Here is a 288,358-nt window from a genome sequence, read left to right on the forward strand (position 1 = left end):
AAATTGCCCACACTCCTTTATTTTCAAATCTTCACTATGTTCTGGAGTTTTCATAATGGTTTCATAATTAGCATGCCCTAGATTCCTGTGCCATGTGTGCACGCAACTCTCATGTGTTTGCCTGTTTGCTTTTAGTGTTGCACACCCTGCATGTTTGGTTTGAATCACATATTGAGCGTCTTTAAGGCACCCCTCCATTCAGACCTCATTGTTCTTAATCACTTTACATTTCCCTTTGTCAAACAACACAGAATAACCCATTTCATTCAGTTTCTTGACAGATAATATATTACAATCCAATTGCGGAACAAACAATACATCTGTGATTATCGTCTTCAGCTTACTTAATTTCAATGTTTCTCTAGCCAACACGTCTCTTCTTGATCCATCAGCCAAAACCACAGTCTCTGACACGGATCTTGATGTATGATACAGTTCTGGATCATTTATCAAACAATGAGAAGCTCCCGAATCACAAATCCACTCACACGGTTCTGATTTATGAGCTTTTTCACTCACCAGTTTAACGCTGGATTGCTGCCAGCCTCGTCTGCCATGCTTGGCTGCACAGTCTCTCTGTAAGTGCGTTGTAGCTCCACAGGAATAACATGCTTTCTGCCCATTCACTGTGTCTTTAAAGTTCTGCTTCTTGCTTCTTTCTCGCTCCGTCTTTGCTGATTCTTCTCTTCTCTGCCATTCCTGAAGAAGTTTAGACGTAATATATTCCTCATTAAGACTGGCTTCAGGCATTGCCTCAATCGACGTCACAAGGGAATCCCAGGATTTATCAAGAGACGACAAGATTATAAACACCCTTTGAAGCCTAGAATGTGCCACGTTTCTCTCCTCTAATTCCGCGAACAGCCGTCTGAATTCCATCAGATGCTCTGACATGGAACAGCCTTCTTCCAGTCTCATCTGATATAATTTCTGAGCCAGAAATATCTTAGATCCCGCTGTCTGTCTCACATGGATCCCATTTAACACTGTCCACATCCTTTTAGCAGTGGGCTCATTCTGCACATATAGCAATTGAGAGTCTGATAACGACAGTATAATAAACGCTCTTGCCTTATCATCTTTGCGTAGCCATTCATTCTGCGGAGCTGCTGGTGGGACTGTATCTATAACCTCCCAGAGGTCCTCTTTAGTCAAGAATGCTTTCATCCGTAGTTTCCAGCTACTGTAATTCTTCTCTGTAAGCCGCTCCAGAGGTAACCCTGCTGACATTGCCACAGCCATACTCATCAGCACGCTTCTGCTCACCTCTCTTACACTCGGCCACAGTCTTTACATGTCTTCTCGAACCTGCAACCTCTGCGTTACGCTGGGTAGCCTGGGCCCATAACCCCTGTTGTTCTGTGTGATGCAGTGAACCCCAGTTGGCACAAGAGATTGCTAAGAGTATCCCGGTTAAAGGAGTTCAGGTCCGGTAGAGATTCAGACGCGTTGAAAGGTTTAAGAGTCTTTATTCCACAAGACATTAAGTTACAAGAATCACAAGCTCCACTACAACCCCCACACCTGCTTTCGGTTTGCCCAGCGCTTATATCTCATTTCGTGCCCTTGCTCAGCAACATCTGCAGTTTGGCCTTGGCACGAACACATCGCTGGCTTAACCCCATAATTGCCTGCTTCACTGTCCTTGTGGAAATACATAGCTTCTGAGCACACAACATTCCCTGTGTTTTTTCAAGGTTTCAGAGCTAAAATCTTGAAGGACCAGTATTGACTTTCCCAGTTCTGTCAGCTTATTTTTGAGAATTTTATCTTCATGTTTCAGGAATAGTATGTCCTCTGAGTTTGTCAAGCCCATGTCCACAGCTTCTGAGGCTGCGGCAGCAATTTCCCCCAGCCGAGAGTTCAGTGTTTCTAATTTATCATCTATGGGTCTTATTGCTGCCATCCAGCTTCCTTCTAGTTTTTTTTCTCCAATATTCCTAATTGTGAGGCCAGTTGTTCCTTGAGATTATAAGTGTTTTGTCCCATATCACATGAGACATTCGTGTTGATTTAGGGTGTCTGGGTGCCATGCTGTCTGTTAGAAGCTTTTTGTTTGAGGTAGAACAATCCAGTTCAGTCGGAGGAAAATAGCCTTCTAGTGCTCCTTCTTTGGTCTTAATATTGGGAGATATCATACCCTAATAGCCAAGCGGATCAATATTTGCAAGTTTCAGTGGCTAAATGCTGCGAATAGGGTTTTTTTCCTCCAGGGGGAAGAGGTGCCAAGAGATTAAGCGGCCATCTTGTGGCTTACCTAGCCACGCCCCTAATGCTAATAATATCTGATTATATTCATTTGAAGGTATTAAAAAGAGCTGTCACAGCCCTTCCTCCTGCCGTACGTGAAGCAGCAACCAACAGTTGCTTCAGATGGCTTATAAAGACATGTTTTTTTTGGCCCAGGCTTTCTCTGATCCATAAAATTGGACCTTGTTTTGAGCCAGATGAATACCTGTTTTTATATTATATTTTTGTTTTAATTATTATTTTTTGCTCTTTTTATGTTGTACACCACTTATAAGTGGTTTATAAATGTTTTAAATAAATGAATAACCATGTGGCCACCATGAAAAAAGGCTTGTCCTTCTATCCGCCTTCATGGCCTCCCTTCTTGGTGGGCACATGAGCAGGGCCTCTCTCTAGCTGACCTCAAATTCCTGGCAGGTTCATATGAGCACAGGTGGTCCTTTAAAAAAGAGTCCCAAACTATTAAGGGTTTCAAAGGCCATTGCCAGCACTCTGAATTGAGCTCAAAGCTTACAGGAAGCCAGTGTAGCTGACCTAGAATAGATGTAACATGGTCTGACTGTTCAGCCCATCTACACCCAGGCCACTACATTCTGCTCCAGCTGAAGCTTCCAAACAGTCTTGAAAAGCAGCTCCATATGCAGCTCATTGCAATAGTCTAGTGTAGATGTAACCAGGGCATAGATTACTGTAGCAAGATCCGCTGTGTTGATCAGGTTCCACCTGGCAAATCAGCTTAAACTGATAATAGGCACTCCTAGTTACTGCCATCACCTGCGCTTCTAAAGATAACATCTAGGCCAAAAATACTCCCAGACTGCAAATTTGGTCTTTAAAAGGGAGTGCAACCCCGCACAGAATAGGGTTGCCAGGTCAGAAGCATCCCAAACCCTGAGAATTCAGGGGCGGGCCCTAGTGATGTCACAGGGGTGGGCAGTAGTGATGTCATTAAGCATGATACATTAAGCATCAACCACAGTTGCTTGGAGCATACAATTCAAACAAAAACATTTCTCTGATTGGAATTTAGGAAATCTTAGCTAAAAGATGGAGCCTGGGTAGGGAACATTTAATGTAGCCAACTACCTGCTTCTGGCAAGAAGGGTTTAGATGCCCTCAGGGCAGCCCAGTCACCAGAACGCCACTGTAGGAAGAAAGGAGCATAGTGTTATGGAGGTGTTAGATGGGAGCACTCAAGAGTAAAGATGGATGCCCCTGAAGGCTTCAATTCTAAACTACTATTTTAGAATTTAGAATCTAATTTACTAAGCCCCACAGAACTCAGTAGGACTTACTTCTCAGTAAATATGGTTTGGATTGTGCTGTTGGTAAAGCTTGACTAGGGATCCTCTGCACATCAAAACAGGGTTGGCAACTCCCTGCCTGGAATGCCCTGCCCCTACCTTTTAACATGGCTGCTCCAAACACCTTTGCAGATTTGACCATTCACATCAGAGGTTTGAGAAATGAGTAAGAGCAAGAAGATTCTGTACCCTTTTCTGTCTACCCTGTGGGCTGCTATAAACTCATGTTGACAGCCAACCCAATTCCAGTGAGTAATAAATGACCCAGAGAAAACACACATGGTTTCGTGTACCTTCCCAGACCGCAGTTTGGGAACAACAGCAATTGCAGCCACACTTCCCAGTATGTGAATTCTCTTTTACTACTATTGGGCAAGAAACAAACAGTCATTCAACCAACAAGGTGCATCATCAGTGGGTTTAAGGGGGTTGAGATGAATGCATGGAACCACTGTTGTTGCTTCTAGGGATGTAAGGGAGTGAGGTTAAAGGTAAATGAAATGCAACCAGAAAAACAAAAACAAAAGACAGTGATGATTTCCTAAATGCAATACCATACCAACCACAACAATAGTCTTTTCCAGAGATTGAATTTTGGACCTTTGCATGCAAAGCATATGGCCTACCACAGAGCTACACCCTTCCTCTGTTTAAAAAAGTATATTTTAAAAATTGTTATTTTCAATTCACTAATGAATGCACAGCATACCTAGAGCAGATCCACACCATTCATTTAAAGCACATTAAACACATGTGAAGCACATGAATCCTGCCACAGAATCATGGAAACTGTAGTTTGTTAAGGGTAGTGGGAACTATAACTGTGAGGGGGAAACTACACTTCCCAGGATTCTTTGGGGAAAGTCATGCACTTTAAATGCAAGGTGGATGTGCTTTATATGTACTGTTTGGATCTTCCCTAATAAATTTTGTCTGCATGTAAATCATTTTAATGATTTTTTGTAAAATGGAAATGAGCTATAAAGGTTACTGGGTGACCATGGGCTACTCACTATCTCTCAGCCTAATCTGCCCCTCAGGATGAAAACAACAGAGGGGAACCATGAACACCCCAAGGAAGAAGGGCACACTTAAAATGTAGAGGAAATAATACTTTACAACCATAGTGTAAAATTAGATTCTTATCAGAACATAGTATGAAGAAATATTAATATAGGCATGACTGTCAAAGATGTTTATTATTTACACAATCTGTAAAGATATTTATAGTGCAGTCCTATGATTGGTTACTCAGAAGCAAGTCCCAATGTATTCAATGGGCTTACTCAAACAGGGAAGGATGCACAGAACGGCAGCCTCAAGTGATAAGGAACTTCACTCACTGAACACAAAATTCAGAATCATGCCACTTTAAGCTGTTTTGCAACTGTTTATACTTGTTTTTATGATTATAGGATTTTAAAGGAATTTATTTCTTCTTGTGAGCTACCTTGGTCTAATCACCAACCGTACCTCACAGGGTTGTTGGGAAGGCTCCAGATACATGCACACACTGGAGAAGTAAAAATACATAGACCCCATATAATTTATTTATTTTATTATACTTGTGTACCGCCCCATAGCCGAAGCTCTCTGGGCAGTTTACAGTAACTAAAAACATTAAAACAAACACAATTTAAAACAGATCTTATAAAAACAATTTAAAATACAATAAAAAAATTAAACAGTATAAAACACATGCTAAAATGCCTGGGAGACGAGGAAAGTCTTGACCTGGTGCCGAAAAGATAACAGTGTTGGCGCCAGGCACACCTCATCAGTAAGATCATTCCATAATTTGGGGGCCACCACAGAGAAGGCCCTCTCCCTTGTTGCCACCCTCCGAGCTTCCCTTGGAGGAGGCACCCGGAGGAGGGCCTTTGATCTTGAACGTAGTGTACAGGTGGGTTTGTATCGGGAGAGGCGTTCCATCATATAATAGTTTATTGTCAAAACCAATTGGTCATTGCAGAACATTTTAAAAAAATAAAATCAGTATTGTTATGTGCCTTCAAATCGATTAAAACTTCCCTCCCTGATGAGATACGTCTGGCGCCTTCTTTGCTATCTTTTCGGCGCCGGGTAAAGACCTACCTCTTCGCCCAGGCATTTAAAAAATTTTTAAATTTGAATTTAAAATTGAAAATTTTTAATAATGTTTTATTGTGTTTTTGTATTTTAACCTGCTTTATTATGCTGTACACCGCCCTGGGAGCTTATTGCTATAGGGCGGTCTAAAAATGTAATAAAATAAATAAATAAATAAATGGCGGCCCTATGAATCAGTCACCTCCAAGAGCATCTGTCATGAACCACGCTGTTCAGATCATGTGCATTCAGGTCTGTGGCTTCCTTGATGGAATCAATCCATCTCTTGTTTGGCCTTCCTCTTTTTCTACTCCCTTCTGTTTTTCCCAGCATTATTGTCTTTTCTCATGAATCAGGATTTCTCATGATGTGTCCAAAGTATGATAATCTTAGTTTCATCATTTTAGCTTCTAGAGATAGTTCTGGTTTAATTTGTTCTAACACTGAATTATTTGTCTTTTTTGCAGTCCATGGTATGCACAAAGCTCTCCTCTGACACCACATTTCAAATGAGTTGATTTTTCTCTTACCCACTTTTTTCACCATCCAACTTTCACATCCATACACAGAGATCGGGAATACCATGGTCTGAATGATCCTGACTTTGGTGTTCAGTGATACATCTTTGCATTTGAGGACCTTTTGTAGTTCTCTCATAGCTGCCCTCCCCAATCCTAGCCTTCTTCTGATTTCTTGACTATTGTCTCCATTTTGGTTAATCACTGCGCCGAGGTATTTATAATCCTTGAAAAGTTCAATCTCTCAATTGTCAGCTTTAAAGTTACATAAATCTTCTGTTGTCATTACTTTAGTCTTTTTGATGTTCAACTGTAGTCCTGCTTTTGTACTTTCCTCTTTAACTTTCATCAGCATTTGTTTCAAATCATTACTGGTTTCTGCTAGTAGTATGGTATTGTCTGCATATCTTAAATTATTGATATTTCTCCCTCCAATTTTCACACCTCCTCCATCTTGGTCCAATCCCGCTTTCCATATGATATGTTCTGTGTATAGATTAAATAAATAGGGTGATAAAATACACTCCTGTCTCACACCCTTTCCGATGGGGAGCCAATCGGTTTCTCCATATTCTGTCCTTACAGTAGCCTCTTGTCCAGAGTATAGGTTTTGCATCAGAACAATCAGATGCTGTGGCACCCCCATTTCTTTTAAAGCATTACATAGTTTTTCATGATCTACACAGTCAAAGGCTTTGTTGTAATCTATAAAGCACAGGGTGATTTTCTTCTGAAATTCCTTGGTCTGTTCCATTATCCAATATATGTTTGAGATAGGATCTCTGGTGCCCCTTCCCTTTCTAAATCCACCTTGGACATCTGTCATTTCTTGCTCCACATATGGTAAGAGCCTTTGTGGTAGGATCTTGAGCATTACTTTACTTGCATGAAAATCAGTATTAGTTTCCTAAATAATAAAAGCAGTGATACTTATGTAAGCTCTGCTAAATTGCTTTAAAAATAGGGTTGGAGCAGGAGAGAAAGATTTACAACACAAACACAAATCTTTGCTATGTTCACTCAAAAGCCCCATTAATTTACATCACAATCCTAACCATGTGTACTCAAAAGTAAGTCCTATTGAATGCAATGGGGTTTACTCAGGGAATGTGGGATTAGCATTGCATCTTTACTCCCAGAAAAGCAAGTATTGGACTAAAGCTTCATATTGGGAAGGTTTTCAAAACACTTCCCTCTTCACAATTTAAACTTGTTTGATTCCTGCACACAAGAAAAACAACAACTTTTGGTACTGCTGAAGGGTATATACTTACACATTTTATGAGATTTTCAGATAAACAGGGAAAAAACAAAAGTTTTCTACATTTGCAATGCAGTCTAGGTACTGCCTGGAGGCCCAGAAATCCCTTGTCAAGTACAACCCTGACTTCAATTATTGGCTACAAACCTGAAAGGGTGGGGTTACAGCAGCCAGCTAAGAGATCATTTCACAGAAGTTGAGGGGGAGGGGTGGCGGCTGACTTTCTGGTGTATATCCCGTGAACCAGACCACCTAGAAACTTATTTTTTTAAAATGAAAGCTGAGAGTCCAGAGATTAAGGTGACTCACCCGGAGACCCAGAGAGGATTTGGGAGATTAGTAAATTAAGTTGCTAGCAGCAGGAAAATGTTATTTGCAAAACACTGGAACTGTAATGAAAAATGTATGGTAAAAAGAATGCTTACTAAAGTGTGTTATGTGATGTTAATGTGCAAAGTATACAGCCAGCATGGATTTTTTTGAATTCCGCAATTAAATGTTAAATTGAAAATACCCACCGTGCCATTCTGATGCTTCCAATAAACTCATTTCAAACCAAAAACTTACAAAACTTATAGTCCTGCATTCAGAAATGCTTGCTTAACAACCCTCTAAATTTTCATGGCGATACACAAAACAGTAAGAGAGAATAGAGAGTTCAAAGTGTAAAAAGGGAGAGAAAGAAACCAGACCCTTTTGGACTTTTTTCTGTCAGAATTTTGAAATTAATTATAATAATTAATGTATAATAATTGTTATACATGTTACCAAATTTTTCCAAGCTAGACAGGAAGTGGATTAGACTGTGAAAGACCAACCCAAATTGTGTTTGCATTTTTACAAATTTGTAGGGCAGTACAATATCTCAGAGAGGAGGTCAGGTCTCCTGCTCCCCTGATGCATTCACTATAGCTTCCCAATATCCCTGGCTATAGGTACGTTCTTAAACTGCAAGGGTTTTTTTTGCCTATTAGTGAATTATCATAGTTTTGACTGGAGAATAACTGCTATACAATGTTTTCTGATGGACTGAGGAAGATTTGCACTAGGCCAGATTGCCCAATTTGGATATAACAGGTTGCACAAACCAGGAAGTGAGGGAGGGAGTAAGATCCATACATTGGGAGAATAAATGGGGAAATACATTGTTATGAATGGACCTTGGACTTCTTCATGAGCATAGCTCACTAGAAATGCAAGTTCCCGTATTGCAAATGCAGCAGGACCTTTCGCTGGAGTTACCGGCACATCATCCCTAAAGTGTATAAATCTACCTTTAGCTTAATGACACATACACAGAAAGTAAAACAGAGTGGTTTAATTAAGAGAAGAAACAAGAAACAATATTGCATATTTTTTCGTTTGCTGTTTATTTATTGTGATATTCTGTATTTTAATCTTTTTGTACAACGCCCAGAGAGCTACTCGCTATGGGCGGTTTAAAAATGAAACAAACAAACAAACAAATAAATAAATAAATAAAATATACAATTACAATTAACAATGAGTAGCGTTCTAACTATTATACATTCATTCATTCAGCAACACTAGATAGACTAAAGCAAAGAGACAAACCCTATGAACACTTTCAGAGTTCAGCTCACCCACACAGAAAGAAAAAGAAAGAAAGAAACCCAGAAGTTGTGTATACCTTTCCTGGAGAGTCGCTGAAAGTCTAAGGCTGACAGAGAGAGAGACTTTTGTATCTAGCCCAATGAGCCAAGGCTCCGCCTTTGTGTAACCAGCGCCAGATTTGAAAGATTTCACCCGAATCCTTAGCTCTGAAGTTCTGCAAATTGTCCCAAAGATGCTGGGGAGTGTTGGTAAGAAAGGCAGCTGTTGGAGCCCTCCAGAAGGCAAGCTGCTGACCCCTCCAAACCCCTCATGTTTTATACCTTTTCTAACTGAACTAACCCCAATGTAATCATGACCAGGAAGCTGCGGATTTGATAAATAAGAACAATGAAAGAATTTAGGATCATCAGTCAAAGAATCTTTTTTTTCCAGAAACCATTCCTTGATGAATTCCCAGATAACGACTGAAATCTCCTACCTGTGAATTCCTGATGTTTCAGATAATCACTATCCTGTCTTCTCCTAAAAGTTAAGATTATCATAAACATTGTGTAGACTATTTCTTTGTTTAGGAGCTATCCTGTCCCATCCTAAAGGCTTAGATTATCATAAACATTATGCAGACTATTTCTTTGTTTGAAAGGAGAATCTGTTTCTTACTGGGTGACATCCCCCCAAATCTTCATAAGAGTCAGGAAGTCTGTATACTGAGGCTTTCAAGATATGTAGTTACTCAGAGGTCACAGAGAGGCTGTTTTTCCAGGAATCTTTGCAGGTTTTTCCAAACTGTGGTTCACTGAGGTGAATCAAAGATTAAAAATCCCCAATATTTTATTCCTCATTACAACATCAGCCTAAAATATGAGCATGACTGGCCATATTATGGTTTCCCATTAGTGTGGATTGAGCCAGTGTCTGAAAAACTATACCCTGTACACAGCCTTCAAGTATCAGTTCAATACTTAACTGTAATTTCTCTGCATGAGACACATATTTTTAAAACTCTGTATCTTGTATGGAGCTTCATTTTAGAGAAATAATTCCTGGACTGTTTGGAACAGGGTGACAAATTCTACTTCAACAGGTTGGTTTTCCAGCAGGCTGGGGTGCCGGTGCCTCTATATAATAAACCTGCATTTTTATTTTTGTATCGTATTTCCCTCTTAACAAAGCCTTCTAAATGATGTGGGACACAGAGATCATAAGATTAACAGTATGTTTACTTGGAAATTAGTCTCACTGTATTCAACTGGACTTACTCCCAGGAAAGTGTGTTTAGGATTTCACCCTCCCCAAAATATTATTTATTTATAACATCACCAATGTTCAAGGTGTTCAGATGCAGACATGCAAACACATATAACCTAATCTCTGTAGTTTTTAGAAAGGAGGTAATTATGACTGGACTGGCACCAGTAGTGTTTACCTTCTCCCCACCTGCCAATTTTCTGCTCAAAATCCTCCCCAGCTGCTTTCTCCCTAGAGGCATACGTTTTGCTTCACTGGCAAAGAGGGAGGCTGCTTATGGAATGGACCTTACTCTGGCAAAAAGCCCCCTACATACATCTATGCAAAGCTATGTGCATTGTGCATATATGTCCTATCAAAGGTGTTCCACCACAGCAGCGGTATCACTAGGAGGGTGCGGGGGGTGCGGACCGCACTGGGTGACACCATCAGAGGGGGTGACACCCAGAGCTGCCCCTATCTTCAGCCCTGCAGTGGCCATCTCGCCAGCCACTTCCCTCTTGGGGGATCTCCCGCTCTTCGGCTGCAGAGCGGGTTCCCCCCCCCATCTTGCCTGGTCTGTCCAGTCATCAGCTGTGAATTTTAGGCGGGAGGTTTGAATCCCCTGCCTGCTCTTGGGCTGCGTGCCTGAGTGGCTTCCCAGGCAGGATGGGGAAAAAACCGCTCTGTAGCCAAAGAGCGGCTGCAGGAGATTCAAACCTCCAGCCCAGGCAAGCGCTGCCTCTGTAAACCCACTGGCAGCACCAGTGGCGTACCAAGGGGGGTCAGGGTGCAGTCAATCAGGGGGTGCAAGATGGAGTGGGGTTACCAGGTGTCCAATTTTCAGCTGGAGTTTCTGGTTTTGGGAAGTCCCCTCTGGGTCTCCAGCTAACTTACCTCAATCTCCGGACTCTCAGCTTCAATTAAAAAAAAACCCCTAAGTTTCTAGGTCGTCTGGTTCCCGAGATATACACCAAGACGTCAGCCCCCCCCGCAACTGTTTAATCTGTTTTTTAACCGATCTGTATAGCAGCTTTTAGCCAGAGCTTGGAAAAGTTACTTTTTTAAACTACAGCTCCCATCAGCCCCAGCCAGCATGGCCACTGGATTGGGTTGATGGGAGTTATAGTTCCAAAAAATAACTTTTCCAAGCTCTGGCCTCTAATCCCACCCTTTCAGGATTGTAGCCAATAAGGGGAGCCAGGCTTGTGATTTGTTGACCCAGGCAGTGCTTAGGCTTCATTACAACGTCAAAATGGTGGTTTTGAGATCTTCAGTTTGAGTAAGTAAGAATATGGGTTAAAGTTTTTTTTCTCTTGTGTGTAGCACGCTGTCAGACCCTGGGCTGTTGGAGAGGGCAGTGCTTTGAAAACCTTTCCAATATGAAAGCTTTAATCCAATACTTGCTTTTCTGGGAGTAAAGGAATGCTGATCCCATGTACCTGGAGTAAACCCCATTGAATTCATTAGGACTTACTTTTGAGTAGACATGGTTAGGATTGTGCTGTAAATTAATGGGACTTCTGAGTAAACATAAAGAATTATGTTTGTGTTCTGATTTAGTTGAGATGTTCACTAAGTGCTGAAATGCTTGTGTATTTGTTCCTGTTTATTTTTTTGGTATTATTTAATTTATGAGTATATTTCCATATGCATTTGTCTACAACTTCTACATTATTTGGGCCATTATTGATTATGCAAACCTACTCCATTAATGTATGTCATGTAACGGTAAAGTTTAATGTTAAAATGAACATAATTTTGATGTAGTTCTTAAACGTTTTTACTTCGAATTCTATTGTTTTCTTATCTAATTTTCACTTTAATGTAGACTTGCATGTTTTTAATTATATGTATTTTTTATCTGGAAGCCGCCATGAGTTCCAGTTTTGGAAAAATGGTGGAATATAAATAAAGATAATAATAATAATAATTTAACCACATGAAACTATGTATAAATGTAAATACATTTAGGCTGTGCATATGATATTGTAATTTAAAGGTGTAATTTTAATTTTGCTAGTTGTTTATGTCACTACTATTGCCATTACATTCAGTGATATATGGGAATTACGATTTACGAGTAACATTAGTACAAAAAACATTACTAAGGATTCTGTATGGTCTGGTACAGGTCCATGGGGGTGACACCATGAGTTACCGCACTGGGTGACACCAACCCTAGTGATGCCACTGGACTACAGTGAGGGCCAAAATGAAGAAGTAGTAGTAGCTCCTAGTAGATTCTCACCAACCACCATCTGTATAGTACTGCTCTGTAAAAAAGAAGAAGGCTAAGATCTTATGGTTATACTAATAACCGAATGCTGTGTAAAGACATTTCTGCAGACACGTATGGGCACTGTTTCTTTTACTTGTCCATTTAAAATAATATATTCCGTATAGAATTATTAGGAAAACTAGTACATTTCAAAGTAAGAATATATTTAGTATATTTTATATGTTTTCATAAGTTGTATTCTGTCTTGAGATTTTATAGGCCACCCTAGACATTTTTTAAAAGGGCAGGGTATAAATTCCTAAAATAAATAAGTAAACATTAATAAAAAACTGTTCCTTTAACTTAGCTACATAAAATTTCTCATGCTGCTGAAAATATTATTAATTTAATGAGACAAAGTGTCATTTGTGTAGAGAATGTCAATTGTAGCAGCAGGAATACTGAAGGATCTGTATTTATGAATAATAGATATCCTTGCTGATGAACTGTGGCATTAGTTTCATCCTGTATGTGTATTTGTTAATAATTATTTCAAAATACGTAAATGACCTGTGCAGTGGAATTTTGTATCATTCTTCAGGATTACCAGCTACTTCCCTTTGGATTAATAGTGTCGAGTTCAACAGAACCTCACATTTTGCATGCATTTTGACAATAATTGGTTAAAAATGTAGTATATGTATGATTCACTACATACCTCCCCCTCCATACATTGCACCTTTTCTTTTATGGCCTGATCTGCTTTGTCTAAATGCTTTTATTCTTTATGCATTAAAAGCAGTTCTTTTATAACGATATCCTTCAGTACTGCATTTCACAAATAATAGTGGTGTTTTGAACACAGAAACAGAGGTAACTCAAATGTGCAACTGGACTGACCCCTAGTGGCTAGATTTAAAAATACGTTTCTTTAAAGGTAAACTCTTCCACATAATAAAAACATTGATGGGCACAGATAACTACACAGCACCTAATGCACAATCATCTTGTTTCCTTGACTTGCTGCCATTCCGTATTTCAGTTTCCACACAAGGTGGACAAAGAATCTTGTTTCCTGATGCGTAATATACTACAGTTATTGCAGGAGTGCCACACAAGGCCTGCAATAGGAGTGTTTCTTTGAGGGGGGGGAACCCTCTGGATCCATCCTATCCTACAAATAAGCAACAACTGTTTTGTTGTGCAATAAACTGTTCATCCAGGAAAGTATTTTTGTTTTGAAACATCGTGGTCTGGGCAACCACTTGAGGTACAAAGGAATATCACTGTGTCATTTTCACGGGAACAAAATACATTTATTTGGGGAAACTCAGTGGTGTCACTAGGGGGGTGCGGGGGGTGCGGACTGCAACAGGTGACACCATCAGAGGGGGGTGATTCTCACCTTTAATTTTAAAAAAATTTAAGTTTCTAGGTGGTCCGGTTCTCGAGATATACATAAAAATGTCAGCTGCCCCATTAAATCTTTTTTTAAACTACTGGATAGCACTTCGTAGCTTTAACCCCGCCCATTCAGGATTCCGGCCAATCAGTGGAGTGTTTGTTTGACCTGTGGCAGTGTCTAGTAAACCTCATTGCAAGGCCAGAAAATGGTGGTTCCCCCCCCGTTTATCTGAAAATCTCATAAATTGGGTAAGTATATACATTTCAGTTTTTCCCCCTCTTGTGTGTAGGAGTCAGATCCTGGGCAGTGTTTTCAAAACCTTCCCAATACCTGCTTTTGTGGGGGTAAAAGCATTGCTAATCCCATATGTCCAGAGTAAATCCCACTGAATTCAATAGGATTTACTTTTGAGTAGACATGGTTATGAATGTGCTGAAAATCAATGGGACTTTGGAGTGAACGTAAAAAAGAATTGTGTTTGTGTTCTCTTTCTGTTCCCCCCCCCTCCAGTCCTAAAGCAAGTGGGCAGGGCTTACTTAGGTATTTCAGTTTTTATTCTGTAGGAAATGAATACTGATTTTTTAAAAACTAATACTGATTTTTCTGCAATGATCAACTGGTTTGACAATAAACTATTATATGGGCTGTATGTATTTATACATCTGCAGTGTGTGTGTGTAGTCTTTCCAACAACCCTGTGAGGTAGGGTTGGAAACCAAGGCAGCTCACAACAAGAAATAAAGCCATTTAAAATCCAATAACCATAAAGCAAGAATAAACAGTTGGAAAACAGCCTAAAGAGGCATGATTCTGAATTTTGGGTAGGGTGAATGAAGTTTATTTATTTATTATTTGATTTATATCCCGCCCTTCCTCCCAGTAGGAGCCCAGGGCGGCAAACAAAAGCACTAAAAGCACTTTAAAACATCATAAAAACAGACTTTAAAATATATTAAAACATCTTTGAAAATATTTTTTAAAGCTTTTTAAAAAAAGAAAAGGCTTAAAAACATATTAAAAAGCAATTCCAACACAGACTCAGACTGGGATAAGGTCTCAACTTAAAAGAACAAGTTGAAAGAACAAGTTCCTTATCACTTGAGGCTGTAGTTCTCTGCACACTTCCCAGTTTGAGTAAGCCCCATTGAATACATTGGGACTTGCTTCTGAGTAAACAAACATTGGATTGCACTATAAATATATTTACAGATTGTGTAATTCACAAACATATTTGAGAGTCATGTTTATATAAATATTTCTTCATACTGTGTCCCAAATAAGTATTTGATTTCACACTATGGTTGTAGATGATTTTTTCCTGTACATTTTAAATGTGCCCTTCTTCCTGGGGGTGGTCATGGTTCTCCATTGTTTTCATCCTGAGGGGAGGATAGGCTGAGAGATGGTGAATAGCAGATTTAAGGTCTCTTCCCTTTTTAATTTGTATTTATTTTATATTTCTCCAATATCTTCCCCTGGCTGTTTTTATGTATTTTAAATATTTTTAGATTAAATCAATAGGAAATCATAATTGTGAACCTCCCTAAAAGCAATTTACCTATCCTTATGTTTTGGCAAAGTGATGGTGTGAAGGCATGCTGGTAGAACAAGAGACCACGTTTGAGGCATGTTATAAGGTGTTTGAGGACTTTGTCACACATTACTTTTTGAGACCTGTAGATTCATGTTGGAAAGAACACGTGCACGTATTGAATGGTGGCTTGGGTGCTGTTTTTTCAGTCTACGCTGCATGCGTAGGGAAGGTGATACATCATCTGGCAGCTAGCTTCATAACGTGAGAATGAAAAACATTTGGATCACCATTCACTTGTTTACTTTTCTCACTATTGAGACCACTTCATATATTACTTTTTCATACACAGAAATTTAATCTTTGTATAGGAGTATTTTGTAAAATGTGAAGGACAGTGGCTGCCCAGTCAGTATAACCACTGTACAAGATCTACTCAGCCACTGTAATTACCTTTTTGTTTTGAGTGCCCTTTTGTCTGGGTCTTGATTCAGGTGTGTATCCAACTTTGATGTGCTTATGGAAGGGGTGTGCAAGTAGTGCCCCCCCAAGTGTGGAGGCTTGGACAAACATTGTGTGATGGAAAACCAAAGTCTGTGTGAAAGTACATATTTGGGAATCCCATCAGTGTAATCCTAAACACACTTAATAAATAATATCGAACTTGCACGTCACAAAATATATTACGGTCATGTCCATAAGCACCAGGAGGGTAGTCGCCCAGGGGATCTTAGTCCCTCCGCTTTTTTAGGAGCAGGGTCCCTATGTCTCCAAGCATCCTACAGTCAGCATGAAAAGGGAGTGTGTTAGTCACTGAGAAGAGTCTTCTAATAGGCTTCCTTGCCTTTTCTGCAGATTGGAGCCAATCAGAGTGAAAGGAGGTGAGTCAGCCACTGAGAAGACTCTTCTCAGTTGCTAACGCTCTCCACTTTCGTGCTGATTGGCTCCTAGAGATGTTTGTTGTTGTGAGAGAATGCATTAACAAAGATCTCATTCTTAATCCAGGAGCAAAAAAGGGTGTACGTGGCTGTAACTATCATGAAGGGACCCTGCGGCTCTGAATTTTCTACTAAACAACTGATAAATACCTATGTAACTTTGTGTCTGGAGACGTATTATTAAGAATCACTTTCCATAACTGTAAGGAGGCATGTCCACACGCATGCATCCCAGGCACCTAAATGAGGGGTGAGAGCAGCATAGGGACATAAGCAGATGTCTTATTCCAGGGGTTCCCAAACCTTTCTTCTACATAGACCACTTGAAAATTGCTGAGGGTCTGAAAGTATCTGAAAATTTACTATGGGCATATGCAAGATAATTAACTCCCATTAGTGATAAGAGCAAGAATTTGGGCTGTGCGTATGATATTGTAATTTAAAGGTGTAATTTTAATTTTGCTAGTTGTTTATGTCACTACTATTGCCATTACATTCAGTGATATACGGGAATTACGATTTACGAGTAACATTAGTACAAAAAACATTACTAAGGGTTCTGTATGGTCTGACACGGGAGGAGGTCCATGTGGGTGACACCATGAGTTACCGCACCGGGTGACACCAACCCTAGTGACGCCACTGGGGAAACTGATTTTAAATCCACAAAACATTTGGAATTTCAGTGTAGCAAAATATGAAAAACGAATGAATAAACATAGAGCTGAAAAAAAACCCCAAGAAAAACAGCTTGCCTAAATGAAGGCAAATGAAACATTGGGGCCATTCTTATAAACTATATCACATGTCTAAGGGGACCAGGGGGGTATTGTTTGACTCCAGTAGTGTAGTGGCAAATTCAGAAGTGCAGGGTCCCTTCATGATAGTCGCACCCTCCCCCCCCCTTTTCGCCTTTTGCTTCTAGGTTGAGAATGAGATCTTTGTTAATGCCTTCTTCCACAACAACAGACCTCCCTAGGAGCCCATCAGCACGAAAGGGGAGTGTATTAGCTACTGAGAAGAGTCTGCTCAGTGATTTATCTCTTTTCACTCTGATTGGCTGCAATCAGTAGGAAAGGACAAGGAAGCATGTTGGAAGACTCTTCTCAGTGGCTAACACACTCCTCTTTCATGTTGATTGGCTTATAGGATGCTGGAGACATAGGGACCCTGCTGGGACCCTGTTCCCAAAACAGTAAGGTGCCTAACTCCTCCCCACCTGAGACCTTGGATGGCTACACCCTTGTATAACTCAAAATGTAATGTTATACTGTACTTGTATTTGTTTTTTCAGCACCATCATTTAGTACTTGCTACTTTCTGTTAGTGAGCACAATCCAATCCATCTCTACTTAGAAGTCAATCCCTCTGAGTTCAACGGGAATTACTCTCAGGTAATTGCATCCTTCCTTGCTTTTTTATGACTCCTCTTTTTATATGAACACCCACTTGACAAGTCTGCGTGTTCTACCTACCCTCCCCACTTTCCCTTCTATTTCCAGGGGCCCATCTTTCTCCCTACGTAATACGAACATTTCTCAACACACACACACTTCTGCTCTGCCATAGTACAGAGAACTATGAACTACCACCACCAGCCACACCTCCAGTCACTAACACGGACAGCATCATTATTGCAGCCCGCTGAGGAACACACCAATACATGCAAAGCAACAGAGAGATATTCCTATGACAAAGCCATACCCAAGCAAACATATATAAGGAACAATAGAGATGCCATAGCAATTCCCACAGCACGGTCAGCAGTTTGATTCCCCCCTGCTGCCCAACAGAAGGAGAAGCAATCAGAAGAGCCATCAAGCCTCATCGTAAACATTGCACAAGACACACCGAGGGAATGTACAGGCCTCCCTGAGGCAGGAGATGGGGAGGAGCTGTAGTTCACATGCTTTGCATGCAGAAGGTCCCAGGTTCGATCTCTGGCATATCCTGGCAAGGCTGGGAAAAGATTCCTGCCTGAATCCACGGACAGCCACTGCCGGTCAGTGCCAACAATACTGAGCTAGATGGACCGATGGTCTGACTTGGTATAAGGCTTCCTATGATCCTATATAGGTGGGGTTCTATGGCTGGTTCCCAGGTGGGATATTTGTTTGTTTATTATATTTGTTAGTTGCTTTTCCCATCAAAGTAATCCAAAGCAACTTACATTAAAACTAGAGAAAAACAAGTACAATCAATAAACCTAAAAACACATCTATATATTAAAAACCAGTGAAAAACAAACCCAATCCATTAATAAAAACCTAAAAAGCACATCAAATACAAATAGAAATCTGGACAGGTTTATTGGTCACACCAGTTACAGAGGCCAGGAACAGCCAAGACACCACTCATTAAGGGCCAAAAGCCTGGATAAAGAGGAAGGTCTTTGCCTGACACCTAAAAATAGATGATGGTGCCAGGTGTGCCTCCCAGGTGAGAGCATTTCACAACTGGGGGGGGCACCACTGAAAAGGCCTGTGCCTGTGTTGCCACCCTCCGAACCTCCTGTAGAGTGGACCCATGAAGAAGTGCCTTTGATGACGATTGCAGGTTGGTTCCATGACTGGTCCCTAGAAAAAAACATTTTGCAAGTTAGCAGAAAATAGGAAACGGAGGACAGAAAAGGGAGAACTGTGTTAGCCAACATGCACAAACAGGTATGCTGGTAAGTGAGAAAGTTAAGCTGCAGCAGGGGCTCAGCAAGGCATGGCCACCCTCCAGGAGGTTTCCAGAGGCTGGAGGCATGAGGAGGAATTGGCCATCCATGCTAAGGCCTATGCCCTCTTCCAGGCTCTAGAGATGGTGATCCATCACCACCTACTCTAGCTACCTGCTGACTTGCATGTTAGTTAGACCTTATTCCTATTGCTGCCTTGGAATGGTGACACCCAACCCCTTCTTGTCACAGTGCCTACACATCCTGGATGGCAGTCCAAAATCATTCTCCAGTTTGTTGATATAAAAACTGCCTAGTTATAAAGCCCTCGGGGCTATATACTATAACCAGCGTGGATTTTTCACATTCCGCAATGTAAAATTGAAAATACCCCCATGCCATTCTGATGCTTCCCATAAGCTCATTTCAAAATAAAACCTTACAAAACTTATAGCCCTGAACTCAGAAATGCTTGTGTAACAATCCTCTAAATTTCCATGGCAATACACAAAACAGTCAGAGAGAATGGAGAGTTCAAAGTCTAAAAAGAGAGATAAAAAAACCCAGAGCCCTTTTGGACTTTTTTCTGTCAGAGTTCTCATAATCTGTTGAAATCCATTAAAAATCAGCCATGTTCATAGAGAACCTGTAATCCTATTACTGACCTTGCACCATACTCTGACCTTCATCTTCTGCAATTTAAAAGTTAAAAAAATGCCTGGCTGATTTTTAATTAATTTAAGAAATCTTGTATTGAACTGAATGATAGTGTCAGGCATGCTCAGTAAGAACCAACTGTCAGTGTTCTAAAACCCAGACTCACAGCTGCTGGGCTTGGCTAATCAGGGGCCACACCCACACCAGACCTTTATTTCACATTAGACAGTCATGGCTCCCAAAGAATCCTGGGATGTTTGTGAAGGGTGCTGAGAGGAGACTCTTATTCCCCTGACAGAGCTCCAGTGGCCAGACTGGTTTAACAGTCAGCCACTCTGATTGAAGCTATGTGAGTGGAACAGGGCACCTCCTAGCAAATCTCAGAACCCTCAACTAACTACACTTCCCAGGATTCTTTGGGAGAAGCCATGACTGTCCAAAGTGAAATAAAGGCCTGGTGTGGATGTGGCCATGGACAGCTTTGGTTTAAATTTGGGTGGGAGGCTACATCTGCCTGCTGTAGAATAAAAAGCTGGGAAAACACTGAAAAAGCAATGATACTGTTCACAATGTTTTCCTTTTGGAAAGGAAAGGGGCTTTCCCTCTGCCCAGTGCCCACCCACCCAATTTCCTCCCCTCCCCCTCCTCCTAACGTCCCTGCCCCTCCCCCAGGCCAGTGTTGGGCTACTGAGAGACCAGGGTTCGAATCCCCACACAGCCATGAAGCTTACTGGGTGACCATTTATTTCTGTGCAATCATGTTTGAAAATAGAAATGGACTGCCTTCAAGTCGATCCACCTCTGAATACCATTTACCATGAAAACCCTATTCATAGGGTTGCCATAAGTCAGGATCAACTTGAAGGCAGTCCATTTCCATTTACAAACATGATTGCACAGAAATAAATTCCACTGAACTCAAAAAGTATGCAAATGATCAAACCCATCCTCCCTTCTCCTCCCTCCTATCCCCTCCCTCTTGTCCCTTCCCTCCCTCTTCCTTTGCCCCTCCCTCCCCCTTCCCCTCCCCTTCCAATCCCCTACTTCCTCTTCCCCCCTTCTCCTCCCCATGGTCAGTTTTACCTATCTTAAGCATGATTGCACGGGAGTCAATACCATTGACCTCTATAAGCATGCAAATGATCACTCCCTTCCCCTCCACCTTCCTTTGCCCCCTCCAATCTGCTCCTTCCCCTCCCCCCTCCTCCTCCCCCATGGTCTGTTTTACCTATCCTAACCATGATTGCATAGGAGTAAATCTCATTGAACTCAATAAGCATGCAAATGATCAGACATGCCTTTTCCCTCCCAGATTAAAAAGCAGAGAAATTCACTAATAGGCAAAAAACTTTGCAGTTTAAGAACGTACCTATAGCCCACAGATATTTCTATCAAACTTTAAAAAGCAGGGAAATTGGGCAGCTATAGTGAATGCACCAGGGGAGCAGGAGACCTGGCCTCCTCTCTGAGATATTTGTCAAAAAGCAAACACAATTTGGGTTAGTGTTGTCATGGCCCCGTCAGAGGACTCATCAGACGAGGATGACTCGGGAGTAACAGCAGCAGACCCAGAAGCAGCAGACCCAGAAGGAGAAATGGAGGAAACTCCTGAGAACCCAGCTCCTTCTCCCCCTCAGCTGCAGAGCACCCCAGACACAGTTGAAGCCCTTCAGCCAGACGCAGACAGTGAACAGGATACAGGAATTGGTTAAGAAGCAGAAAGCAGAGAGTAGGAATAAATGGACAGTTCTCCCAAAGGAGGGCTGTAGAAAGTGGAGTCCCTCAAGGATCGGTATTGGGACCTGTACTTTTCAACTTGTTCATTAATGACCTAGAATTAGGAGTGAGCAGTGAAGTGGCCAAGTTTGCTGACGACACTAAATTGTTCAGGGTTGTTAAAACAAAAAGGGATTGCGAAGAGCTCCAAAAAGACCTCTCCAAACTGAGTGAATGGGTGGAAAAATGGCAAATGCAATTCAATATAAACAAGTGTAAAATGATGCATATTGGAGCAAAAAATCTGAATTTCACATATACGCTCATGGGGTCTGAACTGGCGGTGACCGACCAGGAGAGAGACCTCGGGGTTGTAGTGGACAGCATGATGAAAATGTCGACCCAGTGTGCGGCAGCTGTGAAAAAGGCAAATTCCATGCTAGCAATAATTAGGAAAGGTATTGAAAATAAAACAGCCGATATCATAATGCTGTTGTATAAATCTATGGTGCGGCCGCATTTGGAATACTGTGTACAGTTCTGGTCACCTCATCTCAAAAAGGATATTCTACAGTTGGAAAAGGTTCAGAAGAGGGCAACCAGAATGATCAAGGGGATGGAGCGACTCCCTTACGAGGAAAGGTTGCAGCATTTGGGGCTTTTTAGTTTAGAGAAAAGGCGGGTCAGAGGAGACATGATAGAAGTGTATAAAATTATGCATGGCATTGAGAAAGTGGATAGAGAAAAGTTCTTCTCCCTCTCTCATAATACTAGAACTCGTGGGCATTCAAAGAAGCTGAATGTTGGAAGATTCAGGACAGACAAAAGGAAGTACTTCTTTACTCAGCGCATAGTTAAACTATGGAATTTGCTCCCACAAGATGCAGTAATGGCCACCAGCTTGGATGGCTTTAAAAGAAGATGAGACAAATTCATGGAGGACAGGGCTATCAATGGCTACTAGCCGTGATGGCTGTGCTGTGCCACCCTAGTCAGAGGCAGCATTCTTCTGAAAACCAGTTGCCGGAAGCCTCAGGAGGGGAGAGTGTTCTTGCACTCGGGTCCTGCTTGCGGGCTTCCCCCAGGCACCTGGTTGGCCACTGTGAGAACAGGATGCTGGACTAGATGGGCCACTGGCCTGATCCAGCAGGCTCTTCTTATGTTCTTATGTTCTTATGTTCTCCCCCCTCACCTGCAGAACGTAGACAACAAAAGGTCAGGCAGAAGAGGGGCAGGCCTGTCCACTTAAGGCCAAAACGCTGAGGGCTCACACCTGCTGACAAACCTGCTCCTTAAAAGTCAAACCTTGGCTTCAGCTAGTGGCTGACTACAACGTCAGGCGTGGCTTCGTGTGTTTCTAGTTTCCCTGAATCTTATCTTGGACTGACCCCTTGGCAATTGAACCCGGACCTCTACTGACCTCTCTTCTGGACTTCTGGCTTGGCACGTAAGCTTGGAAAGGGCCTTGTCCTTATCATGCTTCATCGTCGTTAGCCTGGCAGATTTACGACCAGGCTGCCAGCTAAGGACTTTCCCGCCCTGATAACTACCCAGGAATTTCCAGCCCTGCCTGCACTGCTGTCTCAGTGCAGAGCTGACAGGTGTTTCACAGTCCAATCCACTTCCTGTGTAGCTTCCAAGAATTTGGTAACATATGCATCTGAGCATGCTCAGTGGGTGACCTTGGGTCAGTCACCAGCTCTCAGTAAACCCTACCTCACAGGGTTGTTTTGAGGATAATGTGGAAAAGAGAGCCATGTATGACACCATGAGCTCCTTGGAGGAAATGTAAGATCTAACTGCAGTAATAAATGAATAAACAAAACCATAGGATCATAGAGTTGGAAGGGGCCTATAAGGCCATCAAGTCCAACATTTTTATTAACGACTTGGATGAGGAGGTACAGAGCATGTTTATCAAATTTGCAGATGATACAAAATTGAGGGGCACAGCTAATACCATGGAAGACAGAAACAAAATTCAAAGGGACCTTGATAGGCTGGAGCATTGGGCTGAAAACAACAGAATGAAATTCAATAGGAATAAATGCAAAGTTCTACACCTAGGCGAAAAAAACACCAAATGCACAGTTATAAGATGGGGGATCCCTCGCTGGATCGTCATCTTGTAGTGGTGAGTGGGCTTGCATGTTCCAATGAACCCTATGAGCGATGCCATCGGGAGTCATGTACTCCCAGCAGGGTCACCTATGGCAGTAAGGTCAAGGGAGAGGAACCAGAAAAAGAACGATCCAAGAAAGTCCTCAACGGCAGAACAGGTGGAGGATAACAATGTGTATGTTACAACGGCTGTGAAGGCGGATGAAGGCTGCAGCAGATAAAGGACTTCCAATCGTTGTGGTACCCATGCCATTCCTGTCTTCCATTGTGTTAGCTATCCCTCTCAGTTTCGTATCATCCGCAAACTTCATAAGGCTTCCCTCCACCCCATCATCTAAGTCATTGATAAAAATGTTGAAGAGTATCGGCCCCAGGACAGAACCCTGTGGCACTCCACTCGAGATCTCCTTCCAGTCTGAAGCAGAGCCACCGACGACCACTCTTTGAGTACGGTTTTCCAACCAGTTGTGAATCCACCTGACAGTATTTCCATGTAGTCCGCATTTGACTAGTTTGCTAATCAAAAGGTCGTGGGGGACTTTGTCAAACGCTTTGCTGAAATCTAGATAGATGACATCTACAGCACTTCCACCATCTACTAAGCTAGTGACCCGATCAAAAAAAGAGATGAGATTAGTTTGACAGGATTTTTTCTTGACAAACCCATGCTGGCTCCTACTAATCACAGCATTGTCATCTAGATAGTTGCCAATGGACTCTTTTATTATCTGTTCTAATATCTTTCCCGGTATTGAAGTCAGACTGACCGGCCTGTAATTCCCCGGATCTTCTTTTTTACCCTTTTTAAAGAGCGGGACGACGTTTGCCCGTCTCCAATCCTCCAGCACCTCTCCCGTTCTCCAGGATTTCTCAAAGATGATGGCAAGAGGTTCCGAGAGTACATCCGCAAGTTCCTTCAATACTCTGGGATCAGGCTCTGGAGATTTGAACTCATTTAGGTTAACTAGGTATTTCCTTATCAATCTCAAACTGCAATCCCAACCCATTCCTGAGATTGCTACCGATGGAAGGTTGCACACTGTTCCCTTTTTGGGAGAAAACGGAGGCAAAATAGGCGTTGAGCAGTTCTGCCTTTTCCTTGTTATCTGTCAACATTTTGCCATCCTCATTGAGCAGCAGTCCCACTCTTCAAGTACATGAAAGGTTGTCACATAGAGGAGGGCTGGGATCTCTTCTTGGTCGTCCCAGAGTGCAGGACACGGAATAATGGGCTCAAGTTGCAGGAAGCCAGATTTCGACTGAACATCAGGAAAAACGTCCTAACTGTTAGAGCCATACAACAATGGAATCAATTACCTAAAGAGGTAGTGGGCTCTCCGACACTGGAGGCATTCAAGAGGCAGCTGGACAGCCATCTGTTGGGAATGCTTTGATTTGGATTCCTGCATTGCACAGGGGTTTGGACTTCATGGCCTTATAGGCCCCTTCCAACTCTACTATTCTATGATTCTGTTCCTCACATTCCCAACTGACTACCATCCACTGATGGTTAACTCCCAAATGACTGGAACCTCCAGCCAATCAGAGACTGATGTCCTCTAGACCAATCAGAATGAATGTACTTGATCCAGGCCTCATCTAATAAAATCTCAAAGTGATTGTCTCTCCACTGAGAACCTGGCACCAAGCAGCCACTCCTAAGCAGGCTTGTAACAATGTAACAACACAAAGCCTCATGACAGTTACAGAATATACTTTCCCCCTTAAAACACAAACACCATTTATACAGCATTTTTCCACAGTGGACTACATATTCTCCTTTGATTCTAGAATAAAATGTTACGTGTACACAGCCTCAGAGTAACTTTCTCTGAAATAAACATGCATGGGATACACTAAGCTGCACACCTAAACACTCCTGCACTCATGTCCTTTGCTTATTTATTATGAAGTAAATGACTGCATCTCCCATCATCCTCCGAGTCATTGTCTCTGCTGGTGGGATGACTCATTCCTCCTTTACTCCCTTGTCAGGGTGGGTAGGATTTGCCATATAAGTCAGTGGAAGTTGCTTGTGACGAAGGTTCTGAGTAAGTTCCACTGAACTCAATGGGGTTACTTCTGGTTTGATATGCATAGGATAGATCCATAAGTATGCCTAGGATTTGTACTGTCTGTTAAACTAATTTGCACAGTACTTAAATGTTACTTAACTGGTAGCTGCAAAAAACCCCTAACAACAATCCACCAGGAAACTCTCCTACAAAAGTTCGTTTCACATGAACAGGAGAGGCACAAAAACACGCCCTTTGTCAATAAAGCTATCACATGTAATGCATTGAGCTAGGTATTTCAAACATGGGTAGGTGGTGGTTGTCATGATTACAGCCTGATTACTTGGAAGTAAGTCCTAAGCATTCCCTGGGTCTTGTCTGCAGATAAATAATGAGGAAAAGTGAGATAAAGACTACAACTCCCATCAGCCCCAGCCATCATGGCCACTGGATTGGGCTGATGGGAGTTGTAGTTCAAAAAAAGTAACTTTTCCAAGCTCTGCAAAGATTCAAGGCCCAGTTCTTAGGACTCCAAACGGGTGGGAAAGCCTCCAGTCTCAAGCCCTTGACAGGTGCTGCCAGTCAGGGAGAGCAGCATTAAACACTTTTAATTAGGAGTACACATTATTTTATCAACTGTGTGTGTTTTTGTCCTGCACTCCTACAATTTTATAGCAGCGTTTCCTAACAAACAATCCGAAAAGACAACGAAGAGCACGTTAAAGACTAACAATGGTATAGTCGTTCGTGGACTTTTTCCATCATAAATTTGTGAGAAAACTACGCAGTATTCTTGCTTTTTGCTATAACCGACTAACACGACTGAGCCTCTGGGCATCTGAAAAGCACCGCTAACACCGCGAGGAAACTTTTTCAGAGAAGCGCCCCACGGAAACCGATGAGGATGACGCGCCTTGAAAACACTCGTTCCCAGGCTACGCCAACTCCGCCTCCCTTTCCCTGCCTGCCCGGAATTCATAGCATTAACCACGCCCCTTAGCCGTTCTTCGCTAGTGAGTCCTTCTCCCGCCAGAATCTCGCGAGATTTGTAACCGAAAAAGCGAACCCTTCGAGGACATCTGCAATTTGAAGGCAACGGCGGGAAGAGGAAGGCGCGGAGTGCAGCGCTGTGGTTTCCGCGTAAAACGGGCGCGTTTGGCTTCTTGTGACTTTCTAGCATTCAGGTGAGGTGAGGAGTCTTTTGGGTGCTTGCGGGCGCGAGGGGGCGGGCCTTCGTAGTCCCCCTCCTCGCACCGTTCAAGCTTCAAGGGGGTGGTGGATTTTTTGGTGACAGCCGATCTAGTTCTCTTCCTGCTGCTGAAAATGGTTTAGTTGACTATGCATTTGGCAGGGGTACCTTGGGGTGTGTCTACCAAAGCTCAGTGATAAGAGTACATGCTGTGCGAGCCAAAGATTCAGAGCTTGGAAAAGTTACTTTTTTTGAACTACAACTCCCATCAGCCCCAGCCACCATGGCCACTGGATTGGGCTGATGGGAGTTGTAGTTCAAAAAAAGTAACTTTTCCAAGCTCTGCAAAGATTCAAGGCCCAGTTCTTAGGACTCCAAACGGGTGGGAAAGCCTCCAGTCTTAAGCCCTTGACAGGTGCTGCCAGTCAGGGAGGCAATATTTTAGAAGGACAAATAGTCTGACCAGTGATAATGCAGTTTCTTCTTGTATATTTGTTCTTTGGTATTAATATGTGTAGTATTAGTGGCTCTTTGAAAATTACCATCTTCTGAAGCAAGGGGACAAGATCTTTTTTCTGTCAAGGAATGCATTCCCTGTGGGTGGGAAGAAAACCAGTGTTTGGTATGGTGATCCTTTTCTCGTTAGGCCTCCCCCATTGACTGCTGAGGGAGGGACCAATAATTCTTACCCTAGATCTGGACTGATCATTTGCAGAAGGCTTTTGAAATCTGGCTGTGGAAAGGCCACCTGTGCCCTAAAGAAACAAGAAAGCTTGCCCTAAAAGACAGTTTTTAAATAATGTAAATATTTATTTATTTATTTATTTATTGAAGTAATTTATAAGCCACGCTTTTCACGGAAGTATATCAAGGCAGCTTTCAACATACAAAGACACAATAAAATTTAAAAACCAATAAAAATAACTAAAAACTATACTAAAAGTATCATTAAATACTGCATTGATTGGGAAAAAATCAAGTTAAAAGGCCTGTCTAAACAGTTTAGTTTTCAAGAGATGCCTGAAAGAAAGGAGGAATGGTTCCTGCTGAATCTCTATAGGTAGGGAGTTCCACAGGGCAGGGCCTGCCACACTAAAGGCTCAGTCCCTCATGGGGGCCAGCGGAACCTCAGGCATGAAGAACCACCAAAAGTGCCCCATCAGAAGATTTCAGTGATCGAGATGGAACATAGGGAATTGGGTGGTTGTTAAGGTATTTTGGGCCCCAGTTGTTTAAGGCTTTGTGAATTAACAGAAGTACCTTGAATCAGACCCCACAGCAAATTGGCAACCAGTGCAACTTTTACAGCAGCAGGGAAACATGTTGCCAGTAATCTGGTCCTGTAAGTAGCCTAGCTGCTGCATTCTGCACTAGTTGCAGCTTCTGGACCAGATACAAGGGCAGCCCCACATAAAGCGCATTACAGTAATAGAGTCTTGCGGCTACCCATGAATAGACCACTGTTGTCAGGATATCATGGTCCAAGAATGGTTGCATTTGGTGTACCAGCCAAAGCTGGCAGAAAGCACTCCTAAATAAAGAGCCATGTGGGTTTTTAATATATTCCATCTGAGACTGCTGAAGGTGGTTCTTTTGGGGTTTATCACTCTGATGTTGTTTGTTAGCTGCTATGGAGATCTTGATGGAAAGGCAGAGTATAAACCTAAAAATGAAATAATTCAGAACTAGCTCTCATATAAGATGAATAATAAAAGGTTTGTATTAGGTAATGCAGGTACAAACTTGTGAAGACAAGTACTAATTGAAAAACTTTGAAAAACACTGGTATCTAGGCATAACAGTAAAAGCATGGTGATGCCAACAACTAGTGAATGTTTTTGTTCCATGGATGTTACAAGATTCAGTTATGTTTTTTAAATTACCTATCTCTTTGCAGCTATGAAAGGGGTAAAGATGCTCCATATTAAAGAGGCTTTTGAACAAGCTCAAAAACCTCATCAGAATCAGGCAAAGCTAGTGACAGCATTGAAGCACACATACAATGAGGTAAGTCTCATTTATGTATTTCATTCTTTGTGACTTGAGTCCTCAGAGTGGCTCACATTCATAAAATACTCATTTGTAAAACACATTCATAAAATTAATAACATTTATTTATTTATTATTTGATTTATATCCTCCCAGCAGGAGCCCAGGGCTGCAAACAAAAGCACTAAACACACTTTAAAACATCATAAAAGCAGACTTTAAAATACATTAAAACAAAACATCTTAAAAACATTTTTTTAAAAAGCTTTCAAAACATATTTTTTTAAAAAAAGGTTAAACATTTTTTTTAAAGGGTTAAAACATTACAAAGCAGTTTCAACACAGACACAGACTGGGACAAGGTCTCAACTTAAAAGGCTTGTTGAAAGAGGAAGGTCTTCAATAGGTGTCAAAAAGATGACAGAGATGGCGCCTGTCTAATATTTAAGTGAAGGGAATTCCACAGGGTAAGTGCTGCCACACTAAAGGTCCATTTCCTATGTTGTGCAGAATGGACCTCCTGATAAGATGGTATCTGTAGGAGGCCCTCACCTGCAGAGCACAGTGATCAATTGGGTATATAAGGGATAAGACGGTCTTTCATGTATCCTGGTCCCAAGCTGTATAGGGCTTTGTACACCAAAACCAGAACCTTGAACTTGTCCTGGTAGCAAATAGGCAGCCAGTGCAATTCTTTTAGCAACGGGGTGACATGTTGGCGATACCCTGCTCCAGTGAGCAGTCTTGCTGTTGCATTTTGCACCAGCTACAGCTTCCGGACCAACCTCAAGGGCAGCCCCACATAGAGCGCATTACAGTAATCCAGCCTGGAGATTATCAGTGCATGGACAACAGTGGCCAAGCTATCCCGCTCCAGAAGTGGCCACAGCTGTCTTACCAGCCAAAGCTGGTAAAAGGCACTCCTAGCCACGGAGGTCACCTGGGCCTCTAGTGACAAAGATGGATCCAGGAACACCCCCAGACTATGGACCTGCTCTTTTAGAGGAAGTACGACCCCATCCAAAGCAGGCAACTAACCAATTATCTGAACTTGGGAACCACCAACCCACAGCGCTTCCATCTTGCTAGGATTCAGACTCAGTTTATTGGCCCTCACCCAACCCACCACTGAGTCCAGGCAGCAGTCCGAGGCGTGCACGGCCTCTCCCGATTCAGATGTTACAGAGAAATACAGCTGGGTATCGTCAGCGTACTGCTGACACCTTGCCCCAAATCTCCTGATGACTGCTCCCATGGGCTTCATATAGATGTTAAACAGCATGGGGGACAAGATGGTACCCTGAGGCACCCCACCCCACAACTGCCAGGGGGCTGAAAGACAATCGCCCAATGCTATTCTCTGAAAATGACCTTGGAGATGGGACTGGAACCACTGTAAAATAGTGCCTCCAATACCCAGAAGGATACTATGGTCAATGGTATCAAAAGCCACTGAGAGATCAAGTAAGAGTAACAGGGTCGCACTCCCCCTATCCTCCTACCTATAAAGGTCATCCATCAAGGCGACCAAGGCCGATTCAGTCCCATAACCAGGCCTGAACCCAGACTGGAATGGATCAAGATAATCTGTTTCATCCAAGAGTATTTGCAATTGCTGCACCACAACCCTCTCAGTCACCTTCCCTAAGAAGGGGGTACAGTAGGGCCCCACTCATACGGCAGGTTATGTTCCAGGACCTAGGTGAACAGCGAAAACCACCAGAAAGTGGGGCCCTACTGTATTCCAGCCGCTGTGCTCCAGTTGACAGCGATCAGCTGTAGCGTGCAAGCTTCCTGAGCTACAGCTGATTGCTGTCAGCTGGAGTGCAGCAGCTGGAGCTCCCCGTGCTACAGCGGGGTGCCAAAAAGCAGGGCCCTACTGTATTTGTGAATGGTTGGTAATTGCCGCAAATCAATGGGTCCAGGGTGGGCTTTTTCAGGAGCAATCGTATCACCGCCTCTTTCAGGTGGGGACTACTCTCTCCTGCAATGATACATTGACCACAACCTGGATCTGCTCAGTCAAACCCCCTCAGCAAGCTTTTATAAGCCAAGAAGGGCAAGCATCTAGAGGACACGTTGCTGGCAGCATCATTGCAAGGACCTTGTCTAAGTGATCAGGCTGCATCAACTGAAACTGTTCTCAAGAAGTTGCAACAGACATTGCACTGGACACCTCATTGGGGACTACAGTAGATGCGGATGGGGCATCAAGACTGCTACGGGGCATCAAGACTGCTACGGAGGGGACTTCCGGGAAGTGGTGCTGGCTGGTGGTTGTCTCTGAGGGAGCTCTGCCTCAGAGGAAGCTTTTTCCAGGTTAAAAGCCAGCCAAGAGGAATCTTGGACTGGCTCAAATGTTCTCCAAGGTATAGGAGAACCGATCAGATCTCCCACAAGACTTCGTTGAGCTGTCGGCGGCTGGAATTGATCAGGAAATTCCTGAGATAAGAAGGCAAGCCGATCGGCTGAAGACGGAGTCTGGACTTCCACGCAAGCTGCACTGGGATAAAGCGAAGCGTTTTTTCTTTTTAAAACGTTCTTAACCAGCGAGCCCACTTCTACCTAAATCTTATCATTCGGCTTACATTACTGCAATAAAAGGGATTTGTTTATGAATCAGCAACTGAGAAACCTGGGTGAGTCATACCTTTTCTCTTTTAAATATAATTAAGGAAGAAAGAAAATATAAACAACTTATATACTTTTTTTACGACAAAAAGCTGGCTTGAATATGGAGTTATAAAGTTTAAAAACGGATGAGAGGCAATTATTATATTTTGGACTAATTTTCTCTTTGGACTATTTCTTTTTGGATAAATCCGCTGCTCGTATATGCTAATAACTGTTTAGTCTTGGCAACAGAATTGTTTTGCATTCTTGGATGCAGATAAGAACTGCTGGCTGGATTTCAATAATAGGCCTGGAATATTAACTCTTTTTTCGGTGGAGAGAAAAAAGAAAAGAAATAGATTGCCTCTAGGTTCTGAAATAGTGATTAATATTAGAAATTAAAGGCTTCTTTTTGAAAATGGCAACTAAAAAAACAACCAAGGGGCGAAGAGGTTCTATTGATACACAGGAAGAGGATATACCCCCAGAAATGTTTAAAAAAATAATGGAAGGGATCAATGCTATGAAACAGGAAATGAATGAAATGAAAACTGAATTGACAGATATAAGAGACTATATTAAAACACAAGTGGATGAGATTAAAGGGACAATTGGGCAAATAAAGGAGGATGCAAAAAATACTAAAGAAAAGGTACAAACCTTGGAGAATAGAACAGATATACTAAATCTGGAATTAGAAAAAAAATTTGGACTATTTAGCTATGACTGAAATGAGAAATAAAGAGCATTGTTTGAGATTCCGTGCAATCCCAGAGGAAACAGGTGAAGACATTAGAGACAAAATTGTTAATGCTTTAGTAAAATTTCTGGACTTGAATGAAGATAGGATGGAATTTGAAATAGACAAAGTTTATAGAATTAACTCCAGATATGCAACAATGAAAAAAATTCCAAGAGATGTGCTTGTTCACTTCGTAAAGAAAACGACCAGAGATATGGTTTTACAGCAACACTTTAAATATACCTTTAAAATTGATGGTAAGGAAATACTGGTGATGAAGGAAATTCCTATTAGACTTTTACGTAAGAGAAAAGAATATGCTTTCCTTACAGAAAAACTTAAGCAATGCAAAATTCAATTTAGGTGGGACGTTCCAGAAGGAGTGATTTTTACATTCAGACAACAGAAATATAGATTGAATACGGTTCAAAAAGCAAGGGACTTCTTGAGAAAAGCTTCAAAAGATATGGAAGAAGATAAACTCAAAGATATGGATACAGTTCCTGGGAAACAAAGTCAACAAGGATACGCAGAGGAGGGGAAGGAAGATGATGGATCAAAAGGAGCATCAGGCAAATTTTAAAATACACGCTTAACGATGGATTACAAATACCTAACTTGGAATATAAATGGAGCCAACACGGCGCAGAAGAGAAAGAAAGTGTTTCATTATTTGAAAAAATTAAAATTGGATATAATTTGTCTACAAGAAACTCATATTCAGAAGAAAGATTCTAAATATTTGATTTGTAAAAATTTGGGTGAAGAATTTATTTCAGCTGGACCAAAAAAAAAAAAATGGAGTTGTTCTCTATATTAACCCACAATTGCTTCCTAAATTGGTATTATTGGACGATAGTGGTAGATTTGTGGGGGTTGAAATTACTTTACAAGGTACAAACATTTTGATAGTGGGTATTTATGCCCCCAATGAAGATAAAACAAGGTTTTATACAGGACTTATGGAAAAATTGTCAGAGTTTTCATATGAGCATTGGTGTGTCATGGGTGACTGGAATGGGGTAATCTCACCAAAAATTGATAGGCTTTCTGAAAAAAATATCAAAGAGACACAAGGTAAATTACCGAAGATTTGTTTTGAACTCATGGAACATCTAGAATTGGTGGATACCTGGAGATATATAAATGATAATGCAAAGGAATTTACTTATTTTTCAGAAAGACATAAAACATTTTCGAGGATTGATATGATTTGGATGTCAAAAATTTTAGCGAAGGATATTTTTAAAATGGATATATTACCAAAAACTTTTTCGGACCATAATCCTGTGATATTAACTTTAAAAAAAAAAAATCTTGGATTTAGATGGAGACTAAATGAATCTTTATTACAGAATGATAAAGTAGTACAAGAATGTAAGAAGAAATTAAAGGAGTTCTTTGAATATAATTTACATAAAGGAACAAGTGAAAATATTGTTTGGGATACAAGTAAGGCATTTATGAGGGGATACTTTATTAAATGTAATTCTGAATTAAAAAAAAAGAAACAACAGAAAATGCAATTAATTTTGGAAGAAATAAAACAAAAAGAGGAAGAATTGAAGAAGAATCCAGCTAAAGTTTCTATTGTAAATCAAATTAAAATGTTACAGAAGCAAGTATCAATGTTGACAGTTAGAGAAATTGAAAGGAAATTAAATTTTGCTAAACAAAGGACTTTTGAATTTGCAAATAAACCTGGGAAATGGTTAGCATATAAATTAAGAAAAGAACGTCAAAAAAATATTATTTTAAAGATACAAGAAGGAGATGAGACGCTGACAGACAATGTAAAAATCAAAAAGATTTTTCATCAATATTACTCAACATTGTATAAGTGTCAAGAAATTCCATCTGAAAAAATAGAAGAGTATTTATTTAAACAGAATTTGCCTAAAATTACAGATTTTCAGAGACAAGTTATTAATGGCCCTATTACGTCAAGAGAGATATCTGAAGCTATAAATAAAATTAAATTAGGAAAGGCACCAGGACCAGATGGGCTATCTGCAATGTATTATAAATGTTTGGAGGAAGAACTCCTGCTACCTTTACAGTCTACAATGAATTTTATTTTGCAAGAGGGAAAGATACCGGATAGTTGGAAAAATGCTAATATAACATTAATACCTAAAGAGGACCAAGATTTAACTAAAACAAAAAATTATCGGCCAATATCTCTACTGAACAATGACTATAAAATTTTTACAATGATTTTGGCTGAAAGATTGAAAATAATATTGCAACAATTTATTCAGGAAGATCAATCAGGGTTTTTACCTAAAAGACAATTACGTGACAACGTCAGGAATGTTTTGAATGTGTTGGAATATTTAGAACAACGAAATGATAAACAAGCAGCTCTGATTTTTTTAGATGCTGAAAAAGCATTTGATAATTTGAATTGGAAATTTATGTTCCAGGTTTTGGAGCAAATGGATTTTGGAGACAACTTTATAAAATGGATCAGATCGATTTATACATCACAGAAGGCCCAGATAATTGTTAATGGAGACTTAACGGATTCATGTGAAATACAAAAGGGTACAAGACAGGGATGTCCATTATCTCCCCTTTTATTTATTCTGGTTTTAGAAGTGCTGCTTAGAGATATAAGGCAAGATAAAAGGATTTCGGGATTAAAAATAAAAAAAGAAGAATATAAATTGAGAGCATTTGCTGATGATTTGATAATTGTACTAGAAAACCCTTTGGAAGGAATTCATATACTGATGGACAAATTAAAAGAATTTGGACCTTTAGCAGGATTTAAGATCAACAATCAAAAAACAAAGATGTTGGTGAAAAATTTAACTTTAAGGGAACAGAAAGAGTTAATGGACAAGACAGATTTTACAATAGAAAAAAAGTTGAAATATCTAGGCATCATCATGACAAATAAAAACTCAAAGTTGTTTCACAATAATTACGAAAAATTATGGACAGAGATTAAGAAAGATTTGCTAAGATGGGATAAACTACAACTGTCATTAATGGGTAGAATATCTGTGATAAAAATGAATGTATTACCGAGAATGATGTTTTTGTTTCAAACAATACCTGTAATATCCTCTGATTTACCTTTTAAACAATGGCAAAAAGATATTTCTAAATTTGTATGGCAAGGAAAAAAACCAAGAGTTAAATTTAAATTACTTCAAGACGCTAAAGAAAGAGGAGGACTGGGATTACCAAATTTGAGACTTTATTTTGCTGCCTGCTGTTTAGTCTGGATAAAGGAATGGATCTTATTGAGGAATAAAAGACTATTGGATTTGGAGGGCCACAATTTGAAGTGGGGATGGCATGGATATCTATGGTATGACAAAGTAAAAGTAAATGTAGACTTTAATAATCATTTTATAAGACGTCCTCTGTTGAAAATATGGAATAGATACAAACCAAGGTTTTATTCGAAAATACCATTATGTGTCTCAAGTCAAGAAGCGTTTTATAGAAGAGAAATGTCTGGAAAAGAGAAATGGTTAACTTATCAAGAACTATTAGAAAATGTACATGGAGAACACATAATGAAAGAGAGAGAACAATTGATAAAGGAAGGATATAGTTTTCATTGGTTTGCCTATTTACAATTGCTAGAAAGATATAAAATGGACAAGAAAATGTATGGGTTTGAAATAAATAAATCTGATTTTGAAATAGGTTTGTGTACAAATGATGAAAACATAATTGCAAAAATGTATAAACTTTTATTGAAAATGGATATGGAGGAAGAACAAGTAAAAGAGTGCATGGTAAAGTGGGCAAAAAATTTTGGTCATAACATACAAATGGATCAATGGGAAAATATGTGGAAAAAAGGTTTGAAATTTACATTATGTTATAATCTTAAAGAAAACTTTTATAAAATGATGTACCGTTGGTACATGACTCCAGAAAAGCTGTCAAAAATGTATAGTAATGTCTCTAATGTTTGTTGGAAATGTAAACAACAAGAAGGATCTTTTTATCATATGTGGTGGTCATGTAAAAAGGCAAAATTATTCTGGGCACAGATAGGCAGGAAGATGCAAAAAATTTTAAAAATAAATATTCAGTCAAAACCAGAATTTTTTTTATTGGGCTTTATGGATAAACAAATAGAAAAGAAATATGGAAGAATAATATTATATATGATTACGGCAGCAAGATTATTATATGCACAAAAGTGGAAAATGGATTCAATACCAACAATGGAAGAATGGCTATTGAAATTAATGGACTTAGTAGAAATGGATAAATTGACGTGTTTACTTAGAGAAAAATCGACAGATACATTCCTTAAGGATTGGAAGCCTCTCTTAGACTTTTTGTCGAAAGATCAAAATAAAATGATGATACTGGGATTTGATGATTAATTAAGACAGCTTATGGAGAAAAGGGATTTTGTATGTATATATATTAAGGGACAGGTTTGATGTATATTATATACTTATAGCTGATCTGTGACAAATCGGAAGTCAACCATTTTATTTTCATTTTTTGTTGTAATATTGTTATGTTTTTTCTTACTTTGTTTTGTTTGTTTTTGGAAAAATTTGAATAAAAATTATATAAAAAAAAAAAAAAAAGACTGCTACGGAGGTGAGCAACTTTACCCTCAAAGTGCCTTGCAAACAATTCATAGTGGGGCTCTGAAGTGTCTAAAACTCCATTTTCTGGAGTTGATGTCAACAGACCCCTGACAATACAGAAAAGCTCCACTGTATGGCTACTTGAGGATGCAATGGAGGCAGAGAAGTGGGCCTTCTTCGCCACTCTCACTGCCACACAGTAGGCATTGTTATGTTTTACTCGTGCCTGATCAGCCTCACAGGACTTCTTTCACCACTTGCGCTCTAGCCATCGTCTAGCCTGTTTCATTGCCCTTAGCTCACTGGTGTACCAAGGGACATACCAGGCTCCACCAATGCAGAGAGGCTCTTGGGGCAATCATGTCAAGAGCCTGCCGCGTCTTGCTGTTCCACAGTGTGACAAGGGCTTCAACAACACTTGCTCTATCTACTGGGAACTCCCCAGGGCATTCAGGAATCCAGTGGATTCCATTAGTCTCTGTGGGTGGACCATCTTAATCTGTCCACTACCCCTGCAGGGAAGGATCGGAGCCATAAGTCTAAACTTCACCAGGAAGTGGTCTGACCATGACAATTGGGTGACATCCACCCCCTCTATCTCCAGACCATCCCTTCCTCCATCTGGAGCAAAAACCAAGTCAAGGGTGTGCCCTGTCCTATGTGTCTGGACGGTGACAACTTGAGACAGCCCCATAGTCATCATGGAGGCCATGAAGTGTATTGTGTACCGATCTGGCGTTAAACAGCAATACACACAGGCCAGTGGACACAGCAGATGAGCAACGAGGAACGCATCCATGAGAGGAGTGGGAGAAAGGAACAAGGTATAGATAGCCTTGCCCTTCTCCTCTATGGTAATTCACCACCTCCCCGTGGCTATATTTCCCTCTACCCATGATCACTGAAATTGGTGGTGTCACCCATATTTCTCCTTACTAAGACTCCTACTAAACACCTGATATGGACTCAACGAGAGCCCACCAACAAAATCTATGTGAGCGAATTATCCCCGTAGGCCATTGTGAGAATTGGGAACAGTCAATATTTTTTAGACAGGGCACATCCACTCCCCCCTTTTTCACACCCAGGAAGGGCCAGCCTTCAGCCAGTTACAGACCCTCACTCTGAAGGCATCTGGCGACTTTCTCCTATCATTCAGTTCACTGCACAGGCTCTCACCCTGGGGGGCAGGAACTACACATGAGCCATACACCCTCCGCACTACCAATCTCTTCTAGATTGGTTAGAAAAAAGAAAGAAAGAAAGAAAGAAAGAAAGAAATAGAAGAGGGTAGTGCCCTTGCCCTCGGGACTTCCTAAGGGGCTCCCCAAGGGACAGACCTGCCACCCAAGAGCAGCTGGGCTTGTATGCTTCCTGACCCAGCCAGGAGCTGATGCAAGAGGCTGCAAGATTTTCTATTGAAAACCTTACACTTTAAATATTAAAACTATACAAGAAATACTTCAGGAAAGATATTGGTGGAAGTAAATGTGGGCATATTCAATAGCAGGCATGTGATGGTACCTTTGCCTGCCTGCCTCTATCCAGGAAATAAATAAAGCTAATTATTTCCGTAGGTAGTTGCAAGTATTGAGGTATGTAGATTGGTCAATGTTGTGTTCTCCAGATGTTATTGGACTACAACTCCTGTTATCTCTGACCATTGGCCATGCTGCCTGGGCCTGATGGGAGTGGAAGTCCAGCAACATCTGGAGGGCACCATGTTGCCTACCTGGTTTAATGATGTGTTTTGCCACAATAAACACAGTTCAAATGCTTCTTGTTATCTCACTCAGCACACCTTACAGAACCATGGTGGGGTAGACTCTTTGCCACTGCATTAGACGAGGAGAGGGGGAGGCTGAAAGAGACCTCCCCAAGGACACTGTCATGCCTTTATCTGTTCACCCCCTCACCTCCTCTTTTTCTGTAGCAGCAAATGAGGGGGGCACTTTATTTATTTCTCCCCAAATACACTTTTGTATAACAATGCTGCTTTATTTCCTTAGCCCTTGCCAGGTTTACAGGCAAGCCTCACTCCCCTGTGCCTCTTTGTACAGGAATACCCTGCTATACAGACCTTCACTTTACAGACACTCGCGAGTACGGACATATTTAAAGTAGCACCATCCCCCTGTTTAAGTATGCTCGCTTCTCAAGAACGGACACCTAACGGCATGACGCCACCGCCCGATTAGTTTCCAACTACAAACTTTTCCTTAAAATAAGGCCTACTGTGTTTATTTTAGTTATAAATGCGTTATTTACATCAGTCATGCCCGTATATGATGATTGCAGTGCAGTATATGCATCGATAAGTGAAAAAAGGTAGTGCTTCACTTTAAGTACATTTTTGGTTTACGTGCTTGCTCTGGACTCATTGCGTACGTTAATGTGGGGTATTCCTGTATCTTTTCTTAAGATCACAGCTATGGGCTTGCTTCCTTAACTTGCTATCGTATTCTGAGGTAATTTCGCTGCCACCGTGTGATACTGTATCACAACCCTTGTTTATATTTATATCAATCCTCATATGCATTATAGTAGCTGGCCAAATAACCAGGCATGTTTTGAACCGGTGATTTATTAAATAACAGATTTGAATATAAATATTTGTGCTTAGGTCCTTAAGCGTGTGGTTACAAATAAACATTCTTTACTTCTGGATGAAGTAATTCATTCAATTGCTCTATTAACACCAATAATATTATCCTGCCTAACTACCCACACTACAACCCTCTTCTTTCCAAGTCAAATCCGCATCTGATATTCAGCTGCCAAACACTTAAATACAAAACTCTCAACTCCCATTCACTCAACCAATCACAAATCAGCCTGCACCAACATTCTATCTCACTCATTCGCCCCTTCCAACACTCACCACTTACCTTAATTATTCTGATAAAACCCACTTACCATAAATAACATAATACAAATGCATACAACATTTTAACATAAAATTGTGGAACATCACAGTCACCTACTGAGTTTATGACAGAGGTGATATTTGAACTGGGGTCCTAGCTTGCAAGTCAGTCTATAAAAGTTAGTGGCTCACAAAAATATTAGTGCAACTGGCCATACGTATCAATGATAGTCATCTGTGGGTGGCAAGGTGAATTGAAAGAAGAACTAAGTCTTCCATTTTCCAAAGGTTTTCTGAAGTTGATCACCTTTATTTTGTTCATTACATTTACATCTTGTTTTCTGTCATGGAACTTTGAAGACACCATACATGTAGTTTCAATGTTGTTGCCCATCCAGGCACTGACCAGACCCATACTTGCTTAATTTCAACAAGGTGGTGGTCTTGTGCCTTCAGATCATACCCTGGCCGTAGCTACCATATGAACAACTATTTAAAAGCCTGCTCTTGGCCTCTATTATACCAGTTCTCAAGAAGAGGTGATGATGGAAGAAACCTTTTAGAAATAGTTGACAGTAAGATCTGCACGAATCTGACAGCTCCTACTGGGACGAAGGGCAGGGTATAAATCTAATAAATAAATAATAAATAAATAAAATTGTCCACTTCTAGGAGTTAGGCTGTTTTGTCCTTGGATAGCTATTATATTACCGGATTTCTGGTTCTGAATTGTTCTTCACATTTCTATCCTAAACATTTATGTTGTTAGTTGCTTGCAATCTCAATTTAAAGGCATTTCTTGTTTTAAATTATGTGGGTCATGATCTCAGTAATTTTAGTTTGCAATATAGACTTTAAAAGATTCCCAGTTTTCAGATTCTAGAGCCTGCTGAATTTTGCATCACTCTGTTTGGTAATTTTGTGTGTTTAATCGGGTATTCAACAGCTCACAAAGTATTCTAAAAGCTAAGAAACTTTCCAAGCATTTATTGGAAAAATAGTAGCTAATCTTTTGTATTCCAGTAAAATCTAAACAATTTGAAATTCAAACATTATTACTATTTATTCAGTTTCTATCCTGCATTTCTAATGGAGTACACAAGCAGATCAAACATTCAGTTTGATTATATGAAACTAAATTCAGAAGTAAATGTCGTTATATACCTTCAAGTCGATTATGACTTATGGCGACCCTATGAATCTTTTTGGATATATTCATAGGGTTTTCATGGTAAGAGGTATTCAGAGGTGGTTTATCATTGCCTTCCTCTAAGGCTACGGTACCCGGTATTCCCAGGCAGTCCCTCATCCAAGTACTAACCAGGCCTGACCCTGCTTAGCTTCCAAGATCAGAAGAGATCGGGCATGTTCAGAGCAGTATGGCTGTAGTCAGAAGTAAATAGGAAACATTAAATCAGTCTTTTAAGGGAAATTATATTGTGATAAGTTGCTAGGCTATTGATGTCACATGCAGCATCTAGTTACAATATAGATTGTCATAGTATATGTTTATAGTACATACTTACAGCCTTCTCAAGTCATAATACAGGACTAGAAAAATATTTCAAAGCCATAGGCATCACATCTTCATATATTAAGAAGCCAGTATCACATTTTAGGGGTCAACCCTGCATTGCCCTGCACAGTATCTCAGTTTTCAAGGCTTAAGGCACAATCCAACTGCTATTTACACTGGGCTGAGAGGAGCTGGATTTGGCAAATCCCTGGCTGAGCCAGCTCAGCCTGGGCTCCACTGGGGAAGCCCAGCCTGGCGGAAGGGGAAGTGGCACAAGGCCAGAAAAAGGGGTGTTCTGGGTACATGTCAGAGGATGGGCCGTGGTGGGGTGACTTAGGCCACATCTTACTTTTGCTTGGAGCGCTCCTGCAGGTCCGATCTAGGCCCAAGTATAAGAAAATAATTACAGTGGAAATCAATGGAGAGTGCTTACTCTCTGGTAGGGGTATTCATGACAGCTGGCTTTTACTTTCCGGTCCCCGCACACAACTTCCGGCTGAGCTCACGTTCAGCCAGCCAGGATGCTCCCAAATGGCAATTGGATGCCCTGGAGCTTCCCGCCAGCACCCCTTCCCCCAGCTTCCCATGAGTTGGATTGCTCTGCCCTTTGGATTTTTCAAGCCCTGTCCAAAGAACAGTACTCAGTGGGAAAGATGCTGCTGCATAATGAGAGGATTGTTAACATGTCTGGGTTGGCTGTTTCTTAACAAAGGTCTGTTCTACCATTGTTTAATTGTGTTAATGAAATTGTATTGCTCGTTATGTGACTCTTGCTTCTAGTTGCAGGACAAAATCTGTTTTCACGAGGAATTTGTTCGTTACCTTAAGTATGCCATGATAATCTACAAAAGAGAACCCTCAGTAGAACAAGTGATAAATTTTGTGGCCAAGTTTGTTGGTTCTTTTTATGAGCTAGAAAAAGATGATACTGAAGAAGAGGAGGAAGTGGAGAATTCTCTTCTGAATTACTTGTTCAACTTTCTGCTTGAGGTACCATAACAATAGTGCAATGGTTAAAAACTCGTACTGGATACATGAAACTCCTTTTTATAATATCTAATGGACACAATATCAATCTGCATAGAAATTGAGTATGTGTTCCTAAGCTATTTTCTTAATGGTGAGGTAGAATATTAAGCTATTCTGGGTAAATCACCTTAAATGCATGAGCTGTGTTATCTGTCTTGTTCTTAATGACAAAAAGCAGTGAGGAGAAATGGGGTTACCTGTTGAGAAATTTGTGCTGCTGATTATCATTCACCTAGGCCAGAATTCCTGAAGTGCAGCAACCGGGGACATTTGATATAGCCACTGAGGCTCCAGTTTGCTCATTTGACTTGTATGTGTTACGGTTGAACTTGCAGTCCACATTCCTGTTCTGTGGCCTTGCTGAAGACCAGTTTGAGAATTGCTCTTAAGCACTGCAGTTCTTGTTTTGGGCCAGCGTTACCCATGCTTAAGTGGGAGCAAATATCATTTTAATGAATAAATCAGTAATTAAAGATTAAGGCTGACCCTGTCAGGATTGTATTATAACTTAAGAAAAATAAGGTGTATGTTTTGATACACAAAAGAGTACATTTTGTTCTTAAATACAATCATATTGTGTAAACTGATGAGATTTTTATGTGCAAATATTTGAAACTAAGATTTCTGAAATTTTATGAACATAAGTACAATAAAGCAAGTATACTTAAAAAAAAACCTAACTTCTTGTTTCTTTTCAAGTCGCATAATGCTAACAACAATGCAGTTAGATTTCGAGTATGCCAACTTATTAATAAACTTTTGGGGAGTCTACCAGAGAATGCTCAGATTGAAGATGAGCTATATGATCAGATTAACAATGCCATGTTGCTTAGAGTGAAAGATAAAGTTCCAAATGTGAGAATTCAAGCTGTGCTGGCATTGTCTAGACTTCAGGATCCAAAGGATAATGATTGCCCTGTGGTAAATGGTATGTTGCTGCTATATTGTTGATATTTAGTTTAATTTAAATATGGTTTTTATCTTTGCAATTCTTCTTAAAATTCTTGGCTGAAATATTTAAGTTCAGCTTTATCATCTAATACTGTAGTTCCCAACCTTTATGAGTATGGGACCCCCTTTGTAAACTCAAAAAATTTCATTCCCCCCACTAATTGAAATTTTAGTCTCTGTTAACTGAAAAAAATGGTGCATGGCAAAAATCACATCTCCAAATATTCCTTTTCATAAAAAGCTCCCTTTTCTTGATGCAAAGGTCAAATCAAATTGGTATACCCCTCCCCCCATAGTCTGAAGGTGTACAGTCCTGTCTCCCAACACCAGTGGGTTGCAGTGTTGGACTAAGATCCAGGTTCAAATCCCCATCCAGCCATGAAGTCCACTGGGTGACCGTGGGCCAGAAGCAGTCTCTCAGCTGACCTATCTCACAGGGTTGGTGTAAGGATAAAATGGAAGGGTGGGAACCATGTACACCACCTTGAGCAATGTAGGGGAAAGGTGGGATATAAACGCAATAAATAAATATATTTCAGCTGCAGTATGTGGACACCAGCCTCAGCCAACCTGCTGAGCTTTTAAAAAATCATCATCATCAAGAAGCAGCAATGTAGTGGTGGGGATGCTAGATTGTGAAGGCAAAAGGGTGGATAGATTGAGGAGGGAGTTAGTGCTTTTAGGCCTTGGGATGATCATCAGAACTGATGGCTTGGTTAGCATGCACTTGGGGAATGAGAGTGGAGCAGAAGACAGATCAGCACACGCACACACACAAACACACCTCCCTCTCCTGCAAGCATCTGCAGGTGTTCATGCATTTAGGCTCAATTGCTGCAGCATCTTGGAGAGAGAAGTTGGGGGGCAGAATGTAGGTGGAAGAAAGGGGGGACACTAGCACACCCACCTAGCCTCAGAAATGGGGGGCGAGCAAGTCCTAAGCTTCCTCACTGCTTTTTGGCTGTGTCTGGGCTGAAGCAAAATCTGGGCGGCCTCACCAATAATAATGTTTTATATGTTTTATATTGATACATGTCTTGTACTTTGCTATTTCTTGTCTTGTGAACTGCCCAGAGAGCTTCGGCTATGGGGCGGTCTATAAGTTTAATGAAATAAATAAATAAATAAATAAATAAATAAATAAAATAATTTTTCAAAGGAGGTGGCAGCAAAGCAGGAGTCAAGAAAGGCAGCCAGGCTGGCTGCCAGGAAGGAAGGGGGAAAGCAGCCTTTCCTTGCAGCCTTGCTTCTTTTTGCTTTACAAAAAGCCCTCTCCTCTCATTCTGAGTAAGGGCATCATCAGCACTGGCAGTGCGAGGTGACAGGAGTTGGGATAGTAATCCCCTCTTCTTCCTGGTAGCACCTCCTTCAGCCTCCTTTGGCATCTGCCATGCGTGGTATAGGCAGATGCCTGTCCTTGGTGTGCCCGAAAGATGCTCTGGCGCTTCAGCAAAGACCTCCCCTCTCCTTTGGAGCAAGGGGGAGGTGTCATCTACAGCGGCAGTGGAGAGCAGACAGCATCCCAGGAGTGAAGACTTTTTTAAAAAAATTAATAAATAATTCATTTCTTTACAGTTCGTGCCCCCCTCTGGATTACTTTGCAGCCCCCCTGTGGGTCACGGCCCCGGGGTTGGGAACCACTGATCTAATAGTTCCCTGGGTATATTATATGGTGAGAAAACAAAGCAGTCATAATATAATTTTGCCTGGCAGAGTTGAATATACTTGTAAAAACAGAACTCTGAAGTAGTATATAGAGTGGAAAATCGATAATTATCAGTATAGAACATGGGGGAGGGGACAAGAACAGTTTAAGGCACTGGCCTCATTGGGGACAAGAGTAGGGTAAGACACTGGCCTGGTTTGGATGTATTCTTCCTGGCTTGTTAAAGCTTAATTTTGTTTGTCTTCATTTCATGTACTAGCTCCGGTGTGCTGATTGTGCAGTTTAAGATCCTGGTTTGAAAAATTGATATGAAAGTGCAGTTCCTCATTTCAGACAGTTGAGAATTGACTGATAATTTATACTGCCTTTCATACACAGTAACAAGGCAGTGTACATTGTAAATTAATTTGATATGGTTTTTATTGTACTTTGTGTATTCTACTGTAAACCGCTTTGAGAGCTTTCTGTTAGTAAGTGGTCTATAAATGGAAATATTATTATTATTGGTGTACAAAAAACAAGTGTAATAAAACAACAATTCAAAATAAACCAGAGCTGCTAGGTCAATATCAAATAATTAGAAAAGGAACCAGCTGGTGTTAGTAGCCAAAAGGCCTCAGAAGATAAATGGGTTTTCAGCAGGTGCCAAAATTGCATCACTGTTGGTGCTTGCAACAATTCAAAGCGAAGGTGTTCTACTGCGAGGGGGCCACTACTGAAAAGCCGTCATGAGGATCTGTAGTTCATGCTAGGCATGACTGATGCATTGAGGAAAGGGGGACGTATGTGGTTCCAACGCTTGTTCCTGGCTGCTAAATGGCTGAGGAAGCCAAGCAATGTATGTCCAAACTGGGCCATTGAAAACAAGCGATGCTGGTTAAAATAAATATCAGTAAATTAGAATTTAAATCTTGTTTGGAACAAATTCCTGCAAGGATCTCTGCCTCTTAATCTAAGGGAGGGCCTTGTTCTAAACAGGACAGAGAATATAAAAAATAAATTCATAGCTTTTCTTTTGAAAACAATCTTTTGAAAATTAAAATTTAAAATTTTAGGTTTAAAATTAAATCTGAATTGAATGCAGACATAAAACTAAAGTAATGACCCTCCCTTTTTTGGGGGGAAATGTTTTCATCAGTCATACAGTGCAATTGTATGTGCCCTTTTATTATGGCTTGATATTGGGGGCCAGGGCTCAAAAGTTACCACAGTTGTCATCCACAAAAAGGGTGACCGTGTACTCTTATTTTCTGCCTAAACCACCTGATCTCTCCAATTAGCTCTGAGTCAACTGACTAATCAGTGGGTTGTAGTCAATGCTGCACCAGTGGGATTCAGTTTCCTCTTCTCCTCTGGTACACCATCCCAAATCCTCCGCAGCTGATTTTGAGGACACATGCATGGCTGAAGGGAACAGGACAAAGAGGGGAAATTCCATTGTGTTCATGGAAGCCCCGGGTCAGTGGAACTGTGGCATTGGATGCAGACCAATATGTTTCTATGGTAATAGAAACCAATTAATATGCACTTTATATTTTGGAAGTATCTAAATAAGAAATGTAAATGTTTGGATTTTAAATTGATGGTTTAAATTGAGTTTGGTTCTTAGTGATCCAAATTTCTGGTTTAAATTGCCCTCATTTATATCAATCCAACCTGGTTCTTAGTGAACGTTTTGCTGCCTGATGAATACAGGATGGTGTTCCCCATTGTAGTTAGTCTGCAAGCTACTAATTTGTGCCAGCTGCATCATGTTTGTCATGGCTACACTAGCATTACTTGATGTTTCTTGTAGCAAACATGTGAAATATGAAGGACAGATATGCTTTGTCTCTTAACACTCAGACGTGTGCTGGGAAGCCCTGGTTGGCTGTATAGTATTTAGATGTTCGGGATCTAATATGAACATCCTAATGTATAATCTTGCAAAGTGTGTTGGCCCTTATTATTAATGTATATTTTCCTTGTTTGTGTGCGTTTTCCACTCACAAGTTTTGCATTATACTGTTTTCCTTTCAGTTTACAACAATTTAATTGAGAATGACTCCAATCCAGAAGTCAGGCGTGCTGTATTGTCATGTATTAGTCCATCAGCTAAAACTCTGTCAAAAATTATAGGTCGTACGATGGATGTAAAAGAGACAGTCAGGAAATTGGCATACCAGGTAAGTCATAATCTATTAATATCACTTGTCAGTCATTTATTATCCAAATGTTTAGAGAAGTCGACTTTGTTTTCTGTGGGGAATGAAATTATGTTTTGGTACAGCGTAAGCTGCTGAGTACAGACTGTTCTCTACAAGAATGTGTTTGTTTTTTATATCTGACAAAAATCAGGCTTGTTAAGTTTTTACTTCTGATCAGAACCAGCAAGAATAGCTGTTCACAGTAACTGCAATAATTGCAATAACAGCAACCTTCTTCATGTCCTGGCTGGCAAATGTATTTGAGATGGTCCAGAAACAGTGGGTGTACATGGCAATTAAAAACAAAATAATCTTAGCTGTTTGCAAGGAAGTGAATCTGTCCTAGGCCACTCAAAATATGAGCTGAATTCAACAGTAGAGGAACACTGGGTATGTCAGGCTTTGTTTTCAATTTTATTATGGTGGCTTTTCGCTGAGGATTATATAGTTGGATCTTGTTTCAGGTTCTGGTTCAGATTGACCACTGTAAGCATAAATGCTATTAGCAGAGTGCATTGTATTAACTGTTAAATATTGTGGCCCAGCTCCAATAGCATTCAGCTATTCAGTCATGACATGAGGAGTAACTAGCTGTACAGAGGCATCAGTTGATGGATCCAGGCAGCTCAAAGAGGTCTGGAGGGATGTTATGTTGCAGATATACATTTGTATTCACACGGGCTACTAAAGCCTGCTTCCACACATGAGTATCACTTGCTGGACAGGGATTTGTGCCAGAAGAACATTTTTCCATAGGAAGTGGGCCATCACTGTGGGTAACAGTTCCACCTATCGTGCGAAGGCAAGAATGTTTTTGAAGTCAAGACTAGGGACGTCATGCCCCTCCCACTCTCCAGTTCATTCTTGCCTTCGTACGAACAAGATTGGAATTTCACGTAGCATTTAGCTAAGTCTATCTCTCTTTAAAACCTTTTTTCCTTTTTTCCGTTTTTTGTGTCTAGCCTACTGAGGATCCCCTCAGAGACCGCGGCTGCGGCTCTCTTCCCCCTTTCCTCAAGGCTATTTAATTTCTTTTATTTCCTTGACTGGGGGCTCCCTCTGAGACCGCGGCTGCGGCTCTCTTTGTTTTGGCAGTTTCAAGCCCCCTCCCCCCCCCCGGCTCTGTCGTATCCGTAGCCAGGGGGCTCCCTCAGTGACCGCGGCTGCGGTTCTCTTTTTGATCGCTTTTGATCGCTTGTGAGGGAAGGGGAATCCCCCTCCCTCCCCCCCGATCGTTACCACGGCTGCGGCTGATCCGATCTCTTGATCGCTTGTGAGGGAAGGGGAATCCACCCTCCTTCCCCCCCCCCGATCGTTGCCGCGGCTGCGGCTGATCCGATCTCAGCGGGAGCTTGCAGCTGCGGCTCCCGCTCTTACTCCTTACCGCAGATCGCCCTCGCTACGTGGCCTAAATCCCACTGCGAAGGGCTTTACAGACCGCTATTGCGGCTCTCTCTGCGGCGGCTGCCGTTTTTTGCCTCTACCTGCCCTTCCAGAGTTTTTCCAGAGCCGCTACTGCGGCTTTCGGCGAGTCCGTGCTGGGCAGCCCTTCTCCCAGTTCGCTTCCGACGGCCGCCATTGCTCCTTCTTCCTCAGCCCCCTTTTGATCGTTTTTTTCCCGCCCGTTTTTCTGGGCGCCATTTTTTGAAATTCAAAATTCCCGCCTTTTTCGTTACCATTTTTTAAGCATCGGATACCTCCCCTGCAGGCTATCTATCTGTATGTTTGTGTATATGTGCTGCTGACAAATTTACACAAGGCTGATTTACACACATTTTTACTGTGGCTGTAATCATAGTGGCTGAATTGTATTATTAAGGCTGGAGCTCCAATCCTAGTGGGCTGGATTGTATTATCAAGGCTGGAGCTTTAATCCTAGTGGCTGGATTACATTATCAAGGCTGGAGTTTTAATCCTAGTGGCTGGATTACATTATCAAGGCTGGAGCTTTAATCCTAGTGGCTGGATTACATTATCAAGGCTGGAGCTTTAATATCAGTGGCTGACTTGTACTAAATCTGATTTACATTACATATCCTGCCCCCTATGGGGCCGTGAACAAGCCAAAAACCCAGCCTACAGCACTAATCTGAGTGTACCAACTCTAAAACAGCCTATATTATATTAACGTTGATACCTCTGTGCATTCTGCCCCCTCTGTGGCAGTGCATTCGCCATCTGCCAGTGTATCCTACCCCCTCCGTGGTAGTACGCTGTGCCAGTTCGGGTCTTTACATCCTGCCCCCTCCGTGGCAGTGTACTGCACCCAGGTTCATATAAGATGGCAGAACAGCCAGGCATGTCACCATCAACACACATGGTGCCAGATCAGCCAGACATGCCACAATCAGCCAAGCCACAACATACTAACACGTCTAAGACCAGACATGCCAAAGCACTGGCTAAGACAAAACATCTTTCCAGCCATAGTAAACCAAAGCGCCCTCGTTATGTCTCTGTGCCAACAACCACCACAGCACAGACACACATAAGTGATATTTTCCATTCTCCTGCTCCTGCCTCTGACGAGGAAGAGTTTGTTGGCTTTCCCCCTCACGGTTCGCCTAACGAACCTACCTCTGGCTTACCGCCTCAGACATCTGTTCCAATAGCCCACCAGGCACATACATCTCACACATCTGGTCTGCAGCTGTCTCCTGATTTCCTCTCCCAACTCCAAGCCATGCTGGCTTATTTCACACAAATGCAGTCACTACCACAGGTTCCTGCCAGACCCCCACTCAACATGGACCAACGCGCGTTCCATGCTGCTCATCCTTCCTGCTCGCCAGATCCCTTCGATTTAGCCAGAGGCAGATGTACGGACGAAGCCTCGTATGCGGAGGAGTTAACTTTCACTGACCATGTTGAAGGAGACGACCGGAGCGACTATTCAGATCATGAGGAGGATACATCGTATCGCTTGTTCAATACCTCAGATTACCAACCGCTTGCACGTAGGGTACTTCATACCCTTGGTCTCCAGACTGCGCCCTCAACTTCGTCCGCTCCAACTCTCAAAGGGGCCAAGGTCCTCAAATCCCCTGCACCTACTGAACACTACATCCCGGTGCCGGACCCAATTGCCAAATTAGCTTCCGAAGAATGGGCCCACCCGCTCAAAGCTCGATGCTTCAAGAACATGGCTGACAGACTTTACGCCCTAGCCCCAGACTTCGCCACCAAGTTAGATGTCCCTGGCATAGATGAACCGATCGCTCGCCTCGTTTCACGATCTATCTTGCCCAGGGAAGGGGAATCCCACCTAAAAGATACTACTGAACGTCGAATAGACTTCGCCCTCCGCAAGAACCACGAGGCCACTGCCCTAGCCATGCGTGCCTCTGCCTCAGCCTCCATCTTCTCCAGAGCATCTATGATGTGGCTAGATGACCTTCTAGAGGACGATAACCCTGATCCTGTCGCCTTCAAAAGAGCACTATTGAAGTTACATAAGACAGCAGCCTTTGTGGCCGATGCCACTTTGGATGCCACCCAATTAGGGGCACGAGCCATGACGACTCAAATAGTCGCTCGTCGCACCCTCTGGCTTCGCCACTGCAAGCTGATTCAGCGGCTAGATTAAACCTGTCCAAGGCTCCTTACTCCGGATCTCTACTCTTCGGTGAGGAAGCTCTAAAGGCAGTTCTGGTTGATCCAAAAGACGCCCACAAACCGGTTCTAGCCACAATCAAGAACATCGACCACAGGCCCCTCAGGCGATTTCCCTCCTTTCGTTCTAACCAGCCCTTTCGAGGAACGCGACCAGGAGGACGAGGCCGCGATTTCAGACCCTATGATTCCAACGCATTCAGGGGCTCCTGGAACCGACGCCCCCAGGGCAGAGGTCAGTACCAAGGGCGCAGGGGCAACTCATCGTCCTCATATAGGGGAGGTCCTCGCCTACACAAGTAGTATTAACGCCATCCCCATAGGTGGCAGATTACTTAATTTTGGAGATCGATGGCTGCGCCTTACTACGGTCCCCTGGATCAGGGACCTCTTCACTTATGGCTATACCATAGAGTTCTGGGCAACCCCGTCAGACAGATTCCACCCGTCTCCTTGCCCAAGGGCACCAGCCAGGCACAACATCATGCAGACAGCTATACATCACCTCTTGCACATAGCGGCAATAGAGCCAGTTCCCACAACTGAGAGATCGGAAGGGGTGTACTCCCTCCTATTTGCTGTGCCAAAACGAGATTTATCTTGGAGGGCGGTATTGGACCTCAAGTTTGTCAACCGTTTTGTAACATACCGCAGGTTCAAAATGGAATCTCTCCATTCCATTACCGAGAGTCTGCATGAAGGAGACTTCCTGGCTTCTATCGACCTTAAGGAAGCGTATCTCCATGTACCCATTTGCATAGCCCACAGAAAGTTTCTTCGGTTTGCCTTTGGCCACCAACATTTTCAATACAGAGCGATGCCATTTGGCCTCTCCTCTGCTCCAAGAGTATTTTCCAAGGTGCTACTCATCCTAGTGGCTTACCTTCGGACCCAAGGGGTTCATATCTACCCATATTTGGACGATCTGCTTATACGGGCCAAATCTGAAGAGCTGGCTCATCATCATTTAATGATCACCCTCAATGTTTTGCAGACCTACGGCTGGCTGGTCAACTTCGACAAAAGCCATCTCCAACCAACCCAACGCCTACTACATCTTGGGGCAATGTTGGACACCCTGCAGGCAATGGTCTTCCTGTCTCCAGATCGCATCACTGCCATCACAAGCATCGCAAGGTCCCTGATGCAACAAACATCCGCAGACGTCATGCTTCTCGCCAGAGCGCTCGGGATGTTTATCTCCACAATCCACATTGTACCCTGGGCTCGAGCTCACACTCGGCCCCTTCAGTGGACTCTGTTGCCTTTTCAAAAAGACATTGCCAGCTCCAACTATCGCAAAGTTCGTTTGAGCCCCACTCTGCGCCTCTCCTTCCGCTGGTGGACCAAGGTTCAACACCTCTCCAAGGGCACGTCGTTCAGAGAACCCCACAGAACCGTCGTGACCACAGATGCCAGCCTCATAGGTTGGGGAGCCCACTGCAACTCCCAGTATGTTCAGGGGGTTTGGCCCAACGCAGAGCGAGCTCGAAGCATCAACTGGCTGGAACTAAAGGCTGTCCACTTGGCTCTATGTCATTTTCAGTCTCTGTTCCCTTTGCATCATGTGCTCATTCGAACAGACAACACGTGTGTAAAATCACATTTGAACAGACAAGGGGGCACCAGGTCTCGTCCTCTGCAGGACTTAGCCTCCCTCATCTTTGTCTGGGCAGAACAACATCTACAATCCCTGAAAGCAGAGCACCTCAAAGGGATTTTGAATGTGACAGCAGACTGGCTCAGCAGACAACAGGTCTTCCCGGGAGAATGGAAACTTCATCCAGCCATTTTCCATCGTCTCCAGTGTCGGTTCGGCGCCCTCTCAGTCGACCTGTTTGCTTCCAGTCACAATTGCCAGCTTCCCAGGTACTTTGCCCGATACCTGGACTCAACAGCAGAAGCAGTGGATGCTCTGACAACACCGTGGCCAGACGGTCTATTGTACGCCTTTCCTCCCATACCATTGTTAGCCAAAACCTTGAGGAAGGCGCGAACCGAAAGGGCACAGCTGGTTCTGATAGCACCATTTTGGCCACGCCGTCCGTGGTTCTCAGATCTTCTGGCAATGTCAATGATGGACCCTTGGACACTTCCAGTAACGCCAGACCTCTTATCCCAGGGTCCAGTACTGCACCAGGACCCTACTTGGCTCAATCTAACAGCGTGGCGTTTGAACGGAGACACTTGAGGTCAGCTGGACTGTCTGACGCTGTGATTGATATTATTTTGGCCTCGAGAAGACCATCTACCACTCGCATTTATCAACATACCTGGGTGGCTTTCTCCAAGTGGTGTCAGTCCCACCACCACGATCCATCCCAGGCCAATGTGCACCAGGTGCTCCAATTTCTCCATAGTGGCTTTATGATGGGACTTCGACCCAACACTCTACGTCGACATGCGTCTACTCTGTCATCCATTCTCTCAGTGTCCTCTCCTGGAGATCATATTTCCTCACATCCGTTCATCAAACGTTTTTTGAGGGGAGTCGCCCTACGCTCTCCGGCTGTTGTCCATCGGTTCCCCTCATGGAGTTTGCCGAAAGTTCTGCAGGCTTTGCAACGCCCTCCGTTTGAACCCATCAGAACTGTGCCCCTACGTATTCTGTCCTTCAAGGTCCTGTTTCTGATTGCAATCACATCTGCCAGACGCGTTTCGGAGTTGGGCGCATTGTCTTCCGCTAGACACCTCTGCGTCTTCCATAAGGACTCTGTTGTGCTGAAGACTGACCCTTCCTTTCGTCCCAAGGTCGATTCAGTTTTTCATTGCAACCAGGACATTGTTTTGCCTTCCTTTTGCCCGAATCCTACCCATCCTCTCGAGAAGGCTTGGCATTCGTTGGATGTCCGGAGGGCTCTCAAGACCTACCTGTCTAGGACCCAAGAGATTCGACGAACGGAGTCTCTGTTTGTATCCTTTCATCCAGGGTCTATGGGGCATAAAGTATCCAATCCTACCTTATCCCGTTGGTTAAGGGCATGCATTACCTTAGCATATGAGTCCCTGAAGCTGCCAGTTCCTGCTAGTATAACAGCTCATTCTACTAGGTCAGCTGCCACTTCGGCTGCTTTTGCTACTAATGCTCCTGTTGCCGATATTTGTAGGGCCGCAGTCTGGTCTTCCCCACACTCGTTTATAAGACATTATAAAATTGATCGTTATGCCTCTGCTGATGCTTCTTTTGGCAGACGAGTGTTGCAACAGGTTCTTAATGAGGATTAACATGTGGGTGGTCCCTCCCTATATGGGTTGCTTTGGTACATCCCACAGTGATGGCCCACTTCCTATGGAAAATGTACCATTGGTCTCACCTGAAAGGTGATTTTCATAGGAAGGGGCCATCACGACCCTCCCAGTTGGAGGATGACTAGTGATTTTATCAATGGGTTATATGTTATTGTTTCCATATTATATTTAAATGTAAGAGTGAAGTCAAGACTTTTAGTTCTGTTATGTTATGTAGTTAGGTTAGAGTCATGTTGTTATGCATGTGACTATTATGTTATTTTCCTGGCGGGCCTGTTGGCCTTGTTCTTGTATTTTTAGATATCTCTTTTAGACTCGCTACGAATGAACTGGAGAGTGGGAGGGGCATGACGTCCCTAGTCTTGACTTCAAAAACATTCTTGCCTTCGCACGATAGGTGGAACTGTTACCCACAGTGATGGCCCCTTCCTATGAAAATCACCTTTCAGGTGAGACCAATGGTACAGTTTCCAGCTCATGTGGCAAGAGTAAGGGTCTTTCTTTCCACTGAGCCATAATAAGTTCACTGTCAGTGGAGTCAGTCTCTCTCTGAAGGTCTTAAGTGTTAGGTCTAAAACAGAAACCTAGTGATTATTTGTAAGTTTTCATGGAGTTCCCTTATTTTGTTTTATGAAATTTATATCCTACCTTTCCTCCCAAGGGAGCCCAGGGTGGCAAGAAGAAATATAAGATACAAATGGAACAAATACAGTGGCTCCTTGTGGTTTTCAGCCTGTCCACTTGCAAATCAAATTACTAAATTATGTGACAAGATTAAAGTGTGTGTGTATATATTCCTCCTCCATTCATTTTGTCACAGAACTCAAATCTCCCTTATAGGTTCATTACTTACTGTGGCAAAATGCCCAGTGTGTAGCTGCAATGTTAACCACATAAAGGTTTGGGCTTCTCTGGGAGGAAGGGTGGGATATAAACATAATAATAATAGAAGTTGCTTGTTCTGAATTTGCAAAAAATCATTGTTAGTCAAGCCCTAAACTCTGTCTACCCTAGGTTCTGGCAGAAAAAATTCATATGAAGGCTTTGACAATAGCCCAGAGAATAAAGCTATTACAGCAAGGGCTTAATGATAGATCAGGTAATATATTTTTATTTTTAATTTACACTTGCCTGTTTTATATACTTGTTCAGTGTGCCAATTCCTTATTTTTTAGTGCTAGTGAAATGCCTGAGATCCATCAAATACAGTAGAGCCCCACTCATACGGCAGGTTAGGTTCCAGACCCCCACCGAAAAGTGACCACCTGAACTATATCAACTGTCTTAATAATGTTGCTTCCTCCCTGCTAAAACAAGATCAGCACAGCACATGTCTTCTTTCTATTATTTGGGCTGATTGCAGGTGTTGCCACCACTCACCATATGCTCAGAGGAACATGTTACCAAATTCTTCCAAGCTACACAGCAAGTGGATTGGACTGTGAAAGACCAACCCAAATGGTGTTTGCATTCTGACAAATTTGTAGGACAATATCTCAGAGAGGAGTTCAGGTCTCCTGCTCCTCTGGTGCATTCACTATAGCTGCCCAATTTCCCTGCTTTTTAAAGTTTCATAGAAATAGCTGTGGGCTATAGGTACATTCTTAAACCGCAAGGTTTTTTGCCTGTTATTGAATTATATTATAACATAGTTTATATAATAAACTGTATTTATATAGTAAAGTATTAACTGCTTCTGGAAAGCCTTCACTGTTGTTTATACAGGCCCAGTTTGCCCAATAAAATCTTGCCTTAATAAGTCAGGATATGCACAAACTTTGTACACTCACACACAGCCCCTTTTTCTCTGACTTCATTTCTTCCCTTTGGTGAGTGGGAAAACCAACAAAATTTTATATAGTTGGTTTTTGAATCCTGGCTTCTATAGAAGCCATTAACCATAATTTGGTTCACATGTAACAGAAAGCTGGAGTTAAGTGTGGCTTCCTGGTTTGTTTCTTGACTCAGCAAAGAGGCTGTGTGCAAAAGCATGAAGATCATGCATATCCTGGGTTCTCAAGTCATGTGAACACTGCCCTATGTAAGCAGCTTATAAACCGCTTAACATGATATATATACAGTTTTGGTAGAGACAATCAGGCTAATCACTAAATTTATTTATTTATTATTTTATTTATGTCCCGCCCTTCCTCCCAGCAGGAGCCCAGGCAATATATGCCATATTTATTTATTTATTTATTTGTTAAATTTTTATACCGCCCCACTAGCATAGCTCTCTGGGCGGTGTACAGCAAAAATACAGTTATATACAATAAGAACCCATAATATAATACAGCAAGAACACATATAAAAGAATGAAATATCTAAAATCAGTTACAGCAAATTTTAAAAACTAAATTAAAATTAAAGATAGATTAAAATGCCTTAGAAAAGAGGAAAGTTTTAACTTGGTGCCGAAAAGATAGCAATGTCGGCGCCAAGCGCACCTCATCAGGGAGACTGTTCCAGAGTTCGGGGGCCACCACTGAGAAGGCCCTAGTTCTTGTTACCACCCTCCGAGCTTCTCTCTGAGTCGGAACTCGGAGGAGGGCCTTCGATGTAGAACGCAGTGTACGGGCAGGTTCATATCAGTAAAGAAGTTATATCTTGGTTTAAATTCTTCTACTTTATAGACTCTGTGAAAGAAGTGGTGCAGAAGAAACTTCTTCAGGCCTGGCTTCGTCTGGCTGAGGGGAATGTGTTAGAATTGCTTCATCGGCTAGATGTGGAAAGTTGCCCTGAAGTGTGTATTCCAGCGCTTAATATCATGTTTTCGCTTTCTCCAGTCAATGACTTAATTAAAAACGTTTCAGACCTTGATGACAGGTATGTATGCGTGTCTAAAAGTTTTTTTGTTTGAGACTTGAACTTCAGTTTTTGCTTTCAATATGGGTAAAAGGGAGCTACTTTTCATGCTGGGGAGTAAACCAAAAGACTTCTGCTAGTAGAACCTAATTTCTGGTTTTAGATTGGTGTTGAATTTCTTGTCTAAACTTTACACTAGGGATGAGTGAAATTATGTTTGTTTTTGAGCATTTATATGCCACGTTATCTTCTGATGATTAGTTTATTTTCTAAACCAAACCTGTAGTTACTAAAATATGAATAAATTGCAGCTAGAATTCCCAGGTAAAATCCCAGGTAGCCAAATCAAAACAACAGTCACTAAAAGGCACCCTGTTAAGCAGTGAGGTATGCTTTTTGGAAAAGTCATTGGTATAGTAATGGGCAAATGAGCACTACTATAGAGGATCTTTGTAAAGATCTGGGCTGGGCTCCTAGTAGGAGAAAGGGCAGGATATAAATCAAATAATTAAATAAATTAATATATAATAAATAAAGCAGATGCCATCAAAGTGAGAGCCTGTGTTTGCAGGCAGTGCTCCTCTTGCCAACCCCAAATGGATTAGTCAGAATAGGATATGGGATGAGATGCTCTCCTAAACCTAATCAATGAGGAGGAGGAGCAAGGGTATTTGCACTGCTCTCTCCCCAGCAGTAATGCTTAGGAAGATCTTACCCCTCCCTCACCTGTGTCTCAGATTGCAGCCTGTTTCCTTTGTTTGGTAGAACTGAATGGCATTACAAGAAACTGAGCCTCTATAGCCTCACTGTTCAGTCTCTTAATCATGCTAAAGTGTGGCACTAGAAACTGGCTTTTATATATTGAGATTACATCAACCTAGAATAAAAGTAGTGATTCTGCTTAGTAGTAGAGTATTGGTCTAGTGACTTACTGTGGGATAACATTTTGCATATAACTTAATGATATTTTGCTTCAGTGAGGCATTCCTGTTGGTTACCATGGGATAATTGAAAATCTGACCCTAAAGTATTTTTTATGAATAAAATGTCTACAGTACAATTCATATTACAGCTGCTACCTCTTCTCTTTGGCTTTTAATGTGATTGGTTTAAAATTTGAATATTGGCTTTTATGCTTAAGCACATGATTGCCTTATAAAGCTTGCTAGTTCTTAATTGGTGGGAAAAAAACTAGTTTTTTCCTTGATGAGAACGTGTGTATATTTGTTTTAAAGGAAGGTAATTCCAATAGAAAAACTAACTGCTGAGAGTGCTTTATTCTGGAAGGCCCTTTGTGAGTACTTGAAATCTGAAGGGGAAGAATTTTTAGAACACATTCTACCAGAACCTGCCGTATATGCAGATTATTTGTTAAGGTAAATTTATAAAAGCAAATTAAAAAATTAAAGCATTTGTTAAAATTTATACTGCTTTCCCTCCCTACGGTAATTTCCATCTTCATCTCAGATTACTGGTTGTGACTCTCTTTTCTGCCATCCAGAAAGTAGCAATTAAGCTGGCTTGCTAGATCATACAGATGATTGTTACTAATGTGTGTGCCCAACTTCTTGAGGAGTGTGCAGAAATAGTTATGTGGGCTGAAGACCTTGGGTCTGTTAATCTTCCAGCACTGGCAGGTGGAACATTGTCTTGGAAGGCTCATCTAAGCATCTTCTAAACCCCAGGTTCTCTTTGCAAAGCCCAGCAAAAGATTAAAATAAAAGCAATGTATAACAACTGGATTTCAGTGCATAGTGTTGTGGAGACTGATGAGGCAGCATTGCTGTCTATTTGGTAGAGTGAGTCAAATTATAATTTGCAAGCCTCTGAGATGGTAAAGTAACCTGGGTAAGTAAGAATTGGGAGGCATATCAAGACATTGTTGAAATCCACTGAATAACCATTTATTTTTAATTAAGTTACCTTCAGAATATGCCAGTTCTCAGTCAAGAAGAGAAGGAAGATATGGCTTGTATTGAACAATTGATGACCAAAGAATTTATAGGTCAGCAGCTGATTCTTATGATAGGCTATATGGATACAACTGAAGAAGGTGGAAGGTAAGGCTTAGCTTAGCAACAAAGAGATCCTTGATGTATTTGTTATTCTGCTGCTTTGGCCTTTAAGTAGTAAACTTCCTGCTTCTTTCTGATGTAGTGCTTGTCTACTAGTTGATCTGGAATTGACTGGGAAAATGTTCAGTAGCTCTGCCCATTATATTCAAGATTCTATTTTTCAGATGAATAGCTTTTAGTATTCTGTGTTAAATCCGTTAATAATTCTCTGCTAAAGAGTGCTGTGCTCATATGCACCAGGAATCCGTCACATATGAAATTAATTGTGAAGTAATATACAGTAGGTACATTTTCACAAGGGGTACTTCACATAATTACAATTTATTTATATAAATGAGTGTGAAGAGCAGGAGGCAGAGAATAAAAGGTAATAATGGGATGTATTAAGACAAAGAAGAAGAGAGAAGAGAATGTAGTAACTCTTAGCAAAATTAGAAGCAAAATGGTGAACAGGAAGTATTCCCTTGATAAAACAGAAGGCTGAGAGGGACAGAAGAGGTGGAAGAAACAGATGTATGTGAAGAAGTATAGGCAAGACTTTCAGTTTGTCCAGTTGCACTCTGAGCCGAGCCCTTTCATTCTAGCCACAGATCATGTTTAGACACACAGCACACTGACACCAGGAGGTGTTGTTTCTTGTCTTGGGATTGCAATGGAATAGGAAGTGTAGTGCTTAATACAGGCACAGATGAGGTGGTGGTTATTACAGTACTTTGCTGTCCTGTCAGGTTTCCTCCGTAGCTTCCGTCAGGCTATGGGGCATTTTTTTAGCAAAAGTTGTGTTCTGCTTCCTAGTGTGGTGTTATATTGGGGAGAGATCCCAGTTGTAGTCAGTGAGGTCTGCAGGTGTGGTGGATGGGAACAAAGACAATTTAACACTTGCATGTTTCAGATACACTAACATAGCTAACTAAAAGAAACTGACACATGTTTAAATCAACAGTTAATCACCAATTCTTGGATTTTAAACAAGAACACTTCTGAGACAAGTGTATTAGTGTTTAAAAACTAATAAGTGATTTTCATTGTTTGGGAAAAATAGTCAAGCCTTCTTTTTTCCTTAATAAAGGAAGAGATTAGTAACTGTCTTACGAGAAATCCTTATGATTCCTACCACTTCAACTTCCTTTGTACCACCACTTATGGAGAAACTGCTCCGCATTCTCAAAGATGATGACAGAAGAATCCAGATGGTAAGTTGGTCTAACTGCTGTATCTCAAACTATGTTATGGGTAGAGATGTGAAGGCTCAGGAAAAATCAGAAAAATTGGGGGTCTGTGTAAGAATTACCTGCTCCCCCCCAGACTTCTTGGAAAAACTGAGAAAAACTAATGAAATATTTTTTCTTTTAGAATGAGTAAAATGCTTTAAAATATATTTTTTATCTAAGACAAGCTACAACATTAGAGAATGATAATTCTGGCATATATAACACTCAAATCCAAGAAACATTTCTGGCCCAGAGGGTGCAGTCTTAATGAGAGGAGCATTATTTAAAGGTAAAGGTGTCCATGCACTTACAGTGCGAGTCGTTTCCGACTCTTATGACGTTTACTAGGCAGACCGTATATATGGGGTGGGATTGCCAGTTCCTTCCCCGGCCTTTCTTTACCCCCCAGCATGTGCCGAGTACTCATTTTACCGACCACGGATGGATGGAAGGCTGAGTGGACCTCGACATCTTTAAAAACAAATCTTTAAAACATCTTTAAAAAACAACTTTAAGAGCATCTTAAAAAGCAATTCCAGCACAGACTGGGGTAAGGTCTCTACTTAAAAGGCTTGATGAAAGAGGAAGGTCTTCAGTAGGTGCAGAAAAGGTAGCAGAGATGGCGCCTATCTCATATTTAAGGGGAGGGAATTCCAAAGTGTCAGTGCCACAACACTAAAGATCCGCTTCCTGTGTTGTGCTGAACAGACCTCTTGATAAGATGGTATCTGCAGGAGGCCCTCACCTGCAGAACACAGTGATCAACTGGGTATGTAAGAGATAAGACAATATTTCAGGTTTCTTGGTCCCAAGCTGCCTAGGGCTTTGTACACCAAAACTAGAATCTTGAACTTGGCCCAGTAGCTAATGGGCAGCCAGTGCAATTCTTTCAGCAGCAGAGTAACATGTTGGCGATACCCTGCCCCAGTGAAGGGTTGCGCCATCGCATTTTGCACCAGTTTCAGTTTTCAGACCAAACTCAATGGCAGCCCCACATAGAGCACATTACAGTAATCCAGCCTGGAGGTTACCAGTGCATGGACAACAGCGGTCAGGCTGTCCAGGGCAGAAACGGCTGCAGGTGTCCTACCAGTCAAAGCTCGTAAAAGGCACTCGTAGCCACTGAGGTCACCTGGGCTAGTGACGATGGATCCAGGAGCACCTCCCAGACTATGCACCATTCAGAGGGAGTATGACCCTATGCAAAGCAGGGAATTGACCAATTATATGAACTCGGGAGCCACCAACCCACAGCGCCTCCATCTTGCTAGGATTCAGACTTAGTTTATTGGCCCTTATCTAGTCCAGGCATTGGTCCAGAGCTTGCATGGCCTCTCCTGATTCAGATGTTACCATGAAATAGAGCTAGGTATCATCAGTGTAATCTCCTGATGACTAGTCCCAAGGGCTTCATATAGATGTTAAACAACATTGGGGGCAAGATGGTACCCTGTGGCACCCCACAGCACAACTACCAAGGGGCCGAAAGACAATCACTCAGTGCTGTTCTCTGAAAACGACACTGGAGATAGGATCAAAACCGCTGTAAAACAGTGTCACCAATGCCCATCTCACCATGGTCAATGGTGTCAAAAGCTGCTGAGAGATCAAGTAAGAATAACAGGGTTGGACTCCCCTTGTCCTTCTCCCGATAAAGGTCATTCATGAGGGCAACCAAGGCTGGTTCAGTCCCATAACCAGGCCTGAACCCAGACTGGAATGGGTCAAGATAATGTGTTTCATCCAAGAACACTTGCAATTGCTATGCCACAACCCTCTCAATCACCTTCCCTAAAAAGGGAGTATTTGCGATTGGGCAGTAATTGTCACAAACCAATAGGTCCAGGGTGAGCTTTTTCAGGAGTGGTCAGATCACCACCTCTTTCAGGACAGCTGGGACCACTCCCTCCCACCACGACACGTTGGCCACACCCTGGATCCACTCAGTCATACCCCCTTGGCAAGCTTTAATAAGCCAAGAAGGGCAAGGGTTGAGAGGACACGTTGCTGGCTGCATTGTCGCAAGCACCTTGTCCACATCATCAGGCTACATCAACTGAAACTGATTGTAAGAAGCTGCGCAGCCGTTGCACTGGACACCTCACTGGGGACTGTAGTAGATGTAGAAGGGGGATCGACATTGCTGCGGAGGTTAGCACATTTGAAGTGCCTTACAAACCATTCACAGTGGGTTTTTGGAGGGTGTAAAACTGCATTTCCTGGAATTGATGTTAACAGACCCCTGACAATATGCAAAACCTCAATTGGTGATGGAGGCAAAGAAGTGGCCCTTCTTTGCCACCCTCACCGCCACATAGTAGGCATGGTTATGATGTTTTACTCGTGCTTGATCAGCCTTATGGCATGTCTTTTGCCACTTGCACTCTAGCTGTCGTCCAGCCTGTTTCATTGCCCTTAGTTCCCTGGTGCACTAAGGTGCAAACTGGGTTCCACAATGCCGGAGAGGGTGCTCAGGGGCAACTGTGTTAAGCACCCGATGTGTTGTGTCTTTCCATAGCATAGCAAGGGCTTCAACAGGGTCACCTGCTCTATCTGCTGCAAACTCCCACTGGGCTTTCAGAAATCCAGTGGATTCCATTGGTCTCTGGAGGTGGACCATCTTAATCTGTCCTCCACCCCTGCAGGAAGTGGTCTGACCACATAATGGGGTGACATCTACCCCCCATCTCCAGACCACCCTTTCCTGCATCTAGAGGAAAAACCAAAATGAGGGTGTGCCCTGCCCTATGTGTCGGACTGGTAACAACTTGAGACAGTCCCATGATTGTCATGATGTCCCAAGCTGGAACACTAGAGGCAGCCCCAGCATGGACATTGAAATCACCCAGGATTATCATTCTGGGCTCCACAGCTGAGATGGCCTCCGCCAGCTTGGTCAGAGAAGCTGCCAGGCAGCAAGGTGGATGGTACATCAGCAGCAACCCTAGTTTACTGTCTTCTTGGCCCGACACCAGGTGCAAGCTTTCATAGCCAGCTATGAGGCAGATTGGTTTCCTGGTGAAAGAGATGGAAGTTCTGTAACATCTCTTCCCCTACAGCCCGTGTTAGTGTGGCACTGAGTATCCAGGTGGGCAAGCTGGATCAAGTCAACTTCTCCCAGCTCACTTACCCAGGCCTCAGTAATGCACACCAAATTGGCACCCTCATCCATGATCAAATCGTGGATGAATATGGTCTTATTGTGTTTGGATCCAGCATTAAACAACAGCCCACACAGGCCAGTGGGCACAGCAGATGAGCAACGAGGAACCTATCCATGAGAGGAGTGGGAGTGAGGAGCAAGGCGTAGATAGATCCATTTCAGTCGAGCTTCAGGCTTGGACATGGGACTGAAACAGCCTTGGTCGCCTTGGTGGATGATATGAGGAGAGCGTTGGATAGGGGTGAATGCACCTTCCTCGTCCTCCTGGATCTCTCAGCAGCTTTTGATACCGTTGACCACGGTATCCTTCTGGACCGCCTGGAGAGGTTAGGCATGGGGGCACTGTACTGCAGTGGTTCCATTCCTACCTCTCTGGTAGGCACCAAAGAGTAGCATTGGGGATGAGGTTTCGGACCCTTGGCCTCTCACTTGTGGGGTGCCACAGGGCTCCATCCTCTCCCTGATGCTATTTAACATCTATATAAAGCCGCTGGGGGCTATCATCAGGAGATTTGGGCTGCAGTGTCACCAGTATGTGGATGACACACAGCTCTATCTCTCATTCAAATCTTCACCAAGGTTGGCTGTAGAAACCCTGTCCAAGTGCCTGGAGTCGGTGAGTGGCTGGATGGGAAGGAATAAGCTGAAGCTGAACCCTGACAAAACCGAGGTACTGTTCGTGGGAGACAAGGGAAGGTTAGGGGATTTGGACCTGGTGCTCAATGGAGTACAATTGCCCCTGAAAGACCAGGTCCACAGCCTGGGGGTCATTCTTGACTCCCAATTGTCCATGGAAGCTCAGGTTTTGGCTGTGAGCTGGGCAGCGCTGTATCAACTCCATCTGATACGGAGGCTGTGCCCCTACCTTCCCAATCATCTGCTCCCATCGGTGGTACATGCCCTGGTCTCCTCTTGCCTAGACTACTGTAATGCGCTCTACGTGGGGCTACCCTTGAAAACGGTCCAGAAGCTGCAACTGGTACAGAATGTGGCTGTGCGCCTGATTAAAGGCAGCCACCGGCGAGATCACATCACTCCAGTTCTAAAAGAGTTGCACTGGTTACCAGTTACCAGCTCTATGATGACCTTCCACTGGGCCTTGAAGACCTGGCTCTTCAGGCAGGCTTTTGGGGTGGGCTAGATTATTATCATTAGATTGTTAATGTCTAATGTATTTGGATGTCTATTTTGTACGTCACCCAGAGTGGCTGGATAACCAGCCAGATGGGCGACTAATAAATTCAATCAATCAATAAACAGATAGATAGCTTTGCCCTCGTCTTCTATGGTAGTCCATTGCCTCCCGATGGCTGTACCTCCTCTGCCCATGATTGGAGTGGCATCACCCATGTCCCTCCTTCCTAAGACTCCTGCTCAACATATACAGGGCCTTTATTGCTTATGAGTTGCTGCTTGTCTCCTTTTACTATCTAATTATTTCATTCTGTTTATGAATTGCTTCCTATGAAACATCTCAAAGCAATTTAACAATAACATAAGTAAAACAATTCTCTACGTGAAAACAATAGCATTTTCAAAACAATTTCAAATCCAGTAGAGATATAGACTGGGATTAAAAATATCTCTTCTTTAAAGGCTTTTGGTGACTTTTGGTCTAGTTTGGAGATACTAGAAGCACGTATCCTATTTCGGCTCTCTTTTTCATCTGGCCTCTCCCTTGTGGTCAACCTTTTCACTGTTCCCCTCAAACAAACATAACAAACACCCTGCTACAGACTGGGGAACAAGCAGCCTTTTGCTCAGCCATGCTGGAGGATAAGAAGGTCAGAAAGAGGGTGGGGTAGAAACTATGAAAGATCTGTTGTGGACAGCAAAACTTCAGAAGAAAAATCTGAAAGTTTTGGTGAGAACTGAATTCTAACCAAGATGCACAGAAGGAAGTGGACTGCAGCCATGTATATTCACAGTTTTGCTTGTACAAAGCTTAAATTTCATAAACATGTCAAACAGTACAATTTTATAGTCTTAAGTCAGGGTTTGCCAAACATTTTGGCCTTGCCACATTTGTAAATGGGAGAAGCTCTGGTGAGCACTGTATACACATTAACCGAGCACACACACAAACCTATTATATTAGCTACAATAGAATGTGTCTTTCAAGCCTAATTTCAAGAGGGCATGGAGCGAGAGAGATGATCCCATGGGCATCACAAAAGGACTTTGTGGGCTCATGTCGTGGGTGCCATGTTGGTGACCCATGAATTGAGTTGTATAAATTCTGTATTTTATGTTATTAAAAGAGTACAATAAATTCTGCTTTGAGGAGAAAGTACTGCATAAATTATTTTTTCTCAAGAAATGAAGAAAATCCCCACAGCTTCAACATTTTTGTGTATTTTACATTTGAGTGGTTCAGACACACAGCAGTTGTATTAACAAAACATCTCCATTTTGAATTCCACTCCTATAATTTGTTGTCAAAGTATTTTTTCATACATTACAAATATAGCTACACTTGATAGCTCACTATCAATATTCAGGTATATAAGAGAATTCATTTCTGTTCCAAATACAGTATCTTTGTTTGCAGGAAGTTGGCATTTGTATTTATTAACGCTGTTTGGTCACAAGCTTGGCCTTATATGCAGAAAGTAATACTGTATTTCATCTTAATCAGGATTTCAAAAAGGCATCATATTTTATTGTATATTATACTCTTTATGTAGTGGCATATGAACTTTTTTTGTGGTTGGGGGAGGTTTTTAACATGAAAAATGGGACTGCAGGGGGGAATTAAATGGTCTCCAAAATCTTTTACATGCTTGTTTTCTTGAATATGTGATAATGATAGAAAATAAGTGTTTTGGGAAACAAATTGTGACAGCATCTAGGGGTGTAAGGAGCCTTCATCTGAAGCTTTACTGCACTGTTGCTTGATGACTAGTCCAGCTCTAAACTTTTCCAGGCTATGGTCTGAAGGCACATGAGGTCATAAGCAGGGTCAGGTCTGGTCAGTGTCTGGACGGGAGACTGCCTGGGAACCATATGTAAGCTGCCTTGGGTTTCAATCATGAAAAGAAAGGCAGGATATAAATGTAATAAGAATATGAGAACATAAGAAGAGCCTGCTGGATCAGGCCAGTGGCCCATCTAGTCCAGCATCCTGTTCTCACAGTGGCCAACCAGGTGCCTGGGGGAAGCCCGCAAGCAGGACCTGAGTGCAAGAATAAATAAACAAATAACTAAAAAATACTTTTCCCTGGGGTAGAAAATATTTGTATTTTGAAGGAAAACACCCTTTCCCTTCAAAGAATCAGCTCAGTGCTAATTTTATTCACATCTCTAGGTTGCTGAAATCATTTCAGAGGTTCGTGAAACAATTATTACAGTAGACAAGGCCCCAGATGCAACTGAAATAAGGAAACAGCAGCTTAAAGTAAGTGGAGATTATATGACTTTTTTATCTCAAAAATTTGTAGTTTAATGTTATTCTATCATCACCTGAATATTTTAACAACAATTCCCACACCCTCATGGCAAATGTTTTAATGTTACCATTTTCCAGCAATACGAACAGAACTACTAGGGAGGGAGGGGAGTCAAATCTCAGCAGCTTTGACCTATGCAGAGCTTGGAAGTAATTTGTTACTTTTTTGAGGAATGAATGGGTAATTCCTTTACATTTTGCTTGTAATAGAACTAGGAGTAATTTTATAACTTTTGTGGAGTAATTGTAATGTTTCCAGCATTACTTTGGGGCATTACTTGGGGTGGGGAAGCAGGGGAAATCTTCTGCTCCTCTGATTTGTGGATGAAAATCATGTGCCTTAAACTGGGCTTCTGTGCAGCGTCGCTCTTCCCTTGTGCTCTGTGGGTGTTTAGAAGGTGACAAGAGAGGAGGTGGAGAGTGAGACAGGGTGGACTAGAGAAAACAATTGTTTAAAAAATGGACTCTAGTGGAGAAGAATGGAATGGAGGCAGAAAGGAGCTGGAGGCAAGAACATGGATAAAGGAGGAGAAGGGGGCAGCAGCAGAATGGAATTATTCTACTACCTCTCTGTGTGTTTATTTTTAATGTTTTTTTAAGCTACTTAGATATGCAGCAGCCAAGGCCAGCAGCTTGTAGGCTTTTAAAAAAAGCAACTGAAATGTAATTGTAGTGATTACTTTTGAGAAAAAGTAATCAGTTACATTCAGAGCAATTGGAATTGTAAAGGTAATGCTACTTTTTTGGGCCATGTAATTGTAACTGTAATTTATTACTTTTTAAAAGTAATCTTCCAAGCTCTGGGTAAGTGTTCGCAGAGGTGGTCCAAATTTCAGTATAGATGTCAATGCAGTATTGTTCATGTGGAAAGAACATAGTTCATTCATAGATAGAAAGCAAGGATTTTTTTTTCTTCCAGTGCTGTAGCACCAAGCATTTAGCAGCCAGGAAGGCACAAAAAGATTCACCGTTAACATCCAGGCAACAAATCCCAAACAATTAGAATGTAACTGATTAAATTTTAATGTTGTATGATAAAGACATCCATGCCTGATTTTCCATAAAATGCAGGGAATTGTTTTAAAACATCCAAGTTGTTTAAGCAGACTTCAGACCCGAAGAAGCCACCAGTCAGGCATCACACACATTAGATGTAGAAGACGGGACTGTAAAATCAATTCTCCTGTGCATGGAAAAATGATCTCAGGTGGGTAGGTCGCTCCACCTAGTGGTTGAAGGCAGAAAGAGCACTGTTCAATTTTGCAGGAACTTCCTGCTCTCTGGCTAACTGCTACAGTTCTCTTTCTGCCTTCACCAAAGACAGTTGATTCCGCTCTCTGCTCAGCTTTGGTTCAGGCCTGTAGTCCTTTAGTTGGTGTCTTAGAGTTTTCATGTCTGTTTCTTATCTGGGTACGGGGTTCTTTCTTTCTTTCTCCTCTTCGTGTTACTAAAAAAAAAAAATTCCCCCACTTCCCAGAGTTAGCGACTGTACCATTTCTGCCTTCCCAGGCACAGTGGCACCCATTAAGACTGGCGGCCTCGGTGTTAGCAGCTTCAGTGCTGCATTGACCTCAGACTCAGCGGCATTTTCATCTTGGCCTCGCTAGACACAGCAGCCGCAGTTTAAACCCCGGTGGCCTCTGGCCCCAGCACAGTGGCTTCAACTAAGCCCTGGCGACCTCAGGATTAGTGGGCCCTCATTTTTGGCCTCGCTAGATGCAGCAGCCTCAATCGAAGCCCCAGCAGCCTCTGGGTAGCAGCCTCAGCTTCATTGACGCTGGGCTCTGCGGCCTCCTCCAAGGGCTGCTCATTCCTAGTGTCCTTCTCCTGCCCGCAGCCACCCGTTCCATCCAGTGCTGGCCGCCACCAAACCCAAGTAAGTGCAAAATAATAATAATGGATTCTTTTCAATTTGTACAGCCCGAGGATGTGGACAGGATCCTTGGGGAGGTGAGAGCCACCACATGTATTCTAGACCCCTGCCCTTCCTGGCTCATTAAAAGCGCCAGAGAGGGACTGGCTGAGTGGGTGAAGGGAGTGATCAATGCCTCCTTACAACAAGGCAGAGTTCAAGTGTGCCTAAAGGAGGCAGTTGTAAGGCCTTTGTTGAAAAAGCCATCCCTGGATCCCTCCATAATGGATAATTATCGGCCAGTGTCCAATATCCCATTTTTGGGCAAGGTAATAGAGTGTGTGGTGGCCTCCCAGCTCCAGGGATTCCTGGATGAAACGGAGTATCTAAATCCATTTCAGTCTGGTTTCAGGCCTGGTTATGGGACGGAGACGGCTTTGGTCGCCTTGGTGGATGACCTACGCAGAGAACTGGACAGGGGGAGTGTGTCCCTGTTGGTTCTGCTGGACCTCTCAGTAGCTTTCAATACCATTGACCACGGTATCCTTCCGGGCCACCTTGCTGGGATGCGACTTGGGGGCACTGTTTTACAGTGGCTCTGTTCCTTCCTGGAGGGATGAACCCAGAAAGTGGTGCTGGGGGATTCCTGTTCGACTCCTTGGCTGTTGGCCTGTGGGGTCCCTCAGGGCTCAGTTTTGTCCCCCATGCTATTTAACATCTACATGAAACCACTGGGAGAGGTTTTCCGGGGGTTTGGGGTTCGGTGCCATCAGTATGATGACACCCAACTCTACTTCTCCTTTCCACCTAACTCCAAGGAAGCTGTCTTGGTTTTAAACCGGTGTCTGTCATCAGTGGTGGACTGGATGAGGGCGAACAAATTAAAGCTTAATCCAGACAAGACAGAGGTGCTCCTGGTCAGTCGAAAGGCAAATCAGGGAATAGGGATTCAGCCTGTGCTGGATGGAGTTACACTCCCCCTGAAGACACAGGTTCACAGTTTGGGTGTGCTCCTGGACTCAGCTTTAAATTTGGAGTCCCAGGTTTCTGCGGTGGCCAGGAGTGCTTTTGCACAATTAAGATTAGTGCACCAACTGCGCCTGTTCCTTGAGCCGTCTGATCTGGCCACGGTGACACATGCCTTAGTTACATCCTGTTTAGATTACTGTAACATGCTCTACATGGGGCTGCCTCTGAAGACTGTTCGGAAACTTCAGTTGGTGCAACGTGCTGCAGCCAGAATGTTAACTGAGGCTGGTTACAGGGACCATACAACTCCCCTGTTACAAAAGCTCCACTGGTTGCCACTCTAGTTTCCGGACACAGTTCAAAGTGTTGGTGATGACCTATAAAGCCCTATATGGCTTAGGTCCAGGCTATCTGTCAGACCGTATCTCCCTATATGAGCCTGCCCGGGCCCTGAGATCCTCAGGAGAGGCCCTTCTCTCAATACCTACGTCCTCACAAGCACGACTAGTGGGGATGCGAGATAGGGCCTTTTCGGTGGCTGCCCCAAGGCTTTGGAACTCCCTTCCTAGGGAAGCAAGAATGGCCCCCTCCTTGCAGTCCTTCCGTCGGCAAGCAAAGACTTTTCTATTTCAACAAGCCTTTGGAACTGAAAGCGGTTAAGGACAGGACTTGAAGGGTGCTGCATTGCTATTGTCTAATTGTATTATTTTAAACTGAGTTTGAATTATTTTAACTGTATGTATGAATGTTTTAATACTGTAAATAGTTTAATTCGATTTTAATCTAGAATTTTGTATGTTTTTAATTATATGTGTGCTTTTATCTGGAAGCCGCTGTGAGTTCTAGTTTTGGAAAAAGGGCGGGGTAAAAATAATGATAATAAATAAATAAATAAATAAATAAATAAATAAATAAATAAATAAATAAAAGAGCCCTCCTGACTGCCAGCTGCAATCTTTTCTGCTGCTCACCCCTGTAATCCCTGCAACACCAGTTGGTCCTAATGGGGAAGGCAACCTGTAAATTGGTGGTTCCCGCCAAAAAATCTTATTTGCTCCCGCCACCACCAAGGCCCGACCCAGCGTTAGAGGCTTTACCACTGTTATTGCTCCCCCCAGTGGGCCACCCGGCAGATGCAGCCATGAGGCTTAATTCATCAACAGAAGCAATGATAGCCTGCCCCTATACCAGCAGGCAGGAGGTGGTTGAGGCACACTTATTAGCAGGCAGGGTGGCTTCACAGGACATCACCTCAGGAAGGAATAGGCAGGGAAGCAGCTCTTTGGAGGATGAGGGCAATGAGTGTGAGGCTTCATTGGAAGACGCTCACAGCATAGTCCGTAGGTCTCTAAGAGACCAGGAGCCACTGTCTGAGGAGGAAGAGAGACAACCCACCATGTCCTTAAACTACATTTTTTCTACATGTTCTTCCCCCAAGGCTTTCTCAGGATTTCAAGATGCTTCCTCGCTTCATCCTGCCAGGGGATGGGGGGCTACCAAAAACCAGTTTCCCTGTTATGTTCAACCACTGGAATTACAGTTTTTAGCGCAGATGCTCCAACAATTGAAAGAACAACTAAGGGAATTGCTGTTGGTGGACCTGGCCAGGGACTTGTCGTCTTCTTCTTCAGCTCCACTGCAACATACCCAAGAGCACACCGCTGCAGCAGGAACACCAACCAGGTTCCAATAAGGACACAATGGGCACAGTGTTCCGCTCCATCTCGCTCATCTGCAACCACACAACCACTACCTAGCCACGCATCACCAGATCCCACTGCACAAGGTAGACACTCTTGTTCATCAGAGGATCAGACTATACACCCAGACAATGAGTTAATTGTTCTATATGAAGAGGAGTGGAGTGGGGACTTGGAATCTGAGGAAGTCTGTACCAAATGAATTTTTCAAGAGGCTGACTTCCTCCCACTCTTGTGCAAGGCGATGGAATCTCTGAGTTTGAATTCTGCGGAAGACTCTCCAGCCCCCGCGGACTCTAGAGTGTCAGCAGTGTGTCCGGACCCAAAACCCAAGTCAAAGCTACTTAAACTTGCATCCTTACTGTCCAAGGTGATCAAATCTGAGTTTGACATTCCCATGCAATTTAAAAAGTTGGTCCCCGCAGCCAACAAATATTATATGCTAACAACCGATCATGGATCAGTTAAAAGTTCCTCTAGTAGGCGCCCCTATAGTAAATTTGCTAAATCCATCCTTGAACCCAAAGGACTTGGATGCCCATCTTAAGGACACTACAGAACACAAGATGGATCAGGGCCTCAGAAGAATCCATGAGGCTAGTGCCTTATCACTCTGGGTAGCGTTGGCTTCCTCAGTCGCCATCTCTGCTATCTTTTCAGCGCCTTTTGAAGACTTTCCTCTTTCAACAAGTCTTTTAAGTTTAGACCTATCCCAGTCTGCTTCTTTGTTAGAATTGCTTGTTAAGATGTTTTTTAATAATGTTTTTAACCCTTTTTAAAAAGATGTTTTTAAAGCTTTTTTAAAACATGTTTTTAACGTTTTGTTTTAATGTATTTTAAGGTGTATTTTTATGATGTTTTAAAGTGTTTTAGCATTTCTGTTTGCCGCCCTGGGCTCCTGCCTGGGGGGAAGGGCGGGATATAAATCAAACAATAAATAAACAAATAAAATAAATAAATAAGGGCATCCCTCCTCTGTTTGGAACACTTGCTGGATGGCCCACAACAGAACCCAGCAAGAGCCTGAAAATCTTTACATAAAGCTGCCCGGGCAGTAACCGTCATAGCAGACACACCCATGGATGCTATGCAATTTTCGGCTAGGTCTCTGGTGGCTGATATTTTTACTGGAAGGACCCTTTGGTTGCACCACTGGGAGGTGGACTCTTCGGCCCAGTCTAATTTGGCCTCAGAACCCTACATGTGGGGCAAGTTGTTCAGAGATGCCACCCTGGCATGAATCCTAGAGTCAAAAGAAAAGAGGTCAGTGCCCTTTACCAAGAAAAGGGAGGTTAGAAGATCCTTTTGGAGATCATTCCATCCTTACCAAACGGCCCCGTCCTTTCGTGGCTCCAGACATCTGGAACAGCATAGGATAGCCAGTCCAGCCACCCCTTCTGGAATAGACAGTGCATCCAGATCAAGGGCCAGCAACGCTTCTCCAACAAGGCTAGATTCAGGGCCCAATCATGAGGGAGTAAACACCAGTTCTGACACCAGCACCACTCTGGTGGGAGGTCGCCTTCAGCAGTTCGTGCATTGGTGAAGGGAAATATCATCGGAGTGATGGGTCCTACAAAACCTACGGCATGGATTTTGTCTGGAGTTGACATCACCACCACCACTGAAATTTGTACCATCTCCCATCATGACATCTCCACTGAAAAGGGCAATTATTCAACAGGCAGTCTCCCACCGACTACAAATTGTGGCTATAGAACAAGTCCCTCCAGGGGAGAGTTTTTGGGGAACTACTCTCTCTTCTTTACAGTCACAAAGAAAGACGGTTCATTTAGAGCAGTACTTGACTTGAAGACCCTGAACAAGTACATCATTTACTGCAAGTTTCAAATGGACACCTTGATGGTGGTCAAGGAAGCATGAGAAGGGGGCCTTCCTGACCTCGATCAACTTAAAAGAAACGTACCTACATGTACCTATATTCCAGCCAGACAGACGCTATCTCAGGTTCGTGGTAGGGGAAGACCATTTCCAATACAGAGCCATGCTCTTCAGACTATTGTCTGCTCCCAGGGTATTTACAAAGATCATGGTTACCTGGTGACATACCTCAGGATGCAGGAGTTTCATGTATACCCCTACCTGGATGACTTCTTGATCTGTTCCCCATCACTGCACAAATCTTGGGAAGACTTACATGTCACCCTAGCCTGTCTAAAGGGCCATGGCTTCCTAATCAACCACACCAAGAGTCAGTTGATTCCATCTCACCGCATTACTCATCTAGGGGCCACAATAGACTCTGAGCAAGGAGTTATACCGTCACAGGACAGAATAAGCAAGATACACACCGCAATATTATCCATCTTTGCTTCCCCATCAGTGGATCTTATGCAATTGGCAGTGGTGCTGGGGTTGATGGTCTCAACTTTCCAAACAACTTCCTGGACATGTCACCACTCTTGACCCCTTCAGTGGGCACTGCTCCTATTTCAGAGCAATATAGCTGCCAAGCGACACTGACAATTGATGTTATTGGTACTGGTCCGCCAATCCCTTCTATGGTGGATACACGAGCCCAATCTGCAAAGGGGTGTCCCATTTTGAGATCCGCCATGGACTCTCATCATCTCAGATGCCAGCCTTACAGGCTGGGGGGGGCATATGTGATGGTCAGATGGTTCAGGGGACCTGGTCAACACAAGAGTCCTTACTCCCCATCAACTTCCCGGAGCTCTGTGCGATTCGTCCGGCATTAAAGCACTTTGTGGGATCAAGACAGTTGGGGGCGGTGCTTGTCAGAACAGACAACATCACAGCCAAAGCTCCAGTGAGAAGCCTCTTCTGTTTCAGTGGGCAGAGACACATCTGGTCTTGCTCCTGGCAGAGTACCTGAGAGGGGAGGACAACGGGCAAGCAGACTGGTTGAGTCTGGAGCAAGTCTATCACAGAGAATGGAAGTTCCATCTAACGGCCTTTCGGGAAATCATGGATCACTTTGGGAGAGTCAAAGTGGATCTGTTTGCTATGTACCTCTATTGCCAGATGAAAAGATTCTTTGCCAGATATGCAAATCTGGCAGTGGAAGGGATAAATGCTGTGATGTCCCATGGCCTCCAGGACAGTTGTATGCCTTCCCTCCAATACCAATCATTCCCAGGGTGATCCAGAAGATCCAAGTCAAGAGGGCAACAGTTCTACTGGTGGCCCCATTCTGGCCAAAGAGACCCTGGTTCCTGGAACTACTTGAATTATTGGTAGACCATCCTTGGGAGATTCCCCTCAGGGAGGACCTGCTGTTACAAGGGCAGCTACACCACCCAGATCCGGGATGACTAGCTCTTCATGTATGGAAGTTGAGAGGCAATGCTTGGTAAAGAAGGGCATCCCACTTGCAGTGGTGGAGACCATGATGGCATCTAGATGGCCATCCACCATTCGGGTATACGAGGGTACCTGGAAGGCTTTCTCAGTTTGGACACAGAAGAAGACGTTGCTTCCTAAGAAGGTGGGTATCAATGAGGTTCTGACTTTCTTGCAAGTCAGTCTATCCTTGGGGCACAGACCTAACACCTTGAAGCAGCAGGTCTCAGTTCTCTTGGCAATTTTGTCTAGATCCCCAGAGAATTGACTGGGTTCCCATCCCTTCATTAAGTGTTTTCTACAGGGAGCAACACTGTCTGCTCTGTCCACAGAGCACTGCTACCTGACTTGGGACCTGCACAAAGTCCTAACGGCCCTCCAACCCCCCCTTTGAAACTCTCAGCAAAGTCTCTCTTCGCCTACTGTCCTTTAAAGTTGTGTTCCTCATGGCTATTATCTCTGCCTGAAGAGTGTCTGAGTTGAATAATCTGTCAATAAACCTTACTGTACCTTTCATAAAGATAGGGTCATTCTCTGCACTGTCCCTTTGTTTCGTCCTAAATTGTTGTCTATCTTTCACTGTCAGCAGGAGCGTTTACTCCCTTCTTTCTGTCCTTCCCCAGTTCATCCCACAGAGAAGGCTTGGCACTCACTGGATTTGCAAAGGGCACTAAAATGATATATTTCAAAGACAAAATATTTCCATCAAACAGATAACCTGTTTGTGTCCTTTCCCCTAGCTTCATTAGGGAAGAAGGTTTCCACCTCTATGCTAGCTAGGTGGATTAAAGCTTGTGTATCCTTGGCATACATTTCCCTGTGGTTGGTTCACTGGGCCAGATAGTAGCCCATTCTACCAGGGCAGCTGCCACATTGGTGGCGTTTTCCCACAAAGCTTCTCTTCAAGAGATCTGCAGGGTGGCTACGTGGGCTAGTCCTAACACATTTATCAAGCATTACAAAATAATTTCCTACTTCTCAGCAGAGGCTGCTTTTGGGAGGAGAGTGCTATAGCACCTCCTCTCAGATAACTAAGGTTCGACAGCCCAGCCTATGTCCCACCCTACATGGGGCAGCTTTGGTATGTTCCACCTGAGATCATCTTTCCATGCACAGGAGAAGAGACCTTTGGTCTTACCGTGAAATGATCTTCTCTGTGTGTGTCAAAGATTATCTCAGGGCCACTCCCTGGGGGGGGGGCTGCCTTCATTATGTTACTGTTTTTTCACTTTAGCAGAGAGTGCGTGAGTGCTGTTTGTTTGGTTCAGATCTTTGTAGTTGTGGTTATGTCATTTACTCGTCTACTGGGCTTGTCATCAAGGAACTGCAGCAGTTAGCCACACAGAGCAGGAAGTTTCTGCAAAATTGAACAGCACTCTTTCTGCCTTCAACCGCTAGGTGGAGCTACCTATCCACCTGAGATCATCTTTGACATGCACAGAGGTAAGACCATGGTAAGACCAAAGGTCTCTTTTAGAAATAATGCAAATTACTTCAATGCCATAATTTCTGGCTTTCCTTCCAGCTGGCTGAAATAAAAGTGAAACTTATGGAAGCAAAAGATGCACTGGAGAAATGTGTAGCTCTGCAGGACTTCAGTCATGCATCATTGTTGAAAGAGAAAATAATGGAACTGGAAAGCATTAAAAGTGACTTGTTAAAAGAGGCAGAGGAGCCTCCAACCAAAGAAATATGCATGGAAAAGGTTTTGAACTTTACACTTGCTACTCTGCGGTTTGGTTACTTAATTTTTAATAAATGTGAATATATTTCTGTGTTTAAAATTTGTACAAAGTAAATTATGAAGAGGTATAATACAGTAGTTCTAATTTTGATGTTTTTGCCATCAAATTACAGTTTTAGTGTGATTATTTAGGCTTTATGCACAATGATTATTTCTCACTTATGAAGGTCTAGAAACGCCTCTTATCTGACCACCCCAGGATCTTCAATTCATGTGTTCCACATTCAACTTTGAGATACAGTTTTCGGGAAGTGGGGCTGCCATTCTGCAGTGTGTTCAGGTTATTAAATAGTTTTTAAAGGCAGCCCACTTGATGGATGAGATAATATTTTTACTTGTAGATGTCACATTAACTTGAATTTGAACTTTAGCAAGAATAGGTTGTTAGTTCAGCTGAGCATAGTCCACCATTTTGCTCCTAGTTGTCAAATGTAGTGTTTGAAAGCTTCTTGGATGCAGTAAGCTTATACTAAATTATGATTTTGTTTTGTTCTAAGAGTGATCCTGAAACACTGCTGAAATGTCTGATGATGTGCAATGAACTTCTAAAGCAGCTCTCCCTTTCCAAAGGATTAGGCCCAACAATGGATGCAATAATTGAATCCTTGGTAAGTGGCAACAAAAGAAAAGTTTGACATATGTGAGAGTTCAGAATATGTATTCTGAATAGATAATTTTGTGGGGTGGAGGGCTTGAATATTATTACCTGTGACCATCTTTATATCCTGTTTCTGAATTTTGTAAATCCGTATGTGGACAAACAAGGACAGAAATCAGAGGGTTAGACTAAGCAGGAGAGTCTCACCGTATCTCCTTGTGGAAAAATGGTGTTTGGAGGATCTAAATATCCCCCAGACCCAAAATGAATTGCTAGGCATCACTTACTGAGCTCTGCTATGTGAGATTGGATTTGTCTTGGCACACTCAGCTGATTTCCATCCTTGAGGCAAGAGTATAGGAAGCTGCTTTAAACTGAGTCAGACCACTGGTCTGTCTAGCTCAATATTGTCCACACTGACTGGCAGTGGCTCTCCAGGGTTTCAGGCAAGAATCCCTCCGAGCCCTGCCTGGAGCTGCCAGGGATTGAATTTGGGACCTTCTGCATGCAAGACAGCTGCTCTACCACTGAGTTGTGGCCCTTCCCCAATTGTTGGCTCTGCTCTGCTTAGCTTGGAAAGCCTTCCAGTCTGTCTTGCTTGATGCTGTGAACCACTGAAAGGTAGGAGAGCAGGGAGAAAGACAGATTTTATTTCTGATGCAAAATCTAATGCCTGACAGGTCATTTTACATTTATGAACGTAGAGTTAGTTCTGTTCTTATGTTACATCAGTAAGATAATACTGCAGAAATTATTATCCCAGGAACAAGTTTACTATTTTTATTTATTTATTTAATAAAAATTTATATACCACTTCATTGTAAAAAACCACTAAACAGTTTATAAAAGACTATACAGACTGCCTGCCTGAATATTCCTATGATAATTTTGTAACACATTGGCAGGCTGAAAGTGTGGAGTCTGGGTGGGAGATAAAATTTCTTCCTGTTTTTCTTTTCCTTTATCTGAAGGAGATACGTGCTCATCCCAATTTAATGGCTTTTGGAAAGCTGCTATTATGTCAATCTTTATGAGAAATGTGTATTACTATTTGTTTGCTTGTGTTTAGATCATTCCAGGAGTTACTAATATCCATCCAGCTGTAAGAAATTTGGCAGTTTTGTGTTTGGGTGGCTGTGGTTTGCAGAGCAAAGATTTTGCCAGCCAGCATCTTGCATTGCTGTTGCAGGTAAAGATTCTATATTGTGATCTGTTCACATTATTGCATTTAAGTTAAAAAGTGTTATCATTTATGCAGGTGATAGTATGTAAGGGTTCCCTTAACTTGCATTGCTTGCCATGGGAAGGGATTTGCTGGTTGGGGAAACTTTCATGTGAACAGTTGGCTCCAAATTAACAATCTTGGACTTGCTTGTCTCATTAGCTCAGTGCAAGAACACATGGACTATTAATGTGTCATATTGAGGCAAATGTAATCTGTTCTCCTTGCATCTTGAAATCTTGTAGTCAAAATGCAAAAATAAGAGTTGTTTGTTACTTTTATACCCCAGTGATGGAGAGCTGCAGAAAGTTGAAGACTTTGATCCTTTGTAATTTCACACATATCCTGTATGATCATCATGCACATCAAACTGGAGTTAAGAGTTTGACCTCCAACCTTGGCATCAGTAGCTGTAGAAAGGAGATTGGGCAAAGGAACCAAGCAAGTCTTTCTGGGAGCAGAGAACACTTTGATTAATTTATAAGCAATTTCTGATGAACAGTCTGTCACCAAGGTGGCTGAGGGCACACCTGACCCGCAAAGCAAAGTCACTCCCTCTGGCTACAAAGTACTTCTCAGTTTAGTCCATACCTTCTTTCTTTCCTTGTTCCAAACTATTTAAAAACAAAAGAAATACTTCAATGTGAATAAAATTATTTCTATTAAAAAGACAAAAAAGGATTAGATAAATATATGAAGGAAAAGGCTATCAATGGCTACTTGCCATGACGGCTGTGCTCTGCCTCCATAGTTGGAGGCAGTATGCTTCCGAATACCAGTTGCTGAAAGCCAAAGGATGGGAGAGTGCTCTTGCACTCAGATCCTGCTTGTGGGCTTCCTATGGGCATCTGATTGTCTGCTGTGAGAACAGGATGCTGGACTTAGATGGACCACTGGCCTGATCCAGCAAACTCTTCTTATGTAATGTCAGCTTTATAACTGGCTGGTGGTGTGAGGTATGAGGGACTGCTGCTGGAAGGGAGTATCTCTCTACAGCTCTTGAGTGGATGTAGATCTTGGCCATGGAATGCATGGTTTCTGGGGGTCTGGGGGGTGAGAATGAGAACAGGAAGCTCTGTTGTATACTATTTAGTGTGCTGAAGAATTTATTGATAACAATGAGTTGTATCCAGCGTTGCACCAGCAGCATTTCACTGGTGCAATAGGGATTCAGTCTCCTCCCCTGCTGCCTCCAAATTTTGCTCTGGAATGAATGAATGAAAGTTTATTCGACCATATGGTCAACAAAAACATATGAAAATAGTTAAATATACAGTTGTACATTGATAACAATTTTAGTACAATCAGTGAGCTAAAATTTTTTAAAATACAAATCAATTAAAAGAATACAAGGGTGAATTGTATTTCGTAATATTGTTAATCCTATAAAATCTTATACTCAACTAGGAGAGCTTTTTAAAATATTGGATCTAAGTTTTTGAACAGCAGCGCTATATTTTGCAACTTGAATTGTTATGTTGGGAAATATATCGTCTAGAAGATAATGCAGCCAAAGATGTTCAGATTCATGTTGAAAAGTGGACAAAAGAGGAGTTATCAGTTGATGCCTTAAGGAGTTATAAAAGGGACAATAAAAAAGTACATGTATATTATTTTCAACTACATCTTCCCCACAAGGACATACTCGATTTTTATATGGAGTTTTGGCAAACCTATGCTCCATAACAGCCGAAGGTAAAACATCCAATCTAATTTGGGAAAAAGCTTTACGATATTTGGAAATTTCTAGATTTAATAAATATGGCATTGGGGTGAAGAACTTGGAATTATGTCTTTGGTTTTTAATTAGTAGTAGATGTTGTTGGTGGTCAATATCTTTCAGGCGTTGACCTATATTACTTATAGCTGCTTGGAATCCCATGGTGAAAATAAGTTGAGGTGAGAAGCCTATCGTTGTAAGTTTATCTACCACGAGATCCGCCCATAAGGATTTAAAGTTGTCATTTAGTATGTCTGGGGAAAAACCGATAGGATTAAGGTTAAGTCTTAGCCAGAGATTAATTCTTGAGAGCCATATTCTGGTTTCTATTGATTGTGCTCCGGCTTCCAATCTAAGAATATTGTTGGGAACGCATGTTGGGATTGCCATTATGGATCTCAAGAAAATGGTCTGAATCGTTTCAAACTCTTTTGAAGTTGAGATTTTTGTTTGCCTGAGATCCATAGATTAATTGTGCTATTATTTTAGCGTTGAAGATTTTAATGGCCGGAAGAAAAGATTGTCCGCCAGTAGAGAAATAGAAAGCAAGTAGTGCTTTCATCGTTCTCTTGGCATTAGAAATCATGAGTTTGTTGTGCATGTGACAATGACCTGACGCTTGTATGACATACCCCAAATATTTAAAGGAGCTAACTTGTTCGATTTCATTTCCCTGTATTCGCCAGTGATGATTGTTTTTTTTCCTGGTGAAAGCAATAATTTTGGTCTTTTGGTAGTTTATCGTCAGTGACTCCGTATGGCAATAAGTTGCTAATTTAGCAAGAAGTCGCTTTAGATCGATTGGAGTTCTCAATATTAAAGCAATATCATCTGCGTATAAAAGGATGTTTCTCGATTTGTTAGCTAATATAGGAGGGTGTGTAGCTGTTGTTGAAAGACTATGTACAATATCGTTAATATATATATTAAACAATACTGGCGCTAGCACACATCCCTGTTTTACCCCTTTAAATGTTGGAACAGGGTTAGTTAAATATCCATTATTGTTGCATCTTATTTGCATATAAGTATTGTTGTAGAGACCCTGTATTAAGATAATAAGACGATTATCCATGACTAGATGGTTTAATTTTGACCAGAGACGGGGGCGGGATATTGAATCGAATGCTGCCCTCAGGTCCACAAATGCCGCATAAAGAGCTCTGGAGGGCTCCTCAACCCTTCCCAACTAATTTTGAGGGTGCACAGGGGGATGGAGGGGACAGAAGAGGAAGTTCCTTTGTACCTATGGAAGTCATTTGCACCAGCAGAGTTGCAACGTTGGATATGGCCCTATACTCATCTAAAAATGTACAGCTTTGCCTATTATTTCAACAAGGTTTTAAGTAGATACCTTATCCCAGTCTGCATCTGTGTTGGAATTGCTATTTAAGATGTTTTTAAAGGGGTTTTTTAATTATTCTTTTAAAGCTTTTTTTAAAAAAAGTTGTTGAAGATGTTTTGTTTTAATATGTTTTTAAGGATGTTTTGTTGTAATATATTTTAAAGTCTGCTTTTATGATGTTGTAAAGTGTTTTTAGTGTTTGTTGCCTTGGGTGCTAACTGGGAGGAAGGGTGGGAGGTAAGTCTAATAAATAATAATACTCATTTTTATCTTTTTCTAACTTGCATTTTTAGCATTTTGAGGGGGAAGAACCAACAGTGCAAGTGAAATTGGGATGATGCCTCAATTGGAGGGTTTTTTGCTTGCTCTCCCACTGTTGGAACGGCTCTAAAATAGGCGGGACGCTTGAGGCTAGTTTAACAGATTTCATGAATTCAAATGTCGTGTTGGTTTTTCTAATACCATCCAGGTCTTGCAAATAGATGAAATAAAAGTAAAAACAAGTGCTTTAAAGGCAGTCTTTGACCAAGTGATGATGTTTGGAATAGAACCATTCAAAGCAAAAAAAGAAAAATATTCTGAAAGTGAAAATGAAGAGAATGAAAATGAGGTGACTAATGAAACTGAAGAAGAAGCTACAACTGCCCACAATCTCCTTCAGCTTCTTTCTGGATTCTTAGAAAGTGAGGTAAGGCAGTGAAACCATCACATATAAATACAGGTTTGGAAGATAAATTAGGTTTTATCATAACTCTGTTTACGAAAGGATAATAGTGTGCTAGCCATTAAATGAATATGAAGGCGACAACTGATAGTTATATATTTTTGCAGCTTACTGATTTCAATAGAGGTTTCTTCAGCAAGGGAGAATAAATGATAATGGACGTTCTCTGGGGGAGATAATGTAGTTTGCAGTGGGGCAGCCCTTCTCTGCCTTCTCTGAACCCTTTCAGACATAGTGAGAGAGAAGGTAACTAAGGGTAAACCAATACAATTGTCTCTATTCCTTTTCAACTCTGCTTTAGTGGCTGTAATGAATAAAATGCAACCCTAATTAAAACTCTTCTTTAGTTTTCAGAACTCAGGACCATATCTGCTGAGGGCCTGGCCAAGCTGATATTCTCTGGGCGATTGATCAGCGCTAAGCTTCTTTCTCGACTTGTGTTACTGTGGTACAATCCAGTAACTGAAGAAGATACTTGTCTCCGACATTGCTTGGGAGTTTTCTTCCCTTTATTTGCTTACTCAAAAAGGTATGACCCCCCCACCCTTTTCTACATTGAATTGAATGTAACTGAGCAGGGGGGGGGGGAAATGGTGCATCGTTGTAATACTTGAATGAGAAAAGGTGCCTAACAGTGTAATGCTATTTATGCTTATTCAGACGTAAGGTCCACTAAGTTCAGTGGGACTTACTCCCAGGTCAGTGTGCATAGGATTGCAGTCTCAGTCCATTCTTGGTAGCCTTGTCCTCAAGATGTGTATAGCTGCCTTGAGTGGCTTGCCTTATTTTAGTGTGCTGGGCAAGTCCACTCTATATTTTTAACTGCAGCTGCCTATGGCTGTCTGCATCCACTCTGTTTTGGCAGTACCTGCTATTTACTTTCTCCATTTTGGCAGTACCCGCTATTTTCTTTTTTCCCTCCCCTGAGTTTGGGTTAACTTCTTACAATTTTCGTGTATTTCAAGTTTCTGGAAGCCTCTATATCTGGTAACAAAGAGGCTGGTTTTACAAGATTGTAAAGCTATATTTCCCCCCCCCCAGCATTGGGCATATGTGCAGAAAGCATAAATGACTTGGTCTTCCATTAATGCATAGAATTTACAAAGTGAAACAAGTCTCCCTGAATGTGTGGGGAAGGGTGTTAGCGCAGCGGCAGAGCATCTGCCCAGGTTCAATCCCCAGCACATCTCCAGATAGGCTGGGAGAGAACTCTGCCTGAAGCCTTGTGTCAGTGTAAACAATAAGAAGCTAGACAGACAGTACTGAGCTAGGTGGACCAATCAGCATAAGGCAGCTTCCTATGTTCCTATACGTTACAAGATCTGGACACTTTCTAGACTATTTCTGAAATATTATTTATCTAAAAGTCCCCTCCCTTGAACTAGTAGAAAAGAAAAGGCAAGCGCTGTCACTTCATTTGCCCACCTTTTCCCTTCTTTAACCTTGTTTTGTTGTTGTCATGGCAAGTGTGAATGTCAAGGTTGGAAAGAGGGATTTGCAGAGAAGAGGGAGGACAGAATGGGTTGGAAAGTGTAATGGGATAAAGAACTTACTGAGGATATTAGATGTTGCTGTCCTCTGTTCCGAGCACATGGTTTTCATTATAGATCAGTTGGCTTCAGGTGTGTGTGTATGCTTCTAGACATTGGCTTTCTTTATAATAATCACCACTTTTACAGGCAACTGGAAAGCTAATATTCCTACATGCTGGATACATGCAAGCCAATTGTCAACTTTGCTAGTCCCGGCCTTTTGGCAGGATCAACTGTCCTGGCTCCACATCTATGTGGCCTAATTCTAGGGAGGAAATCTGCTTTTCAGAGACAAGCAGGGCAGTGACCTACAGCTCTATCACATTGCCTTGCTTAGCAGATCAACAGCTCAAAAGCTCATTGTATTTGGCTTTTGGAGTATTGGCTTTAAAGTGCATGGTCTTTTAAAGGCGATGTAGTTTGATGCATTAGATTTTGGTAAACTTATAATGCATTGTATCAACATCCACTCCATTTTAAAAACCCAGGACAAATCAGGAATGCTTTGAAGAAGCTTTTTTTCCAACTTTGCAAATACTGTTGAATGCTCCTGCATCTTCACCTTTGTCTGAAGTTGATGTAGCTAATGTTTGTGAGCTGTTTGTGGACCTGACAAGACCAAGTGGGCTTAATCAAAGCACTAAGAATTCTCAGAACTACCAGGTATGTTGAATCCTATCCAAGGTCCTATTTTGTTGAATTGAGATTGAGCAGTGTGTCTTGATATTGGTAAATGCAACAAATTTCTAGTAGAAAAGAAATGTGCAATAGTGCCTGAAGATACTGGTTACAGTGTCTGTTGCATGTTGGTCTAACATCTCTGGCAGTAAAGGAGAAGAGATAAACTCTTGATTCTGTGTAGCTTCTCCCACTCCAGCCTAAGAATGGTTCTCTTACCACTTAGTGGAGCAACTTGCTTGGACATATTGCTCTGTAGGAGGAATGGAGACTCTCCTAGCCGTACAAAGACAGCGCAAGAGTGATGCAGTAGGAGTAGATTCTTTTGAGGCCCTCAGTCTGTCGGAAGGCAGAGCTGGGGTCCCAATCCCGGGGAGCTGGATCCCGGAGAGTTGGGAGAAGAGTATTCGGATGGATGGCAGAGGGAAGGGGGAGGAACTTCCCCCCTTTGGAGCGAAGACGAAACAGAGGAACTGCCAGTGATAAGGTCGCTTAGCAATGGGGAGCCTGAGCCCTCCCTGGACATTCTCACGCCTCCCCCTCTTTCAGGCTCAGAGCAAGAGGGGGAAGAGGGAGGGCTGCTCACAGCCAAAAAGCGGGGAGGCAGTTTACCATCAGCCCCTCCCCTATCCCCCATCCTGGAATCGGAAACTTCAGAAGAGGAGGGGGTGATGCTTCCCCCCTCACCGCGCACACGCAGACAGCTGAAAAGACAGGAGAGAAGGGGGGGAAGGCGGGCAGTACCTGAGGGGCAGTTAAGGAGGAGCGAAAGATTGCGCGCCCGTTTGGCCCCTTCTTAAAGAACAGGCGGGAAGAAGTCCCTTGCTCTGTCAACTTTCTCCCAATGCCGCAGGACCTGTATCCCTGTATTGATTCATGAGAAAACGCAGTCTTTGTTTGGACATTACCCTAATAAAACACGAATTAACTACAATCGTTGGTCTGGTTCCTGAGTCACATCCTGGGCCTGACACAGTCCAGTGGTTTTCCAAATTTCTGTCTCAAAGGGAACCTTAAGGTTGATTTGTCTGCTAAGGGTGTTTTGGGTGCCCTTTGTATTGTAGATGATTCTGGGGTATCTTCTAGGCTCATGAAGAGTGCTGGCTCACTTTGTTAGGCTGACTCATTGCTGTTTGTGAACACAGTGTACTCTGGAACACACTTGGCAGCCCCCAGTAGCTGTGCCTTCCATTGGAAGACAGGTAGTGGTGGGAAAGTTGTATTTCATCGGAGCTTGTTCACCATTTCAAATCTTCTCACTGAGTTCCTCAATCACAGTTTGAAAGCAACTGCTCTAGTCCAGAACAAAAGGAAATCTCGCTAGTTTGGACCACTTGAAATAAATGCTGTTGCACCGTGTGATGCCCTTCCCTGGCTCTCCCTGTCAGGTTCCTACCTGCTCGTGGTTACTGCCTTTCACTAGGCACCACCAGGGACTCCACCAGTCCAGACTGTCCTTTTTTATGGTTTCTCTCCCCGCTCTAGCACAGATCTCAACAGATCCCCCTGCTAGGCAGCACCACCAGTCACGTCCTATAACCAGTATTCCCAGAGACTCTGCCTGAGTCTCTCTATCAGGTTACCTCTGTGACTGAGTGCTTAAGCTGTCCCCAATCCCTTTGATCTTTATATATAATTCTGGTTTACTCTGAATACTTGTGGTGTTATATTATCCCCTTCACCGCTGCCACCATTTATTACCCTTCAGCCTTGGTATTTACCTTGCCCTCCCTTCTGGTCTGTGAAACCCCAGCCAAGGATCAGGCCTTTGGTAAACCAAATATATTTATTAAATAACAAATATAACAAGATTACTTTATAAAGGCACTTAAGCATATGGTTTCATCTATTCCTGAGGTACTGGTCTTAGTATTAATCCAAACTCCACACTCTCCTCACATCCACCAACTCTCCACACAATCTCCTCTCAAAAACCCACCAAAACAACCCACAACGTCCACTCCAACGTTCACCACCCAGATTTAACTGTCATCCATCCATTTATACTCTCAGCCATTTTAAACACTCAGCCAATCATCCAGCATTCTACTGCCCATTCACTCCCCCCTCCTCTTTCATTCCACTTACCATGCATCTCCTATACAAACTGCACTTACCATATATACACTAATACAGGAACATCACACACCACCCTTGAGGCCATAAGTTCCTTGAACTTGTAACAATTAGTAGCAGTCTATAGAATATTGTTTGCTTATCAAACCATGAATTGCAAGTAGCAAAATCCTGTCTCAGTTTATGGCACCTATTTCGCAGGGTCTCTGTATAGCATACCCCAAAGACCAGCTATAGGGGAGTAACTGCAGAAAATCCTTAAAACAATATTACAATGTTTTATTGACTTTTCCAGGGTGTGACGGTTCATGATAGTTTAGCAATGAAAATATGCAATGAAATCTTGATGGATCCAAGTTCACCGGATGTCCGTATTTATGCAAAAGCTTTGAGTTCCTTAGAACTCAATGAAGACTTCACAAAAGACCTCCTGGTTCTATTAGATGACATCCTTGGGGTAGGTAATAGCTTTTTTTTAAAAAAAGCAAGCAAACATTGGAGAGGGTTGTGTGCATGTAATAACATTCAAATGATAGCCAGTTAACTTCTGCTCACAGCAAGTGGAGCAAACTGAAAAGGGGAGATCCTTGTGTTGGTGAAAACAAGACTTTTCTGACCCTGTGAGAGAAACCTGGTTTCTAGAGTGTAGCTTGCCCGTCGAGTGCTTGCCTTGGGGTCAAGTAATTAGTAAATGACCCCTGGAGGACTTCATTTTGGAGAATGCATATTGCTGATAGGCCTTTTTTTGCATTTTAGTTAGTTGATTCTAAAAAGTCCATAGAATTAAAATGAGTGACTTAAAAACTTGAGATGGCTTTTGACAGTGTTCTCCAGCAACATTTACAGCATATGTCATGCTGCCTTTTGATTCTTGACAGTTATTTACTTGTGTTTCTTTATGTTAATGTGTTAGTTTTAGTTAACCTCAGGTTTAACAATCTCACATGTCTAAGATGGAAAAAATCCATGTGATGGTGTGTTGACATATATCCATTACACAATTGATTTCCACTTCTGAGATTAAATTACTATCTAAGATTAAATTACTATCTAATATTATCTTTCACTACAGAAAGTGACCGATAAACTGTGTTTAAGAATGATAGAAAAAGTGAAGAGCAACATAAAGAGGGGAAACACTGTCAGGGGAGATCTCCCTGAAGTGGCACAAGAAATTGACCTTTCTCAAGTAACTCTGGATACGCCCCATAAGAGTGACAGAACATCTAACTCCACTGACCAGAAGAAGGAAGGTAATGTAAAAAAATAGACTAGTGTATTTTAAAAATGCTTTGCGGTAGGCCATTCTGCAGAATAGTTGTCGAATCTAAACAGTACTTGCTATCTAAGGCTGCAACTCTAGGTACCCACTTATCTGGTGCTTATTTTTGAGTAGGCATGTGTAAGGTGAGACAAATCAAGTTAACCTAAGAGAGAAATATGTTACATTTTTGCTCCTGATTCCATATTGCTTCTGCATCAGCGACAGCATCCAGGGCATTTTTCTGCACAAGGCCCACTGAAATGAATGAGCAGGCCCTGCTTTATTTTTTGGATGTATGTACATATATTTCAGCATTTTATTATATTTATATTTCCCCTTCAATGAACTCAAGGTGGTGTGTATGGTTCTTCCTCCACCTTGTGGAGTAGCTTAGCCTGAGAAATGACTGTCTCAAAGTCACTCCAGTGAGTGGGGTCTTGAACCTCAACACTGCCAACATCCTTTTTCTTTGCATTTTTTACAGGATGATGGGCAGCAAAGTGCTGGCTGAGCCTGCAAGTGCTTGCCATCTTTTCTCCAGAATGCCTCTGAGTCCTGATGTGGCATAGCCCGGAGGCATATTGGGGAAATGAAGATAGTGGGTAGCTGCAGCCTCAGCTGGTGCTTTGCACAGCAGTGCCCTGCCATCCTGTGAAAAAAGAAAAAGGTTTCCCTACCAGCCATTGCCTGGTAAGCTTATCTAGAAGACAAGGGTGGCATGGAGTGATGGGGGCCCTCCAGGGTGGTGCAGGGTTCCCTTAGAGGGCACATTGCACACAGCTCCCCCAAATCTGGCACCCAGGCCTGTGAATGAGGGTTGTTGCTACTCATCATTTCAGTGGGGGCTTGTGCAGTAGAACTTCCTACTGGATTATGCCTCCAAATTTAGGGGCTGTGATCCTAAGCATAATTTTTGAGGAAAGGACTTAAAATCTGAGCAAATGTGCTTAGATGCTAATCTTTGCTTTTGAGTTTTTACTGTTTGTTATGTTAAATAGAAAATAAAGAAACCAGTCAGACTACTAAAGAGACAGAGAACACAACTGCAAAGTTGAGATCTACCAAAAGCAAAACTACAAAAGGTATTTAGTACTCTAAAGTAACTATATTAATGGTTTCTCTTTTGTGAGGGCTTAGGAATAGTTCTTAGTTTGTTTTTAAAAATTCACTATGTCTGTTTCAGGTGCTTTCTGAAATACTTTAACTTCATTATAGTCTGACACTGGCCAGTAATTTTTCCAATAACTGTCATGATATCAACTTCATTTTCTACATTGGGGAACCATGGATTGGGAATAAAGATAGTGGACTTCTGAGCCCTTTTAAAAAGCTGTGGAGTTGTTCTTCACATGCTACGTCGCACTGCAAAGTTCAAGTTGTCTTAGGTTAAATTGACCAGTCAGCCTAAATCAAGAAATGCAAAGTGTTTCTATGTGTACTTTCTATTAATGCACTTGTGGGACAGGGGATCATACTGTATGCTGCGTTTGTGTGGTACAGTGAATCCCAAAGTTGGCGAATGGCCAAAGATGGTCAAAATCCATGAATACTGACATCACTAATCCTTTTCTGTGGGAAGAGTGAATCCTGTGCTTTTGCTTCCTATTTTCCATCCCCTCTCTTTCCTCAGTCTAACTTCTGCTTTCTGGGATCTTCTAAGGAACATGGGCCCATCTATATATAACTGTTAGTGTGCTGCTGTATCAAAATGCTCATTTGCTTGTAGCATTGGCATTTACGTGCATGTACTTGCAGGTGTGGGGAACCTTTGGCTCTCCAGATGTTGCTGAACTACAATTCCCATAGCCCCAACAAGCATGGCCAATGGCTCTCCACTCTAATGGATGAGAGGCATTTGCCTTTTCAAGATGCTCCACTCCCTCTGGAAGCCCACTAATTTTGGCCTCCAGAACCACTAGTCACTTAAGTTACAGGAAATTTCCTTTTGACCCTTTTCAATCTTTGGGTGGTGATGGAGCTGCAAAGTTACAGCACACTTGAAGCCAGGCATTCTGAAGAGACCATTGTGTCAGGTAGTGCATATACAGTGACCATAGCTGAAAGAGTTTGCAGTGTTTCTGAAGAGACTGCACAGTGAAAACAGGCAGGATTAGTAATTCTGCCTCTTTAAAAGCAGCCTTGAATGAGGAAAAAAAAGTAATTTTTGATCTTTAGGTCTGGGGAAAATGGAAGAAAAGTTCGTGCCGAGAAGAGGAAATTGCAGAATTGTAGAGACTGAAAGTGAAAGGTAATTTTTGTGTATGTGTGTGAGAACTTGGAACATTTCTGCTACAACTACTGCTGTTTTGAATGGATAAACATTTTTTATTTTCTCATTCGCTCATGCCGCTCTTCTCTAGAAAAGGAGACATTTAACAAAATGGATCTGTTTAGTCATTTGTGCCACATGATTGCAACTTTGCGGAGCATTGGCTGACTTTGGCTGAACCCAGTTACAATTAAATTGTAGGGTCCTGCAGGGTTCATTCTGTTCCCAATGCTATTTAACATCTGTATGAAGCCCTTGGGTGCTGTCATCATTTGGGGCTTCGTGTCATCAGTATGTGGATGATATCAGCTCTGTCTCCATACCATTTGAAGCAGTTGTAGTTGTTCTGGTAATTAACTGGTGCCTGGAGGTGACCATTAATTAGATGACGTCTAACTAACTGAAGCTGAATCCTGATGAGATAGAGGCACTATTTGTGGTGGTTCCCATGTCAGGGAAATTGGTACTCTGCCTGTTTTGGATGGAGTTGCACTCCTCTTGGAGAAACAGATTTGTAGTCTGAGGATGTTCCTAGATCCAACTTTGTCATTTGAGGAACACATGGCTTCAGTGGCAAGTGCTTTTTTTCAGCTCAGGCTGGTTTGCCAGCCACAGCCATTCCTAGATCAGAAGAGCCTAGCCACAGTTTTGCATGCTCTGATAATCTCCTCTCTTGACTTTTGTAGTACACTATACATAGGGCTATATGAAGATGTGTGTTGCAAGATGTCTTAAGTTCGTCCTGGGCATTGCCCTGCCCTCAGCCTTCTAGATTTCTAAGTGTGGCTTTACCAGAGTGCCTGTCTGCTCCCTTTGCTGTGGGAAGTAGCGATAAAAGCCCTAAGGGAAAAAAGGAGGAATTTGGGAGTGGGGGGAGAGAGAGGACTGAGCTTCATCTAGCCACTGCCAAAAGACAGGTAAAGAGGACTTGTCCCTCTTTGTGGTAGTATCATCGCTGACCCCTTCAGGTAGGTGCTCTGGGAAGAGCAGGACTGCACATATTATACACATAATATCCAGTGAGGTTTCTGCCCATCTCCTCTCTAATTCTCACCCCTCTTGCTGCTCCTGTCCTCCATTGATATTTTGTAGACGTAATGGGGTCTGGAATGCAAGCCACATGGGACAGTGCTAGCTAGTCTCACAGAGACAAGTGTATCTGAAGAAGTAGGTTCTGTAGAAGGTATTTTTTGTTAGTTTCAATAATGGGAGCAGTGTCTTCCTTTAAGTGAGGATAACATTGGTTTAGGCAGTCTCACAGTATAGAGGGGAGATGTAATACCACGTGTGCTCACTCAGGTGAAGAAAATGTTATTTTTCTTCGGAAGACTTGGTTTTATGCATATGTAAACTTCTGCTTGAGCATCAATGAACTAACTAACTTTTCTTTAATCAAATGACAGCCCCAACATTTATGTCTGCATATATGCATATGCACACTTTTTAATTCTTGGGTTTTAAAGTATTCTTTTTAGCTTTTCATGCTTTGTGAGTATACAACTCTGAAACACTTTAAGATTTCATATCTGCTTTTTAGAACCTATTGTTTTGGTAAACCTAGAATAATGAAGGATCTCACATTGGCTGATCTGTCTGAACATTGGGGCAGTGGGGGGGCAGGGAGGCAGAATGATGACATTGGTTGATCTGCTATTATTCTTGACTGGGATAAGGCAGGAAAAAAGGGGAGGAAGGAACCTGAGAAGGCAGCAGGCCAAGGGAAGTGGAAAGGGAGAGGAGAGTTGGGACGGAGAATGGACAGAGAAAGGAGAGGTGCATGTAACTTTTGAGCTGAGAGGAAAAGAGGGCTGAATTTCACACACTGATTTGCTGTAAGAAGACAAATGATTGAGGGCAGACTAGTTTAGAGTAACTAAATGTGGATCATGACTTTAAAACATCTTATTTTGCAGCGAAGAAGTTCAACAATCTGTTTCACTGGCAAGTTCAAGACCATCACGCCGAGCAAAAACAGCAGCTCTTGAAAAAACCAGAATGAATCTCTCAAAGTTTCTAGACAAATAATTGGTTAACTGATTGAAAAGTAGACCAATAAAGCTTGATGTAAACCTACTTCTACTTCAATAACTCATTTTCTGGTGCATCCTTTTTCGTTTTGCATAATGGTACGAAAAGACTGATATGTTTCAAAGCAGGAAGACTTGCTTCTTGAATTTTGAAAGTGTTTTTTCTGACTTGTATTATCTTTTAAAAATTCAACTGTAGTGCCCAGTGTGGATGATCTGAGAATAGCATCAATTAATGCAGCTTTACTGCTTGTCTCACTAAATGCCAAGCTGCATCCTAGTTCATGCAGATGGTGCAAGAAGAAACCTACTTGTGGATTGTAGCCAGTTTTTTCCATTGGGAAATGTACAAACATGCTGTTGAAATCAGTATTTTATAAAATAGAATAATGAACATTTGTTGGATGGTGCTCATATTCTTTACTTCAATGGCTGTAAGATTATTTTGGCTTCAAAGGAAGGTGATTACTTTGAGTCAAAGCAGGATTATAAATGGGTTGTTACATTGCACAGAATTTCGGTACAAACTGTCACAAAATCCTAGAAATCTTGTTTTAAATCTCAGACTTCTTGCTTTCATATGTGAGAGATACTTGAAACAAAAGCCAGTACATGTTGTGCTTCATTAACAGTTTTCTCTGCCTTGATTGCAGAACTCTTTCCCTCTACTTAAATTCCTACTGTGCCATAGCTGTTTCATTACTGCAAGATGATATTTTTTATTATTGGAAATATTGTTTGTGTGTGTGGAGAGTATAGAGATGGCTAATGATCCATTGGTGCAGGGTACCTTGTGTGCTGTAATTCTCATCCGCTATGCCTGCCACCTTTTGGTGTAGAGTTTGTATTCATCATACTTTCAATGCTGCTAAATTTTATTAACAGCAGTTTGGAAATACTGACAGTGTGTTTCTTTGAAATCTTGGTTGAAATTTTTGAAATATTGAATATTAGGATAGTTGGCTTGATTTATTGTTAAATCTGGCTGTAGAAATGGAATATGGAATGTTCCATATTAAAAAAACACAGGCAAGGAAAACTTAAACAGAGACCCAGGACTAGCTTCTGAGTTAATCAAATGCAGGCTTGTGCTATAAGCCCCAGAGGATCTATTTTTAAAATAGACAACCTGAAGCATTTTGAAACAAAGCAAAAAAGCTGGTAGGTAGTTTGTAATAATTTTAATCAGAGTTTGATGTAACTTCCTACAAGTTGTCACCCCCATCACCAAACACTTAGCAGAATTTTTATAAAGTGAAGGCTTGTTAAATGACTGAGTTTGTTTTCTCTACAATCAATGGCCTTTCAGAATTTTAGAAAATGAGACATTTCATAGAATAAGTGAAAATTATGATTTAGAAAGCATACCATACACTCTGATAATTATAATCTGTGTAAGATTTTAAAAACCCTTTGCATTTTTATACAGCTTTGCACCAAGGTAAACTATCTACTGAATGTATGAATAACTTTTACACATCACATTACATAAATATATTAACATCTGTGCACAAAATAAAACCAGAGAATATATAATTAGCGGCAAAAGAATAGAAAAAATACAACATACTTTTAAATGAGAGTATCTCATTCTTATATGACCTATACTGAATTTGTCTTATATTTACATGCAAAGAGTTAGTCAACTAATAAAGTTCATGATCTACTATGAAACCACAACCCCAGCATGCCTTCTCATGATCAAAAATGTGTGTTCAGCGGAAACAAAATTGCACGCAATGTACAAAACAATAGTGCAAGAAGAGCTGGAAACTACTTGTTCTCTTCATTTTTGAGCTTTTGGTTAAAAACTATACAGCTGACCAGAGAGGCTGTTGCAAAACTTAGCTTCTACTCCATGAATAGATTTAAGGCACATCACTATTTTCACAGGTTGGCTGCTTATATTTTGTGTCATATGTTCCAGTTTTCAGAGTTTTTCATGTGGTTATGGGCAGGTCAAGAGTTCAATTTAGATTAAAAATTAAAACTAAATGTAGTAGCTATGTCAACCTGACCTTTATTGCACTGTAAAGAACATGAATTTTCATTGGCTTTCTAAATGCTGTCCTTGCTGCGACACTGTCCTATTGAGCTGAGCTATTCTGAACATACACAGGTCCCACTCCATCACTACTGTGACACTTGATTTGCCAATCAGGAACCGAAGTTTCAAAAGTGATTACCAGGGGTCTACTCTATCTGGATAATTTAAGAGGGTATAGTGGTTTTGAGCATACTTTTTAAACTCTTCTATAAATGGAAAAAGTTGCAATCACTTCTGCTTTGTAAAAGCAGAAAGCTACTGGCAGCTTCTGATTCTGGAATGTTCTTCAAGCTAAAGAATTATTCTTGTATTATTTCTCAACACAGCTAGAGACTTGTATATAAGATAACTTATCAATGGTATCAAAGTTGTTTGGGTTTCTCAGTGCATGTATTGGAACTGAAATACCTGTATATCCTGCCTTCTGTTACGGAAGTCAGGCAGCATGCATTCCTATCAAGGCACTGACCGGACCTGCTTAACTTCATTCTGCAAGGCTGCTGCATTATGTGTTTTTAGGTCAACCCCTAGGTCTTATAAACATTACGGTCATGGTTGTGAATCTCTGAATATAAAAAGCTTTGTACAACACATGGCTCTGGGTTGTAGTAAGGCACAGATGTATGTATGCTCTTCCATAACCCTCTCCCAGTAAGTAGGGAGACTAGGACAACTCTAGAATATGTTTGGTTGGATCCTGAGAGCCACAAGCAGAACAAATTTTGCAAAAGAGATATTAGGTCTTACCATGAAATGGTCTTCTCTGTTCATGTCAAAGATGATGTCAAGTGAGTAGCTAGCTCCACCTAGCGGTTGAAGGCAGAAAGAGTGCTGTTGAATTTTGCAGGGACTTTCTGCTCTCTGTAGCCCTTTGCCACCGTTCTTTCGATGACAAGCCAACTATATGGTTAAAGGCCATGTTAGGAACGACAAAAAACATCAGACAAGAAGAAACAGCACTGGTACACTCTCTGATAAAGGCCCATTGTGGAAGAAAGTTGGCAGCTCAGCCCTCCTAGGGGATGGCCCTGAGATCATCTTTGACATGTGCAGAGAAGACCGTTTCACGGTAAAACCAAATGTCTCTTCTCCTGTACATGGAAAGATAATCTCAGGTGGGACATAACAAAGCTGACCCATGTAGGGTGGGAATATTGCTGGGCTGTTAAACATTATTAGTCTTTGAGAATGTGCTGTAGCACTCTCCTCCCAAAGGCCACCTCTGCTAACACATAAGCATTTATTTTGTGATGTTTGATGAATGTATTCGGAGTAGCCCTTGTAGCTGCCCTGCAAATTTCTAGGAGTGAAGCATTGCGGAAAAATGCCGCTGATGTGGCTGCCATCTCAGTGGAGTGGGACACTATTCCAGCTGGGTGGGCCAGCCTCAGGGAGGCGTATGCTAGTGTGATACATGCCTTAATCCACCTCGCTAGTGTTGAAGTGGACACCTTATTCCCTAATGAAGCTGGTTGAAAGGACACAAACAAGCTGTCTGTCTTGTGGATGAATTCTATCTTGGAGATACATACTTTTAGTGCTCTGTGCACATCTAGTGAGTGCCATGCCTTCGCTGTGGGATGGACTGGGTTGGGACAAAAAGAAGGGAGCATTAGCTCTTGCTGACAATGAAAGTGAGACAGTACTTTACGATGAAAGGAAGGGACAGTACGGAGGACCACTCTCTTTATGAAACTCACAGTAGTGTTTAGTGACAGACAGGGCATTCATCTCAGATACTCTATGGGCTGAGGTGATGGCCACAAGGAACAGAACTTTAAAGGAAAGTAGACAAAGAGGGCCGTCAGTACTTTATGTAAGTCCCAAGTCGGGTAACGATGTACTGTAGGTGGTGCTGACATCGTTGCTCCATGAAGGAAACATTTGAGGAAGGGGTGAGATTCCAGTGGATTGTCCAGGGACCTGGACAGGATCACCCAGACAGCTGAAGCCTGGCACTTCAATGTGTTAGGTCTGAGTCCCAATGATAAACCCTCTTGGAGGAAGGAGAGGACCTCGGTGATACCTGGTTTCCTAAGAACCATGTTGTTCTTCTGCACCCAGTGGAGAAGGCCTTCCACATACCTTCGTATATCCTTATGGTGGATAGACGTCAAGAGGCCATCATTGTGTCCACAACTGGAGGAGAAATGCCTTTCTTTAGCAAACATTGCCTCTCAATTTCCAGACATGAAGGGCTAGCCACCCCGGGTCTGGGTGTAGAAGCTGTCCTTGAGTCAACAAGTCCTCCCTGAGGGGAATCTGCTATGGAGGATTGACCGATAGGTTGAGGAGCTCCGGAAACCAAGGCCTCCTTGGCCAGAATGGAGCTACCAACAGAACTGTTGCTGTCTCGGCTTAGAACTTTTGGACCACCCTGGGAATTATTGGAAGTGGCGGGAAGGCATATAGTTGATCTACAGTCCACTGGGACGTCAGAGCGTCTATTCCTTCTGCCTCCGGTGTTGCAAACCCAGCAAAGAACCATTTTACCTGGTGGTTGAGATGAGTGGTGAAGAGGTCCACCTCAACTCTTCCGAAGTGTGCTATCATCTTATGGAAGGCCTCCAGGTGAAGTTTCCACTCTCCCTGAGAGAATTTTGTCCAACCAGTCTGCTTGCTCATTGTTTTCGCCTCTCAGGTGTTTTACCACGACAGAGTCCAGATGGGTCTCTGCCCACTGGAACAAAAGTGAGGCTTCCTTTTGGAGGTGGACTGAGCATGTGCCCCCTTGATGGTTTAAATGAGGCTTGGCTGACACATTGTCCTGACAAGCACCGTCCCCATCTGGTGCGACTCCACAAAGTGTTTGAGTGCCAGCTGAATCATGCAAAGTTCCAGAAGATTGATGGGGAGAGGATTCCTGAGGTGACCAGGTTCCTTGAACCATCTGTCCCTGTCATGCATCTGATGTGATGAGAGTTCAAGGGGGATCCTGCAACAGTATGCCCTTCAGTAGATTAGGTTCGTGTATCCACCCCAGTAGGGATTGATGGACCGCCGGTGACAGCTCCAGTCTCAGGTGCTGTCTGGCTACTATCTTGATCTGGAAGGGGAGCAGTGCCCACTGTAGAGGACAAGAGTGGCAACACACCCATAGAGTAATTTGGAAGATTGAGACCATTAAGCCCCGGGCTGCAGCAAGTTGGATGAGGTCTACTAAAGGGGAGGTCGGGAGGTGTGATATTGCCATGTATATCTTGTGGATCCTGTCTCGTGCCAGAGTTATAACTCCTTGTTGTGAGTCTATAGTGGCTCCGAGATGGACTATGCATCTGGAAGGGCACAGTTGGCTCTTGGCTTGATTGATTAGGAAACCATGGTCCTTTAAACATGTCAAGGTGATGTGTAGATCCTCCCAAGTGTTGTGCAACAATGGGGACCTAATTAGGAAGTCGTCCAGGTAGGGAAACACATGGACCCCCTGTGTCATGAGGTGTGCTACCAGGGCAACTTCAACTTTTGTGAAAACCCTGGGGGTGGATGATAGGCGAATGGGCATAGCCCTGTACTGGAAGTGTCTGTCCGCGACTGCAAATTTGAGGTAGCACCTGTGAGGGGGGAATATGGGGACATGTGGGTAAGCTTCTTTCAAGTCGATTGATGACAGAAAGTCTCCCTGTCTCAGAGCCTCCTTGACTGTCATCAAGGTGTCCATGGGAAACTTGCAGTATTTCAAGTAGTTGTTCAAGTTCTTCAGGTTGAGTACCGCTCTGTACAAACCGTCTTTTTCCGCAACTGTAAAGAAGAGTGAGTAGTTTCCTGAAAACCTGCCAGGACAGGTTCCATTGCTGTGATTTGCCGTAGGTGAGAGACTGCTTGATAAATCCTCTCCCTTTTGTTTGGAGCCCCAGAGACAGGAGAAGGGATAAATCTTGGAGGGGGGAGGTTGTAAATTCTAGCCGTAGTCCATCCCAGAGGATCTGCAGCACCCACGGATCTGATGAAGTCTTCCTCCAACGATGAACAAATAATTGGAGGCAGCCCCCCAGTGCAGCGGTGCTGGCATCAAAATTGGTGTTTATTTGCTCGCAACTGGGTTCCAAATCCAGACCTGTTGGAGAAGCGTTGTTGTTGGCCCTTGACCTGGTTGCGCCGTCTATAGCCGAAGGAGCAGTTGGAAAGGCTCTCCTTTGGTCTTCCCGATGGTCTGGAGCCTCGAAAGGACTGGGACGTTTGGTAGAGGTGGAAAGTTCTTCAAAAGGATCTCCTGTCATCCCTCTGTTTGGTGGAAGGCATAGATTTTTTTCTTTTCCTTAGATTTCAGGACACCCTCGAGGGCGGTGTTGCCAAACAACTTGCCTCACATGTAGGGTGCAGAGGCAAGGGTGGAGTGGGCTGTGGCGCAACCAAAGGGTCCTGTGAGTAAAGATACCAGCTGCTAACGATCTAGCTGAAAAATTGCATGGCATCCATGGTGTCATGGCCCCATCGGAGGACTCATCAGACGAGGATGACTCGGGAGTAACAGCAGCAGACCCAGAAGCAGCAGACCCAGAAGGAGAAATGGAGGAATCTCCTGAGAACCCAGCTCCTTCTCCCCCTCAGCTGCAGAGCACCCCAGACACAGCTGAAGCCCTTCAGCCAGATACAGACAGTGAACAGGATACTCCCCCCTCACCTGCAGAACGTAGACAGCAGAAGGTCAGGCAGAAGAGGGGCAGGCCTGTCCACTTAAGGCCAAAACGCCGAGGGCTCACACCTGCTGACAAACCTGCTCCTTAAAAGACAAACCTTGGCTTCAGCTTGTTGCTGACTACAACGTCAGGCGTGGCTTCGTGTGTTTCCAGATTCCCTGAACCTGATCTCGGACTGACCCCTTAGCACTTGAACCCGGACCTCTACTGACCTCTCTTCTGGACTTCTGGCTTGGCACATAAGCTTGGAAAGGGTCTTGCCCTTATCACGCTTCATCCTTGTTAGCCTGGCAGATTTACGACCAAGCTGCCAGCTAAGGACTTTCCCGCCCTGGTAAATACCCAGGAATTTCCAGCCCCGCCTGCACTGCTGTCTCGGTGCAGAGCTGACACATAGAGGCATCTGCCATGAAAGTTACTGCCCAGGTGACTTTCAATAGAGACTTGTGGACTTGAGCTGAGTCCTGCTGTAGGCTGTCTAAAAGGTCTTCCAGCCACAGGAGGGAGGCCCTAGCAAATATCAAGAGGGCAGACACTGCCCGGATGGACAATGCATTAGCCTCATGGACTCTCCTGAGGCCCTTGTGCATTTTGCATTCATTCAGATCCTTAAGATGAGCATCTGAGTCCTTCGGGTTCAAAGATGGATTTAGTAGATTCACTATCGGGGTGTCTACAAGGGGAACTTTCACTTGATCCATGATGTGTTGCTCCAGGGTATGATACTTGTTCACAATTAGGACTGACTTCTTAAATTGCAATGGGATGTCAAATTCTGACTTTATTACCTTAGGCAGCAATGATGGGAGTTTAAAGACCCTCTGCTTGGGTTTTGGGTCTGGACACATAGCAGAGACTCTATTTTTTTTTATTAATTTTTATTCAAATTTTCAAAAACAAAAAACAACACAAAACAAAAACAATTATACAAAAAAAATAAAATGTTGACTTCCGATTTGTCGCAGATCAACCATAGGTCTACAATATATAACAATCCTATCTCTAAAATTATATTACAAAATCACTTTCCTCCAGTAGTTATCTTAATTAATCATCAAATCTCATAAATATTACTTTATTCTTTCCACAAAAAGTCCAAAAGAGATTTCAATTCCTTGAGAGATATATCTTTCAATTTTTCTCCAAATAAACATGTCGCTTAATCCATCTTGATTCAAATCTATTAGGTCCAGTAATTTCAGTAGCCATTCTTCCATTATCAGTATCCCATAATAATCTTGTTGTCATAGCCATAATCCAAATAAACATATCGATTAATCCATCTCGTCGAATCTATTAGGTCCAATAATTCCATAACCATTCTTCCATTATCAATATTAATTCCATCTTCCATCTTCAATAGTCCTGTTAAATCCAGTGGTTTCAGTATCCACTCATCCATTATCAGTATCTCATGATGATCTTGCTGTCATAGCCATAGTCATATAACAAGAGTCTGATGGGAATTTCCCCCTTCACAAATATGTCCTTGCCATCAATTCTAAATATGTTGCTGAAATATTGTTGTAAAATCACTTCTCTGCTCTTCTTTTTTACAAAATGCACTGGCTCATCTCTTAAGAGTTTTTCCATTGTCACATATTTGTAATTAATTCCATAGATTTTTTCTATGTCAAGCTCCATCACATCATTCCAGTCAAGAAAATTATCCAAGACGTTGATAACTTTATCACTAATATCTTCATTAGTTTCTTCAGAGACAACGTTGAATTCCAAACAGTAAACTTTATTTCTAACATCCGTAAACTCCAGATCTTTTTCCAATTCCTCATTTGTTCCAGTCTCCATGGCTTGTATCTTCCCTTTAATTTTTCTTTTCTCATCTCTAATCCCATTAAAATCCTCTTTCACAGAATCCCCTATTTTTTTAAACTCCTGCATCATTTTGCTAAGTTCAATTTTCATCTCCTGTCTGCCCTGTCTCAGGGTTTGTTTCATTATCTCAATCTCACTCATTATTTTCTGAAACATAATTTCTTCCATGGTCTCAGTCACTTTCCTGGTTGTCATTCTTAAAACCACAAAAACAAAAAATTATTTCAGCCACAATTGGGTTAATGTTTCAGGCTTGCAGACATCAATACAGCCTGTCTTATCTCTTATATATTCAGGAAAGCAAAACAAGTTTAGTTCCCAGCTTCAAGCAGTTAGTGGCGTCGTGAGTAAGCAGATTCGTCAAAATGAAATAGACCAAAAAAAAAAAATAGTTCCAGACATGATACTCCAAAGTTCATAAATCAAATTTGTTTATTTTTTTCCCCTCCTCGAAATAAAAATCCCTCTTCCGTTAATATCTTTAGAATGCATTTCCAGGCCCGCTTTTTGCAATAAAAACAAAGATAAGCTTTTTTCGATTTCTTTCCTCCTTAGTTTCGTGAGTGAAAGAGAAATTTTTTAACTCACCCAGTTCCTTATAGCTGATTCATTGACAAATCTCTTTTTGGTGCCACAATTTAAACCAAGTAAAAAAAAATGGAAAGAAGGATGCTTGCCTGTTAGTTCGTTTTTCTTTGGAGAAAAGATAAACGTGTCGCTTAATCAGCAAGAGCTTCGATGGAAGTCCGTCCGGCATTCGCTGGCTGAACTTTCTCTCATAAATTAATGAAATCTAGTCCTCCCAACAAAAACAGGCTTTGTGGTTAATCTCACGTTTCTCCCTGACCAGGAGAAAATCTTAACCAGTCAAAAAAAAAACAAAACATTCTGACTGATTAAAGCTGAAAAAACTTCATCTAAGACAAGAGCTTGTCTCAGAGGCAGCACAGGCGAATCACCCTTCCATAGCAGAGACTCTAGACGTTGAAGGGGCTGGAGGATCTTCCAGGGAATTTAAACTGAGAGCTTCCAGGGCTTTCCACAAGAGCGGAATAAAGTAGGCTTCCTGGAATATCCTGTTGGTCAAAACCTCTTCAGATTCTGAATCCCCACTCTATTCTTCGTAGAGAACAATTAACTCATTGTCTGGGTCAGTTGTCGAATCCTCTGGAGGAGGTGGTGTCTGCCCTGGGCGGTGGCATAGGCATCCAGTGATGCGCAATTAAGTGGAGGCCGCACATTTGAGGATGAGTGGGGTCTCTGAGCCACATGGGCCCTAGATGGGACTAGATTGGATCCTCCTGCTGCTGCCATGTTCTCCACAGGGTGTTGGTGACGGATAGGTCTCTGGCCAGGTCCAACAAAAGAGATTTCCTCAGTTGTTCCTTTAGTGGCTGTAGTGTTTGAGAAGACAATTGCAGCTGTAGAGGCTGAGCATAAGAACAATGAGGATGAGGCTGTGCCACTCCCTCCCCTACCTCTTGCATGGTTTGAAGAGAGACAGGTGTTTCCTAGAAGCCCAAGAAGGGTTCTGGAGATGATCTGTTAGAGAAAATGTTGTTTAAAGGAGGAGGGGGTTGGGCACCTTCCTCCTCTGATAGAGATTCCAGGTCCCTTTGAGCCCTACAGGCTGTCCATGCCTCTGCGCACAAGCTGCGAAGCTTTTGTTGGTTGCTGAGATCCCTCAAAGCAACAGAATCCACCCTGCTCGCTAATGCACCTGCCTCATCCACGTTGTGCCTGCTGGTAGAGGGGCAGGCTAATGCTGCCTCTGCCTCTGAAGTCATTCCCCACCTTGTACCTGGCCTGTCTAGGTAAAGGAACTGGTGCAGAATCCCATTTGGGGGAGGTGGGAGTGGCTTGGACCTTTTGGCTGGGACCGTTGATTTGCAAGTTGCTCTCCCTACTGGAAGCAACCTGAGCTGCAGGACTTACAGAGCAGGCGGCTGGCCATTAATGCCGGAGGGATGCCTCGGGAGGGGAAGTTTGCGCTGACCCCTGCCGTGAACTTTGCAGTCCTCAGGTGCGGGCAGGAGGTGGGGGAGGAATGAATCTCAAAGTGGCATGCTCCTGGCGAGGCTGCTGCACTGCGGAGGGTGCTGTGAGTGTGTCTGCCACTAAGGCCGAGTGGAGGCTTGGAGGCCGTTGTTAAGGTCGCTGAGGTGTAGCCGCTGCGAGGCTGGGAAACTTGGAGGCTTCTGAGCGCCAAGCCTTAACAGGCAGGAGGAGACAAAGGCTTCAGCAGTGACAGAAAGGTGGGAGAGAATCCACTGCTGTTCAGAGGGCCTCCTGAAGTGGCCTAAAGCTGTAGCCTGCTGGGGTGTGTGTGTTTGAATGCCACCATTAGAGCCGCTGCCGGGATGGCGGCAAGTGGCTTCAAGTCTTCTTCGTGCCAAGTAAAAACAGAGGGGGGGATCTAGCTTGTGGGCAGCAGGAAGAGAGGGATTCTGCCACCAAGGAGACCTCCCACTGCAGCGGCCTACAACCGAGGCCCACTGAAAAGGGGGGGGTTGTTGTTTTTTTAAACACAGAGGGAGAAATGAAGAAAAAGGAAGAGGAAAGAAAGCTAGGGAGAACAGGAGTAAAGAATATAAAACACAAAGACAACTATACAGGCCTGAACCAAGGAGCAGAGAGCAGAATCAACTGTTCTTGGTGAAAGCAGAAAGAGAATTGTGGGGAAAGGCTGCAAAGAGCAGGAAGTCCCGGCATAATTCAACAGCGCTCTTTCTGCCTTCAACCGCTAGGTGGAGCTAGCTACCCACCTGTGATCATCTTTCCATGCACAGGAGAAAGGGACTTGTTTGTCTTCTTCCCCCTCCCCCATACCTGAGGGCTAGGGAACCTTTCACACAATGTGAAAGAGGTTGGTGCAGGACGGAGAACTAGCCAAATTGTACCTTGCCTTTACTTATATACTACACTTATTCTGTGGTGGCAGCAGTACTTGCAGAGGAAGGCAGCTATTGAATCTCTTTGCGCTAATCTAAATAGCATGGATTCATAGTCTGAGAGTGCAGCACTTGAACGATTTCAGCCTATTTATTACTATTTATTAAATTTATGTGAGCCAGTGTGGTGTAGTGGTTAAGGTGTTGGACTACGGCCTGGGAGACCAGCGTTCGAATCCCCACACAGCCATGAAGCTGACTGGGTGACCTTGGGCCAGTCACTGCCCCTCAGCCTCAGAGGGAGGCAATGGTAAACCCCCTCTGAATACCGCTTACCATGAAAACCCTATTCATAGGGTCGCCATAAGTCGGGACCAACTTGAAGGCACTCCATTCCCATTCCATTAAATTTATGTCCTGCCCTTCCTCCCAGGAGGGCATATATTCCAAAGGTTCTGTGGGAAGAACCACAACTATATTTCCAATACTCCTGTGCAACTGAACCCAATTGGAATTCATCTGTGTTTTTGTAGGCAAAGAGCTTCAATGCTCTATAAATCATGCTCAACAGCCTCTTTAAAAGGCATCTGTCTGTAACTTCTGCTAACAAATATTTCCAGTACTCCCTGATCAACAAACATAGATAACTGGTGTCTTGTTAGTTAATCTAATGAAGTGCCTGAACTACCTTTTTCTCTCAGAGGAACTCATTATAGTTACATAATTTTGGCTCAAGCAACAGAATGGAGTTAATGACCCCAGCAGTTCAACACCATGTTCCCAGGCCATGACATTCCCTTACAGAGAACCTGGTTTTTCTGGGCAATTAAGCAGCAAAATGTTTTCTACTTAGTATGTTAACACTTATTGACAGGTTTAGGGACAGTAAGTGTGTCAATACACTCAAGTAGCTGTTGCTGCTTTTTATGGGGAAATGTCAAGTGCTGCATTTGGGTACAACCACAGAACGGATGTGATGGGGTTGTAGTGTGCATCCCCAACAGGGGTCACTAGCTGCATAGAACTACAGATGGATTGCGACTAGTGACTATCAAGGTTACTATTAAATTAGTCACTGGCAGCATTGAGATTTTAACTCATACAAGTCCAACGCTAGTTGCTCCACCTAAAACATGCACATCTTTAGAAAACACTCAACTCAAATAGTATAGGAACTATGCTGCTGTAAACATCCAAATGCCTAGTATAACACCACAAGTCTTACATGAATGACTCCGCATGTTTGCTATTTGGAAGAAGGCTGCAAGGGACCGTCAGTTAATTCCATTGATCAAAATCTTACCTTTTTTTTTTTTAAGGAAGTGTAGTTGCCGAGGCCAAGACCCAGAAAGCCATGGTTTTGTAACTGCATGCTTCCCTGCTTTGCTTACCATTCATAACAATCTAAATCTAAAAAATCCATGAAAAGCAAGCATTGTTTATGGCCAAATACGCTTATTTACAAAAAATAGATATTGAGTAGGTTAAGCATCAAGTGCAAGATGGATTTCCAGTCTCCAAACATTTATTATTTTCTATATTTGAGCGTTGTGCTTTTAATGTATCATTGTGAGCCACTTCAAGCTCTTGGATGATCAAATTCTTAGATTTACTCTGCCTACTTCTAGAGCCTATATATGAGGATACTCCTCCCAGTCTTAGGCACTACCTGACTGCTAAAAAGATGATAATCCTGGAGATGATCTGTACACAGGTAGACCTGTGGGTAGACCATCCCACTATTTCCAATGACTTCTGTGGGGATATGGAATCCCTTGCATCTATCAGCCATGCACAGGGGAACCTACATTCAGGGATCTGTGCATACTATGCTCATGGAATACCTCCTCAATCTCCCTGCTGGGGAAAAGGAATGCAGTCTAGACATTTCCCCATTGGGTTGATGAGATAAAGGAGCCATGAGCATTACTGTGTTTGCAGATTGATAATTTGGGGTTCATGAGTAGAAATGTCAAAGCAACCACACAATGACAATTTTTAAAAGGTATATAAGTGCCTTTTTCACTATTGATGGCATAATTATACGTTATAGTGCAAAGGTTTACATAGCTCTGCTGGAACAGATACTGTAGAAAGCAGCCTGCAATGGATTTCTCTTATAGTTACTTTTGCCAAATCTCTAACAATCCATTTATTCTGCTTGTATTAAATCATTGCAAAATGTAAAATGTTCTGGCATTTTTAATACATTTATTTAAAATATAATTTGCAAAATGAGTAGATGAACACACAAAATTCTTTTGAGAAATGCCTACTATGATTATACACTGTGGATTGATTTTTTTTTAAAAAAAATCTGAATTTAAAATCAGTTTATTAAGCAAAGCTAAACCATAAACTGCAATGCTCAAATACTAAAGAAACACCATCCAAGTGATATACATGTGCACAAACCCCTTGCTGCACTGTTTCTTGGTGCTTCCATGCAGATACTTCAGGCTGGGAAGAAAGAGCAGAGCTGCAGACTACATGAACCAAGCTATAGATGATTGTCTTTTCTGTCTGATGAAAGCCTGGCAGCTCTGGCTCTGGGGAGAAGCCAGAGAGAAATATTTCGGCCTCCATGGAAGTATATCCTCTTTTCCTTGAATATACAGACCCTTTTCCAAAGCTATGATCTTGGAGACTTCTGAAATCCATCAAAAGTACATGATGTACAAGAATGTAATTGATAAGTGGGTGCAGAGGTAGATTTATTACTGGAATAATATCTAGGAACCCTACACGTTTCAAGCTACACACAGTTCATAATCATGGGGTAGCATCAGTCCTGATCTAGAACAATACAGTTTCAAGTCACTCTCCGTTTCCTCTACGCTCAGTATACAGACTAGTGCCCTGGACCAACAAGAGAGATATGTGTGGAGAAGCAAGCTTCTGCTAACATAGCCAATGCAGATGTGCACCTATCATGACTAGATTGGAGATGAGGCTGGGGAAAACCCTTCCAACCCTACGGTAAATAAGGATCAACAATGCTAATCCCAGTGACTTTTATATTCATTTTCTCGAGGAGTACCAGTGTATTCCACATGGTATCTAGTTAAACATGTAACTTCCACAGTTGCATTCCTGTAAGCCTGTTGCAGGTGAGATAACAGTCCAGGTATCCAGTAAAGATCCCTTACTATCAAACAACTTGCCAATCAAGTTGCTGTCAAAGGGACAATTTTAAGGAAGCTCTGCAGGCTTTTAACACAAAGAAAACAATATACATAATAGGGCTCATTACAGCAATCTCAACTATACCAGAGAGGTTTCTGAAGCTGCTATTTTCTGCAGGGTCATTTCCAAGGTTCTTAAAAAACAACAACAACCCACACATACATCTTAAGACTCATATCTCAAGATACACACAAAATGTCACACAAAAAGTTAGACAACAATATTTTTTTGGGGGGGGGGATATCAGAAAGCCAGTTTGCCAAGCATGTGACTTCTGGGCACTACAACTGAATGACTAATCATTCTTAAAAGAGATTTTGGCATGCATGTTCAGACATTAGTCATTTGATGCTTTCTTTGTTATAAGAATGGGTGCAATCCCCCAGGGCACTTTCCCAGAAGACCCTGCCTGAACATCAGAATAAGTTCTTAGCCCAGGTGGAACACGCTGCTGTGCAGCAACCCAAACAGCCTCCAGAAATGTAGTGTATAGCTCTTTGAAGCAGTTTTGTTTAGTTATAGCAATAACTTGCTCAGTTTTTACAATCATTCACAGTATTGCATGCTTATCAGGGACTACATGACAGATGGACTCATCTTGACAATTCATGGGTTTTGCTTTTAGACTTGGGAGCTTCCATGAAGAGGCAACTGAAATGGGATCATGGAGTATTCGACAGCTCTGCTTGCAAATCCTCCCAGCAAAGGCAGTCCAACAGGTTTAAGAGGCCCTACAAAAAAGAAGCAAGCAGTTAAGACCTGGACGTCATACATTTTTGTATGTATGATGTGTGTGGCAATAATCACAGATCATGTATCTGGCAGAAGGTTGTGATGGTACAAACATAATATATTTATTCTTCTTTATAATTTTTGTCAAAAGCTATTTTTCTTTTTAGAAATCAAAAATTCAATTCTTTGGTCCCAGTGAAATCAGTGGGACTTTAGTGCTTAGTGTGTGTCTAAAATTTACTGAGGATCTGTCAGTGGTTTGCAAGTGAGAAAGTTTTACAAAGTTGTCAAGTACCTTCAATTGAATTATCAATTGAAAGTATTTACCAGAGGCTTCCCCCTACGTGCTTCGCATGCCAACCCCACCCAGGGACTCCCAAACACACACCCACAGCCACCCAGGGACTCCCAAATATACACTTATGGGCTTTCAACACCCCCCAGGGACTCCCCCCCCCACACTCCGAAACACACACACACAGAGCCAGGGGCTCCCAAACACACACAGATTCCCAAACAGGTCGCCCACCAAATGAGCCACAAAGCATCTTCTTCTCTCCCCCCGAATGGGTTGCCAAGCTTCCTCCTCTCCTCCTCTTTAGATCTTCTCCTGCGAGGAGAAGGGAGGCGGCCAGATGAGGTGAGTGATAAACACAGGAACAGTGGAAAGTGGCTGAGGCACAGCTTCAGCAACCATCCTGTTCTCCCACTGCTTTCTTCCTCGTTGCCTTCTGCTGCTGAGGCTGTCAGTGAGGTGGTGGGGGAGCAACAGGAGAGCAGATGAGGAACTACCCTGATGAAGAACTACCCTGGGCTGTCCTGACTGTGGCTCTCCAGAGCCACCTAGCTCTCCCACCTTGCTTGCTCAGTTGTCCGCCAGCTGTCCTCACTTGCCTCATGCCTTCACTACACTTGCCTCACGGCCAGTGCTCCCTCCCTGGACCCCCATGTAATGCTATTACACCGCATGATGGCTTACAAAAATATTATATGTATAGACAGACAGACAGACATCACCTAAGGAAACATATTCCTTTTGATCTCTATTTTGAATGGACTGTTTTGATTTATTGTTGTGTTTTTCTTGTTTTATTGTAACGTAGTAATTTCTAAGCTGTGCAGATAACGTTTGTTATATGGTAGCATATAAATGATGCAAATTTAAAAAATAAACTGTTCCTCTTAAACCATCTTGATGTATGGCACTAAAGAAAAGAAATCCTGAACACCCTTGCAAGAGAACAAGTCTCATTGAATATAGTGGGACTTGCTTCCATACAAATACATATAGGATTGTGCAGTCAACCTGTCCTGTACTGTGGATGAATGAAGTTCCAGAGGACAGAATGCAGATGACAAAGCAAATGTATACTGTAAGCAATGAAGCTTTTTCCACTAGTGTTATAAACCAATTAAAGCTCAAAGAAGTTTAAACTTCATGTGTGAAAATGATTTGTAGAATTGGCATTTGGCCATCCAGCAGACGGATCATTAAACTGAAGGAAAATTATCTTTTATGACCTGAAGGTGGAACATAAATTTTGAGAGGGAGGTTATATGTTATTTAATTACCAGATAATCTTACCCTATTTGGCTTCTATTGACTTTGTCCTTGGGGCAAAAATATCCAGTTTTGCTAATATACAGACTACCATGTTTCTCTTTACTTCTGTCCTGTGCATCTCAAGGGACCTGTGTGTTTCAAGCAGGAGACAGATCTGATTAACTAAGAGATGTTATATTTTCAAAAATTGGAGAATAACCATTATTGCTCCTTTGCTCCAATAGTCCTGAGTGCATTCTGCAATCTGTTTTATACTTAGTAAAGCTAACTCAATCATATCTGCATAACTCTTCCTGTATTCCATCTTAATACTGTTACAAACAATGGACTTAGGGGCAACAATGTCATGGTCCCTTGCTTGATTTCATGTCCAGCTGGAGGAAGAGTTCTGCAGAACTCAGAAACTTCCTCAAGACTTTTTGAGGTGCTTTTTCTTCTTCTAATGCACCAACATAGCTACCAATAATTTCTGTCAACTAAAGGGGACCTTACTAACAAGCAAAGTCTTGAAACAGTCCTTTAAAAATTCTAAAAGAAAATAAGCCAGAAAGTTATTTTATGAACAGTGATAGCAGAAGTAAGTCCAAGGCAGCGAACATCTAAGAATTTACCATAATTTCCTTCTACAGAGCCTCCAACAAAGCAGAACACTATAATTAGGTTATATTATATATTCATCACAAAGATGAAGCCAAAAACAGCATTTAAATAGTGAGTTCACCACCACTATGCTGTAACATCTAGTAGTATACACTGTAAGTATGGCACATGGTCATCAAATTGTGAGTTCGCCCATCTGGGTTCCATGTAATTGGATGGTGCAGATAAAGGTGAACACACTATGTGACAACACTGTGTCATGTGGCAAGTTCTTTTAGATGTTACGACAGCAAAGAAGGAAAACTGGCAATAAGAATGCTGCTTTTGGCAGCTTATTGGTGGCAGGGATGATTTGTAACCCAGCTATAACGATGAATACACGATTCCTGCTTTTGCAAGCTTTACACTCTTTAAGGACAAGATACTTCTTCATATTTCTAAATGCTTAGGATGGGGTATATGTACTACCGTGGAAGCATTTCACAAACCATGAGGATTAAATTAACCTGAAAATGTTAGTGTAACAGCCAGATACATCAGGATGCATCTGGGACTGAAAGACATTTTTGAAAAAATGTCAAGAGCTGCTAATTTTGGTCTGGAAGCTGCAGGCTGGTGCAAAATGTGGTGGAATGACTGCTCATTGGGGCAGGGTATCACCAACATGTAACCCTGCTGCTGAAAGAATTGCACCGGCTGCCCATTAGCTACCAGGCCAAATTCAAGGTGTTGGTTTTTGTGTACAAAACCGTATACAGCTTGGGACCAGGATACCTAAAAGATCATTTTACCCCTTATATACCCAGTCAATCACTGTGCTCTGCAGGTGAGGGCTTCCTGCAGATACCATCTTACCAGCAGGTCCATTCCACACATCATAGGAAGTGGACCTTTAATGTTGTGGCACCTACCCTTTTGGAATTCCCTTCCTTAAATATTAGACAGGCACCATCTCTGTTATTTTTTCAGAGCCTACTGAAGACCTTCCTCTTTTATTAAGCCTTTTGAGGATAGACATCCCTGTCTGGGTCTGTGTTGGAATTGCTTTTTAAGTTGTATCTGAAGCTTTTTTTTAAAAAAAAATGTTTTTAAAGCTTTTTGTTTTAATATGTTTTTAAAGCTTTTTGTTTTAATATATTTTAAAGTCTATTTTTAAGACGTTTTAGAGTGTTTTGTTTTAGTGTTTTCTTTGCTACCCTGGGTTCCTTCTGGGAGGAATGGTGGGATATAAATTTATTTAATAATAATAATAATAATAATTTTGGAACCATAGCTTCTAAGGAGAGCACAAGAAATTAAACAGATTGTTTGCAGAGGGGGAGAAGATTCCTACCTTATTTTATTATGGTTCACTGTTCTATACAGATTTTTGTTTATCTAAAGGAGGATACGGAAAGTAAACGTTCTAAGTACGTGTGAGGTCAATTAGATTTAAAATATTCTGATTTAAGAGAGCAGCTTGTGTGATTATCACTGCACATTACAAGCTAATATCTTGATGCTTGTATACCTGATTCTAAACATTACATAGAGATGTAATTATAGGGATTTACTTCTCTGTTTAAGAATTTTCTAACTCAATTATGATGCAAAAATATGTTACAGTATATTCTCCTATAGCTGCAGGGACTAAAAAAACCCTGCTTTGGAGTGCTCAGTGGTAGAGCACATGTTTTGTGGAGGGCCTAAATCCAATCCCTGTACCGTCAGTTGAAAGGGTATCAGGTATCAGGGTTGGAAAAGACCCCTGCCCAAGACCTTGCAGAACTGCTGCCAGTCAGGGTAGGCAATATTGGGATAGATGTTTCAAAAGTCTGTCAAAGTATAAGGCAGGATTACTTTAATTTTTGGACCTGTATCTCATCAACAAGGCCTGAATGGGCCCTCAAGATGCTGGTACCACACTCATAAAGTTTGTAGCATCCATTTCTTCCCTTCCTCTGATATAGCCTACCTGCTGCTACACAGAAGTGACAAATGTCATGCTAAGGGATATTTAAAAAACATTTTCATTGCCTTGGGGAAAATGGAGAAAACCAACCCTAAACAACAGCAACAAGAGCCTTGCTGCATCAGGCCAAGGGCCCATCTAGTCCAGCACTCTGTCCTCACAGTGGCCAACCAAATGCCCATAGGAAGCCTGCAAGCAGAACCTGAGTGCAACAGCACTGTCTCCACCTGCAATTCCCAGCAGCTTGTATTCAGAGGCACATTGCATCTAGAATTGTTAAGGCAAACTAGGTTGTTTGTAAAGACTTGACCATCCCATTTTGTGGGAATTTGCAATTACCAAATGCATTATATATTATGGACACCACCATTTCATTTTCTTTTAAAATTGTTGCAAAACAATGCAGTATAAAACATCAATATAAGATATAGTAGGCCGGATCAAGGCTAGGCATGCTTACGAGTAAATCCACTGAAATTATTTGTGATTAAGGAAGCTTCTATAAAGGAATTTATTGTGCAGTCACAGTAGCTTGTATATGCAGGTTTATGCATGGTTCACCTGACACCATCTTCCTCAAAATGTCAGCCTGTACATTTGTTATGTTTAATCTGGATTTTCCCAGATAGTGGAAAATCAGTGAGTAAACATACGCCTTAGCAGTCACCATACATGTGGAAGTTTGTTAACTTAAAAAACCCATAATCTTCTATGGGTATTTTGTCATGTATGTGGTGATGTTTCAGTGAGCATTTGTAATCTTACAGACCAGTATGGCGTAGTGGTTAAGGTGTTGGACTATGACCTGGGAGACCAGGGTTCGAATCCCCACACAGCCAGGAAGCTCACTGGGTGACCTTGGGCCAGTCACTGCCTCTCAGCCTCATGAAAACCCTGTTCATAGGGTTGCCATAAGTCGGAATTGACTTGAAGGTAGTCCATTCACATTTCAAAGGCCAGCCAGAAGAACGGTGATGGCTTTGTCAAGTGTCTGTGAAGCTGCCGAGTGGTGTCAGCCCACCTGGAGGAAAGGAGGGTCAGGTGGTTCTGCAAAGGAAGGATAGCAGCTGGAGTTAACCCAGCCCGGCTTCAACCTGAACAGAGCCTCTGGCTCTTCCCCTTCACCATTAGCACCTTGGAGCTTGCCACCTGCCATTGCAGCAGAAAGGGTTGGAAAATCCTGCATGATCCCAGGGGGTGAAGACAATGCACAGACTGGCCACAAATTTGTCAGAGACTGCAAACTTGCTATCCAATAAAGTAACTAGGGGCAATCTTTTAATAGAAAAATTAAAATGCACTTGCTGTGAGTGGAACCCATAGAACCAGGGACTTTAGGACGCCTTTGCCCTCACTGCTGCTCCCCTCCATTGTGCCCATTGTGAAACAAGCTGGTAATGTTTGCTCTTTCATTCTTGCACACTTTTGGTGATTGTTTTTTCAAAGCTATGTGTGCCCAATTACAGAAATCATGTCCAGAATGAAAAAATATAGTAGATACTGGGGGAGGAGCTGGGGTGGGACAAAAAAGCTCCATCAAGCTCCTCCCACAAGTCTGGATGGCAAACAGCAGAACAGGAATCAATTCCATGACAGAATGTGTAGAAGCTAGTGTTCCAATCGTGCATACAGAAAAACTGGATCTGAATGATTGCTGTATAAAGCCCGCGTCTGGAAGTACCCTAATGTGGGCCCCATTGGCTTCAATGGCTTACTCTGAGTGTGACTAAGCTTGGTGCCAAACCCACTGATCATTACAGACGTTTTTAAAAATCAGATTACATAGCTCATAGGAATTAATATTGACAACAAAAAACATGAAAAGGTTTATATTATTAGACATGAAATATAAAGAGATTTGATTCCAAACATGTTCATACTTAATCTATGATTATGCCTTTTTGTATGTCCATTTTTAAAGAAACATTTCAGTTATAGTAAAAATTCCATAATTTTCTAATGCTCTCTTGATCCTAACTAAATGGGCTAGTTTCCCCACTCAGAAAATTTGTCAGAGATGTTCTAGGCAGTCCTCTGCTTTAGGCCTATCTGCTTGCTTCTATTTGCTGGAAAGTTTACCTACTGCTGCTGCTGAACAGCAGTTTGTTCTAAAACTATATAACAGGAGTGGGGAGCCTGTAGGTGTTTGGATGCTCCTGGACTTCAATTTCTGTCAACCCCCGCCAGAACGGCCAGTCGCCTGGCCAGATGGAAGGTGTAGTTGAGCAATATTTAGAGGATCATAGGTCCCCTACCTCTACTATATACAGTCTTGTAGGAGCCAAACAGCATTTTAACCATCATAATAGTATAGCTTATTTCAATTTTCTCCCTAGAACTCATCAAAAGTATGCTAAAATAAAGCAACAGCAGGAAAGAGCTGTTGTTTTCACATCCTGTTTCTAGGCTTCTCATGAGCATCTAGTTGGCCATTACATGATGCTGAACTAGTTGGACCTTTAGGCTGAACTAGCAGAGCTCTTCTCATTCTCCCAAGGGGAAAATATTTTCTATCATATTAGGGCAACGAAACTCGCCCTAATCACATCTTTTTGCCATTAATCACTTTTTTAATCATTTTATCAGTTTTCCCCCGCCATTACAGTATCTTTAAATTAAGCCACACACATCATAGAACTGACTGCCAAAAATAAGAAAACAAACTTTACAAGTCGTGCTCTTGCTCCATCTGATACCCCCTCCCAATGTTTACATATCCATGTACTTCTTGATCTGAATTTTGAAGATCTTTAGCCAAACAAATATAACATGACCAGTTAAAGAGATGTCAAATCTTCTAATTTACATAGGTAAAATGTTATTATTTGGGGCACAATACTGTCAAAATTAAGCACTTTCAAGTCCCATAGATTTACTTTCCCACTGAGAAACTTTGCATTGATTGTGCCCTTTCCACCTGATTCTTTATGTAGCCAGCTCTAGTCCCCCCTAAAGAGAACATCAGAGTTAAGAGAAATTATGTAAGAACAGAAAACATGTGTATTTTTTTTGTTCATGGGATTATGCCCTTCTGCAGTATACAGTAATTAGTCATTCTCTGCTTACTTTTCTTGTAAACGCATTCCTAGAAGGTAAAACAGAAGGACAATATTTCAGTACCTCCAACTGGTCCAGCACTTCAGGGCTAGACAAAATAAAAATGTCTAAATCTGCTAAATGGATATAATTTCATTTGCCTTACTCCAAAGGTATGTGCATGCAGTGTATGACTAATTGCCCCAAAGATGGTTGCCACTGCAATCTTTGATAGTAATGGCCCAGTATTGTCAAATGGACAGGGCAAGAGAACCCTGGATTGAGATTTCCATGTCTCTCAAAAATTACTGCATTGATCATCAGTTTGATGCTGCATGAAAATGGTTCTCATTGTGCGAGGAGCAGAATGAGGATGCACTTAACTGCCCCTGCCTCATTCTTGATGGTTCAGGCCCACCACCCTCCAGATGTTGAGGCTGAGTGTTTCCAGTGTGGAGCTGACTCTACTCACACAGCCTAAACTCTAAAATCAGAGTCTAAATTGCAGGAAGACTCCATGAGCCCAGCAGGCTCCCCACTGGAGTTGATCAGCCCCAATGCATGGAGGGTGAGCGGGCTAAGCCATCAGGAAAGTGACAGGGAAGTATTTGTTTTAGTATTTCACTTTAAAAAACAACCAGTGTTATTTTAGTATCTCAGCTTAATTGCCTTCTAATATTTCATATTCAAAGATAATATATTAGAAATAAGACCAGTTATTTCTTCTTTTCCTGCAGTTTTAGAAAATAACTGGTTGTTTATTCAGGATATTTAAACATTTTAAAAGATTTTTGGCCCCAATTCAGCAATATATTTCAGAATCCTGGGAGATTCAAATCTTTAAATAACAAACTATAATGAGAAAAGTTAGAATGAGATGAAAAGAGAAACAGATAATGCAAATAATCCAGTAAGGGATGCCTCTATGAGCCAAGGAGGTGTTTAAAGTGGTTCTTTTGGATATCTAATCTAAAACTCTGCATATGAGCTGGGACCATATGGGTCTCATGTTTATTTTATTTATTTATTACATTTATATAATGCCCTATAGCCGAAGCTCTCTGGGCGGTTTACAGATATCATGTTACATTAACAATGTGATGAACAATCATGTTGTAGATTTTTAAAAATACTTCGAGGGGTGTGTATGAGAGCAGGGAACAGCCATTGGTACTGTAATTCAATGCCTCCCCTCCTCAGTCATAATCTTGGTAAAAATATCCCCATGTGGCAGTTAGTCTTAGGAAAAACCTCTCAGTGGCACAAATGGTGCACTTGTGCTTATTAGCTCCCCTTCTGAGTGGCAGCCTCCCATGAGGCAACCAATGAGGCATGAGGGGTTGCAGCCAGAAGGAAATTATAGCTTACATACAGGTGGATCTGGATTGTGGCATACCCTTTCCATCTTAGCTGACTCTACTTGCTTTAGGGTGCAATCCAACTTGTATTTGTGCTGGGCTGGGGGCAATTGGATGTGGTGGATCCCCAGCTGAGCCAGTAGGCTCCCAGTGCCACCAGGCTCTGCCGACGCCCCTTAACAGCCAGCCTGGCAGACGGAGTGATGATGGCTCAAACAAATGGGGTGTTCTGGGGTGTGTGACAGAGAAGGAGCTGAGAGGGTGACTTCCACGGCATCCAACTCCCCTTTGGAGCGCTCCTGCGGGTCCCAATCCAAGCAATACTTCCGCTGGGCAATAAGCCAGTGGAATAAAATTAATTCAGTGCTGGTCAATGTGGAGTCCTTCTTCCTGGTAAGGATATTCGCTGAATTTGGCTTTAACCTTTCAGCCCCTGCAGGTGGGTCCCAACTGAGCCAACACTCAGCCAGCCCAGCAGCTCCTGAACAGTGAGTGGATGCCATGGAACTTCCTGCCGGGTCCTCCACTGCGCTGCCCCCTCCCTCCAGCTTCACATGACTTGGAATGCTCTGCCTGCCATTTTTGCATAAACCCTGTTCTTAATCAACTTTAACCAAAACCCTACCAGGAGTATCCGCTATTGCTTTCTTGTTTCTGCAACCTTATGTGTAGTTTAATAAACACTGATAGAAAAAGCTTGGTTTCAGATACACCATTTCAGATTTCAGTGGGAGAATCAGCAGGATTCTGCGTGCCAAAATCCTGATTTGGTAACATTTAAGGCTAAACTGTAAAGCAGCAGTGGATTTTAAAAGTATATGCTGTTATTTTCTTAATGCCTTATAAACAACTGTAGCACTTGCTTTGTAGAAAATAAGATTAAATATGTTGTTATATATGTTACATGTACTAAGCTATATTATTAAGTAAAAACATTCTATTTTTTATTTTTTACTTGCTTTATTTTTAAAATCTTATTTTAATAAACAGCTGTAGCAATGTTTTCAGTAAAAGATAACAACCTTTTTTCTCCAAAATAGATTAATCAACCCAATTCATTAAAACTTTGGTCCCAGATTAAAGTACTGAGCATTCACCTATCATCTTTTGAGCACAGAATGAAGTTTAAGCCCTATTGCTTCTCCAGTTCAAGTTGGAAGACTGGCAGATAGCAGCTCAACCCAATAGAGAAAGGCTGCCAGTGGCAGGCACACCCCAAAGCAGCATTGGTTACTTTACTTGGGCAGCTGGAAGATGCAGGTGATGGGGCTGCTATGTGGTCCCTTATAGTATGGATGGGCTCTAGATGTCTTGTAGAAGATGGGATGTCAGGGAACATCATTTTGCTTTGTACATCGTCTAGAGTGGCTGATGGCCAGCCAGATAGGCGATTAATAAATGTAATAAATAAATAAATAAAATAAACAAGATGAGACTTGTTTGACTTGTCAGCAGAGATTTAGGAAGAGGATTGGGAAATGAGGTAGATGGTTAAAAAGGGATTGGTAAAAAGGAAGCTGAAAGACAAAGTCAAGAGGGTCAGCTCTCTCCAGATTGCTTGAGGGTTGTTAAAAACCACAATAATAAAAGCTCAGCTACAATGTATACCGCAGACGAGGAATGGTACCATGAAGTCCATGTGGATGCTAAAGTGGTTAATGAGCAGAATCAAGGAAGCTAGTAAAAGTAAGAAGCCTTCCTTCAGAAAATGGAAGTCTTGCCCACATAAGGAGAACAAAAGGGAAACACACTGACAAAAGAAATCAAAGCAAATGAGAGGCAAAATAAGAATGTGAATAGCATATTGCTAAAAACATTAAGATCAACAATAAAAATGTGTCTTAATACATTAGAACTAGGAAACGAAAGTAGTTGGATTGTTGGATGACAAGGCCGTGAAAGGTGTGCTAATGGAAGGCCGAAGAGAAGATGAATTACTTATTTGCGTATGCCTTCACTGTGGAAGATGCCTGAAATGATATTTTCAAAGGGAGTGTGAAGAACTGAGGCAAAGGGTGGTAACAAGAGAGGAAGTTCTAGATCCTATTGACCAATCAGAAATTAACAAAGCATCAGGTGCAAATGGTATGCAACCAAAGCTCTTTAAGAAATATGATTATTGCTGGTCTTTTAACAAAAAACATCCCTAAGATTGGCCTCCATACCTGAAGACTGGAAAGTGGCCAATGTAATAGACATTTTTCAAAAGAGATCCAGATGAGATCCAGGAAATTACAGGTGAGTTATTTTTTATTTATTTATTTATTATACTTGTATACCGCCCCGTAGCCGAAGCTCTCTGGGCGGTTTACAGTAACTAAAAAAAAAATACAATTTAAAATACATCTTTTAAAAAACAATTTAAAACACAATTTAAAATTTTTAAACAATATAAAACACATGCTAAAATGCCTGGGAGAACAGGAAAGTCTTGACCTGGCGCCGAAAAGATAACAGTGTTGGCGCAAGGCACACCTCGTCAGGAAGATCATCCCATAATTTGGGGGCCACCACTGAGAAGGCTAACATCTGTTCTAGGTAAACCAGTGGAAAGCATTGTTAAAAGTTAGAATGATCAAGCATACAGAAGAACAAATCTTGCAGAAGAATAAACAATATGGGTTCTGCAAGGTAAATGGAAATGGACTGCCTTCAAGTCGATTCCGACTTATGGCTACCCTATCAATAGGGTTTTCATGGTAAGCGGTATTGAGAAGGGGTTTACTATTGCCTCCTGTTATTTTAGTGTCACTAATCATGTAAACAGGGTGATTCAGTAATATTGTGGGCCGTATTCAACTAACTTGTGCTAGCAGAAGCTAGCACAAGAATTCCCACTAGCAGAAGAGGACTTTGCCCCCTCCTCATCCACCCACAGAAGAACCCTACAGAACAGCACATGGAGGAGGGGGAGGAGAGGAGATCATTCTATTGGGAAAGCACAAATGCCTATACTAATGGAACAATTTCATCAGCACTACATTGAAAACAACCTTGTATTTTTAGAATTGTATTCAACTAAGTCCTACTCAGAGTAGGCTCATTAAAATTAGTGAACCTAAGTTAAACAGGTTCATTCACTTCAATAGGTCTACTCTTGAGTATCCTAGCATTGAATACTACCCTTGGTCTCTTTAATACTTTTTTGATAAAATTCCCTAAAGAGTCCCAATCAAGCTTAATGCTCATGTGATAAGAGGACATGTTGTTTGATGGATCAGTAACTGTAGCATGCAAAAGAGTAGAAATAAACTGTCATTTCTCACATTGGAGGGATGTAAGAAGTATGATCTCCCAAGGATCTATACTGGGCCCAGTGCTTTTTACCTTGTTCATAGATTATCTGGAGTTAGGTGAGACAACCAAGTTTGTCAATGACATTAAACTATCCTAGGTGTTAAAACATAAAGGGTTTGTGAATCTTCAAAAAGATTTATTCAGAGTGAGTGAATGGGCATTAAAATGGCAAAAGAAATTCCTTGTAAGTAAGTTTAAAATGTTGTACACTGATGGAATCTAAATGGGCAGTGACTGACAGATAAAAAGATATTGGGGTTGTGGTGGATAGGTCAATGAAAATGTTGACCCAGTGTGTGGTAGCTATGAAAAATGTGAATTTTATTTTAGGAATCATTAGTAAATGGATCAGAAATAAAACTGTCAGTATTGTAATTCTTTTATACAAATCAATGGTGCACTCACCTTTGGAATACTGTGTACAGATCTGGTTGCCTCATCTCTAAAAGAATATTGTAGAGCTGGAAAAGGCGCAGAAAAGGGCAATCAAAATGATCAAGGGGCTGGATCAACTGTCCTATGAGGAAAGGTTATAACATTTGGGGCTTTTTATTTTAGAGAAAAAGGGTGAGTAAAGGGTAGCATGATATTTATACAATATGCATGGTGTGGAGAAAGTTGATTGGGAAAAGCTTTTCTTCCTCATAAAACTAGAACACAGGGTCATCAAATAAAGCTGAACGGTAGAAGATTCACACAGTGAATAGTTACACTATTAAATTTGCTACAACCGAATGTAGTGATGGTCACCAACTTGGATTGCTTTAAAAGGGGATTAGACAAATTCTTGAAGGTTAAGGTCATCAGTGGTAGTAGTAATGATGGCTACCTCCAGGACCGGAGGCAGCATAACTGAATACTAGTCAATGGAGAACAACAGTAGGAAAAGGCTATTGTGCTCGTGCCCTGTTGGTGGGGTTCCCCATAGACAACTCGTTAGCCACTAGACATGCCTTTAGTCTGATCAACAGGGCTCATCTGATACTTAAGGAGAAGCAAGCAAGCTGGTCATACTATAGGCTCCCTTTAACCGCTATGCAAATACTACATTCTTTAAATTTTTTTGCTTGAAACACTACTTCATAATGATAGCTGTGTTTTAATGTGCTAAGGCTCTAAAGCCCATAAATGTATTTTCATTAATTTTTCTGGAAAATATGCCCTTAAAAAACACATTTTCATTACAAATCTAGAATGAATTTATATGCTAAGGCAAATAAAACAAACTTAAAACCAATCTATTGACTAAAATCTGCATGATAATTGTTTTTAATAAGTTTACAGCTCTAATTTATGCCTTTGGCATACATAATTTAAGTACATAAAACCCCATTTAGGATTCAATTCTATACATACTTACTTGGGAGTAAACCCCATTTAACTCAATGGGAATTACTTCTAAGAAAACATGTAGACAATTGCATTGTTAATTATTTGTAAATAGTTGGCATTAAGTGTAAACTGACAAAAATGTAAGTACTTCTGAAAAATAATTGCATTAAAACACTGGAGAGAAGAAACAGGCTTCCCCTTTCCTAAAAGTACCATTGCTTACAATATTGATAAAAAAATTGATACTAGAAATTCAATACTGCAACATGGACACTGTGTTGTGTTATTGGGACTTCACACTAATGACATTTTCATATATCATTCTCCCATTCTGTCTATTCGTTAAAATCTTTAGTTATGTCACAGCCTGCAAAGATTCATTTGTGGCAACATGGAGGAAGACCTCCTCCATGTAGCCTCTAGCCCAGCCTTTCCCAACCAGTGTGCCTCCAGATGTTGTTGGACCACAACTCCCATTAGCCTCAGCCAGCGTTGCCAATGGTCAGGAAAGATGGGAATTGTGGTCCAACAACATCTGGAGGCACACTGGTTGGGAAAGGCTGCTCTAGCCTGTGCAATGAACTCCTCACTGAGATATCTTCTGTGGTAAGCTTCTGCCAGCTGTTAAAATCTATTTACCAGTTTTCCCTGGCCTATGATATCAGCTGATTAATTCCTGGTAATTGTGATATGTTGTTTTTATCTGATTATTATTTCATATTTAATTGTTTTAGACTTGTTTGAACTGAATTGTTTTATTGTACACAAACTTGGTATTATTTTAATGATGGGCAGAATAAAAATGCTTTAAATAAATAAATAAATAAATAGGTATTGCAGTGGGGCATTTTCATGTAGTCATTAGAAGCGGGCAGATGGAATCTAATTATGTGGCTACAATTAACACAATCAGAGTTTTGGATTAGAAATGGAGGCAGATTTGAAGTGATGTCTTCTGATTATGGAGCCATCCAGTGAGCTTTGATATATTTTCTTTAAATGCTAATAAGTATGGGAAAACTATGAACGAAAAAGAAGAGAAAGAACAAAAAAAAACACAACAGAAGTCTCAAGTGAAATAATGAAAGACTATGAAAAAGTTATCAGTTTTTTCTTAAAAGCATGACAAAGCTATCCCTGAAACAGCAGCTATTCCAGTAAGCATCAATTATTATTTGTGTTGCCAATTTTAAGGTATCCGTGCTTTCAATGTAATCTGATCCCCCCCCTCCCAACTGTAAGAATATTAAAAGTTGCCAGATCACAACTGGAGATCCTGCCTGTCTTTTTATATGCTCTGAGACAGGAATATATAGCCATAACATTTTCTGCCTCATTCCTATACAGGTCCCTTAGCTCCTTCATTCTCCTCACAGCTGTTGTAGAGTAAAAAATACAAGTTGTGGTTGCTGTACTTGGGGGAGAGCGAGTGAGTGGGAGCCATGAGGGGCAGGAAGTGCAGCAGCTGGAATTCTGTTTATGTATGTAAATAAACAGGCATGATTTCTGGGTTGCAATCTGGTAATTCTAGCCAGAGTTTTTCTACAAAGAAAAATGGCAGCCATGAGAGAGCTCTTTGTACATCCATGAGAAAAAAAATGGGTATCTCATTTTATGACAGTGACCTCATGCCACAAACATATATAAATATATAAAATTTTATATATATTTCAATGTGATTCAAACTGAGTGCACCCAAAGGACACATTCAAGACAAAGTCCTCAAGAAACCAAAATATATATCTTCTCTCTCCCCTCCCCTCATCCGCCCCAGTGTTTACATAGCACTTGCAAATAATATGAAACAAGAAAAAAAAGTTATGGAACAAGAAAAAAATTGATCTATCATTTTAAATTACTCTACTTAACACCCTTAAAATGCTTAATTAGATAAGACTGGGTGAAATATTTTTAAAATAAATGTCATTAAAGCCACACAATAAAACATTTTAGCTTCTTCCCCAATTTAGTATAATTTTGTATTTTTATTCTATGTGTAAGTTGGGTGTGTCTCCCCCTCCTCCCAATTCACAACATGCCATTTGGAATAATAAGATATTTTCCCAATAAATTTAGTGAAGATTTAAACTATATGTTATTTGGTGCATTTCGTATATACCCAACATACCCCTAAATGTTATTTTTAATGATATATAAAATCTTATTTTCTAATTATGTCTTCATAATGAAAATATTTTAGCCCTGTGCTAAATTAGTACTCTATCTGAATTAATTAACCTGATTCCAAAGATTGCTGCACAAAGTATTCTGTGTGTGCACTGCTGTCCATACAAATATCTATGTGCACATGCAGTTGCTAAGCTGTTGGTCAGCACTCTGTTTTCCTAATACTGACCTCTATCAGAGTAGGGAGGGGGACACAGTTCCTTCCCAACAGATGCCTTTTGCAAACTCAATTCCCAATCTAGCAGTGAAAGTCACCCTGCCACAAACAGATCAAGGTTCATGGATTAGGAAGACAGTGTGCTTTTAACTCTACTGACATGAAACAGAACTGGTGAACTGTATGCCTAACTTTTTCAGGACTCTGCTAAGAATGCTTTAAAACATTCTATAATAAACGCAAATGGGAAATTATATTTTATATAGCAACACATTATTTAAGTGCACTTTTAGCACTGTGTAGTTTGAAGTTGTAGATTCCCTAAAGTTTTTTTTTATTGGTCTTCTGTATTGAGTATTTTCTTTTGTCTCATTTTAATGTAAGGTTAATACAGATTTTGTACAGGTGTGAGGGGGAGATGAGATAAAACTTACCTAGTTGGTACTTTGAGTAACAACTTGATACTTGGCCAGAGCTGCATAATTGCCTCTTATTCCTTTCTCTTATATTCAGGTTGGTGAGCTTACATTGCATCCTCCTCCTCTTCTTCATTTTTTTAGGAACCTCAGCAGGGCCATCATCAAAAGTGACACGTTTGCTTGATTTCTTGCAGTCTTGTTCTATACCTAGGTCTTTCACCAAGCTGGAATTCTTAGCTCCTTTAGATGTCTCTTCATCCTTCTCACATCTGTCAGACATACTCTGCTTAGCAGAATGAGACCTTAAAGTACTATGCCTTTCCCCCTGAAAGTAGCTGTGACTGGCACTATGATCAGCAGGTTCTGGAGTGCAAACAACAGAGTTTTTATTATAAGAATGTTGCTCTTTGACAGGATTGATTTTCTTCAAAAATATTCTACAATCCTTAAATGTTTTGTCTTTCCACATACCTTTACCAAGTGCCTGTGCTTTTCCAATATTTTTCTGGTTGCAATATGCTGATTGTGTGTTTGGTCTACAATTATTTATTAAGCCAGGCTTTGTGTTGAGATCTGACAATTGTGCTTTCTGCTGACAAAATGCACCTGTAATTTCATTTCCAGTTGATGAAGTGATTCTATGAGAGTCTACCAGAATTGTGGGTGATTTAGTTTGTACTGTACCATTCCGATGGCTCAAGCACATTTTGCTGTTAATTTTCTTACTTGCATCAGCAAAACACTGGCTTTGGCACAAGAATCGCAATTTTCGCTTATTTGATTTCCAGTCATTTGTTCCATGATTATACAGGTTTTTCACTTGTCTCCACCGATCATGCTGTAAATTCTCAAATTTGGTTCTTCTTAATTTAGCTAATGTGAAGTTATGTTTCCTGTTTAAGACTTGAGACCTGACTATTTTATGTAGAATTTGTAACTTTCCTGCCGATTGTGATGGTGTGGATAGTGCAAATTTTTTAAAGTGCTTTCTCAAAGGACTAGTATTACAATCACATTGTCTTGTTCCCATTTTGAACTGCTTCGTACTAATTACTTCAAAAGGATTGCGAGCATTTGCCTTTCTCACTAACGACAGTGACTGTGTTTCTGTTGTTTGCATAAACCATGTGCACAGTTCATCTATATTACATTTTTTCTGGAAAAGCATTTTTATAGGTGAATTTTCAAACTGTAACATGCAAGTGTCCAAAGGGTTTGATACTTTAATGCTATAGTCTTGTTCAATATGACACCCTTCTTCATACAGACATTTTTCAAGTTCTTCTCCATTCACGTGCAACCAAGTATTTGTTATCTGTTCATATCTACTATTTAGTTCTTTTAACAAGGAATCATTAGAAATGGAAGGATCCCACCACCTAAGGGAAGAATTGGATGAAATGATGGGATTCGATGATATTTCATTAGCAAATCTGAATTTATTATTCTCAGAACCTGTTTTTGAATTTCCTGGATTTTTATTTACTGAGATATCTTTGGGTGTCACCTTTGAATGTTTTAGTTTTTGATCTTTAGCATTTTTCAAAGAGAGTTTATATGATTTGTGTAGAAAGGCACGTCTACACAATAATGAGCTGGAAGATGCTAATGAATGTAAGAAAGGCAGCGATGGTCTTCTGTCTCTAAGAGATTGCCTCAAAGGGATTTCAGGCTTTCTTGAGGCTATGGTAATAACCTCATCTGAAAAATGCTTACTTGTATCATTCCAAAAGCTTTTTGCACCATCCTTCTTATTGCATTGATTATCAACCTTCTTAGAAGATACATGTTTTTCTAACACAGTCTCTTGTTCTAAAGGAGGCAGGCAGCTGCTAATACTCACTTTTCTTTCCTGAGATGAAATCTGATTAACAGTCACTGATATGCCAGATATTTTTATTTTTGCTGGTCTACCGGGTTTTCTGATTATATTTAAAGGCTTCTGGTTTGGTCTTATGATATTACTACAATGGGATGGTAGCATCGGGCTGCTCTCTAAAGGTCTAACATGCTCATAGCCAGAGGTCTTACTTTCAGTTGTAGAATTTTGCATACTTTTGGTTTTGGGAAAACTATCCCTTGTTTCTGTATATTGTTTCACTTGAGCAGACTCGCATACATCATTACAATTACTGGGAGGACTCGGTACCAAATTGACTACGTTTAGGCTACCTTCAGAAACACACCTCTTATTCCTTCGTGACCTTCCAAAGACAATTGTCACAGTAATATTTTTGTTAATATTATCCTCTTCTAGAAACTCTACATTAGAGCTGGCACTTTTCTTCCTAGCACTGCTAGAATCACTTATATGGTTGACATTTTCAACAATATCTACCTTAGGCTTTGGAGGTCGGCCAATTGGCCGCTTAATCTGCTTCACAACTTGAGGGCCTATTTTTTTGGGTCGTCCAGGTTTTCTTTTCAGGGAGGATCCACTGCCATTTTGTTCTATGGTTTCTTCATTTGGTTTATGTACATCATTTTTTTCATTACCAACTATTGCAGGAAAAACAGAAGAATTCACTTCATTTTTATGACTATTTTCATAGCCACATTCTTCAATGGAAACAGTTTTAGCAGGATCCCTGGCTTCCAACTGCATTTCTGATAGGTCAGTTGTTTTCCCTTGAACAGAATAAAGGTCAATGTTTAATTTAGCAGAATCATTTACAGAGGTTAGTGTGTATTTCACTCCTTCACCACTGTTAATTTCTGAAAGGAACATAAGTTTTATAGGACTAGTGTAATTTAGTGTTGGAGAACTATCTCTTGCATTAGAACTTGTTTGCAAGTCCTCATTACTGGAAGTCAATACATCTGAATGTGTTGATGATTTCAAAAGGCTTTTATATCCTTTATCAGATACTTCTTTTTCTTTTGTTGACACATGGTCCTTTTTGCTATTATTGCTACATGGCATGTGAGCTGGTGACAGTACATATTGTCCCTTACTTCCACTTTCATTCATACTAATAAGAAGACCACTTTTCGAATTATTGTTGGCTTCACACTTGTGAATATCTTTCAGTTTGCTGGAGATGTTATAACCGTTAAGTAATGGCTTTTTACCCTTGTGGGCCATATTTATTGTATCTTCCAAACGCTCTACAACAACATGTAGATTTGTGTTTCGTACAAGTTTACTTATATCATCATTGCTACATGTTTTGGTCTGTAAACCATTAAGCATTTTTTCTCTTTCCATGCAGATATGAGGTTTTTTTGCCTTTGAGGATTTTTGAAATAAAAGATTGTTTGTTACATACACAGAGCACCACATAGGAGGGATAATGTTATGTTTAGCCCTATCCAACATTCTATTATCATCTCCTTTCTCAGAGACCAGATCTGTACGTAGTTCAACGCCACAATTTCCATGCATTTTAGCCAAGCTGTTTTGGGATGTTGTAGAATTATTTTTTGAAAATGCCACAAAACCAGAATTGTTTTCTGAATTATTCAGAAGTAGTTCCACTGTCTCTTCTTGACAAATTGGCAAAGACTTTGATTTAATGGGAGAAAATAGCTGATCTTTATTTTCATGATTTTGTAAACCACAATCTTTTAATATACTATGATTTTCATTTTGGGGGGGTGATGATTTGTCATTTTTTGTAGTCTTTTTAGCATTCCTCTCTGTATTTGACTTTTTCCTTATGAAGGTTTCATCGAGAGTGGCTAGCTCTCTTTTAATTTGCAAAGATTGTCTTCTAAACAGTGATGAATCAGGGGTATTATGCATTGCAAACAAGGTTTCTTGTCGCTTGCGAAATCTTGTTTGGATAATTTTATTTTCCATTTCTTTGTCATGCTGGCTCAATAACTCCATAAAATTGTAATCATTTGCCTTAGCATCATGTAAAAGAGTTGTTATGAAGCTCCGTAATTTAATATCACCTTCTGTTCTCCCATCACTCTTAGATAATTTTGCAAGATTTGCTGCATCAGTTGTCTCTATTGATTTTAATTTCTCATTTATTCGATCCATTAAGTCTTGAAATGCAGTAGCATTTTCAACTCTTTCAAGCTTATCAGAGTTTATAAGGCTAGTTTCTTGATTTGCACTCAGAAAGGTTTCATCCACATTACAAGACACTTCTGCAATGCATATTTTATTGTTATGTTCACACACAGTACAACTTCTTTCAGCTGGCAAGAGGGAAGGAGGCTGACTACTATTCATTTCAAGTCTATTATCTAAAGCTGGAGAACCTTCAACTGATTCCTCCAAATAAGCATATCCATCAGCTTCCACAGGTGATAACGGAGGTGGTGAAGGACTGCGACCTCTGCTAGCTTTGTTAATCTTTTGGCCTGCAGCAATGAGATGTGTACAAAGTGCTGTTCTTGCAGAGTGGATCGTACATTGTTTTAATTGCTTGGAGCAGCACCTATGAGGACTATAAGGCACAGGATTCCCTTTGTTTACAACCGTGTTAAAATATCCAACAGTCACAGACTGGCATGACAAGCAATCCAAGTCTTTCACACAGACTGGCAGAGATGGCAAACAAGTATTTGGTCTTTGATTTTGTAAACAGCACCTCTTCATCAGCATGTTGCCATCACAACCGCAGACTGGAATGTGCACATCATCTTCAGATGTTTCAGAATATATAGTATGTGGCAGTTGGCAATTGCAAACAGAATGGACACACGGTTCTTGGAATAGAAAATTCAACATAGCTAAAATCTGATGCCAATGATAAAAGCATAACGATTCCAAAACCTTGCTTAGAGCAGAATTTCCTCTTTCCAATTTAGTTGTTTCCTCTGATTTTGCATCAGCTGCTGTACTTGAACTGAAAACAAAAAGCAGATCAAAACAAAAAGTAAATTACAGTTAAATATGACATAATATGACTGAAGACTAATTTTGATAAGGTACCAAAACTGTCATATCTCAAAAGTTAAACTTCCACTGAGATTCTGCACATACATTATATGGAAAACATACAACATTAATGACTAATGTTAAGCGGTACAATGTGAGAAAAACTCAACTTGGCTAACAATATTTTAAAAATTACCAAGATAGATTCTCCAGTTCAAAATATGCAGCTTCACTTTCCATAAAATAGCCTAGCTACAAAAATAATGAGCCTTCATTAACTCCTGGAAGATAATAACTTAATTTAAATAATAGTCACAATATGGTTGTGATCCTAAGTACATTTTAACCATAAGTAAATTACATTGAAATCAATAGGACATCAGGCAGCTTCACACATTCTAATACAAATGTCTCTTCTTAATAGGAAATCTCATGTATTTTACAAGTACATTTTGTGCTACAAAAACACACAGCAAATAAACCACAGTTGGTTGATGGTTTCCCACTATTTGTACATACAGCAAAATACACACATTTGCATTTATCAGACATGGCTGTATTTTCAGGATACATCCAACTTCCTACAAGAATGTCATATCCATGTAGAAAATTGGCCATTTTGGAAGCAGCTTTTACTTCAAAAGAAATGTGTTCAGAAAGTAAAATGTTGATATTAAATGCCATTTTGAGGTTTACTTAGGTAAGTTGCAGTTGAATCAGAAATGCAATATTACCTTTTATGTCTTGAATTTATGAAATCAGTATTACTTTAAGCTTTACTTGGGCTGAACTATGCCCAATCTCTAACTATGCTATGAAGTATGCTAATCATTAAATGCAATGACATTTTCCAGAAATATATTTGATTTGTATATTTGTTTTAATGTTTTTGATTGCTGTAAACCACCCAGAGAGCTTTGGCTATGGGGCGGTATACAAGTGCAATAAATAAATAAATACTAACCTTTTCAGTGGCGGCCCCCACCCTCTGGAACTCCCTCCCACAAGATCTTTGGCACTTTCTTCCCTGAATATGTTCCGCAAGGCCATAAAGACCTGGCTTTTTCAACAGGCTTTTGGGACTTCTGGGGAGGCTTAATGTTCTTATGTTTGAAATGCCTCCTACTCTGTATTCTGTTGTTATTATAATTTATAATTTATATTGTTATAGTGTATTTTAGTGTATTGTATTTCGCTGTATTTACTATATGTACGTCGCCTAGAGTGGCCATTGGCCAGATAGGCGACACACAAATTAAATTTTTTTTATTATTATTATTATTATAAATAAATAAATAAAGTGCAGTCCACTGTGCTCTTCACTAGGAATTAAAAAAGACTTGTCTGAATGGATGCTGTGCATTTTTTTCGCTTTAAACCATCCACTGCAAGTACTGTTCCAAAAATGCAGACTCTTCTTTTAAAACCTGCACTACAGATACAAATTTGTGCCCTGTGTGCTTTAGTCCACTCAATGTACAAACATAACTTTTCTTCATTCATTTCAAGGGCACAAGCATCTCTCTTTACACATCCCTCTTCTGGAACAACTTTGCCCTTCATTTAAATAAATGGGAAAGCCATTATGGGTGCCCGCAATGTGCAATGTGATTGGAACAATGCAGTGGGTAACATTTTTAAAGTCACTGAATGAATCAATGAAATGTAAAGGAACCATGTGTGCACATATTTCAATTTACAGGACAAGTAAGCCAAAATATGTATTGGGAAATCATTGTAGTTTTTAAAGCTTAAATAAATATGAATCTACATCTAAATAGGGCTTCAACTAATAAATAACCAGTTAAATATTGTCTCTCTAACTACATAATATTAAAAACTGTTACTACTTACCTAATCATTAATTCAAACTGAAAAGTTAATAGTCCATAGATTTAAAAACACAGATTTAAGAACAAAATTGCTGAATTGCAACTTTAGTCATTAACATCTATCAATATTCTTCAAAACTACTGATTAAGATAACTTATATTAATAATTCTGTTTCAGAAAAGTATGTATATTCAAACATATCACCAAACTCTGAACATGACACTAGCTATCCATCTTATATTTTCTAAAAATATTCAGTATTTACTGCTTTAACCTCGTGGAATGTAGAAAAAAACTTTCAAGATATACTTTATCAGATCACATGTAACATTAGCATTGTTCTTGATTCATAAGTTGTGTAGCATAGTCTTGCTCTTGTCTAAATAAAACAGAATTTCTCTGCAGGTGTACACTATTCCAGTATTGTTACTAGAGTAAAATAAATATATGCTTCAAATTTACAAGAAATATCAGTGCTGTTGGATTACCACAACAATAGAGCATTCTTATGGTGGCTCAGGTTCCTCTGAATAAACCAGTTTAGATTTAGACAATAGAAAGCCCAAATAAAAGAGGACCCAAAACTGAGTGGGTAGAGTGCATATCTACAAGCACACATAAAGTTTCATAGTCAAGCCTCACTATCTCTAGCTAAAGTATCTGAGGAAGTAGGGCTAGGGAAGATCTCTGTCTGAGACATTGGAGAACCACTGCCAGTCAGACTAGGTAACAGTGGTCCAGATGGACCTAAGATCTGCTTCCTTACAATGCAACGTCATATATAAATATACGCATATGTGCAACTGGAGTACATTGACTATAATGTTAGTGATGTCACAGGATAGTGCAGCTTGGGTATGGTACAAATGATTTTGTGTCAAAGAGATGCCACACAGAAACAATAAATTTTGCTGGTATCAATACTGCAATATATAGCTAAATTGTTCACAATACTCAAGCAATTTTCTGAAAAAGTGAATTAAGATGACCTTTAAAACCTCTCAGCACCCACAGTCTATCCATTTATGAATACAGAGACATTCTCTAGAGGTCAGGAAATAACTGCAAGAATAAAAACCCAAAACCTGCACTGGGCAACGGAAGACCCAGCTTTAGGAAATGTAGACAGGTTTCCCCCCAAAAAAGTTGTCCTAAGGGCACATTCAGATAAGTATTATGGAGGAAACACAATTCCCAACACTATGTTTCCATCCCAACAGTAATGTAGGGACATTGACAAGGGGATAGAGGGTTTATAACAGGGATTGGCGAGAATTCTGCTGAATTAGGATTTAGCACTGGATTTTTCAATGGTCCACATATTCTCCATCTTTGCAGGGTGATCCTGTTTGTTTCAAACTTCAGCGGCTTTCCACTAACACCAGATTCCCCCCTCTCAAATATATTGTTGTTCACAGCACAGCACAGCATAGCACAAAAGTAGTTTTTTTTCTCTCTGCCACCCCCCACCCTCCACTCAAATAACCCAAGCAGGGAGGAAGCAAGCCAAGTGTAACAGAGATTAAAAGGCAAGCCTAGAGAGTCATTAACATGGGTGAGACTCTCTAGCCTTGCCTTCTCATCTGTCATGTTAACCCATTAAATGAATAAAAGGCAAGGCTAGATAGTCCATATTAAGGGCTCTCTAGGGCTGCCAAGGAGGGGATGGATGAGAGGCCACTGAAAGCTGCTTTCCTCCTTTCTTTTCCACAAGGAAACAGGTTGTCTCTGCTTGCTAATGTGAAACTGACCAGCCCCAGTGAAAGCTGATTTCCTTTCCTTTATCAATATTATTTTGGGAGAAAAAATCAGATCAATAAAGCAATGGATAGTGGACGAAAATGAACACGAATCAATGCCACCTGCCAGATTGACGAAATGCTTTCAAAGTGGCACCAGCCAACGGATCCCATCCCTAGTTCGTAACCTTCCCAGCTGACTGTGTCATACATCCCTCCAGCATGGCCATTTTTAACTGATTTTTCTTCTAGCTAGGATCTGAAACTTGTATCAGCAAAAACAAGGTGGGGGGGGATTTGATTAGCCATTTGCTAATCTTCCTTTCTTCTACCTCTGCTCCTGCATTCCCATTATCCTAGCTAACAAGGTTTAGAAACATGTGTTTGCCTCCCAAACCTTTCTAGTTCTGCCCTTAGACAATCCATTTACACAATTACTAGTTCAACATGGGCAAGACTGCCTCCTACTGAAAAGGCTATAGAAAAACTCAACCCATGCTCCTTACAACCAGATTACCATGAGATAAATGCCATCTTGCAAAACTATTAAATTACAGAATATGCATTATAAACCTGCGTAGCCAAGCACAACAATTAGATTAGCATGAAAGCAGTCATCCACTTCTATGATGTAAATAATCTTGCAAGCACATGTATGCATTAAAATGTTTTAACTGATATGAATTTTTTCAGAGCTCTCCACTTCAAATATTTTTGTCAATCCTTAACTATGGAATTGCACATAGTGCCTTGCTTCTTGTTATTAGGACACAAAGACTGGCACAGGAAGAACTTTAAAAATATAAATTTAAAGGTATGATTCCTATCAGTGAAAAAGACTGTAGAGAATGAATCAAAAGGCAGTACACACATACACCTTGGAAGAAATATATAAAACATACATGGACTAGTTTAGCTTTCCTGCTGAATTTTCTATACTACTCCTCACTGCACATCTAGTGGCCGTGCATAAATTATCCTACATATTTAACAGTATTTTATTTTTGTTTTGATACTGAAGGGAAAATTGCAAAACATTTTACTGCTAGTTCTATGCACTTTATTTTTCCAAGTGGCACAAAAAAGTTATAAAACTATTGGGTGGCTTTAAATGGGCATTTAAAAGGGCACAGTAGAGTAATATGTATTTCTTAATAGGTGTACAACTAAATGCATACATTATGAAATACTGGAAATTGAAACTGATATAAAAGTGAATTATCACGTTTTCCAGATGAAAACTGGCAGAACATTTTCATTACTCATTTATACTGCTATCACCCCTTCACCCTAACAAACCATGGGCAAAACAAAATAATCAGTAAGTTCTCCTCCACACATTCCATTTAAATAAATGGAATCTGTGCAAAAAGACAGTGCCCTATTTATGAAATATATTGCCTTGTAACAATTATTGTTTTTGTTCTGTGTGTAAAAAGTGCTGTTGTAACTTCACTCTTATTACACCAATATAATCTTGCCCATGGATTAAATCAAATGAGTCAACAAAAAGTATGTTTTTTCTTTTTACTGAATGAACAAATCAATGACACATCAGTTTTGTAAATTTATGTGCAAAAGCATTGAAGTGCTTTACTAAAAATTACAACATAGAAACACATTAACAAATTCATACAATCAGATTTAGAAATATAACAACACAAAGAGGAAACAGAATTACAGTACATTTACAACACAAGACAAATACATGGAATTCATTAGAAAATATTGTAATAAATAATTCATGAATTATAGTGCAATTGATTTATGCATAAATAGAACTAATTGCCTAGAAATCAGTTATTAACAAAATCTGTCAAAAATCAAGGCAGCCACAGAGTTTTACTAAATTACTGCAACAATGGAAATACTGCAATTAAAAAAAAACACAAATACAGGTATTTGTACTGTAAACAACTAAAAAAAATCAGTATCACTAAAGTTAATATACAATTTAATTTAATATAAAATAGTCATTAGCTACCAGAAATGGTTTAAACAACTTTACTGAGCAGTAGTTCTAAAAACAGAGGCACTGTTTTTTAATATAAAATACTTGAGAAACATTCAAATAAGTAGAAAGCATGTAGGGCTTGCTTTCATCTTCATTTAAAAGTCTGCTGATATATGTATTTTCAGAAACTTGTCAATTTCTAAGTAGCGTCTGGTAAATGAATTTTAAAAGTACTTCAAAATTATAATTTAAACAACCTTTTAAATGAATACATTAGGGATGGATAAGGGGAGTCTATGTAATTCCCTGCTTTTCCTCAGTTGTATAATCAAAGGTTCAGCCCATTCATTAGAAATAATTACGTTTCTTTTTTAAAACTTACAGGTTGAGCATTATCTACAAACTATCAAAAAATATTTTAATATACTATTTCTGACCAAAAATAAATACAAGTACTAAAATGCTGAAAATTAATATTACATACAAAACTACCACCGTTAAAGTCAATAGCAAAATGATCCCTGATTTTATGAATCCTGATACTTTTTGGTCAGGCCACCTTTTAAAATGATATTAAAAGTGTACTGTAATGTCTTTGATATACATCTCTGACAAAAATCTAGAATTGTCTGAAAAATAAAAAAAAGCTGAGATACAACAAGTTGTGCATCAGTGAGAAAGCCAATTTTCTCCTTGCAGCTACATCCCCCTCCCATGCCACAACACACACAGACCCAGAAGCTCAACTGATCATCAGAAACTGATTTTCAGGGGGTCAAGGAGCTGCAGCAGGAAGGATGGAAAAACTCTGGTGTACGTGGAACACTGCATGCACCCTTTGAATCCCAGCCTATGTATTAAGCAGTAAACTAAAAGTCCCAATAGCTCTGCAAGTAAAATGTTCTAGAAAAAGACAGTAAAATCTGTAATCTTGTTTTCTACAGGGGAAAGATACAAGAAATAAACAATTCTAATCCTGACAAAAATATGGCTTCATTCTTTAAAATTAAAGATGACCTTGATATCTGATGTTTGATGGTCTCTTATCTAATACAGAATTTTGTTTTTAATTTTCTAATATGCAATAGAGCTGAAGAAGATTCAGCACATAAGAGACCAGTTTTGTTATATTTATTTTATATGTAACTCCAATTCTGAAAATATCAGTAAGAAAGGGCTGATTCCCTCTCTAGTTTATTATGGAATGCTACCAACTGAGGTGAATAGCGTACTCTAAAGAGTGATTGCATGTGAATTCAGATGCTATAATTCACAGAATCTAAATAATATTATCTCACACAAAATGTTGGTTAGAATGTGTTTAGTCACACACACGTGGAAATTGTAAGCTTTCCCATAAAAATCTAGTTTTTCAATAAAAAGTCCATGGACATCTTTATTCATATAGATATGATTTGATAGTACACCCAAGTTACATAGCATACAAAATCCAATGGCTATGATCCTCCCCTAAGTGAGCACATTGCACACACACATCGGAATTCCATTAGGGCTCAAAAGAAACTCTCTTGCTCTGCTTCCTCTCCAGCACGTGTACATGCAGAGGTAGTGCAGTGGACAGTTTTCAGGAACTAGATGTGTGTGTGCCTCTCATATGTCCATCTAGCTCTCCTCCAACTTGGTCAAGTTACACAAGCTCTGGAGCTTGCATAATTTGACTGAGCAAGTACAGGGATATGGTGCACACAGAGCTCTCATTCCCGACTGCCTTGGTATGCTGCCTGCATGTTTGATGGGAGAGGGGAGTGGAGAAAGATGAACCTATGAACATTATGGGATTCTCTTTGGAGGGAAGGATCATTCCCAATATGAATACTTTGATGTTCATTTAAAACATTTAAACTGTAGTCTAAAGGTAACTGGTCCTCTGAGATTCTATGAAAAGTCATATATTTAAAATGAACTGCCCAGCTTCCAAACAGTAAATATACAAATAATCTCTAGTACTGAAGGTTCAAAACAGTTTCACTGTTTTATATCTGTAATTCTATAAGACCCTGAACTGCAAATTTGGTTATTAGCAAAGTGATGATGTATCGGCCCACCAAAATGAAAACCTGATGTTCATTTTGATAAACTAAAAAAGTTTTGAAATGTTACAGCAGCAACTACATTACTGTTACAGTGAGGTTTTTCAATAGGAGTGTTACACAATCCTTAAATAAATGTAAGTAGTCATAACACCAACTAACTAACCAGCACACTTAAACCAAAATAACCATTCTCAAGCTCATTCTGTGCACATTATGAACATGCTCTAATCTGCATTCCAACTTTCATCTTTAACCCTTCCAAGTTAGCTTATTTTCCACACTAAAGGAAAACAGTTACTTTTATGCCTTTAGTATTCCATCTTATTTAATCATTCTATAGCTACACTAAATTTGTCAGTTTTCACAAGTATATACTGTATTTTGTAAACACCAATTTCTTGCTAAACCAACAATAAAATTAAAAGAACCCAGTTTTATACCTAACACACGCTTTTTAAAATGAAACGTTTTATCTATATCAGATGTTTAGCTTTTATGTAGTTTCTCTTCCATAGAAAAATCTATATTCAACTAATACTTCACGTGAGTTTCCAAGTTAAGAAACTAGAGCTGGCCTCTACACTTCCCTTGATTTGTATATTTTCAGCTACTTGCAGCTTCTGAAAATATTCCGAGGCATAAATGTCTTCAAAGCATTAATTATGTATTTACTTAATAAGATGGATTATTGAATGGCTAGGGTCACTCTTTATCAGTAAAAAATGTTTCACATGACAAATACATGTTATTCCAAACATTTTATGCTATTGACTACTAAATAAAACCTGAATCTTTTCACTTATTTGTACAAGGATTATATTAAATACAAACTATCACAATTGTGATTGATTCTATCATTTTGTCCACAGTGAAAACCCTGAATAAAATTATTCTTCAAAAGGCATGTATGTGGTTTCTGAACTGTAAAATTTCTTGTCTTCTGCCTAAGTGAACATTTGTGTTTCTCATGTGTGTACGTTTACACACAGGCACGCACGCACGCACACATACACACAGGCACACAAACACACACACTCTCATGCACACACAGACAAGTTTCTAACAAACGAAACTATATAGGCTTGCTGCTATTTTTGCAGGTGCCAGTCCCTGAATCTGTTATGTTAAACAACCCAGTGTCTGGTAATCGGAGTTTCTTCTTCGGCGGAGTCTTCAGCGTTCCAGATCTTTCTTTAACTTTGTATTCTAAAGTGCTGTGAGGTACCCCATATATTCCTTGTGCTTTGGAAACACTCATTTTTCCACTCATTACCATTGCAATAGCTTCTTCCATTATTTCATGATCATACTGTCGGTAGCGGCCACGTTTTTTCCTTGGCTGTTTATTATCCTTGCGATCTAAACCATCTTCAGTGGATTCAGAAGTGCCATCAACAATTCCATTCTTAGTATTAAGACACAAAGGAGAGAGGTCCCCATGCAGAAAGTAGGAGTCAACACTTGACTGAGTTACAGATGCAGAACATTCAAATTTGTTCTGTTTTGGGAGTATATTTTTCAGTTTTTGAAGAGCTGATCCTTCTAAGACTGATGAGGTTTTGGAAACATGGTACATAACATCCAGAAGTCCAGCACTATCAGGCTGCTGTTTGGGCACAGCACTGATTCTCAGCTGAGGAATTTTTAATTGTACAGTTGGAGCTGATGTTTCATATTGTACACTTTCATTTTTTTCTTTAAACTGAGTGACCATTCTTTGTAGAGTTAACTGATGGAGGTAACTGGAAGCTGTTGGGAATCTTAATTCTGAGGTTTCAAGTAGACTGAGTTTACTTTTTTCTGTGCGCTCTGTCTGAGCTTTCGCCCACAAGGCTACTTTTTGCAGCACTGCACAAGTTTCTTTACTGTCTTTGTAAGAATAACTGTCATTGAAATCTCGAGTTTTGTTTTTAAAGGGTGCAGGCTTTCCTGCTGGTAAGGCTTCTAAGTGGAGAAGTAAAGTTTTTTGAGGTATGCCATAAAGTATGCCTGCTTTATTTATGTCCAGTGCTCCGGACTGAATGTCTTTCAACGCTTTTGAGAGCAAACCATCTGCAAGCTCAGCACTTCTTTCCACATAGTCCTCTCTGTGTCTGTGGAGTCTCCTGGATGGATGGAATGAAACGATGGTGAACTGATGCATGAGAGACTCTCACACAGCTATGGAAGGGAAGGGTCCACTCCTTTATTATACTCCTTGCTTAGGTAACATCACTGCTTCTGACACTTTTAAGTCTTTGAGTTGTTGTAGCTATTGATTACCATAGCAAAAGCTACAGTTCTGGTAGGACCATGTGTCAAAAATGATACCCCAGCTTCTACAGCAGCCCTTCCAAGAACTTTAAATCCTAGCTCAGTATTTGATAACTTTCTCATCTGCTTGCAATTCCCTTTTGACAGATGCTTGCAGAATAACACTTAAAAACTTTTCTTTACACAATTTAACATCCATTGAATGCCCCCATCCAAAAGGAGTTTTGTTAGTAGAAACGTGACGTTACCGCTAAACAAGTAATAAAAGAGTCAACCCCCTCATAGAAATTTTGTTGCAACTACTAATGGACAACATCTAAGACATCCAACAAGTTTTTCAGTTTTACAATTAAGTCCTAATTGCTACTTATATGCTAATTTCTAATAAAATTATCTGATTTTCCCCAACATATATATGAAAAAACAAGCAATTTTAAAATATCAAGGAATAACTCTATTGGACTGTTAGTTGCTCTTCTAAAAAAAGCTTTGCAAAAAAGCACAAGTGACAAAAAGAGCCTGCTATGGAGGAAAGAATGCTAAAATTATAATGTATGTTATTTCACTATTATTTCAGTAAATAGTAAATTTCAGCACACTAAGCATCTATAAATAAAAGGGTATCTTAGCAGCATGACACTACCAGTAGAATCAAAATGCAAGAATGGCTATCAAGAGCTCTCTCTTTCATTAGGAAACAGTAAGAATATCAGGTGTTTTTTTAAAAAAAAACTTTTTACTAATTTAAGTAGTCTATTTAAGTGTGAATATTTTCCTTTGCCTCAATTAGAACACTTCCAAATCATGAAGAATAAATTTTCTTATGTAGCCTAGTTTCCTTATGTATCTAAGCATTCAGTTCACTTTTAGTAACATGAACTAAAGTTTGGTGATTGTTCTGATAACTTTTCTTTAACAGAAAAAAGTGAAAAACACAAAATGAAACATATGAGTTATATACAAACACACAATTATGAGTGAAACTGGCAAAAGCAAAATGTGTCAGTATACATTTTACAGAAATCAGTTACAAAAGAAATCTGTCTTCAGGTTTAAATCTTGTTTCCATTTATTATATTTAACATAACAAAATAATGCTTATTTTGCTTACCCAGACACAGAATTTTCAGAACATGATCCATCATTTGCTGACTGTCCCACACTTGTCTTCTTTGTAGAGAGATCTAGCACTCCATCCCCTATTGTAATAACAGAATTTGAGGATTATTTCAGAAATAGGTTTCCTTTGTAACAACAAAATTCATTTAAACGTTCCTTATGTTTGAACAGTTACGTCTAACCTGCCATAACATCAAAGTGCAATAGTTGGGTCACTGGGCTGCTATAGGTAAAATCCACCAATTTGTAGGTCTCATCGACTATAGGTTGCCAACATGGTTAATCCTTTGTTCCCCAGTTGCAACCCCCAAAATAATCCCTACTCTGATGCAGTTAGGCTTCGCTCCAACAGTAAGCATTCTTCAAGCCTAGTAGTTGCTTAGGGTGTGTGTGTGTGTGTGTGTGTGTGTGTGTGAGTGAGTGAGTGAGTGAGTGAGTGAGTGAGAGAGAGAGAGAGAGAGAGAGAGAGAGAGAGAGAGAGAGAGAGAGAGAGAGAGAGAGAGAGAGAGCTCTTCCTGGAGATTGCAGCTGGGGAGGGAGATCACTTCCCATTAGGTTTGACATGCCTGTGTGATTGTGGTGAGGTTGTGTGTGGTTAGTGCCCATTATAGTTTATCAGGTTTCCAAATGTGCTCATGGGCCCATAAAGGCTGGTGACCCCAGTACTAAATTTTAACTGTAGGAAGATTTTACACAGGAGAGCATTTAAGAGACACTTTTGGTCTTACCATGAAAAAGTCTTCTACACGAATATAAAGATGATCTCAGGTGATACTTGTGTGCCACCTTGTGATCAAAGGCAGAGTAACACATTAATTGATCTGCAGACTCCTCTAGGCCTCCATTATGTACAGAGGGCAGTTCTTTCTTGCCAAGCCAAAGAGAAAAGATAGCAAACAACAACAGTAGAAAGAAAGAACACACAAGCATTCTCTGATAGTAACATACATCCTGAGGGACGCTGAACATAGCTCAGATAGAGTGGCCCTGAGATCATCTTTACATGCACATGGAAGACCATTTCACAACAAGACCAAAGGTCTCTTCTCCTGTGCATGTAAGATGATCTCAGGTGGAACATACCAGAGCTGACCCACATAGGATGAGAATAAGAAACTTTAACCTGAACTGTTACCATCTAGAAAGAACTTGCTGTAGCACTCTTCTCCCAAATGCGGCATCTGCTAAAGTGTACATATTGATCCTATAATGCTTAATGAAAGTATTTGGCCTGGCCCAGGTAGCCACCTCAAATACCTCTTCAAGACAGGCATTGAGGAAAAGTCTGTGGTGGTAGCCCCTGATCTGGTGGAGTGAGCTAAAATTTTGGAGAGCAGTGTAAGATGCAGTGAATGGTAAACTAAGGCTATGCAGGTCTTGATCCACCCTGGTAAGGTGGAAGACAAAACTTTCTGCCCTAAGGCTGAGAGATGGAATGACACAAATAGAGCATCCAAACAGTGAAAGGGTTTGTTTCTGTCAATATAAATTTTTAACACCCTTCGCATGTCCAACAAATGCCAGGAAGGACAGAAGGATGAGAGAATGAATTCCTGCTGACAATGGAAAGTACTGAAATTTTAGGTCAAAAGGAAGGAATTGTGCAGAGTACCACTTTGTCTTTGTGAAAGGTACAGCATGATTTATCCACCGAGAGGGCCCCAAGTTTGGATACCCTCCAGTCCAAAGTGATTGCTATAAGGAACAAGAAAGTTGAAGGACAGTACTCTTAAGTGGGACTGATCAAAGTGGCTCAAAAGGAGATTGCTGCAACGCCATTAGCACCTTATGCAAGTCCCATGTTGGTAACCTGTATTGACTTGGTGGTGCAGATAAAGTGGCTCCTTTAAAGAAAGTGTTTCATGAATGGGTGCACTCCCAAGGGTGTCCCCGTATACTTGCAAAGAATAGATGACAGGGCTGAGGCTTCATGCTTTAAGATATGCAGATGAAGCCCCAAGGTGATGCCATCTTGGAGAAAAGCTAAGACATCCTTAATGTCCACTTTTAACGGAGTGATGTTTACGAGTACACCATGTAGAGAATACTCTCCAAGAGTTCTCGTAGATACGGAGAGTCGAAGATCACCAGGAGACCAGCACAGTAGAAATGACCAGAGACTTGCTGTCAATAATCTCTTGCTGTCAATGGCCAGACATGAAGATCAAACCACACTGGGTCTTGATGAATAAGTAGTCCTTCGGTTAGCAGATCTCTTCTGCAAGGCAACTTTCTTGGACAACCTGATGCTATGATGAAGATCTCTGAAAACCATGGTCTTCATGGCCAATAGGGAGCCACAAGACGGACCCTCACTCTCTTATCCTGGATATTGCAAAGAACTCTGGCAAGAAATTGGAGGGAAATGCATACAGTAGCCTCTGCGGCCACAGATTGGTGAGGGTGTCCACTGCTTCCACTGCCAGATCCACATACTGGGAGAAGACCCTCCTCACCTGGTAGTTCTGAAGGGATGGAAAGAGGTCCACATGGACCTTCCTGAAGCAAGAAATGATGACTTGGAACTCTTCTAGATGCAACTTCCGCTCCCCTTGTTAGAGATTTTGTTGGCAGAGCCAGCCTGCCTAGACATTGTCCTCCCCCCCTTCAGGTATTTCACCACCAGGGAGTCCAGGTATTGCTCGGCCCACACATCAGCTTGTGTGCCTCCCCCTAAAGGGCCTGTGACCATGTGCCCTCTGACGATTCATGTGAGCTTTTGTGGTCATGTCCATCCTGATTAGGACTGTGTGTTGATGAGTGAGTGGGAGAAAGCACTGCATTGCCCAAGGTTCTCAGAAAATTAATGGAAAGCAGAGATTCTTCTGGGGATCCCTACCCTGTGCCATCTGGCATTGGCAAACAGCCCCCCCCCCAACTTGACAGGCTGGTGTCCAAGATGAGAATCACCCAAGGATGATCTTGAAATGGCACCCCTTGTAAAGGTTGCCCTCTTGTAACCACCACAGCAGAGAAAGGTGGACAGAAAGAGGGATAGCTACTTGCAAGTGACATCTCACTGCAATGTTGTGTTGGAAAGGGACAAGTGCCCACTGTACAGCCCATGAGTGATGTCTTGCCCAAGGAGTAATTGAAATGATGTGACCTAGGACTAGGCTTAGGACTCTTGCTAGAGACAGGAGAGGAGGACACAAGAGTGTGGTGAACAGCCTTCTGAATCTTGAGGATCCATTCTGTGCAGAGTGAAACATACCCATTGACCATGTCCAAGACAGCCCCTAGGTGTAGGAGCATTCGAGAAGAATGGAGATTACTCTTTTCCTGACTGATGAGGAAACCAAAATCCTTCAGGCAGGTCAGTGTGACGTATAGATCCTCCCAAACCTTTGGGAGCAAGGTGACTGAAGTAGAAGATTGTCTAGATAGTGGTAGATGTGAACCCCCTGTAACTCCTGAGCCACCAGAGCGACCATGATGAACACCCTGGGGGCCAATGACAGGCCAAAAGGCATGGCCTTATATTGACAGTGAAGATCACCAATTATAAGTAACATCTGTCAGGACAGAAGATGGGAATGTGGAGGTATGCCCCCTTGAGGTCGATAGAGAATAGAAAGTCCCCCTCTCTCAAGGTCTTCCTGATAGATAAGAGCATCTACATCTGAACCTGTGATATTAGATGAAGCGGTTCAGATGTTTTAAGTCCAGTACAGCCCGTAATGATCCATCTTTCTTGGGTACTGTAAAGAAAATTGGGTATACTCCCAAGAACCTCTCCTTTGATGGAGTCAGTTCTATCACCAATATGTGTAGATGTTGAATGGTGTCCTGTACCCTGGCCCTTTTTGCTGGGTTGGAAGATAGAGAGGATGGAAGGAACTTCTGTGGGGAGGACAACAGAAATTCCAAGCGGAGACTGAGTTCCAGTGTCTGCAGGATCCAGTGGTCTGATGTAATCCATGTCCACAAAATCCTGTAGGTGACTCCCAACTGGAGGGAGGGTGGTGTCAGAATTGGTGCTTTTTGCCCCTAGCTTGGGTGCTGGAGGTGAACCTGCTGGCAAGGTGTTGCTGCCCTCTGCTGAAAGGTTGAGACCTATTCCAGAAAGAACAGGAAGTCCAAAAATCTCAGCTCCTACCTACAGTCTGGAGCCCTGAAAGTGTTGGTTAAACAAGTAGGGATAGAAGGGCCTTCGAAAGGGCCATTTATCTTCCTTTCTCTTTGAAGAAGGCAACACTTCTTGTCCTTGGACTCCACTCAAACTTTGTCCAATGCTGCATCTCCAAAGAGCTTGCCTCCTACATAAGGCTCTGAGGCAAAATTGTTGTGTGTAGTGACATCTGCTTCCCATTAGCACAGCCAAAGCAATCGCCTAATGTAGACTCCTGCTGTTAGTGCCCTAGCTGAGAATTGTGCTGCATCCATGCTCACATCTGCCATAGAAGCCACCACCCTAGATAGTTTAAGGACAGATTGGCGGAAATGAGTTGAATCCTGAGAAGGGTCCTCCAACAAATCCTCCATCCACAACAGAACTGCTCTAGCAAAAACAGAAGAAGCAGCCACGGCCCGCAACAACAGTGCACAGGCATCATGGAGTCTCCTCGGCCCCAAGTCCATTTTCTGGTCCAAGGCATCCTTTAGCTGCACATACAAATCCTTGAGGTTGAGAGAAGGATTCAAAAGACCAGATATGCGGGCATTTATAAGAGGAACTCTCAACTGATCCATCAAACTCTGCTCCAGCACATAAAACTTATTTGCTGCCGAGACAGATTTTTTACTTTGAAGAGGAGTGGAAAACTCAGCTTGGATAATTTTGAGTGAAGGAGAAGTTAGCTTCACCAGTCTGGATTTTGCATCTGTAATCACTCTGGATTCCATCGTCTTACACAGTAAGGTGAGTAAGTGACTGTCTTCGAACAGATGTGTGGAGACTTTCTCTTCAGATTCGGAAGCTCCACTCTATTCCTCCTCATCCAGGACAATGAGATCCGACTCAGGGTCCTCCCCTTCAGCCACTGGATCTTTAGTCAGGCGCTGAGCTCTGATCCCAGCAGCCCACCTCTGCTAAATATTATGAGGATCTGGAGAAACATGCCCATCTGTCTGAACAGGAGGCACCAACATCTGAGGGACAGCCACTGAGTGGATTGAAACAGGCCATGTTTGGGTGGAAGTCGCTTATAGCTAGGGAACTACTGCTGTCATATCCAGAGCGGTAGTAGGTTGCTGAGGTGCCACCCTAAGCCTGGGTTGCTGAGCCATCTGGGACAAAGCTTGCGGATGCCCAGCTGAATCTTTAGAGAGAGTTGTCAAAATAGTGTCCTTTAACTTTTGCAACATCAGGTCGGGTAACTGAAGTTGCACTGGTGGAGGTTTGAACTGTATAAAATTGAGCCGGAGAAAAATGCTATGAGCCATGGCTGATGTGCCATGCTTCAATCCATGCACACAGGGGGCAGAGTGGGTATGAAAAGAACTGGAAGGATGAGCCCTGAGATGCTCCTGGAAACCCCTAAACTCATCAGGGAGGACTGAAAAGAGAAAATGGCTCTGAGATCTGCTAAGGAGTGCCTTCCCTCTTCACTAGATACCACCTCTGAAGCTGATAGGTGCCCCCGGGCACTGGTCAGGGCATCCTCCCCCTGGCTCCTTTCAAAGCCCCATGGCTTGGTTCCCCTCTAGTGTGAAGGCCCTGAGGATTGAAAGACCCTAACATGGGCAATGTGAAGCTGGTAATAGACTCCATAGCCACCATGCCCACTGTCTCATTTTCTGCCAAAACACCCAGAGGAGGGGGGTTGGTGACTGCCTCTGTATGCTGAATTGACTGGTCCTGGGTAGAAGCCTCTGCAGCAGGAACTGCTGGCATTGATGGCAAGGGCTTGTGTTCTTCCCCCCAGGAACTATAGTTTTATCCTTAGTTTCCCCCATGGCCCTGTCTTTCAAGTGGTCTTTCCAAGAGGCCTGGCAGGACTAAAGGGCCTGGAGGGTCTGATGGGGGCCTTTTTTCTATTTTGTTCTCCGCTTCACCTTAAAACAAAAGCTAATGCTAGAGAAGCGGACAGCAGGCAAGAGTGGGTGAGTGGCAGGGACATGGAGGGCTGGAGAATCATAGGATTCACCACAGGCAAAGGCTGGGTCAAAGAAGGATGAGGAGAAACAGGGAAAGCTAAGAATGAAGGAATGTGAAGAGGCAGAAGTGGGGAAGCAGCTTTTTTGTTTTTGTTTTTAAACAAGAGACAGAGAAAACAAAAAGGGAAAGAGCAGGAATTCCCAGACAGGAACGAAGGACGCAGAAACACACAACTGAACCCAGGACTGAACCCTAGCAATAGGAGAAAGCGCAGAGATGGCCATGCTGATGAAAGACAGAATAAGAACTGTCCTCTCTACATATGGGAAGGCTAGAGGACTCTGCAAATCAATTAACGTATTATTATGACTTTGACCACAAGGTGGAACTCAAGTCCTATCTGAGATCATCTTACACACATGGGAGAAATATGAATCCCCAACCTGCAACCTGTAATGATACTGCCCATTCTACCATCTCAAGGGTAGATTAGGCTCAACTGATAGCCATTCCATGTAAGCCATGAGATTTAACCTTTCTGCCTTCAAGAAGATTAAAAAAAATTACTCCAACCACTTATGTTCCAACTTGGAACATATACTATGAGTAAATCATTATAATTAATTCATTAGATCTGAAAACCACTTGACAACATATTGTCAGATTCATAATTACATGACAGTGGTACAATGGTGTGTGGAATACTTTGCATGTTATATAAGCAGAGTGAAGTTTTATACATGGCTGTCACATCTGAGCTCACATTTTTGGATATGCCATGGTGTTTAACTTAGGAGAAATGTTGTCTCTTAGTACAGAAGCTCTAGGACATTATCCTTGATTATAGATCTTCAGAGGACACCTTTTGGCAGATAGCTACAGATACTCAGCTATTTCAAAGCAGCTCTAAAATTATTATTTATGAAAGGATTCATCTGGTCAGACAGTAATCTCCCTCAAATGTAAGATGTTTAATAATGGCTTGGAAACATCTATTAAATCCTGAATTTCAGTTCTGAAAAGATACTTCGTGGTATGTGCTATATTTATGTGGTTATATTTAATGAACAATTCTTGATAATTAGCCTTCAATTTCTGTAATACAGCAGAAATGTAGATTTTCCATTTAGGAGATCCTACTGTCTTTTTTGAAGGAAATGGTTGTGAAGAGAATTCTAAATTCTCCTGAGATTCAGTTAAGGGTGGTATCCAACATTCATATTCAGAATAGATCCAATGAAGTCAATGAGCTTAAGGAAGCTGTGACAAAATTACTTCATTGATTTCAGTGGGTCTACTCTGAGTATCAGTTAGCTGGATACAACCCTATGAGTTGTATTTAACTAACCCATACTTAGAGTACACCCAATTAAAATAATGAACCAAAGTTCATTAGATTGTTATGTCTTTTAACTTCCATGGGTCTACTCTGAGTAGGACTAGCACTGAATACCATCCAATATGTGTCATATACCTTTCTGACCAATATTTTCTGTATATAGTACTGTATTAGAATATACAGAAATAATATGAAAAAATTGAGAAAAAGGTTTTTGCAAAATAGTTAGATTCATTATTAATTATGTATCTTAAAGCAAAAGAGGAGACCAATGGTGCCCTGGAGTTTTTGCAGGACAAGATGCTTTCCTGACATTTCAGGAACATTTTGATTAATTTAGAAAAGGCAAACCAACACCACATAGTAGTAATATAAAAATATATGGGAGTTAAATCATGCATCAGAAGCCTCAATGGCTGAGCTGCAGAAAGTAAAACAGGAAAAGATCCTTATAGAGAAAGAAAAATAGGCTAGGGTAGAGCGAAAGAAACACCTGATCCATACGCTGGAACAGGATAGCACACAAAATCAACAATCTGCATCTCTAAGTCTAATAGACGGATTATACTTCTTACTCAAGAGACATTGAAGAAGGATAAAAGAGTTGGGTCTTAGAGATGCGCAACTCATGGAGATGAAAAAACAGTTAGCAGAAGCTATAAAAAGTCAATGAGGCTCAGATACTGCATAAAAACAATGTCAAAGATTAAACAGGAAGAGAAAGCAATCGCTGTGGATCTTTCAAAGTGTCAACAAGAAAGCCAGTGATTAAAAGATTTAATTAGACTTAAATCAACTATGATAGCCACAATGGATACAGGATGCTCCAAAACTCCAGTATTAAAGTCTCTCATGGATGAATCTTTGACCCAGCTGCCTCCTTATAAGATTGGTGAATATGATATAATAGATTCCATATTTAAGGAAGAAGAAAAAGGAGGAGACTACCTTTTAGAAATCCAGAATAAAAATCTGGAAAATAAACCATCCAGATGATTATTAAACCTGACCAAAATACCAAAATTGTCCAGGTGATTACTAAGCAATATCGTATAAAAACATCCAAAGAAATAGATCCCAAGATGAGCCCAAGATCCGAAGGGTAAACCACACAGATGGCTTAACCATAAGCCCAAGCTATGGCAAAATCCTTAGGACCTCTTAATGAAGGAGATTGCATTCTTGACTTGCACCATCAGAACCTGTCGAATATATTCTGTCTGTAGCAAATCTGACTATCCTAGCTAAAGAATGTAAAAAAGACCACCCAGGCTTTGCTGCTGCATTTGTGATGTTGTCCAGAGATGAGAAATCTTTACATTCTTGGTTCAGGAAATGTGCAGAACTTTTGCTGGGAAAAGTTAATTTTGGACATTTCTATAAGATTCAGCAATTGCCAGGACAAGCCACAGATTATATAGAATTAAAACGGACAGCAGCAGTTTTCACTGATATGGCAAAATTTAATGGAGATGAAGAATGGAATTTTGAAGACAGGTTAATCAGAGAGGAGTTAACAGATGGATTTTTACCACCAGTGCAAGCATTTGCTAGATTTAAATCTGGGGAGAAAGCTGGTGAGGATGCTCATAATGGAGATTCAATTTCTGAAATTACAAGAAAGGCCAGGCAAGCAGAAATAATGGCTACTAACTTGGGATGTGGAGAAATAACACAGGAAAAAGAAGGGACTCTGTCCCTTTGTTACCACTGATCAGAAATAAACCCAAACATTTGAAGTGGGAAAACTGCAATAAATTAAATTGCTCCAGAGAAAATGTTTCTTCATACTCTTATGGATAGAAGAAACCAGAGAAAGACCACATGACCTGGTTTACAGGGCAGACAAGAGAGGTCAAATGGAACTTGAATTATTATAAGATTCAAGTCCAAGATAAAAGTAAAAATAGAGACAAAACGTTTTCAGGCCAATATCGGATCTTGACATTTTAAAAACATTTAGGAGTGAAAATGTCTGAAATAGATGGAAAATCTATCTCCGTTCTCGTACACAAGCTGTTACAGTTGGTAAAACCAATCTCAACCCCTATGCCACACCTTGAAAACATGTGTCAACAAATTGCCTGCTACTAAGGGAACAGGCATCTAGCATAGTAATTGCCCATCATCTAAACATCTAATAAAAAGCAATTAAACAAGTAGCCTACATACAGAACATTTACATGAGAATCTGAAATATATCCTAATTTATGTTGACTTGGGTGTTAGAACCTTAGGTACCTCCAGTTCCTTTAGGTCCCTACTTCAAGAATTACCTGAAGCTAAAAGAATTTGATATTTGGGAGGCAGGTTTTGTTTTTGTTTTTTACTAGAGCTTTGGAAGGGTTTAAGGATGTCTATGATGCCTATAGCTCTTAATGAAGGCCAAAAGGGGTACAGGCAGGGCAGGTTTGTACCAGGCAGGGAATAATCTGGGAAGTGAGGTGAAAGATAAAAGGGAAATTAAATGTTGAGGACAGGAAAAGGGATTGCACGATAGTGAGGAGAAACAGGAGGCAGAGAGGAAATGCTGATGAGCATATTCAGTGGATATGAACAGGTATAGGAGGAAGAGGAGGAAGTTTCCCCATTTAGTGATTCCCCCGATGTAGATGTTGATAGGGATCTAGATTGGCATTTCATCTGAAAATATATTATGCATATCATAAATAGTTTTTCTGATGCTTCTAGGATTGTTTGAAAGGGTGCGTCACAGAGATATTGCTGGTGCTGCTGAAATAGTAAGAATGGGTGTATGTGGCCACAAAAGGATGAATGGAGTGGACTGAGATAATATGATTGGTCTGAAAGGGCAAGTGATCGAATATTCAATACTATGTGTTGCGATGAATCCACGTGATATATTCAAGAGCATATGCTGGTAATAAATGAGTTTATTTTAATTTTTTTTAAAAAAGGTTTTGCTTTGTTTGTTAAAATAGGGAAAGTAAATTAAAATCCTGATTACAAGAGCTATAGAATGTTTTGTGTCGGTTTTAGGCAAACTGAAACTATACCTTCCTCAAATGTTTGTAAAGGAAAAAAATAGAAGTGCATCCCCATCCCCCATTGCCCCCCCTTCACAAGATCTCAAACTTTAAAACAGACACTTCCCCCCCTCTTCTTATCATTCCCTTACATTTCTCAGCTCCAAGTGTTATTAAAAATAAAGGGTGTGTGTGGAGATTTCCAGAAATTGTCTTTTTCTGCTAAACTACTAGGCAGCCTAGCCTGATCTGTTGTGTCAAAGGATGTGAACTGTGTACATTTTAACTTCATCATTTTCTTTACATTATAATATATTTTGATTTTTGTTTGGGTTGGAAAAAAGGGCCAGAGTAAAAAAATTAAGTTAGGGAGAGTTGTAGGTACTTTCGTCCCCCCCCCCTTTTTTTTTCTAGTGGCATTATTCCAAGGCTTGAGTATTTAAGCAATACCATCAAATTTGGGGTATAAGGGTATAGGGAGAAAAATTAAATATAAATCATGTGCACATAGTTGTTATTTGTATATTGTCTGTTGCTTATTAAAGTTGTCTGTGCTTATTAAAGTTTGTTGGATTGGTTACAACTATTACGATTTTGAAGTAGTGGTACACTGGAGGGCCCCCCGATGGTCCCCTGTTGAAAGAAGCTCAGATACCAAAAGATAATTCAAATTGGGAGGAAATTTGCTCAAGGACATAGGTCCCTTGATTATTGTTAAATATAAAGGACAAAAATTGGACAATTTGGCTAAATTATAAATGGGAACAAAAACGGAATGGGAATTTTCCATTTGCTTCCCTAATTCTACTTTTCTGTGTTCTAACATATACGTTCCATGTTGTATGTATTTGTTCATTTGTCATAATATGCCCAATGGCCATAGGATTTTTCTTGTTTTTGAGCTCATAAAAGAATTGGATAATGATCATTATTTTACATATGAGACTGATCAGTTCTAAATTGCAAATTTTCCAGATAGGATTTTAACGAGTATTCAATTCAGCTACAGAATTTTATTTTTTAAAAAGTTTTGCTCATTTTCTTTGAACGTTTTATGGATTTCCTTTCATTACAAGGAGATCAGAAAGAAGAATTAATTTTAATTTTGGATCGCTCCATTCCTTCATAGTGCAGAGTCCAATTAGTAAAAATAAACAAGTAAATAAAAATCCTGCACAGGAAAGCACCATGGAATTTCTCTTAGGATTGCATTCTAAATTGCTGGTGATAGGAACCTCTGTCCTCTAAAATGATTAATAAATAAATAAATATATAATAGGACCCTCTTTATTTACAGAAGGAAGTGAATGAGAAAGTTTATTCATAAGTTTTCCATTTCACATTGGCAGCATACAGGAATGTGTAGCTAGTCTTGCTATGCTCGAGCATGAGTGGACAGGTAGGTAGAAAAGGTTTAAAGCATTCTGTTCATGCTTGTGGGTGTATTTGCAACATGACCACCACATTTCAATAAGACTGAACCAATGTTTACATACGTTAAGAATTTGCATCTGAGGTTTTCTGTTGCAAGCTCTTTCATTTTTCTTATGATTCTTTTGCACCATTCTTTTTCACAATTTACTTTCGAGCCATAACAGTGCTCAGTTCTGTGCTAATTTCTGCATAATGAAGTATGGGAGGGAGATGTACTATGGGAGGGATACATTTAGAGAGGGAGAAAATATAATTAAACTGTCCCAAATATGTGTTTTCTCAGTAAGGAGTAAAAATTGATAAAAGGGGAGAGATGAAAAACCTGCAAAACTGTTTGCCATGACAACAAAATCTCTTTTCTTTCAAGTTATCCAAATTCAAGTTTGCCTTATATTTCCTGTGGATATTAGATTACAGTGTTTGTTTGATTAGGTCTGTTGATTTTGGTATTTATTATGTTTCTGGTGTTATGCAGTTTATGGGAGGGGGCTGATTTACGTGTTCTGTAAGCATAAAAAGGGGAATAGAATAGAATGTATTTGCAGAATGAACATTATACCAGCTGACTTCAATGAAGATTCCAGAGGGGTCAATGCATTATATCAACCCACAGAAGAGACAAGAAAACCATTTGCTGACACCATATTAAAGGCAGCCAGAACTATTATATGGACTGTGCTATTCTGTTGGAATTTAGATGACAGATATGTATCATGCAGCTCAGAGCAATAGCTGTTGTGGAAAGGTGTACCAGGAAAGTTCAACAAAACCATGAAGGTGCAGGGCCAGAGGAAAAGAAGTTATCCACACTCAATAGGCATACAGTCCCTACTGTTATCTCATGTACCACTATGTTTCTACTTCCTAAGTGATTGTGCATGGAAAAAAGAAAAAATCCAGTTGTGTTGCAGGAGAACAATGACATCTAAGTTCACTGAATCTAACTGAATTGTTGCTTAAGTGGGCAAAAGTCCTAGAACCATCCTTGCTCTATTGCTACAAAGAAAAAAGAAGAAATGCTGTTCCAGTGCTGTTTGAAAATTGACTTTGATAAGGCTGATAAGACTGTTAAGATTCTATTATGAAACTGACTGTTATGATTTCAACTCCAGAATGTGGCCTATCAATAAGAACAGCAATTTCAGTTATGGCTAGCCGGGAATGGACTTTGATAATCTGTCATGAGTATCCCAGATAGCATCAACGGAACAGATGAAGAACAGATGAAGACTCCTAGAAACTTTGTTTATATATGAGGTTAATCACTGAATAATTAATTGATTAGTAATTTAGATAGGAGATGGTTTAGGTTTTTGCTTACAAAACATGCAAATGAGAACACATAAATTAAAAATGTTTAGGGATATTCATAAAGTTTGGGAATATTTGAAATCTGACAAGGGAAGTGTAATTAATATATATATATATATATATATATATATATATACAGATCATGAACTCATCGTATCGAGAATCAGAGTAAAGCTAAAGAAGAACAACAAAGCAATCATAATGCCAAAATACAATTTAAATAACATCCCAGAAGAACATAAAGATAAAATAAGCATCAGATTTGAGGCTTTAAACTTAGTTGACAGAGAACCAGAAGAACTATGGACTGAAGTCAGAGACATTATCAGGGAAGAATGCAAAAAGACAATACCTCTAGTTAAAAAGAGAGAAAGACCTCAATGGATGATGAAAGTAACTCTTAAAATGGTTAAAGAGAGAAGGAAAGCAAAAGCAAAAGCAAAAGGAGATAGAAACATGGTCAGAACCCTAAATGCAACAATATAGCGACTAGTACACAGGGACAAAGAAAACTATTACAATAGTTATTGTATAGAAATAGAAGAGGACAACAAAAAGGGAACAAAAGGCCTATTCCAAAGGATTAGAGAAATGAAAGGGAAATTTAAACCAGGGCTGTGGAGTCAGAGTCGTGAGCAATTTTGGGTGGAGTCGGAGTCGGTAGAAATGTACTGACTCTAACTCTGACTCCTTCATAAATGGTGAATGTATATTAACTAGTAATAACAAATTTACTGTAGTAAAATGGTAGCACAAGGCATTTCATCACCACCACGTGAATCCAGAGCTTGGAAAAGTTACTTTTTTGAACTACAACTCCCACAAGCCCAATCCCTGGGGCTGATGGGAGTTATAGTTTAAAAAAGTAACTTTTCCAAGCTCTGGATTCACGTGGTGGTGATGAAATGCCTTGTGCTACCATTTTACTACAGTAAATTTGTTATTACTAGTTAATATACATTCGCCATTTACGAAGGAGTTGGAATCGGACAGTAGAAAAATAGAGGAGTCGGAGTCGAAGGTCTGGCGTACCGACTCCACAGCCCTGATTTAAATCACAAGTAGGGAACTTGAATAATCAGCAGAGGAACACACTGACTGACCGAGATGAAATAAAAGGAAGATGGAAGCAATACACTGAAGAACTCTATAAAAGAGATGCCAGGATGACAGATTCATTCATGGAGGAACCATATGATGAAGAACCAGAAATTTTAGAATATGAGGTAAAAGCTGCTCTTAAAATACTTGGAAGAAACTAATCACCAGGAACAGATGGCATACCAATATAGTTGGTGCAAGCTACTGAGACTGAGTCTGCCCACATTTTGACAAAAAATTGTCAACAAATATGGAAAACTAAAAAATGGCCCACAGACTGGAAGCATTAAATATATTTTCCAATTCAAAAGAAAGGGGATCCCAGGGAATGCAGTAATTATCAAACTATTACCTTAATATCCCATGCATGTAAAGTAATACTCAAGATCCTACAACAAAGGCTCTTACCATATATGGAGCGAGAAATGCCAGACGTCCAAGCTGGATTTAGAAAGGGAAGAGGCACTAGAGATCATATTGCAAACACATGCTGGATAATGGAATAGAGCAAGGAATTTCAGAAGAAATTCACCCTGTGCTTTACAGTAGGGCCCCGCTTTACAGTGCTTCGCTTTAGGGCGCTTCACTAATGCAGAGGTCTCAATTAGACGCAATTAGACTAAAGCCCCACTCATATGGCGCTTGTTCCACTTTTACGGCGGTTTTTGGGCGTTGCACACCATTCTATTCAATGAGTTCCACTTTTCAGCGGTTTTCATTTTTCAGTGGGGTTCCGGAACGTAACCTGCCATATGAGTGGGCCCCTACTGTATAGATTACAGCAAAGCCTTTGACTGTGTAGATCATGAAAACTACGGAATGCTTTAAAAGAAATGGGGGTGCCACAGCATCTGATTGTCATGATGGGTAACCCATACTCTGCACAAGAGGCTACTGTAAGGACAGAATATGGAGAAACCAACTGGTTCCCAATTGAAAAGGGTGTGAGACAGGGGTGTATTTTATCATCCTATTTGTTTAATCTGTATGCAGGAATTGGTCCAAGAGGAAGGAGGTGTGAAAATTGGAGGGAGGAATATTAATAATTTAAGATATGCAGATGATACCATACTATTAGCAGAAACCAGTAATGATTTGAAACAAATTCTAATGAAAGTTAAAAACGAAAGCACAAAAGCAGGACTACAGCTGAACGTCAAAGAGACCAAAGTAAGGACAACAGAAGATTTATGTAACATTAAAGCTGACATTGAACTTGTCAAGGATTATCAATACCTCGGCACAGTCATTAACCAAAATGGAGACAATAGTCAAGAAATCAGAAGAAGGCTAGGACTGAGGAGGGCAGCTGTGAGAGAACTAGAAAAGGTCCTCAAATGCAAAGATGTATCACTGAACACCAAAGTCAGGATCATTCAGACCATGGTATTTCTGATCTCTATGTATGGATGTGAAAGTTGGACAGTGAAAAAAGCTGATAATAGAAAAATCAACTCATTTGAAATGTGGTGTTGGAGAAGAGCTTTGTGGATACCATCGACTGCAAAAAAGACAAATAATTGGGTGTTAGAACAAATTAAACCAGAACTATCACTATAAGCTAAAACAGTGGTTCTCAAACTTTTTTGGTTTGCGGCGCACTGTAAAACATATAAAAAATTTCTGGCGCACTTCGTGTACAAAATTAAAAATATATTAATATACTTTAAACTATGAATAAAAATAACTATACAAATGGGTTTCTTCTCATTTTTAAAATATATTTTCATAATATTCACGGCACACCTAGTCACCTCTTGCGGCGCACTAGTGTGCTGCGGAGCACCGTTTGGGAATCACTGAGCTAAAATGATGAAACTGAGGTTATCATACTTTGGACACATCATGAGAAGACACGATTCATTAGAAAAGATAATAATGCTTGGAAAAATAGAAGGAAGTAGAAAAAGAGGAAGGCCAAACAAGAGATGGATTGATTCCATAAAGGAAGCCACAGACCTGAACTTACAAGATCTGAACAGGGTGGTTCATGATAGATGCTCTTGGAGGGCATCGATTCAGAGGGTCGCCATAAGTCGTAGTCGACTTGGAGGCACATAACAAAAACAACAAATGTATGGATGTGAAAGTTGGACAGTGAAAAAGGCGGATAAGAGAAAAATCAACTCATTTGAAATGTGGTGCTGGAGGAGAGCTTTGTGCATGCCATGGACTGCAAAAAAGACAAATAATTGGGTGTTAGAACAAATTAAACCAGAACTGTCACTAGAAGCTAAAATGATAAAACTGAGGTTATCATACTTTGGACACATAATGAGAAGACACGATTCACTAGAAAAGACAATAATGCTGGGAAAAACAGAAGGGAGTAGAAAAAGAGGAAGGCCAAACAAGAGATGGATTGATTCCATAAAGGAAGCCACAGACCTGAACTTACAAGATCTGAACAGGGTGGTTCATGACAGATGCTCTTGGAGGTCACTGATTCATAGGGTCGCCATAAGTTGTAATTGACTTGAAGGCACATAACAACATGGCCATTGTTATAGAACAGATGTGTAACCTTTGTCATTAACAGCTGGTCACAGGGGAGAGGGAAATTATGTAAGAGAACTGAACCCCATTATTCTTAGTAAGGCTAATATCTGGTTAGATTTGATTGAGGGATTCTGGGTAAAAATGGCTAATTATTTGCTTGCAAGAGAAAAAGCAAAAGTTCTGCTTCTAGGCTTAAAAGTAGAAGTGAGAAAAGACCAAATACCCAAAATAAACTGGATGGCTGGCAAGAATCACAAAACAGAGTAGTAGTTCATGCTGACTATAAGGAACAGGGAACACTCACACACGGAGGGCTCATCTCAGGGGGAGGTCCAGGTGACACGTGTATTTGTGCTAAACCAGTAAGATAGCTAGACATTCACCTCACTGGGCATGCTACAATGGGTTTGGCAAAGACAATTGGAAAGATGTTTAATGAAATGCAGGGGAAACAATCGGGGTCTTCCCTGCTGAATCTGAGAGGTCCCACCTCCAGAGGTGTAAAATGTCTTCACATGGTGTTCCGTCATTCTAATACACTCTGGATTGTGTACGCATGTATACTGATATAGAGCTAGCAACCTTTCAACCTATTAATTCTGTATGAGGGACAATTCTTTTATAATAAATTCTTTAATCTGTTTTTGGTGTCCAATGGTTCAAATTGCTAGCCCACCCACATGTCCCTTTTTTGGGCAAGGTTCTGGAGCGGGTGGTCGCCGGCCAGCTCCAGGCGCTCTTGGATGAAACCGATTATCTGGATCCGTTTCAATCCGGTTTTAGGCCCGGTTTTGGCACTGAAACAGCCTTGGTCGCCCTGTATGATGACCTTTGTCAGGAGAGGGACAGGGGGAGTGTGACCCTGTTGATTCTCCTTGATCTCTCAGCGGCGTTTGATACCATCGACCATGGTATCCTTCTGGGGAGGCTCGTGGAGTTGGGAGTTGGGGACACTGCTTGGCAGTGGCTCTGCTCCTACTTAGCGGATCGTCGCCAGAAGGTAGTGCTTGGGGAACATTGCTCGACACCCTGGACTCTCCATTGTGGAGTCCCTCAGGGATCGGTCTTGTCCCCCATGCTCTTTAACATCTACATGCAGCCTCTGGGTGCGGTCATCAGGAGTTTTGGAGTGCGTTGCCATCAGTACGCTGATGACACGCAACTCTACTTCTCCTTTTCACCTTCTTCAGGTGAGGCTGTTGATGTGCTGAACAGTTGCCTGACCGTGATAATGGACTGGATGAGAGCTAATAAACTGAAACTTAATCCAGACAAGACTGAGACACTGTTGGTGAGCTCTTTACCTGCCCAGATGGTGGATGTTCATCCTGTTCTAGATGGGGTTACACTCCCCTTGAAGGAACAGGTTCGTAGCTTGGGGGTCCTTTTTGACCCTTCCTTGTCGCTTGAGGCTCAAGTGGCCTCGGTGGCACGGAATGCGTTTTACCATCTTCGCTTAGTAGCCCAACTACGCCCCTATCTGGACAGTGACGATCTCGCCTCAGTTGTTCACGCTCTGGTAACCTCTAGACTGGACTACTGTAATGCGCTCTACGTAGGGCTGCCCTTGAAGACTGTTCGGAAACTTCAGCTAGTGCAAAATGCGGCAGCCAGGTTGTTAACGAGAACCCGCTGGTCTGCGCATATAACACCTGTCCTGGCCCGCCTGCACTGGCTGCCTATTTGTTTCTGAGCCAGATTCAAGGTGCTGGTTTTGACCTATAAAGCCTTACACGGTGTGGGACCACAATACCTTGTGGAACGCCTCTCCCGCTATGAACCTACCCGTTCACTTCGTTCAATATCCAAGGCCCTCCTCCGGGTACCAACTCATCAGGTTGCCCGGAGGATTGTTATTAGATCTAGGGCCTTTTCTGTGGTGGCCCCCGAACTGTGGAACAGCCTACCTGTGGAGATACGCCTGGCGCCTTCGGTACTTTCTTTTAGGCGCCAGGTTAAGACCTGGCTATACTCCCAGGCATTTTAATGTTCAATGTGTTTCATTTAATTTTTTTTTCGTTTAACTTGTTGCTGATTTTATTGTAATTTTATTGTAATATTGTATTTTAATCTTGTTTTGTTCACCGCCCAGAGAGCTATTCGCTATGGGCGGTTTAAAAATGAAATAAATAAATAAATAAATAAATAAATGACCCTAGGCTGTGATAGCTATCTGCAGTCAGATTTTACAGTTAAATTGAGACCACACCTTCAGAGAAATTAGACCTAAAAACAATTCCTTCATTAATTATAGGAATTTTTACTCAGCTCTTCAGATATTCTGGGTGATTTACAAGAAAAAACTTTGCAAAATAAATAAAATAAATAGGTTAAGTCATAGACTAGATCTATTGGTTTGCTTAAGTACACTGATCTCAGTGGATCTATTCTGAGTATGACTTAGTTGGATATGACTCAAAAAAATACAGCAGATCACCACCGTAAAAGCAGCAAAATCTATATATTGGTAAAATAAGATAATCAGCTGAAGATATTTGGAAACAGGTTTTTGCTGAAGCTCTTGATGGAGAGAATCATCAGAAGACAGGGAATCTGCCAGGTACTCTTGTTGCAAGGTGTGGAGAATTTTAAAGATAAGAACCAGCTCTTTGCACTGAACTAAAAAATAGACTTGGAGCCAGCAATGTTGACAGCACTGACAACGATACAACTTTTCAGAGTATTTCAGACAGCCTTTCCCAACCAGTGTGCCTCCAGATGTTGTTGGACCACAACTCCCATCAGCCTCAGCCAGCATTGCCGATGGTCAGGAAGATGGGAGTTGTAGTCCAACAACATCTGGAGGCATACTGGTTGGGAAAGGCTGATTTAAGGGGAAGGAAGTAGGACTGGTATTCTGGAATCTTGACTGTCTAGCAGATCAGTACAGATGTATCTGTTTCCAGTACAATAAATGGATACATAATCACCTATATTTTCAAATAAAATGAAAGCTATTGACCTGTACAAGGCATTTTGGATATTTATGACCGAATGAATAATAGAAATTCATAATACTAAGTTCCATAATGTATTTTCTTTCATTACATGTGTCATAAATGAATGTAGGATGAGGATGTATTTTTATCCTGCCATTCAACAGAAAAGGCTTCCAAAGTGGCTTCAAAGTATCAATGAGAAGATAGTTCTGGCCCTCAGGCTCACAATCTAAGAGACACAACACAAAATGAAAACAGATGGGGGGGGGAGCATAAAGTAAGCAAACTCAGGCACTAATTCTAAGTTACAGCGATCTTGTAGTGAGCAGCAGGGATGGAAAGAATTTGGAGAGGAGCCAAAAGTTCAGCTACTTTCAGCAGGGATCAGTTGCACTCAGATCTCCCAGAATTTAGCAGGGATTGGCAGCACTCAGGGTGTCAACTGATTGACACTAGCTGCCAACTGATTGACACTGGTGGCAAACTCTGCTTTCAGCAAGGATTGGCTTCACTCAGGAATGGGCTCGCATGAAGAAATTATGGTACTGTTCTTCTACCAAATACATTAAACATTGATATGTTCACTTTTGGAATTTTTGACAAGAGTCTTTGTCGTGTATTGGTGGAAGCCATGGTACCATATCAACCTTATATGAAGAGATTTCTGAATGCCAAAATAATGAATGAAGCTCAAGCAATTTAAGATTAGCTTGTCATAGACACAAACTTATTTAAATCAGAGCAATGTCAAAAATTACAAGCTGACAAGTTTGTTTCTGCTACCTAAATGCCTTGTTGCCAGTTTGATGAGTCATGAATGAAGATAACAGACAGATTGAGATGAAATATAGGGCTCTATAACACCCCTTGCCAGCACACCAGGAAGAAGAGCTTTTTGCCCTCTAGTAAGCTTCCTATGACTCCCGAGTTCTCAATGAACTGCAATGAATGAGAGGAAAATGGAAATGTGTGTCTGCCATCATGAGAAGTACCTGCTCATAAGCACTCTCTTTGTATTTTATAGAAAATGTGTGAGAACAGCAAAGTCTGAGCAAAGCCAGTGATGAACAGGTGTATTTGCATGGCAAATCAGTCCTCACCTGACGGCTTTTCTTAGTCTTGTTTAATAAGAGGAGCACAACAAGATGATTCTTTTCATGAGGATGTTCATTATGACATCAGGTAATTAACAGATGGGTGGTCATGCAAACCTGTCAAATGTGGCCCACAAGAGGGGTGGGGAAATTAAGGATCTGGCTTGCTGGCTGGATCCAGTTCCTCACCCCTGGTATAGAACATCCTTGTCATCTGTCTGGCTGACCTGCAAAACCATTATTTCAAGGAGTGTCTTAATGACTACTTCTTGCAACAATCATTGCAAATACGGTACACAATTTCTGTACATATCAGCATTTTTAGTCATCTGACAACTATGTCCTATTGTAAAATGGAAGCATCAGTAACAGACCATTTCACTGCTTATATGCTTGCTTTTCGGCATAGTGCACGCTAGCGGGGGGATTAGTTCTGCCCCCTCCATCTTCATTGCACAATGCAGTCCTACTCTTTTTCTACTCATTTATGTTATCTGAAATTGGGACGAAAGTGAAATTGTCCCCCCTCTTTTCATGGCCCATTCATTTTGCTGCTGCAACCACCAACCCCCCCCCCGGCTGCTTGGTACAAAATTACACCACATAGCATTGTTCAAGGGCATTTTCAGATAACAAAAATGGCAGCTAAAGGGAGTTTGCATTAGCACAGGTGAATGCCACTCATGCTCCAACATCCCACACCCCAGCTGAAAGACAAAGAGATGTTTTGCCCTTTGTTTTGTTCAGGCACCCCTAACACACACACACAGTTTGGGCCAAACTTTCAGCATTTTTAAAGTTTAGCCAAAGAAAATACATAAAAGTGAAGTGAGACTTCATTAATTAATTAAAGGGATTTATATCCCACTTTTCAACAAGTTCCAGAGTGGCTTATAAAAAACTTTAAAAAAAATTTTTTTAAAGAGCATTAACACACCACAATATAACAAACTTACAACTATGAATTGACATGGATATAAAAAAATGAAAATATGAGAGCTTATGTATGTAGTGTGCTGGATATGTATACATCACTGCTTATGTCATTTTCTCCTGAATAGCCAAAGCTGGATGTCTCCCCAAGCTCCCCTTGAACCTGCAAAAAATATTTTCTACAAAAAAGTACAAATAGGAAGACATCCAGCTATTGTACTAATTGCTACTGCCAAGAAATTGTGCAGAACTTCCAAAGTTCAATGCTGGATTCTAAAGTAAAACATACATATATAAAACATATAGACTAATAAATAAATAAATCTTCTGTAAATGCTTGCCTGTGAACAGTATTGTTCCATCTATTTAGAGACATTATACAATAAAGAGAATACATATTTCTATACTACAAAAGATTTATTTTATGTCTGCAGAGGTCCAGATATCAAATAAAATGACGATTAAGAGCTGATTTTAACTAACATGCTCAGTCTCAATTCTGTTTAATGGCATTTTAAAAAGTAACAATGTCATTAGTAACTTTGTTCTGCCTTTATATATTTGTAAGTAAATTTAAGATCCATTAATTTCTATGGAAAAAGTGAGTAACGCTCAGCTCTCTCCCACTGAAATTAATGACTTAACTATGGCTGAATCATCCATTTACTTATTTTATGAAAACTTGATTAGAACTCAGTTACAAATACAATTCATGTGAACTGTACATACCTGATTTATTTTGGAAATATATGGCCTATTTAAGAAGGATTTTTTCAAAACAACAACACAGAATGATACTGAATACAATTCTGAAAGAACATCAAGGTTAATCAGTGTGCCCAACTGACTATGCTTTCAATATTCATTTCTGGCTGACAGCACATTTAGCAGAAATACCTAATTCAGTCTTGTATTTTGCCACTTCCCTACTGTTGCCAGCTGTCCATGGGCAAGTACCCAAGTAGCAAATTATAACATTCTCTACAATTTGCCCTGCAGATGTAATCAGCCAGCTGCACATATGATTTCAGGGGCAACAAGCCAGGGCTGACTACCCCATCAGGCAGTTTCCCTTTTATCTTAAGAATTACTGGTCATATTACTGGTGTGTGTGTTTGGAAGGACTGTGTGCTGCTGCAGCTGTTGGCATTTGCCCACAACTTTGCCATATTTTTTTCTTCTGCTCCAGGTATATAAAGGGGAGGGCCTCCCTGAGGCAGTGCCTCAGCGCCATGCAAAGTGCGACACTAAGTGCACACTTAGCATCACACTTGTTGTCGTCTTGGAGTCTGGAATCCATCACCCGCCAAGAAAAATCCTGCTGTAAGTGCTGGAGAGAGAAGGCAAACCGACAAGCTGTTGTGATTGAAGGTCTACCCTTCTTTAGGATGAATAATTGAAATGTGAATGGTTTTTGTTCCTCAGTTGAGAAATGAGGGAAGTGTTATTGTCTGCTATGTTGGAAAAAGTGGTTTTTATACTCCCAGGGTGAGAGCCTGGTGGGCATAGTTTCTGCCCCCTTGAGTAAGAGACAAGGGGGAGTGTTTGGTATGAGAGTTTGGTATGAATGCTGTACTTAGAATATGTGTGTGCATTATTTGGCTGTATGTAGATTTGAGTGGTTGTCATGGTGATGTTTATGGTATGTACATGTGAGTATGCTGTTTTTAGGATGGGTGGCTGAATTATGCGAGGGCTTGTAGAGTGTAATTTGAGGTACTGTGAGTAGAATGTTGATATGTTTAAATATGAATGTGCTGATTTTGTAAGGGTGTGTTTGAGTAAACTAAACAATTTTTTTTTATTTTCCCAATGGTAGTAAGACAAAATTCTGTTATAATGGGGGCCAGCTGTTTTAATTGTTTGCTTTTTATTATACTGTGATTAAGAAATCTGATTTGTTTAATCTATTATATTTAAAAATAAATTTAACATGTTTGTTTTTCCTTGAAAAGTAGGGAATATTCTGTTTATTATGTATATTATGATTTTTCTTGTATTTCTTGTACTTAATTTTATATGTAATATTTACATTACGTTGATACTAAAGAGGATGTTTTGTTCAGTTAACTGTATTTTATTGACTGTTTTTTGTAGTTGTTGTTTTAAGATGTTTGGTACACCGCTTAGAGTTTAATTTAAATATAAGCTGTATATAAATGGACTAAATAAATAAACAAATAAATCAATAAAATTTAAGGCAGAAGCCACAGAACCTGACACAGTGGCTGTGATAGCCTATTGCAGCTATTTCACTGGGCTCTTGTATCTAGGGGACTCAGCAGCAGGGGATGGAAACCAGTGTTTTTTTTCTGTTGTGTGTGAGAAGAGTAAGCACAGTACTCTACCTCCCCTCTTGCTTCTTTTCTCTTGGCTTCAGTACAAAGGAAGTGCTGGTGGCAAGGGAGGGAAGTGGATGACTAGAACAGAAGTGGATGATCATCCCCTCCTGAACTGGTTACAAGTTTGTAATAAGTGCTTTCTGTGTTAAATACCCTACTCCAGCAACTCATCAGAGATATAGAAGCTGAGATATGTCAGACCCTATTCCTAGGAATTCACCATTAAATTCAAATTAGGAGCTCAATGGGCATAGGTAAAGGAATGCAGGTGTACTTCACATCTGTCCACTTAAAGATGGTGCAGCCATACATACAAGAGATTCATGTATGATCTGTGGATTGTAGCACCTATCCTATCTTTAATCTTTAGATAATACTAAGTGAAATGTGATTCAAAATGGATTTCAGATTTATCATAAATCTCCATGAATTTCATTTCTAAACACATCAAATGAACAACAACAAAAGATTTACCTTGCTGAGTATCCTGCTCTGGTGTTCGATTCACAGTGAGGTCTAGAGGGCTATCCTGTTCTTCCTGAAGTGAATTTTCTGTTTGGTTCATTTGGATACCTTTATGTATCATATTTGTTTCGTATGATGAACCGTTTCTATTTTCTTGCATTTTACTACTCTTCGAAATGTATTCAATTGCAAATTGACGGATCATCTTTTTCATTAATTCCTGAGCAACTAGGGGAATGTTAGGATCACAGTTCTGAGGAAGATCTACGGGGAAATAAGAGCAAAATAAATACATGAATTAGAATAAAGATACAGCTGTATTTCATTGACTTTATCCTTCTATAGCAAGACTCAACACTCCAATGAAATATTTACAATGTTGTCCATCTATGCCCTACAGACTTCACTTATTCAAATGTAAAGGCTAATTCAACATTTGCCTCTAGTACTGCATGCTCAGTAAACTCAAGGGCTATAATCCAAAGTACTGAGTACAAATGTATACAGGAGACACGTAGTCAAAGATTTTTCTAGTTTTCACTAAAAGATATTCAATGTCAAAGAGTCAGCTGCTTTTTCAACTCTGGAAATACAGCATAAGTGGCCAAGAAAGGCCTCAATTGCATGAGCAGTTTCCATGCATGGACATCCTTCACTCCTTACCCTAGCATGAACAGCAGAATGTGGTAATTTGTGTGAATCTCTGCCCATGCATTCTGAATCACCAGGATGTTTAGTTATTTTTAAATATATATATATTTATATCCCACCATTTCTACCCATTCAAGGTAGTCTACAAAAACATAAACAAAAGTCACTAATAAAACAACTTTTTTCATCAAAAAGGTAAGCATTAATAAAAATTGCATGTCCCTTCAAATAGTTTAAAACAGAGAATAAGATGGACTGAGCTTACTCTTCTACCGATGAAACACCTCGAACTTTTTCCAGGAGACCAAAAAGTGTATAGATGGACCTCTTTTGCAAAGCCACTCCAAAACCTATAGGCCCCAAGTGAAAAGATCATGTTCCTTCTAACAGTGATATTAAGAGTAGAAATTCTTCAACAGGTAGTGGCAGTGGTGTGGTGTGAGCTCATATAGGGTGATGAGTAAAGATTAAAGCCAGCACTTTGAATTAACGCTGGCAGTCAGTACAGCAACACTGGCTATGTCATACTCCCACCTCCTCACTGGCTATGTCATATTCCCAACTCCCTTTCCAGACAGGTAATTTGCTGCAGCATTTTAGACCAATGTCAGTTCTGGACAATCTTCAAGGGCAATCCTACACAGTATGCATTGCAGCAGTTGATCCTAAACATTACAAAACACAAATAATGATTAGCTAGATCTGTTTATTCTCTAGGAGAGGACTGAGGTGACAAAACTACGGCTTTCACCTGTGTATAGACTTCAGGATTACTACACACTGCATACATGTTCCAATAGGATAACATGTACCCTGCTGATAAAGAACATATTCCCATCTCTACATCAGCATCCCAGAGCCTCCTGTTTTCCTCCACTGGGATACTCTGAACTGTTTTCCATGCAGAAATGCATGTGGAAAATGTTACATCAAACATGAAAGTTCACTTTTTTTTTTCATGAAGCATTTAATGTCTTGCTTGTGGCCCTTTCCTGACAATCTATGTACATTTGATTGTAACATAGTATTTTCATAGTATTCTACTATGGGATAATTCCCAAAGCATTCTTGTGGAAGAAAATCTAATGTTGTGGCACTGTTCTCAGACAACCCCGTCATTCGAGAACTCCAGGGAACCAAGAGCCTCAGTTCAATATGTAAATATTTATTTCACTTTAATGCTATTCCAAATATTCTTTCTCGTCTGAAAAAGGAATGGTGAGGTTTAAAACTCACCACATTTTAAGATCAGTTGTTGTTTCATTTTATCTATGCCCAATATAAAGTAGTTTTATTACAAAAACAACTTTCAAGGGAAGTAGTGTCTCCCCAAAACAGATTGGGGTACAGAAAGCAAGACCCTTCCCCTTCCCACCAGATTGAAATCAAGGATCAATGTTCGCTACTGCAAAAATAGTAGGAAACACATAACGGACACATGACTAAATGGATGAAAGTTAGCAAACTGAAGTTGAAGACTTCTCATCTCATTCCCGAACTTGAAGAACTCAGATTCAGACACGGCTGTGTTTTTTCCTTTTATTGTAGTAAGAGAAAGTTTCAATTCAGTGCGCTTCATGAATCTACCTATGGCTTACTCAGAAGTCAGCATCTCTCTAGGTCTAACTAGGCACAACTTCGTTGCACTAAGACATTGACTCAGCAACTACTCCCCCCCCCACTTTGGTTAAGGAAGGCTGGGTGGGCACCCTACTTGTGTGTGCTAACTGTCACTGTTGGGAGTGTGCGCCCAGATGAAAACTCCACAACTGTGTCTGTAAAATTTCCCACCGCGTTCACCTCCTGGTGTGAGGCAAAGGCGGAGCCCTCATCACAGTCCTGTCTTCCCGCTCAGAGGGAGGAGGTCTCCCTGCAGGCAACATGGGCGCAGGGAAAGGCAAAGAGTCAGGCTGGGAAACAACCGGCTGGTTATGTTGACTCTCCACAGGGATATCTGGAGCTGCCGGGGTTGAACAATCAAAGTTCAGAGCTGGGGCACCTTCAGAGTCCAACTTCCGCTTGGCCCTTCACCAGCTCGACCAGCTCACTCAAAGTACTCCTCCTCATCCGCTTTGTTCTTGTCAGTCCACCCCCCTCCAACAGAGCTCACAACATTTCCACAACAGGAAATGGAGTTTTAGACCCTTCGGAGGCCCACTGTGAATTGTTTGCAAGGCACTTTGAGGGAAAAATTGCTCGCCTCTGTAGCAGGCTTGATTTCCCATCCACATCTACTTTAGTCCCCAATGAGGTGTCCAGTACAACGTCTGCTGCAATTTCTTGGGAATGGTTTCAGTTGATGGGGCCTGATGACGTAGACAAGGTGCTTGTGATGATGAGGCCAGCAATGTGTCCTCTCAACCCTTACCCTTCTTGGCTTATTAAAGCTTGCCAAGGGGATTTGACCGAGTGAATCCAGGGTGTGGTCAATGCATCATTGCGGGAGGGAGTGGTTCCAGCCGCCTTAAAAGAGGCGGTGATCCGACCACGCCTGAAAAAGCCCACCCTGGACCCATTGGTTTGCGACAACTACCGCCCAGTTGCAGATACCCCCTTCTTAGGGAAGGTGATTGAGAGGGTTGTGGCGCAGCAGTTGCAAGTACTCTTGGATGAAACAGATTATCTTGACCCGTCCCGGGCTGAGTTCAGGCCTGGTTATGGGACTGAATCAGCCTTGGTCACCCTGATGACCTTTATCGGGAGAAGGACAGGGGGAGTGCGATCCTGTTATTCTTATTTGATCTCTCAGCAGCTTTTAATACCATTGACCATGGTATCCTTCTGGGCCGACTTGGTGAGATGGGTATTGGCGGCACTGTTTTACAGTGGTTCAGATCCTATCTCCAGGGTCGCTCTCAGAGGATAGCATTGGGTGACTGTCTTTCAGCCCCCTGGCAGTTGTGCTGTGGGGTGCCGCAGGGTACCATCTTGTCCCCCATGCTTATTTATTTTATTTTTATTTTATTCGATTTATATACCGCCCACAGCCCAAGGGCTCTCAGGGCGGTGCACAACATGGATAAATACAATAAAATCACAAGAACAGCAAAGTATACATTATTAAACAAGTAAACAACCTCATATAGATTAAAAACACAAATAGATTAAAATGCCTGGGAGAATAAAAAGGTTTTAACCTGGCGCCGAAAAGATAAAAGTGTAGGTGCCAGGCGCACCTCATCGGGGAGACTATTCCATAAATTGGGGGCAACCACTGAAAAGGCCCTAGATCTTGTTACTACCCTCTGAGCTTCTCTGTGAGTCAGAGCTCGGAGGAGGGCCTTAGATGTTGAACGTAGTGAACGGGTAGGTTCGTATCGGGAGAGGCGTTCCGCTAGGTATTGTGGTCCCACGCCGTGTAAGGCTTTATAAGTCAAAACCAGCACTCTGAATTTGGCCCGGAAACAAATAGGTAGCCAGTGCAAACGAGCCAGAACAGGTGTTATATGTGCAGACCGCCTAGTCCTCGTCAGCAGTCTAGCAGCTGCGTTTTGCACTAGCTGTAGTTTCCGAACTGTCTTCAAAGGCAGCCCCACGTAGAGCGCATTGCAGTAATCCAGTCTAGAGGTTACCAGAGCATGCACAACTGAAGCGAGGTCATCGCTTTCCAGATAGGGACGTAGCTGGGCTACCAACCGAAGGTGGTAGAACGCATTCCGTGCCACCGAGGCCACCTGCGCCTCGAGGGACAGGAATGGATCGAAAAGAACCCCCAAGCTATGAACCTGTTCCTTCAGGGGGAGTGTAACCCCATCTAGAACAGGTTGAACATCCACCATCTGGTCAGAGAAGGCGCTCACCAACAGCGTCTCGGTCTTGTCAGGATTGAGCTTCAGTTTATTAGCTCTCATCCAGTCCATTATCGCGGCCAGGCAGTGGTTCAGCACATTAACAGCCTCACCTGAAGAAGATGAAAAGGAGAAATATAGTTACGTGTCATCAGCATACTGATGACAACGCACTCCAAAGCTCCTGATGACCGCACCCAGCGGCTTCATGTAGATGTTAAAAAGCATAGGGGACAAAACCGATCCCTGCGGGACTCCACAATGGAGAGTCCAGGGTGTCGAACAGTGTTCCCCAAGCCCTACCCTCTGGAGACGATCCACCAAGTAGGAGCAGAACCACTGCCAAGCAGTACCTCCAACTCCCAACTCCATGAGTCTCCCCAGAAGGATACCATGGTCGATGGTATCAAAAGCAGCTGAGAGATCAAGGAGAATCAACAGAGTAACACTCCCTCTGTCCCTCTCCCGACATAGGTCATCATACAGGGCGACCAAGGCTGTTTCAGTGCCAAAACCGGGCCTAAAACCGGATTGAAACGGATCTAGATAATCGGTTTCATCCAAGAGCACCTGGAGCTGGCTGGTGACCACCCGTTCTAAGACCTTGCCCAGGAACGGAACATTCGCTACCGGTCTATAGTTGTTCAAATTATCTGGGTCCAGGGAAGGTTTCTTCAGGAGTGGTCTCACTACTGCCTCTTTTAAGCAACTAGGGACCACTCCATCTCTCAAGGAGGCATTTATCACTTCCCTGGCCCAGCCGGCTGTTCCAGCCCTGCCAGCTTTCACTAGCCAAGAGGGGCAAGGATCCAGTACCAAGGTGGTTGCACGCACCAGTCCAAGCACCTTGTCAACGTCCTCAAGCTGTACCAACTGAAACTCATCCAATAAATAAGGACAAGACCGTGCTCTGGATACCTCATTAGGTTCAACTGCCATAATACTGGAGTCTAAGTCCCGGCGGATGCATGAGATTTTATCTTGGAAGTGCCCAGCGAACTCGTTACAGCGGATGTCTGAAGGTTTAACTTCTATATGAACATCTATATGAAGCCCTTCGGAGCGATTATCAGGAGCTATGGGGTGAGGTGTCAGCAGTATGCTGATGATACCCAGCTCTATTTCTCTGTAACATCTGAATCGGGAGAGGCTGTGCAAGCCCTGGACCGCTGCCTGGACTCGGTGGTGGGCTGAATGAGGGCCAATAAACTGAGCCTGAATCCTAGCAAGATGGAGGCACTGTGGGTTGGTGGTTCCCGAGTTCAGATAATTGGTCAGTTGCTGTTTTGGATGGGGTCGTACTGCCTCTGAAAGAGCAGGCCCGTAGTCTGGCAGTGCTCCTAGATCCATCTTTGTTGCTAGAGGCCCAGGTGATCTCCGTTTCTAGGAGTGCCTTTTACCAACTTCAGCTGGTAAGACAGCTGCAGCCCTTTCTGGACTGGGATAGCCTGACCACTGTTGTCCATGCACTGGTAACCTCCAGGCTGGATTACTGTAATGCGCTCTATGTGGGGCTGCCCTTGAGGTTGGTCCGGAAGCTGCAGCTGGTGCAATATGCGGCGGCAAGACTGCTCACTGGGACAGGGTATTGCCAACATGTCACCCCGCTGCTGAAAGAATTGCACTGGCTGCGCATTTGCTACCGGGCCCAGTTCAAGGTTCTAGTTTTGGTGTACACAGCCCTATACAGCTTGGGACCAGGATACCTGAAAGACAGTCTTACCCATTATATACCCAGTCTACCACTATGCTCTGCAGGTGAGGGCCTCCTGCAGATACCATGTTGCAGGAGGTCCATTCCACACAACATAGGAAATGGGCCTTTAGTGTGGCGGCACCTACCCTGTGGAATTCCCTCCCCTTAAATAGGCAGGCATCAATTGTGTTATCTTTTCGGCGCGTTTTGAAGACTTTCCTCTTTCAACAAGCCTTTTAAGTTGAAACCTATCCCAATCTGCTTCTGTGTTGGAATTGCTTTTTAATTTAAAAAAACAATATGTTTTATAACCCCTTTTTAAAGATGTTTTAAAAGCTTTTTTAAAAAAAATATTTTTGAAATTGTTTTGGTGTATTTTCAGGTCTGTTTTTATGATGCTTTGATGTGTTTTTAGCGCTTCTGTTTGCTGCCCTGGGCTCCTGCTGGGAGGAAGGGTGGGATATAAATCAAATAATAAATAAATAAATTTCTTATTGCTGGAATTTCAAGAATAGACACCACAACTTTTGTCTGGGTATGGATCCAATCATTATTCCCCAGTAGACAACTATGAAACCTAATCCTAGCAGCAGCAGCTGCTAATTATAGTTCCATCCAATCATACCTTCTACTTGGTTATAATCACTGCCATTCTTGTCAGCTGACTCTATTTACTCTGATACTTTTGCCCACAATAGTGCAAGTCCAGCTTTGGCACCTGGAATCCCTGTGCAGCTGCCATGCACTCTATTCCAACTGTTATAACTGCCGAGGAGCACCTTTGCCTTGCAGGACCATAGTCCAGATACATGGCAAAGAACAAACACAATGTTCCACTGTGACTCCCAAGCAGAAGTATTTTTGCAGTTACCAAGGTCAATCCCCTCACCGCCAGACAATGGGGGAAGAGGCTGAGGGATGAGCATTGGCTAGGCACTCAGGAGGTGCCACTTCATCTCCTCTCTCACAAAAGGCAAGTGTGTATCCACTTTCAGGACTATATGTTGCAGCTGTTGGCAACTGCTCATTATGTAATCTCTCTCTCTCTCTCTCTCTCTCTCCCTTTGCTCTCCATAGGCTGCTCCCTCACAGATACAGGTTCCACTTCACACTTAATTCTATGCAGATCACAAGGGAGGCCCACCCCATGACCAGCAGCAATGAGTAGGACAAGTCTGAAACTTTATAAGATCTCTCTCTTTGACGGTAAACCAGGTTTACCATAAAATAAATCCATCTAAACAGTTTATCAATAGAAAAGCTATCTAAATAAAATAATAGAAGGAAATAAAGCTATAGTTGGATGGACTGACAAACAGAAGATAAGAAAATCACAGAAGGATGACAATACTTCAGTCGGAATACCTTCAGTCGGAAGGCGGAGCAGGGAATAGGGATTCAACTTGTGCTGGATGGGGTTACACTCCCCCTGAAATCACAGGTTTGCAGTTTGGGAGTGCTCCTGGACTCGGCTCTGACTCTGGAGGCACAGGTCTCGGCTGTGGCTAGGAGTGCTTTCGCTCAATTAAGATTGGTGCGCCAACTGCGCCCGTTCCTTGACCAGTCAGACTTGACCACAGTGACACATGCCTTAGTTACATCCCGATTAGACTACTGTAACGCGCTCTACGTGGGGCTGCCCCTGAAGACTGCTCGGAAAGTGAAATTGGTACGAAGAGCTGCAGCCAGGATGTTAACTGGGGCGGGATATAGAGAACATACAACCCCGCTGTTGTATCAGCTCCACTGGTTGCCCATTTGTTTCCGGGCACAATTCAAGGTGCTGGTTTTGACCTATAAAGCCTTATACGGCTTAGGTCCAGGCTATCTGTCAGACCGCCTCTCCCTCTATGAACCTGCTCGGACTTTAAGATCCTCCAGCGAGACTCTACTTATTACCCCTTCCTTCATGCAAGTTCATCTTGCAGAGACACAGAATAGGGCTTTTTCGGTGGCCGCCCCTAGACTGTGGAACTCTCTCCCTATTGGGGTCCGGTTGGCTTCCTCTTTATCAAATTTTCATGCACAGGTGAAGACTGTTCTATTTAGACGGGCTTTTAACCAATGTAGTTAGTTTTAACCTATGTTTATTTAATTCCATTTTAAATTGCTTAAACTGAATATCATGTTTATTAATTATTGCTGTTTTAATGTTTTAATGTAAGCCGCCCTGAGTTCCTCGGAAAAAGGGCGGGGTATAAATATTTTAAATAAATAATAAATAAATAAATACCAAATACTGGTATGTTTGCTTGTTAACAAAGAGAAGAAACACTAGAGTAATGCAATTGTTTATGACATTATGTACAGATTTTAGAATAATAACTGAAGTAGTATTACCTTTCTTGCGAAAGAGTGCATTTAGGTAATTCTCTGCTTGGCACTCAATTTTATCAGTGTTGGACTGGCCCTGAGATGATAGTTCCTCTGTAGGTGTTGACTGCAAAGAACCAATAATTGCCGTATGATCCTAAAAGGTATAAAATAAATTCACAAATCTAAATATGGGCTAATTTGGGGCTCTAAAAGTTTACAAATCTTTAAATGGTCACTAAGAAGGATTTCCATTATAAAATGATGCATTCATCAAATGTTTATACTGTAAAATAATTTGAATTCAAATTAAAAAAATAATTATCTCAGAAAACATCTCTTTAAACAATTAACAACACACATACTTACACTGACTGTTTCTTTATGTAAATTGCAAAAGGAACATTTTTCATCCATAGACCAGTCAGTCACTTCTTCTGGTTCACAGTCTAGAGGCAAAAATCAAATGCAAATTGTAAAAAGAAAGTATTAAAGCGACTTATAATTGACTGATACAAAAGACAATTCTCTTATTAATTTCTGTGAGCTGCTTAGAAAACACACATTATAGGAAGGCTATCTAAATATAGTAAAATAAATAAATAGGCATTGTTTAACTGTTCTCAAAAAGTGAGCATTTTACACTGAACTGTCAGCATCAGGAAGATCACATATGTACGCAGCACATTGTTTTCATACACATATATCAGGATAGATCCAAAGTGAGTTTGTCTATTTTTATATTTATTTCCTTGGAAGCTAAGTACAACTAAATATGAAATGTGACAACATTAAATCCCAGATTTCAGTGGGAACTAAGCATGTGACTAAGGCCGCAATCCTAAAATCCAGGGGTAATCAATATGATGCTCACCAGATATTATTAGACAACAACTCCCATCAGCCCCAGCCAGAATGGCCAATGGTTAGGAAAGATTTGAGTTGTAGTCTAACATCCGGAGGGCACAATGTTGGCTACCTCTGCTATATCTAGTTAATTTGGGAGTAAGCCACATTAAACTCAGCAGAACTTATTTTTAAATAAATATGCATAGAATTCTGATGTAATTCACTCTAAATCAGCCTTTCCCAACTAGTGGGCCACCAGATGTTGTTGGACCACAATTCCCATCTTTCCTGACCATTGGCAATGCTGGCTGAGGCTCGAGTTGTGGTCCAACAACATCTGGTGGCCCACTAGTTGGGAAAGGCTGCTCTAAATCCAACCCACTAGTATGTAATTTTTTCTTAATATTGGATTTGCAAAAAGCAAGACACTTGCTTTATGGGACTTTGAATATCTTTTTACTTCATTTAGACTGAGTAGCAAAACACATGGTTATGTCTGTTTACAATATTTACACACCGCTTTTCTCCAAGGATGTTCTCAAAGCAATTCTAGTGGCAGTGGCTGCACCACCAAACAAAACATATTTGCTTCCTCAGATCAATAGCAAGACTAAGCGCTAGCCCTAGCTAATTCCATTTCTAGCACTAAGATTTCTTGAGATCTAGAAGGCAGACAGGGTTTTGGTAAGTAGCATGCAGAAGGAAAAGCAGTGGCTCTGTGGCAGAGCACATACTTTGCACACAGAAGATCCCATGTTCAATGCATGGTATCTCCAGGAACAGCTGGGAAAGACCCTGTCTGAAATTCTGGAAAGCAGCTGTCAACCAGTGCAGACAAAACTGAGCCAGATAGACCAGTGGTCCACAGAGTACACTTGGCATAAAAAGATCAGAGGTACAAAAGGACCTGGAATAGAACTCTGCTAAGGAGGAGATGCAGAGAGTTGTAAAGACAACTAAAGTGAAAATGTCATTTACAGCTCCTGCTTAGTCAACCAACTGGGGGACTGCAGGGGCATGACAGGGTAAGTGACACAGCAGCAGAAGATGGTCCAGCAACATGGTTTACTTGCTACTAGAGAAAATGCTGGCTGTTTAAAAATAAATACAAATGAACACAAAACTTTTTTTTCTTGGCTAGAGACTGCACTCCAATATACAAAACAAATAAATGCATACACTGCTCAAGGTTCTGCCACAGTCATGGCTAGCAGTAATGGAAGAAGCCACTGAGTGGGGCCAGATACTAACAGAGACAGACTCATGGTTTTCATGGAGGCTATGAAATCCTATCCTGATAAGCGGACTGCATGGATGAAATCCTCCAGAAAACAATCCTGGGAAACTCCAAGTCCACCCTGGCTAGCTTAGGAAGTAAGATTGATGGTCGGGGGGGGGACGGGGGGGGCACCAGAATCCCAATTTTGTCTCTAACACTGACCCTTAAGGACATTCAAGATTATGCGTCTATTAGAGCACCTTCAAATAGTGATGACATTGCAACTGAAACTCCACTCCCCATCTTCCAGGCTTAGGATACTGTGGATAAAGCTGAGATTTACCACAGCACCATCTAAATAGGCTTCTATGATAAATGCCAGCTTAGTATGCTCATTGAGGTTCAAATCTATTAGCTGACCTGCCTCTGAGCAACAGAACCTTAAAACCCAGAGGACTGCTGCTACGACAACAAGAATGCCCTTGGCTGGCTGGTGGATGGAAAAGGTGATAGCTCTCACTTATCTACCATTTATTCCCTTCTATACTCTGAATAGCCATACCCAGACCACAACTATTCCCCCTCCCCTATCCAAATTTTATTTATTTATTTATATCCCGCCCTTCCTCCTAGAAGGAGCATAGGACAGCAAACACCACCACTAAAAACACTTTGAAACATCTTGAGAACAAAAAACTTTAAAACATATTAAAACAAAACATCTTTAAAACATATTAAAACAAAGTATCTTTTAAAACATATTAAAACAAAACACCTTAAAAAAAAAAAAGCTTTAAAAACTTCTAAAAAAGTAATTCCAACACAGGTACAGACTGGGATAAGGTCTCCACTTAAAAGGCTTGTTGAAAGAGCAGCTTCAGTAATCTTCCTCCCTAGGCGGTCTCAGATGATAGTAGAAAGAAACATAAATCCCAACACAGAAAACAAGTATAAAGAATTACAAGCCACCCAAAAAATAGCCTTTTCAACCTGCTCTCACAAAGCCTATTGTTATCATCCCCTCTGTGAGTTTTCTATCAAGGCAGAAGCATTTAAAACATGTGACTCCCTACCAATAGTGACTCCCTACCAATTCGCCAAGACTTAGATTCCAAAGTTATAGCAGTGGAATCAACTGAGGTCTCCGGAGCACAGTCTGGTCATATTTTGTTGGATGAGTTTCAATTGGTACAGCTTGAGGACGTTGACAAGGTCCCTGGACTGGTGCGTGCAACCACTTCTGTGTTAGATCCTTGCCCCTCCTGGCTAATAAAAGCTAGCAGGGTGGGCACTGCCGGTTGGGCCAGGGAAGTGATTAATGCCTCACTAGGTGAGGGAGTGGTCCTGCAGTGCCTTAAGGCAGCGGTGGTGAGACCACTTCTGAAGAAATCTTCCCTGGACCCAGATAATTTGAATAACTATAGGCCGGTAGCAAACGTGCCATTCCTGGGCAAGGTTCTGGAGAGGGTGGTTGCATCCCAGCTCCAGGCACTCTTGGATGAAACCGATTATCTGGATCCATTTCAATCGGGTTTCAGGCCCGGTTTTGGTACGGAGACAGCCTTGGTCGCCCTGTATGATGACCTGTGTCGAGAGAAAGACAGAGGGAGTGTAACTCTGTTGATTCTCCTTGATCTCTCAGCGGCTTTTGATACCATCGACCATGGTATCCTTCTGGAGAGGCTTGTGGATTTGGGAGTTGGAGGTACTGCCTGGCAGTGGTTCCGCTCCTATCTGGCGAGCCATCTCTAGAAAGTAGTGCTTGGGGAGCATTACTCGATACCCTGGGCGCTCCAATATGGAGTCCCGCAGGGATCAGTTCTGTCCCCCATGCTCTTTAACATCTATATGAAGCCGCTGGGTACGGTCATCAGGAGTTTTGGAGTGCGCTCTCATCAGTATGCTGATGATACGCAGCTCTACTTCTCCTTTTCATCTTCTTCAGGTGAGGCTGCCAAGGTCCTAAACTGATGCTTGGCCGCGATAATGGACTGGATGAGAGCGAACAAATTGAAGCTCAATCCAGACAAGACTGAAATGCTGTTAGTAAATGGATCCCCTGACCAGTTGGATGTTCGACCTGTTCTGGATGAGGTTACACTCCCCCTGAAGGAGCAGGTGCGTAGCTTGGGAGTCCTTTTGAACCCGTCCTTGTCACTTGAGGCACAGGTGGCCTCGGTGGCACGGAGTGCTTTTTACCAACTTAGGCTGGTGGCCCAGCTACGCCCGTATCTGGACAGGGAACATTTTACCTCAGTTATCCATGCTCTGGTAACCTCAAGATTGGACTACTCCAACGCACTATACGTGGGGCTGTTCAGAAACTGCAGCTTGTGGAAAATGCAGTGGCCAGATTAATAACTGGGACCAAGCGGTCGGAATATGTGACACCAATTCTGGCCAGCTTGCACTGGCTGCCTATACGTTTCCGGGCCCAATTCAAGGTGCTGGTTTTGACCTATAAAGCCTTACACGGCACGGGCCCACAATACCTGGTGGATCGTCTCTCCCGATACGAAGCCACCCGTGCACTACGCTCAACATCGAAGGCCCTCCTCCGGGTGCCTACTCAGAAAGACGTCCGGAAGGCGACCACAAGAAAGAGGGCCTTCTCGGTAGTGGCCCCCAAACTATGGAACACCCTTCCTGACGAGGTATGCCTGGCGCCTACTTTACTATCCTTTCGGTGCCAGGTGAAAACCTTCCTCTTTGCCCAGGCATTTTAATATTTTTAATATTAATCTGTATTATTGTTGTATATGTCAGTTACATGTTTCATCTGTTTGTTTAATTATTGATTTGATTATTATGTGGTTTTAAAATTGAAATGTAAATTTATATTTTTATTGTTGTACACCGCCCAGAGAGCTTTGCTATGGGCGGTATAAAAATTGAATTAAATAAATAATAATAAATAGCCTTGAAGCCATACAATCCAGAACTTTTTTTACTGTTTGATTCTGCTGACTGTGCAATCTAGCTCTTACCACTGCACCAATTTTAAAGCTTTTTTCTAATGAAGCAAAATCTCATTTTGCAAAAAGATACATTTGCACACGATTTAGAGAAGTGAGACTACTCAGTTTTGACAGCAGATGGTGCAAAATCATTTCTGTTCTCATGTTTAATTAGTTCAAAAATAATCTTACTGGTACCTTGGGTATCGCTTTTTCTTTCACAATGTAACTGCCAAAGAAAGAGACTAAGGGAGCAATCCAAACTCCAGATCTGCAGCTGACAGCTGGGGTTTAGCCAGTTAAAAGTCTCTCATCCCAGCTCACACAGACATACTCCGATATAAGACCTCCACTGTGGCTCAGCTGGGGCACACCCTGCTCAGCTGAAGCCAGTTGAGCCAAGGCCAGGGTAAGATCTAAAACAGGGTCATGGTGGGGGAGGGGGAGACTTACCTCTATTCCAAACTCCACTTAGCTCAGTCATGTGACCTAGCAATTCAGCATAAATTACACTTTCAAATAGGGTGGTATGAGTCAAACTATTTTAAAGGCTTGTTTTCCCTCTGCCAGGCTAGGGCTGGCTCAGCTGCCAGTATCCCCACCCCCAATGGAGTATGGAATATGGGTAAATTACATCAACGTAAGTATTCCCAGTCTAAATTACACTGGCTTTCTATAGCATGGATTGCTCTGCTCAAGGTTCTGCCCATTCCCATCCCTTAGGTTCAGATAAACTCAGGTTCAGACCTGCGTTAGACTGACAGCATGTAAGCTGTCTGTCTCATGCTTCATTAAGGAAGCAATCCAAACCCAAGATCTGCTGGGATTTAGAACAGGGAGATCTCTGGTTCAACCTTGGCTACTCGGGCTGAAGTCCCTCATCCCAGCTCAAGCAGAGATTCACTCACGTAAGTCCTCCATTTTGGTTCAACTGGCGCTCAGCCAGTCAGCTGGGGCTCAGGTGGCTTAATTGAACCCAGCTGAGCTAATGCCAGAGTTAATCCTGAAAAAGGGACATTCTGGGGTAGTGATAGGAGCAGGATGGAGCAGGGGGAGATTTATTCCAAACTCTGTTCAGTTTGGAAGAGAAGAATATAGTCAAACATGGACCTTGGATTTCAGGAAAGCCGATTTTAGCAAGCTCAGGGAAATGATGGGTAGGATCCCATGGCTAGATAGACTAAAGAAAAAAGGAGCCCAAGAAGCGTGGGAGTTCATGAAGAACGTATTACAAAAAGCGCAATCGCAAACAATTCCAAAGAGGAAGAAAAACGGAAGACATCGGAAAAAGCCAATGTGGCTACACGGAAGACTGGTGGAGGAGGTAAAAGTAAAAAAGAGCATGTATACAGAATGGAAGGAAGGACGCATCACCAAGGAAGAGTACCGACGAGCGGCTCGGGCTTGCAGGAATAGCGTAAGGAAAGCTAAAACCCAGAATGAGCTAAGGCTGGCGAGGGAAGCAAGGAACAACAAAAAGGGGTTTTTCAGATATGTTCGAAGCAAGAGAAAAAACCAAGGAAACGGTGGGACTGCTGCTCAATGAGGATGGAAAAATGTTGACAGATAACAAGGAAAAGGCGGAACTGCTCAACGCCTATTTTGCCTCTGTTTTCTCCCAAAAAGGGAACAGTGTGCAACCTTGCATCGGTAGCAATCTCAGGAAGGGGTCGGGATTGCAGTTCGAGATTGATAAGGAGATAGTCAGGAAATACCTAGTTAACCTAAATGAGTTCAAATCTCCAGGGCCTGATGAACTGCATCCCAGAGTATAGAAGGAACTTGCGGATGTACTCTCGGAACCTCTTGCCATCATCTTTGAGAAATCCTGGAGAACGGGAGAGGTGCCGGAGGATTGGAGACGGGCAAATGTCATCCCGCTCTTTTAAAAGGGTAAAAAAGAAGATCCGGGGAATTACAGGCCGGTCAGTCTGACTTCAATACCGGGAAAGATATTAGAACAGATAATAAAAGAGTCCATTGGCAACTATCTAGATGACAATGCTGTGATTAGTAGGAGCCAGCATGGGTTTGTCAAGAAAAAATCCTGTCAAACTAATCTCATCTCTTTTTTTGATCGGGTCACTAGCTTAGTAGATGGTGGAAATGCTGTAGATGTCATCTATCTAGATTTCAGCAAAGCGTTTGACAAAGTCCCCCAAGACCTTTTGATTAGCAAACTGGTCAAATGCGGACTACATGGAAATACTGTCAGGTGGATTCACAACTGGCTGGAAAACCGTACTCAAAGAGTGGTCGTTGGTGGCTCTGCTTCGGACTGGAAGGAGGTTTCGAGTGGAGTGCTACAGGGTTCTGTCTTGGGGCCGATACTCTTCAACATTTTTATCAATGACTTAGGTGATGGGGTGGAGGGAAGCCTTATGAAGTTTGCGGATGATACGAAACTGGGAGGGATAGCTAACACAATGGAAGACAGGAATAAAATCCAAAGGGACCTGGATAGACTAGGAAATTGGGCTGAAATTAATAAAATGACATTCAATAAAGACAAATGCAGGATTCTGCATTTAGGCCACAAAAACAAAATGCACGGGTACAGGATGGGAAATACCCGGCTTAGCAGTAGTGCGTGTGAGAAGGACCTTGGAATTGTAGTGGATCGCCAGTTGAACATGACCCAGCAGTGTGATGCTGCGGCAAAAAAGGCAAACACGGTTTTGGGCTGCATAAACAGAGCTATAGTTTCCAGGTCGAGGGAAGTAATAGTCCCACTATATTCTGCATTAGTCAGGCCTCATCTGGAATACTGCATTCAGTTCTGGGCGCCTCGTTTTAAGAAAGATATAGACAAGTTAGAGTGGGTTCAGAAGAGGGTGACGAGGACGATAGCTGGTATGGAGAACAAGTCTTATGAGGAAAGGTTGAAGGAACTTGGCATGTTCAGACTGGTGAAGAGAAGGCTGAGGGGTGACATGATTGCACTCTTTAAGTACCTGAAGGGCTGTCACATAGAGGAGGGTACAGATTTGTTCTCTGCTGCCCCAGAGGGTAGGACTAGGTCTAATGGTTTTAAGTCGCAGGAGCATAGATTCAGATTGGACATTAGAAGGGACTTCTTGACAGTAAGGGCAGTTCGGCAATGGAACTGACTGCCTAGGGAGGTGGTGGGATCCCCTTCGCTGAATGTCTTCAAGCAGAGGCTGGACAGCTATCTGTGGGAGATGCTCTAGCTGTGGATTTCCTGCTGTGAGCAGGGGGTTGGACTCGATGGCCTACAAGGCCCCTTCCAACTCTATGATTCTATGATTCTATGGTCACATGACCTAGCAACCCAATGGAAGTTACACTGGCACAAAAGTTTAGAAATGTGATGGCCTGGAAAAAAAAAAAGTTTTCCCCCATTTTTTGCCAGGCCTTCACATCTCTTAAAAAGGATGGTGTAAGTCAAACTATTTTAAAGGCTTGTTTTCCCTTTACCAGGGTTGGGCCATCTCAAATGGCATTAGTCCCACTTCTGAACTGAGTTGTATGGCTGTAAATTATACTGCCATAATTTAGCCCAGGATAAATTATGCTGGCTTCCTATAGTTTGGATTGATTTGTAATAGTGTCAATGTTCTAAAGGGAGAAAATACTAGAGTTGCTTAAGTTAAACCAAGGACTTCATTACTAGGTTAGAGATCTTCTAGAAATGATTGCATTTTGGAAAAGCACTTCCAGAGATAAGAATAAAGATGAGTCTGCAATGAAAATCCATAGAAAATAGTAAACATATTTACAATAGTATGCCACAGCACAATTCCTCCTTACTATAAAAAACTGCTTTAAAAATTTACATAATTATAAATTTATGCATTTCAATCAATGTTTTACCTTCAAATAAACTGAGGTCTCTTCGTAGCCTTGGTCCATAAAGCCCTTCTAAAATACTTTCAAAACCTACCAAAAACAAAAATTGAGACATATTACAATACTTCAAAAACTTATGAAGCCATTTCATGTATGTAATGGTTGAAAAAGTAAATCATTATACTTTGGGACATTATAGTAACTGCAAAACCGGTCCTCTACTTCTGGAGCTGGATGGCCCAGATCTCATTAATAGGAATTTCATAGGGGAATACAATTATCTTTAGATACAGAAATGTAAAGCACCCCCCCCAAACCGCTGGGATCCTTGCTATATATACAAACTCTGCCTCTGAGCAAATCCCACTTAACATAATCACAGATAATTTGCTAATATATGCCAGTTTCGAACTGCCACCTCACCTATTCACACACACATAGCCTGTGTTTGGGTACTACATGTTATAGGAGTGAGGCTGGAACTTGCAAACACTCTTCTACTGTATGCAGTACCTTCAGCATGAATGAAGACTTGTGTAAGCAAATGGCAAATGCGAACGGGTTCTGTTCGCATAACCCACCATGGAAAAGGGGGAGCAATTGAGTGAGTGAGGCTAGATCACACAGACATTAGTTCACAACACAGATTCAATGAGGATGGCAAAATGATAAGATGACAAAGAAAAGGCAGAAGTGCTCAATTCCAACTTTTGCCTCTTCTCCCAAAAGATGGTCTATGACCCTCCTGGCAAACATGAAGTTGGAGGGGTAGGATCACAGCTTGAGACTGATAGACAAATGGTCAAGGAATACCTAATCACTCTGAACAAGTTTAAATCTGCAAGGCCTGATGAAGGAACTGGCTGAAAAACTCTTGGAACAACTGCCTATTATCTTTGCAAAATTGTGGAGGATGGGTGAAGTGCTGGATGACTGGAGGAGGGCTAATGTTGTCTCTACCTTCAAAAAGAGCAAAAAGGAGGAACCTGGGAACTACAGACCTGTCAGCCTGACATCAATCCCTGGGAAAATGTTGGAGCAGATTATAAAGCTGTCAGTGTGTAAGCACCTTGAAAGCAATTCAATGATTACTAGAAGTCAACATGGATTTGTCAAGAACAAATCCCGCCAGACTAATCTTATTTCATTTTTTGATCGGGTAACCTTTCTGGTAGACTGTGGGAATGCTTGACTTCAGCAAAGCTTTTGACAAAGTGCCCCATGATATTCTGATTAACAAACTAGCTAAATGTGGGCTGGATGGAAAAACTACCAGCTGGATTCACAGTATGCTACAAAATCGTACCCAAAGAGTATTTATCAATGGTTCTTTATCAAACTGAGGGGAAATAACAAGTGGGGTACCACAGGCCTTAGTCCTGGACCCAGTGCTCTTCAACATTTTTATTAATGACTTGGATGGGGAGGTACAGGGAATGCTTATCAAATTTGCAGACAATACAAAATTGGGAGGGATAGCTAATACCCTGGAGGAGAGAAACAAAATTCAAGGTGAAAACAACAGAATGAAATTTAACAGGGATAAGTGCAAAGTTCTACACCTAGGAAAAAGAAACCAAATGCAGTTATAAGATGGGGAATACATGGCTCAGCAATGCTACATGTGAAAAGGATCTTGGAATTGTTGATAAGAAGTTGAATATGAGCAAAAAGTGCGATGTGTCTGCGAAAAAGGCAAATGCTATTTTAGCGTGCATTAACAGAAGTATTGTTTCCAAATCACATGAAGTACTAGCTCCCCTCTATTTGACACTGGTTAGGCCTCATCTTGAGTACTGCATCCAGTTCTGGACACTGCACTTTAAGGATGCAGACAAACCGGAACAGGTTCAGAGGAGGGCAATGAGGATTATCAGGGTACTGGAAATAAAGCCCTATGAGGAAAGAGTGAAAGAACTGAGCATGTTTAGCCTTGAGAAGAGAACACTGAGGGGAGATATGGCAGCACTCTTCAAGAACTTGAAATATTGTCACCCAGAGGAAGGCAAGGATCTCTTTTCGATCATCCCAGAGTGCAGGACATGGACTAATGGGATCAAGTTACAGGAAGCCAGATTTCAACTGAACATCAGGAAAAACTTCCTAACTGTTAGAGAGGTACCACAATGGAACCAGTTACCTAGGGAAGTGGTGGGATCTCCAACACTAGAGGCATTCAAGAGGCAGCTGGACAGTCATCTGTTGGATATACTTTAAGTTGGATTCCTACACCAAGCAGAGGGTTGGACTTGACAGCCTTATACGCCCCTTCCAACTTTACTATTCTATGATAACATGAATAGTGCAGGAGCAGGACACAAACTACATCATGTATACAACTTGCATATCAGAGATGGATCTGAATTGCCCAATGGTTTGATAACACTCATTTTTATATTTATTCAGTGCGTTTACATACTGCTCTTCAACACCATGTGACCTCAAAACAATTTACATAATAAAAAATCCTGCATTATTAAAAATCACAGAACATATTTAAAAGTTCAAGAGTAGGATATCAATAATAAAACCACAGAGTGCCTTTATTGTCATGATGTGAGCGAGAAGGGACAATCAAGCTCTCGAGGTCCACATTTTTTGTATTTCAGTAGCACCTATGAACTACTGTAGCATGGGAAGACAAGGGCATAACCCTCTGCCCATCTCCGTCACTACAGCTCTTTTTTCAGCAGCTACCAATGTGACAGAGCACGACATGGGGCCATTCTTGGCTTAATCCAGCCCTTTCCTCACTCACCTGGTAACAGTGAAGTCAGAAACGGTGAGAAAAGCAGAAGCCAGGTGCACTAACCTGTCATCATAATAGGTTGCAACCTGGTTATTCATAAAAATCAAAACAAAGCCTTCATATATTTTGTCTTTACATATTTTGGTTACTTCTGTTGTAATTTCCAGTTTCTCTACTTCACTTATGGCACATAAGGGAACATACGACCCTCACTCCCACCAGCCCCTGCCAGCATGGTCAGGTTTGGGATACTGAGTTGTAATCCAGAAACATCTGGAAGGCCAAGGGTTCTCCCCTCTGATATAAACAGCAACCCATCCTAATAGGATGGAGCACCTACGTGTGAGCGACTACTGAAGTACAACTGCCTCTATGCAGACATCCACATTTGATGTGTTGACACTGAGGAGGGCAGAATTCTACTACATATTTGTAAAAGTTTTATACATGTATGGCATGTTGAAAGGACTAAGATATAAACAGTATAATTTTTAAAGCATTTGAAAACTTGAGAGCCAGTGTGGTGTAGTGGTTAAGGCGTTGGACTATGACCTGGGAGACCAGGGTTCAAATCCCCACATAGCCATGAAGCTCACTGGGTGACCTTGGGCCAGTCACTGCCTCTCAGCCTCATGAGAACCCTGTTCATAGGGTTGCCATAAGTGGGAATCGACTTGAAGGCAGTACATTTACATTGAGAATTAGGATAAGCAAAAAGTAGATTAGCAAAGGACTGTTTAACGAGGGCAACAACAAAATGACTCCCCACCCCCACCCAAATTATACTGCTGAAATGAAGAAAGCTGAGGAAAGTGATGGGGAGTGAACAGGAGGGCTGGCCGGTGAAGGAGGAGCCGGTGGTGACTTTTCGGGAGCTGCCAGGCCACCTGAACGCTGGCTCAGCCAGTAGAGCAGAACTGTGCGCAGAGGACAGAAAGCACGAGATGGTGCTCAGATAGCCCTCCCAGGGAAAAAGTACCAGAAAATGCAACTCCACACATCCACAGGACGCAGACACAGGAGTACGTGGCCAGACCTGCAGTGAAACTCAAGGCTCCCGGTGGAGTGTCCATTACCATGGAAGCAGTAGAAGCCACCCCTGGGGAAACACAAGGGATGGCCTCCAAGTATCCTGCTGATGCCCACCACAAAGAGCCAGAAACCTCACCCACAGCCCCTGGGAAGTATCCCAGGATCAGCAGCAATGGCATGCATGCATGCACCTTGGTGTCAGACAGATGGGAGTGGCAGGCACAGCACAGCCACCCCGGGCGGCGCAGAACAGCAACACCCCCCAGCCTTAAAGCCCACTGCTCACTCCACCAATTGCACACACACATGCACAGGCAGCACACCACAGTGCAACCAGGGAAACAGATGTGGAGACCACCAATACACACAGACCCACATTGCACTCACAGCACGCACCCCCACCACACATACAGCCACTACACACCCCAAATAGCACTCACCACACATGGGCAGATGCAGAAACAATGTTTACTGAAAGCCAACATGCAGAGACACAATGCCACAGCCTTGGCACAGAAAGCAGCTGAGGAGATTGAATTCCACCATGCCCACTCCAGGCACTATTTGTTGGATCACTGGTGCCTCAGGCTGGGGCGGCCCCATAGACAGGCACCCTGTGCAAGCACCACCTCCCTTTCATTCTCATTGGCAGCAGTAGAGCACCCTCATCTGGCCCACTCCCCGCCTACCGTCAGCCAGCCACCCTGCAGCAATGGGCATGGCCACTGCTATCACCCCATGAAGCCTCCAGCAGGGCACCAAGAAGGGGGATCATTGCAGACACCTCGCCCCCCCCCACTATGTCATTACACATCTGCTGTGTGCTACAGTGGAGGGTCTCCAACTGGCACCAGGCAGCTGCCACACCCCCTGCAGAGATGCTGTCAGCAAATGCAGCTGTGTTGCCACATCCCAATGATACAGAGGATGGCATGTACAGCTACTGCCGAGACAACAGTAGCGTCAGGCCGCAGCTGCCCAGTCTTGTGACGGCCAGCCTCCAGGTCAGCCCACAGCAAGGCCACCGTGTGTGGAAGCGGCTACGGACAAGGGCCCCTGGCACGTGGGCGCAACCACTCCCCCTCGTCCAGGCCAGCTTCCTCCTCAGGGTCCCCTTCCTGGATCGCCATCATTCCGTTCATGGATCGCCCCTGCCCCTTTCTTTTCTTCTGCCACCACAACGTGCTCTCCCACTCCAATACCGCTCGTATCTCAGGCAAGGATGCTACAGGGAGACATCCCTGTTGCTGCAGCTGAGCTGAGCATCCCCGCCATCACCACAGCTGTCCCTACCCCCACTGTTCCTGCCATTGGCACCACCACTGCCAGAGGGACCAGGACTGCCATTGTCACCTTCTCAGGCGGCAGGAGGAAGGGCAGGGGGCTTCTCAAGACCCCGAGAGGAGCAGTGGTCCCTCCAGGGGAGGGGGCAGGCAGCAACTCAGACAGGGTGAGGGCTGACAACAGCACCATTTCCAGCAGCTTCTCCCTGAGCTGCACAGGCTGATACGCCAGAGGACTAGCTGGGGGAGAAGTTGCAGGTAGGAGAGCAGCGTTTGGTCCTGGCGCCAGGAGTATTGTGGACAGCTCAGGCGCCTCCACTAGACAGGAGGCAGCAGGAGCTGCCATAGGAGCAATACAGAAACTCTGGAGCAGCAGTTCTGTGGCACTTGCTGCATCACCATCGTTGCCACAGGAATCGGGGCTGAGCTTCCCTTGGGGCTGGGGAGGGGCGCCCTCCCACCATTCCAGTAACACCACCACCTCCTCAAATACACCTGCTGTCCCCTCGCCTGTACCTGCAGCCTCCACCTCAGCAGCTCCACCTGTTCAATCTCTACCTGCCCATCCTCCTGGCCTACATACTGGACCAGCAGGAACAGCACAGGCCATGGAGACATCACAACATTCTTGCGCACCTGGGGAACCTTGCCCTGACCAACCTGCAGTGCTGTCAGTTCTTCCATCCGGACAGGGAGGCCATTGAGGAGCTGTGTGAGATGTTGGCTCTCCAGCAGGAAGCCCAGCGCCAAGCTCGCAGCAACATGCCTATGCTGCAGAAGGTGCCCCTTAGACTGTACTACCTTGCCACGGGAAATGTCCAGTGAGATGGGGCACCTACTCTGTCTCCCAGTCCTCCACCACCAGGTGCCTATCAGCCTTCCTGGAGGACATGGTTATTCACGTGCAGGAGTTCATCCACTTCCCACAGATAGAGGAAGAGTGTGCATTCCTGAAGGATGAGTTCTTTGCAGTCACAAGCTTCCCATGCCATCCCTCAATGGTTCATCCCAATACTTGCACCTGCCCAGAACCCCCACATTTACCAGAACTACTACCCATGGCATGGGTGCAATGTCCATGGCATCTTCACCTATGTGAAACACCACAATGCCTGGGAGCATGCATGATGCCCAGGTCCTGCACGCCTCCACATTGCTGAACACGTTGGAGGCATGGCCCCAACTGGGGATGGCTGATCGGTAGGCAGAATGTTCTCGCAGCCACTGGAGGGGGGGGGGCTCTTGCTCTTGCTGAGCACCGATTGCTCTCCTCTCCTTCCCGCAGCTAATCATACCTACCACCTGCAGCCCTACCTGTTGACGCCCTATCCTGCAGACCAGCCTGGCTGCATAACACAATACAACCAGGCTCACCATTCAATGAGGATGGCAATCAAACATGTGTTCAGGGCACTCAAGTCACACTTCCACTCCCTGCACTGGCCAGGGGGCCAGGTGATGTGGATGCTGGTGAAGGTTTCCCAGATGTTGCTGGCCTGTGCGATGTTGCACAATGGTGCCATGTTGCAGTAGCTGCCCCTCGAGCCCAGCCTGCAAGTGCCCCTGGGAAGGGGGGTTGGGAGGGGCTGGAGGTCGAGCATGATGTGGATCCTCTGGGAGCAGCTACACATGACCACACCGCTAGGGAGTTCGGCCCTTCAAACCACGCCCCTGAACCAGCAAAACATTCCTGCCCACCCCAGGTCCACTGCCAGGCCAACCCTGGGGCATGGTGGCTTGTAACCCCATCCGCCAGCCCCCCCTTCAGTGTGCCCCCTCTCACTTCCCCAGTGGCAAAGCATCTCAGTTCCACCCCACCTCTCCCCCTTACCAACTCTCCTTCCACCCACCTCTGCTGCCCCTGTGTGCCTTAGGAGGGTCCACCTGACTTGTTGACAAGGAGGGTTGTGTATGAGGTGGTGGTTTCCTTGCCTCCCATCTCAACAACTCACCTCCCAAAGGTCCCCTCTGTGAAGCTGTAAGCAGCAGCAGACTCCTTCTAGCCTTCCCTGTGGCCTGCTTTCCAGCCCAGCCCAAGTCCCCAAGAAAGAACAACACAGTTGTGAGCACGAATGATCTTTATTTCATGGGAGGGGCAGCCAGCAACTTGCCCAAAGAGGTGGGGAGAAGGGGCTATTCTCCATGGCTGTGGGGCCGCCGCTGCACTGAGATGGAAAGCTGCGATGGTGGATGCTGCTCCAGGTGGATGCCAGCCTGTGGAGAGAGGAGGTGGCAGCAACAGCAGAGGAGAATCAGGGGGAAACAGGGGCTGTGGGGGCTGTGGGGACAAGGCTTTTCCAGTTCCCAACACTTGTCTTGCAGTGGCAGCGGGGCCCTCCCCCTGTTCCGCAGGTGGACTTCCTAGGGATGCTCACAACTTACCTCTGCTTCTTGTGTTGGTGTGTACGGGCTGCTTGGCTGGGATGTTAGAGGTGAGGCCTGCAAGGCAAAGAGGATGCACAGTGAGGGAGCGAGGGAGAAGCTGCCTGGCGGCATCATCTGCTTCCACGTGGGTGTGGCTCTCACACCGGCAGTGCCTTCCCCTCATGCGACTGCGAATGCTGCTGGCTCCAAGGGAACAGCATGCCTGCAAGGGAGTAGCACAGCGTGAGGGGAGTGTCACCTGAGGGCTGGAACCCACCCTAACCAGCAAGCTCCCCTGGCTGTCTTGCCTCTGCAGCCATGGGGCTGCCGGCCCTGTGCGGGGCTGCCTGGGACAGCATCACGCTTGGCTCTGTGGGGGATGCGGGGCAGCCATTCCCTCCCTTTCGCTGATGGAGTCGGGGAGTCCACAAGCCCACTGTTGGGCTGATAGAAGGGGTGCGACAGCCTATGCAGGGGGGGTCACTGGGGCAGCCCCAAACCCTCCGAGTTGTGAGTGGATGCCCAGTGGGGGGGGGGTCACCTGCCCAGACTGACCTTGTTTCCGCCTCCCTAGCAGTTTCCCCTTGTGCTTGTGTGCGGTTGATAGTGGTTGCCTGGAGCTGCAGTGGTGCTGCTGGATGCCTGCTGGGGAGGAAAACTAGAGAGAGGGGGGTTAGCATAGAGAGCATCCTTGCTCCCTCCTTCTCAGGAGGTGTGGCCTTTATGGGGAAAGTTTTCAGAACGCCCAGTGTTTGTGTGGGTGCTTCCCCAGGGCAAAGTGTTTTCTCCCGAGTGCCCAGTGCCCCTCTCCTGAACTCAAAGTCCTCACAACAGGAATCCAACCGGCAGCATGCCATGCAGTGAATGAGAGGGAGTGGAGTGAGGAGGAGCTGAGGCATGCTCCATTTAAACCCTGTTGCTGATGCCGCTTAATCGGCCATGGACTCTGCCACATCCAGCAGTTGTTTTGGACGGGTGAGGGTGGGGCTCATTAGTGTGCCTGGGCCCGAATGGAAGGCGTCAGACCCTCCCCACTGGGTTCTGCACTATATTTTCCCTTAGACCTGCCTTTTCCCCCAACTCAGAACTTTGGAGGCTGTTCCGACTGGGAGTTGGATACAGTGTATGCCTCTCACCTCATCCCCTCCTTCACCACGCCCCCAGAACACCCTGTTTTCGGGTCTTCTGTGAGGCTTGCCATCTTCGGTGGACCCCTGGCAGAGTCGGAAGGGTCCTGGTGGTGTTGCAGCTCTGCTGGGACAAGGGGTTTCTGCCGGCAGAGCCCAATGGCACCAGGAGCTTGCTGGCTCGGCTTGGAGTCTGCCACATCCAACTCCCTCCATCTCAGCGCAAATGCAAGTTGGATTTCCCTCCACATGTGGGTTTTGTGTGAAAGGACTGTGATCTCAGTTCAGTTTTAGTACTCTAAACTAGAGTTCCCCAAACGTTTTCCCCACAAACCACTTGAAAATTAGTTCTTGAAGAACCACTGAATTGTAATTGTAATGAGGTATGCTAGATGCTTTTTAATTTTTATTGCTGCTTTTATTTTATATTGTCTTTTATTACATTGCATTTCATAGGATTCAAATTGTAAGATACAATCTAAGAAATAAAACAAGCAATACAAATATAAATATCAATATGGATATTTAATGTGGACATGTCGTGGACCACTTGAACAAAGCTCCGGGACCACAACTGGAACTCTTACTCTAAACAAATATCTGGGCTCAGTTATGAAGTATGCATCTCTTGCACCTGGCTCTGGATCTTGGGAGTTCTAGTTGATGCAGCCTGACAACATGGACAAGGTGCTTGCGATGATGCGGCCAGGAACGTGCTCTCGACCCTTGCCCTTCTTGGATTATTAAAGCTTGCCAAGGGCCTTTGACCGAGTGGATCCAGGCTATGGTCAACACATAGTTGTGGGAGAAAGTGGGGATTGAGAGAAGGGGATTGAGAGAGTTGTGGCACAGCAGTTGCAAGTACTCTTGGATGACACAGATTATCTTGACCCATCCCAGTCTGGGTTCAGGCCTGGTTATGGGACTAAATTGGACCTGGTCACCCTGATGGATGACCTTTATCGGGAGAACAAGGGGAGTGCGACCCTGTTATTCTTATTTCATCTCTCAGAGGATTTTGATACCATTGACCATGGTATCCTTCTGGGCTGACTTTGTGAGATGGGTGCTGGAGGCACTGTTTTAAAGTGGTTCCGATAATATCTCCAGAGTCATTTTCAGAGAATACCATTGGGTGATTGTCTTTCGGCCCCCTGACAGTTGTGCTGTGGGGTGCCGCAGGATACCATCTTGTCCTCCACGCCATTTAGCATCGATATGAAGCCCTTGGGAGAGGTCATCAGGAGATCTGGCGCAAGATGTCAGCAGTACACTGACAATACCCAGCTCTATTTCTCTGTAACATCTGAATCAAGAGCCTTGGACCCCTGCCTGGACTCAGTAGCGGGCAGGATGACGACCAATAAACTGAGTCTGAATCCTAGCAAGATGGAGGCAATGTGGGTTGGTGGTTCCCGATTTCAGATAATTGATCAGTTGCGTGCTTTGGATGGGGTCGCACTCCCTCTGAAACAGGAGGTCTGTAGTCTGGGGGCACTCCTCGATCCATCTTTGGCGGTAGGGGCCCAACTGACCTCAGTGGCTAGGAGTGCCTTTTACCAGCTTTGGCTGGTAAGACAGCTGTGGCCATTTCTGGACCAGCATAGCCTGACCACTGTTGTTCATGCACTAGTAACCTCCAGGCTGGATTACTGTAATGCGCTCTATGTGGGGCTGCCCTTGAGGCTGGTCCAGAAGCTGCAGCTGGTGCAAAATGTGGCAGAGAGACTGCTCACTGGGGCAGGGCATCGCCCACATCACCCCACTGCTGAAAGAATTGCACTGGCTGCCCATTAGCTACTGCACTAAACTCAAGGTTCTAGTTTTGATGTACAAAGGCCTATACAGCTTGGGATCAGGATACCTGAAAGACCGTCTTATTGCTTATATACCCAGTCGATCACTGCGCTCTGCAGGTAAGGGCCTCCTGCAGATACCATCTTATCAGGAGGTACGTTCCGCACAACACAGGAAACAGACCTTTAGTGTAGTGGCATCTACCCTTTGGAATTCCCTCCCCTTAAATCTTAGACAGGAGCCATCTCTGTTATCTTTTCAACATCTACTGGAGACCCCATCCTCTTTCAACAGTCTTTTAAGTACAGATCTTATCCCAGTCTGTGTCGCAATTACTTTTTAATGTTTTTAAACATTTATTTAAAAATAGATGTTTTTAAAGCATTTTTTAAACCCAGCACACCATGTGTAATTCACGTTCCGTAATTGCTGTAGCAGTTTAATAGATTTGGGCAATATGGCAGTTGTTGAGTCTTTCATCTCAACTTACAACAAAATATAGTACAGAGAAGAATGATGAACACTTATTTATTGAAATTATAAAACGTTTTCCTCCATGGAGTAAACAGAAACCATTTATTCAGGAAAAAATAATGGATGGCATTCAGGACACAAATGTGGTAGAGACTCAACCTGTTCCATGTGACTTCATCCACTGAGATTCATACTATTCCTATCTATATAACTGATCTGCACATCTACTTGGATTGTTTCTTAAACAAGTTACAGCGTGAAAAGATGCTAGGAACTGTTTTATACAAACATGTACGGACTGACAACAAAATCCTAAGGATTTTGATCAGGCCCTCTGGCCCTAGCTCTGGCCAACCTGGAAAAGGAAACTAGGGTATTATGCTATCGGCTCAGTAGGGGGGGGGGGGTCACCTGCCATTCCGGATCCTGAGCTCTTTATTGCCATATAGTGGGGGTGATGGGTGGTCTTGAGAAAGGGTAAGGAAAAATGACCTTTTTTCCTTTCCCTCTTCCTTAATTTTCTCCATATAGTGTGTATGCGGTGAACTTATTTTACACTCATAGTACATATGACCCCACCATGTCCCCGTTCCTGGACACCTTAAGCTATTGGGCCAGTTTCCTCCACTGCCATCCTACTGTGCAGGTTTTTTCTACTTCCTCAGTTGATGCTCAACTGCCCTTAATGTTCCATGGCTCTCGAGAAGCCACTGAGCAAGCTTAGTTATTGAGCTGAGTTTTTTCTCTTAATTTACAAATGAATAATCTTCTGCATATGTGGCAAATCAGTCCTCCCCATTTTTAACTTCATGAGTTGCATCTCCCCAACTCTCATTTCTCCACAGAAACAATCTTTCTTGCAGGTAGCGTATTTCTACATTTCACTGTCAGATGACAGGAAAGAGACCAAACGTTAATTAAAGCCAATGTGTGTGAGAGAGTGGGTGTGTGCACACCTGCAACAAAATATTGTGGTGCATCCCCAGTCTCTAGCAGAAGTGCTGCCATTTAGAACTAAAAATTAGCCTGCAACAGAGAAGTCTTACAGTACTGTCCAAGATTCATTTGGGGTGTATGTGTGGGGAATTTACAATAGGTGGGAAACAAAAAAGATACCTTATTTCTCTCTTCTCTCCCCATCATTGCTAAATACTGAGGGAGGGGATTCTGGAGAAGGCAAAGGGGAAACAATGTTAACTTTTTGTACCCCTCCCCCACCAGAATCTTCCCATAAAGCATAAGGGTAAGCGTGTGTGTTTTTTAATCTCATGGCATACATCTTTCCAACCCATATCCCTCCTGTGGAATGCTGTAAAAAGTTAGGGACTGAATTCCCACTGCACTCCACTTTCTTTCTAACTAACACTATCAACAATTTGTAATGCAAGTGCCCTCAACATTACATATGTCCTGAAAGTCACTAGGCATAGGCCCTTGTCAGGTTGCTTCAGAGTATTGTTTAAAATTGCATTATAATTAGAAAATACTATTTTATTTGTGAGTGGCCCTGCTTCACTTCAAAAACGGACAGGCAGGCGACAATCCAAGCTCACAGTTAGAGGGAATGATAGCCAGATGTTGATGAGAACTATGATCTACTATGCCAGTAGTTTTAACAGAAACATATGTGTTGGAATGCAAAAGACTCATGGAGCTTTTCTTTTTTCCAGGCACACCAACCTTGACAGAATCGAGTCTTTAAGATAGTCTGGTGTCAAGTTCTCCTCCTACATAAGTCATACATTTCAACCTAACTGACCATGAGAATTTTGGACTTCCTGCTCTCATTCATCTATCTTAGTTCTGCACAGCAATCAGCAGGTTCAACAGCGGAGCTCTTCAACTGCTATTCAGCCAAAAGTGACTCTACTTCATGCAGGTTTGGTGAAACATTCAAAATTCCTATATGAATCATTTTATGTCACTGGCCCTAAAAAGGCTGGAGAGGTTGACACAATCCCTATATACTAGCATTACATTTTTAAGTTCCTAGAATCTTCCTAGCCTTCCCAGTGTAAATCTTTCTCAAAAAGCTTCAGGGGCTCGTAATAAGAGGGAACTTAACCATCTGTCCTCATGATAATTCCCCAAATTAATTTGTCCATATTTTCCTCCTCTCAGCTAACAGCAACTCTGCAGAAGGAATTATGTGGACAGAACCTACAGTTCAAGACTTTGATGCCCTTCCTCTGAATTGCCCACCTGAGCAAAATCTTCCCTTGAGGCTTTTTGAAGAATTATATTGGGGGTTCCAATCATGGTACTTCAATGTAATGTGTAGTTTGGCCACTGGAAGCACCATTTGGTGGAAAGACAAAATACAAATCCAGAAGGGAATGAGTGAATAATAAATCCCAGCAAAACAACAATGGAACATGGCGACTCCAAATCTGATTCCTAATATTCCAACACATAAAGCCCTTTAATTTTTTTTAAAAAGGTTTTAGATAGCAGTGGGAGGCCAGAGGCATGTCCTTTGTTTCAGAACCTGGGTGCAACTGCTAAAAAGGCCATTAAATTGTAGCGAAGGTGACAAAGAAAGCATAGTTTGCTGCCTCTATTGGTTTTTTGAGTAAGTGTCCAGCAGACCTATTCCAAGTGGTTCAGGTTTTGTTAATATCTACCCCAGTGAATGGGGTACTAGAATCCTCAAGATCTCTGCTGTTGACAAGTTTGCATGGCACTTCAAAAATAAGTTCTTCACTTCCATGAATGCCATTGCTGTGACAAATTTAGCTGATGTGTCCATTGCACCATCTGGCCTGGTTTCAGCTTTTGAGGCCTGAGGACATGGATAAAGCATTTGTCACAACTTGGCTGACTATGTGCCCTCTTGATCCTTGCTCATGAGGGATCATTTGAGTGAACAGGAATGGAGGTTAACCAGGTGGGCCAGCGCTTGTGTGAAGGAGCAGTTGTATCTCCACTCCTAAAGAAACTCAACATGGACTCAGAGGTTTATAACCATTACCATGCAGTCACAAATAATCCCTTTTTGGGAAAAATGGTTGTGAGGATAGTGGTGTCTCAATTCCAAGCACTCTCACAGGAAGCAGATTATCCAGATTCTTTGCAGTGTATGTTCAGGCCTAATTTTGGGACTAAATCAGCCTTGGTCACCCAGATGACCTTTATTGAGAGAGGGACAGGGGGAGTGCTAGCTTACTGATTTTACTTGAACTGTCAACAGGTTTTGATACCATTAACCACGGTGTGCTCTTGGAGGTCACTGATTCATAGGGTCGCCATAATACGTAATCGACTTGAAGGCACATAACAACAACAAACCACGGTGTCCTTCTGGACCAACTCTGGAATGGGAGTAGAAAGCATTGTGTTGTAATAGCCCACTCCTACCTGCAGGGCTGGTTTAAGAGAGTGGCACTGGGTGACCGTATTCCCCCCCCCCCTTGGCAATTATGCTGTGGGGTGCTGCAGAATACCATCTTGTCCCCAATGCTGTTTAACATCCATTAGGGATTTGGAGCACAATGTCATCAGTGCACTGATGATACACAATTCCATTTCTCTGTTATATCTGAATCAACAGTGGCCATGCAAGTCCCGGCCCAATGCGTGAATGAGGGCCAATAAGCTGAAATCTGACAAGCCTTGGAGTTGAGAGATTCCTCCAATAATTAGACAGACTGCTTGTTCTGGAGGGTGTTGCACACATATACACCCAGAAGAGTATGCATGTAGTCTGAGAGTGCGCCTTGAGCCATCATTGTCAATGGAAGCTCAAGTGGCCACAGTTGTGAGGAAGGCCTTTCACCAGTTTTGGCTGGTGTGCATTAGTAACCTCAATCTTTTCTATGTAGGATGACCCTTGAAATTGGTCTGGAAACTGGTGCTGAGTATGGCAATTCACTGGTGCTACCTAGCATAGACATGTGACAACATTACTAAAAGAACTGCACTGGCTGACCAAGATTAAGTTATGCGGTTGATGTATAAAGCACTAAACAATTTAGGATTAGGTTACCTGAGAGAATACCATCTCCTATACAAACCTGCCTATCCCCTGAGAGCATTCGATCAACCCCTCCTGGTTGTTCCACAGTCTACGCAAAGCCTTTCGTACAAAATTTACAAATAAAAAAACCCTGTGGACTTCTGTCTTTAGATGCATTTTCAAAGTGGCCCTTGGAGATCAGCAGTGAATTAGCAGAGCCCAAGTTATGTTGCTGCTCTCTAGTGGAGAAGAACGTGACCATCTACCAATGAGCTCTTCATTGCATACACTTGAAATTAGAAGGTGCATAAGTCGGATGGGGAAGTTCATGCCGAATTACACACTCTTCTCCTCCAGCTCAGGAGCTCTAAGTGACAGTACTAGTTAAACTGCCATGTAAATTTTAAATGTAACTGTGACTGGTTTAGTGTATGAAAGAGCAGTAGTCATCTTCCCATATTACACCTGCATACAGCATATATTTTATTTATTTATTTATTTAATATCCCGCCCTTCCTCCTAGTAGGAGCCCAGGGTGGCAATTTAGAAAAAATTAAAATCAGAAATACCTTCCACCATGGAAAGTAGGATATGAATCACAAGGCATATCCACATTTTAAATGTCTATTGATTTTAAACCTGTTAATCACTTTTGCAAAGGAATTCTGGAGAATCTTAAGAATGTACAGGTGCCAATCACTCTCTGCTGGCTATAATGAAGCAAAACTGTTTAGGTGGGTACTGAATCTAGAAATCTTCACATCATCATAATCCAGAGCCCACTTTCAAAGATTATTGTTATCAAAGTAGATGAAAGAAATGGCAGGAAGCATTGCGGCAGTGGGCATGCCAACATGATCTGATTACCAGCCTGGAAAGCTCATCAACTACCACCTCTGTCTTTCACTTTTAAAGATGTGTGTCAGAGGCAGAGTTTTGAGAACCAGCAACTTTTGTTAAAACTAAGGAGACTCTTTCATACATCTAATCATGTGGCTTGCTAGACAGAACGAGATAGACTACTACTTGTACTGCACATACATTTTAGATCATCAAGCATTACCTGTACTATATATACTAAAAATCTCATGTTTGAAGGAACCCAGAGACCCCCATTAAACATACCTTTACTGATGTGGTACAAAGCATCCACAATTTCTCCCCCAGTAATTCAAGTTTGCATAAAGTTGTGGTCCAACTTCCCTTACTAACTACCCAAATGATAATCTGGCCCCTTGGGAGGGCTGTTTTTTGCAAAACACCAGGACACCAAATCATATAGGTGCAAGTTTTTATATATAGCTTACCCAGCATGGGAGCAATCTTGATCACAGTGGTAACCACACCAGAAAAGGTATACTGTATAAGAAAATGTCCTTCAGCATTCAAAATATAATTCAACTACTTTACATTTTCTTTTCATAACATTCCAACTAATGTCTAAACAGGATGCAGAAAACACTATACTGAAAATGTAAGAATGGAAGGAATACTAAAATTTGCAAGCTAAGAAGACCATCCATGTATGAGGTAAACAAAACACACAGATTAGTAATCCTGAGCCAAGTCTGAATAGCTGTCTTCTAGTAAATTGAGCAAATCCTGCCTATTTGCATAAGGTTATTTTGAAAAATGTCTATGGAACTATTGCATTGTTCACAAAGTTTGGCACACTACAATGCTGGAAGGCAATTGGAGCAGTAGGGGAGATAGTTATTAAGTGTAGATTCATGAAATTTGATCAAATTGTTCATGAACACAAGCAATTATGTCTCCATTACATACACACACCGAACTAGCTGTCATACTCAGACGTGCCCACAAGAACGCAGTAGTAACCATTTAGCTCTTCATTCAATGTGGCAGGCAACACACCTTATTCACGTGTAGATCTATTCTCAGAGAAGCCACCAAACCTTCAATACCAAACCATACTCTGCATGGCTTCACTGTAAGATTCATTTAAAGAGAAGGCACACTGGGTCCCAGGGCACTGCCTTTCACATGGTGGTAGATCTGTGCCTGCTTGACTGTTCTTTCATATTAAGAAAGAGTGTGGATGTGCTTACTTTTAAAATGCTGGGTTTACAACAAAGCTGATCAAGCTCTACTTTGTTTATGGGAATTTCATATAAAGAAGGCACAATGTTTTTCTTAATTTTTATCATGTGAAATTTACTGGAAGCTCTTGAGGACCTGCTCCTAATATTAGAAAGTTTTAAAACTTAACATCTCAAGTTATTCAGATATCATCTACTTGAACAAGTCCAGTTTAAGAGTTGCCACCTCCACATATACTTTGATTTAAACCAGCGATTTCCAACGTGGGCGGTAGCGCCCCTGTGATGTTCCTGTAGGTTAAGCATCTGTAAATATGGTAAGTGTGGGTCTATTAGTTGATGTATGGTAATTGACTGAAGGAGAAAGGGGGGGTACATGGGTGAGAAGCTGAAGTATGCTGGATGATGATTGGCTGAGTGGCTGGCTGGCTGAAGGTATAAATGGGGGTTGAGTCGGTTAAGGGGGAGAAATTGTTGAGTTGGTTGGAGTGAGGTCGTTTGGTGAGGGTTGGTTGGCAGAGTTCTGAGGGAAGGTTGGATTGTATTTGGCTGATATTTAAAGAGTATATATATGAACAGAAACATAAAGAGTGACCATATATGAAACCATATGCTTGTGAAACATTCCTAAAGTAATCTTGTTATTTCCTGTTGTTAGTAAATAAATACTTATTTGGTTTACCAAAGGCCTGATCCTTGGCTGAGGGAATATACCGACCAGAAGGGAGGGCAAGGTAATGACCAAGGCTGAACAGAAACAGTATCTAATGGTGGCAGCGGTGAAGGGAGAAATTGTAACAAGTCAAGTATCCAGAGCAACCCAGAGTTGTATGCTTTATATATAAAGATACAAGGGGGTTGGGAACAGCATAGGCACACAGTCACAAAGTAACAAGCTATAGAAAGACTGAGGCAAGGTCTCTGGGAGTATTGGTTACAGGAAGTGACTGGTGCTGCTGCCTAGCAGTGGGATCTAGTGAGATCTGTGCTAGAGTAGAGTGAGAAACCATATAAAGGACAGTCCTGACTGGTGGTGTCCCTGGTGGTGCCCAGTGAAAGGCAGTAGCCACAAGCAGGTGGGAACCTGACAGGGAGAACCAGGGAAGGACGTCACAGCCCTCCTGGGGGGCGTTACAGCCTTTCAGGGGGGCATTGGCGTGATGACAAACTTTAGGGAGCGTTTGGGTTCATTAGGGAGGCGTTGACATTTGGCGGTCTGATGCTACAGTTGAAGCATTTAAGTTTAATTTTATTTAATACACAAATCATTAATTTTTAAACTGTTTTGTCCCCAGTTAGGATGTATTTAATAGTCTCAATTCATAGAAATAACACTATAAATAATGTGTGCTCTTTAGTAAAGAAATTCTGAATAGCGGACAGTGTCATATCAAGGAATGGGGATATTAGCCACGCCCCGGAACTAGGTAATGTTCCGATGCTGTCTTGAGGGATGTTGGAACCAATCACGAGTGTTTGATAAGCTGGGTGTATTGGTGGAGGGCGCATTCTTCCAACGGATGAGTGCCATGTGCAAAAGGTGACACAGACAGGCAGTTATTCGCTGGTTTTCTTCAGGAATGGGACACACTCGTTACCCGTTGTTTCTGTGATGTTTAAATGAACTTGTTTAACGAAACAATGTGAAATTTCCTGCTCTATGGAGAAAAGCAAAACTTCTTTATATTGCCTTTCCATCTTCTTATCTCGTTGAACAAGGATTTAGTGCAGAGTATCGCATACTAGTGAAGAATCGAAACCGTTTGGATATTGCTAGTCATGGTGACTTAAGACTATTACTATCCAAGTATACTCCAGATATTGTGAAGTTAGCCAAAACTCATCAAGCTCAAGGATCACACTAGTATTTTATAATAAATCTCATTTTATTTACTTTTCTATAACTATGTATGTATATTAATAAATCATACTAAGAATTCAATGTGTAATCTAAGTGCAATAAAAAGGCATGATAAAAATGATCAGTAACAATAACTGAAAATACCATTTATGCATTACTCATATTTTAAGGGAAGAACAGGAAGCATTGGCATATACTTAATCTGAGGGGGGCGTTGGGCACAAAAAGATTTTGCAAAGGGGCACTGGATCAAAAAAGGTTGGGTAATGCTGATTTAAACCATTTTTCCTAGTTTTACAAACAGTTGGCTACTATAATAAATATAGCATGTCATGATTCATCCAAGGTATATATAACATCTTGTTTCATGAGAGGTTAAGATCAAACTGCATACAAGCTTTCTTACAGGCACTCCACGCAAAGTGGAAAATGTGATATTCAATACAGAAGTCAACTTTTTCAGAATCTCATATTTCAATGGGCTGAATACAAGTTTCTAGCTTTTATGACTATAAAAATGAGTCTGAAAACATGTGGCAATGCCTATTTGAAATCTTGCAAGCAAGCCAGGTGGTTAAATAAAATTTCCAGCAGACATGGCTTCCATGCCATATATAGCCCCTGGTTTTCGTAATGATGGAGACAAACAAGAATTATTTATGCAAGACAGTAAAAGTGGCAGAAATACGCAAAATTTCAAAATATCTTATCTGCATTTATTCTACAAGTTGCAGAAACTAGCTTTTCTTCACACAGAGAACACATATGGCTACGTTAGGTTTGAAACTAGCCCTACACTGAAAACAGCATAAAAGCATACAACTGGTATAGTTTATTATAAGCATGCAGTTAATGTTTTAAAACAGAAAGCATCTGTAACATTTATGTAGTTTTACTAGCTTTTCCTCTAGATAGGCACCTATGGAAGAGGCACTCTGGGGATGAATGAGGGCAAACTAGCTGAAACTTAATGCAAGTAAAATCTTGGGAATTCATCAAATTTGGAGTAAAACTAGTCTTTGACAGTGTTGCACTCCCTCCAAGGGACCATGTGCATCTTAGGTTGGGGGCATTCCTGGACTGTGCACTGCCTGTTGAGTTGTAATGCAGTGGCCAGGATAATCTTTTAGCTTAGAGAACTACCAGACTGGTAAACCAGCTGTAACCCTATCTAGTGTGGTCAGACCTGGCATCAACTATTCATGCAATATTTACATTCAAGCTAGGCTACTGTATTGCACTTTATGTGGGCTATTTTTGAAGATGATTTGGAATTTTCAATTGATACAAAATGTAGTTGCCCAGGTGTTGGTGGGAGACAAGAAAAGGAAATATAACCCCAATTTTAAACTAGTAGCACTAGCTACTGGTGCATTTCTAAACCCAATTCAAAACATTGGCATTAACCTTTAAAGCCCTAAACCAGAATGGGGAACCTGTAGTCCTCCAGATATTGGTGGACTCCAACTCACACCAGACCACACCAGCATGGCCAATTATCAGAGATCTAAAAGGACCACCTCCACTCACCTGATGTTGTCCATATGTTAAGATTGGCTTTGAAGGCCCTACTGGAATGCCCCACTCAGTAAAAGTGGGTTAGTAGGCATGAGATACAGAGCTTTTTTTGCTAGTGGCCCATCCCCATAGCTGTGGGAACCCACTTTCAATTGAATTATGCAGGGACCATACAGTGTAAAATGGGAATGGACTGCCTTCAAGTAGATTCCGACTTATGGCGACCCTATGAATAGGGTTTTCATGATAAGTGGTATTCAGAGGGGGTTTACCATTGCCCTCCTCTGAGGCTGAGAGGCAGTGACTGGCCCAAGGTCACCCAGTGAGCTTCATGGTTGCGTGGGGAATCGAATCCTGGTCTCCCAGGTCGTAGTCCAACACTCTAACCATTACGCCACACTGGCTCTCCCATACAGCGTAGGTCTTCAAAAACTATCTATTCCAGGTTAACCATTTGCTGAATCTTTTTTGAGGTTTTTTTTGTGATTCTGAAGATGTTGGTATTTTCAATGTGTGAAAGCTAAGAGGGAACATAAAATACTTGCAACAAAAATCATTACTTTAAATTTACTAAACAGCTCACTTTACAAACCTCCTTCTTCTCTTATCCATTGGTAATGCTTGCCATCCCCTTTTATTCGGTGTAATCTCTCCTCTAAATTCACCACTGGTGATGCTCTTTTCCTTATTCATGCTTTAGTCAGTGTCTCACTTTTGTCTCTTGTTACTTTCCCTATTTTTTGTCTGCTTAGTACCCGACTCTCTGCTTGTTCCTCTTCATTCTCCTATGTTTCACACTCACTCACACAGTCGGAGTCCTTTTCTATCCTCCATCCACTCTCCTTCACACCAAGCTCTTCTCCTACCTTCACACACATGCTCTTTCACTCTCCTTCCATTTCACGGGCTTCCATTTTCCCCCTCACTCTTTCTGCTAACACCTCTTCCACTCCTCCTTTTTTTCCTCTATGTTGGTTTGTCAGCTTCTGCTTCCCGTTCTCTTTCTCAATTGCTGGGACCCACACCTGATATGCCTTTATCCTCTAGTGAGCTGGGCAGCATAGCTTTCTCAGCATGCTCTCCCTGTGACATCACTTCTGGTCCAACTAGCAACACCTCAGCATGCTGCAGAGGATGACTTCCTGGTCGCGGTTCACACCATTAATAACAGATCATCTGTCTTTCATTACAGTAGGGCCCAGCTTCTCGGCACCCCACTTCTCGGCATTCCACTAATATGGCGCCAGTGGGGCGATCAGCCCCACACTCCAGCTGATCGCACCGGAGGAGAGGAAGATCAGCTGTGGCATGCTACAGCTGATCTCCTCCTCAGGTGCAATCAGTGGGTTAGGTTCCAGACCCCGCGCTACAGCCGATACACTTTTTGGTGGTTTTCATTTTTTGGCGGGGGTCAGAACCTAACCTGCCATATGACTGGGGCCCTACTGTACCTGGTTGGGCATTTGAACAGTGCGAAAAAAATTGGTCAGATTAAATATCTGGCAGTGTGAAAAAAATATCATTAACTTTTAAAAAGTTGAGAACAAGTTTGCTATACTTATTTTTTTTACATTTTATTCCCACCTTCCACCAAAGGAGCTCAAATCAGCACAGAGCCTACCGTTGCCTTTTTATAATCACAGCACCACTGAGGTAGCTACAGGTACATAATTGGCCTTTACATAGCACCTGAAGGCCAGCAGTAAACATGTGTCTTTCATCCACTGCAATGGCAGAAGATACCCTATATCTTACATGTCCATCTGCCTAACCTGAAATGGCAGAGGAATACAGAGACGGGTCCCAGTCAAAGACCTGAGAGAGAGTGCTGATGCACAATGGAAAGGAGTCCTTAAGATATCTTCGTATCATGTGTTTGTCTAAGATAGGACATACTGTACACTTGTAAAATATACAGATTCCTTGCAATTGATTGAATCTCTTCATGGTTGTAATAAATTCCACTGACTTGTTACCGACATGCGACTACTATCCTGCTTGTCCCATATGACAAAGGAAGGAATAAATTGGGAGAGAACCAGGGGACTTTCAGGTACTGCTAAACTACAACTCCCATCATCCCTGACCATTGGCCATGCCGTTTGGATTTGATGGGAGCTGGAGCCCAACAGCATCTGGAGGGCCACAAATGCCTTAGTGGAATAAAGCAACAGGTCTCAAAATTGCATCTAGGCTTGTTTATTCTCACATATTTAATACCTATTCAGCGCTGAACTAGATTTTTAACATAACATGCAGGGTGGAGCAGTCTGGGAAAGGAAAGCAGTGGGCCCAACTTCATATAACAAGCTTCTTGGCCAAGTCAAAATTTGAACCTGGGTCTCTCTATCTGACACACTCCACAATAGACAGTAATCTTTGCCACTGCTGGTGTTCCTGTTTGGAGATGCCTACTATGCCAGTGAGACAATGGGAGCAGATTGCCCTGGACTGTTGCAGTATCAGCAGCAGTCTTCCTGTCTTTGCTGCCCTCACTCTCACCCTTACTAACAAATTATAAATGAACTTTCAAAAAGGTAAGCTGCCATTTACAATGGCCTTCTTGGAATATTTGATCAAGATGAAAGACTAAGCAGGCAACTGACTATATCTGACCAGCATGCCAACTCTAACTTATTCCTATTACTTTATAGAATTATAAATTGTTAACTTCCACCCCACTTTTATTTGCCAGCTTCTACTCCCCAGAAAGAATGAATACAAAAGATGTATAAAAAAGGAAAGACAGGAGGAAAATGAAAGCAAGAATACATGGAGAAGACTTCAAAGGTGCACTTTTATTTTTGAGATGGTATGGAAGATCTCTTTCACCATTTTTTAAAGAGCTGTACCAGTTTCTTGTGCCATCAAGTCATCTTCTGGGCACTTAGTGATACTAACCTCAACATAGCTCTATCTCATCTCTTAGTTTCTGAGAATACATCACTGAAAGAATAATGCTATACAGTATGAAGAAGAAAATTATTGTTAACATTGTAAATGGTCTGTTATGAACATAGTGTTTAACATAGAATCTTGTTTTGATCTTGCTCGCACTCATGGTGGCAAGTAACTTTAGAAATGTAAAGGCTTGTTTAAGATACACACATTCCCTCATCACCACATTCAAGAAAAATTGAAACACAGGGTTTTTTCCTGGTTTCCCCAAACTTGAAATCAGAAACATACTTTCAATTAAAAGAAAACAGAACATCTTCAGGTATCTTGTCTAGAAAAGTAATCAAGAAATCTGCCATGTAGATTTCTTATTCTTATAAAACACAGCCTCAGACTTCTCCTCTGCTTTTGATTCCTCCATCTTTCCCATAACATGACAAACTGCTCAATGTTTTGGAAATACACACAAACAAAATCAAGGATGTGAAAGAACTTAGATTGTTTCAATTTTTGCAATCTTCAGAGAGCTAAATTCCATGAAGAGCGAAGTAAAAGTTTTAGGTCTGAAGCTGTGAATCCTTTCTATATATTATATATATGAAAACACACACACACACACAAAAAACTTGAACTATGGTTACTGTTACAACATGTAGTGTTAAATGACAGTAGCTAATCTGAATCAGTACACTTTTATGAAGTTACTATAGCATTGCTATGATCTTTTCAGGCTTGCCTTACCTCCAAAACAAGGCATGTCAGGATGCAATATGTTTCCACATTATCCCTCCTTTCCATGTTCTGCAGTAATCATAGTCCAGCAAATCAAGAAAATATAGTTAACTCCAAAGCATGATTTGAAAACCCAGTTCCAATAATGATTTCCAACTAGTTTGGAAGCAATTCCTAATAAACATTAAACATAATGTGCCCAATATGGGCATCACCACAAACTATGGTTCCTCACAAGCCATGGAACAACCATGGACTTCAAAATACCAGAAAGGAAAAGAAAGTAAGAAGCACATAAGCCTGTGGCACATTCCAGTCCCCAAATTATGGTATTATTGGTCACCATGATATATAAAACAGGGTTATTAAGATAAAAAATTAAAGAATCTTATAAAGCTTGACTGACTATCCAAAAGAATTATTTCTCAATAATGTGATGTGTTAATTATATTATAGGGACATTCATTTTCTAATCTTTTTGGCTAAGGAAAGAAGTAGCATGGATTAGAAATAGTGAATTTTTAACCTTTTGAAATTTGATGTGCCTCTTTAAGATAACCTGGTTTAAAATGCAATCTTAATTTAATACAAACATGTTAAAATCTACATTTACAGAGTTGGTTTATACTTATTGTGTTGAATGCAGAGTGGAACGCTGCTAATTTAAGGTTTCTGTGGACAGAAGACAATTTTTGCCAATTTCTTCAGCAACCTATGCTCTCTGAAAGTCTGGTCTCGATAGTTGGGGAACCCTTTGGACCAGAATGGAAAGTGGCACCGAGAGCAGGGGGATTTGCCTTCCTCCAGCAGGACACCTCCATTGGCTCCATCACTTATGAGAATGAAAAGAGCTCTTCCATTCATGGAACAGCCAGGTCCAGCTCCAACCCATAATCTCTTAAAACAGAAGCATGGCTACCAAAACAGACTGAGTTAAAGACTGCTTAAATAGTAATTCCATTTTCTTAGATTAAGTATTATAAACTGACAGATATTTAAAAATGAATATTTTCATCATAGAATAGTCTGGGCCCCAAGGCAGCTTATCATTTAAAAAGCCTGCAACGACGCCATACATTTATTATTTTCAGTTTTCTGCTAGTTTCATCATAACCAATAATAGGGACATTACCTTGAACAGTGCTCAGGACATGGTGAAAGGTGTTGCCAAATCTGTTGAAAATACTAACTACATCTTTCCTGTGGTAGGCTCATATGTTATTTTCTGCAAATACTACTACTAAGTGTGTCTGGATGTTAAATAAACCCCTCCCCAAATGGCAAATGCAACAAGAAAAACTTTGCAAAGAGGCAAAGCCAGGCACTCATTAAAGCATTCACTGTATAATCAACTTACAGTGGTATACATGTCTACTTGTTTACATGTCTACTTCAGAAATAAGTTTCTTTGTGTTTAATGGGGCTTACTCCCCAGTAAACGGGCGCAGGATGGCAGCCTAGACTTTGGTTAGTTCAGGAGAATACCACTGAATCTTTTGATGTATTGTGCAAATGTTTCACTTTGCAGTCCCCCTTTTGTTCCTTGTTCAAGACGAGTTAAGAGTGTCCTGGGAGACTGAAATATTCCGACTTTTCTGTTGCCATTCTTGATGTCTGATTTCTGCACATTTATTCTTGATGCACAGACTGGCTTGTCTGTCTTATGTAGAACGCAGGGAGGCACTGTTGACAAACAATGGCATATCTTGCAGCGGAAGATAAGCAAGAGAAAAAACCACCGATACTGTGGCCCTCTAATAGTACTGCCAGAGTAGTACGAGGACACAACTGGCATCTGGGTCTACTATAGGGTCTAGTCTCTGTGCCCATATCCCTATTCTAAGGCTTGTTGCTGGTGAGTAGTGTTTTCGGTTGGGGTGCTATCTATAAGCAAGTATAGGCCATGAAAGTCCTGCGAGAGGAGTCCTGTGAGAGGGAAGTACCTTGTCCATGACAGGTTGTAGATCACGGATTATATGTGTGAATGATTTTAACTGGGTGCTGTAAGTGACAGCACACGGTAAGAAAATATCACAGGGAAATCCCATGCCAAAAGAACAAATGAGGGTTGTATCATAGTCAAGCATTTTTCTCAAAAATTCCCAGTTATTATACATGTTGAAGTATATTTGCAGAAAATGTTTATTAAAGTGTATTATGGGGACAGGGCCACACTCTCTCCAAAAATGTAGAAAATGCGGGCAAGTTGTCATTAAGGGATCATTTTAATTCACAGGATTTCTTAAAGTGCTGTGTACCAAAATCAGCACAACTACGTAAGTATTTGGTGCATTTAGTTTGTTGTTGTTATGTGCCTTCAAGTCGATTGCGACTTACGGTGACCCTATGAATCAGCGACCTCCAAGAGCATCTGTCGTGAACACCCTGTTCAGATCTTATAAGTTCAGGTCGGTGGCTTCCTTTATGGAATCAATCCATCTCTTCTTTGGCCTTCCTCTTTTTCTACTCCCTGCTGTTTTCACCACCATTATGGTCTTTTCTAGTGAATCATATCTTCTCGTTATGTGTCCAAAGTATGATAACCTTAGTTTCATCATTTTACTTCTAGTGATAGTTCCAGTTTAATTTGTTTAACACCCAATTATTTGTCTTTTTTGCAGGTCATGGTATGCACAAAGCTCTCCTCCAACACCACATTTCAAAGGAGTTGATTTTTCTCTTATCCCCTTTTTTCACTGTCCAACTTTCACATCCATACATAGAGATCAGGAATACCATGGTCTGAATGATCCTGACTTTAGTGTTCAGTGATACATCTTTGCATTTGAGGACCTTTTCTAGTTCTTTCATAGCTACCCTCCCCAGTCCTAGCCTTCTTCTGATTTCTTGACTATTGTCTCCATTTGGTTAATGATTGTGCCAAGGTATTGATAATCCTTGACAAATTCAATGTCCTCATTGTCAACTGTAAAGTTACATAAATCTTCTGTTGTCATTACTTTAGTCTTTTTGATGTTCAGCTGTAGTCCTGCTTTTGTGCTTTCCTCTTTGACTTTCATCAGCATTCGTTTCAAATCATTACTGGTTTCTGCTAAGAGTATGGTATTGTCAGCATATCTTAAATTATTGATATTTCTCCCTCCAATTTTCACACCTCCTTCATCTTGGTCCAATCCTGCTTTCCGTATGAGATGTTCTGCGTATAGATTAAATAAATAGGGTGATAAAATACACCCCTGTCTCACACCCTTTCTGAAGGGGAACCAGTCGATTTCTCCATATCCTGTCCTTACAGTAGCCTCTTGTCCAGAGTATAGGTTGCGCATCAGGACAATCAGATGCTGTGGCACTTCCATTTCTTTTAAAGCATTCCATAGTTTTTCATGATCTACACCAGCCTTTCCCAACCATTGTGCCACCATATGTTGTTAGATCACAACTCCCATCAGCCTCAGCCAGCATTGCCAATGGTAAGGAAAGATGGGAATTGTGGTCCAACAACTTCTGGAGGCACACTGGTTGGGAAAGGCTGGTCTACACAGTCAAAGGATTTGCTGTAATCTATAAAACACTGGGTGATTTTCTTCTGAAATTCCTTGGTCCGTTCCATTATCCAACGTATGTTTGCGATATGATCTCTGGTGCCTCTTCCCTTTTTAAATCCAGCTTGGACATCTGGCATTTCTCACTCCATATACGGCAAGAGCCTTTGTTGTAGAATCTTGAGCATTACTTTACTTGCATGGGATATTAAGGCAACAGTTCGATAATTGCTGCATTCCCTGGGATCCCCTTTCTTTGGAATTGGGATGAATATGGAACGCTTCCAGTCTGTGGGCAATTGTTTAGCTTTCCATATTTGACAAATTGTTGTCAAAATTTGGACAGATTCAGTCTCAGTAGCTTGTAGCAACTCTATTGGTATGCCATCTGTTCCTGGCAATTTGTTTCTTCCAAGTATTTTAAGAGCAGCTTTCACCTCACATTCTAAAATGTCTGGTTCTTCATCATATGGTTCCTCCGTGAATGAATCTGTCATCCTTGCATCTTTTTTGTTTAGCACACTGAGTGGAAAACAGGTGGAAGTTGAGAACTGCAAGTTATTTACCCCCTCATTGCTTAATATGTGAACCAGGAGACCATTTCCACAACCAAGATCCACAAAAGACAATCCTCTCTCAGCTCTCTCATCTTCCCAAAGGATCTGAAAGAAAAAGGACAAAGATTCTTCAGTGTATTGCTTCCATCTTCCTTTTATTTCATCTCGGTCAATCAGTGTGTTCCCCTGTTGATTACTCAACATCCCTACCCCTGGTTTAAATTTCCCTTTCATTTCTCTAATCTTTTGGAATAGGGTTCTTGTTCTATCCTTTTTGTTGTCCTCTTGTATTTCTATACAATAACTATTGTAATAGTTCTCTTTGTCCCTAACGTACTAGTCACTGTATTGTTTTATGTAGGATTCTAACAGTGTTTCTATCTCCTTTTGCTTTCCTTCTCTCCTTTAACCATTTTAAGAGTTTCTTCAGTCATCCATTGAGGCCTTTCTCTCTTTTTAACTAGAGGTATTGTCTTTTTGCATTCTTCCCTGATAATGTCTCTGACTTCACTCCGTAGTTCTTCTGGTTCTCTGTCAACTAAGTTTAAAGCCTCAAACCTGTTCCTTATTTGATCTTTATATTCTTCGGGAAGTTATTTAAATTGTATTTTGGCATTATGATTGCTTTGTTGTTCTTCTTTAGCTTCACTTGATTTTCGGTATTACCAGTTCATGATCTGTACCGCAGTCTACTCCTGGTCTTGTTTTCGCAGAAAGTATGGAACTTCTCCATCTTCTGCTACCAACTATATAATCAATTTGATTCCTGTATTGACCATTTGGTCATGTCCACGTGTACAGTTGTCTTTTCGGTTGCTCAAAGAATGTGTTTGTGAGAAACAAATTACTGGCTTCACAGAATTCGGTACGCTTTTCTCCTGCTTCATTTCTATCTCCTACGCCCCACTTCCCCACAATTCCTAGTTCTTCTCTGTTACTTACTTTGCATTCCAGTCCCCCATGATTATCAACACATCTTGTATGATCAATTTCTTCCTGTTCTTCTGCGTAAAATCTCTCCAATTCCTCTTCTTCTGCATTTGCCATTGGAGCATAGACTTGGATGATGGTTATGTTAATAGCTTTCCTGTTTAATCTGTGATATCACTCGTTCAGACCTTGCATTATAGCTCTTAATTGTTTTTGCTACATCACTTCTCACTATTAAAGCACCCTGTTTCCTCTTAATTTCTCGTTTCCTGCATAAAATATTTTTAGTTGCCTGATTGAAAATGTCCCATTCCTGTCCATTTAGTAACTCTAAGAAAAGACATACTGAAAATTCAAACCCGTTATAGTTTATATCACAAAAAGAACAAGCACACATTTTACAGGAATGCAATCATAAAAACAATTTTAGAGAGGTGTTTTAGAGGGGAGTAGCCCTACCTGTAGTGAGTTCCCCCACACACTACAGGTAATAAATTTCAACATGCATAATGACTGTAAAATTTTAACAAAGTCTATGACTACAATGCAACCTTCATGTGACAAATTTTTGTTGATGTGGCATGGGATGACCCTAAAGGCTACTTGTATAGCTGGACATGATGGATTCAGCTTTGCATCAGGATGACAAGGTGGTAGCAGCAGCTAGAAGTCCTTTTATGCAGCTTAGAATGGTGTGTCAGCTACAGACATTTGTGAGGAAATCAGACCTGGCTTCAGAAACACATACTTTTCTTAAATCAAGATTGGATTACTGCAGAAGTAGCAGGACGACTTCTGTCCACTTTGGAAAACTCAGTTGCCCTGGACGCAGCAACAAGGATGTTACTGGGGGCATGCCCATGGGATTATGTTAAGCGAACTCTTCAATGTCTGCACTGGTAGCCAATCTGTTTCCAGACAAAATGTGTTTGCAATTACCTCTAGTCCAGTATACCTAAGGAATAACCTCTGCCTGTACCCCTACTCCCTAAGATCCAGGAGGCGAGGCACTTCTCTGTGTGCCATCCAGAGTAGAGGCACAGCTGCTAATGGTAAGAGGTAGGGCTGTGTCAGTAGTTGCACCAACATTGTGGAACACCTTGCCCCATGTAATGTGGGTGGTTCTCTCTGGCTGCATTTCGTCAGTTGTGAAGACATTTTTATTTCAACAGGTTTTGGGGTAACTAAGACCCTGATGTTTTATTTTAAAAGCTTTTTTTAATATGTGGTCCCTGCCTCTGTTATATTTGATAGTATTTTAATTGAATGTATTCTATTACATTTTTTAATTTATTGTATGCCACTCTGTGTGGTACACTATCTCTATATAAAAATGTTGGATGAACATTCATATAAATGGTATTGTGAGTGAAATTTGATGACAAAACACAATTGGTTACAAAATTAATAGTACAGTAAAGTCAGTGAATGCTACAGTAGGCATGTGCTTGGTTAATAAATAACACCCTCAAGTTTTTCTTAATTTCAGTACGCTTATTTCTTACCACTGCCTCGTATGTGTTACATGTGTCAACAATATTAAAAGACTGTGGGAGGTCTTCCTCCTTGTAAAAATTTATTTATTTATTTATTTATTTATTTAATTACAGTTCTAGACCGCCCTATAGCAGAAAGCTCTCAGGGCGGTGTACAACAAATAAAATCACAATTAAAATATGAGCAAGTGTGGAAAAAATATATATATATAGTACAATTATAAAACATTAATAAAATTGCCATTGAGATTTAAATTAAGATCATATTAAGTTTAGAATGTTAAATTAAAATATTTAAAAATTTACAAAATTTAAAAAGCCTGGGCGAAAAGGTAAGTTTTTACCTGGCGCCGAAAAGATAACAGAGAAGGTGCCAGGCGTATCTCGTCTGGGAGGGCATTCCATAGTTCGGGGGCCACCACCGAGAAGGCCCTAGATCTAGTTGTTGATCTCCGGGCCTCTTTATGGGTTGGGACCCGGAGAAGGGCCTTCGACGTCGAGTGTAGTGAACGGGTAGGTACATATGTCCCTTTTGCCACTTAAAATATTAAGGGGGAAAAATAACCAATACAATACCTTATTAGGCTAAAATGTAGACATAATAGTTGTCCACCAATTTTGCAGAATTCATGTTTAGCATACAGTTTTGGTAGGATCAGCACTACACAGACTGCAGTGAAAAAAAGACGGTTACAGAAATGTCCTCTCATATATAGCTGAATCCAGGTATATCTATCTCTTGCCCTCTATTTTTCCCAGTTCAAAAACAAGCACATAGTTAAAATTATGGAATTCACTGCCACAAGATGTAGTGACAGCCACCAACTTGGCTTTAAAGGATTAGGCTATCAATGGCTACTAGTGAGGATGCCACTGACAGAACATAGCCTTATCTTCCATGAATTTATCTATCTCCACTGTCAGAAGCAATTTACATCTGACAACAGGTGCTTTGAATCACAAGAGTGTAGAGTGTTGTTACACTCAGGTCTTGCTTGCTAGGGCTGGGCCACCAAAGCTTTTCTTATATTCTTATGATATGATGGAGAACAAGCCCTTATAAAAAAAAGAAGAAGTAGTCTTCTTATTCCAGATGGTATTTCAATCGAAGACTGAGTCACAATTTGAAATTGTTAAACACTATAAATCTGAACACAGATGCTTTTTGGATATTTCTTGTATTGTTATTGTAAACCACTTTACTGATTAAATAAACAGCTTAACTCTTACTGTACTCCCATTGAGCAGAGCTTTTCACTCTGCTTTTAAGACCACACACTATCTTTAGCAACACAAAATGCTTCTTCCTATGTACTTAACATTGTGCATCAGATGTGAGCTAGAAAACCTGACTACATTTCTTTCATATGATGACATTTCTTTCACAAAGTAGCCTGTTACTCCTAAAAGGGACTGGAGAAAGTGCCACCAAGGTAAAACACTAGCAAAACCTACTTTAAGTAAGTGGACATGACTTATGATATCATGCAACATCTTGATGTGGTGTTTTCTGCAAAATGAGCATGGCTCTCACCACACATATTTGACATTTCTCCCCTCTTAGCATTGGAAACACTTCCCTATTTAGAAGGAGCAAGACTTTTTCTTGATAATAGGTTGTGACGACATTCTATAAATAAATTTGCTGATTCCATGAAGATCTAATAAGAAGATCAAGTTAAATGCTGGCTCAATTCTACATTCCAATTCCCTCCTGCATTTCCTGGTTTATAGTAACCCCAGCTTGAAGTGGACTTCCAATTCTAGCTTGGAGGCAAATCATGAGGAATAGTAACAACAGTTTGCCCAAACTGGATGCAATGGCAAACTATGGTGATAATAAATTGACAAATACAAGAGGGGAATAATATCCCAATGGCTAAACCGTGTTTGCCAGCAATGTCTGAACTAAGCCACTGCCAAATCATACAACTCTGAGGTCATATAAAAATAGAACAGGCTAACTTTGTTAAGTGTTAGTTTTGAATAGGATCCATAGCTAGTTTGCGGCACAAGTTTCCAAACGCATTATGTAATTAGGAGGTAGCCAATATCAATCAGCATCTTGAGTTCCTCCTCAGTATGATATAAAAAAATCCACATATCCCACCTCAGGGAAAGGGAAGAGTTGTTCATCATATCATGCTTAACTCTGGAACAGCAAGAAGCTAGGTGTGATATACAAGACCACCTTTCCCCTTAGGATGGGGAGTGTCTTCTTGCACTGAGCTTTAGAGTAAGCTGCCTGCTCCCATGCTCAGGGAAATATAAAAGTTCTCTGGCATGTGCAGAAGACTTGGGGAAGGAGAGATATTAGCAGCAGCCACAAGTGAGGACTAGTAAATCAGTGGTTCTCAAGCTGTAGAGGAAACTCATCTTGCAGGGCATGGAACAGCTGAAAGGGGCAGCAGTGCATATCCAGATGAGAATATTCACACAGTCACTAGTGGAAGAGATTATGGCATGGGGGAGAGAAATAAGCAAAAAGGTACAATAAGTACAGAAGCATGGCCCAAATTCAAAAAGGTTGACTACCGCCAAACGTGCAGGTCCAAGTCAAACACCACCTGAATAGTTTAAAGTATTTTTATAGCTCTTTACCAGGAGTTTCAGTCTCAAGATTATAACTATATAATTTAAATTAATATAATTTAGTACCTAGGTTGCAGAATGCATTTTTCTTTTAAAAACTGCTATTAAAATCAGCCTGCTTATGACATTAGATCTATTAGATGCACTGGCAGGATTGTTTCAGTCATGGCTTTGTGAAAGAGGCTCCCTATTCACACCCCAATATATAACATCCATTTGCATAGAAGATCTTCCACATCATTATGCACCATATTCTCTAGTCTGTCACTCTATCCAACTGGTTGCCCAATTCCAAATGGTATTTTATTGATGGACATAAATATTATATTGAATAGGCTGACAAGAAACAAGTGGGATGTTCCCCAGCATGAAAGGACAGTGTACATGTGCACATTTCAATTTTGGGGCAGCATGGTGGAGGGAGAGAATCAAGAAGCATCTCAGAGTTTCTTGTATGGCATTTTGCCTGAATCCTATGCCTTTATCCACAATTACATATTTCAGAATGGAAGTAAGTTGAGGGACCTGAGCTGTAATCTATGTATACTTACTTGGGAGTAATCCCACTAAACTCAATGGGCCTTACTTCTGAGCAGACATATAACTGCACTATTAAACTCCTGTTTCAAAAATGGAATTGGGCTTCTGCTGACCCACTTTGATGGGGTCACCATGAAAGCAATTATAGGGGGCTATCCCTTTCATATTTTGTAATGCTTTAGACTCGGAAGAAAGGAAGGGCTTATCCTTCAATGGGCCGATGTTTTCTTTTGCCCACTCATAAGCACAACAAAAATGATAAGAAAAGGAGTGTGTATGTGTGAGAGAGTAGATTGATAGGAGTAAGGATGTAGGTAGAAAAACCTAGAGCGGGCAAGCTGAAAAAGAGAAAAGAGGTAAAAAGTAGGAAGAGTATCCCTTGCTTCCCCCTACATTTTTTAAAAGAGATGTCCTCTGGTTTGATTACTATTTTGAAAATATCCTTTTTTCCTGTAGAATTAATTTTACAGCATTTATCCATCAAGTTAGGGAATCTCTGAAAGACAGCCAAAAGAATGTTAAAGGCAAATAACTTTGTAATACTCTCAGCCAAGTGGATAGGCAAAAGTCCAGCCTTGCGGCAAATAAAATAGCAATCTAGAAAAAAGCAGGCAAGCTGAGGTGTTTTGTTAAATTTGTTAGAAATAAACTATGGTTTAAGATTAATGAGCAGTGTGCTGGTATATGCTGCTCAAGAGTCCTCACTTCACTCTGTCCTGCTCCTGCTGTTGTTGCACTAGGAGGGATGGGGGAACACACCAGAGGCTACACTGCTTTACGTGAAAACCAGTGCTCATGGTTAGTTCCCCTAAAAAATAAAAAACCACAAGCAGCAAGCCTGGCACATTCCTGGATAGCATGCCTAGATTAGATACCTGAAAATGTTGGTTCTGCAATGTGAAGCCAATTTTTCCACACCCAATTGGGGGGGGGGGATAAGAAACACTCCAAATTTCCCAGGTCTTCACATTCCTAATTTTTACAACCTCCTCCAGTACTTTACCCTCAAAGAGAAGAAACATTATCTCCATGCTGTTGTGTTTATAAGCTATAACCACACCAGTGAATGAATCCCAAAAACATAGCCCAATACATCTTCTCCTTACAGGGATAGTTCAATGTGCCTGCCAGCTGTCTCACAATTAAGCAAAACAATTTTAAAAAGTGACCAGAGAGCAATTGTTCTTAACAGAATTACTGTTGCGTGAATTGGACTACCATATCAGAGTACTACAGCTCAATTAAATCAAACAGAATACAGGTTTTTAAGAGTGAAGTAGTAGTTATTACAATTGTGTAATTGTGTGGTCCATTACGTTTAGCACTAAGGTACCCAATACTACATGCAATATGATGCGTACAAGATCTCTATGTAAAGCCACATCTAATGAACTTCTAACACCAATGATTAACCAGAACCTTATCCAAGTTATCCTTCAAAAACATATGGTGTTTGGGCAACACAGAAGCTAGATATTAAAATAATGATTCAGTACTTACAAACATACTGAATGAAAGCCAAAGATGACAGAGAAAGAAGTATTTGTCAGAAAAAAAATTGTCAACATCTCACTAGTCAAGAGTTCCGTCTTATTCAGCAACTGCTTCATAAACAACATTTAGTACTTCTGACTCTCTACGTCCTTGAAAGCTAGCAATATTATGCATTTCTGGGGATGAAAGATGCCCAATTATACAAGCTGCTTCCTTATGTGCTAGACAGAATGAAGGGCCAACTCAAAGTCTGCACTTCCACCATTCTTAACTAGACTCTAGGCTAGCACTCCAGGCACAATTAAAGTTCTCCACCATCAACAGTACACTGGCAAATGAATGTCTCCACTGTTAGTGTTCCCTGAGTGAGGGGGAAGAACTTTGGATCTGCCAGTAGTAATGCAGTGTGGCGAATATTGGGGTGCTGGCACTTGAGAGCTCTCAGCTGCATTCTCAACCACACTTTAACATCGCATATAGGTATGAGTATGACTATAGTCAGGTCAGAAGCCCCAAAGAATAAAAACCCTCATTTCTCCACTACTCTTCCAATTTAATGCTATCTGAATACAGGTCGTCTTCCTTTTATTCTTAGCCACAAAAGGAACAGAAGTCAGCGTACTACCAATTTTAAGAGATTCATCTGATAATTGCAGAACAATGTGCTTCGTGCAAAGTTGTAAGATTAAGTTCAGGCCACTCTAAATGCTCTATATAGTCAGATAGCAAAAATGTCTTTCCAAAAGCTAAAATGCAAAGATACATTTCTGGAACAGAGGTGCTTTGTGAAGGTAGTTCAATAATCATATGGCACTGCAGAAGAAGACTATATTTCATACACTCCTAAGTGAGCAAAAAGATGTCCACAACACCAAGAAGAAGGGGGGTTAAATAGTCTAGAGCACACACAGATGGGCATCCACTCTGAAACCACGAAATCCATATCCAGAAAAAGGACTACTGAGTGAAGCAATTCTAACAAATGAAATGAGAACCGACTTCAGGTCGGTAACTGAACAAACCAACTATCTTCAGCAGGAACAGTTACAATGCATTATGTGCCTCTTCTGCCCCACCCATGACAAAGGAAAAGTGTGGATAGAGGCAGGACCAACCAAAGTTATTTTGCTATTGAAAGTGGAAAATTCAAATTGCATTGTCCCCTCTTCCCCCCCCCAACTCTTAACAGAGCACAACTCACTGGGAAATGCTCCCCGTGCAAGCTTGCTAAACAAACCAGAGCTGTACATTTTGACAGGACTTGTTCAGTAGAACTTCTCTACTGATTGTGTCTTTTGGTTATGATCTGTTCATCTTATATTCTGCTACCCTTAACGGTACCACCAGATATGGTGATCTCACCACATCTCTAGCAACACATCTGGATAAGGAAAAAAACTTAGAGGAAAAATCAAATCTCACACCACATCCCCGTATGCCACCCAGCCTATACAAAAATCTTTATTACTTCCCACATGTGCATACACAGATACACACAATCAAGAAGAAATAGGTTTTACTTTCATGGCACCAAGTACAGCTAAAAGGGCCCTAAAAGAAACTAGGAACAAAACCTGGCTTTACACCAAATAAGTTTTACAAATTAAGAGGAACGGGGAGAGAGATAAAGAGCAACTTCCAACTCGGACCTACTAAACAAGCCACACTGGACACAGGACAGCCCATGGGATTGGCTGGGAGGTGTAAGGGGAAGGAGGGGAAAGGAGCGAGAACAGCCGTTGTTATGACAACCCCAGAGGGAGGAAGCCAGGCAGGCAGGCGGGCGCAGGCCAGCGCGAGGGAGGGGGAACTTCAAATCCCAACCGTCAACGCACGAGCGGCTTCCCCTCTTAAAGGGGCGGGCGCACCCCGACGGTCCCCAACGCGCACTCTCAAGAAGGAACCCCGGACAAAAGGGACTGTCTATCACTCACCCCTCCTCGCCGTGGTTGTGTCAGCCGAACCTGAGCCAGCAGGCGGGCTTTTATCTACCTTCTTCCCGTCCCGATCAGGCACGCCTTTCCCCGAGGGAGAGTTTATCCTATACTCGACGCCGCCAGCCGAGCCGCTCGGCTCTGCGTTCCTCACAACCTCCCCCCCCCCCCGGCTCTCCCTCCACCGCTAACTCCTTCCCCGGACGCAGCTCCGCTTCTCCCCGTCTCTCTCTTACCCACACAGTGCATGAGCCGGTGCCGCCAGGAGTCGAGTTCGCGGCGGACTCCCCTACGTTCCGCCGTGCAGCGGGGGCTCCGGCACTGCGAGGCGCCAGGAGCGGGAGCCGCGGCGGCCATTCTCTCTGTTCCCTTTTCCATCTGCCTCTGACCTCACGCCCGCTCATTTACATACGGGAGCGCGCGCGCCGACGGCCCCGCCTACTCTGTTACACGCGAACGAACGCGCGTCCCCGTGCCTTGGCGACTAGCTGCTCGCTAGCCTGTCCTAAACAATCTCTTCTCTACTTTTGAACGCCTAAGGGAAGGAGGCAGAAGAAGTGCAGGCCCTGGAGTAGAGCATCCAATAGGAAGAAGATATGTATTTTGTACTGCAAGGGCTAGAAGCCCGGACTGGTAATTGATTATGTAGAATCTATTAAGAAAATGTGCCTCTGCGGACTACAAATCCCAGAAGCACTTGCGCCAGTGCAACGCCCCCCCCACGCCTCGCGACCAGCCTGCAACAATGCATGCAAGAGCTAGAAGTTCAAACATAATTTGAACATTTTTATTCCTCTTAATTTTACAAAAATATTCGCCGTATCGCCAGTGTAAATCACAGCACACACCCATTCACCCTAGCCAACAAATTTCTTCCGAAAGCTGTTGGGAAATTATCAGCTCACCATAAAATAAGCAGTAGAAAAATAAAAGGGAATGGAAGATCAGTGACGTAGAACGAATTAAAGTATGCATGCTTTACAACTGTTCTTTCCTATTGTAATTTCTATAAAGTTGCTTGAAAAAGCTGAATTTGTTCTAAACACATTAGAAACAAGAAATGTCTCAATTATTTGTTCACTACCATAGGAGTTATTAAACCGGAGAATTATCCCTATACTGAAATACCCCAATAGTTTTCAAACAGCATTCCGGACAACACGTAAGGCATTGGGGAATTCTTGGAAGCTTCTCAGGATGTGTACACATCAATATCTTTAAAACACATTCAAAACAGATTTTCCCCACTCCGTCAAAGAATTGTGGGACTTTACCCCCTGAACTACAATTCCCAGCACCCTTAAACTACAGTTCCCATGATGCTGGGGGGGTGCTTTGAAGGTATGGTGTGTATGCAGCCATAGTTAGCTGCTCCTGCAAAAATGAATTAGGAAAGACAAACAAAATATCTAAGCAACCACCTTGAGTTGCCCTTCAGTTACACTGTAACAAGCAGAGCAATGAAAGGCATGACAGCATCAAAACCTCTTTCAGAACTCCTTAGTAGTCATTTTGAGAGGTGTTAACTAGAACTCATACATGCAGATACGTGTTCCTTCCAGGAACAACCAACTAAATCAAGTTCTGTTTCTTCTAGTACTCAGGACAGTATGTTAGGCGGTCAAGCTAGAAAATGGGCTGTAAGATGATCTCATAATTCGTGTTCATTTGAAGAGGCTACTCAAGAACTTCCTTAAAAGCCCTTACTAAGCATGAACTGTGAAGCCCAGTTATGGCTACAGTAGGGCCCCACTCATATGGTGGGTAACGTTCCGGAATCCCCGCCATAAAGCGAAAACCGCTGAAAAGCGGAACTCATTGAATAAAATGGTGTGCGACGCCCGAAAACCACCGTAAAAGCAGAACAAGAGCTGTATGAGTGGGGCTTTAGTCTAATTGTGTCTAACTGAGACTGCCGCATTAGCGAAGTGCTGTAAAGCGGGACCCTACTGTATATGGTATTAGGCTAGGAAAAAGCCAATTCAAAGACACAAAATATTCTATCAAACTGTCTGATAAGATTAAATATTCTTGTTTTCCGTTTATTTATTGACCTCAGTGATTGGCTCTTCTGGGATTATTCGTTGACAAGTGCAAAATGCTTTTTCCTATTGGTTAATTGTTTTTGTTGTTGTTATGTGCCTCCAAGTTGACTACTACTTATGGCGACCCTATGAATCAGTGACCTCCAAGAACATCTGTCATGAACCACCCTGTTCAGATCTTGTAAGTTCAGGTCTGTGGCTTCCTTTATGGAATCAATCCATCTCTTGTTTGGCCTTCCTCTTTTTCTACTCCCTTCTGTTTTTCCAAGCGTTATTATCTTTTCTAATGAATCGTGTCTTCTCATGTGTCCAAAGTATGATAACCTCAGTTTCATCATTTTAGCTTCTAGTGATAGTTCTGGTTTAATTTGTTCTAACACTGAATTATTTGTCTTTTTCGCAGTCCATGATATCTGCAAAGCTCTTCTCCAACACCACATTTCAAATTTGATTTTTCTCTTATCTGCTTTTTTCACTGTCCAACTTTCACATCCATACATAGAGATCGGGAATACCATGGTCTGAATGATCCTGACTTTGGTGTTCAGTGATACATCTTTGCATTTGAGGACCTTTTCTAGTTCTCTCACAGCTGCCCTCCCCAGTCCTAGCCTTCTTCTGATTTCTTGACTATTGTCTCCATTTTTGTTAATGACTGTGCCAAGGTACTGATAATCCTTGACAAGTTCAATGTCCTCATTGCCAACTGTAAAGCTACATAAATCTTCTGTTGTCGTTACTTTAGTCTTTTTGACATTCAGTTGTTGTCCTGCTTTTGTGCTTTCCTCTTTAACTTTCATCAGCATTCGTTTTAAATCAGTACTGGTTTCTGCTAGTAGTATGGTATCATCTGCATATCTTAAATTATTTATATTTCTCCCTCCAATTTTCACACCTCCTTCATCTTGGTCCAGTCCTGCTTTCAGTATGATATGTTCTGCGTACAGATTAAATAAATAGGGTGATAAAATACACCCCTGTCTCACACCATTTCCAATGGGGAACCAATTGGTTTCTCCAAATTCTGTGCCTACAGTAGCCTCTTGTCCAGAGTATAGGTTGTGCATCAGGACAATCAGATGCTGTGGCACCCCCATTTCTTTTAAAGCATTCCATAGTTTTTCATGATCTACAAATGTACTTTGCTGTAATCTATAAAGCACATTATCCAATGTATGTTTGCGATATGATCTCTGGTGCCTCTTCCCTTTCTAAATCCAGCTTGGACGTCTGGCATTTCTCGCTCCATATATGGTAAGAGCCTTTGTTGTAGAATCTTGAGCAGTACTTTACTTGCGTGGGATATTAAGGCAATAGTTCAATAATTACTGCATTCCCTGGGATCCCCTTTTCTTTGGAATTGTATATGGAACGCTTCCAGTTTGTGGGCCATTGTTTAGTTTTCCATATTTCTTGACAGATTTTAGTCAAAATTTGGACTGATTCAGTCTCAGTAGCTTGTAGCAGCTCTATTGGTATGCCATCTGTTCCCGGTGATTTGTTTCTTCCAAATATTTTAAGAGCAGCTTTCACCTCGCATTCTAAAATTTCTGGTTCTTCATCATATGGTTCCTCCATGAATGAATCTGTCATCCACCAACTACCTGTTACAGGGACCAAGGCTATCACTAATCCAAATGCATACCTCTTACATCATGCTAGCAATGGTAATTAAAAATTGTGAAAAAGCTTATCACCATCTTCCCCACCACCACACTTTACTGCTTTTACAGCTGGGGATTAGCAGCAGCCAGATACTGGCTGCCTGTTAAACAAGACATGGCAGGTACAGAACACTACAACACAGAAAAAGTAAGAAAGCTTGTTTCAGAATTTAAGAAATAAACTGGAATTCTGTTTGAGGCACATACAGTAAGTTGTAGCCTGACTCCAAAGAAAATACCACAGCTTCCAATGGGACTTAAAGGGTATATGGGATTTTAGCCTTAAGAATCTACTGACCTTTGTCTCAGTGCTTTATTGCAACCCATTCTTCCTTTGAGGATGAACCATTGAACCAGAACATTTTTGCTCACATCAAATGGGTTAGTTGATTTTGCCAGTCTCTCTCATAGATTTTGCACATTCATTGTATACAACATCTAGCATATGTTGATCTTATATAAATATTAGATTGTATGAGTTAAATCGTGAACATGAGCAAACAATGCGATGTGGCTGCAAAAAAGACAAATGCTATTTTAGGCTGCATTAAGAGACGTATAGTTTCCAAATTGTGTGAAGTACTTGTTCCCCTCTATTCGGCACCGGTTAGGCCTCATCTTGAGTACTGCATCTGGTTCTGGACACCGCACTTTAAGCAGGATGCAGATAAACTGGAACAGGTTCAGGGGAAGGTAACAAGGATGATCAGTGGACTGGAAACAAAGCCCTATGAGGAGAGACTGAAAGAACTGGGCATGTTTAGCCTGGAGAAGAGAAGGCTGAGGGGAGATATGATAGCCCCCTTCAGTACTTGAAAGGTTGTCACACAGAGGAGGGCTAGGATCTCATCATTGAGCCCAATAACGGGCTCAAGTTACAGGAAGCCAGATTTTGACTGAACATCAGGAAAAACTTCCTGTTAGAGCAGTATGACAATGGAACCAATTACCTAGGGAGGTAGTGGGCTCTCCAACACTGCAGGCATTCAAGAAGCAGCTGGAGAGCCGCCTGCCAGGTATACTTTAAGTTGAATTCCATCATTGAACAGGGGGTTGGACTTGATGGTCTTGAAGACCCCTTCCAACTCTACTATTCTATGAGTTCAAAAGGACAGCAAGAATATCACAAGATCTAATCCCAGAAATAAATTTCTGCCTTTGCTATCTATTCAATAAAAACTAGTAATTAACAGATCCTTCTCCTGCTGTTTGTTAGCATAAAATAGGCCAGCTTCCCCTTACCTGTTCTATATGCTCCCATTATCCTTATTTCCCAGGAACAGCCCCAATTTTCTGGCTCCTGTCTCTGCTTTGGAGGAGAGTTTGGAAGTCTTTTAAAAATTTTGTTATGAGAATTGCTACAATTACTACTCTTCAGATTTCAGTACCTGCTTTCCCATCTCAGTCTCTACCAGTTACATTTCTACCAGTTTCATCATCTTGGAGGAAGGTGCATTTCATTTCTGGTATACAAGCCTCAATGCTATTATACCGTGTAGTGTTCAGTGCTGTTTCACATGCTGTAGTAGATGAGGTTGATTTTGAAGTGCTGATAGCCTGTCCTGCACAGTCTAAAAGGGTGTCCATATAGTTCTGTGGAGATACTATATAAAATATGCGTTCCTATAATAAATTATTACAGAGAAACAACACACAGCAATCTTTTTAAAGCAATGTTTAATCATGTTTGTGTATAGAAAGGTAGTGTCACTGTGATTGTAGTGCTGAAAGGGCAATTCAAAAATACAGTGAAATGTCTAGTTGGTTACAATACCAATACCATTCAAGAGACATAGAAGCAATTTTGTCAGATTGCATTTGATTCAGTCTACATTCCACCTCCATGGTTAGGAACCCTACATGATGTGCAAACGTAACTACCTCAAGAGAAAATGTCTCCATAGTCTGGTAATTGGACCCTATATACAAGTTCGTGACTACAAACTTGACTATGTCTTCAAAGCAGCGGTTGCCAGTGGCTCCATTGCAAACAAGAGAAATTGTCTTGGGTACCACACACGCACAAGAGGAATGAGGGAGAAATTCAATTTAGTTCTTGTTTAAAGCCAAGTTTTCCAAAGTTGCACTTTCTGGAACAATATGAGAAGTGAGACACAACCTTCCTTTGAAATTTGCATTTATCCAAGTTTTGCAATGCAGTTCTTCAACCAATCAGTGTTTACAAAAACACATTATATTAGGGTAAATTGCCTGCAACATTGTGTACATTAGTCAAAACTGCATACACAAATGTATTTATTAAGGGAAATCTACAATAAAATGGTAAACAATTTTCATGAGCATTTTGGGGGAAAATTCACAAATTGCTGCAGAAATATGGAGAACCAAATTCAAGATGAGAAAAATGGGAAACTGAGGGAGCTGAAATTGACAGATCATCCTAACCTTGGCACACATCACTACCTTTTCTTTTTGCTACAACAGAATGCTTCTTTCAAGCCTAATTACATGAGGGGCAGGGGCAAGCTATCACATGTACTGGAACCCTTAAGCTTATCTACCTTGCTCTTATCCAGACACCTGAGCATGATTATACAAAGAACCACTGCAAATACCTTTGTTGGTTTCCCAGCACTTGATATCAACATTTCTGCTCACTCCAGTCCAGCACAAAGTACCTTGGCATAAATTACATTCACAAAACATGTCCTGCGGGAAAGTTTCCAGGGGAGAGCGATGCAGGTGAAGACCACCACAAGGTTTGCTCCAGCTGGACTTTCCTTTTCCTCTCCAAGGGGAGAGATCCCAGTAAAGAGAGGGAGACAGGCAAAGAAGACATCATGACCTGCTCCAGCCAGACTATCTCTTCCTCTCAACATTCTATCACCATCTGCCTTGTGGGAAGGTTCCCAATGGCATTTTAGATGTTAATAATGTTTGTTTTTTAAAGAAATGTAATGAAACTTATTAGCCACCTTAGGTGGATTTGTATCCTGAAAGATAGGATTTAAATAATGCTGTCTAACATCAGTAATCTTTTGCTTAGATGTGAGAACATTTTGAAATTAAGTACTACACCAGCAGTGCAGTGTATCCCTGGGTTCTGTGGTGGCAACATCCTTTGCAGGCAGCCTTTTTCAGTGTTACCTGATTGTGCCTAAAAAGCCCAGAACTTCTCACCCCACTTCAGCATTTTCCCCAAATGCAGTTGTACATAGTTGCTAAAAAATAAGATGTACTTTGAAGGTCACTAAGATGTGACTTATCATTTCCACCACCCAGCTTTAGCATTCTGTATCCAAATTAGCTAGGCAAGGCTATCCTAAGACATTTTGGCACTTCAGGCAGAAAGACGAAATGGCATGTATCTCCCTCTTAAAAACATGGAGCACAACTAGTCACTGGGATATTTATATGCACAAGCCCCATTTGAATTGAGGAAGAATGATGCAACTTCCCAACAGATTGTGCCTGATGGGTCGGGACCTGTCCATCTCTCACTCTTCATAGCACCCAAAACCTACTAGCTGAGGCTGTCATCTCACCTTGCCTCAGAGCAGGTTTGGCTCTGACTTCCACCATCACTTCTCTTTATTTATTTAATGAAAGTATTTGTATCCTACCTTCTCTATATATAGAACACTAAAGACAGCTAAGAAAATAAAAATAGACAAAACAACTGAAATTGAAAACAACACTAAATCAACATATAGCAGTAAAATAGGCAATTAAATTGCTATGACTACAAAGAACCTCTTAAATAAGAGAGTGTGCTCTGTCAGAAGGCCAAAAGGGAAAAACCTCCTAGGGACGTCCATTGCGTGACTCTTGTGTGACTGATGACCAAAATATGAAGTTTCAAGGCTCCACTACTGGGACAAAACACAGATTGCACTAGCCAGAGCAGGAATATGTTGGCTGGCAAGCAACCCTAGATACCCATAATTAACATACTCAATGACTACTAGAATGATGATATCCTAACAAATTAAAATCCTTACAAAACAGCTTATTATTCCTATCCCAATCCATAGTTCATCAAATTCCTTTCCTTTTCTTGTATAAGCCATCTTGTATAAATGGATAGCCCAACTTTTCTACCTTTTACAGTTAGCTGTGCCATAGCAATGCTTTCATCAGGAAAACAATTAACCCTCAGTCAAGACCAACATATGGTTGATACCTTACAAGTGTTAAGTACTTGCAAATACTTAATGCTGTATTCTGTTAGTATGTACCTTTAGCACTGTAGAACGGAGCCTCTTCTGTACATATAGGATCCTTCCGCCCCCTTATGTGAGACCTTATTCAATCCACAACGTGGAGGGGGCTATATGCATGGAGCAGGCTCCTCTTTACAGATGTTCTCCCCAACAGGTGAATGGGGTGTAACAGGGCAGGCAGGCAGAAGTGGCCCAGCCCTTGTCTTCTATGCAATTCCTAATCACATTGAGTGAAGCCCTGAATTGATCCCATATCTCTAGGGCAGCCTTTCCCAACCAGTGTGCCTCCAGATGTTGTTGGACCACAACTCCCATCAGCCTCAGCCAGCATTGCCAATGGCTGAGGGTGATGGGAGTTGTGGTCCAACAACATCTGGAGGTACACAGGTTGGGAAAGGCTGCTCTAGGGAACCCTGGGGTCTGGAAGGGGAACTAGAGATCTGAAGCAGAGTTCTCATCACCATCAACTAGGATTATTGGGGAGGGGTGAGAAAGAGAGAGAGAGACAGGGAGAGGGAGGAGTTATGATAGTAAATCTGGTAAAATACTAAACTGTGATATATAAATTTGTAGTGCAGTTATGCCTCCCACAACTTTGTGATAAACTAGTACAGTGTAAGCCACAGGTTTAGTACCTTTCAGTTTTTTTCCCACTAAGGTAAACTTCAGTCTAGAGTAGGCGATAGCACAATTTTTGCTGTTTGATATTAGTGGTATATTTAGTTCATTTCTAACTACATGGTTTGAAATAGGACCAGTACATGGTTCTTGCAAATGGGCTGTGTAACTAAGTATGTCATCACCACAGCAACTCAGCTGCTGCAAATATATTGTGGCAAGCCCTACAGAGGATACACTATTAATTGCAGTTTAATATTAGATACCCAAACAGGACCAAATGCAGAGAAGTATGAGGTTGTGCACATTTGACAGCTAGATAACCAGATATTATTTTTAATTCTCCTGAGCTATCCTGGAATCATTTTGTGTTAAAGCACAGGATGTAAATTTATTAAATAAACAATTGATGCATATAGGAACATCCCCATTGATCACTTCCCCCATCCAGAGGAAAAACAGTACTATGGGAATTGAGCACCAAGGATTTTCTCCTACAGCACCCAGTGTGACAGCAAAGCTTACAGCCAACCCAGAACAACATTAGAGCAATACGACCTGGTGCCTTTGAACAGGCTGTCTACACACACTCTACTTGTCTCAGTAACAAATATTAATATATAAAAGAAATGTCAAATTGGTTACCAACTAACTAAGCAGTATTTACTATATGAGAATACATTCCATAGTGTTATATCATGACCTTTCACAGACAACTGCCAGTCAGGATCTTGCCCGTTTCAGAATAGCAATTCATTCAGACTTCAGTATTACATAACCTAGTATTTTACATAATCTAGAAGCCCAAACCTATAGCTACAACACTTTGGAGATTCCTGTATTTCAGTGCAGAATCAGACCCTCTGAGGAAGAGGCAACAGCTGAACTGGAAGTTCCAGAACAGACTAAGAAACCTGTTCAGGTGAATGGCAGAAAATGAACTGAGGTGAGATCAGTTCTAGGAAGCCGATCTAAGCAGAGCAAGGCAAGAATGAAGCAAAGACACCTGCGTGCAATACCTAAGACACACACTTCATTGCATGCCTGATGCGAGAAAGGGAAAGTTACCTAAAGGAAAGTTACATAAGGACAGGAAAGTGCAATGACCAATCACAGGGGAAAGGAGTGGTGAGGTCAAGAGGGTACAGTCCCAGTGCAATACTAAATAGCATTTCCAATATTAAATTAACTGGTTACAATGGTAATTAATTGGTTGTATGGTTTCACTGTAGAGATGCAGAGATATAGCAGTTCCATAGAGAATTATAGTCAGTGACATCTCTTCATTTAATGTAGAAAGTTCTGGCTGTATGCAAGTGATCCCTCTCTCTTTTTAAAGTTATGAATAAAGCTGCTTGGGAGCTACTTTGCCCATTATTTCTGAGGCAGGGATGCTACCTAAGGAAGCAAAACTCCAGCTCCCAGAAGGTCTGCAGTTCAAGATTCACCGTGGCACTGATGTAAGCTTCCCCTGTATCTTTGTTTTTTTATATAGGTCAAGAAAATGGAATAGAAGATAAAGATAAGAGGCTAATAGCATACCTGCTCTAAAACAATCACAGAAATCAGTGGGGGTTACTTTTTAGTAAAGTGGCATTGGATGAGGATGTCAAAATTACCAAATCTAGAATACTCATGGAACGAAATCTTCATGCAAAAGGACAGTTTATAGTCTCATTAGTTTTATTTTGGCAGAGAAAGAGCAGGTGTGTGTGTGGAATTGGGTTACCTTTAAAGAGACATCTGATGCAACAGTTACATCATCATGTTGTGGGATTTAGCCTGCTATAACCAGATGTTTTCCGGTGCACCTGTACCATTGAAACAGGCTTGCTTTAGCACCTGCTCTTTCTCAATAGATATATTCTCACTTGGAGTAAAGCAGTCCCAATAGTTTTAAAAGTGTATGGGTTTACTATCTGCTATGGACCTTTGAACACAGAAGTCTATTACCTTTAAGGAAACAGTCATTTCTGTTTTTGAAGGGTTGTTGTTGTAATAGATTAATATATGTTGTATTTAAAATGGAAAGCATGGGTATACATGAGAATAGGGCTTTTAACATGACCATCCACTTAAGGACCACAAACCTTCTGAATAAGTCAAAAGCATTTTGTAAGCTGCTCTGGAAATTCATGTACGGAAGAGCCAGTTATAGAGAGATAGACCGATAAAATTGCCTGCATACACCTGAAACAGGAGCTTGTTATATTTGACATACTGGCAGCTTCAGTTTCGGTATATGTGATACCAAATACCATTTTTTCCAGTGGAAGATAGGAAGCTGCCTTATATCAAGTCAGACCATTGGTCTGTCTAACTCAGTGTTGTCTACACTGACTGGCAGTGGCTCTCTGGGGTTTCAGGCAAGGAGTCTCTCCCTGGAGACGCCGGAGATTGAACCTGGGACCTTCTGCATGCACAGCAGATGCTCAAAGAGAACTCTCCTGGGGCTCCCTCCAGCTTCTCTGGGATCAGCTGCATTTCAAGATTCAGACAGATTGATACTAATACAGCTTAAGCTGGTCCATATTGCAACCAGACTAAGCCATGCAATGTAGCAGATTATCTTTATATTGAATGTATTTACATTCCTATACACTTAGCACTGATGTGGCAAAGCATTTCACACATATTATCCCAGAAATCAATACAGTAGGGCCCCGCTTTTCGGTGGCCTGCTTTTCGGCATTCCACTAATATGGTGGGTTTTCAGTTACAGTAAGGCCCCACTCATATGGCACTTGTTCCGCTTTTATGGCATTTTTCAGGCGTTGGGTGCCATTTTATTGATGGAGTTCCACTTTTTGGCGGGTCTTGCTTTTAGGCAGGGGTCTGGAACATAACCCGCCATATGAGTGGGGCCCTACTGTACAACAATTCCTTAAGATAGGCCATTTTTACAATTCCTGTACTAAATTGCATATGGAGAGAGAAAGAGAGAGGTGCCTAAGGGCCAAATTAAACATGATGGGCATATGTCTGCCCGATTCAGACTTGACCGAAACTGGCAACCAGGTAAGACAGATGTGTCTTTGGTTAGTAGAAAAAACAATCCAGCATTAGGGGTGCAGTAAGTTCTAGACTGGGTAATATTTCCCTTGAAAGTGCAGGTTTGTACTGTGGAGCTGCTTCTGGAAAAGAACATAAGAAGAGACTGCTGGATCAGGCCAGTGACCCACCTAGTCCAGCATTCTGTTCTCACATCCAAACAGATGCCAGATATTTAGGCTTGGCTCCTAAATAATCAGGTTGTGGATATGACCAGGAACACATTTGCATAGTTTTGGATTGTGTGCCAGTTGTGCCCTTTCCTGCGGAAGGCAGATTAGCCACTATTACACCTAGGTGAGACTATTGCAGTATACTGTACATGGAGGTGCCCTTAAAGAGTGTTGGGAAGCATCTGTTGGTACAGAATGACCCACCAGAGTTGTATCTGAGGCTGCTTCACAGTGCACGTTTACTAGTGCATTGGTTACCAGTATGTTTCCACATAAAATTTAAGGTTCTGGTCATTACCTATGATGTACAATGTTCTGATCTTCCTGGGGAGGAAGACAAGAATAAAAATTATTCTAAGTAATGTGTATATCTAAATAATACAAAGTCCTAAACAGTTTGGGATCAGTCTACTTGAATGACTGCCTTTTTCCATGTGAACTGGCCCATATGCTACAGCATCCACTGGGACACAGTTTGGAAGCCACTGGCCTAAATAAATCAGGTGGAGGATTCTCAGAATAATCTAGCCTCCACCAGGGACATGTTGGGGGATCATTGCCTAGGGGTGATGAACCTTTGGCACTCCAGAAGCTGCTGAACTATAATTCCCATCATCCCCAGCAAGCATGGCCCATGGGCAGGGATGATGGCAGCTGTGGTTCAGCAACATCTGGAGTGCCAAAGGTTCGCCACCCTTGCATACTGCAACTAAAGGATCACTGCCTAAACTCTGCTCTGCACTGCAACTGAAGGTTCTGCTCTGCTTGTGATACATTGTATCAATTTACTCCATCACAACTTGCCCTGCCCTAACTTACAAAGCAAGAATGTGCTTTTAAGTTGTCCATAACAATTTCCATTTCTTAAAAGAAATTATGCATGCTTTATCTCAAAATGGATTCAGTTATACTTCTAAGTCTCCAAATGTCTTTGCTTACTAGGTCCTTATTTCCTGTCCCATATCCTTGGTAAACCAATGTCCCTATTTCGTCCCCATTTTTTTAGTGTGAGGCTACAGTTGCAAATCTAAAAGTATTATCTTTCCACTCAATTCCAATATGCCTTTATGAGCAGATTGAATCATAAGTATGCAGAACTTGGAATGTGCTTCTTGTACGCTGCAGTATTTGGAGTCAAAGGAAAAAGCCTTCCGATATTACATATGTTTATAATATATATGGCAATGAATGTCTAAAGGCTGACAAAAGCTATCATTTATTGGCAAATCATAACTTTTACAAGGAGAGGAGAGAATGTCAGAACATTCTGGCATTCATTACTAGTAACTAGAAAAGTACTTGTTCTCCCAGTAAATGTTGACATTTACAAAGCCAGGTGGGATAATTTCCAGATTCAACCAAACAACAATAAATCAGAATGACATTTCCTAGTAAATCCCATTCATCGCTGTGTGCCTTGGATAAATGGCAGATACTCTGATCCAATTGTGCATGCTCAGAGCCCTCTTTAAATGATAGTAAGGTAACTCCAATTAGCTGGTTAGATGGAAGAGGAATTCAACCCATGCTTCCTGTCCTGGATGGCCAATGAGCTTGATTAGTGCTTTTGTATAGGACTAATGGCAGCAAATAGTGCCCCTGTGAAAGAAGAGAGTGAAGCACATGAGCCAGTTATGGCAATGGAGGAATGCCCCTGCTGGACTTTGGAGGTTGATATGTAGCATGTGGAAAATGAGAGACAGTATATAAGGACTGGAATTCCTCCAGGGATCTGTGGGATTAGCTAAGCACACCTGGGTTTGGAGGAGCTACTCATACCCTAATGCCTTTCTGTTGTTTGAGGCTGTATTGAGATGGTGACAAACAACTGTTCAACAGTTCTTACAGGCTTTTAAAGAGGACTCCATACATGTAACCCCATCAACTAGATTATGAAGATGAGTGTTGGAGGAGAGCTTTGCGCATACCATGAACTGCAAAAAAGACAAATTGGGTATCAGAACAAACTAAACCAGAACTATTACTAGAAGCTAAAATGATGAAACTGAGGTTATTCTACTTTGGACACATCATGAGAAGACATGATTCACTAGAAAAGACAATCATGCTGAGAAAATCAGAAGGGAGTAGAAAAAGAGGAAGACCAAACAAGAGATGGATTGATTCCATAAATTAAGCCACAGACCTGAACTTGCAAGATCTGAACAGGGTGGTTTATAGCAAATGCTACTGGAGGTTGCTGATTCATAGGGTCACCATAAGTCCTAATTGACTTGAAGGCACATAACACACACACACACAGCTTCTAGCTGGATTGGGGTGATAATGTCTTTCTAATCATTATTGTGAAGACAAGCTAAACTGCAACTGTCAAGAACAAGGAATTCATTTCCTGCTTTTTGGCTATTTGATAGTGAAATGTGTTTGTCAAAGATGATTTTAGTTATGCCTACACATAGCAGGCAGTGTTGTAGGGTACCTGCATACAAATTTCTATTACCTGGATAAAGAGGTAGTTTTCAGTAGTGAATGTGTAATATTGTCCAGTCTGATCTTCTGCAGCCCTATTATCTGAAATCCTTTAACTCGAGAGTGAGTAATCTTTTCTGCCGCACTGAAGGTTGGTCATCATTTGTGCACATCCTACACCATACACAGAGCTCACCCAAATCCCAGTTTAACTGAAGATCCCAGGGTTTGAACCTAGGAATCTTTGTATCCAAGAGCCTGTTTTACACCCACTAAGCCATAGTCCCACCTAGGGGTGGAAGGATCTGTCATTTTTGGTTCTCTCCGTTTCTCATTTTTCTGGTCTAAAATTCAGTTCTTCACATTTCTACGTCAGTTTGTGAAATTTGTTTTTTTTTTTAAAAAACCCTCATGAAAATTCTTTATTTTAGTCAAACCCATTTTTGTATGCATTTTTTTTACTAATGTACACATTTTTGCAAGCAATTTCTCCTAATATAATGCAGTTGTGTATGTTATTTTCACTAATATTTTCATTTTTATGCATACTTTACCCTAATATATGCATTCTGTATATATTAGCTGGAGAACTGCATCACAAAATTCAGATAAGTGTGATAAATTTTGAAGATTGGCTGAGTTTCAGTTCTCATATCGTTTCAAAAAGTGTGAATTATATATATTTGGCTTTAAGTGGCAACGGAATCAAATTTCTCTCCCATTCCTAGTCCCACCACAAAACTGTGCCTTGCAAGGATCTTTGATATGACATTCATATAGTGCACTAGCATGACAGGAAAAAAATCATTTAAACTAATGTTACCTTTTTTTAAGGATTCCACTGCTGTTAACACAGTACATGTATGTCATGACACAAAATGTTACACAAATTATAAATATATTAAAAGCGTCATTATTTAAATCCTGGATAATGGTAGACTCTCACCTGAATCTGGGACTCCTCTTTCAATCCACAAGGGAAAAAATGTTAGGAAGATTTTGAGGAATTCTTGACCACATAAAAAGCTGCCCCAATGTCATGATCACGGCACTGAAGCTTTGATGTGTTCCTGGCATTTCCAGATTGGAAATGGTTTCCCTGTCCAGTTCAATGAACAGAACTTATATATGCATGCCAGGGGTATAGCGATTGGGGGGCAAATGAGGGCATTACCACCCCAAAAGATAATTCTGCCCCCCTCAAATGAAATTTTCCTTCAGTCCCCAAATTTCTAGCATTGCAGTAACTTAAAACTTCACTTGAGCTTTCAGAAATACAACTGAGGCATCCAAAGAGCGGGGCAGAGCAAAGTTACCAAGGGACTGCAAACACAATGTTGTATTCCGTTAATAATAAGTTTGAGTTTAAGAAGTTTGTTTTGAGCAAGGCCCAGTAGCTGAGGGGAGGAGCTGGGAGGAGAGGGAAAATGGGCAGGAGGGATTAGGCCAAGAATGGGACTGGATGTGTTTGTTCTCCTCAAGAATCCACATGTCCTGCCCAGAGTATGAGACACAAGATGGAGGAGACTGGAATTAATTATTGTTTTATTAGAATAATGGTTACATCAGAAGCAATGAGCTTCATAGACTTAACTATGCTAACTCACTACTGTCCCTAACAAAGCTACCTAGGCATACTCTGCAGCGTGTGAAGAAAGTTGACTCAGCACCCCAATCAGGGGGGTGCCGCCTTAAGTAGGGAAGGTCTTTTCTCGTCATCTCTGACTCCTCTGAAGTTTCACCTCCTGGCCGACCTGCTTCTAGTGGCGTCTCACGCGGGGCGAGGGGGGGCGAGCCTCCGCCAGCTCATCTGACAGTACAGGCTCAATAGGTGCTGGCTTGGCTTCAGGAGGTGGGGAAACATTTGAAGTGCCAGGCAGGGAGTCCTGGGGGGGTGGAGTTGGCACGCACACCAGGTCATCCCCAACGGCTCCGTTGGGGTGCCTGTAGGTGGAGCAAGGTCTGGATTGGCAGGAGGACTGTCCATGGGAACTGGCAGACTTTTGACTGCACCGCCTCCCTCATTGTCCTCAAAAACCTCATCTACCTCTGATTCCTCTCCCTGCTCTATCTGGGAAAGCTGGGGCTCGACCGACTCCCCTCCCTGATCCTCCTGCGAGAGCTGGGGCTCCACACCACAGTATCTTTGTGTCATGGACAACAAGGGCTAGATACCAAGCACAGCACATACAAGAGTTAAATGTGTGAATGAAGTGAACACAAATCTTGATGAACTGGGGAGGGAGTTGGCAGAGTTTTCAATGGGAGGAAGGCAAGAAGGGGAGGATAGTATTGTTCTGCACTGCTGAGCATCTCCCTCATTGTTGCCAGTTATCTTCCCACTAAAATTTAGTATTTTTAGGTGCATGTCTGGTGGCAAATTTTCCTGTCTAGTGACTACTGGGAAATCTAGAGGATTTTATGGTGAGAATCTGGCAGTTTTTATAAATACTTCAATTTCATCCCCCTCCCCCTTTATGGATTTCATGAAACTGCCTAGCTAAAACCGAGCCTTCTTAAACATTTTCTACTTTCAGATATTATCTTGTATTTTTCATTGTTTGCATTTCTGTTCCTATGTACAATCTCTAAAGTGATACTTGACTATTGTTTCATTTCTACTGTAAGACATGGCTAGTTGGCTACCCCTCTGATTGAAAGGATTGATTGATTGAAGTCCTGCACATGCTTCCCTGTCTGAGTAAGCACCTTTCAATACATTGGGACTTGCTTCTGAGTAAACATGCATAGGATTGTACCTTGGGGTGGTCATGGTCCCACTCTGCTGTTTTCACCCTGAGGGGCAGATTAGGCTAAGAGATGGTGCATAGCTCATGGTCATCCAATAAACCTTATAGCTCATTTTCATTTTAAAATTTAATTAAAATGATCTATATGCAGGCAAGTTTATGAAGTAATGCAGATCCACATAATACATTTAAAGCACATCCAACCCACATATAAAGCGCATGACTTCCCCCAAATAATCATGGGATGTATAGTTTCCCCCTCACAGTTATAGTTCCCACCACCCTTAACAAATTACAATTCCCAGGATTTTGTAGTGGGACTCATGTGCTTTAAATGTATTATGTGGATCTGCCCTAGTATGCTGTGCATTCATTAGTGAAATGAAAAGAACAATGATAAAAGACAATTTTTTAAACAAGGTTGTAGCTCAGTGGTAGGGCACATGTTTTGCATGCAAAGGTCCAAAATTCAATCTCTGGAAGAGACTATTGCCTGGAATCCTGAATAGCCAGTGCTAATCTATGTCATCAGTACTGAGCTAGATGGTACCAAATGGCCTGACTCTGTATAAAAGAGGAAAGAGACCCAAGGGCCACAGTGACTCAGAAATTTATTTATTTGCTGCCCTGGGCTCCTGCTGGGAGGAAGGGTGGGATATAAATCAAATGTTTTTAGCAAGTGCCAAAATGAGTACAATGAAGGCTCCTGCCTAATGGAAATAGGCAGTAAGTTCCTAAGTGTAGGTACTGCCACACTAAAAGATCAATTACTTACAAGAACAGAACAAGTACTATGTGGTACCCGTAACATGGAAAGCACACCTTGAACTTAGCCTCGTAGCAAATCAGCAACCAGTGCAGATTTCAGAGCAGAGATATTATATGCTGATAGGGTCTCACTCATTTCAGCAATCGTAGCACAGCATTCTGCACTAACTGCAGCCCTGGGGGCAGATTGTGCTGCATGGGGATTTCTGTGACCTTGGCTGACTGGCTGCCAGGATTTTATTAGTTTTGGTTAGGAACGCTGACTGGTTGTGGGATGCTGATTTTTCTGCCTTACTCATATGAATCTTGTTGTGGTTGGTATGGTATTGCATCTAGTAAATCATCACTGTCTTTTTCTTTTTCTTTTTGCATTTCATTTACCTCTGACCTTACTCCCTTACATCCATAGAACCAACAACAGTGGTTCCATGTGGTCAGCTCAACTCCCTTAAACCCACTGATGATGCACCTTGTTATTTGCATGATGGTTTGTTTCTTGCCCAATAGTGGTAAAAGAGAATTCACATACTGGAAAATGTGGCTTCAATTGCTGTTGTTCCCAATCCCAATGCCTGTGTAGGCAGGCCAAACTATGTGTATTTTCTCTCTGTCAACTATTACTCACTGGAATTGGGTTGGCTGTCAAAGTGAGTTTATAGCATCCCCCAGAGTAGGCAGGAAAGAGTAGAGAATCTTCTTAACTCTTACTTATTTCTCAAACCTTTGTCTGCAGTCATGAGACAAGTCTGTAAAGACGTTTGGAGCAGCCATGTTAAAAGGTAGGGGCAGGGCATTCCAGGCAGAGGGTTGCCAACCCTGCTTGGATATGGATATTGTTGCAGAGGATTCCTAGTCAAGCCTTACCAACAGCACAATCCTAACAGTATCTACAAAAAGTAAGTCCTGTTGAGTTCTATGGGGATTAGTCCCTTAGTAAGTGTGTTTAGAATTGCTGCCTTCAGGGGCATCCATCTTTACTCTTGAGTGCTCCCATCTAATATCTCTACAACACTAGGCTTTCTTCCTACAATGGCCTTTTGGTGACTGGCCTGGACTGAAGACACTTAAATCCTTCTTGCCAGAAGCTAGATTAAATGTTCCTTACCCAAGATCTCTAAGCAGGTAAGTAGGAATGATCCTGTCACTTCAGCTGGACCTGGAAACATCCTCATTAAGGGAAAAAAGTGAGAAAAAAGAAAAAGCAAGAAGTCCTTCCCCCATTCCCCTAAAATGGAACCAAAATGGCTGTCTCCTAATTCAACACCTGCAAATGAGGTGGTGAGTTGGTAGTGGCCAATTTAGGCAACCCTCTGGAAAACCACCAAACACATTAAGGCATTCTGAGTGACGCCTGCAGCATATCTGGGCACAATTCTGTGGGAAATGTCCCTGTGCTGCAGTGCTCTTGAGTAGCTCCCAGTGGTTTTTGAATAAGAGAACATTTTATTTATTTATTTTTAAAAAACATTTCTATTCCACCCTTCTACCCTATAATAGGGCACTCAGGGCCGCTTACAAAAATAAAATCAAACATGTACATAATAAAACTGTAAACAGTAAAATCACAAAAACATTAAAATATATTTAAAATACATAAAATACAATTAAAATACATAAAATACTATATATATATCCCACTGGATTGTGTCAAGTACTGTGATTATAAAAGGTATATGTCTAAGCAAATATTCTTACGGTAACTTAGAACACATTCATTTGTTTGGTTATTGAAATGGTTTTCTTTTGGTGCAGTACCGTATGCATAGGAGTGTCCATTGCTGCCTCAATCTGCTGAGCATTGGGAACTCAGACTCCCTGCACAGGCATCTCGGCTTTAAAGATGAGGCTTCACTGCAACTATAAGAACTTCTTCACTACTGTAACTTTTCAGAAAGGGAAAATGGCAGAGAGGAGTGGCAAAAAGCTCCCCTGTGTTGCACCCTAAGTGCAAGGGGAGTTAGATCAGGGAGAGGAGTCCAATGAGGATGAGGTCCTTGGGGGAGTTGAAGGAGGGGGGACTCTGCCAGCCCGCAGACTTCCTCGGCCAGCACCCCCATTGAGGCAGGTCCTGCCCCATCTGCAAAATCCCCGCCTGAGCCATTGGGAAGCGGCCCTTCGCATGTGCCAACCCCACCCATGCAAGAATCCCTGCCCGGCCCTTCAAACGCTTCGCCACCAACCAGCTTCCTGCTCCCTGAGGTCACACCGTCACCTAGCAAAGCCCCGTTGTCAGATGTGCCATCGGAGGCTCGCACCCCCACCCCATGTGAGAAGGCATGAGAAGAGGGACTTTCAGAGAGTGGAACTTTGGAGGAGCCGTCATTTATGGGCAAAGACCTTCCCTGCTTAAGCAGGTGCCTACCCAGGCTCTAGTGCTGAGTCAATCCTTCCCACACACTGCAGAGACTGATTAGGTAGACTAGTTAGGGAAAGTAGTGAGTCGGAGTAGACAGGTTTATGAAGTGCACTGCTTTGGATGTAACCATCACACTAATAAAAGAGAATTAAACCAAACCTTGCCTCCGTCTTGTGTCTCTGGGTAGGCCACCCTGGGTGCCCTAACGTTATAAGCACTTGAAGAACTCTCAGGAAAAAAACACAAATTTTATATATAAAAAAATTTGTGTATGTGCTGGAGGGGAGCTCATTCATCTCTAGTGTTTTTATATCTGTCTTGAAAATGTGGAGCAGAGCTCTTTGGTTGTGTTTGTCTCATATTATCTAACACACACACACACACACACACACTTTAAGATGTCAGTTTATGCAACACATTGGAAAAGTACCTTTGCTCTGGAGAGAACTTTAAGATAAACAATTTACCCAAGGATTGAATTCAGATTATTAATTCTCATAAACAAAGCCTTATATGTCTATGTAAACCAGGGAAATATGAGTGTGATCCTAGGGAAGTTTTTTTTAAAATCTAATATCAAGGATAGTTATTACACGTTCCTTTGGCTCATTCATGTTTCCTCATGTTACAGATGAAAGATTTCCAGACACATATAAGAGAGGATCTTGCTGACTTAGCTAATGCACATTGTAGCACAGACGATATGAATTTTAACTCTAAAGTTTTTTTAAAAGCTAAAAGCAGTCTCCTTAAAAATACGCACACTGAAGATGAAAAGATGTCACAAGAATTCCCTCAAGAGACAAACTGTTCTTGCCTCTTACATTTTAGGAAACCTATGTATTAAATGTTTCCTTTGTTTAATTAAACCTTTGCCTGTCTTTCAATACCCATAAAGACTGTTCCCCTCCTCCTGTTGACCTGGATGGTGTGAGTTAGTGTGTGTATATGCACGTATGCATGCACACAAACACCAGTAAGGGGTTAACGTGTGTGGAAATATTCACATCAGGAGAGCGGGTCAATTATTTTTAATTTTTCTCCATGGTCTTTCCATAAAAATGTTCTCAAGGTGACTTACAGTAAAGCAAGTAAAATGAAAAGGCATATAAAAGTAGCACTAAACCTGTAGCAGAAATAATACATACAATTATGAATAACAGTGTAGTGCCAGTATCTGCAAAGTTCCGCAGGCATCTAGGAAGCAAAGCAGAAGGGAGAAAGCAACACTGAATTCAATACCATCTACTAGAGAATTTCAGCGCACTTGTTTTTTAACAGAGCAAAGAAGGGACATCAACCAACAGTGTGATTCTTTGGATTAACTGTGAGTAAAGCCAAAGACATAGACTTTAATCAGCACATCTAGACATTAGGAGGAGGTAGGACATTTTTGAACTTGGGGAAAGTGTTGTGGTTTTGGTTTTCTGTCACTGTTTTCTTATTACAAGTATTGCTTATTAATTTGAATACATAGTTTTATTTGATCACATCTCATGTGGTTAGGGGTGGATGAGTGAGACAGCTACCATGACATCCAAACTGGAATCTCAGGTTTTTCTGAGTGGGGGCTCAGGTATTAAAGAAGGAAAATAATCCCTAAATCAGGGTTGGGAAGCCTGTGACCCTCCAGATGTTGATGGATTATTCCTAACTGGGGAGTGCTGGGCACGGCTGATGGGTGATGTACCAAGGGAGATACTACCCTATATATGGGGACATTGAGGATCATCTGACACAGTCCTCTGTTACTAAGACTGTGCTAGCATTTGGGAGTCTGCAAAAGGAAGTTGGATGTTTAAGCAGTGAAGTCTTTTGCATTCTGTGATGAGAAGTGCCTGGAACTGATGCAGGCTGCCCTAGGAATGGGAAGGGCGTGGATATTGCTTCCCATGTGGCTGCCTGAACCAGCATAAAAGGGCAGAGAAATCTCCCAGAAGCCTACAATGGAATGGGTTCTGGAGGGTTGCCAGCCAAGCCAAACAAGGCCTGTTCTCTCCTCCTCTGGAATTTGTGGCTTCCTTGACTAGGCAGGCATGATTCCTTACTCAGTACCATAGCTCCCATTGCCTAACAGAGAGGCTTACATTGGCTCTTAGGCCATATCTGTACTTTATATTTAAAGCAGTATTACACCACTTTAACAGTCATGTTTTCCCCCAAAGAATCCTGGGAACTGTAGTTTGATAAGAGTGCTGAGAGTTGTTAGGAGAGCCCTACATCCCTCCCAAAGCTACAATTCTCAGAGTTCCCTGGGAAGAGAGATTGATTGTTCAACCACTCTAGGGAATCCATTGACTGTTAAAAGTGATGTAATATTCCTTCAAATGTCAGGTGCAAATGTGGCCTCAGTCAACAACACAAGGGAGAAGAGACATTGGACAGTGAGTTGATAGATAAGGGGTTCCTCCAGACTGCCACTATTTTGTCGAAGGGATTCAAGCATGTAGCAGAACATTAAGTTTGCTCAGTGAAAGTGGATTAAAGCACTGTTGCCTTAGCACAACAAAGCCACTCTTTGTGGTTAGGAAAATGATGAAGAAATGCACTCTGAAGTGTGGGATGAAGACATGATTAATGGGAAAATGTGTAAACATCCTGCAAGCAAATCAGGGTGAATGCAGGACAAATGTTTATTGTTGTATAGCTGCTCTGTAAACAAATCAGAACTAATGCTCAATAATGACCACACACAGTCTAAAAACCTGTATATTATTATTATTATAATAATAATTTACTTTGTGCAAGTAAATCAGGATGAATGCTGAATAAACTCTGAAGGAGTCCAAGATGTTTGTGTTGCTTATTTCTGAAGAAAGGATCACCAGTATGCAAGATCTTCAAAATCTGCATCTGTGATGGCTCAATGGACCTGGAAGATTTGCTCATGTCCATTTAATCATAACAATAGTTGTGCTGACTTCAGGATAACAGCAACAACATGTTAATAAAGATGATGTTCTGATCTACCTTAACAAAATTATAATCCACTTCCAATAACATCAAATATTTAAGAGGTAAAATTTAGCCTAGAATAAAACTGTTAAATGCTTTACATTTCATCTGTGTTTGTGTCAAAAATAATTTTAAAAATAAGGGACAGCTGTAGATTACTAATGACTCAAATACAGTTTGACTGTTTTCATGAAGTGCTCTGTGGGATGTCAGAATATTTAATTCAGGATGTTAAAAACATCCCCAAATGTCACAATAATTATATCACAGCAGGCAATTAAAACACTAGAAAATGCCAACTGACTAAGAGGGTTCCTTGTTATTTAGAAAACTAATGAGTGACTGACACCTAAAACCAGAAAATATAAATTATAACCACACATTCCAATACACACTATAATTAATTTTAATAGAAAATTTATATTAAAATTAAACGGCCTTATTGAATCCAACAAAACATAGGAAATGGCTATATGAGCCTTGAGGTCTAGTAAAATTTAGGTACCAATACACACACTGACACTGTTGTACAATCTTTACATGTCTACAGAATTAAAAAAGAATTACTCCCAGATAAGTGTATATCGGCAATGGAGGCACTAGCGGGCAAAACCCTCCCAAGGAGAATGTCAAGGCTTTTTTTTTAATCCCCTAAAATCTCAAAGCCACACACTCTTTCCTATCCTACAAACATTTTACACTTCTATGAACTCACAGAAGCTTGTGGGGACATTTCTGTCAATCTCCTGTTCTCTGGCCCATCAGGTCTCTGCACCACTCAGCTGATCTAAGCCAAAAGTATATCTACGGCAAAGAGGTCCCGCCCATATATCTCTGATCAAATCTGAATATTAGGACTGCTAGTTTTTCAGCCACAGTTGTGAAGGTTTCCCCTCCCTCCTGTTGCTGTGAGACCAACTCCAGCCTCAATATTGTACTAGTAGGGCTGCACTGAAGTACAGTCCAATCATGCTCAGAGCTGTTTCCTTGAAGGCCACACCGACACAGCCCCTTTGTCTTCCCTGTTAGCCTTCCATGATCAGCTGATTTGCTTATTTTTATATTTGATGATTTCCCCCCCGCTGAACTGCCTATTTGTGTGAGTGAGCACCACTGGCCACTGTGAGTCACTTCTTTCTGGTGTGTGTGTGTATCCTACTTATACCATTTTTGTTCTTTGGATAGGAAGGAATGGGGGTTTAAAATTATTATTTTAAAAATGTATTTTCTATTCCTGCAGCAGGTTACCTTATTACACGCTGATGGAATAAACAGGATAATTATTTATGCTGAAAGGAAAGGGGGGAGTGGGTTTATTCCAAGGCATGGTGGGACAGGTATTTCTTTTTGAACTCTGTGATACAGATGATGATGGAAATTGTGCTTGCAACTTGGCTTACAGAGCAATCCAATTCAGAGGAAGCTAAGCCTGAGCAAGAGAAGCCAAAATAAAGTTCCGCTGCATCCAATTCCCATTCAGGAGCCTCTGGGTTGGTTGAATGCTGGCTCAGCTGGGAGCTGCACACAGGAGTTAGAAAGTAAAAGCCTGCTCTCCCAAATATCCCTACTGGGGAGTAAGTCCTCTCCATTGATTTCTATTGCAATTATTTTCTTAGACCAACCCCTAGTGTAACTTTAGCTAGGATCGGGACCTGTAGGAGCACTCCGAATATGAGTTGGATGTGGCTGTTTTGGCCACTCCCCTGACACACACCCTTTTCAGGCCTTATGCCAGCTCCACTTGAGCCTGTCTCAACTGAGCCAGGCTGGGGGACTTCCGTCAGCATAGTCCCGTTGAGCTGGGAACCAGCCAACTCTGCTGAAGATCCACCACATCCAACCCCCTCAACCCAGCATAAATGCAGGTTGCATTGCACCCTTAACCTAGGATTATTTACTGTGTAAGTGTACTGATTGCTATTGTCAGTTTGGTGTGGGGAGACTGTGTGCAAAACAATACTGTGGTGACTGCAAGATGAACTCTTTACACAAAGGGTGGTGACCTGACCAAACTATTTTATTTAGAACAAACTGGAACACACACATTAGGTCACCAGAAGTCAATCTCTTCAGCTGCCCCGGGCCTAAATGTGAATAATTTGAGCCTGTCTTTTATCTAAGTAGAACTCTGGGGAAAAAGAGGGAAGTGTGGATTTCTGGGGCAGTTGAAAAAGAGTTCTGTAACTGTTGGGCCACTGTTAAACTGCAGGAATACTTCTACAAAAACAAAACCCCACCTTAATTTGTTCTTTGCTTGGAGTGAAACATTGACTCCTGATTTTTTGGTAGAACCTAGCCTAGAACTGCTCTAGGCTTCCACTGGATTCCATCATCATCATTATTGTTGTGGTGGTTGTTATTTAAGTCACTTCTTTCCAAACTGAACACTTTAAGCAATGTAAACATTAAGAACAGATATAAAAACAAGAATAAAAAATCCTAAAATACTCAGACTACATAAAAACAAAATCAAACTCCTCCCCACCTGACTAAAACTAGACAGAAAATTAAACTGTGTACATCGCTCAGAGTGGCTCGGTTTCCAGCCAGATGGGCGATAAATAAATCACAGAAATAAATAAATAAATAAACTCCAAAGGCCTGGGCGAATAAGAATGTTTTTACCTGGCATCTAAAGACAGACAGTGATGGCACCAGGTGTGTCTCCCTAAGGAGAGCACTCCACAAATGTGGAGCCACCGCTGAAAAGGTCCATTCTCATGTTGCCACCCTCTGCACCTCCCCTGGAGGAGGCACACAGAGAAGGGCCTCAGATTATCAACTCAGGGTCTGGGTTCGTTCATGTGGGGAGAAGCAGATCCTCAGGGCTTGGGGTCCTGAGCCACATAAGGCTTTATAGGTCAAAATCAGCACTTTGAATTTGTCCTGGAAACTAATTGGTAGCTAGTGCAGCCATGCCAGAATTGGCGTTATGTGTTCCAGGTGTCTTGCCTGATCAGCAATCCAGCCACTGAGTTCTGCACCAGCTGCAGTTTCCAAACCATCTTCAAAGGCATCCCCACCTATAACACATTGCAGTAATCCAATCTTGAGGTTACCAGAGCATAGACAACAGAAGTTAGGTTATTCCTGTTCTGATAGGGACATAGCTGGACCACCAGAGAAAGCTAATGGAAGGCACTTCGTGCTGCTGAAGCCACCTGGGCCTCAAGTGATAGTAGTGGAGCCAGAAGTACCCCCAGTAATTACAGTGATAACTATCTGTTGGTGCCAGAGCCAGTTGCTTCTTTTTTCCCCTTGGGATTTTGATGAAAGAATAGTGGTGCTTCCATGTGACTGACTGGCAATGAAGTATTTGTATTTCAGGCTGAAGCTACTGTTGTGGAATCATTTTGCTAAATAATAACAGATATTCCTCATTGGGGAGGTAGGAACTTGAAAGAGAAGCCTTCCCGCAGACTGCAGTGACCTATTGCATATATAAGAGATAAGACAGTGTCTCAAGTAATCTGGTCCTGAGCTATATAGTGCCTTCTTTGTTAGTACCAACACCTTGAACATGGCCCATAAGCAGACTGGCAGCCTCTGCAAATCCCTCAAAAAAAGGATGTATATGCTGGTGGTAGTTTGCCCCCATAAGCAACCAAGCTGCTGCATTCTGTACCAGGCTAACCCAGTGTGCATTGCAGTAATCCAACCTAGTGGTTACCAGTGCATGGACAACTAGTTCTAGCTATCCCTATCCAGGAACCGCTGTAGTTGTCTTACCAGCCAAAGCTGGTAAAAGGCACTCCTAGCCACTGAGGACACCTACACCTCCAGTGACAGAGCTGGATTCAGGAACACCTCCAGACTACATACCTGCTTCTTCAGGAAGAATACAATCCCATCCAGATCAGGCAACTTGGTGACTTCCTGGATCTGGAAACCACTCACCCACAGAAGCTCCACCTTGTCAGGGTTCAGTTTCAGTTTATTAGCCCTCATCCAGCCCACCACTAAGCCCAGACACCAGGGCCTTCTCAGTCATTTCCAGTTCAGATATTACCGAGAAATAGAATTGGGTGCCATCAGCATATTGATGACACCTTGATCCAAATATCCTAATGACTGCTCCCCATGGCTTCAGGTAGATGTTAAATAGCATTGGAGACAGTATAATGCCCTGTGGCATTCCACAGCTTGAGAGTCAGGGGGCTGAGAAACACTCATCCAATGCTACCTTTTGGAACCATTCCTAGATAGAAGATCGGAACCACTGCATTACAGTGCCCCCATACCCATCTTCCATAGATGGTCCAGGAAGATGCCATGGTCAATAGTATCAAAAGCTGATGAGAGATCAAGTAAGAGTAACAGGGTTGTACTCCTACCCATCCCTCTCCTGATAGAGGTCATCCATCAGAGTGACAAAATCAGGTTCAGTCCCAAACCCTGGTCTGAACTCACATTGGAATGGGTCAAGGTAACCAGTTTCCTTCAGGAATGCCTGCAGCTGTGTCACCACAACCCTCCTACCTTGCCCAAAAGAGGGTATTTGCAGTAGTTGTTAAATACTATTGGGTCCAGGGTGGGTTTGTTTCAGGAGTAGCCACACTATCAGCTCCTTCAAGACAGCCAGCACCACCTCATTATGAAAATACACATTCACCACATGCTGAACCCCCTCACCCAGTCACTCTCCTGCAAGCTATCTTTAATCAGCCGTGAAGGGCAAGGGTCAAGAAGGGCACATCAGTAGGTGCATAGTCACAAGCACCCTCTCAACATCATCAGGCTGCAAAAACTGCAACTGATCCAACAAAACATGGCTTAATAGAGCATTGGAAACCTCACTTGGAGCTGCATCAGTTGTGGCATCTAACTCACTATGGAGACAAATGACTTTGTCCTCAAAGTGCCCAGCAAGCATTTACAGAGGGTCTTTGAGTAGTTCTGGGCTCCATTCACCAGTACAGGTGCAACTGCCTACAGACCATCCTGAAGAGCTTCTCTGAACAATTACTTGAGGATGAGATGGAAGCAGCAAAGAAGGCCCTATTCGGTGCTTTCACTGCCATGCAGTAGGCGTAATTTTGTGCCCTAGCATGTATTAGGTTGTCTGCATTGGGACTTCCACCACCTGCACTCTAGCTTTCGTGTGGCCTGTTCATCATACATAGCTCCCCAGCATACCAGGGAGTAGAATGTGCTCCATAGTGACAGAGAGGACACCCAAGAGAAATCGTATCTATGGCCTTCCACCGGAAAATCCCTCAGAACATTCAGGAATCCACTGAAGTCTATAAGTCACCATCCTAACAGCTCCTCCATCTCTATGTGGAAAATTGGTACTGTTAGCCCAAACATCACCAGGAAGTGGTCTGACTATGACAATGGGGTCACAGCACCCTCTCCCCAATTTCCAGACCACCAATATCACCACCAGAGGCTAAAACCAAATCAAAGGTATGTCCCACACTATGGATCAGGCCAGTGACCACTTGAGACAGCCCCATGATTGCCATGGAGGCCATTAAGTCCCAAGCCTCAACAAAGGAGTAGTCTTAGCATGGCTCTACTTCACAGCCTGAGTATGTTTGCCTTGCTGTAATTTGTCCTTGAACTCTAATAACGGCTCTTGGTTGCCTTGATAGAGAGGGATATGCAAATGTGTGTAGAAACTAAACTAGCCTATTGGGGATTCTATTGGCATATTTCCCACCTCACTGCCCAACAGTCTCCCAACCTGAGCTGATAGGGGTGGTGCTGAATTAAGTATGTCAATGTTCACACTGAGGTCATCTTGTGTGGAGCAGCTCAGAGTTTGATGATCACCATGTCAACCATGGGGCAGTCCCATCATGTCATCAGGCCAACAAAAGAAGCTGGGCACATTCTGAATTTGGTATTCTTCCAGGGAGAGGGTAATCTGAAAGAAGGGAGCATTTTTTAGATGAACTGCATATGTTTTTGTGTGAATGTGGTTTTTACTTTTGCTATGTTTTAAGTCACTTGGAGACCTTTTGTGTAGAAAGTAACTAAAAAGTTAGATTAATAACTGATGATGATGAGAATCTCTGGAACTTCAATTTTAATTCCATTTTCAGCTAATTGCAGAAAAGCAATGTCTCACTCGCTTTATTAAGCAACATTATATATCATAGGGAAATGTGGTTTGCCACCACACCAAAAAAGACTCGGGACACAGATATGGTATAATGTTATATTTATTAAAATATAACAAATATTAAACCATAATCAAATTCAATCAAATTAATCCAATTTTAACTCCTTTGGGCAGGTGAGGTGCAGACTAACTAGTAGGGAATTCTCCCTCAATCTTAAATCAGGTCAGTCACCTTGGACTGTAACTCCCCACCAAGGATGTGGGAAAAGTCATCCCTCCTTGCTATTGGAGTCAGGTATGTGGTTCCAACTTCCACATCCTGGCCCCACCATACAGGCTTCCACCATGATGCGCAAGCCAGTCCCACTAGGACACTCCCCAGATCCACACCAGACATTAAGCACTGATGGTTCCCTAGGGAGTGCCCTTTATCAAAATGCCTCAGCCTCCTTACTTTTCCCCCAAATACCTCATCTGCCTGAATTCCACACCACAAGAGGGGATCAGCTGAAGCTTGTTCCCCTCAACCCAAAGAAAACAAAGCCCCCAAGTCCAACATAAGGTCCTCCAAGAACAAATCACGCCCAGTCTCTGAGAGATGAACACCATCATCTTGGAATAAATGTGGGAATTGAAACTGTATCCTATCATGGCAAATAAAGGCTCCACCAAGCGATAAAACTAGGTCCCTAACCTTTTTATTAACCCACCTTCTGGACCTATCAATCCTGTTGGGGTGAATAGCACCCCTCCAAACTCTCTTCTCAAGCATATCTGACCACACAATAATGAGATCTGGATATGAGTGCCTGAGCCAAGTTAAATCGTGAGTGACCCTGAGCAGCAAATCCATACCTGGTCGCTGGACAAAATCATTCTCACCCAAATGAACTAACAAAACGTGGGGCCGATGAGCCGAAGACATTATTCGGCATACCAAAGGCAAAAATGCATCCCACAACATGCCCCTCTGAGCCTCCCAGCTGACTGTCGCTCACGGAGAGAGCTGCAGTTGTGTCCCAGCAACAGAAGAGAAAGCCCTCCAGTGGGCCCAAAATAATATAGAGTGGCCACACAGGACGGTCCTCGCAGGGACTGGAAGGCTCCACGCACCTGAAGGGAACAGAAAAAATGATAGGCTTTAGAATCAATACCGGACGTATGCCTTAAAAGCTGCAGATCATCATCTGCCAATTGCCTGAATATCATCTATGCTCATGCCCATGGGGGCCGTGGCCATAGCCGCCCCAATGCGAAAAGAATGCAGCCCATAGACTCCAGGATCACGTCCACTGGCCAACAAGGTTGGCCGAACAATGGCCCAAAACTGAAACTGAGTCAGAGCAGAACCATCCACATGGACAAAGAGATAACACTGGCCGAAGAGACAGGAATTGGCGCATTGCAGAAACTGGGCATAAATCAATCACTGGGGAGCTGCATAATGACACAGCAGTCCCACGACCCCTTTGGTCGGTCTTAGAGACTGGCAAGGAGAACGTCACAGAATCTGCACCTAACATACAATCACTAGAGCATAAGGCTCGACAGGAGACATCACGCTTTGAGGAAATTAATACTTCGCCAGGGCAAAAGGCACCATAAAACATCGTCAGAGCTACTGCGGTGAAAAGGTGTGTCTCATAAAGAGAGGAGCATAGAGAACGAAACAAAGGCAGGATCTGGAGGAGGACATCGGGCGTGATTGGCCTCCTCTGGTCAGGGGGCCTGGGAACGGAACGCGACCAACCCTCAAGGACCTTTCTGATCCTAAAATCTTTTTTTTTTTTGCAATTAATTTTTATTCCAATTTTCAAAACCAAAACAATACAAAAAGAAAACAACACAAATCAATAACTAGTACAATACAAAAAGAAATATATATATATATATATAAAAAAGAAAGAATATTGACTTCCGATTTGTCATAGTTCAGCTATAAATCTATAATATATATCAAACCTATCTCTTAATAGATTATAAAATCACCTTCCTCCAGCGGTTATCTTAGTTGGTTTCAAATCTCATTAACATCATATCATTTTAATCTTCCACAAAAAGTCAAAGAGAAGTTTCCAATCCTTGAGATATATGTCAATCAATTTTTTTTCTAAATAAACATGCCAGTTAATCCAACTCATCAAATCTACTAAGTCCAGTAATTTCAAATCGCTATAATTCAGCTATAAATCTATAATGTATAACAAACCTATCTCTTAATAGATTATAAAATCACCTTCCTCCAGCGGTTATCTTAGTTAGTTTCAAATCTCATTAACATCCTATCATTTTAATCTTCCACAAAAAGTCAAAGAGAAGTTTCCAATCCTTGAGATATATATCAATCAATTTTTTTTTACTAAATAAACATATCAATTAATCCAACTCATCAAATCTACTAAGTCCAGTAATTTTAAATCGCTCTTCTGTCATTATCCATATTGGGTCCATCTTCCATCTTCCATCTTTACGCACCCAAAAATCTTGCTGTCATAGTCATATAATAAAAGTCTGATAGGAATTTCCTCCATCACAGATATTTTCTTGCCATCAAATCCAAACGTATCACTGAAGTATTGTTGCAAAGCCGCATCTCTGTTCCTCTTTTCCACATGATACACTAGTACATCTCTTGAAGATTTTTCCATTGACACAAAACAGGGATTAATTCTGTTAACTTTCTCCATTTCAAGTTCCATCAAATCCTTCCAGTCCAGGAATTTTTTTGAACCGATAATATCTTTATCTCCAATCTCTTCAATTCCTTCAGGGACAGCGCTGAATTCCAAACTGTAATATTTGTCTCCAGGATCCATCACAGCCAGGAAATCCAAATCTTTTTTCATGTCCATAATTAAGCTAATCTCCATAGTTTGAACCTTGCCTTTAATTTCTCTTTCATCCTTTTTTTGTTTTCCAGATCTATCTTTATTCTCCTTTCTCATAGGATCCTGAGTTTCTTTCAGCTCCTGTCTCATTTCGTGAAATTCAATTCTCCACACTTGTCTATTATTTCTCAGTTCTTGTTTTACTGAGTTAATCCCATTCATTATTTTCTGAAACATGTCTAGAGATAAAGTCCCTTCTTGTACATCCATGATCTTCTTAATTGTCATTCTTAAAGCCAAAGGAACAAAACTCCTTCAATTTTCAATGTCCCAAACAAAGAGCAGCTTATTTCTTTAACCAGTTACTAAGGAGTTAATCTTTCCAACCAACTAACGTCACACGCTAGACAGCTCTTATCTCTTATCTGCCCGGAAGTGTAAGAACGGCTTTAGTTCACAGCGTCCAAATAACTAGTAGCAGAGAGAATGAGCAGATTCGTCAAAAAAAAAAAGTAGATCAGGAAAAATAGTCCCAGCCATATATTACACAAAAGACTTATAAATCAAAAAGATTTCTTATCTCTTCCAATCAGAAATCTCCCATCCGTTGTAATCTTTAAAATGCTATTTTCCATGTCAGCTTTTTGCAATAAAAAAATGATAAGCTATTTATATTTTCTTCCCCCTTAGTTCTGTGAATAAAAAAAGGAAAGTCTTACCTCACCTAGGTTATCTCAATTGCTGTTACTTTGACAAATCTCTTTAGCTGTATAGATAAGAAAATGATGAATGTAGACAGGAGGATGTTTGCCTGTTAATCCGTAAAAAAAAAACGGATCACTTATCCAGCTGAGCTAGCATAAAAATCCTCGCTCTGTCTGAGCTGCTGGAAGACAGACAATTCTGACGAATTCCAGACTCCAACAATCAAAACAAAGCTGTGTGGGAAATCTCACGTTTCTTCCTTATCCGGAAGAAATTATTCCCAGTCAGAAAAGAGCCTTCTGACTGAATTTAAACTGGATAAGTTTCATCCAAGACGGAGCTTGTCTCAGAGGCTGCACACGCGTAGGGATCCTCCTGGGAAGTGACTGATCCTAAAATCTAAAGAATGATCCTGCCATCGTCTTGCCTTAGAAATAAAGTCCAACACGGAGAGGTGTCCAGTGATAGTTGTCACAGAAATATTTTGCCCTTTCAAATATAACATAAACTGCAGCAAATGAGGTACAGGAATTGGCCACACAAGAGGCAGAGCATTGCAGGCCGGAAATGCCTGGAATTTTTCAAAGGCACACTGATACGCTCTCTGTGTACTGGGAGCAAGGCCAGAGGCTATGGCGGCCCCAACTTCTAATTCCCAAGACTCCAGAGGAAGGATGGTACAGGAACTGGGTCCTGAGCTGCTCCAGGTGCTAATTCCTGGAAACACGCCATCTGTAAGCGGGAAAGAGCATTAGCAACACTGTTCTGTAAGCCAGGGACGTATCGAGCAATGAACAATATGTTAAAATGCAAACATTGAAATACAAAGGCACATTACGTAAGGAGATTTAGAAGTCTGCGCATTCATGACACACACTGTGGCCAGGTTGTCACACCAAAAGTGTACAGTGCGATTCTGGAAGGCAAGAAGCCATACATATATGGCTACCACAATTGGAATAAATTCCAAAAAGGTCATATCAGCCCAGAAGCCTGCCATTCATGAGGCCACCTCTCTGCACACCATTGGGACCTAAAAATTACACTAAACTCCAAACCACCCGCAGCGTCGGAGTGGACCTGTAGCTCTGCCTCCAGAAGTAAATCTTCACGCCAGAAGGTAAAAGGTAAAGGTAAAGGTGTCCCTGCACTTGTAGTGTGAGTCGTTTCCCGACTCTTAGGGTGACATCTTGCGACGTTTACTAGGCAGACCGTATATATGGGGTGGGATTGCCAGTTCCTTCCCCGGCCTTTCTTTACCCCCCAGCATATGCTGGGTACTCATTTTACCGACCATGGATGGATGGAAGGCTGAGTAGACCTCGACCCCTTTTACCGGAGATTCGACTTCCTCCTTTCGTTGGAATCGAACTCCGACCGTGAGCAGAGCTTCAGCTGTGTTATCGCCGCTTACCACTCTGTGCCACGGAGGATCTTACGCCAGAAGGAGAGGCCATTAAAGCTTTCCAAAATGGTAAGCCACATGTTCAAATCCTCTCTCATTCCTACAGTGACCCTAATGAAGTGGAAACAGGAACCGACACCCTTCATGGCATCACAGAGATGCTTAAGGAATGCCCGGCCAGGGGGAATGACTTTAGAAGCGAAGACTAAATGGCCCACGAGCTCTTGCAACTGTGCAAGTGTGATCTTCTTTAAGGCCACTGCTATACTAAGTCTGTTCCGCAGGAGGAGCAACTTATCCTGAGGCAAACTGGAAGACTGCATGAGTGTCCAAGTATATACCTAAAAGGTAAGGGAAGTAGAAGGACCCTCAGACTTTTCAGGAGCTAAAGGGACACCCAATTCATTGGTTAGAACCTCAAAAGTCTTGACCAAATGGAGACAATGGGAAGTGCCAGCGGGCCCAACAAACAGGAAGTCATCCAAGTAGTGAGCCGTGAAGGAAGAACAAGCCCTCCTTCTTAAGGCCCACTCAAGGAAAGAACTAAAGGCCTCAAATGCAGCACAAGACGCTGAGAATCTCATTGGCATGGCCCTATCGACATAATACTGGCCCTGAAACTTGAAACCCAGCAAATTGACATCAGACGGATGTACTGGGAGAAGGCGAAATGCAGACTTTATGTTGCATTTTGGCATCAATGCTCCCCTACCAGCCTTCAGGACTACCCTAACAGCTTCATCAAAGGAAGTATACTTGATTGATGCGTATAATGATGGAATGTCATCATTAACAGAGGCACCTTTTGGGAATGACAAATTATGGATAAGGCGATATTCGCCTGGCTGCATCTTAGGGACTATACCCAGGGAGGAAATTCTCAAATTTGCTAGGGGAGGAAAGGGAAAGGGGCCAGAAATCCTATCAGCAGCTATCTCTTTATTCAACTTGGCCAAAACTACATCAGCCTTACCACAGACTGAAGCCTGGTTAGCAGATGAAGTGGAAACCCTCGGACCTTCAAAACGGATCCGAAAACCCTCAGAAAAACCATGCCACAAATAATTAGCAGCCTGCCTATTGGGATAAATATTCAACAACCTCGTAAGAGAAAGCAACCTAATGGGGCTATTGGCCTTGCGACGTACTGCCGCTGTTGCCAGTTCCACGTTTAGGATGCTGCTGATCCCTTGAACCCTGGTCAGTCTGACGGGCTTGCTGGCAGGTGGAGCTGGGGTGGTTGCCACCACAAACTCCACAGATGTGCCTGAATCTGCAGAGACGTCTCAAACATCACCCGGTGCTATTAAAGGTCCTACAGACCTGATGGGGTTGAACCCATTGCCAGCCCTGGCTGGAACCAGAGGCCAAAGTCTGCGCACGCACCAACAGATGCCCGCTATCCACCCTATCTCCTGATGCAGGTCTGGCTGAGGTCATAGAACACAACCATAGACCCGGATGTTCCATATCCCAATAAAGGGTGGGATCTAAAGCCGCCCTTTGCCTAAAATTCTCATCATACCGCAACCAAGTGGTGCCAGAGAATTCCTGAAATGCCCGATGAACGATGTCCTGATATTTAATCATGGACATAGCCCTGGACGGATAAGCCTGAGTCATCACGCCCATATAAACTGTGTATGCATTAAGCCAATTAGGCAATATGCGATCGGCTTTCTTCTTTATCGCCACCTCTCGATCTTTATGTTCATTACCCTCTTTCGTTTTTGCCTCAGGAGAGTAAAAATATCAATATACTCCCCACACCAGACCTTTTTCTTTGGTGGATAACATTAGATGATCACCCAGTGGCAGAGAAGTATTGCCCTGTGGGTATACACCGGGAGGAAGAGGTAGCGGGACAACAGCTTGACCAAACAGAGCCATAGATGGCTGCCATGGAGTCACTGCCGTGGCTGGGCAGAGAAGCTGAGGCTGCTGGGGGACTACCATAGGTTGGGCAAACCCACCCTGAGCTGCAGCAGAAGTCAAAGGAGTGTACTGTGAAGGGAGCACACCTTGCACCTGTGTTGATGTAACAGGAGTATGTTGTGTAAACTGACCTGCATAAGCAGCCAGGGAGGCGACTGTTGCGGGAGTAACCACCTCTGAAACCTCCAAGGAGACTGTCTGACTACCAGGAGGAGGAAGAGGGGCAGGAAGCTGACCCTGGAGAATACCAACACCAGCTTGAGCTTGAAGCGGGTGTGCGGATGATGCCAAGGGAGCCGCAGGCAGGCAGCTTGATACAGCTGGACAAACGGAACCCCTTCCAAAGCCCCAATTCTGGAGACCAAATCAGAAAGAAGATGTGACTTGGAGGCTTTGGCAGCCAAACGTGCAATTTTCCTACCTGAAGGTGCGGTGCTGGGCCCTGCCTCAGGATCAGCTGGACAGCTGCGCTGCCTCTCCAGGGCTTCCACCCTGGCCACCAAGGCACGAATGGTTCCCATGTCCTCTTCTTAAGAACATAAGAACATAAGAAGATCCTGCTGGATCAGGCCAGTGGCCCATCTAGTCCAGCATCCTGTTCTCACAGTGGCCAACCAGGTGCCTGGGGGAAGCCCGCAAGCAGGACCCGACTGCAAGAACCCTCTCCCCTCCTGAGGCCTCCGGCAACTGGTTTTCAGAAGCATGCTGCCTCTGACTAGGGTGGCAGAGCACAGCCATCACAGCTAGTAGCCATTGATAGCCCTGTCCTCCATGAATTTGTCTAATCTTCTTTTAAAGCCATCCAAGCTGGTGGCCATTATTGCTTCTTGTGGGAGCAAATTCCATAGTTTAACTATGCGCTGAGTAAAGAAGTACTTCCTTTTGTCTGTCCTCAATCTTCCAACATTCAGCTTCTTTGAATGTCCACGAGTTCTAGTATTATGAGAGAGGGAGAAGAACTTTTCTCTATCCACTTTCTCAATGCCATGCATAATTTTATACACTTCTATCATGTCTCCTCTGACCCGCCTTTTCTCTAAACTAAAAAGCCCCAAATGCTGCAACCTTTCCTCATAAGGGAGTCGCTCCATCCCCTTGATCATTCTGGTTGCCCTCCTCTGAACCTTTTCCAACTCTATAATATCCTTTTTGAGATGAGGTGACCAGAACTGTGCACAGTATTCCAAATGCGGCCGCACCATAGATTTATACAACGGCATTATGATATCGGCTGTTTTATTTTCGCTGCAACGAAATTGCTGGACACTTTCAAGATTAGATCGCATGTATCCGCAGGGATCTTGACTCCGATGTTGCGACAGATGAATCCATTGAAGTGTCCGGAGCACGGCCTTGTCCTTCATTATTGGATGACTTTCAGTTGGTGCAGCTCAAGGAAGTGGACAAGGTGCTTGGAATGGTTCGGGCAACCACGTCTGTTCTGGATCCTTGCCCATCTTGGCTAGTGAAAGCTAGCAGGGCTGGGACCACCGGTTGGGCCAAGGAAGTGGTTAATGCCTCCTTGAGGGAGGGAGTAGTCCCTGGTAGCCTCAAGGAGGCAGTAGTGAGACCTCTTTTAAAGAAACCCTCCTTGGACCCAGATAACTTGAACAACTATAGACTGGTGGCGAATGTCCCTTTTTTGGGCAAGGTTTCGGAACGGGTGGTTGCCGGCCAGCTCCAGGCGCTCTTGGATGAAACCGATTATCTAGATCCATTTCAATCCGGTTTTAGGCCCGGTTTTGGCACCGAAACAGCCTTGGTCACCCTGTATGATGACCTTTGTCGGGAGAGGGACAGGGGGAGTGTGACTCTGTTGATTCTCCTTGATCTCTCAGCGGCGTTTGATACCATCGACCATGGTATCCTTCTGGGGAAACTCACGGAGTTGGGTGTCGGGGGCACTGCTTGGCAGTGGTTCTGCTCCTACTTCGCGGACCGTCACCAGAAGGTAGTGCTTGGGGAACATCACTCGACACCATGGACTCTCCATTGTGGAGTCCCCCAGGGGTCGGTCTTGTCCCCCATGCTTTTCAACATCTACATGCAGCCGCTGGGTGCGGTCATCAGGAGTTTTGGAGTGCGTTGCCATCAATATGCTGATGACACGCAGCTCTATTTCTCCTTTTCATCTTCTTCAGGTGAGTCTGTTGATGTGCTGAACCGTTGCCTGACCGTGATAATGGACTGGATGAGAGCTAATAAACTGAGACTCAATCCAGACAAGACCGAGACACTGCTGGTGAACGCCTTCCCTGCTCAGATGGTGGATGTTCACCCTGTTCTGGATGGGGTTACACTCCCCCTGAAAGAACAGGTACGTAGTTTGGGGGTTCTTTTCGATTCTTCCTTGTCTCTTGAGGCCCAAGTGGCCTCGGTGGCACGGAATGCATTTTACCATCTTTGTCTGGTAGCCCAACTACGCCCCTATCTGGACAGCGACGACCTCGCCTCCATTGTTCATGCTCTGGTAACTTCAAGATTGGATTACTGTAATGCGCTCTACATAGGGCTGCCCTTGAAGACAGTTCGGAAGCTTCAGCTGGTGCAGAACGCGGCTGCCAGACTATTGATGAGGACCAGTCGGTCTTCGCATATAACACCTATTCTGGCGCGTCTGCACTGGCTCCCTATTTGCTTCTGGGCGAGATTCAAGGTGCTGGTTTTGACCTATAAAGCCTTACACGGCGTGGGACCTCAATACCTTGTGGAACACCTCTCTCGCTATGAACCTACCCGTTCACTTCGTTCAGAATCTAAGGCCCTCCTCCAGGTACCAGCTCATCAGGAAGCCCGGAGGGTGGTTACTAGATCTAGGGCCTTTTCTGTGGTGGCCCCTGAGTTGTGGAACAGCCTCCCTGAAGAGGTACGCCTGGCGCCCACACTTCTATCTTTCCGGCGCCAGGTAAAGACCTTTTTATGCTCCCAGGCATTTTAATCTTTTAATTTTCTTAATCTTTCTACTTTTAACATGTATCCTTCTTAATTTGTGTTGTATTTCATTTTTGTTGTGCTTTCTGTTGTTTGTTTGTACATGTTTATGTGATTTTTTACTATGATATATTGTATTTTATCTTGTTTGTTCACCCCCCTGAGAGCTATTCTGCTAAGGGCGGTATATAAATTGAAATAATAAATAAAATAAAAATAAAAATAATAAATTTTCAATACCTTTCCTAATTATCGCTAGCATGGAATTTGCCTTTTTCACAGCTGCCGCACACTGGGTCGACATTTTCATCGTGCTGTCCCCGAGGTCTCTCTCCTGGTCGGTCACCGCCAGTTCAGACCCCATGAGCGTATATGTGAAATTAAGATTTTTTGCTCCAATATGCATCATTTTACACTTCTTTATATTGAATTGCATTTGCCATTTTTCTGCCCATTCACTCAGTTTGGAGAGATCTTTTACATATGAAGACATAGCCCGTTTGGGCAGAAAACCTGAACAGGGTTATTGACAACTGCCTTTATAAATGTGTGAATTATATCAGGCTTTTACCCTGGAATATTACAAGCTGGAAAGGAAAAAAGTATTATAGGATATTATTTTGTGGGGGAGATACTTTTAGAGTTTTTGAGTGACCACTCTTTGGTTGGCTCCTCCAAGGCAGACTCCTCCACAGAATCGTTGTGGTTGGTGATACCATGCCCCAGGAGGGACTTAATACTGGGAACGATCTATCGTCCCCCTGATCAAAATGCTCAGGGAGACCTTGAGATGAGATATGAAATTGAGGAAGCGTCCAAACTAGGAAATGTGGTAGTAATGGGTGATTTCAACTACCCGGACATAGACTGGCTGCATATGTGTTCCAGTCATGACAAAGAAGCAAAGTTTCTAGATATTCTAAATGACTATTCCCTAGACCAGTTGGTCATGGAACTGACCAGAGGGACGGCAACCCTGGACTTAATCCTCAGTGGGGACCGGGACCTGGTGCGAGATGTAAGTGTTGTTGAACCGATTGGGAGCAGTGACCACAGTGCTGTTAAATTAAACATACATGTAACTGGCCAATTGCCAAGAAAATCCAACACGGTCACATTTGACTTCAAAAGAGGAAACTTCACAAAAATGAGGGGATTGGTAAAACGAAAGCTGAAAAACAAAGTCCAGAGGGTCACATCACTCGAAAATGCTTGGAAGTTGTTTAAAAACACTATATTAGAAGCTCAGCTGGAGTGCATACCGCAGATCAGAAAAGGTACCGCCAGGGCCAAGAAGATGCCAGCATGGTTAACGAGCAAAGTCAAGGAAGCTCTTAGAGGCAAAAAGTCTTCCTTCAAAAAATGGAAGTCTTGTCCGAATGAAGAAAATAAAAAAGAACACAAACTCTGGCAAAAGAAATGCAAGAAGACAATAAGGGATGCTAAAAAAGAATTTGAGGAGCACATTGCTAAGAACATAAAAACCAACAACAAAAAATTTTATAAATACATTCAAAGCAGGAAACCATCTAGGGAGACAATTGGACCCTTGGATGATAAGGGAGTCAAAGGTGTCCTAAAGAACGATAAGGAGATTGCAGAGAAGCTAAATGAATTCTTTGCATCTGTCTTCACAGTGGAAGATATAGGGCAGATCCCTGAACCTGAACTAACATTTGCAGGAAGGGATTCTGAGGAACTAAGACAAATAGTGGTAACGAGAGAGGAAGTTCTAAGCTTAATGGACAATATAAAAACTGACAAATCACCGGGCCCGGATGGCATCCACCCGAGAGTTCTCAAAGAACTCAAAGGTGAAATTGCTGATCTGCTAACTAAAATATGTAACTTGTCCCTTGGGTCCTCCTCCATGCCTGAGGACTGGAAAGTGGCAAATGTAACGCCAATCTTCAAAAAGGGATCCAGAGGGGATCCCGGAAATTACAGGCCAGTTAGCTTAACTTCTGTCCCTGGAAAACTGGTAGAAAGTATGATTAAAGCTAGATTAACTAAGCACATAGAAGAACAAGCCTTGCTGAAGCAGAGCCAGCATGGCTTCTGCAAGGGAAAGTCCTGTCTCAGTAACCTATTAGAATTCTTTGAGAGTGTCAACAAGCATATAGATAGAGGTGATCCAGTGGACATAGTGTACTTAGATCTTCAAAAAGCGTTTGACAAGGTACCTCACCAAAGGCTTCTGAGGAAGCTTAGCAGTCATGGAATAAGAGGAGAGGTCCTCTTGTGGATAAGGAATTGGTTAAGAAGCAGAAAGCAGAGAGTAGGAATGAACGGACAGTTCTCCCAATGGAGGGCTGTAGAAAGTGGAGTCCCTCAAGGATCGGTATTGGGACCTGTACTTTTCAACTTGTTCATTAATGACCTAGAATTAGGAGTGAGCAGTGAAGTGGCCAAGTTTGCTGACGACACTAAATTGTTCAGGGTTGTTAAAACAAAAAGGGATTGTGAAGAGCTCCAAAAAGACCTCTCCAAACTGAGTGAATGGGCAGAAAAATGGCAAATGCAATTCAATATAAAGAAGTGTAAAATTATGCATATTGGAGCAAAAAATCTGAATTTCACATATACGCTCATGGGGTCTGAACTGGCGGTGACCGACCAGGAGAGAGACCTTGGGGTTGTAGTGGACAGCACGATGAAAATGTCGACCCAGTGTGCGGCAGCTGTGAAAAAGGCAAATTCCATGCTAGCGATAATTAGGAAAGGTATTGAAAATAAAACAGCCGATATCATAATGCCGTTGTATAAATCTATGGTGTGGCCGCATTTGGAATACTGTGTACAGTTCTGGTCGCCTCATCTCAAAAAGGATATTATAGAGTTGGAAAAGGTTCAGAGGAGGGCAACCAGAATGATCAAGGGGATGGAGCGACTCCCTTACGAGGAAAGGTTGCAGCATATGGGGCTTTTTAGTTTAGAGAAAAGGCGGGTCAGAGGAGACATGATAAAAGTGTATAAAATTATGCATGGCATTGAGAGAGTGGATAGAGAAAAGTTCTTCTCCCTCTCTCATAATACTAGAACTCGTGGACATTCAAAGAAGCTGAATGTTGGAAGATTGAGGACAGACAAAAGGAAGTACTTCTTTACTCAGCGCATAGTTAAACTATGGAATTTGCTCCCACAAGATGCAGTAATGGCCACCAGCTTGGACAGCTTTAAAAGAAGATTAGAGAAATTCATGGAGGACAGGGCTATCAATGGCTACTAGCCATGATGGCTGTGCTCTGCCACCCTAGTCAGAGGCAGCATGCTTCTGAAAACCAGTTGCCGGAGGCCTCAGGAGGGGAGAGTGTTCTTGCAGTCGGGTCCTGCTTGCGGGCTTCCCCCAGGCACCTGGTTGGCCACTGTGAGAACAGGATGCTGGACTAGATGGGCCACTGGCCTGATCCAGCAGGCTCTTCTTATGTTCTTATGGCTGCTGTTGCCAATTAGGGTGAAATGGCCAAAGGAGGAAGAATTGATCTATCTAGTTATAACACCATATGGCTATTAGAGTAGATTTTTTTTAGTTTCCATGCTATTTTAATAAGTTTTCTTTTTTTAAAAAATGTTGTTGTTTTATACTGTTTATTATGAACCCTATTTATTTATTTTATTATTTGATTTATATCCCGCCCTTCCTCCCAGCAGGAGCCCAGGACGGCAATCTCATTTTTACTCTCTCTTTTTTTATACATTTGATGTATTGGGGGAAATTGCCATGGAAGTACTGAAAATACAGTCTTCTCTTTTGTCAGTATAGGTAGGAAGATGAGGAATAAGACATAAGAATGGAAGTACTGGGAGAAACCAAATTACTTACCAATTTGTGATACTTACAAAAAGAGTATCTTGACAGACCACGAGTGTACTCATTAAGAAGCTGTTCTAAGCCATGGTCATATTAGAGTGAGATATTTATAGCTGACCTTTCAAGGTTCGTAACTTCATTCAGCAAAGAACTAGCTGATTTTTTAATCACTTAATGTTCTGTCAGATTGTTATACTTGAGTTGAAGACATATTTTATTATTTACAACAAAAACAACAGCATGCATTTCTGCTTGCCTTGACCAAATAACTTATATGCAAACCTTTAATAAACATATTTCTTTAGCAATATACTTTTCAAATATAGTTCAGAAAAGAATTTTCTTAGGAGACATTAGTATTTATTATCAAATATGTGTTTGTTATATATTCACATTTTATTTTGGAACAGATCCTTTTGTGAGGACTCATATGTTGAATGGGGTCTAACACAAAAATTTGATTTTGGTCTTCGCTACTGTTATGGAAAAAGCCTTAGGCATTTTTTTTGCCATTATTTTGATTGATGTGGATTTGTGGACCATAAGTGAACAAACCACAGTTTAAATCTGGAACTATACATCCAACAGTGCAATCTTAACCAAGTTTAGGTTCTGTTGTTTTCAATTGGGCTTACTCACAGGTAAGTGCTGTGCATAGGATTGCAGCCCAAGTCGCATTACTATGTCGATACTGGTTCTTCACTGCAAATCCACTCTGGGATTTGGAAATAGGACTTGGCCATGTAATATACTGACCTAAGCATTGCTGCTCTGGATACTAAATTATTGTTTTCCTCTTTGTTCCATGGCAATGAACATCAGATGAGTGCTCACATAACGATGCTCTATATGAAAACAAAACAAAATCTCTGCACATGGTCATCTGTTGTCAGTATGTCAGGGAAAGCGCCAGGCTAGAACCCTTCTCCAGAAGTTAACATATTGTTTTCTACATGGAGGGAACATTTTGTATGGAGAAGCATTTGACACGCAAGCCCACTTGTAAACTGAAGTGATACAGCTCAAGCACATATTGTATTTTATTTGATTATGTCAATGTACGTCGCCTAGAGTGGCCGTTAATTCGGCCAGATAGGCGACTCAAAAATAAAATTATTTTATTATTATTATTATTATTATTATTATTACCACCTCCTTGAGAACTAACTCAAAGAAAGGACCATGGATGATATCCAATGCACCTCAGTGGCTAGGATGCCCGAGTTCCAAACTGGCTGGATATTAATCTCCAGTGACCAGAGCCAGCAGCCAAGGAATGTGCCTGAATTAGTGAATAATATTATGGAAAATGATTAATATAAGCAGGATAAATTCACAGCTGATTCTCCAACACAATCAAAGTGTTGATTCCTAAACGGAAAGAAATGGAGGCAATTTTGTTTGCAGAGTTTGTCCCAGTGTCTTTTTCTTTTACAAGAAGCAGCCATAGGCACAGGACTGTTTTAGATTAGAAAAATCAAAATTGTTCTAATGTTTAGTACCTCAGTAACTTTACACATTATTATTTTTTGTTGCAACTGTGTCTTCTCCTACTCCCAATAACATTTGGTACTACCTGCTACCAATAATCTCATCTAAAACATTACTAAAATAAATAAAATATATTTTTGTAAGTAATATGTATATTAGGGCTGTGCACCAGATCCAGCCAAACCCCAGATCCTGAACCTAATCAGGCTGATTCAGTGGGATCCAGGCTTGGCTGGACTGGGCTGAGGTAGCTCCAGGTCAGGTCAGCCCATCTGGATCAATCCAGGGTTGTCACCTTGGGGCGGCATGGGGTGGTGGGAGCACAGGGCTGTTTGTGTTGGAATAGGCAAATGTTGCTTGTTCACCTGGGGGGGGGATATTTAGGAAATATCCCATGTACCTGTTCACCATGATGTAACTTCTTTATGGGTGGGGTTAGTTACCTGGTTTCCTCCTTCCTTTGTCCTGGAGGATTTTTTGAATATTCTCCATTGCTGATCTATCCACCATAGAGAGAGGCCGCATGGCAAATGATGCTCTCTGCTGAGAGCATCAATACCAAACACCAAAAATGGACTGAGACTTCTATTTTCTTTCACCTAAGCTACAGCCTATGTTTCTAACATATGAGGAGGTTGTGAGTAAATGTTTTTATCTTTTACCTAAGAAGATTGTGTCTGTTGTTATTTATATAGAGAAAGGTGGGGCTGGTTACATTCTCACTCTGCTGCTTGTGTTTTTATATCTCTGCTAAGAAATAGGACCAACCAAATTAGTTCCTATTTCTCTCTGGTATTTTTATAATACCGAACAGTTTGCAAGAAGGCTTTCAAATAGCCCCACACTGTGATTTGGCTGTTTTTGCCTTTTCCTAGCAGGAGAACATGCATGCACAACCAAACTGAGCAGGATTGAACCCTTCGCTCACCAGCTGGTGAGTGAAGGATTCAGTCCTGCTGACTGCAGGGGTTCCAGGAGCTTTGCCAGTGTGCTTCCAACAGGGGATGTACTGGGGAAGCAGACCCCAGCAGGACTGAACCCTCTGTTTACCAGCTGCTGAGTGGAGGGTTCAATCTTGCTCAGTTGTATTCATGTTCAGTTCTGCTGGCTGCAGTGTGGTCAAGAGGCAGTGGGGAGGGAGGGGATGCAGCATATCTTTCTTCTCCCTCCCCACAATATGTTAATCACTAGGTCTGGCCCCTAAATCCATTTGGGGGCTAGAACTCGGTCAAGTTGGCCCTGGATCAGTCTGGATTGGGGCCGATATGAAGTCCTACTGTATATGTATATTATCTTTATTTTTTGTTATTACATTTATATTATGTAGATAATGTTACACACATAACATCAATCATGTTGGCACTCCCTCGAATCAGGTGCCCAGTGCAAGGGCCCCATTTGCCTCACCCTAGTTCTGGCCCTGGCTATAGGGCCCAAGCCTATCTGTAATCTCAGTTGGGAACACATGAAGAAACTTGACTGAATTTTATCAACACTTGAATTCAAAATCCAAAATTGAAAACCATATAAAAGCGGAGAAGTGATTTAGCACTAAAAACTTGCAATACTGAGGGGGCTATAACAACCACCTTCAGTGTAGGAAAAAAACACTAAATAGCAACTATGCTATTATGAACATTTGCAATAACAAAATTCCTATGAGACGTCCAAGATAAGGAAGAATGAAACAAAATTCCTAGATATTTGTATGTTGAAACTTGCACAAATGGGTGTCCATCTAAATCCCAATGATGTTTCTTGTTCCTTCTTGAGAATATGGGTAATACTTTCCATTAATTATTCATGGGAGCGTCAGTCTTGCAATAGATAGACAATTCCTTCAATAAATGCTTTAGACCTCTTTGAGTCTGAGAGAGAAGAACAGCCTCATCTACACAGAGTGGGAGTCCTTAAACTGTGGGTGGGCTTCAGAGGTTCTATGAACTAGGTGAAAAAAATCAATTTCCAATGCAATAATGTAAATTGTATACAAAATTTTGTATGTGTTTATGTGCATTTTTCTGGGAGGCAGTCCACAGCTTTCATCAGGTTCTCAAAGGGGTCTGTGACCCAAAAATGGTTAAGAACCACTAGCACAGAGGAACAGAGACACCCCTTGCTTCTGCGAGTTTTGGTGTATGGAGTTCAGGCGAGTTAAGATAGCAAGTAAGGTTGTTAACAGAAAGACTGAACAAAAGAGCAGCTAGAATACAACTTGTCTAACTCCTCTAGATGTTGCAATGTAACTTGGTAGATGACTTCCTTCACCACATCTAATTTGCATAAAAGTTTCCAAATATAATTGTTTCGTGAGATAAAGCAGTCTCTTATCAATGGCGGTATTATTAATTTGTCCCATAACTGCCCTCGTGGTATCAAATCAAAGTCCAATTTGAGAACAACAAAGGCTGCTTTCTCTCCCTCCACCTTCCGCTAATTTCAAGTCAAAAGTTCACTATCGCAAACTTTTGGCGAGGGTGTACTTTTGACAAATATCTTCACAGACAGAGAGAGAAGGATTTGTAGGGTACATCTTGCTAGCTAAGAATATTACTATTGACTACTTAATATGGTATCAATATAGTGCTCTCCTGTTATTTTCATGTTTAGCACTGAAATGGCTTTGCTATTAACAATGGAAATATATTCACTAATAGGCAAAAAACCTTGCGGTTTAAGAATGTGCCTATAGCCCATAGATATTTTGATCAAACTTTAAAAAGCAGGGAAATTGGACACCTATAGAAGCAAATGTTATCAAATTCTTCCAAGTTACACAGGAAGTGGATTGGACTGTGAAAGACCAACTCAAATGGTGTTTGCATTTTGACAAATTTGTAGGGCAGTCCAATATCTCAGAGAGGAGGTCAGGTTTCCTGCTCCCCTGGTGCATTCACTATAGCTGCCCAATTTCCCTGCTCTTTAAAATTTGATAGAAATATCTGTTGGCTATAGGTACATTGTTGAACCACAACTTTTTTTGCCTATTAGTCAATTTCTCTGCTTTTTAATCCGGGAGGTAAGAAATGGGATCCTTGTACAGGTTTGCTGATAATGGATTGATCATTTGCATGCTTATTGAGTTCAGTGGGATTTACTCCCCTGCAGTCATGCTTAGGATAGGTGAAACTGACCACAAGGGGAGGGGAGGGGGGAAGGGAGCAGGAAGTAGAGGGAGGAGGAGGGCAGGTTTGATCATTTGCATGTTTATTGAGTTCAGTGGGATTTATTCCCATGCAATCATGCTTAGGATAGGTAAAACTGACCATGGGGAGGGAGGCCTGGAGTGGGCAGGGGAGGAGGAAGGAAGAGGGGAGGGGAGGAAGAAGCAAGGAGGAAGGGAAAGGAGATGGGAAGGAGGGAAAAGGCAGGTCTGATCATTTGCATGTTTATTGAGTTCAGTGGGATTTACTTCCATGCAATCATGGGTAGGATAGGTAACACTGACCATGGGGGAGGAGGAGGGGAAGGAGGAAGGGGGGAGAGGGGAGCAGAAGGAAGGGGAGGGAGAAGGAGGGGAAGGGGAGAGGGAGGGGTGAAGGAAGGGGGAAGGAAGGGGAAAAGGGAGGTGATGGGAGGGCGGAGGAGGGGAGGGCAAGTTTGATCATTTGCGTGCTTATTCAGTTCAATGGGATTTACTCCCATGCAATCATGCTTAGGATAGGTAAAACTGACCATGGGGGATAGAGAGGTCAGAAGGGAGGTTATGGAGAAGGGGGAAGGAGGGGATTGGAAGGGGATAGGGAGAGGAGGGGAGGGGTGAAGGAAGGGGAAGGGAAGGGTCAAGAGGGAGGGGATAGGTGGGAGGAGGAGGAGGGGAGGGCAGGTTTGAACATTTGCATGCTTTTTGAGTTCAGTGGGGTTTACTCCTGTGCAATCATGGTTAGAATAGGTGAAATTGACCTGGGTGAGGGGCAGGGAGGGGAGGAGAAGGGCAGGAATGGGAGGGGGAGGGAGGAAGGAGGAGGGGAGGAGATTGGATGGGTGGGCCAAAGAATCCTAGGAAGTGTAGTTAGTGAAGGGTCCTGAAAGTTGCTAGGAAACACCCTGTTCCACTCACAGAGTTTCAATCAGAGTGGCTGACTGTTAAGGCACTCTGGCCACTGGAGCTCTGTCAGGGGAATAGGAGTCTCCTCTCAGCCCCCTTCACAAACTTCACTTCCCAGGATACTTTGGGGTAAGCCATGACTGTCTAAAGTGAAATCAAAGTCTGGTGTGGGTGTGGCCCCCTGATTAGCCAAGCCAAGCAGCTGTGAGTCTGGATTTTAGAACACTGACAGTTAGTTCTTACTGAGCATGCCCAGCATTATCATTGAGTTCAGTGCTAAATTTCTTAAATTAATTAAAAGTCAGCCAGGCATTTTTTTAACTTTTAAACTGCAGAATATGAAGGTCAGATTATGGGGTGAGGTCAGTAATAGGATTACAGGTACTCTAAACATGGCTGATTTTTAATTAATTTCAACAAATTATGAGAACTCTGACAGAAAAAAGTCCAAAGGGGGTCTGTTTTTCCCCTCTCTTTTTGCTCTTTGAATTCTCAATTCTCTCTGACTGTTTTGTGTATCACCGTGAAAATTTAGAGGGTTGTTAAGCAAGCATTTCTGAGTTCAGGACTATAAGTTTTGTAAGGTTTTGTTTTGAAATGAGCTTATGGACAGCATCAGAATGAAATGGGGTATTTTCAATTTAACATTGCGGAATGTGTGACTGTATAATTTAACAGAAACTTTTAATTTCCAAATTATTGTCATAGAGATAGAAGAAGACATGGGTTGTACACAATCTGCAGTTCTGCTTTCCCTTTGTACACTGCCAAATGCAAGGCAGGAGCAAAATGCAGAAAGGGAGGAAACCATTGTGCCTCTTTCCCAAATCACTATAGGGCTCTGCCCTATTTTTTTGTATCAGTTGCCCTGCACATTCAGTTGGGGACTGGCAGCCTCACTATAATTTCATTGAGTCTGTGAGCCATTCTTGCCATGTCTCACTTTTCCCAGGTTTAAAAGCATAATAAAGTGGTGAATTCTTCATAAAATGTGAATTAAATTCACCTTTGCGGAGGTAGAATTCTGGTGTATGAGTGGATGGAATGTTTAATCCAGAGAAAGCATATGTTAAATATTTACCTCAAACTGTCCCTGCTCCTAAAATATGTGCTTATGAACACCTGGAGTTGCAAAACAGTCTCTTAAAACTGTAGCAGAAAACCACTTGTATCTAATTCTGCAACAGGCACCATAAAGTGGCAGAAATTTAGAACATATTCACTTATATTCAGTGCAATCACAATAGGTTACAATAGTAACAGAGCCCCTTCACTGACACATTGTCACAGCTGCCCCCAATTCAACACTGACTGCCTTTCCCTTTCATACAAAACACTCAAGTCACAATACAGAAATTATAAACACTGTGTTGATGGTGTATTATGTGCCCTGCTGAGTGAATTGCTTTTCATTCCTAAAAATACTCTACAGGATTTGATTTAACTCATTGCATGCTAATACAAATACTATTGATCAAATAACTGAGTTTACCAGACTGATTTTTTAAACTTAATGTATACACAAGTATGGTTTCTTACAATAAGTGACTGAACTTTGTTATTAAAATTATGATAATAATATATTACCAATATATCCACATTTAAGAAAAATCTAGGTCCAATTCACATTTGGGTTTTCTGGCTTTCTTGTGAGGCACACAACATATTCACCATCCTATAATGAGCCTGCTATTTCTGTCCCTTTATTCTGAGATTTTTTCAGACTAATTTTATGACTTTTAAAAATGCATTGTGTTATCTTTGTGCTATTGATTTCTGTGAGAACAAACTGCACACTATTATTGCTGTTATCAGTGGGAGTGGCTTTGATTCTTTAAAACCAGTTTGGCACCCTTTCCTCCATTTTCCTCCCCCTTTACAGCTTTAACCCTTAGTCTCAGGCAGGGTAGAGTGAATCTGTGGAAAGCAAACTGTGTCCTCCATTTTACTCTCAATGACTGGATGGTCATTTTGATAAAGCATGATAAAGAAAGAAAATAGAGTTCACTTGACTTGGAGACCTCCCCATTTTTATTGCATTTCCTGTAATATGGTGGGTCATATGGAAATTAATTATAAACAAAGGTGATACAGCACTGTATTGCATACAGTGTGACCACCTAATGAGGGAAGACTGCTCTTGCAATCAGGTCCTACTTGAGGGCTTCCCAAAGGCATCTGGTTGGCCACTGTGAGAACAGGATGTTGGATCAGATGGGCCACTGGCCTGATTCAGCAGGCTCTTCTTATGCTGTTAGGTTCATTTGTGAAATATACAATTACAACAATGCCTTGCAGATGAGGGTGCTTCCAGACAATCCCTTTATTGAGCATTCATTCTGATTTGTTTGCAAGGAGATTTGGGGCAGAGACACACTTACTATTCTGCTGGTTCCAGTGCATCTCCACCTCTCTCTTCTGAAAATGGGAGTATACAATGCTAGTCAAACTATGCCCCTCTTTACTGTAAAACCTGGTAGGATCAGCTTCAGTGTTGTTGTTTTTTTAAAGCACTTCAAAGAGATTTTGCAACAGATCAGCAGAGTAACCCATTCCCCCTCCAGGGGTGGCCAATGGAAACACTTTGCTGCAGGCAAGATGACGTTGGCTATTTAATGAGCATCCACTCTGATTTGTTTGTGGGGAGGCTAGACAACTTTTTGTCAAACACTTTCCACTGCCTTTTCCCTTCATTTTCCTTATTGCAAAATGTCTGATCTTCTGGGGAAGCCATCTGTCACACTTAATAGAATCATAGAATAGTTCAAGTCAGCTTTAGTTGTTCAACCTCAAGTTGCTGGTTTATGGTTGAATCCCACCTGAAAACTAACAGTCTGAAAGCATCCGAGGGTATTCCAATGTGTTTTCCAGGAGTGGAGCTAGTGCACAGGCAAACTGGGGGTGGGAAAGAGGAGTTTCCCAAACATTTTGGCATCCATTAAAAAAGTGCCCCCAACTTTTCAGAAGGCATGAAAACTTTTTTAGCAGGAGACTTTTTTTTTTTAAAAAAAAAGGCATGTGTGGCTATTCATGCATGGCAATGGCAATGAGGCTTTAAAAGCCTCTTATAGCACAATCCTATGGACATTTACTCAAAAGGAAGTCCTATAGAGTTCACTGTGTGTCCCAGATAAGTGTGTCTACTATCTTCGATTGCAGCCTTCATGTGCGTTAGAATATGGCAAATAGCTTTTAAAGAAGAGCTTTTTAATGTATATTAGCAGGTATGTTAGTGAAGAACACTGGGCTTAATAAAGAGGCTTTTAATTCTGCAGTTGCTTTGGAAGCTATGTCCGTGTGTATGCTTATCAGCACACAGCAAGCAATTTTTAAAAGAGTCTTTTAATGTGTTTCAGGTGTGCATCTGCTCACAGCGACGAGGCTGAAGAGTGTGGGAAATATTTCAGTTTTGATAAAATTGTTCTGAAGCATCTGAAGAATGGGAAACAATGATGGTTAAAAACATTTACAAAACAGTGGAGTATGTTATGGGGGGGAGATGGGCTGTGGACCTTCTCACAGACGTTGAAATAGCAGCACTTACATAAAAAAATGAACATCTGGAACCACTAATATGTAAATAGTCCTTATCATCTTAGATCAGCCTTTCCCAACCAGTGTGCCTCCAGATGTTGTTGGACCACAACTCCCATCAGCCTCAGCCAGCATTGCCAATGGTCAGGAAAGATGGGAATTGTGGTCCAACAACATCTAGAGGCACACTGGTTGGGAAAGGCAGCCTTAGATTCTGAAGCAGGATGCTGGAGAAAACAAACTGAAACGAACTTTTAACTATATAACCCACCTTGGGGGCCTGCACTTTTTAAAATTTAGAAGTTTTATTTATTTATTAATTAGATTTATATCCTGCCCTTCCTCCCAGGGCAGCAAACAAAAGCACTAAAACTACTCTTAAAAACATCTTAAAAACAGACTTTAAATTATATTTAAACAAAACATCTTTAAAAACATCTTAAAAACAGACTTTAAATTATATTTAAACAAAACATCTTTAAAACATATTAATACTCAAAGCTTTAAAAACAACTTTTTTAAAAAAAGCTTTAAAACATCTTAAAAAGCAGTTCCAACACAGACATGGACTGGGATAAGATCTCTCCTTAAAAGGCTTGTTGAAAGAGGAAGGTCTTCCATAAATAATAGAAATGGTGCCTGTCTAATATTTAAGGGAAGGGAATTTCAAGGTGCCACAACTCTAAACACAACAACATCTACTTCCTATGTTGTGTGGAATGAATCTCCTGATAAGATAATATCTGCAGAAGGCCCTCACCTGCAGAGTGCAGTGACTGACATAAGCAGTAAGATGATCTTTCGGGTATCCTGCTTAATATAATATTTATTATTATTTATTTATTACATTTATACCCAGCCTTTCTTTTCATGATTAAAACCCAAGGCGGTTAATAATAAAATGTTTAATTTCACCATGGGTTGAAGTTATTATAGAATTGGTTGTACCCAAATAAATTCAGCAACATTTACTATCTGAATAAGCAGTTATGGGGTGGAAGGAGAAAGGACATTATCTTAGCAATCTTGGCAATCTCTCCAAAAAGCAAAATACAGGCAGCAATTTAGCAAAGACAGCTGCCAGAAAACAGGGATTGTCCTTAGCTGTTGAAAACATGGGAGGAGAGGTGGAACCTTGCAGAATTTGCAGAAACCCACAGGACAAATCCCAGGAGATAGAGCATTTGCTGCACATAACTATTTTATGGACCAAACCAATGAGGTAGGCCATCTAACTAAAGTCTAAGATGTGACAATTGCTACATAAGAATATAAGAAAACTCCTGCTGGATCAGACCAAAGGCTAGCTTAGTTCAGCATCCTATTGCCTATATGGTGACCAACCAGATGCCTATAGGAAGCCCAGGAACGACATGTAAGCAACAGCCCTCTCCTGCTGGTGTTCTCCAGCAACTGCTATTCACAGGTGTGCTGCCTTTGTTCCTGGAGGTACCATATTGCTAATAGCCTTATCATCCATGAATTCGGCTAATCCCCCTTTTAAACCATCCGATCTGGAGACAATCACCACATGTTGCAGCAGCAAATCCCATTTGTGTGAATTCCGAAATATCTCACTATTCAGCTTCATTGGATAACTTTGGGGTTCTGGCAAAGATAATTAATCCAACCAATCAACATGCTTTCTGTCTCAAATCATATTCTGAACCCTGACCAGTATGAATCCAGAATGTCCAAATATCCCTCAAATTATCTAGCCTTTGCCAGTTTAATTATCTTGTTCCCAAACAAGATATGGTAGAAATAGGCTTGTAACTATTAAATTTTTCTGTGTCCAAGGAGAGTTTTTAAGAGAGACCATCTTTCATACATCAAGAAGTACCACTTTCTCTAAAGATTTGTTCACCAGCACTGTTTGCGATGCTTTCAATACAGGTCAGTGACAGGCAAGGAACATGGTAGGCCTCAGATATCCAGAAATGTTGTCCATTTGCTTGTGCTACAATAGTTTCTTCATACAGCACCAGCAATGTACATGATACATCACAAACGTCCATAAGAGACACAGACAAGACCAAGGAGCTTATAATGCAAATGCTGTCAGTGGGAAAGACAACAGTGGGATGGAGGGGGCATGAGTGACTCAAGGCATTTTGCTGCTTGAGGTGAAGGACAATATGTTGCCTCTTTCCCATTCCACATATAGAAGCCGACTAAACAGAGAGTTGAATCTTACGTCAATGCTGGCAACAGGACAGCATTCTTCACGGCACTTGAAAGCTAACTTAGAGGATGACAATATTTGCTAAATCCCTCCCCCAAAATATTTATTGTTAGAGATTAAATTTCCTGAATCTCGGTTACTTCTGCAGATACTTAAATTAAATTGCAGTTCTACAGTTTCTGACTAATCTGGCTGTTAATAGTATTCTGGTGTTTGATGCTGAATTCTTCATTCATACTTGAGAAGCGCCTACATATTTTCCTGCAGACATAAACTCAAGTGCTTCAGGAGAGTTACTAAGGAAACAAGAAACTATGGTAACAGTCTGAAAGCACACTCTCTCGCCCCACAAAAGAAGGGAAATGCAAATGAGGTATGTCATCTGTAGTCAATGGGGATCAGCAAGTTAGGAGAGTCAATTTGGGGAAGGATTTTAAGAGTGAGGGGTCAGACAAGTGAGAACTAAGAATAGGGTGGCTGCACATGCCCTACTTTACCCTTGATGGTATTTGGAGGAGTCCTCTATTTGAAAAGCTATCTTTAACTCCAGCTTAAAGAAAAAGAAGGGAGAATGGGGTCTTGAAGCTGACAATCAACAGTTAGCACCTGGCAAAATGTATTGCATTGCTATCTGAATGATAGTATTTTCCCCTTAAATTGTGTGTATATATGTATATGTGTGTATTTATATATATATGTATGTGTATGTGTGTATATGTGTGTGTGTGTGTATGTATATATATATATATATATATAAGCACATGAAAAGTTTGCATAAATTAGTGCCCTTTTTTATCCTCTTTTTTGATGGTGTGTAAGAGGCCACCCTAGCTAGGAAAGTGTACATAGCATTGCTGGAATTAGATGAAGAAAGGGATTGTCATACAAGTAACCTAAAGCCTGGAAGTGGTGCCATCTTAAGTATTCTTCAGTATGTTCAAGGCCTGTCAGCCCAATCATGAAAAGGGTTGAGGGTCTCAGTATAAAAGTCTGACATTTGTTCAAAATACATTACATCTTGGCCTGAAATTTGTCAGGCCTTATGGTAGCATTGAAACAGAATTATTATATAATTGAAGACCTGCATAAATTTGCACCTGAGTCTTTGTGTGCACAAACCCTTTTCTATACTGATTCCTCACTTTCTCACAGTCCCATTCACATTACTCCTACATAATACACACCATTCACATATTACTTCCATATCCCCACAAGATTCACAAATGGTGATTCACCACAATAGTGCTACCTAGGCTGCATTCAGATAGCACTCTATTCTGTTTTCATAATGTTTCCATACCTGTTAATTTTCATATTTTATGTGATCTTTCACATGTCATAAAAGCCACATCTGCAAATCTAGTGGAATCAAGTGGAAAAATAGCACCAATTTCAGTGTTAATTGCTTACAGAAAAAAACAAAACTTTGCAACCCAGTTAACCTGGAAAGTTGTGGAAGTTTGGCATTTATTTTTCCCATGGTTTTCTTCAGATAATGCCACCGCCACTCACTAATGAAATTTAGGGCGGTATTCTGGCAAACAGAAGCATGCATGCACATGAAGGGTGGAGGGGTGACATGTCTGATGATGTCTGTCGTCATGTCACACCATGGCCACTGGTGTGAATGAAATTTAGCGTGACATAGCAGTATATTGGTAAAAAAAACAGTTCCATAATGTAACAGATACTGCTGTGTGAAATGAATATCAAAAATTGGGACAGAAGCACTAGCATTATAATCAGGGAAAATAACACAATAAACTCTACATCTGAATGCAGCCCCACTCTTACCACCTGCTGCAACCTTTTTCACCAAATGAATACGCACCTACCATCTTTTATTCTGTTTCACTTTTTTTTTGGGGGGGGGCTAAAATGTTAAGGAACATTTCATAACACCTCAGTGACTAAGCTAAGGGCTTTGAAAGTTCATTTCAATATAATGAAGCCAGCTTTTACTGAAGCCAGAAATTTCAAATACAGCTGTGTAAATCATGTTTTTCTCCTTTTGTTGTGTTTATCAGATTTTGAGGGCAAAATGACAAAACCACAATTTCTCTGCAAATCTACATGTTCTGTGCTTCAATTCTGTACCTCATTTATTTCTCTGTGACTGTAGGAAGTGTCTGGATTTACTATCCAAAGCTGGCTTTGACTTCACTGATATATAGATAAGTGATATTTGAACTATAAATGCTAGTCAAATATTATGTAATCTGTGCAGTAATCTGAAATATCTTTTCTACATAAAGGTTGTGCAACCTACTTATTTCAGACTAGTTATTCTCTTGAGAATTGTACAAGGAAGTAGATTCATGCCGTCTTCTGTGTATTTTACTGTGAACAAAGTGCCGCTGCTTTACGTGAAGATGCCAGAAATGCATTGTCAGTAGACTCTTGATTCAGAGATACATTTACTCTGATAAATGTGTTGACAATGTAAAGGCAAATAATCCTTGAAGAAATTAAGATTTTCCTTTTTGTATACAGGCATTCCATCTGCCTCCTCAGTTTTAGCATGAAGCTGAGTGTGCAAGAGAAACTTACTTGTGCAGCATTTCACACGCCTGGCTTCATATTTATATTGGGCCCTCAGTAGGGATGGGCAAATCTCACTTTCTCATTTGTCCAGTTTAAAGTTCAATTCTTCATGTTTCCACATCAGTTTGTGGATTTTTTTAAGTCCTCATGAAAATTCTCTAGCATTTTAGTGTGAATTTCTTCTAACATACCCATTTTTGCCAAGCCATTTTTCTTACGTAATGCATTCTATATGTTATCTTCATGAATATATACATTGTTATGCACACTTAACTCTAGTGTATTCATTTTTGTACACTACATATTACTTGGCTGGAGATCTGCATTGCAAAATTCACAGAAATGCAAATTTTGAAGAATGGCTGTGTTTTGGTTCAGAATTGATTATTTAAGTTCACCTTTAAATATAAATTGACCATGGTATCCTTCTGGTCTGATTTGGTGAGATGGATATTGGAGGCACTGTTCTACAGTGGTTCCAATCCTATCTCCAGGGTCATTTTCAGAGAATAGCATGGGGTGACTGTCTTTTGGCCCCCTGGCAGCTGTGCTGTGGGGTGCTGCAGGGTACCATCTTGTCCCCCATGCTGTTTAACATCTATATGAAGCCCTTGGGAGCAGTCATCAGGAGCTTTGGGGCAAGGTGTCAGCAGTATGCTGATGATACCCAGCTCTATTTCTCCATAACATCTGAATCAGGAGAGGCCATGCAAGCCCTGGACTGCTGCCTGGACTCGGTGGTGGGCTGGATGAGGGCCAATAAACTGAGTCTGAATCCTAGCAAGACAGAGGAGTTGTGGGTTGGTGGTTCCTGAGTTCGGATAATTGGTCAGTTGCCTGCTTTGGATGGGGTCGTACTCCCTCTGAAAGAGCAGGCCTGTAGCCTGGGGGTGCTCCTGGATCCATCTTTGTCGCTAGAGGCCCAGGTGACCTCCGTGGCTAGGAGTGCCTTTTACCAGCTTTGGCTGGTGAGACAGCTGCAGCCATTTCTGGACTGGGATAGCCTGACCACTGTTGTCCATGAACTGGTAACCTCCAGGCTGGATTACTGTAATGGGCTGTATGTGGGGCTGCCCTTGAGGTTGGTTTGGAAGCTGCAGCTGGTGCAAAATGCAGTGGCGAGACTGCTCACTCGAGCAGGGTATCGCCAACATGTCACCCCGCTACTGAAATAATTGCACTGGCTGCCTTTGCTACCGGGCCAAGTTCAAGGTTCTAGTTTTGGTGTATAAAGCCCTATACAACTCGGGACCAGGATGCCTGAAAGACCGTCTTATCCCTTATATACCCAGTTGATCACTGTGCTCTGCAGGTGAGGGCCTCCTGCAGATACCATATTATCAGGAGGTTCATTCTGCACAATATAGGAAATGGACCTTTAGTGTGGCAGCACCTACCCTGTGGAATTCCCTCCCTTTGAATATTAGGCAGGCGCCATCTCTGCTATCTTTTCGGCACCTTTTGAAGACTTTTCTTTTTCAACACGCCTTTTAAGTTGAGTCCTATCCCAGTCTGTGTCTGTGTCAGAATTGCTTAATATGTTTTTTAAATAATGTTTTTAACCCTTTAAAAAAAATTTAAAATGTTTTTGATGCTGTTTTGTCTTAATGTATTTTAAGATTTGTTTTTGTGATGTTTTAAAGTGTTTTTAGTGCCTTGTTTGCTGCCCTGGGCTCCTGCTGGGAGGAAGGGCGGGATACAAATAAAATAAATAAATAAATAAATAATAAATTGAACTGAATTTCTCACTCATCCCTAGCCCTTAGCTGCTAATAAATCTGTAGTTATTTATTTATATATATATAGGTTATATGTCCTCTCTCCAGCATCTCATATTCCATGTGGGCAGTTTGTAGAAAAGGGCTGGGACAGAAGAACATTCAGTTATGCAATATCTCACCAGCAGTCTGCATAGCCCTGACACAGATTTACCACCTCAGGAAGAATTAGGCCTGAGTAACTATTATTATTAACAACTAAGTGAGGCAAGCATCCTTTGCGTTCAAACCAATGATGTATGTCTTGTGCTTCTGATCTTGCTATATTTATTATGGGCATCAACAACAAGGACACCGTTAGCAATTTAGAAAGATCATGAATTATATTCAAGAGCAGGTCCTTGAACCTTGTTCCCCCGCACAGAAATTTATTTGTCACTCCAACAGAAATCACAGATGGTACTTATGCTTCAGTAAGATCAGAAGGGCGACAGAGCTGTATAGCTAATACTAGAGTTTGGACTTTTAGCTCAAGCCATTGATTTTTAGGATTGGTGCATTCAGGGCTCATCTACACAGTGATTTAGTGTGTGTTTGGTGCTACTCACATCTCTTTTTAATTTGCATGGTTCACATGACATTACTGGCAAACAGAAGCTATCATGCAGTTTTCTCCCTGAAAATCCATACTAACCCAATATGCTGATAATACGAAAAGTTTAGAACAATACGGCTCCACTCTGCTCCACATGTCTGAAGACAGTTGGCTTCAACGGTTTTTAGTGGATGGATGAATCATCACCTGCAGCTCTTCCCCTTTCCCCACCCACTAACTCTCCCATGAATTTCATTTTGTTTCTTGTGGTTTATCGAGCAACTTCCAACTGCTCTTTCCTCCCCCCTTCACAGTTTGCTGTAGCCCTCCCTTCTTTCCTCCCTTTCTCTCCAAGTAAACTTCCTTCACTCCTTCCAACAAGCAATGGGAATTGCCATTGGATTTTATCATTTTTTCTCACATTCTCTTTGTGGAGAGAATTTTGAAGTAACATCTCTCCGTGCCTGGTTTCCATTTATTTCCTAAAAAATCTAAGTGGATTTTTAAAAAGTTGCCTCAAAAATATCAATATTAATATCACTATTTTAAAGCAAATATCAATATCAATATTTTCTCAAAATATCAATATCAATACTGATATTTGAGAAAATATCAATATTCATATTGATATTTCAAGAAAATATCAATATTGGTATTTTCTCAAGATATTTATATTTATATTTAAATATTGATATATTTGTTTTTTCAGCGGAGAAAAATTGACTCAGGCAACGGAGAAAGGGGGGGCGATAACCACATTTCTTTTCAACCACCAAACTTCAGGATGGGGTGGGGGCAGGAGGGAGTGGAAATACTGCTTGTTTCAGTTATTGTATCCGCTCCTGAGCTTACGGGTCTTTCTCTTGAGCGCTATGTAAGTCGTCAACCCAAGAATCAGGGCAACAGGCCACCACCAACTTATCCAATGGTATAATGTGATGTTCTGAAGTAGCAGGTTGCTCCTCCTTGGACTCTGGCTTGTGGGACAAGGTATCCGCCTGACGGTTCTGTGCTTGAGGAATATAATTAATGTGGAAGTGGAATCTAGTGAAGAACTGTGCCCAATGCACTTGGCATTGATTCAGTTTCCAGGCTGTCTGAAGGCTCTCCAGGTTTTGATGATCCGTGCAAACTTCCACTTCATGTCATTCCCCCTCCAGAAAGTGATGCCAGGTTTCAAAAGCATCCCAAATGGCCAGGAGTTCTTTCTCCCACACTGTGAAGTTGCACTCTAAACTTGTCAACTTTCTGGAGAAGTAACTGCAGGGTCGCAAGCCCCCCCGTTTCTGGGCTGGCTGCAATAACACCACCCCAATAGCTACGTCTGATGCATCACTCTGCACCACGAAAGGCCATTGGGGGTTGGTGTGCTGAAGTACTGTTTCTGAGATGAACATCTGCTTCAGCTCTTTGAATGCTTGTTGTGCAGAGCCAGTCCAATGAAAGAGTTCTGAACCCTTTAAACAATCAGTAAGGGGGGCTGTCTTGTTGGAAAAGGCAGTGATGAAATGGCAGTACTAGCAAACCACAAAAAGTGCTGGAGATCCTTCTTGATTTTAGGGGGGTTCCACAAGAGCACACAGCTCACCTTCTCCAGATCCATCTCAACTCCTGCGAGGGAGATGCAATAGCCCAGAAAATCCAAAGTGGTCAGGTCAAACCCGCACTTCTCCAGCTTGGCGTACAGGTGATGCTCTCTGAGTTTCTGTAGCACAGCCCTCACATGCACCTCATGCTGTTTGTGGGAGTCCGAGTAAATGAGAATGTAATCTAAATAAACTATCATGAAGCAGTCCAAATAGTCCCAGATGATGTCATCCATGAGATTCTGGGATATAGCTGCAGCATTCGAGAGTCCAAACTGCATGACTAAGTATTCAAAGTGTCCATAACGTCTCTTGAAAGCAGTCTCCCCCTCATCCCCTTCCTTGATTCTGACCAAATTGTAAGCTCCACGTAAATCCAGTTTGATGTAAATTTTAGTGGGGCACAAGCGCTCCAGCATTTCCCCAATTAATGGGAGGGAGTACCGGTTGGGAATAGTGATTTTGTTCAGCCCATGGTAATCCTGACACAGGTGTAGCTCCCCATTCTTCTTCTTGACAAACAACAGCGGCGCCCCAGCAGGAGACTTGAATGGCCATATAAAACCTCGCTGCAGGTTAGTGTCCAGGAATTCCCACAATGCTGGAACGCCTCCTAGCTCTGTCAGGGAGTAGATGAGTCCCGATGGGACAGTAGCCCCCAGCAACAAGTCTATAGTGCAGTCATAGGGGCAGTGAGGCGGTGAGTTGGTCAGCTTCCTTTTTATTGAAAACATCCTTGAATTCCTGATACTTTGCAGGTAGGTGCATCTCATCAGGTGGGGATGTAGCTGCCAGCGTTAAAGGCGTAGTTTTCTTGGGGGATTGACAATGCTGCTCACAGTAGTCCAACAGGAATGTCATGGTAGCCTCCTTCCAGGAAATAACCGGATTGTGTTGAGCCAGCCAGGCCATACCCAGCACCTCCGGAAAACAGGGCAAGGTGGCTAGATAGAAGGACAACTGTTCCACATGCCTGGGCACTTCCACCTCCAGCAGCTCAGTAGCTCTGGCGACCGCTCCAGACTTCAGCGGCTGCCCATCTATGGTTTCCACCATGAGGGGTGACTCGAGCTGCATGATAGGCACTTTGTGCCTTCATGCAAAGTCTAAGTCCATGAAATTCTTGAGGCTCCAGAGTCCACCATGGCAAACACTTGAACCTCTCTCCCTGCAGGCAAGGCTAAGTGTACAGGTAGATGTAAGGGGGTGGTGGGAGAGGCTTGACTTGAGGTCGCTGACTTGCAGACAATCCCAGCTCTTGGACCTCCACCAGTGCCTTTTCCAACTTGGCAGGGCAGGACTTGGCCATATGCCCTGCCTTCCTGCAATATAGACATAGAGCCTCCCTGCACCGCTTGTCCTTCTTCTCCTTCTCTGTCAGACATGGCCACACACCTCCTATCTGCATGGGCTCCACCTCCAGCTGCAATGAAGTCCCCCTGCTGGGTGGATTGCAGATGTGGGGGAGTGGTAAGGGGAGCAGGGTTCATGCAACCTCAGCCCTGTGTTTCTGGCGGCGACCCTTGAGCCAGCTGTCTATTTGTAGACAAAGCTGGACAAGTTCTGAGAAAGTGCTCAGTTGAGAGGTTTGATCCAACTCATCCAGCACCTCCAAGTTGAGCCCCTGGCGGTATAAAAACATCAGTCCAAAGTAACTGAAATCTGTCTCTTGAGCCAGGATGTGGAAAGAGTTGGTGTAAGTTCTGATTGAGGTTTTGCCCTGTTTCAGGTGCCCCAGTTGCCTGGACATCATTTCCTTGTGCTGGGGGTCCTGGAAGATCTCGGCCATGATGTTAACGAAGGCAGTATAGTGGGTCAAGACAGGATTATTCCAAAGCAGCAATGTGGTGGCCCACTGGGCAGCCTCCCCACCAGCAGGCTCATGATAAATGCCACCTTCACGTCATCGTTGGGAAATTCCAACTGTTGCACTCGCATGTACAGTTCATACTGGGCTAAGAATGTGGAGAATTGCTTGACTTTCCCCCCATAGTGGGGTGGCATTCCCACTGGAGACTTACTTCAAGGAGCTGGCTGGGGCTGGGCAACTCCCTGCACCTGCTGCATAGGGAGGCCCTGGGTCACCAAATGAGTCATTTGAAGGCGCAAGGCTTGATTCTCAGCTCAGAGAGACTGGGTTTCAGTTAAAGGCTCTGGACTTCAGTTAACATGGCTTGCTTGGCTTGGTGAAGGTCCTCTCCTGCTCCGCCGCTCACTTCCATGCTGTTGGTCATGGCGGCATCAGAGGGAGAAGCATGTGGCTGCATCAAACTGTCCTACTTGAAGCTGAGAGATGCAGACGCAAATGTTTCTGTGGGGTTTTCTCTTTTTATTAAGGTTATAGTTATGTTAAAATCTTTCTGACTAATTCATCTAACTGTGCTTTCTAGGAACTAATTCCCTCTCTATTACTGACTAAGCATGTCTTCGTAGCCACAGACATTGACATAGCAACTTCCTCCCCTTTCAGTGCCCACGTAAGTAGGTTTCTTTCACTCAAAGATGATGGCTCCTCTTTAACCTCAACCATTGCTCTTCGCGCCTCAGAAGCCGGCAGAAACAGAGGGTTGGACCTCAGCTTCCCCCTCCAAATGATGGGGACTAACAGTCTGTTCAGGCGTGGGAAGCGGCTGGGCATCCGGCTGGGGACCAGCAAGTTGCCAAAGCTGCACTTCAGGTGTGGACAAGGGGGGAGTGTCCAAAAGAGCAGCCTCTGACTGCCCAGACTGTGCTTCTGCAGGCGGGGCAGGTGACTGGGCGCACTGTGAGCCCTCCTCCCTCCAGTCATTTCCCTAGTTCTCAAAGTCAGAATTCCCCTCCTCTAAGCCCCCCCCAGTCATGGGTCATAACACCTCTGTTGCCTGCGTCACCTGTAACCAATCGATGAGCCATTTTCCAAGGAAGTAAGAATGTTAGGTGTGGATGGAGGGTCGCCTACTACAGCACCGCTGAAGAAATGGCCCCCAGACCTCACTACAGAAAAGCGAATACCTGAAGCAGTGCACATACAGTGGGCGGAACATTAAGGGTAATGCTTGGGCATTGTATTATTTTCAAAGGAGGTGTGTGCACAGGTAAACAAGAAGCAAAGCATAATGGATAAGGAATTGCAGCTTCCTGGGCTGAAACATGTGAGTGGGGAAAAGGCATAACTAGTTAGAAATAACAAAAATAACAGAAAGGGGGTATGGATACAGCAGCACAGTAGTAAAACTTTCATTTTAATGCACAAAAAAAGAGAGAAATTTTTATTGTGAGGAGCCTCTACAAGGGGGACACCGGTCACAGGTGGAGGGTGGGACCCCAGGGGAAATGCAGCATCCGGTCTATTGCATGAGAAGGAAACATAAAGCAAAAAAAAAAAAAGTGTACAAGTGTTTACAACTAAGAAAATGAATGACATAAAGAAGAAGAACTAGGTGAGCAACATTGATTTATTTTTGAAGAAAAACTGGTAAGAGTCGAACAGGTAAATAACTGCTAATGCACTCTCAAAATATTGAAGACTTTAGAAAGTACATTTATGCGCAATACATGTGCAAATTTTTTTTTGAAAAAAATTAAGAACACCCTGGGCACCAGCAGTGCAGAACATTTTGCTCCACTGCTGGATCTGTTTGGCCAAGGAAGGTGGTGAGGATGGAGAGAGGAAATATAGAAAACAAGATGCAGCTAAAGGACTAGAAATGAAATGAAGCCGGTAAACAGATAGGAGGTTTCTGCAGGTCAGAAGCTGCAGTATACATCTCCCAACTGCTGATGTGAGAACATTGTGCACCACCCACAGCAAAGCATTTCCACTAGATGCGCACAGATTAGGACAGGCTCATCTAGCAAACAGTTTTGAAATAGTTGTGAAGCAGAGTACAAGAAATATGCATCAAACACCCCAAATCATAGTTTGCAGATTAAAAATGGGTGGGGTTGACTAATGTCATGTACTCCCATTTTCAAAATACAGAGTTGAAGCACTGAAAACCTTTTATATGCAAGTATGTTTCCACCCTTGTCCAAGGGGACTCCGGTGCTGTAGTTCAACACTGGAGCTAGGATCTCTAACATAGCACACCTCTCTGAGCAAAGCAGTGAAAGGCCTTTCACATCTCTTTCACTCTATAAATTGCGGCTGGGGATCTGACTGTGTGCCCTGGTTTTGGTGACTGTATTATGCTCTATTTTTATATTAAATTTAACGATAAAGGATTGTTATCTATTGTATTTTATAGTAGTGTTGTATGTGAACTGCTTTGAGGAGAATTGTATTCCTGAAAAGCAGTATAGAAATGTATTAAATCAATAACTACTTTATGTTCCCATACCCCCATTGGTATTTGCTTTTTTTGTCAAGGGTTCATCAGATAATATTGCACTGAGATTCCTTTACTTGAAGGTGCTTTCAGGAATTAACTGTTGTATTAACGATTTCTTAATCTTTATCCAGTGAATTCCAAAACATACTCCATAAGGACTTGATTTCAGTCTGTCTCAGAATGTCTGGAATAAAACTTGCAGCACACTGGGAATGTCAGGCACCTTCTTCTTCTCCTTATATGTATAAGGATTTTTAAAAGGTGGGAGAATGAAGGACTATTCAGTAACCTAGGCCTGCGCCTGCAGTCTGAGGTGGTACAGTTCAGATAAACGTTAACCACCTTAGCAAGTATTAGGTTGGGACGTAACATAATCTTACACTTTTAAGAGCATGACAAAGAGAGGGAATGCCTGGAACTTGCTATTAACGTGATGATGATGATGATGATGATGATAATACTTTTTAAAAGTAAGAAATGCTATTGATTGGATAGATACACACACATGATCTAAATCAGGGCAATCTAAATACAGCTTATTATTGAAAACTCTTGCTGTTGAGCTCAGCTTTTAATCATAATTTTCCATGACTTCAGCTAGCTTGATCATATCAAATCTATGTGCAGTGTAACTCCCAAATGGTAAATTACAGCTCTTGAACATAGTAAGTTGTCGGTTCTCTCCTCCTGAGAATACCCGACAGATTGTATTACAATCTGTTGGCATTCTTGATGGTAACTATAAAATTGTAATTGTTGCTCATGCTACAAAGCAGGGAGGGATACGTTTTCAGAGGCATCGCTTTCTGAAATGTATGCCAGTGTTTGTGTCACAGTCTCAGCTGGTTGTTGTTGATGGTGGTGGTGGTGGTGGAGGAGAAGGAAGAGGGAGACAGGAGGGGTTCCAAATGAAAGCAGACAGAAGGAAACAAAGAGGATAATTAGAAGAAAAGATAATAATGAACCACTAGGATTGGTTGTTACTCAGTGGTGTGCACACATGCTTAGAAGGTGAAATAAGGGCACTACTCCACACACTTCTCTTGTCACCAGATCTTCAATTACTAGATATAATGGTCAGCTATGGCCAGTGTCAACTTGCATCAAGCTGAGTGTGGGTCTGTGAGACCCAAAGGAATCACTGAGAGGCATAGGTAGGCTTCCTTCAAAAACTGCAGCCCCACAGCTCCGCCCCTCCCCCTCTCTCTTTGGTAATGTGCAATAAAACAAAGAGCATGGCAAATGGCATAATCATGTTTCTTCAACCCTGCTCTGTTTCACCGGCTGCTTGTAGGGTTGGGAGGCTTGGAGCACAATCATGACACATGTTTTGCTTTGCTATACTTTACCAAGGAAAGAAAATAAAAGAATCATAGAATAGTAGAGTTGGACGGGGCCTATAAGGCCACTGAGTCCAACCCCCTGCTCAATGCAGGAATCCAAGTTAAAGCATACCCGACAGGTGGCTGTCCAGCTGCCCAAGAGAATACATGTGGCTGCGATTTTCTACAGCTGTTACGCATCTCCAGCAGTATGTCTAATTCCAACTCTATTGTTAGAATGCATGTCTTGAACGCAACAGGTCCCAGGTTCAATCCCTGGCATTGCCAGGTAGGGCTTGGAAAGACCCCTTATTGAAACACTGGAGAGCCACAGCTTGTCAATGTAGATGATACTGAGCTGGAACAATGGTCTGACTCAGTATAAAGCAGCTTTTTATATGCACTTCCTAGCTGCTCAGAGCAATAAGCAAACTTTTGTAAGGGCCAAGGTGAATCACCTGATGTGTTCTGGCCTCTTGTTGCTGAGTTGTTCCTTTGCAGATGTGGTAGTCTTCCAGCAGCTCTCTCTTTTGGGTAGAACTGGTTGGTGGTGCATAGGCTGAATTCCCAGCTGACATGTCAACAGTTGTCCATTTCAGATCCATTGTAGGTTTGAGTCCTAACTCCTGACACCCGTGTGTTGATGGTGTCTTTGCACTGATCCTGGAAATAACCAGCATGGAAACAGTGAAAGGCCTGCTGCGTATAAACACATTGATCTGAGGAACTAGTTTGCCTACACAGATGGCACTGGCCTCTGAATGGAGAATAATCAGATGTAGCCTGTGAAGGAAAATCTTCCTTTTATGAATTTAAGTGGGGAACACTGGAAGGTCTTGACAGAGAGAAAATAAATGCATTTTTTTTTTACTTTTGAAAAAATAACTTTCCAAACTACTATATGGACAGTATATTTCAAAGTTAGCAATTATCCCTGAATATCCATAAAACATGGTTTCAGGAGAACTGCAAACACTGAGAGCCAAAGATCTGATTGATGCTCCCTGTGAGCTATGGAGATATACAGGTATAGGATGATAGCCATTGTAATCCTCTGCTAGATCTGTCAACTTTTACTCCCAAGTCTAGGACTTATCTCTCTGCGCCTCTGGAAATGTGATCTCCTGTGGTATTCCTGGCTTCCCCAAACAGTGCCCCTTATTTTTCACTTCATATCAGTCAAATTGTACTAACAAAACTATCCAATACCATCAGCCCATTTTTGCCATTCTTCCTTTCAGTAATCCCTCACTGACTTAAATTGCCTTCTTGAAACAAAGGAATAGCTTACATAGTAAGATGCCTTTCAATATAAGTCAAGTTGCCAGAATGAATGAAGCCTTTTATATGAGATTGTGTAGGTTAACACACTTTCCATATCCTTCAGCTATGAAAAAAAAGATACTTGTATGCTTGAGTTCCATATGTTGCCCGCCAGTTGATTAGATTTCATTTTAAGACTAGAATTAAGAAAGGTTGTAAAATTAACTTGACATTTCCTCCACACACACACACACTCTTGACACAATTTCACTCTGTAGGCAATATAATTTTCATAGTCATTTTTTAACTGAAATACTGTATTGCACAGTGCAGACTTTCCTAACGGTACATGCACTAACAGAAATTGGTCCTCAAAAGGTCATTTAGATGACGCAAGTTCAAACTATGAAATGTGAAATGCCTTTGAGAAGACCTATTGTTATCAACATATGAAGTCTAGTAATTTTTATTCTGATTAGCAGAAACTCTCCAGGGTCTCATGGACAAAGCAGATGTGTGCCTGTTTGCTAAATATGTACTTACTTGGCTATAGTGTCTAGTTGTATCACTAAATGTTGCATTCAGGGGATGGAAGCAAAATCTACATCCGCCCCTGCCATGTCTCCCTGCACTCCACTCCTTTAATTCCTGCCACCCCCTGCCTATTTTGTCTCCAACAGAAGAAGTGAAGGGAGTCTTCAAGCAGCAGACTTATAATAGGATGGGTTTTGTTCCCATCCTCCATGCACTCCTTTTAGTGCTAAAAGTGGACCCCTTCCCTTCCACTTTCTTGCAACAATCAGTAAGCATGTGTTTAGCAAATACATTCACTTTTGGTCTGGTCATTAGTCTTTTCCAGCCCTTGAAGTCCTTTTAACTGGAAATGATGGGGGCTGAATCTGGGACTTCCTGCACACAGAGCGTGCCCTTTATCATGGAGCTGTGGCACCTCCCTAAGTGACTCTTCTGAGATCCACTCTGGACATTCCCAGGAAGTGGCAAGAGAGTTGAGGTGGATGATCTGGGACAATTTCATATGTGTTTATTCATGTCAGTTCCACCCCGTTTTTGCATTAATCTGCCATTCTTTTTTAAACAGAAAATCCTTATGAAAATTCCTATTTAAATGCATGCTTAAATACATATTTTATTATAGAATATTTATTTTATTGCAATGCACACATGTCTAAATGTTTTGTATCTTAAAATACACATCTTTAACACATTTTTGGTACCATTATTTGAGCTGAGGATTGTATTGCAAAATTCACAGACGTGTGAAATCTGAAGAATAATTATGTTCTGATCTCTAAAAACTGCAAATTACATCAGTTTGCTTAAAAACATGGACAAAATAAAATTCACCTCCATTCCTTCAAGGGAGACCTCTATTTTAGAATTTGTGCACTGCCATCTGCCTCTGAGTAAGCCTTAGGGTGGCTTGCAATCAATAAAATACATTAGCATGCATTATCCTGAAAACAAAATGAAAGAACAACACACATGTGATTGACTGTGTTTTCTCTCCCCGGATTTCCCTTATTAATTGTTTATTAGATTTTTAAGAATCACAGCAAATGAACATGAAGCATCCATAAATTACATTGATACTCTTCCCTCTCCACATCTCTTCCCAAACAAGCTATAAAGGCCTGCATAGCTGTATTGTACATTTCTAATATAGTAATCATACATCATAAATGCACAAGTCCACTCAGTGCAACATACGTCTAAATTACCCGAAGAAAGAAAAATGTCAGGAGTAGGGTTGGGGAAAGGGGAAGAAGGCAGGAGCAGGGGTGAGTAACACAGCATTAAGATGCCACAGATCTCCAAATCCTGCCAGGAATGAGTTCGAGATGGCATCACATGTTTGTTCTTGTTGGGTCCTGAAACACTTGGGGCTCCATGGCAGCTAGAAGGGACAGGTCCGCCCTTAGCATGTGTGGGGCCCGGGGCAAATGCATAGTTGAGGGCCCCCCACATTCTTTCCTGGGCATTTCCATGGGGGGCTAGGACAGGTGCACCTATCTGAAATCTTAGACAGCTGCTGCCAAACAGTATAGGTCATTGGCCTTCAAATGGTGGGCCAGGATCCACCCAGGTCACGGTCTGATCCAAGGTGGGTCACAGTTACAGCACTACCACCATACCAATATATGGGGGAAAAATAAGAAAAAAGGTCCTCAAATGCATATTTGGTTTGTACATGGGTCCCAGGCCAGAAAAACATTGGAAGACTACCAATGTACACAAAGATGGACCAAGGATCTGACACAATGTAAGGCAACTTCCTATGTACCCAAGGCAAACATGCATAAAATTAGACTGTGCACAGACCGCCAGTTATTAAAAAAGAAACCTGAAACACATTTAAATTGTGATTGTTGTTATATACACTACACTACATAAAAAACTATGTATGCACACTATATAAAAACACAAGAATAATCAAGATAATTCTCAGAATACTGATATACATTGGTGCATATACACATCTCTCATATATTCATGCTTCAAGAGAGGAAAAATACACTTCCTAAATGGCTACAGCAGTTTCTAAAAGGTATTATGATAGCCACTTTCCCCCCCTTGGGAAGGCTCCTTCACCTTTAACACTGTAGCAGGCAAAACTTCAATAGGGAAGTATTTCCCCATCACCAAGTCGGGAAAAGCCTCATCTGTTGAATTAGATTGCATAATTAATGTATTCCTTCAAAATGCACCCTTCATTAGGATTCCAAAATGATATTAAAACCGACCCAATATTCCAAAAAGTAAAATAAAGCTTCCCTCCCTCCCTCACCGTTTTAGTTTGACTGGGGCATTTGTTGGGGGGTGTTCTTGTTTGTTTTTTCCTTCCCCCTCCTTAGTCCCTTTGTTTGGGGCTGCGGCGGCTGCCCTTATTCTGGCGGGCTCAGCTGTCTCTTGCAGACATGTTTTAGCTGGGAGCTTGTGGCTGCAGCTTCCCCTTGCAGCCTTAATGCCTGTCCCAGCAGCCAATTTCATTTCTCAGGCGGCGGCGGCGGCTTGTATTTTGACGGCTGGGAGCTGCTGTGGCTTCTCTTTACACACAGCTCCTCTTACAGCCTTAAGCTCCAGGCGGCGGTGGCAGCTTGTAGTTTTCAGTGGTTGGAGCTTGCTCCCCTTATGAGCTTCCCAACCACCTCATGAAAACAGGCTTCCCGCGTTCGCCCGTCCTCTTGCCCGCTCGCACATCTTAAACATAAACAGATCGCCAACCGCAGGGCCCTCCCAAAGCATGGGGCCAGGGGCAACTGCCCTGCTTCCCGGTGCCTAGGGGTGGTACTGAGAAGGGACACTTACTGATGTTGAATGTCCTGACACATGCATCTGAAGAGTATAACATCTTGATATTAGCAGTGGATGGGCGGGGGTGCTATCTGTTGTCCCTCCTGATCCACTTCTTGAATCAAAGGCTCACCTTATCTCATGGAAGGACCAACCCTACTGTGTAGAATTTCCTTGAGTATGGAAAACAAAGTATCAAGGGAATATATCCATTGTTGGCTCTAGGTAAGGATGAAATGTAGGGTACTGATTCAGTAACTCATGAACCGAATCCTTGTTTCTAGATCATCCTTTTACAGACATATCACATAATCTATTTAAGAGAGGCATCATGCATTTTCTTATCCGGTGGGGCTCTTTTTAGGGATGTGCATCGCCAACCACAAGATTCAGTTTGCATTCTAAGTTGGTGCTTCAGAAAACAGCCTGATATGGTTCAGAGTCTGAAGCCAAATTCTGGATTCAGAAAAATGAAACTTTGGGCCTCCTCTTTCACTGTCTTTTTGTCGGAACTGGATGAACTCTGCAGGCATAGTAGCCCCTAATCAGTGAATGATGCCTTCCAACTTACAGATACATAAGTCCAGGCGTTTTTCTGCAAGATGTTAAAAACATATTTTAAAAGGAACTGTATATAACTTTTTTATTTTTTGACAGAATTGGATGACA

The 288,358-nt window shown here is 41.9% G+C and overlaps 2 protein-coding genes and 1 pseudogene across 13 annotated transcripts; 1 reads left to right on the forward strand and 2 right to left on the reverse strand.

Moving 5' to 3' along the window:
- Positions 1-26,481: 26,481 nt before the first annotated feature.
- Positions 26,482-91,814, forward strand: NCAPG (non-SMC condensin I complex subunit G). The gene is made up of 22 exons (XM_061584151.1): positions 26,482-26,673; positions 28,576-28,685; positions 41,762-41,971; positions 42,710-42,938; positions 46,647-46,792; positions 54,689-54,773; positions 56,308-56,500; positions 57,715-57,855; positions 58,399-58,539; positions 59,624-59,747; positions 66,236-66,325; positions 75,747-75,926; positions 76,463-76,573; positions 77,633-77,752; positions 81,320-81,538; positions 81,922-82,103; positions 83,595-83,769; positions 86,156-86,317; positions 86,933-87,113; positions 88,123-88,206; positions 89,300-89,372; positions 91,307-91,814. The coding sequence occupies exons 2-22, from the start codon at positions 28,578-28,580 to the stop codon at positions 91,416-91,418; spliced, it is 3,066 nt and encodes a 1,021-aa protein (XP_061440135.1). The 5' UTR covers positions 26,482-26,673; positions 28,576-28,577; the 3' UTR covers positions 91,419-91,814.
- On the reverse strand, positions 40,738-40,856 carry LOC133364633 (5S ribosomal RNA; annotated as a pseudogene).
- A 779-nt stretch (positions 91,815-92,593) lies between the features above and the next one.
- On the reverse strand, positions 92,594-217,619 carry LCORL (ligand dependent nuclear receptor corepressor like). Of its 12 annotated transcripts, XM_061584141.1 has the most exons (12): positions 217,339-217,616; positions 188,190-188,292; positions 187,653-187,709; positions 180,231-180,296; positions 171,741-171,820; positions 171,399-171,528; positions 162,933-163,187; positions 138,432-138,519; positions 123,122-127,455; positions 122,666-123,013; positions 118,961-119,072; positions 112,776-113,949 (listed from the first exon to the last, which is right to left on the reverse strand). In XM_061584141.1, the coding sequence occupies exons 1-12, from the start codon at positions 217,504-217,506 to the stop codon at positions 113,916-113,918; spliced, it is 5,775 nt and encodes a 1,924-aa protein (XP_061440125.1). In that variant the 5' UTR covers positions 217,507-217,616; the 3' UTR covers positions 112,776-113,915. The 12 variants fall into 12 exon arrangements, 11 of the variants coding, with proteins under 11 accessions (XP_061440124.1, XP_061440130.1, XP_061440134.1 ...); XR_009757832.1 differs by lacking the exons at positions 112,776-113,949; positions 118,961-119,072 and adding exons at positions 106,660-106,748; positions 108,335-108,441 and having other exon boundaries at positions 122,666-127,455; positions 217,339-217,612; XM_061584139.1 differs by having other exon boundaries at positions 122,666-127,455; positions 217,339-217,614.
- Positions 217,620-288,358: the final 70,739 nt, after the last annotated feature.

The sequence above is a fragment of the Rhineura floridana genome, chromosome 9 (genome assembly GCF_030035675.1).
Source record: "Rhineura floridana isolate rRhiFlo1 chromosome 9, rRhiFlo1.hap2, whole genome shotgun sequence".
NCBI classification, from domain to species: Eukaryota; Metazoa; Chordata; class Lepidosauria; order Squamata; family Rhineuridae; genus Rhineura; species Rhineura floridana.

What these genes read in the sequence shown, in the direction of transcription:
- NCAPG (XM_061584151.1), top strand. Translation starts at nt 28,578, where the DNA reads ATGAAAGGGGTAAAGATGCTCCATATTAAAGAGGCTTTTGAACAAGCT. An exon ending in TGAAGCACACATACAATGAG is followed by an intron (nt 28,686 to 41,761) that starts GTAAGTCTCATT and finishes TCTTGCTTCTAG; the next exon opens with TTGCAGGACAAAATCTGTTT. An exon ending in ATCTTGCATTGCTGTTGCAG is followed by an intron (nt 77,753 to 81,319) that starts GTAAAGATTCTA and finishes AATACCATCCAG; the next exon opens with GTCTTGCAAATAGATGAAAT.
- LCORL (XM_061584139.1), bottom strand. Translation starts at nt 217,506, where the DNA reads ATGAGCGGGCGTGAGGTCAGAGGCAGATGGAAAAGGGAACAGAGAGAA. An exon ending in TACATAAAGAAACAGTCAGT is followed by an intron (nt 171,529 to 171,740) that starts GTAAGTATGTGT and finishes TATACCTTTTAG; the next exon opens with GATCATACGGCAATTATTGG. An exon ending in TGCACTCTTTCGCAAGAAAG is followed by an intron (nt 163,188 to 171,398) that starts GTAATACTACTT and finishes ATTTCCCCGTAG; the next exon opens with ATCTTCCTCAGAACTGTGAT.